Raw genomic sequence first — 284,391 nt, forward strand, 5'->3', positions numbered from 1 at the left:
GAGAAAGTCTATCCCATCATTCATGCAAGGCAGGTCTTGATGGTCAGAGACAGTCTATAGTTTTAGAGTTTTATTGTAGAAAGGCAGAGAGAAAGGAGAGAAGGTAGAGAGAGGGAGAGGCTGGCCATGGCCACGTGGAGAGAAGGGGGAAGAGAGAGAGAAGGAATGCTTGAGAGTAAGAGAGGTAAAAGCTTAGAGAGAGAGAGGGGTGGAGCCAAGCAGCACCTCTTATAGTGGGCTTGGCTATCTTGCTGTTGTTAGGTAACTGTGAGGAGGAATCTAACTAGAATGCTGGAACCTTGGGACATTGCCTATATGACGGTTAGCCACATGCCTCTCCTGTGAAGGCTGTGGGGGCAGTAACTTCAACAGGAGCCAGGGGTTCAGGAGACATGATAGAATGCCTTCCATCCCATGTAGGTGGAAATTACCACCCACCGGGTCCCACTGGGGTTCAAGACTTCAGACTGGAGACCAGGCTGTCTGTGCATAGTCCATTGCCCCACATAAGATTGCTTATTAATTTGTTTTGTTTTGTTTTTGAGATGAGATGTGTGCTCTGGTTATTTTCTCTACATTGTAGTATTCCCTCCTTGAGGGAGGTAGAGACTTATAAAACTCAAGTAGTTTCAGAAGCAAAAGAGACAAGACTTGAGAGATCCTCCCAAAGACACATAAGCAGTAAGTAATTGCTGGGGCCAGAAAGCTTGTCCACAGAGCTGCTGAAGTCACAGGGAATTCCAGAGATGTGGGTTTTATGAATTACACCAATTCAAAATGGGGTTTTGGTGACATAGTGCTCAAGGTACATCATCCTCCTATAAATAACACCTCACTCCATTTCTCATAGCAATCTCAACAAACCCTTTGGTTCAAGAAACAACAAAGAAGTATCTGGGAAGTGTATTTGCATTTTCTCTGGTATGGACCATAGAAAAGACATATGAGGCAAATCCATTTGAAAGTCAAATATCTATAGAGATAATTGTTACTAATATGGATAGTTCTCATCCTTGCTGCAGTGACAGTTATATGAATACTGCTCTAGGTGAAAATACATGCAGTCAGTGATGTACTTTTTTTGACTACATTTCAAGGTAGTATGTCCTTCACCTTTTATAGGGAAACTTACCTTCTTCATGAAAGGGGTTATAAATGTCAAGATGTGTCCAAAAGTATGGATGGACTAGAAAATGTATTTAAGTCTCTAGCAGAGGCATATGTGGGATGGGCTCTTAAATAGTATGTGGTAATTGTTGTGCTGCTTTCGCTACATGTGATAAGCTAAGACAATGAATTCTGGCCCTCTTCTTTGGTCAAAGAACCTATGCATAGTATTCTCTGCACTAGCCATTATATTTTTAGGGAAAGTAAAAGAAACAGGTGAGATTATTTTGGCATTCCATCTTTTATGACTGAGATGACAGAAAAAGTATGCTTCAATTTCATCTTTGCTAACTATTAACTATTCATTCTTTGAAGCCCCAAAACCAGAACTCATGAGAACAATCATACAGTAAGAGGGAGGGATTCAAATACAAGCAATACAGCATAGGCATGGCCTTGTTGGAATAGGTGTACCCTTGTTGGAGGAAGTATGTCATTGTAGGCCTGGACTTTAAAACTCTCATCCTAGCTCCTTGAAGCTAGTCTTCTCCTGTTTGCCTTGGGAATAAGATGTAGAACTCTCAGCTCTTCCTGTGTTATGCCAGCCTGAACACTCCTATACCCCTGCCTTGATGATAATGGACTGAACATCTGAACTCTGAACGTTATGCCAGCCCAAATTGATTGTTGTCCTTGCATAACAGTTGTCTTGGTAATGGTTTCTGTTCAGGTTGTAAAATCCTGACTTAGACAGAAGGGGAAAATCTATGATTCAGCATGAAGATGGGGACTTATAAATCTGCCCCAGTGTGGGAAACTATCATTAGACTCTTTATTTCAAAGATTTAAACTGATATGTACCCTAATATGTTTGGGTATGTGGCATATGATTTCAGTTGCCTCTGCAGGCCAACATAAAAGAAAGACAGAGGATTTCCCAGATCCAGAGTTACAAATGTTTTTGAGCTGCCTGTCATTGGTGCTAGGATGTGAAGTTAGGTCTATTAGAAGAGCATTGCATATTCTTAACTACTGGGCTATCTCTCCACCCTCAAGACGTGTAAACAAATAATAGAGCCTTTCAGAGCTTGCCTTGTGAGAATGTAGGATAATGGAAAATGGAAGCAATCTGGATGCCACTAAAGAAGGGAAAGTAAATAATATAATGAATTTATCCTTGAGACATGTGCTGCTGCATAATAATAAGAAAACCAGTTTCTGATGAAGTAGCTTTATATGAGCAATTAGGGACACTCACTTATGTCCACTTGTGCTCCCCAGAAACATTACAAACTAAATGAAAACAGAGCAGGAGAGGCACTACTGTGGAGTTGGGAACTTTAGTCAAATTGGACCCAAGAGTTTGGAATGAGGCTGACTCAGTAGACACTGTAGGAATTGTGTGGAGCTTCAGTGGCTGTGAGCCCAGTGATAGGACATGATCTTTATGAGGCTCTTACAGATGTGAAATCATAAGGGAATCAAAAGGGAAAGAGATAAAGGCACAATAACCAAAGATGCATTTCTGGGTCAAATGCAGCAAGATTTGTGTAAAAATCCAAGTTCTTAAGGTAAAAAGAAATGACTAGAAGCCAAATCTAGTGTTCTTGATGTTGCTATAGCAGTCTCCATATCCAAACGCAACTTAGGAGAAAGGAGGGTATTTCAAGGACCCAATCCATAATAAAAGGAAACCAGGACACAAAACTCAGGGAGGAATCTAGAGGAAGCACTTGCTGGTTTGCGCTCTGGCTAGTTACCAGGCTTATTATTGTCTAGCTTTATTCTACAGGTACGAATGCCTGCATGGAGATAGTATTTCCCAAAGTAGTGCCAACTCTTCAATTAATACTCAGCACAATCCACTTAGAATGCCTACAAACCATTCTGATCTAGATAATTTCTCAACAAAGTCTTTCCTCTTAGATGACTTCGGATTGTGTAAAGTTGGTCATTAAAGTTCCCTAGGATACAGTGATTGTCAGCTTCTGGAAGGCTTTAGAGCCTGAAATTTTTTCAACCAAACAGCAAAAGAAAGAATAGATGACAGATCTAATTGTGCACTGCAGAGAGACACTATCCATCCATAGTAGACGATGTGACCCACCCCCCCCCATAACATATAATAAATGTGGTAATTGTTCACTTAGCCCAAGGAACATTCAGATTTAAAGTATGGCCTCTGGAGAGGCAGCAGCTAAAACAAGAAAGTTGACTTAAACCATGGCCAAGTAGGCAAAAACATGGCCTGTCTCACTTGGTCAACCAAGCCCACCAACGGTGGGAAAATTAGCAGAATTACTCCAGGATAAAGAGGAGGGCAAGTTTTGTGAGAAAATCTGTATATTCCTGAAACTGAAGCAAGGCAGCATATCTTTCTTGCTTTCATTTCTCTTTACACCAGACAAGTCACTGCTTAGACAAGAGAAAGTTTCTTTTGGCTGGCAGTTCAGGACAATACAGTCCATGTTGGGCAAGCCTGGGGATAGTCAACTAGAGACATTGTATCTATATTAAGGAAGCAACCTGTGAACAAGAATTGGGCCATGCTCTTTAACCTCAAGGCCACCCACAGGGACACATTTTCCTCCAGAAATTTCCAACATTTTACAAACAACCTGTTTGTTACCGAGCGTTCAAAAATAAACTTATGAGGAGTATTTCATACTCAAAGCCTAACTGCTCACTCATCTGATATAGCCAACCTTGTTACTATGATTGAATAAATTTTTAGAGTGATGAGACATTCTTATTGAATTTTACTAATTTTTTAACAATTCTCACAGTTTTAAATTGCAAGGCCAATATTAACTTGCTTAAACAGACGCTAGCCCAAGAGACCTTGCCCACTCTCTGCAAAAGGGTCTCATTATATTAAATCAGTCTGTTAACTATGGTGTATCTTGCAGATTTTGAAAACATTTGGAGAAAGAGTAAAGATAACATTTAAAAGAAAAAAAAAAAAAAAGAAGAAGAAGTCACCTGGAATGGATACACCCAAAAGCCATGTAATAATTGTTTTATTTCATTGGTCTGAATAGATATTATATCTAGAATTAACAGATATGTCTTTTAAGGTAAAAGCTCTACAACAGGATCTGAGTTTATTCCAAGCAGTTCCAGAACTCCCTCTATAACTGAACTGACCATAATCCTGTTTGGGCTTCCTAAGTTATCAAATGGCAGAAGTGAGACACCTTTTACTTTAGCTATTTGTTATGGTAACAGTTCAGTCATACATGACAATGATGGTGGCTCACTCCATAGTTACAGGAATTCTGTCTTAAGGTTCTTGACTATGGGGCAGACAGAAACTAGGAGGTGGGTGTAATCCTCACTAGCTCACACACAGTCATCTACTTCTGTTCTATATGCTCCACATTCTCAGGGCTCTAGAACCTTCAGGTTTTAATCATACACTGTATGTGAATGATCCACGTCTGAGTCAAGTCGGACATTTCAGCTTCAAAAACATAACAGTTATATCAGTTAAAATTTTGAGAAAAATCCCTTTTCCATCTCAAATTGTAGATTGTAGATACCTTCATATTAGGTAACATTATACTACATGAATACAATACAGGCCATCTAGCAGAGTATATAGATAGAGATTTGGAGAAATTCTAAGGGGTGTCTTGCTGTGTTCTTAAAAACTTATTTGTTTGGGGTGGGCATGTGTGTACACATGTTATATAGTGGCCAGAGTACATTTTGTGCTAATTAGTTTTCTCCTTGCCATCATGTGGATTGTGTGTGTGTGTGCAAATGTGCATGAATATATATATATGTGTGTGTGTGTGTGTGTGTGTGTGTGTGTGTGTGTGTGTGTGTATAACCTGCTGAATACATATCAAAACATAATCTTACTTGTATGTATGGTTACCAAATTCTAAATGTTCAGCTCTGTAAATACACAATAACATACATACATACATACATACATACATACATATTTACATACAGCTGAATAACCTTAGCAGTCTCTTAAGGATGCCCTTGGACTAATGTGTTAACAATTTTACTTATATGAGGAATATCTATACAATGCAAGATATAACATGTTTATCTGTATGTTAGAGAATATAATGGAGGTATATAAGAATGCTAACTTGACAAGAATGGACTATGGTGACTTCCTACTGCATAAGTGGTTTTCTTAGTTGTAAAATTACTGTGAATAACTCTCCAAAGATTTGTTTTTCTATTTAATATAAAAAAAGATCAAGAAAACAATATGGAATCTTACATTGGATCAATTTAAAAGCCTGGATTGTGGCATTGTTTTCTTTATATTTTTCAAAATACAAAAGCAACGAAGATGTCCTTACACAGTTGGATGGATAAACTGCATTGTTTATATACTAAGAACAATAGGTACATTGGTGGCTACTGAATAATTAAATAACAGGGGAAGCTTAAATGTAGACTCTTAAGTGAAATAAGATAGTTTCAAAGTCTATGTTTGTTTCAAATATATGATATTCTAGTAAAGCAAAGCTGTAGACATTGGGAAAATGGATAATGCAAGCCGTGTTTTTGAGGAGGAGAGTGACAAAGGATGGAGAGGCAGATTATGAAGGATGTTGAGGCAAGGAACTGTTCTTTGGATTGTTGTTAGGCACGAAGCACTGCACATTTGCTGAAATCTGTAGAGATCACCAGCTTACTGTGGTCATTCCTGACTGAAAAGCTGGCTTATGTATTAAAATGATCAATGCTATTTCAGCTTCATAAAATATGTTTAGAAATAGGGGCACCTGGGCTGGACCTGGGGAGGCAGAAGAGAGATGAAAAATCGGTATTGTCTCCTCAAGTTTTTTCCTGAGCTGAAAATTGCTTTACAATATTTATTAATTAAAAAAAAAGCTGAAGGTGTTCATTTAGTAAAGGCGAGCACAACTTTTTTCACGGTTCCCCAGTCTATGTCTGGCTTCACTTCCAAATGTAGTAGATAAGAGCAAATTCAAGCTGATCATCAGTTGCTCAGCTGAGAAGAGGCAGGGACCATGAAATCCCATGAACTCTGACTTCAGTACCTGCCTCTGATCCTTCTACACCATTGGCTCCAACAACAAATGTGTGGCATTCAGCAACACCAGGATGGTTGCATTCTGAATTTTTTCGTTTCCTACTCTCTCATTTGTGTAAGAGCAAGTTCTAAAGCAAAGTTCTTGATTTTTATTTTTGTTTAATGCTTATACTGTTATGCACTCTATTTTAATCATAACTCATTCATACTTTCAAAATGAGTTTTCAAATTATTTTAAAAATTGTGTGTGTGTGTGTGTGTGTGTGTGTGTCCTTCTTTGTGCACAGCACATGAAGTTACAGAAGCTGGGGAGATCATTTTGGATCCTCTGGAAACAGAGATGCAAACAGTTGTGTTCCACCCAATATGGATTCTGGGAAACAAATCCAGGTCTTTGCAAAAGCATTAAAGTACTTTCAACCACGGAGCCATCTCTCCAGCCCCCAAATCATTTGGTTTAAAACCATCCTCTGTATTCTGAAGACCACTTAATGAGAGTTGGGCCATTGGGTTTATGATCAAAAAGTAAAATTAAAACACCATTTCAACAAAAGAAAGAACATTACTATAGCTTTATTCCCCGGTCATGGCCTTCAATATTTGTTTCTCATTTGTGGTCTATGAATAAAGAATTTATCTGGAATTGAAATGTGTATTTAAAGTGACTTACTATAAAGCTTCTCACAGAATTGGTAACATACTCTGCTACAGGCCACTTAATTTGTGTATCTTACCCAGGAACACGTTTTGCATAAGAAATAAACAGTAACTCACCTTTATGCTTGAGAAGTGACTAGGCATTGTACATTTTATGCAAGTAGACCACAACTAATTCAAACTGCTTTTAATAGCTTATATTTTTCTCCCAACAGCTGCTGCATGCAGTAGAGATAATTCTGAACTAGACCACAAGTGTTTATGTAAAAACTCCAGTACAGGGTATATTATCTACCATAATTACACGTTTGAAAGATGCAAATGTGCAACCCAAAACCCTGAACATCCTATGAAATGTATTCTAATTAACTAATGCCTTGTATTTCTTGGTCATTGTTAGAGATATCATTTTATGGTTAATAACCCTGGTGTGATTGTGTATGTGTGTGAATGTGTGTGTGTGTGTCTGTTCTTGTTTGCATCATGATGTTGTAGCTATGCATTTTTTTTTTCTGTTTTCTGCCCTGTGGGCATCTCTGTCCAATCACAACCGCACCTCAGGCCTCACAAGGGTAAGAGAGTGAGTTCATTCTGGAACAAAATATGAGTGATCACAGCCCAAGAACACAGATGGAGATCACCTCAAATTATCTGTTTCAATGAGGTAGCAATTTCATGAACTCTTTATAGCAACCAAATAAATCAAGATACCTTTCAAATACATTGAAGGCATTTTAGGTAGGCAGGTTATCATGTGATGAGGAAAACTCTCCTATAGCCCTTAGATGCTATCTGACAGCAGGATTGGCTTTGTTCAGTGGCAGAAAAAATAGGAATTTGTCAGGATAATACATTCCAAATATTTTATCTGTCAGGCTATTAGGTCCATCTTTATCTGGTATTCAAAGAGTGCTAGGTCTGACATTTAATAAGGCAAGGAAAGACTATGTAATATGTTAAGGAGAGTCCAAGATAAATAGTAATTACTCTGGACTTGCAACATTCCAAGCTTTTTTCCATCACTGAGGTTCTAAACAAGCACCCAGTTATTTCTTTTCTGACATGGTATTCATTCAGGGACTCTCATTCACACCATATAGGAGATAGCAAAGATACAATACTACACATTCAATAATTTTTGATCATTTAAATAAGAAAGAGTCAGTTTTATAGAAAAGGTGGTAATAGAATTCTTCAGAGTAGGTTTAATAGTACTTGACTTAATAGAATCTTATTACTGTATATAAAACTTTTCTTGCTCAGCCATGACCTGTCTTTCTACAGTTCTATATACTACTATATTTGTACAACACCCTCAAATCATACCATATAGTTGGTTCTTTGTATTAATCATATTTCACTCAACTTCAGAGTTATGAAATGTACTATCACATAGCCTTGCCAATAGTTTCTCTGACCACTTCTCAGTTTGTGGAGGACTTTTTAATTTATATCTCACTATTTGCACCTAGGTTCCATCTTGCGTGCGCTCAACTGGCCAGGAAGAACGACGCTACAACAGGATCCTTCTGCACACGTTTATTCAGTCCTGTTTCTTCTTGTTTCTATCTCCATTGTTTCTATCTCCCTTGTTTCTATCTCCCCCAAACCCTGGGCCTCTCACTCTTTTATACTCTCAGTTCCCATCCACGCACAGCAGGCCACGCCACCTCACCAGGTACGCAGCTTCAGCTAATCAGGGCAGCAGGGGCATATCTCCATCAAAATGGATTCACCGGTATCCTGGTACACCTGTGCAGCTCTCAAGATGTTTGTGGCTTATATGAGGAAGTCAGGTGTAAGTCATACGACTTAGCTGCAGTCCCTGGCGCCTTTGGGACTGCCGCCACACCCGCTCCCCACAGTTCCATTGTGGATTTTTCCATTAGATGATTATTATTGACTGATATTCTGGGAACCTCTTTATACACATTGCAGCTCTACATTTGCTATTCAACGCTTTCTAGATTTCTGTCCAGCCTCCTAGAATTTATACTGACATTTCCCAAATGTTTTTGTGTCTTTGTAAACCAATCCAAGGTTGGACCATTCTAACCCTACCTTCAACCTCCAAATGGGATTCAGTCATCATTCATTTTGAGGTACCAAGCTGTACACTGCTTTTGAATGGTAGTTTGCTGCAAAATCACTGAGAGTCACTTCTTTTTCTTTTTCACTAACATGGGAGAGAAAATCAGACATTACCACCAGTAAGCAAACACTCCACTAGGTATCACAAGCATAAAAGCATGTGCTGACTTTTGCATTTAGCTTAAGACTATACTATGATGTGGCGTCTTTGAAGATTTGGCCAATGTAAAGGACATGTGGTAGAGAATTATACTAACTAATTAAAAAAAAAACAATGACTTTTAGAATTCACTGAGTGGTTAAAAATGTATTCACATAATATTTGTATTGCCAGTGGCCATTCACAGAATCTGAATTTGAAGACTCAGCCAACTGTGGATTTAAAATATCTTGAAAAATAATAAGTATATTAACTTTTATAGACATTTTTTCTTATCAGCATTTACTAAATAATATGGTTATAACATCACCTTATTAGGTATTATGATGATGATCTAAACATATATGAGAGTTAGATATGCAAATATTGTATGTTTAGTTGAAAGACTTTGAATTCCAAGATTTCCTGGAATCAGCCACCCAAAGATCACAAGCTCATTTGACTTAATGGAAATAATGTTATAATTCTTACTAAACTATAAGAAGTGAAAAAGACATGATGACACAATTGGAATATGCTCTTCACTTGGGGCTTTTTAAAGGTAACAAAGTGAACAAACTAAACTTGCTTGGATCCTGAGTTATGACTTTACACTACTGACCCTATGACAGAGATTGGTACATTAACTAAAGAATTCCTCTTACTCTCACTATAACGGGAACACCCTGAGAAATATTCTCCTTTAATCATTCACTGTAATCATGTTTTTGAGAATGTTATGTCATTTTCTTCACACGTTATCCAAATCTATGCTAAGGTACTTAGTTCATTCTCTCTCTCTCTCTCTCTCTCTCTCTCTCTCTCTCTCTCCTTGTTCTACAAGAACTTAAAAAAAGAGCTGGTATTCATTAATGGCTTGTTCTGCTGTGCTGATTCAGCATCTAAAACAGAGTCGCTTTTATTATATATTTATTGTAAAATATTGATCCACACATATTCTACCATCCTAGAAAGATTTTGACAGTATCCTAAATGCTGTTTTCTACAAAACTTTAAGAAATTATTGCTGATAATAATTGTGAACAGTTGAACCAAATACAATCTTTTATTCTAATGATTCTTTAATATTGACATCTAATTAGAATTTCACAATCTAGCCAGTGATATAGTTTTAGAGCATAAGAGAAACGAGCTAGATGAATTGTACTAATGGGTGCTGACTGATGATCAAACTATGGCAGGATCTAAACTGAATGTCCAGAAGCAATATATTATGGTGTAAACTTCAGAGTGTTCATAGCCGGTTGAGAGAGAAATCGTTGCCCTATAAAGTGATATAAGTCTCCCTTAATTAGAGATAGTAAAATTAAGAGATAAAATCAAACAGTATCATGTCTATAGCTTCATAGTCCCCACAACTGGAAAGTGACAGTACATTGATTTATTAAGAAATGGTTGAATAAATGATCACAGAGAATGATATTCGGTCAATGTCAAACTTCCATAATTCTATTTTTTCTGTGTGTACTTTGAACCAGTACCTTCTTAGCAGCTATTACTATAGACACCAATAGTACAGCTCCATAATTGGTACCATTGCAATAGGCTGTTCTTTACTCAGGGCTTCCTGAGAGAACAGACCTTGAAGAAATTTCCAATGCCTCTTTCTTCCTTGGATGTGGGAGCAAGCTCATAGAGGACTGTTTATAGTCAGTTGTTCTCATTTACTAAAGTTTGTTCAAGCCTGAACAATTTCTTCATTTCATCTCAAAATGTCTTAAGACATTTCCTTTTGTAATTCATTGATTTTTTTTTTTATTATCCATGTTTTAAGTCTTTTGTTCTTCTCTGGGTGTTTACTAATGCCTTCTGTGTGTCAGACACAGATTCAAACTCCTAGGATCCAGGATCCAGACATGAATAAAATGAACCACAAACAAAACAAAGAAACAATTCCTTTCTTCCTAGAGCTAACATTCCTGTGGAAATATTCTACTCCTAGTGCCACGGTGAGACAGTTATCTCTATCACAGAAAAGAGACATTTGTTCCAGACACCTGACTGCATTCCGAAGGCTAAAACCTGAACAGGCACATGATAATTTCCCTCCCCCCTCCCCTCCCCCTCTCCCTTCCTCTCCCCTCCCACTTCCTGTCTTTATTTCTCCCTCTTCTTGTCTTTCTCTCCCCACTCCCACTCCTGTGTATGTGTGTGTGTGTGTGTGTGTGTGTGTGTGTGTGTGGGTGGGTGTGTGTGTGTATTTCCCAAGATAACCCAGCTTTTAGTTTAGTCTTTGAGATTCAAATACAATTATTTCTATTTCTTTTACACATCATGGGAATCTTTGTTGCCACATCCTCTTCAGATTGATTAGGCATTTTCAGCTCCTGTTGAATTTCATATATAAACCTTGCTTTTGGTGGCTGCCCTTATTCTTGGCTACAGTGTTAAATTAAATATATAATGTACATTCTTTATGTTTAGTTCTTTAGTCCTTATCATTATATCCTATTGTATGTGTGTGCATGTGTGTCTGTGTGTTTGTATATGTGTGTATCTGTGTGTTTGTGTGTTTGTGTGTCTATGTGTGTCTGTGTTTGTGTGCCTGTGTCTATATATGTCTGTGTTTGTGTGTTTCATATATTGTAGGTCTTGATGGTGATGACAGGTTATCATAGCATAAAAAAAAGCAAAAACAACTGAATGGAGACATTCTACAATTACAGTTTAGCGGTTCTTATTTTCAACACTTCAAGACTCTAACTTCCCCTTTAGTCAATCAACCCTTCACCATCCCTGGAAAAGACCACATCAATAGGGTCATGTGATTTACCCCCAGAGGATCTGCACATATACAGTTCCTGCTTCAGTTCTGACCATATCTTTTTTTCTTTGTCATGCATGGTCTATGATTTTCCTTTCTCATCTATCCCCATTAGCATACAAGATCCAAAATATCACAACTAGTTTGGTCTTATTTATTTTATGTTAAAACTCTAGGGCTTAGATCATGGAGCAACACAGTAAAAGCTGTGGGTCAAATGGGCTTGCTTATGGTCAATATGTGATCTCTGTGTAGTTGATGCAGTGTAAATTAATTGTATACTCATGCTTTGGGAAGTAACTGCAAAGGTTATTTTATAATATATTAAATTATATAAATTCAAATTTTCAGTTTGTACAAACAGTTTCTTTATTGTATAATTCAGTTGCTCATATCAATAATAAAGCACTTGAGGGAGGATAACTTATTCAGGAAATATGTTTATTTATCTCACAGTCCTGGAGCCTGGAAGCTGAACCTTTAGACCTTCATTTGTTTGTCCTGGTGAGGATCCTATAATGGATGGAATCACATTGATAATTTGTGTGAGATGGATGTCAAGATAAAACAGAAGGTCAAAAGAAGAGGAAAGGGTCATCTTACTCTTTCTGGTCACCTTTCACTCAGGACCAGTAACTCACTCCATAGAAACAGAATTGACTACTAGGAATGTCAGTGGTCCCAGTCTATAGGTCTGCCTTCCAAAGGTATACTACTTCTCTATGATGTCACTAGATAACTGAACGCATCTTTAGGGAAAAAAAAAACACATCCAAATTCCAGGATTGTTTGCTTGTTGTACAAAGCCACACTAATTGATTATTCCTGTATCTGGGGACTGCATTTGTGCCACATGAGCAGTTAGATTGTGGCATACTGAGAGATAATGCCTCTATTCTGTGTCCCTTTACTGAAGCTACTTGTTATTCTCTCAATTAGAAGCAGAACACCCTGCCTTTTGACAATTCCATTTGATGTTACCAGCCACAAATGTGTTGGGCCACAGTCACAGGTGTCCTGAGATGCATGAGGCCCATGGCCACAGGCTAAATGAACCTTAGTTATAGAATTGTCTATTCTGAATTTTAGTTCTAGAAAACAGTCATTACAACTAAACTGATTTTTTTTGTATTCTTAATAAAGTCATCTACTAGTCATTAAACCTGGGAACATCCAGCTAAACTAAAAGAATAAATTTATTCACAACTGAAAAATGTGAGAATCGTATAAAATGATATTTTTTCTTTTGAGTTCTGATAATCTTCAACTTTACATCATACAAGTTATCAGAAAGGGATAAACTTATAGCAGGGATCTTTTAAGATGTTATGTATTTGATGTATTTTCACAATGTATTAGAAACAATCAGGGGATTACTTTCCAAAGTACGACCTGCTTGTGCCTTTAAAATTATTATAGAATTATCCATGCAACTGATCCCCACAAAAAAAAACAACAAAAACAAACAAACAAAAAAAACAAAACAAACAAACAAACAAACAAACAGAGAGGCTCTGCCAGAGCTTGACAAATATAGATGTGGATGCTCACAGCCGACCTTTGGACTGAGCGTGGGGACCCCCAATAGAGGAGTTAGGGGAAGAACTGAAGGAGCTGAAGGGGTTTGCATTACCAGAGAAAGACCAATAATATCAACCTAACAGACCTCCCAGAGCTCCCAGGGACTAAACCACCAACCAAAGCGTACACATGGAGAAACCCATGGCTCCAGCCACATATATTGCCTTATCTGGCATCAGTGGGAGGAGAGGCCCATTGTCCTGGGAAGTCTCGATGTCCTAGTAGAAGGGAATATCAGGGCAGTGAGGTGGGAGTGGGTGAGTGGAAGAGCACCCTTACAGAAGCAGAAGGAGGGAGGACATGATAGGGAGGTTTTGGAAGGGAAACCAGGAAAGATTATAACATTTGAAATGTAAATCAATAAAATATCCAATAACAATGAAACTGTTTAAAGAGTCTAGCATGTTGAAGCAGAGGCTACTGAGACTCCATGTCTAGCTGAGGAAATATTGGCAGGTGACATTTGGAGGGACATGGTCACTTTCTTTGTGAACGTGACCATTGGTTATTGCCCATGATCAAGTGGATGACCCATGCTGGCATGGAGTCCAATAAGTTATAAATCAAGACATGAAGTTGGAGTGAAACGAACTGAGGATTGAAAATACAGAGTGGGTACATAGATAGTATCAAGAAACATTGAGTGTAAAATTTTCATAGAAAATATATGAGTACAAAATCTCATGTCATCTCTGAGTCACAGTCGCTTCTTCTGTAAGTATTACTCATATATGGAAGCAAAACCTCAAATTGGCATATTCCTCATTATTTCCCTTTTCTAGTCCATGCCAGGAATGTGCTGTTTAGAGAATCTCATGGCAAGGCCATGAGGATCTATGCCAGACAATGTGTTGCTTGAATCCAGATCCTATTATTTCAGAATCCATTCTATATGACAGATTTTTAAAAAGTAGATAATGAAACTGTAAACACTCAACTCTACCCCTAATAAAGTATCACTGTGCTTACCCAACAGAGCACATTTTAATGTCCTACATAACAAAGCAGCGTGAGTATATTGCATTCCTACTAGCAGCAATAAACAAAGATGTGCAGGTATCTCTGTGGGAGGATACATAGTCCTTTCAGTATATAGCCAGGAGTGGTATAGCCAGGTCATGTAGCTATACTGGAGAAACCTCATTGATTTCCGCAGCGGCTGTCCTATACTATACTCTTACCAGCAATTAATAAATCTCTTTCTCTAGATCTTCTCTAAGATTTGCTGTTGTTTTATTTCTTCAAGTTATCATTTTTTTCTTTTTCATTTTCATTTGCTTCTCAATGATGGCAAGTATACTGAACATTTTACAGATATTCATTGACCAATTTCTTATTTAGAAAGTTCTGTTCCTTTCCTGACCCATTTATTGATGGACAGAAGTTTTTGGTTTTTCACGTTTGCAGTTCTTAATATATTCTTGGTCTCATCCTCCCAGCTGATGTGTAACTGGCTAATATTTTCTCTTATTGCACAGACTGGCTGTTCTTTCTGCTAATATTTTTGCTTTGTTGTATGGAAATATTTTAATTTCATGTGGTCCAATTTGTTGATTCTTGGGGCTATTTCCAGTACTATTGGAGAGGAGGTAATTGCTTACCACAGCCAAGTGAATTAGATTTTTGACATAGCCTGTCTGCACTGTTACTTTCATCTAAGTTTCTTTGATGAGGCTTTTTAAAACACTGTTTGCCTATTCATTGACTATTTCCATTTATTATTGATCAAACAGAATATTAATGTCTTTTATACATTTTTTCTATCATATACTAACTACATCTCAGTACTTGGTAAGAGGATGTCTCATGCATTGTAAATATTTGAACCATTGTCATTTAATTTTGCTATTTGTAGTTTTTTTCTTTTTTGATGCAGAATGATTGTAGATTCCAACTCCCTCTTTATAATGATTGATTAACACATATCCTTCATGTAAGTCAAAAGCACAGGTTGATGGGATTTAGAAAATTAACCAAGAATGAGAAAAGAAAAAAAATGAAATCTAATCAATAAATAATATCTAATCCACTAGAGAGCAAAGAGTTTACCATATCTTTTGAAATTTGTGTAATGCATTGGATTTGGACAGAATTTGTCAAAAGGCTAGAGAAAAATATAAATTCCATCTTGAAGCTCAGTGTACACTAGAATGGCTTGACTGTGCCTTGAAATTGTTAAGTGGGTTAATTGAATTATGTGGTGCAAAGCAGCCGAGTTTCCAGGCCTTTTTCTCCAGAGGACTTTGAACTTATTAACCCTTTCAACAAAGGTCAATGGGTGATGGCTCTTGGGATCAATTAGTAAGCTACCTAATTACATTTGATTAATCAGCTCTGAACCATGGCTTGCTCTTAGAGAAGTAGGGCCTCTTTAGCATAACATCTCTGCTGACTAATGTGGCCATGTCTGATGGGTAGTATAGAAAGGATAGCTTTGACTGCATATAAAAATCTTATAGTATGAAGAACATGGAATAGAGACAGCAGCCTGGATTAAATATATAAAGTATAATTGTATAATTTGTCCCTTCCATTTTCTCCCTCTAAGCCCTTCCATATCATCTACTTCCTCTCAGATTTATGGTCATTTTATATAATTATTTATGTAATATAAATTTATCCTACTGAGTTCCTTTAGTTTAGCTTGTATCTGTATGTTTCCAAGGCTGATAACTTGGCAATGCATGACCATCTGCAGTGCTTATGTTTGGAGAACACTAGGTTTTTTCCTCTCAGAGTACGTAGTTACCTGTAATTCTGTTTGTTTGCTTTTTAAATTTATTTATTTCATTTATATGAGTATGCTGTAGCTGTCAGACACACCAGTAAAGGGCAACAGATCCCATTACAGATGGTTTTGCACCACCATGTGGTTGCTGGGAATTGAACTCAGGATCTCTGGAAGAGCAGTCAGTGCTCTTAACCACTGAGCCATCTCTCCAGCCCCACCTGTAATTCTTTGTATAGTGGTGGGACAGGTGGGATTCCCGTCTTCCATATTAGTGTGACTACAAGCATTGCTATTTTGTTTAGTTCTTTTGGAAGTTATAGGGTTGAGTTGGCATGAATGTTTTAGGATTTCTATTGTTTTGATAAATACCATGACCAAGAGTAACTTATGGAGAAAAGGGTTTATTTAATCTTACCTCTTGTCTATCATCTAGGGAAGATAACAAAGGAACTCAAGACAGGAACCTGGACACAAAAACTAATATGGAGACCATGGAAGAATTGAAGAGTGCAGCTTACTGACATGTTTCTCCTGGCTTAACCTGTTTGCTTTATCATTCCACCCAGGACCACGTGTCTGCAATAGGTTGGGTCCTTCCACATCATTAAATAATCACAGTGCCAAATATATTTACATGAAGGCAAATATTATGAAGGCATTTTCTCAGTTAATATTTGTTCTTCTCAGGTATGTCTAGACTTATGTCAAGTTGACAAAAATCAACATGCACAACCAGCACAAAAATCAAGTCAATCAACAAATACAATTGGCATTCCCCTGTCAATTCTAGGAGACACAGCTTCACAGCAGGCAACAAAAAGGGGAGTTCCTTTGATGCCTGGTTTATGGATTTTACTAGATAGAAAAATAGAGTTGCTAACGTTGAAAGGGGGGAGATTTCATGGGGCCCTTCCCACAGTCAAAAAGTACAGGCAACTAAGGAATCCTGAGTGGGAGAAATAGTCCTACTCAGGGATGAGGCTCTTAATTGGCTATCCAACACCATGTGTTCATCCCTGAAATTATGCACATACAAGTAACAGAAAACATACTTAGCAGGTTGTATTTATATATTTAGATTTGTGTGTGTGTGTGTGTGTATGTATATATGTATGTAATAGCTAATTAGAAACTTTAGTTTTAAGAGAGAAAGCAAGGAGGGTTACATGAGAAGAGCAGGAAAGGGGAAAGGGGAGAAGGAAAGGAATACAATTATATTTAAAAAATTTTAAAAGCAAAAATAAAATTAAAGCCTATACAATATAATACCATATGCCTATTTCATGCATCTTGCTAGGGACATGAATATGACAAGATACAGTTTATTTCCTTGTGTCCCTCAAAATTATGAAACAGTGTAGGAGTCAGAATGAAGCCCATGATGGCAGCATCATTAAAAGAGGTATAATAACATGGTGTACAAATACAGATGTAAAAGATACCATCTGTCAGAGACATCTTTAATTTTTGCCTGCCCAGTTTTTCTTTCCTTTTCTGGTAATTGCACTCTGATTTTCTTTTGGAAACCCATGCCTCTTATAGTCTCAAATTCACAAATGTTGAATGGCCTTACTCAAGCTCTTTGGTAGGCACACCATCTGACCTGGGTCAAGGATGAGGGTATTTTGAGCATCACAAACTCACTCACATTCTTTTAATCTTGCTTTTTAACCTCCTTCTCCTCCTCCTGTTATTGTACTAAACTGTTGTAAGTCTATGGATGTGGCTGACAGCCAGTTTTCTCGAAGTCTGAAGGGACTCTAGCTATACAGTGTGACTTCCTCAGTAGAAACACAAAGAAAAAGAGCTAGAGAAAGTCACTAAACCCTGTCAATACCCTGGATCCATCCAGAAGAAGAGATAAATTCTACCCTACTACTTTTAGTTGTATGGGCTAACAAAGGCTCTTTTTCTTTATTCATTTTAAAATTTGCCTATAGTGTTTAGCATAAAGAATTATGATCTATGTATGAATAAAATAATTATCATGAGTAGTACCTGAGTATTAGTGTTACCAAACAAAATCAGCTCCTCTCTCAACATAACCATCATTAGCATTTTCATCACTGTGAGCATCAGCATCATCAAATCTTCACGGCTTGTCCATGCAAACTTATGCTTTTGCAGGGACTCTCAGTTCTAAGCCTATGTGTCAAATGCTCATGAATATTAGTTCCCTGTTTCTCTCACAATTAACCCCAGAAAGCAGAGACTAAGGTCAGTGGTAAGTCACACTGGCCATTACTTTGGGATATCAGACATTTGAGGAAGCCTAATAAAATCAGAAAAGCCGTATGACATCAGTTGACAAAATATGGATGAATTATCTGTGTGAAGCCTGATTATCGAAACACTAGGTGAACCAGTACAAATCTGAGAAAGAAAACATATCTATAGTTTTAAGAAACAGGATTCTGGGGTATTTTATTATGGTGAAGATATGCCAATATATTATGTAAAGTTTCTACAAAGACAATTCTTTTTTGTAATTCTGTAGTATTCTAATATTTTAGAACTTACTATTGACTTACTTCTTTCCAATTGTTATGCCATACTCAGAGAAAGGCATTCTACATATTGGGGACATATTTCATATATGTATCAACTTATGTGGAAAAATGGGACAAAACAATATTTCTATGGAGAACAGGACTCTTGATTTTACTCTCTCTTTTTACTCTTCTTTTTCAACAAAGATTATCTTATTTCTGAGTAAACCAAGTAACTTTCTAACCCACATTGGGTCCTGTCATCTGTGGTCATTATGTCAAAAAGTTCTGAGTAGCTTTGGTAGTTTATCTGCGGTGACCAAGGACATATTTCCTTGTGATAAATATGTTGCTCTAATGTGTACTTCTCAAGGAAAGATTTTTTTACAAGTGTATAAAAAGCAAGAAACATTCCTATTTAAAATCAGCTGTCATGTTTTGTGTGTTTGGAAATATTTGTATTGGACAGAAGTGTTACTTAAGAAATGCAGCACTTTTTACAACTAGTTGTGAAGTATGTCAGGCTAAAGGGGAAAGAAGCTAAAATTATGGAGATGTTTTATTGTGCTGGAAATATTGTGCTTGTAATTTATTTCATCATCTCAGAAATGTTATGAGGTATGCATTATGCAATATTTAGTTTAATGGAGTTAAATATTGTATTGCTTGGTGTTCTCTAGGGAAATGCCAATCTAGCCTCCAGAAAATAGGATATAGATGGAAACAGACACACATTCACACACACAAAGAGAGAGGGCATATGGGGACGGAGAGGGGGAGAGGGAGAGATATTTTACAGAGAGATCAAAGACAGATAGGTGACCAGATTAGAAGACTTAACTTAGAAATCAACTAATTTGATCATGAGACTCAGAAGTTCTGTACAGGTACTATGGAGGAAAGATTAGAGAACTTGTGAGAACTGTCTCTCCTGTTACTATGATGAAGTGCCATGGGCACACAAGGAATCTATAACATAGCTTGATGTCTAAAGTCTGAAAACCTTGGAAATTTATGTAGAAAGATCACAAGGAAGATGAGGCTCAACAACAAACTTGCAATGGAGGCTCTGGAATTTAAGCCCCTAAAGAAAATGAAATCTGAATTCTAAGGCTAGAGAAGATGGGCATTGTCTCTCCATAAGAATGAAAAAAAAATGCCCTTTCTTTCTTCTGCTTTACTTCTCTCTGGCAATGGATAGATGCCACCTGCCTGCCCTGTCCTTAGGCCAGTCTCTTTTCTGCAATCCAGTGATTCAGATTTCAGTGTTTCACAATATCTCCCATTAATATATCAAGAAATAATGCTTCCCCTTCAGATAATGTTTTTTAAGCTCTCCTAGCATTCATTGATCTGGCTAAGTTAATTTCTAAAATTACTAATGTGAATATATAAAATAATCAGCCTATGTGTAAGTCAAACTGAAATTTACACCAGTTTCTCCAGTTGTATGTTCCAAATGAAGGCTTGTACGATTAAGACAAAAAGAACAGGCGACTTATATTTAAGAAGAAGTATGTTTGATTCACAGGCCAGATTCTATCTAGTTATATCATCTTAGAACAGATCAATATAGACATTTTTTCTCATATGATAAGCAAACAAAGAAAGCATACTCAGTTTATTGTCAGGTTCAAAGTATATTATCTAATACTATATAACTCTAAGTGGGATATTTTAAAAATTATTATGAAATTCAAACTTATTTGTTTCATTCTCACTACAGAAATACACAATCTAATTTTTTCCCTCGTGGTATATACCTATTTTATTTTGTAATAAACTGGATAGTTTCTCAGTAGTTCCCTAACAAATATGATTTATCACCATGTTAAAGGACCATGTCGATACAACATGCCTCTCTATAGAGCTATTTGCTACTTGGAGTATGGTGTGCTCCTGGATACACAGGGAGGGCAGCTGAGCTTACTGATACTTTTCATTATCTTTTGCTTAATGTAATGAGATCTTTTCCCATGCTTCATTATTTTATAACATTGTGGCTTCTTTGGTTATTTAGTTTAATGAGACAGAGTGTTGCTGTGTATCCAAGGCTTTCCTAATACTATGTAGCAAAAGCTAAACTTAAACACATGGGAGCCCTCTTTAGCATTCTCAAATCTGGGATTATATGCAGAGGCCATGTGAAGTATAGACTATTGAAACAGTTTTTTGGGGGGTAGATGAGAATAAATACCTGTTCATTTCAGATAAGGCATTAGTGACAGACCTAAGAAAAGAGTCTAAACAACTGTAGTCTGTTGGACCAATAAGTTTAATTGGTGTTACTCAGAGGAACATTGATGATAGGTTACCTAGAGGCACATGGACAATTTATAAATAGCTACATCCCATAAGAAAGCATTGTCCTATAGTAACCGTTTGCTACTTATACGACTGTTGAGAAGGCATAAGTTTTTTATATTTCTTACATTCTCCTTCCTGAGTCCCTCCCTGCTGTACTATCTTGTGAGATCTATTTGAGCATCTCTTGTGTTGCCTCATGTTCTTCATGACCCCTTCAGCCTCTCGTTAAGAGACTACTAGTAGGCCCAACCTTATGAAGGTCTGGTAGATAATCACATCTGGTCTGATTCCAGTGCAATAGCTGTGCTGTAATCAGAAGATAACCGTCTGCATCACAGATGAAGAATAAGTGGGTTTTGGCTTTACCGCTTCTTACATCTGAAGGCATACTCAGCTTTAACACGGCATGAGTCTTTGTGAGATGGGGTTGAGCATTATCCACAGTTAAGAATATCAGAAACCACATGTATGCATTGAATGGGAGCAGTTGCCTCTCATAAAACATGTGCTGGGGGCAGGGGGAAAGCACAGAACCACTTTCAAATAGATCTCCAAGTGGAGCCTTTTCTCCCTCTTTGTCCTGAGGCTGCAAACCAGGATGTCTTCCCTGCAGAGAAACTTCACCAGGCAAATCAGTGCAGCAGTGGCTTTTAAATATATCAACAAAGAACACAGGGTTGATTGCATTGCATTAGTCTTCAAAACAATTAAGCATAATACTAAGTCAGAGCAAACCACATTTCTGAATTTATCTACAGTGTAATGAATAACATCTGTATCGGCAGGGGAACAATTCATACTCTTCTGTAAAGTACAACATGCCAGTGATTGGATTTTCTCTCTTTTTATGCAATATTTCTTTATTATTTGGTAAATCTTTCTTTTTTAGAGTCATGCTAGCTCTGGTTGGAATCTTTATCATGCTACTGTCTAAGTTCTTAATTTCATAAAGCAAAATTCTGAGAATATAGAAACCAAGTTATAACCCCAGAGTTTTCAAGGTGAATAGCAATAAAAGCAGGCTTAGGATGTGTAGGAAGTGGAACTCTGAATATGCCTCACCTCGATACCACATTCTTTACTAAGATCTAGGTCCAGATGCTGGAAATGATGCAAGAGTATCTGGTGCCTTTTACTATTTGGTCTTCTAGTTACCAATAAAGAAGTCTATCAAGCCTGATATTAGTTACATCCAGTGATCAGAAATATATGACCTTTGAGGCAAGACTTTCATCATTAGGAGACATTACTATGTGGGAATATGACGTGGTTAACAACAACAAAAAGGAATAAATGAATAAGGGTACTCCAGAGTCAACCTCAGGTTTGCAGGTCTCCTATCTATTGTTATGAAGGCTTGATTGATTAGTTACTCTAAAGAATTGCTCTTTACTGATGTCACAGTTGTGATGTACTTGGAGAAAGAGGACTTTCTTTGAGCCAGGTTCATATACACCAGACTAGCTTTGAACAGTCTCTGATTATAAACTTCTGACAATTTTATCTCTACCTCTTGAGTTTTGTAATCATGGATATAGTATACAATACATGGTTTATGAAATCCTAGATCAAACTTATGATCTCACATTCTAGGCATTCTGAACTGATCCACATCTGTAGCCCCAGATATGTAAATTAATATTTATGAAACTGAGAATCAATATACATGCTGCCTAGATTTTTTTTGTCACTATGACCCAAGTTAAAGCCATTTGAGAAGAAGAAATCTCAACTGAGAAAATAACCTCCTTAAGAACGAGCTGTAGCAAATCTGTGGGAGCATTTTCATAATTAGTGAGTGATGGGGAAATGCCCAACTTGTTGTGGGTGGTACTACCTGTAGGATAGTGGTCCTGGGAGCTGTAAGAAAAGCACATTGTGCAAGCCATGAGAAATAGGCCAGTAAAGAGAATTTCTTCATGATCTCTGTATCAGCCTCTGTCTCTATATTCCTTAGTATTTGATTTACTGATCTGAATTCCTTCCATGATGGTGTGTGACATGAAAGTGTAAGTAAAATAAACCCTTTCCTGCCCATGCTTCATATATAACTCAGAGTCAAGATATTTGTCTAACATACACGACTCTCAATTCAATCTTTAGTCTCTCTCTCTCACACACACCACCACCAACACTGCTACCACCAACAACAACAATAATGAAAACTAAGAGACTGCAACAATGACTATGGTCTATCTGACCTAGTTGAATATCTAATTTGTCTTAGTCCTCTTAATATTTCAGGACAGGCTTCCTGGAGCCCAGAAATTTCTTATTTGAAGGGTGAAATTGTAAGACACTGCTCAAGTGTCCCTAAGGCCACCTCTAGCTTCATTTTAAATCTAATGCTAAGTCCCCCCCACCCCCCGACACACACATGCACAATGATAGTTGATATTTATCATGGCAATGACTGGAAAGTATCATGGGAAAAAGATAAAAGAGCAAAGGAGCTATCCCGGAGTTCTTAGAAAATCTTCAGCCTTTAAAATCTCCCTTTATTAAACTACCCTTTTTTTTTTTTACTTCCTTCAACTCTTATCAGTATACTTCTGACCCCTGAGAATTGAAAAAAACGGTTTGTGGGTTTTTTTCTTACTTCTCTGGTTATTAGCAAATAACAAAAGTCTTTTTAATCCTTGATTGATGTTCAATATTGTCATGAATCCATAGGTATGAAAAGAAGGAAAATTAGATGTAAATTCATTATAAGTATGATTGAAAATTTAGTCTTTATAGTTTTATACTTTTTAATGTATTTAATCTACCTCTTTATTTTCTGTGTGTACATGTTCAGGAATGCCTGCTAAGTTGCATGACCCAAGGACAGGAGATAGTTTTCAGGAGATAGTTCTCATTACAACAGACATATTTCTGTAATTGAATTCAAAGCATCAGACATAGTAGCAAATATCTTTATGTATAGAGGCAACTGACTGGCCCAGAGATTATCTTGTATTCAGCTTAAAATATTAAAACATTTCAATATTGCATTTATCATGTTTCTAGTAGACTAAGAATCTAAAATGGACTTTGTACCTTTGTGAGGACTTCATACCTGGATTGAAGTTATTAATCTTACCTCACAGTATAGAAAGGGCCATTTAAACTATCATCCGGTCTGTGTTTATGTGCTCACCATGTTTTTTAAATTTGACTATATAGTTGTCAGTCAAGAAGTTTGGTTTTAGTTAGGTGTGTATAATGTCAGAGACCTTTTGACTAAGGTTACAAGTATAGCAGAATCTTCAGGTCCCAGGCACATAGTTTCAGAACTGTGATGACAAACACTTAATGTCTTAACCCTTGCTGAATAATCAGAACAGACAGTTTTATTCAATTCTCTGGGTGCTTAACACGGAAATGTCTCAGTCTATCTTTCAGCACTTGTAAAATAAAAATCATTTCAGTTTGAATTTTTCTGTGATTCTTACTATAAGTAATAATTGAGATTCTACAATTACTGAGAATTTTATCACTCCTCTTCTGAGATCAAAAAGTAGCCATTTATATTACTGAAAACAAATGATAAAAAGTTGTTGTTTTAAAACAATCTATCCTTATGAAGTATTAGAGAAAGCCAGGACTTAAAATGAAACTTAAATTCAAATAGGGTTTCTACACCTATACAATGGCCACATTAAGTGCTGTCTCTAAGATGCACTTTCCTATCTATAACTAGAAATAACTTACTATTTCCCTTATCTTAAAGTAGAAAATTCTTTCCAACTGAGTGCTGTAGTAGAACCAATTTAATCTTATCCCCTACAAGTTTACAAATAAATGAGACTCAGACTACGGTTATTTTATTTAGCTTTGACCTTAATGTACTCGTCTAACTGCTGGCCTGGCTACCTCCCCAGTGGCATATCCTACATGCTTGCTGTTTCTCCTGACCCTGTGCTCATGGTTCCACACCCCTCAGAACAGAGCCCCCTGGCTTCCTTCTCCCTTTTGTTCTCCTTCTTCCCCACCCCATCCACAAACTCTCTCCTTACTCCACCAGGTAACTCAAAACCTACCTCTAATCCCTCCAGTAACTGGCTGCAGTCAATTTTATTTAACTAATAGTATAAAATTAACTTAGTCACAATTTTTATTTCTGCACAAAACTTCATGACCAAGAAACAAGTTGGGGAGGAAAGGGTTTACTCAGCTTACACTTTCACATTGCTGCTCATCACCAAAGGAAGACAGGACTGGAACACACACGGGGTAGGAACCTGGAGGCAGGGGCTGATGCAGAGGCCATGGTGCTGCTTACTGGATTGCTTCCTTTGGCTTGCTCAGCTTGCTTTCTTATAGATAGAATACAAGACTACAAGCCCATGGACAGCACCACCCACAGTGGACATTCCCACTCTTGATCAGTAATTGAGAAAATGCCTTACAGTTGCATCTCATGGTGCCATTTCCTCAAGAGAGGCTCCTTTGTCTGTGATAACTCCAGCTTGTGTCAAGGTGACCCACAAAACTAGCCATTACAATTGACCCCTTGTGAACTTGACACACAAACACATCACTAGTAAGACTTAACCCTTACTTTCTTATTCGTCCCCAAGATTGAAATAACTTTAAATGCCTCACAGTCATTACATATTAAAAGTTCAATCCCTTTAAAATATCCAAAATCTTTTATAATTCAAAGTCCTTTAAAAATTCAATGACTCTTAACTGTGGGCTCCACTAAAATACCTTCTTACTTCAAGAGGGAAAAATATTAGGGCCTAGTCACAAGCAAAAGCAAAATCAAACTCTGACCTTTCAATGTCTGGGATCCACTCATGATCGATCTCCTGGGCTCCTTCAAGGGCTTGACTCACTTTTCCAGCTTTGCTGTTTGTAGTAAATTAGTTTGTCTTCTACACTCTCGCTGCCTGTACTCCACTGCTGCTGCTGTTCTTGGTGGTCATCTCATGGCACTGGCATCTCCAAAACACTGCTGTCTTCTGCTGCAGCCGTACTGCACTTTCACAGATACCCTCTCATAGGCTCTTTTCATGGTGCCAAGGCCTCCACTTCTCTGCATGACCCCTTCAATCCTGGGCTTTCAAATGCAACTGAGGCTACACTTTCACCAATGGCCTCTGCTGGCATCTCAAGTGCCAAGTATCAGCTGTTACTCCTTCATGTTTCAAAACCAGTACCATCTGGGTGACTCTTAAACATTACCAAGTCCATCTGTAGCAGGAGGTACAACCCTGGCTGCCTCTGAAACACAACTCCTCTGTGCTCTCAGCAAACAGTTCGCAGAAGATTTCACAGGAATACCACACTCCCAGTACCAGATTGTCTTAGTCAGGGTTTCTAGTACTGCACAAAACATCATGACTAAGAAGGAAGTTGGGCATAAAAGGGTTTATGCAGTTTACACCTCCACATTATTGTTCATCACCAAAGGAAGTAATGACTGGAACTCACAGGAGGTAGGAACCTGGAGTCAGGAGCTGATGATGCAGGAGCCATGGAGGAATGTTGCTTGTTTACTGGATTGTTTCCCCTGGTTTGTTCAGCTTGCTTTCTTTTAGAACCCAGGACTACCAGCCCAGGGATGGCACCACCCACAATGGGCCTACCCAGCCTTGATTAGTAATTGAGAAAATGCCTTACAGCTGAACCTCATGGAAGCATTTCCCCAATAGAGGCTCCTTTCTCTGTGATAATTCCAGCGTGTGTCAAGTTCACACACACACACACACACACACACACACACACACACACACACACACACCACCACCACCACCACCACCACCACCACCACCACCACCACCACCACCAACAACAACAACAACAACCAGTACATTATCAAATAAGATTTTCACAAAAGAAGCTTGTAAAAGTGAGAGTTCACTCTTAGACCTAGACCTTTAGATACAGAATTAGCACTACAATACAACAGTACCCCCAGGGGCAGTTTTTTTTTCTACCCAGCCTATATTTTGCCTATATATAGCTTTGTCTTAGATGGCAACATATTGACAATTCTAGTAGATTCTAGATATCTACTAGGAAAAAACAACTTTTTTTTTTTTTTTAAAGAAGGCAACTGGCCTTTCTATCCTGGCTGTGTATGCCCATCAACTTCTTGCAATATCCTTCTGAATTCTCAAACAATCCATGTCCTTTCTAGCTATTCATCATTTATCACTGAGCCCACAAGGGCCACTGTAGATCGGGGTCGCCTTTGTGGATAACTCAACAATTCAACTCCATTTCTGTAGTTCAAGAACTCTACTATGAAGTTCATTAAGTATACTCATTAATATTTCCTGTATCAGCATTTAGGAATGCCAGATATCAGATATTACTCTTGCTGAGTAATTCTGGCAAGGACATTAGTAGCCAAATCTTTATTACCTCCTAGACAACGTATAATGACATTCTTGTATCAGACCCTGTTTCAATGTCGTAGTCTGCATTATTTCTGTCCTTACTTACCTGGAACAAGCTCTATGAAGCCTGGTTTTGACAACAGAAGTAGATCTGTTGATTCCTGGTGTTACATGTGGCTCCAGAACATTCATGTTTCAGTCTGCAAACCAGAGACAGCCATAATTGACTAGGAATGAGATCTGAGAGCATGTGTATAATCACTAAGTCTGACCAAGGAACTTGAAATGTCTATAAATGTACATATAATTAGCATTCTTTTGTAAATAAATTCCCTACTTATATATTCTATGTAGCTTTGTAATTACTAACTGAAAATAATAACTATTGTTGACTTAATCTAGCTTCCAATATTTCAATTGCAGTTATTTGTCTATTATGCTATTTGAACAGAGCAGTATAGGCTGACCTGAGTCTAAGATGATTAGATACATTCTCTTTACTTACTATCCCCAATCTATGTCCTACTAGCATAGGCAAGACGGAGATGAAGGGGTGGTATTTGCCTTCCTACTCAAATCTCCTAAATGGAATACCTCTAATCTGAATGTTTTAAATCTTGGTTATTATTAATAATTTGTTAATTAGAGGATAGAAGCTGTTTCAACCATATGTCTTTTGCTCCAGTTAATATATAAAATTTTTCATTCCTGAATTTCACCATTTTTGCTTGCATTTATATTAACCTTTGATGCTTTTTTTTTTTTAAAGAAAGCAATTTTATACACTTTTTTGCTTTGTATCTGGGTTTATATTGGTACTCTTTGGTATACAATATACATTTGTGGTATCTTAGCATTAAGAAATAAATAAGCAAAAATGTGAAAAAGCAATAGCCACACAAGGCTTTGCTTTGTTAACAGGAAGTTCAGTGATCAGCTCCCTCCTTGTAGGGTACATTCATGCACTGAAAAATACAGTGGAAAAATCAAAAGACATTATAGTTTATTCTAAAAGAAAGGGGGATTGGCCATCTAAATAATTTAAAGTATGAAGAATGAGCCAAGGACCAAGGAGTTTTAAAGTATAAAACATGGTACCTGCTTTCAGTGGGCTGTAAGGTTTATTCATAATGGTTAGATGTTGCAGTGCTTCTACCACAGTATGATGTAAGACATCGTGATTCCATATTCACACACACACACACACACACACACACACACATACACACACACACACACACACACACACTGTGGTGTTCCTATATTTCTAAAGCAAGGTTTAGACTAAATCAATCAATAGCAATACTTTGAAAATGACAGATCTTCTTTGATTTGGTCTCTAAACAAATGGGTTTGCTTTGCAGTTTCTTGGTTATCGATTGTTTGATAGAACACCTGGCCTCCTCCATCACCTAGACACATGACCACTCTGGAGATGGCCAATTAACCTTAAGAAAGGCTAATGAGCACTCACAAAACGGGATGTAACATGACTGTTCTCAAGCAGCTGAAAGAGTCAGATGCAGATATTTGACCCAACCATTGGACAGAAGTTGCTGAACCCTATGGTTGAATTAGGGGAAAGCTGGAAGAAGCTGAGGAGGAGGGCAACCCTGTAGGAGGACCCACAGTCTCAATTAACCCGTACCCCAGAGATCTCTCAAATACTTGAACACCAACCAGGCAGCATACACCAGATGATATGAGGCTCCCAACAAATATACATCAGAGGACTGGGTTCAGTCAGAGAAGATGCACCTAACCCTCAAGAGACTGGAGGCCCCAGGGAGTTTAGAGGTCTGGTGGGGTGAGGGTCGGGGAGAATGAGGACATCCTCATGGAGAGAGAGAGGCAAGGAGGAGGTATGGGATGTGGAACACTTGGAGTGTGGATCAAGAGGCGAAGAAAATCTCGAATTTAAGATAAATAAAAAAGAAAAGAAAAAAAGGCTAATGAGACAGAAGAAATAATCTTACCTTGACTGAGATGGTGTAATATTCTTTTCCAGGAAGCCAACTTGTAGTGCCATCATTGAATATATCCTCATCCAACCAGCTTCACTAAATGTGCCTGCTTTCCTGAGTTACTCAGAAAAGTATAATCTTTCTTTTTTTCCTTCCTTTATCCGTTCTTCTTGTTATGGCCATGCTTATTGTTGTTGTTCTTGTTCTGTTGTTCTCCTCCTCTTTCTTCCTCTTCTCATTCTAGTTCTATTTCTAGTTCTAGTTCTTTTCCTTTTCTTTCTTCCCCTCACTCCTATACCTTCTTCTCCTCCACAGTTGCTCTTTTCCTCTTTCTTTCTTTCTTTCTTTCTTTCTTTCTTTCTTTCTTTCTTTCTTTCTTTCTTTCTTTCCTTCCTTCCTTCCTTCCTTCCTTCCTTCCTTCCTTCCTTCTTCTTCATCTTCCTTCTCATGACAAGACTACTAGCTTGCTTTCCCTGTAGTTTTCTTTGTATCTTCGAAAATTTGTCCTGAAACTTTCTTCTGAGTCATTTTTGAGTAAAGACCCATTTTTCACAGTAATACATTGAATTTCCTAAAATTTCTTACGAAAGAATTAGGCCAGAAATAAAGAAGTCACTGAAAGAAGAATTGAAATAACATGGATGGGAGAAAATGGTTGGATTCTGTCTTATTTGTTTATTTATTATGTATTCATTTACTCTTACTATCATACTCTGAGAAAGTTGTCCTTTTAGTATATGCATTTATAGAGTGTATCTCCTTATTGATTAGTTAGTATAGTCATGAATAGGCTTTCTCCTAGGGAAGGATGCATTATTGGTTGTCACACTTATATGCAATGACCAAGAATTATTCAATTATTCAATTATTCAATAAGAATAAGTTCTCTTATGGACAACTTTCTCTGTAGACACATGTATATATTTCATGTTTTAATTTTCCATACTGTAACTCCAGACATATAATGTATTTTATTTCAGGTTTTTCTCTCATTAAGTCCTTAATTTAAAAGTAGTTCATGAGCACATAGTTAGGTCATGGGATATTGATTTATTTAATACTGGTAGTATATCTAGTATGAGATAATGTTCTTTGGAAGTAGAGGTGTCAGGGAACTATATCAGGAGTTTGGATATATTAGTATCTGTATAGAAGCAATTTTCTCTCTCTCTCTCTGTGTGTGTGTGTGTGTGTGTTGATTTTTTTTGGGGGGGGGGGGAAATCAGGTTAGCTATATACCAAAACATACATTCTATAAAGTATCAAATATCCCTTGATATCACAAATAAACTTCTATAAATTCTTTAGTCTAGTTTCAGGAAGTAAAAAGGCATATTGTTGTCAGATAACTGAAATTAATAACCAAAAGTTGGTCTGCTTTATATTATCAGGGCATGTAAGTCATTTAGAATCATCTGTGATAAAATAATTCTCTCTTGGACAGAGCATCCACACAGACTTCCTTCTTTTTTGTTATGTCACTTATACTTAATAAATCTTGCCTACATTAAAATGCTATAGCTGATATGCTATCTGGAGGTTAGAACCTTGACTGAAGACATGGAAGGTTATCAATCTAAGCACTAGGGGAAGTGATTATACATTTAATATTTGAGAGAAGTTACTTTGGAATAATGATTAATTGCATTCTTGGGTATTAGCTTCAAGATTATATGTATGTTCAGAATAGAAGATACAAAAAACAAAAAACCAAAACCAAAAAAAAAAAAAAAAAAAACAAAAAAAAAAAAAACTCAAAAAACAAAAAAACAAAATCCCTGTGCTGTTGCTAGGAGAATTCCGAAGTTAACTCGATTTTCATCAGTATTAGAAATTTTATGTCAGTTAACTGCTATATATTGTACCATTGTTATTTTTAATACCTTTAAATATTTACATGATGCTATGTTTAAATATATGTATATATTTCTTATATGACATGAATATATCCAGTTTTTGTCTTGTTCTTTTACCAAAACTGAAGGATGCATAAACAGGTTGAGTACTCTTGTTAAAGGTTATTGAGCTGAATCAAGTAAAATATAGACTGTAACATGGATTACTAAGGAATACATTGATGTTATGAAGAAAATAAAAGAGAAGATAGCAACACAACTCTGCCTATTTTCCCAGAAGTCTGTAGGCACCAGGGACCTCAGGTAAGCCCCTCGCTAGCCCCAAATCCCTGCCTGGCAACACTCTTGAAAGCACACCCAACAGGAGCAGACTGCATTCCACACTTTGGCTGCATTTCTCCCTACCCACCTCAACTATACCTGCTCTCCTAGACACAATATACCCAAACTTATGGGACACAATGAATGGAGTTATAAGAAGAAAGTTCCTAGTACTATGTGTTTTTCTTAAAAGGTTGGTGAAATCTTATATTATTATTAACTTACACACAGCTGAAAGCTCTAGAACAAAAAGAAGCAGACACATCCAAGAGAAATAGAAGGCAGGAAATAAACTCAAGGCAGAAATCAATAAATTAGAAACAAAGAAACCAATACAAAAAATCAACAAAACCAAGAGTTGAGTCTTTGAGAAAAATCAACGAATAGACAAACACTTAGCAAAACTAAAAGGTAGAGAGAGAATATCCAAATTAACAAAATTGGAAATAAAAGGAAAGCATAACAACAGATACCAAGGATATCAAACAAATCATTAGCTATTACTTGAAAAACATGGATTCCACAAAATTGGAAAATCTAAACAAAATCGGAGATTTTGTTGATAGATCCCACATACCAAAGTTAAATAAAGATCAGGTAAACAATTTAAATAGCCCTATAGCCCATTAGGAAATAGAAGCAGTCATTAAATTCTCTCAATAACCCTCCCCCCCCACACACACACACATACAAAAGAAAGAAAGAAAGAAAAGAAGAAAGAGAGAGAGAAAGAGAGAGAGAGAGAACCAAAACCAGATGGTTTTAGTGTAGAATTCTACCAAATTTTCAAAAATGAGCTAACAACAATACTCCTACATTCAACAAAACAGAAACAGAAAGAACACTGACAAATTCATTTCATAAGACCTTAGAAGGTGGCAGTATCCACCCAAAATATTATGTTGGAACAAGCTTGCAAGAATGAACCTTAAAATTCTTTGGAGCAAAATCTATGCATTTCTTAAATATTTACTGAGAAATTGCAAATTTTCATGTCACTACCAGTTTATGTAGTTTCTGGTACATTGTCTGCAGTGAAGATGGTAGAATATTATTTCTGCCCTTAGTGAGTGATGGGAATAGGACATCCTACAATCATATAGAAGTGAACATTATAAAGCTAAATTTCTCAAGTGTTAAAAAATAGTGCCTCAAAGAAGGGTTACCTAATGAGCTACAAGGAGCTGCTATCCATATTTTAAGGGCAAGGAGGAGTTAGGCTTCAGAAGTATCAAGGAACACTGCAACCATGAGCTGGATATGGAAGAAAGATGCAGTAATGAGTGTGATGAGAACAAAAAACTTGTTGAAGTCAGTAGATTTTTAATACCATCTTCTGGCTTTAGTGCTGTGAAGAGACACCATGACTCTTACAAACTACAGCATTTAATTGGGTCTGGCTTAAAGGTTCCGAGTTACAGTTCAGTATCATAAAGGCAGGAACATGGCAGCATCCAGGCAGACATGGTGCAGGAGATGCTGAGAGTTCTATATATTCATATGAATGCCTCTAGAAGAGTGCCTTGTAGGTAGCTAGGAGGAGGGTATTAAAATCTATGGCCACAATGACACACTTCTTCTAAAAAGGCCACACCAACTCCAACAAGTGTACCCCTTCTAAAAGTGCCACTCCCTGGGCCAAGCATATTTGAACCACCACAAATGCCAAACATAGACATTTTGAAATACCAGTGCTATCAACCAAACATGGGCAGCTGCCTCTTATGAGGTACCTTTTACATACTTGCCAGACATTACTTTCTTATTCTGATGAAAGTAATGATAAAACTACATATTTTCAGGTCCTTACCATTCATATATTTGTACTGAGAATTCTTGAAATCCTCATTTGCTACCATAATAATGTGATCCTTTAATCTAGAATATTACTGAGATATCAGCTGTGTGGCTGAGTCGTATTTCATGGAAAAATTGAATACTTGTCCACATAAAAGTATTTATCAAATATTTAACATTCATCATAGATTTTTTTGCGTGATTCATATAAGTCTGCTCTTTCAATATTTACAAAGTGACCTATGAGACTTGCCATTACTCTCATTCCATACACAAGGATATTCTTGACATAGAAATAAAGTCAGTGGCCCATGATTGCTTAGCTTTATCAGAAGCTGAGACATCTTTCAGGGTCAAGAGTTCAGCTGGGAATCTGTCTCTTTAATGCTACTCTCAGCATTGCTTTACATGACCAACATTCATGTTCCCAGAATGAGCAGTCAGCATAGACCTCTATATCATTTGTCAGGTGACAAATTGTTAATAACAGGCATCTGGATATTACTGTCTACTCTTGATATTCAAAATGTAGCTGGACATGCATACACATGCACACACGCACACACACACACCATAAATATTTTAATAAAATTTGCTATTGATAAAATAGTATTTATAAAAATTAGTAATAAAATTATTAAAATAGTATTATAAAAGTATTTATAAATTTTGATATATAACATATATATAGTCATAAATCACTAAGCCAACTGTGGGGCATTGGGTTATGCACAGACAGCCTGGTCTCCAGTTGAGCTGATGTCTGAACCTGGGGACCCAGTGGTCATAATTTACCTATATGGGGCGGAAGGAGTTCTCTCATGTCTCCTGGAACGCTGGCTCCTGTCTAAGTTACCGATACCCACAGCCCATACATGAGAAGCATGGGTAGAAGTCATGTAGGCAATGTCCCAAGCTTCTGACCTTCAGGCTAATCTCCTCCCCACTTACCTAGCAACAGAAAAAGGCAGCTCACTTTAAAGGGGGCTGTTTGGCCCCTCCTTGCTCCTCTCATTCCTTTGTTCTCTTACCTCTCACTTCTCTCCTCTCCTCTCCTCTCCTCTCCTCTCCTCTCCTCTCCTCTCCTCTCCTCTCCTCTCCTCTCCTCTCCTCTCCTCTCCTCTCCTCTCCTCTCCTCTTGCCCTCTTTCTCTTACTCTCTAGCCTTTCCTCTCTCTGTCTCTCTCTCTGTGTCTCTGTCTGTCTCTCTGTTTCTCTGTCTCTCTCTCTCCCTCTCTCTCTCTCTCTCTCTCTCTCTCTCTCTCTCTCTCTCCCTTCTCTCTTTCTCCCTGCCTTTCTACAATAAAGCTCTAAAACCATAGACAGTCTCTGCTCATCAAGATCTGCTCCACTCACTCCTGCCAGTGTGGGAACCTCTCTTCCCTCTTCCCTCTCTCCTATAACCCCGGGGCTATAGGGTGTGCCCCTAGGGCCCCCAGGTTGGGCTGCCACTTGTCCATCCCCTGTCCAGTGGGTCAGAGGCTTAGATGCCCACCCGGAGCTGAGTGGAAAGTGTCTGGCAGCCTTCTGTGTCTGCCTGTCCAGAGCATAGGTGGAACTCTGGCCAGACGTGTGTCCTCCCTCCTCCCTCTTCCCCAGGCCCCCTTTTTAGTTCCCATATCCAACCTCCACATCCTAACAAGACTGGTCCAAGATTCTTTGCTTCCTTTCTAAAGACACCCCAAATTCTGTGAGCTACATTATTGTGCAGTCTCAAGGAAAAGTTTTCAATACTCTGTTATTACCCAAGCAAATAATACAGAAATTCTCAATATAGATTTTTTTTTGGCTTGCTTGCTTCTGTAGTTCTCTTCATTTAGGTCCAGGGAATGAATAGAATTTATTTCTTGAGGTACCATCTATCTGTTGGCTAATAAATAAGACACCTCTCTCCTTTAGCTCCTTTTATCCTCAATTGATGAGAGCAAATGTTAGATTTTTCTCATTGGTAGAGTACTCAAGCCCTCAATATTCATTACAACCATTGAACCTATATATTTTTACTTGATAATACTATGCTACTATACATGTTAAAATTATACATATATATATATATGTATATCTATCTATCTCTCTCTCTATATATATATATCAGCATATATAAATATGCACAATTTGTATTCATATGCATATGTGGGGTTAAAAATGGGGTCCTGCAGCTTCTCACAGACCAGTGAGGCTATGGGATGTGTAGTCAAATCCCTTGTCCACTTTGCCCAGTGGTCTGAGCCCTGACAAGAGGCCCCAGCTCCATAATTCTGTGGACATCAGTCACTCATGTAGGGCAATGCCCCAAGCCCCTGGTATTCTGTGTCTATTGCCACAGTTACCTGGCAATAGCCAGGTAAGCCTAGCCACCTATAAAAAGGGCATTTTACCCCTCCTTCCTCTCTCACTCTTACTCTCTTATCATGCTCCCTCTCACTACCCACTCTCTTCTCCTATCTCTCTCCATGTGGCCATGGCCAGCCTCTACTTCTCTACTCTCTCCCTCTCTCTGCTTTTCTCTGCCTCTTCTACCCCTTAGCTTTACTTCCTGTCATGTCAATAAATGCCTTAAAACCATGGACTTCCTCTTCTCATCAGGACTTCCTTGCTAGAGCAATGGAGCAGGTCTTCCTCTAAATAGCTTCTGCCTAATCTCATCAAGTAGGCCTCCCTGTGCTTCCAGCCATGGCCTCCACTGAGCCAAGCCACCTGCCGGAGCAAGTCAAGGACACTCTCTCCTTCCCACAGGAACCAGCTGGAGCTCTCCTCCTGCCCAGGTCTGGACCCCGGAGCCAACTCCAGCAGTTTTGTAGGGACCTCAGACTGTGCCTCCCCACTCCTGGAGCAGGGTCCTGGGTCTTCTCACACCCTGAAGCTCTCCCATTGGTGGTGTGGGGTGTGTGCAGTCAAAATTCTCCTCATCTGCCTCCATGAGTGGCCCTAGCTCTGTGGTGGGCTGGACTCGGGACCCCATTTTAACCCACAAACTGATATATCTGGGAATCCATAGAAAGTCTTCAAGAGGCCTTAGTGACCAGTCATGATGAATGTGGATATTTGGAAAGCTCCAGCATTATGTTACTTAATGATGCGTTCATGATATATACAGTCAATCGCTGAAATTGGAAATGGATCTAAGATATTGTTTCCAATCGTGAGGAGACACCTAGGAGGCAATTTTCTTAGGCTCTCATATGGTATACAGAGACTCCCCATGTATGCAGGGCATTCATGTGCTTCAATAACTCTCAGTCTTGCCTTGTCCTTTCATAGATGTGACATTCTTATTCAGAACACCATGTAGATTCCTACAGCACAGAAGGTGCATTTACAATCCACACTTTGAGTAGCAAGGAGCCTAAAAACCAGAAGCAGACAAAGTGATTGTCCTGTCCTAGTTCATTCTACTTTTACAATATCTGTGAAATTGTCATGGTCTAAGAAGTGATTGATTGAAACAGGGATAAATAGCCAACTTGGTTTATCTGCTCTCTCTCCTCTCTATTTTCTGTTCATGCATTCCTCTTCATACTAACAGTGAAGGTTATTTTAATAAAACATTTATGCATAAAACCGATGGACACTTTCACAAAAGCATCTTATTCTAAAGTGGGGAGGATTCTCAGAGCCACCCCCAAAATACAACCTTTGTCCTGGAAACCTCAGGTTCCGTAGGCTACCATTTAAAACACAACACTTTTCCCATGCTGGCTTTCTGCATAGCTGCCTCAACAATTTTTCACAGCCTCCTAATAGATACCTTGCTTGAAATTGCTGTTTAAGTCAAAACTCCTGGTTTTGTCTCAATGAATTGGGAGGTAATGCAGTTTTAATTCTAAGTCCAATTATATCTTGAGAGATGAATAGTACAGGGCAAATCCTTGCTTAGGGCCAAAAGGGGATGATGAATCATTCACTTACATGATCAGATTGCTCTAAGCCCCTCTGGGCCTCTCAGAAAACAGAAAGGCATAGTTAGAAACAGCCTCTTTGGTGAGAAATTAAATGCAAGTGGGAATCAGGGTAGCTGTTGCTGATCTAAGACAGGAAATTTAAACTTTGCTGCAGTTAAGTAAAAGTTCCATGGCTCATCACAACAAAAAGCTTATTATTCTTATTCATAAGTCTTGTCAGCTCAACTCTTTAAGGGATTCTACCGATTACAGTTATTTAAGCAACCACTGTCAGTGACTCCAATTTGATACAAACTCTCAGATCATTACCAAGCAGGGAGGGAGATGCAGTGAGTATGATGTATGGTTTTGTTCATGATTTATAGACCACTCTCAGTGTGCTGAAGCAAGTTTTCTCAGACAGAACAGAGCAATGTTGCAATGTTTTCCCCAAAGGGAGATCAAGGAATCACAGAGGAAAGATGATCATTGATTGCTTCTATATTCACAGCACTGGCTTCTTGTCTTTCCCTACATGTCTCGTTAAGAATGGAGCTGAAGGCAAAGGTGATAGTTATTAAGTGACCATTAAGCATCAAGTGTGACTACTTTCATGGGGGGATTTAAAACTCTCAATTAAATGAGACTGAGAAGATAGCTCAGTCAATCAAACTTCATTTTTGTCCTTCAAACATGAAGAGCTGGATTTAATTCCTCAGATTCCATGTACTAGTCATGGCAGTATACACTTGCAAACTCAGCATTGAGGAGGAGCAAAGAGGAAATCCCCAGGGTATCCTGTACAGCCAGTCCAGACTGCTTGGGGAGTTTCAGACCAGTGGCAAAACCTCACCCATAAAAACAAAACTAAAATACACACACACACACACACACACACACACACACACACACACACAAAACCAAGTAGAAAATATTTAAGGGATGACATTTTGAGTTGCCTTCTTAACTTTGCACGATACATATATTTGAGGAATCTAGACATAGGTATACCTGCACAGATATGGACATGCATGAAACTAAAACACACAAATAAAATAAAACCCTCAACAGATATCTGACTCAGTTGTGTAGAGTTCTTATCTGCTATGTGCAAGGGCAGGAGCTCAATTACCAACATCACATACACACAAAACATAAATAGATCAAGTTTGTCATGATGGCATGCACTTGTAATCCCAGCACTTGGGAGACAGAGAAAGTGCTCAGGTTGATGCCACACAAGGATACACAATACACACACACACACACATACACACAAATGAATGTTATCAATGATGTAGGATTTGTATTTCTTATTTTATATTTACACTGACTCATAGAAGCCCAAAGCATTTTTCTGAGAACACACTCCAGTAAAAGTTGCCAAAATCAAAATTATGTGTATCTAGGCATAATCAACAAAGAAAAAATAATCAAACGAGGGATATTTTAAGGAGTATATTCAATGAATACATTCCTGATAGTAAGAGATATGTACAAAAAAATACTATGAGTACTGAAACCTTTCCTGAAGTTCATTATAGCTAATAAAAATCACTTCTGCAGGGATATATGATCAACACCTACCAGCTTTCTCTTAGACTGACACCATTCCTTGTTTTTTTTTTTTTTTTTTTTTTTTTTTTTTTTTTTTTGGTTTTTTGAGACAGGGTTTCTCTGTGTAGTCCTGGCTGTCCTGGAACTCACTCTGTAGACCAGGCTGGCCTCAAACTCAGAAATCTGCCTGCCTTTACCATTGCTTATTTTTAAGAAAGAACTTTAGCAAATGATTTTTGTTTCAGAATAAGCTTACATGTTACTTCTTTTTTTTTTTACATATATATTTAAGTCCTCTCTCACATATCCTCATTACTTTGTACATTCATTCTTCTCTAAATGCAATAATTCTTTTAAGACACTTTATCGTGATATTAATTAGGTCAATATAACTGAGGAGTAGAATCAGGAATCTAGCCCAGAAATGTCATGTCCCAAAGCCTGCATCTTCTCACCTCTTAGTGCTGCTTAATGACCTGACAAATGCTTTGATAAATTTTATAAACCACAGGATGCCTAAATAGAGGGGCTTTGAGGTTAAAACCAGAGAGGGTTTAGTGGGAATGCCCAACAAGTTAGGCAAGAAGATCATTTGGATGTAAATAGGTTAATTTGAAGAACCCCTGGTGAGTATTGTCATAAGAGTAGCATTTTACATTGATTGTGTGTTCAAGGTAACAACTTCAAGGTGTATAATATCTCATATAATCCACTTTATATCTCTGAGAGATAAATTCAAGTTTTAGGTTTATAATCTTCTGGTATTATGATCTGAATTCTTTCCTTAAGAATTCTTAAGAATTTTGCTTTCTGACATATAATGAGAAGATATTTATATTTTCTACTTACTGTTGTTTTGATGTAAATTTAAGGAAAAATTAAATGGGGTATGAGGTTTGAAGTTCTGAGAGCATATTATATGCTAGATAAAAATGGGAAGATATGGTATGAGAAATAATCTTTGCGGCAAGAAGCAGATTAGAGTCAATTCCTTATTGTTTGGCTACAAAGAAACTATAGGTAGCAGAGAAAAACCCAGATTTAGACAGTGAAGTTAGAAATATGTAGAAAACCAAAATGGATTAGGATAACAAGCAGTCTGTTGTAAAATGAGGTTGGGGACTCAGTTTTTAAGGAAGACAGGTAAAACACAAGATGTTGTATGACCTGTGCATTGTTCTAGAAGGATAGTGTCAAATGCAGCAACTTCTGCTTTATTGTTAGCAATAATTATGAAGTGATATGGTTTGTATGTGTAATGAGTTAATGCATTGGAAACATAGTCCTTAATGCAACAGGGCTGGAAGGTGGAACCCTGTGGTAGGTACCAATATCATTAAGGCTTCATTTCCATGGGAAGAGTTATACCCTGTCTCTTGTTATGTTATATGGAACCACAACATTTTTTCCCTTTCTGTTCTTCTGACTTTCTACTATATAATCAGAAGATGCTCTCAGATAATAGCATCTTGTTCTTCATGGCCTCTACAACTGTTATATATATATATATATATATATATATATATATATATATATATCATAGATTAGAGTCTGAGATTTCTGAAAATCTCAGCTCAAAATAGGTTAAGACAAAATAATTTTGAGAGAATCTTCTTCCAGATTCTCTGGAGGTCTTCAAGAGTACCCCTATATGACAAGCAACTCCCTCTTCCTCTTTGGTCTACCTAGTTACTATGCCCTCTGTGTTCAATTTCTTGCTTGCTTGGGCACACCTTAATCCCTCTTTGTAAAATGTGTTTTTCTAAAACTAGTTTCCTATGCCCAATAAATACGTAACTATATACCCTGGAGGTTGTCCAATGTTTGAGAGTGCATCAGTGTACTATGAGAAAACTGTGGGAAAACTTGCATATGGGGTTCCCCTACATTCTGCATTTCCCTGAGGAACACTGAAAGCCATGGTCTGGCATTGCTGCTTTTGTTTTCTGTACCAGATTGGAAGGTGTGTGGAAGTGATTCATGGTTGAGTAGGAGAGTGGGGCAGAACAGGGAAGTTGCTGATTAGACAGAAGAGGAAGTCACCAGGCAAATCCTTTGTTCATCTCAGAGCTGAGCCAGAGGGAAGATGGTGAGGCTAGAAGTAGCATGGGGAACTGTAGTGATCTAGAAGATAAAGGTGGAAACATGAAGAATAGGGAGGTAGGATCTGGGATCAGAGAGAAGACTCATTCCCATGGAAAAGAGCCTCTGGAGACTAAGTGGTTGTGGGTAAGAGTGATTGCTCTCTTGAAGGATTCTCCGCGGAGAGACAAGTTCCTGGTACCCACAATAGAGGATATGGTGAGCAAAGTATTAAGGAGAAGAACATCCAAAGTTTATAGATGGTGAAAGAAAACACGGGTGACTGGTTTCCAAAATATATTTATATGTAGTTCGTATCTATCCAATCTTCCTGATGCTGTTGTGGCTGTAAAGATACAAGAACCTTCTAGTCTCTACAATAGCAAACTTGGGTACAGTACATCATCTCATCCATGGTCCCATTCTAGAGCCCAACAAAGTAAATACAGTGAATATGTTTGAACCTAGAAGTTCTGTTTGAAAAATTTCACCATACTTGGTTGACCTATGATTTTCTTTGTAACACTCACATAATGGATTAGATAGCATGAGTCAAGTCTGTTTGCAGGTGAAAATTTTTTATTAGGTCACTATAGTTCCCTGGTTATATGCTATTGGTGTGCTGAGCTCAGCTTTGATTTGTTATGGTTGTTTCCTGAATGAGCAGTTGTTAAAATGAATGGATGGATGAGGAAAGGAGGTATAGAAAGATCAACTGGCCTGGAAATGGAACTCTCTTGCATATTTTAATTTGTAAACATTAAAAAAAAAGCCACAATGCTCTAAAGGGGGAAAAATGAAAGAAAAGAAAAATAAAGAATGAATGAAAGGAAGGAAGAAAGGAAAGAAAGAAAGAAAGAAGGAAAGAAAGAAAGAAAGAAAGAAAGAAAGAAAGAAAGAAAGAAAGAAGAGAGAGAAAGAAAGAAGAGAGAGAAAGAGAGAGGGAGGGAGGGAGGGAGGGAGGGAGGGAGGAAGGAAGGAAGGAAGGAAGGAAGGAAGGAAGGAAGGAAGATCTTCAGAACAAACCGTGATTTCATCTTAGAGAATGAAATTTGGGGTTATCATTAACAGTCAGCAACTGGACTCCAGAGGGTTGACCCCTTTAAGCCATTATACCCGACAGCCTTATTTGCTTTGGCAATGCTCCTACATTTCATCTGGCTTTCTTATATAAGGTCGGGAAAGATCATTAGTTGGTTCAGGCTCCAAGGACTGGAAGCTCAGCACCAAGATATGTTGAGGTTGTTGACTCAGAATCATCTAATACTGCAGTAATAAACATGCTGATAGCCTGTATATACACTCTGCCTCTCCATTCCTAGTGACAATTGTCATGCATTCCTGGGTAATTTGAACATCTGCATGAAACTACCTCCTTCTTGTCATACCCAGTTCTCTATCAGATTAGCAGAAGCTAGGGAGAATTGCAGCTGCGCCAGAGTCAGATGGACAAGGTGTATGATTTATGTAGAGATGGAGTAATAGGCATGTATTTTAAAATTTGATGTAGAGCTGAAGAAATTCAATAAAAAGCGGGCCTACAGAGGCATGTTTTACTGTGTGTGAATGTTTTCATAAACACCTCTGAAGAGATAATACAGTACAGGTGAATGTAATAAAAAAGGATTTTCCTTTTCATTCCTGCCAATCTGGCCCTTTCACACACTCTCTGATGAGAGAGAAATATGGGTTTATTGGGACTGTTCTTTCTTGCTTATCTAGTTTCCTTTTTCAACCTTTCTAATCTTCCACCCCCGCCTTTCAGATTTTATTGAATTTTTGCAAGAGAAAAGAATTTTGCTAGAAAGGGTTTTCCTAGAAAGAGCATGTTAACCTGAATTGCTGACAAATGCACACCTCTGCAAATGCATCAGGAGCCACCAGCAACTAGGGTGCAGCATCCTAATGAACTCAGCTGTCTCGGAGGAAGCAAGAAAAAAGGCATAGAGAATGCTCTGCATGTGTTAGAGGAGGCAATTATCCTGGAAAATGTCTAGTGCTCAAGGTTCCTGGGAAAACATACTGGATTTAGAGATGGGTATACCTGCTGTTAATGCCTGATTCAACTTTCAGCAATCTCTGACCCCCCCCCCCCCCAGATCCTGGCTTCCTACAACCCCAACTTGATGTGAAATTATACTTCCTTCCTTTACAGGATAATTGGAAGAACAAATGGGATGAGAGCAAACATACTATTGTCTTGGTGTCACAGTCCATATAATCTCAGTTTCCTATTTTTCCAAATCAAGAGAAGTTGCAAAAATTAAAATAGAATATATAAAATAAAATGGTAAAGGATGAGACCTCTATACTAGCCTAGGTTTTGGACAAAAAAGGATTGAAATGGGAATGAACGTTCTTCTCTTCCAATAATAGTTTCTCTTTCTGTATGATTCACCTGTTCTATCGGCTCTTAAAACTGTGTGTGTGTGTGTGTGTGTGTGTGTGTGTGTGTCTGTGGTGTGTGTGTGTGTGTGTGTCTGTGGTATGTGTGTGTATGTGTGTGTGTCTGTAGTGTGTGTGTGTGTGTGTGTTTGTGTGTGTCTGTAGTGTGTGTGTGTGTGTGTGTGTGTGTGTGTGGGGAGAGAGAGAGAGAGAGAGAGAGAGAGAGAATATGAGATTAAGAGACAATATTAAGGCACAAGACAGCAGGTGGATGGTAAAGCTACTGATGAATAAGAACATGTTGAAAATGGCCACAATGATTCCCACTGCTTTACAGAATAAATTTAGAAATAAATTTATCAGAAATAAAATGCCTCTTTAAATTGAACTGAATACCTGCTGGAATGAATAATCTAAAGCATTTATATTTTATCTAGGTAAATCACTATAAAAATACATTTTTTTTCACTTTTTGAGATTATAATATAATTGCATCTTCTCCCCATTCCCTCCCACTCCTCCAACCCCTCCTGAATACAGCCATCCTCCTGACAGAGTTAGTTAAAATAGTTTCTTGGATTTATCACGTCATCTAATTCCCAGTGACTCTTCTTCTTCTTTTTTAGTTACGTATTTTCCTCAATTACATTTCCAATGCTATCCCAAAAGTCCCCCCCCTCCCCCCACTCCCCTACCCACCCATTCCCATTTTTTGGCCCTGGCATTCCCCTGTACTGGGGCATATAAAGTTTGCGTGTCCAATGGGCCTCTCTTTCCAGTGATGGCCGACTAGGCCATCTTTTGATACATATGCAGCTAGAGTCAAGAGCTCCGGGGTACTGGTTAGTTCATAATGTTGCATGTACAGGGTTGCAGATCTCTTTAGCTCCTTGGATACTTTCTCTAGCTCCTCCATTGGGGGCCCTGTGATCCATCCAATAGTTGACTGTGAGCATCCACTTCTGTGCTTGCTAGGCCCCGGCCTAGTCTCACAAGAGACAGCTATATCAGCTGCTCATTCCAGTCTGCAGGTATGTCTCCTGTTCTGATCTCCAGCAGCATCTGCCAAGAAGGAAACAGAAATCCTACATGAATATATTTAGCACCACCCTGTCCACACTCACTTTCTGTCATGTATAATCACCAGAGTTTTGTTGGAAAATAAATACAAAATTTGAGCTTATCATACATTACAAAACTAAGAAAACAAACAAGTAGGGCGTGGTGGCACACGCCTTTAATCCCAGCACTTGGGAGGCAGAGACAGGCGAATTACTGAGTTTGAGGCCAGCCTGGTCTACTAAGTTCCAGAAGAGCCAGGGCTACACAGAGAAACCCTGTCTCAAAAAATCAAAATCAAACAAACAAACAAACAAGTTTTAGAGTGAGAACATATGATGTCAGAGTTTTAACAAAATGAATTTTAAACAATTACAGAAATTTTTTTATCTCTATTCTGAAGCAATTTTTGCAAATTATATACTTCATGGGTTGTTAGTGAGGTATAGATAAGATCTTCTATGCTCTACAATACCGCTGACAGCATTTTTCTCAAGTTGATGTTTTTATTGGCATATGAGCCCACTTCCCTTCTCTATGTTTTTAGCCTGTGTACACTTAACTAAGTGAGTTGATTTTTTTCTTAGCAACAGGTCTTCATCTTCTGTTGAAATTCACACAGTGATCAGAAAAGGGAACCTCACTATGAATGAAGTAGCTACTTAGATTTCTGAAGACATTAGTTTCCCTTTAATGGTTTCTAGGTCCCTTGCCAACAAATCAAAGGGGGTTTAATTTTCCTTTATGAAGTTTTCATTGAGTATTATACAATGAACTACAATCTACGTCTGGTGTTTCTGATTATCCTGCTAATGTATTATTCAGAACTCTTCTTACTCTAGTCAAGCTCACGGGAGGTTTCCTTTATTTTATTACCAATTACCACCTGTATCAGCTGAAAAAAAATTATATTGTTCCATTTTATCCAATAATGCTACTCACTAGGCATTTTAAAAGAAAAGCTGCTCAAGAAAGGATGGAAACTCCCTAGTAAATTGGATTTAAATTCATAATCTAAACAAATATATATTTAAAATATTAAGACTAGAATAGTGAGATCCAGATCCTACTATCAATGGTGTTTTGATTAAGAGGCAGCCAAATTTCTACTATAGTTTACTAATCTGCCCATATTTTTACCATGTGAAGAATGTCAGGGGTTTACTTCTATATGACAGTTAATTTTCAAATGGGGTAGGATTTTTAAATATAATTATTGTCAAATTGCAATATTCAAATCTCCCAATGGTGGTATTGCATTATGCTTTCCAGTTTTTCATGCAGACCACATGACAAAGACCTTGTTGCTTCTCTTTCTGGAATTTTGTTCTTAGTACCTGGTCTCAATAGAACTGTGCTACATTCTCACCTTTTGAAAGTATCTAGGCTTTGTCTGCATTCAAGGAGAAGTTATAGGATTATATAGAGACCAAAACAACTCAGCTTTCGGCATGTTCATAGTCAACATCTCTGAAAACTTCATGAAGGCATGAGCGGACATGACTTCATGGGACTTTTTCTCCCTCCCTTCTCTTACCCTCTCTCCCTCCCTCCTTCTTTCCCTCCCTCTCTTTCTCTCTCCCTTTGTCTCTCCCTCTCTCCTTCCACCTCTCCTTCTCACCCATCTATTCCTTGCTCCCTTTCTTCCTGTTTTCTCTATTTGTATTATTTATTTCTTCTTTCTCCTTTCTTTTTCCTGTTTCTCCACTTCTCCTTACCTTTTCCCTTCTTCCATCTCTTCACCTTTCTTCTCTCCATCCTTTCTTCATCCTGTCTCCTTTTCTTTTTTTCCCTTCCAATTAATCCTCTATCCTCTTCCTTTCCATACCAAAGTTCTCATCTTATGAGTTGAGAATAGATCAGCAATACAAAATAAAAACAAAAATGTATCTGTTTTCTAGATAATTGCTATCCAGGGAGCCAAGGTATTGATATTTCTTACAAAACATTATGTGATGCCCCAAGAAACTCAAAAATATTACAAAATATTTTGTTGTATCAAATACTTTTTAAAAAGATTATTCTTCTCTCATATATTACATCCTGACAGCAGTTTCCCTTGCCTCCTCTCCTCCCAGTGCCCCTCCCCCACTACCTGCCTTCTACTCCACATCCTCTTCTATTCTATGCCCTTTCAGTAAAGGAAGGCCTCCTAGGGATAACACCCAAATATATCATATCAAATTGGAGTAAGACTAGAAATATCCCCTCATATTAAGGCTGCACAAAGTGACTCAGTAGGAAGAAAATGGTCCAAAATGCAGGCAAAAGAGTCAGAGGGAGCTCCTGTTCCCACTGTTAGGTATCTCACAAAACACTGACTACACAGCCATCACATATATGCATAGGACCTAGGTCAGACCATACAGATTCCTTGATTGTTTTTTCAATCTGTATGAGCCTCTATGGGCCCTCACTGGTTAATTCTGTGGGCCATTTTGTTGTAGTATCCTTGACCTCTCTGGGTAGTTTAATTCATTCTGGCCCTCTTCTGCAGGATTACCAGAGCTCTACCTGATGTTTGCTTGTGGGTCTTGCTCTCTGTTCTCTGGAAATCCCCTACTCCCTCCTTCTCCTTTCCCCCCTGAGGGCCTATAAAAACTGGAACCCCTTTCCCCTCAGGGTCAACTCTTCTACCCCTGTGTGGGATTCGAGTTGTCCCCAGAACTCCGGCTTTCCCCAAATAAAGCCTTGTGTGGTTTGCATTAAGCTTGGTCTCTCGTGAGTTCTTGGGGGCCCGCTATTATCCTGAGACTTGAGTGAGGGTCTCCCTTCAGGGGTCTTTTATTGGTGCTCGTCTGGGATTGGTTCAAACACCCACATCTCCAAAGACCCATTTTTTAGGAGAGATTTCTTGTCTAAAAATATTTCTTTGAGCCGGCAAGGTTCAATGCTGAAATTTGCAGCCACAACGTTTCATGAGAAACAGAGATTCATGCTTCAGGGTGAAGCACAGAGTGTTAACAGCATACATGCTGGAATCTCTGGCTGACACTCTGGGGAACACCTCGGAGCGAGGGGAAGGACTCCAGGAGTCCATCCGGGGCGGGGAGTGAAGAGTCATTAGTCTTCTTAGATTGGAGGACTTACGCACTTCTCCTACCTTTTGCATTTTCTGAGTTGGATTGTCTGTCTGTTAGAAGATGGGCATTTGTCAGTGTGTGTGTGTGTGTGTGTGTGCAATGGGGCAGACTGTAACGACCCCCCTAAGTTTGACTTTAGACCACTGGACTAAAGTTAGGTCAAGGGCACATAATCTTTCAGTAGAGATTAAGAAAGGACCTTGGCAGACTTTTTGCACCACTGAGTGGCTGGCTTTTGATGTAGGATGGCCACTGGAGGGGACTTTTGATTTGACTCTCATCTTTGAAGTTAAAGCCATTGTTATTCAGAGTGGACCTGGGTCCCACCCGGATCAACAGTCTTACATTTCTGTCTGGCAGGACGTTGTCCAGAATCCACCATCATGGATCAAACCATGGATTCCCCTGTGTAGGTCAGGCTCCTGAGCCCTGACTCTTCAGGAAACAAGAGTAAAACCAAAGGTTCCTCCTGAAATGGAGCCTCCTCTTCAACCCACAGCTCCCCCCAAGATCTATCCCGATATTGAGGAGCCTCCTGAGTGGCCAGAATTTCCTCCCCCCTCCGCCCTATCTTCTTCCCCCTCTGGGTCCAGCTCCTCTGCAGGTTGCTGCACCTGGCTCTGGGACTATGGAGGCACAGCTGGAGGACCAGCAGCCAGGACCCAGAGTCGTTGAGCCCAGAGTCCCCCAGCAGATGGAGCTCCTGACACCACTTCTGCTTTTCCTTTCTGAGTTGTGGGCAACCTGCCCTTGGACCTGCAATCTCTGCAGACCCTACAATATTGGTCATTTTCATCAGCTGATCTGTACAATTGGAAAGCTAACCATGCCTCCTTTTCCGAGAATCTGGCCATCCTGATGGGGCTGGTGGAGTCTCTTATATTTTCTCATCAACCCACTTGGGATGATTGTCAGCAGCTCCTCCAAGTTCTGTTTGCCACTGAAGAAAAAGAGTGCATTCTCCTGGAGGTTCAGAAAAATGTTCCCGGAGTGAATATGAAACTAATGGACAATTTAGGGTTTACTGCAGAAAATTCACAGGGCCAATGAGTGGCCAGTAATAGTAAAGTAATATTGCCACAGAAAGAAGGGAAAAGATTTGTTGAAAATATACATTGACTGTCCCACCTGGGAGCCAAACACCTGCAAACGCTGGTCAAAGCATCTACTTTTTATGTTTTGAGACTCTCTTATGTTGCAGAGGTAGTAGTTAAGAACTGTGTACTAATGCAGGACATTCAAGATATCCTTCAGGGAGAAGGCTACGAGGAGATTGCCCCAGAGCCTATTGGGAAGTAGATTTTACTGAAGTTTAGCCAGCTAAGTATGGTAATAAATATCTTTTAGTTTTTATAGATACCTTTTCAGGATGGGTGGAGGCCTACCCAATGAAAAAAGAAACTGCCAATGTTGTGGTTAAGAAGATCCTAGAAGAAATTTTTCCATGGTTTGGAATACCTAAGATAATAGGGTCTGACAACGGACCTGCCTTTGTTGCCCAGGTAAGTAAGGGAATGGCCATCCAACTGGGGATTGATTGGAAATTACATAGTGCTTATAGACCCCAGAGTTCAGGACAGGTAGAAAGGATAAATAGAACTCTAAAAGAGACCTTGACTAAATTGACCTTAGAGACCAGCGGGAATGACTGGACAGCCCTCCTTCCCTTTGCCTTGTTCTGCGTCAGGAACACTCCAGGAAAATTTAAGCTCACTCCATATGAAATCCTATACAGAAGTCCCCCCCTGCTCACAGAAGTGGGGAGAGTGTTAGATCCTCTAGAATTTAACCCTGGTCCTTCATTGTTTACAAGCATGAAATCTCTAGAAGTGGTCAGAAACACCGCCTGGGAGCAGCTCAAGGAGGCCTACGAACCAGGAGATTTGATGGTACCACACCAGTTCCAGGTGGGAGATGCAGTTCTCATCCAAGGACACCAAGCTAAGAATCTAGAACCTCATTGGAAAGGCCCTTACAGCGTGCTATGGACCACCCCCACTACTGTCAAAGTAGAAGGCATCTCTACTTGAATTCATGCCTCTCATGTAAAGTGAGCTCCTGAAGAACCTCAAGATGAATGGGAATTGGAAAGGACTGATGATCCTCTTAAGTTGTGCCTACATCATTGGTGCCATCCTACAAAAGAAGAGTGACAACTCACACCAGCCTATGACTCTCACTTGGCAAGTAGTATCCCAATTGGGGGAAATACTTTTTACCACTTCAAAATTAGAACCTCCGGCTGCATGGTGGCCAACCCTGTATTTTTGCCTCCTCCAAATTATCCCTGTGGCTGGGAGTACTCCCCCTAATGAAGTCCAAAAAGCTATGGGTTCTATAGCTGCCCCAAACACATTAAGAGTTCCTGGTGTGGAGGGCCTAGGTGGTAATGTTGCAGTGATTGGAGTTGTATTACCTCAAATGATGGAGATTGGAAATGGGCTGTTGAGTTGTCTGGGATGGGTTAGAGTTTTCTTTCCAAAATAAAGGCCCAGGCAAATATGTGGTAATGGGGCTACACAGAGATCAGAAATGCAAGTCTACTGACTTAGACTGTGTGAAACTGCAGTTCACAGACATGGGAAAAAATATGACCTTGTCCAGTGTATTGGAGGCATGACCTGGGGAGTCATGTTCTACAATTATGGTAGTAAACCTGGATCATTGCTCCATGGTCTAAATATTGAAAGTCCCCTGGCCCTACCAGTAGGCCCTAATAAGGTGCTCTCTGAGCCAAACCGACCCTTCCTCCCAGAGCCGTCCCCAACCTTACCCCCCACCCAAAAGTCTTCCCAAATGTCTTCCCCACAGAAGGTCCCTCTGAGACCTGTTCTTCACTCAGCCCCAGTGCAAGTTGGGCCACCACCCATCCAACAAAGACTATTTGGCCTCCTCCAAGGAGCTTTCTCTGTGTTAAATGGTACCAATCCCAATGCCACCAAGTCTTCAAGTCCTGTTGGCTGTGCCTAAAGTCTGGACTTCCCTATTACGAGGGGATGGCAGTAATGGGAACTTATAATAATACCACCAGTTATGATCACTGCAGTTGGGGGCATAACCACACACTCACCCTCTATGAAGTGTCTGGCACAGGCACATGCATATTAAAAGTGCCTCTGAATCATCAACATTTGTGTAATGTTACCTATAAGAGCTCCAGGACCCAATTGACTTATTATTTATCACCTGGTCTCAATAAGTGGTGGGTTTGCAGCACTGGATTGACCCCCTGTGTATCAACATCAGTGTTTAATGACACTAGAGATTATTGCATCCTGGTGCAGTTAGTGCCCAGAGTCATTTACCATCCCTCAGAAACTTTTGTGGATGAGTTTGACAGATGGCCGACTCACCTTCACAGGGAGCCTGTGACTATGACTTTGTGCTCATAGGGGTAGGAGGAATAGCAGCAGGGATTGGAACTGGAGTTGCATCCCTAGATAGGGTGCCCCACTATTATAGTCAGTTAAGAGAAGCGATGGACACTGATATCACGGCCCTAGAACAGTCTATAACTAGGATAAAAGAATTTTTAATATCCCTGTCAGAGGTAGTTCTCCAGAATCGTAGGGGGTTAGACCTGATTTTCCTTAAAGAAGGAGGGTTGTGTGCTGCCTTAAAAGAAGAATGTTGCTTCTATGTAGACCATTTTGGAGTCATAGAAGACTCCATGAGCAAGTTAAGAGACAGACTAGAAAAGAGAAAATGAAACAGAGAAGCACAGACCAGATGGTTTGAGGGACTTTTTAATAAATCCCCTTGGTTGACCACCCTCATTTCTACTCTAATGGGCCCTCTAATAATTTTGCTCTTAAGGCTGACATGTGGCTCACTAATTCTTTATAAATTGGTGACCTTTGTTAGAGAAAGGATTGGTGCCATCCAGCTGTTAGTACTAAGAAAACAATGTCAGTCTCTGCAGAACCTTGAAGAAGAGATTGCAGTTTAGTTCTACGATTAGAACTAGTAACTAGAAGAAGTGGGGAATGAAAGATCCTGACAGAATGTAAAAGGTCACAGAAGCCCTGAAATTGGCAAAATAGATTTCATTGTTAGCAGAACTAGCTTCATTGATTTAGAAAAATAGAGGTGCACAATGCTCTGGCTGCTCCTGGAACCTGTGTGTCTGCCAATGTTCTGACCATTCTTTGAACCCATGTGTGTGCCCACTGCTGCAGCCCACTGCCAGGTGTTTGTGATATGGGTTGCCGGGGAAGAGTCGGAAAATTTCCCCAGTAACCACAGCTGGGACCAATCTGGAGTTGCTGTACCTGCACCAGACTCTTTCCATGTACCCCTCCCCTCCCATACCCAGTTTTTGAGAAATCATTTTAGAATAGACATTGTTTAGATCAGGAAATCCCCTACTCTTTCCTTCTCCTTTCCCCCCTGAGGGCCTATAAAAACTGGAACCCCTTTCCCCTTGGGGTTCACTCCTCTATCCCTGCGTGGGATAGGAGTTGTCACCAGAGCTCTGGCTTTCCCTGAATAAAGTCTCGTGTGGTTTGCATCAAGCTTGGTCTCTCATGAGTTCTTGGGGGTCCGCTATTATCCAGAGACTTGAGTGAGGGTCTCCCTTTGGGGGTCTTTCAGAGGGAGAGAGGTTCCTATGCATATGAGAGTCTTTAGTCCGGTCAATGGCTGGGAGCACCGGAAGGCCTTCTGACAGGATGTTAGAAGCGGCTCATTAGAAGAAAGCTCATTAGAAGATGGGATCATCGTTCAAGCACAGTGGGCCTTGATAAACAGAGATAGTCTATGGTTTTAGAGCTTTATTATAGAAAGGCAGGGGGAAACAGGGAAGGTAAGAGAGAGAGAGACCAGCCATGGCTAAGAGGAGAGAAGGGGAAGAGGGGAGAGAGAGAGATTTAGAGAGTAAGAAAAGAGAAGGCATAGAGAAAGAGAGGTAAAAACGAGAGAGAGAGAGAGAGAGAGAGAGAGAGAGAGAGAGAGAGAGAGAGAAAGGCTTAAGGGAGTAAGAGAGCCAAATATCCCCTCTTATAGTGGGCTTGTTTTCTTGCTGTTGCTATGTAACTGTGGGGAGGAGTCTAGCCAGAGGCCAGAAGCTTGAGACATTGTCTATGTGACTATAACTATAGGTTTCTCCTGTGGGGGCTGTGGGGGTGGTAACTTTTACAGGAGCCAGGTTTCCAGGAGACATGAGGGAATGCCTCCCATCCCATGTAGGTGAAAATTACCACCACTGGGTTTCATCAGGGTTCAAGACCTCAGTTTGACTGGAGACCAGGCCATCTGTGCATAGTCCATTGCCCCACATAGGGTAACATTTTATTTTTGATCAAATGTTGTAAAGATAGTATGTACCACATGACATGAAGATAATTAGAACCTGTGACTTATATACAAGTATAGGATGGCATGATTCCTTTGTTCATTTGTGTAGCAATGTCAAAACACTAGAGACAAAAACACTTAAAAAGAAGGGAACTCTCTTTTTATCTAAAATCTCTGGAGGCTGAACGTAGATACAAAGGACAATTAAGTTTGTTGCCTGCTCTGAACCTAGGCATCTCATTCTTACATGGTGCCATGTTTTCATGTACTGCAAGAACAGGAAGGATGGGACATGGTAAAAATTAAAAAAGTGAACCAAGTACCTGCTTTAAAAGGCTTTAATTCAATGCGTAGAAATGATGTTTTAGTCTGTCACATTATTAAAGGCTCTACATCTTACAAAAGCAAAACCAAAATCAAGAAAACAAGAAATGAAATAAGGCAAGTCCAGCAACATCTGATTTTTTTTCTCCCAATCATATGTTTGTGGGAACAGTGCATGTTTCTTTGTGTGTCCACATGTATGTGAGACATGTGTTTGGGGGTTTGTATAATGTGGAGGCCTAAGGTTAATATTGAGACTACGTCTTGACTTCTCTTCTACCTACTTCTTTTGAGACAAGATCTCTTGATCAAACTCACCTTTATGGCTTACCCTGGGCTCACTTCTCTTTTGGGGATGGGGTTATAGGCAAGATACGATACACGTTTGTCATTTCCATGGGTTCTTGGGATCCTAACCCTGGTCCATTTTCTTGAGTGGCTAGTGCTTTAATCATCAAGAAATCTTCAGTAACCAGCAATTAAATTTGGGAAGAAATCGTTTCAAACTGAAGCATTAAATGTGGCAAAAGTTTATTTGAATACAAAGCTCTTATTGCTTAGGTCTTGTAAGGTATCAGATTTTATTATCATATCAGATAACAAAACTATACTCTTTCAGCAATCTTTAACATATAAAGGGAATAGCTATTTATAGCTAACAGTATTTCTTAGATAAAACTCAAATTTATTTTTTCTTAAAAGTTATCTTCTTAAATAAACAAAAACAAAGAAAAAAGAAACAAAAAACAAAGAAAGACAAATGATCAGAGAAAAAAATCATTAGTAAACATAGGTATGGTGGATAATAATGTTCAAACTGAATTTTGTGTCCTTCAACATGATAGAATGGAAAAGGCTAGCATGAGGGGGGTGGTTGATTGAATCTGTTTTCTTCTGATCTGTTTAGTGCATTTATTTATCAAGTGCTTATACATCTGCAGATATTGAGGTACAAAGGCTTGCTGCCTGCAGTAACATTTGTGTTGTGCTCCCAAGGTTACAGCTCTGCTTATTACCTTGTGAGGCTAAATGCAATGTGTAGCAAATGAAGTGAATACAGAGTGTGGCACCTTAGGACACCTGACCTCTCCTCAGGTGTAGACATCAGGGACATCAATGTTTTGGTCTTTGAATTGAGACCACACATTTTCTGAATTAGTTCTCATTGGACACCCATTCTAGTTTGAGTGTTTATGTCAGTTACTCAACGGCAATCCAGATCATCTGTGTATCCTATATAGCAAGGCTTGTCCCAGTCCTGAAAATCTGTAGCCTGTGGAACTGAGATAGTACTTGAAATATGCACTAACTATAAAATTAAAGGATATTCCCACTTTATTTTATTTTTATTATTTAAAACTATTTTAAATGTAAATACTTTTGATTATGTTCTTCTCATTCCCCAAGTCCTTCCAGATACTTTGCCCCTCTTTACATACCCAACTTGAAGTTCTTTCTCAGAAAACAAATGAAAACGCAATATAACAACAAATCTACCAACACCAAGCAAACAAAACAATGCCTAAACAGAAACAACCCACCATTGACTGAAATCCCATCAAACAGGAGCTAAATAAAAGCATCAAACAACAGTCACAAAAACCTGTGGAGTACACTACATGTTGTTCAATTACTACTGAATATTGGGCCTACATTGGAGTGATTCATATATTGATATTACTCCACTGGAGAAAACTGATTTCTTTTCTCTATCCCAGCATGTATGAATGCTAGCTCAGTTGTTAACCTTTAACAAAGTGGCTAAGTTTTCTTTCTTTCATTCATTTATTCAACCACTCATTCATTCATTTAATGAAGGCATATGGATATACCCATTTTAAGCATAATTGGAATAGGCAAAAAGGGAAAAAAAAAGAACTCAGACACAGGAAAAGTACCAAGGTAGCTGAAATGAATTCATTCTATGGGACTTTGTTGGAAATTTTCTCAATTGTGTTAAAATACTTAACAGAGGCAGTGTAAGGGAATAAAGGGTCATTCTTCACCAGAATAATAGAGTCCATTATGGGAGGAAAAGCATGACAGTTGACACAAATCAGTCTGTGACAGCAAAACATTTCAGGAGGATTGTTGATAGCTTTGCCAATCAGACATTACGGAGCATGGTCTTGAACCAGAGTTAGGTTATAATCCTCAAGGCCCAACCATAGTGGCATATGCCCCATAGATGCTACAACCTTGCAAAATAGAACTGATATCAGGGCATTAACTATCCAAGCGCATGAGCCTATGAGGGACTTCTCACAGTCAAATCACAATGAAACTCTTTGGTAACCAACCATAAGTGAAACAGAACACTCAGTGGACAACCATGTAGAGAAACATACTGAGTATGCAATGGAAATTAGGTAATGTGTTTTTGAGCTGTTCTCTCTGCCTACAATTCTGTGTTCTGAGATAATCTCCATCTGGATATATTAGAACTCAGCACACAACATGCCTGAAAGGGAATAGGACCCCTGAAGAAAGTGTTCATTTGGATTGAGATGCATTCTTAGAATATTACCATTAAAGGGAACAGGGCTTTACCAGGTTTAAAGACTCAAGTCTAACCCCAGTTCTGATAACTCTCAACACTGAAAACTTCAATAGAATTAGTAGTGGTAGTAAGAAGTTATTGTTACTGGATGATGATCTAAGTTATTCTATACACACACACACACAGTTATTTTTCATAAAAGTTCCTTTCAATCCATTGTGATTGGCATTCCCACTTCAAAATAATGAAAACAAACCAGAAAAGTTATGGCTACTCACTGTGATCTAACGTAGTTCGGTTCCAGAAACTGACCTTTCCCCAAGGTTCAGCACCAACCACCCAGTCAGCTTCAGCTTTCTCAAGAGCAGGAGTCAGCTCCACTTGGAAGAGTCTGCTGATGCAATTTGCTGTCAGGTCTGCTCTGAAGGTTGTAGCACAGTGCCTTTTAAATTGTGACCATCTTTAAGTGATGCTCGGTGCCATTGCATGTTTTGGTTGCAAGGGACAGAAAGCAACTTCATTTCACTGAAGTAGAAGAAGATCTTAGTAAAAAAAAAAAATGTTCCTTACTTGACAAAACTACAGTGTAATTCACTACCCTGTCACTCTAGGAAGTGGGTGTTAGAAGTTGGTTGTCCTGAGGTCATCTGATGAGAATATCATCTAGAAACTTATTTATTCAGCTCATGTGAGACCTACTATTACTCTTTCTTTAAACAAATATACACTACTGGACAAAACATTCTCTCTCTCTCTCTCTCTCTCTCTCTCTCTCTCTCTCTCTCTCATGAGAGAAATTCCAACCTACTCTACCAACATGGTGGCTTCTACTAGATAATAGGTCCTGATCATGAAGCATGTAACGGTCCCATCTGGATCCTATGGTTATATCTGGATCCTCTGACAGCACAAGTTAGAAAGGGAAAACATCTTCCCCCTTGAAGTTGTCTTTTATACTAAGGGCCATATTTTTCTCCTATTAAGTTATTAGTGACAAGATTTCATTACCCTTCCAAAAGGGACTGGCACAGGTGTGCATACACCCACACAGAGACACACATAGGCACACACACACAACCAGTAAACCAAGTAGCAGATCCCTACATTACAGCAGTGACATCATGGCTTTGAGGGTCTGCTTTAGCTCTATTTCCCTCAAATTCAGCGCTATTGTTGGTACAAGGCCCCAGCTGTGCCTTTGTTTTTTCCATCATTTTTTTCCTGACTCAGAAGTCCTGAGGGATCAACTGTGATTTGTCCTCTGTGTGGTAGTGACTGATATTTTTTGGGCTTAATGATGGCTTCGTCTAAGGAATCTGATCCTGCCAACATTTGATTTTTTTTTTTGACCTACATTAACGGCAATTATATAATTAGCCATTGATTTTCAAATTCCAGTGTAAGTTACTCCAAATAGCTTGGTTTAGATTGTTCCAGTTATGAGGAAAACGGGGTATCGAATCCTTTCTGGACTGAGACAATGATATTCAGGTTCAGCCTACTACTAGATTTATACAAATGGCACATTTCTCTTTACTCAAAATGGAGACGTACAGTCTTAGAAACTAACAATTTTTTGATCTATGTGCTATTGTGTACCTGTTTTTTTCTGCTCTCTGATCACATGGGGTGAGATTATTCGTATGATATCAGTAGAATTTATAAGAGGTTGATCTTGTTGTGAGAAGCACAGTTGTTTCTTGGATATTGTGATAGGCATAACACACACAGGTATTTAATTTCTGTGGTACAGTGAACTGTGTGATGAGGGTAAAAAAATACATGGACAGAGGAGGGAAAATCGTCACAGAAGATCACAAGGCTAGCAAATGTCACACTCAGGGTGCTCTGACAGGCCCTGTGGCCTCACATTGTATAATTTTGACTGTCAGAGGTATATGTAACAGCAGTAGTCACTGACAGAATGTTTAACCTATGTTCCATCTTCTGGAGGGCATGGTTCCTGGTATCCTATGGTGAAATGACTTTTTTTTTTTCCCAAAGAATATGGAGTGTCAGAAACAGTGCTGTTCCACCAATTGCACACTCTATCTATGGGGTCAGCTTAAGTGGAAGCAAACTTTGGAAGTAAAATTAAGAATTAGTGACAACTTTGCCTCTGCATAGCACCCCATGCATGTTATAACAGCACTCAGGAGGCAGAAGCAGGAATATCAAAGTTCAAGGCCTGCTTAACATTCATAGTGAGTTCTGGGTTACTAGAGAGACTGTCTCCAAATAGCATAAGCCTGGCAATTGCACATAAAAATTCTCATTGATTGTAATCGCTGGCATAAGACCTGAACGATCTTAAGTCAAACATCCCAGCACAGTGCGCGTGCGTGTGTGTGTGTGTGTGTGTGTGTGTGTGTGTGTGAGAGAGAGAGAGAGAGAGAGAGAGAGAGAGTGAGAGATGCAGACAGAGAGACAGAGAGAGAAACAGAGACAGAGACAAAGAGAGAGAGGCAGAGAGAGGCAGAGATAGAGAGACAAACAGAGAAAGAGAGAGAGAGAGAGAGAGAGAGAGAGTCCCAAGCCTAGCTAAGGAGCTATAGGTATTTGATAGCTGCTGAGAAAAAAAGAGAGTTGTTTTTTTTTTTTGAAAATGTGACCCTTGGAACATTGACCAGACTTCAAGTCAGGCTCACAACTAACACTATATGGGCAACACAAATCAGACTAAATATAACAATATTAGGTGGGTAAGGAGGCAGAGGTGAATCTTGGAGGAACTAGGGAGTAAGGGAATATGATAAAAACACATTTTATACAATTTCTCCCAAATTAATAAAAGTAATATGTAAAATAGTATCTTAAACTCTTGGAAAAATTAAAAAAATGAAATTAGCTACAATATGCTATCCTGGTTCTGCACTACTCTACCATGAGAGTTGGCTTTTTGCAAAGGTACACAATTTTCTAGTCATCTTCTGCAATAGGTTCATCCTAGCTTCTGCTGTATTTTGTGGTTCATCATAATGGTTTCCACTCTTGTTCATATATTTTTATGGTCACATGATCTCCCAACATGCAATGCCAATCTAACCTGTGACATCTTCTCACTGCACACTCAAAATGAAGTTTTGTTGTTCTTGAGTATAAAGGTCACTGGGGTAGTCTCCTCTCCCCGAAAAGAGGCTCCTTGACCCAACATACTCCTACTGCCTGTACATCATCATTCCTTCAGCCCTTACATCTCAGTGGGCTGCTTGCTGGGATGGTTAAGCACATCAGGTGAGGTTTTATGAACAAGGGCAGATAATAATTAAGAAGGCATATACCATCTATCTAAAACCATGAAAATATTAACATTTCTTTGAATCTAGACAATGAGCAATGAGTCCCCATAAATTAGGGACCCTCAGGCTGACTGGCTGCAGGGGAGTCTCTTGATTATAACTTTGATAATTTTGGCATGGAGAGAATGATGTATCAGAGCATATCATTGTTGAGGTGATCATAATTCAACCAAAAATAATATTAGAAACTTGATGGTGTCCATATTAGATCATGTATGTTGATATAAGAGCTTGATCTGTGATGTCTAGTCTACTTCTTTCATGATAAACAGTTCGTAATTCTGAAATGATGGTGATTGAAAAGTTATATCAATAGCGCAGAAGCAGAAGATTGCAAATTGGTGTCTCTTACATCAGGAAAATGAAGCAGGGTAGAAATTTAATGAACTCTGTGCTGGCTGGACATTGCTCATAGAAGCCAGGAGCCAAGAGTATTCTCCAGTCATTTAAACATTCTGCCCCTTATCAAGAATGTGTTAGAAAATATTATCCTATTATAGCAGCTTTGGATGGGGGAGAAACCAACAACATATACATGTTATCCTTTTTTTGAAGGTATGTAAAAGGTACACATATGTGTGACTACACAGAGGGCATTATTTAGCAGAAGGATTGTTGATAGAGTTAAAGGTAGCCTGGAATATGAAGAGAGACCCTGCCTTATGTAAAGAAAACCATTGCATACGCTTGTGGTAGAACAGTTGCCTACTGTGCAATGAGAACTAAACTTAACACTATTTGCAGTGTCCGTCACCTAAAGTTGCTGACACTAAATATGATAAGGGACATCTGAGATACCCTGCTCTTTCAGGAAGCTTGGGTCATCTAAGGTCTAGCACTGACCTCAGCATGCTACTTGATTTTCCACATTTGCAGTAATTCCTTTTCCAGACCAACCTGATCCCGTCTGCGTGTGTTCCTATGTGCCATTTCCATTAAACAGGGCAGCAATGTCAAGATCTGCTCTGCCTTATTGGATTTTTATTGAGCAGCCAGCATTACGTCTGTGGCAAGGATTATTGTAGCTGTCAGTATTATCATAATAATCAAATAAGAGAAGTGAGGTTCCTCTTTCAGTGGGGCCACTTGACATTTTGCATGTGTCTGTCTCCTTACCATCACTTTAGTCTGTTTAGAGATTGACTCAGCGTGCCCTCCTGCCAATCCAATGCTTTCAAATATACATAGATCTTTCAGAGAGTACTGGGTAACATTCAAAGTGGAAGGGCTGCCACTGTTTGTAGGTAGAGAAAGTATACACAGGGTTTCTCTCTCTCTCTCTCTCTCTCTCTCTCTCTCTCTCTCTCTCTCTACCTCTCTCTCTCCCTCTCCCCCTCTCTATCTCTATCCTGCCTTCCTTCTTTTTTTCTTATTAAGAAAATTATTTTATTTCAAAGAATTCATGAATAAATATATCACACATAGATTAATATAGCTACTCAAACTACTGCCAGGTCCCTCTATGATCTCATTTTAAAATAGTTCTTACATTTATTTATTAGTTTGTGTGGGTTTGTATGAACACCTGCTTATATTCCACATAAAATGCAATCCACATGTGTTTATTTTATTTTCTATTTAACATCTTTTAAATTTTTTACTTATTCACTTTACATCTTGCAAACTGTCCCCTTAGTCACCCCCTCCCACAATCCTTCCCCCAATCTCCCTTCCCCTTCTCTTCTGAACAGGTACTTCCCCATCCCCTGTCCCTGTGTATTCCCCTCACCTGGGCACTGGAAGTCTCAGTGAGGCTAGGCACTTCCTATCCCACTAAGGCCAGACAAGACAGCCTAGATAGAAGAACATATCTCACGTACAGAAAATAGCTTTGCAGATAACCCCCATTCTAGTTTTTCAGGACCCACATGAAGGTCCAGCTGTACATTTGCTACATATGAGTGGAGAAGCCTAGATCTAGCCTGTATATGTTCTCTGGTTGGTGGTTCCATCTCTGAGAACCATAAGAGTACAGTTCAGTTGACTCTGTTGATCTTCCTGTGGAGTTTCTATCCTCTTCAGGGCTTTCAATCCCTCCTTCCATTCTTCTTTAATAGTTTCCAAGCTTCATTCACTGGTTGGCTCTGGGTGTCTGTATCTGTCTGAGTCAGCTGCTAGGTAGAGCCCACATATGTCTATTTTCAACTTCTATTCTGTGGGTCCAGTGTCTAAACTCCATTTATCAGGCTTGGAGGCAAGTCCTTTACCTACTGAACTTTCTGGCCAACTCCATGCTCTCATTCTTAAAAGTGTAACTTTGCCTACACCACCAGGCATCATTTCTACCAAGGGCCCATAGGGGTATGCTGCATTGACTCTTTTATTTCTACAGTATAGTATGTATCTTATGATATTCCTTCCACCTATGATTTTGGTGAGTTGTCAATATAACTATAATTGTAAATTCTAGAACCCGTGACTCTAAGAAATACTTATTAGTGAGCTCATCTATAACTAGGGATGTTTAATTGATAGAACATGACCAATATACTGCCTACCCTTCCTAATGGTTCTACCTCTAGAGAATTTGGAGCCAGTTCTACTTTTTAATGAGGAGATGACTGTCTCTTTGTTTCAGCCCTGGGCTTTTAACAAAGATGGCCTTGGCTCAAATGTTCTCCCCAAATCCACTATTTCTAGGACTTGTTAGGTGAGGAACTGTACCTGTTGGGTTCCAACTTTGTCACTCACTGAACTATGCTCAAGGGCAGAGACCCATGTTCTAACTTCCTCCAACAGTGTGAATGACCAACATTACAACACTCTCAGTAATTTTAACCAATGGAATTTGGTGTTTCATGTATAACATTGTTGGCATGTGTGTGTTTATATGTACTGATTCCATTTTAGTTACTTTGATTGTGAAATTTGAAATTATTAAAGAAACCTAAGAAATGTAATCTCCTAAGAAATCTATTATATTGAGAAGCATAAGGTTTTATTAGCAGCTAAGGATAAATAATGTTCCCAACACATGGTAATCAGGCTTCCAGTGGGAAGTAGTAGAAGAATCTTTATGTGTACCATGTGTCCAGACTGTAATGACACAAATATAAATAGAGCCTTGCAATATATTGACAGGAAAAACTCATCTTTGTTTTTAAATGTAGTATTTTTAAATATAATTTTATAATATATTTAATTATTATTGTTCCTCTCTGTATAAATATTTACTGACATGGCAATGTATCAAGAGTTTACAACATTCATAAATCGCTATAGTTTAGCTTCTGCTTCCTGAAATAGACAGAAGATGAATGAATAACTGAATTAATACAAATCACAGATGGATATAAGAATTATGACATATGAAAATAAAGAGGACTAGTATATTTAGTCTAGGGCACAATTCTCAGACTTAACTAGGATGTTTAGGATATTAAAGATTGGATTGAGAAGAAGGGGCCAATTATTTTCTAGGTTTGAAACAAATTTATGGTGGGAGCTGTCTGCACAGGTATAGATGGCTGGAGCACACGGAGAAGTTATGTTTTGAAGAGTCAGTAAGATTTCTGTGAGAGTTTAGATTTAACATCTATTTATTGTGGGTTGCCATATATATCCCATCTCTGAGAAATTATTATAACTATGGTCTCAAATGGATGTGCTGTTGTATTCAGGGACATTTAGGCATTTAACTATAGACATCTTAGGCTTCTGTCTTATTTATATAAGACAATTACAAAATAGCCTTATGAGGATTTCCTTAACTATAGACCAGTACTTTTTACAGTTCTGAACTTTCAGAAACTCACAGTAAAAGTGCTGGTCAACCCACACTTCAGGGCAAATGCATCTGACTTCTTACTGTTGCTTCCCAGGGCAGATGGAGAATATTAGACCTCTATTGCCTTTGTGAATACCAGTCTCATTATCAGGGCTGAATTCTCATAATATTATAATAGTGAATTACTTATTAACCATTCCACTGCAAATTACAATAGTGATGGAGGATAAGGGTTTCCCCATGTGGTTTCAGAGAGCATCACTGAGTTTTTACTAATATACATATCCAACTCATAGCAGTTCAGGTTCTATTATTTATTTACTTAATGATCATTACTGTTTCTCATTTCACACTGAGAAGATACTAAAGTCTTCAACACATGCTGCACGACAGAGCTGAGGAGGCACCAGCAAAGGCCAGCACATGCCAATGTCTTGCCCTAGGTCCTCGTTCTACCTGAATATTACTTCCCCCAGTTCTCTGTGGATTAACCACACCTCTGTTGCTATCATATATTTCTCAAATTGCTTCTTTTTCACATAGGTCTAGGATCACCTCAATTACCATTAGGAAAGGAACCTCTTGTCTCACCATACTTAAATCCACACACTTCTAGTCTTTGCTGGTGATTATCTGGTCACATTTCCAGGCAAATAGTCAGCTCAAGAAGCAAGGGCTAGTGCCTGGTTGACATGCTTGCATCTCCTTAGATCTCAGAATAACATAGAGAAAGCATCTGAGCTTACTGATGACAATGTGTTGTCAGAATCACTGCTGTTCATACCCAAGTCAGGTGATATTTTAAAAATAACGAGAAGTATATAGATGTCATTGAGGGGTAGAGACTAATAGTCTGAGGAAACTTGTAATAGTTTATACAAGATATGAATTTTTCCCTTTCCCTATGTCTTTTGGCCTTTTCAACTAAAGCACCTGAAGAAATTATAAAAAAACAATATATTAAAAATAATCAATTCACTTTTACACATTGAACTGAGCTTATGGAAAGATGAAGTGTAGCTGTCTAATTAGAGAATTAATGTAGGAGGTAAATACTGCAGGAAAGACCCCCATTAAGTCCTGACTGACTACACTATTTCATTATGTTTTAATTACCCTAGATGACTTGTGGCTGGAGACAGATGCCATGCATCATGGGAGATTTAACTACTGTGATTTTCCATTATGCTGAGAGTTTTGGTGCAGGAGGGGGACAAGAGTTGAGCAAAGCAGATGTTTTCTACCATTGAGATAGGAACTGAGACCTTACTCCAGAGGAAGAATACAGTGTGGAGAAAATGATGTTTATATTTGGTGGCCCCATTGCAAAATGCATACAATCAAAATCACTGGTGAAGTGTTGACAGAAAGCTGGATGGAGGAGTCTATATATACACTCAGGTAAAAGAAAGGCAAGAAAATTGAATTAGTGTGGGATATGGATCTTCAGAGAATGGGAGGGCTTTTGTATATTGCCCTGCTTATGTGTTGGAATAGGCCTTGGGATTGTCCCAGTGTCAAAACAATAAAGTGATGGAGCATGTACAGCATGTATATTTTAGAACAAATGTTAAAATTTACTCTCTCACATCATTGAAATGAGATAATTGGACAGTCTGTCATTATGACAATCATTTATCATGCTGAAATCCTTTATAAATTATCCTAGCGCTCATCATCTTATAACATATCCATAACTCATAAGAAATCTAGTTGACATACAGGGCTTGTTCATGGTTACTGAGCCATAGTAATGTCGAACAAAACACTCGATACAAATTAGCTATTATATATGGTTATTCTAGACGGAAAGGTAATATGTGTCAACAAAATACCTGTCTCAGGAATTAACTATCACTCTTTGCTCAAGAGAAAACAACCAAACATACATGTATACATGCACAGTGGAACAACAGCAGAAACAAAGTCCTCTAAATTGAGAACAATGATAAGTTTGGACTATGAAATGTCCCATGGATTCATATATTTAAATCACTTGGTCATTGGGTGGTGACACTGTCTTTAGAGGTTGTGTAATACTTGACATTTCGACCTTGCTAATAGAGAAAGACTGTAGGGGACAGGCCTTGACCGTGATATCCAACACCTCTGTTGTCAGTCTCGGCTTTCTTTGCCTCTCAGTCCACCAAGACAGCTTCACCTACCACTGTCATGAACTCCATCATGCCTTTTCTACTATGTTATATTACAGATGTTCAAAACACTGGCAAATATTTATTTTTCTTTTGTTGCTTCTGTAAAGTATTTCGTCTAAGAAAAAGAGAACTAGCCAAGGGTGCCATGGGATTCATGAATGTGCTGAGTAGAGCCAAGGGCTGCCTCCATTTCCTCTACTCAGGGAAACCCCCAAAGAGAAATGGAAGATAAAGGGTAAAGTGGTTTAAACAGAAATCTTAATAGATGGAAACGGAATCAAACCTTTATAACCCCAAGCATGCCTTTACCAACTGGCAATTGTTTTGTTGTAAGATTATCTAGGACTTTGAAGACATGTCATACCTTTTGTGTAAACATATTGAACACAAAGGATTTTGCTGTGACATTATTTCTTGCTCTGGAGGGTATGAAGAAGATACCACAACATTGCAAAGCAATTTGATGATGCTAAAGTTTTCCACCAAGGTTAACTTTCTCAGACAGTTGTTTGAGACATTAAACAAATGAAGCCCTTCATGGAAATCTCAGGAAATATATTTGTCTGACTTCTTTTATCCTCTTGTTTAACTGAACAACAGGCTTAAAGTGTTCAAATGTCACAATAGGAGAAAGTGTAGAGGCCTTGAATAAATGTGTAAAGGATAGTTAATGACATTTCAGGATACATGCTGATAACAAGTAGAAATCAAATTAAGTTACAACAGGGTGCTATAGCTCTCAACTCTAAAACAATTTATATAGAGAGTGAATGGAGCTTTATCAGAAGCCCTCAGAGAAATTGATTATGAATGTGTTTTTATTATTTTATTCAAAACTTCTTTAAGGAGGATGTAAAAGGGAGCAACATTTTGAAATAAATACAGGGGGTGGTGGTTAACAGAACAAACACTTTTCTCCTTGTTTTAGTTGATGATTACATTATTAATGCTCTACTTCTCTGTAATCAAATGTTAGCACCCCATTCCATACTTTGTTCCATTATGGCAGCAGAGTGCCCTCTTGTCCCTGCCTGACTCCAGCCCATAAAAGAAACAAGCTGTTCACATCTGTCTTATCTTTTAATAATGGTATTTTAAATTACAGTTATTTGTCAAAAACTCTTAAACTTTAGCTGGGGATCTATAATTTTCTTGACCTACCTCCCCTGGAAAGGGCTGATGTAATTAGAAATGTCCTATTATCAATCATCCAGCTAATGTAATCTCTCTCTCTCTCTCTCTCTCTCTCTCTCTCTCTCTCTCTCTCTCTATCTGTCTCTCTCTCCCTCTCCCTCTCTCCCTCCCTCCCTCCCTCCCTCCCTCCCTCCCTCCCTCCCTCCCTCCCTCATCAATTGCATTGGATCAAACCAACTGCATGTTCTTATTGCTGCAGTGCTGTCATTGCTACTAATGGACTATTTAATATTCCCTTAAGAGGAAAATTCCTAGAGTCTTGTCTGCAACTGCCAAACAGGAAAGAGGAATATTTGTATATATGTTTTTTGGAACTAGCAAGAGATGGTAAGAAGTATGGTTAAAGGTAGCTCCTTTGGAACACAGAAATTTTCTCTTACTTTTTCTGTGGCCTGGAGCTGGTTTTCATTCCTTATCTCAGGACCACAGTGTTCCATGGTGTTACTGTTTCCACTTACTGTTTTGTTTTGTTTTTTTCCAATTTTTATTAGGTATTTAGCTCATTTACATTTCCAAGGCTATAACAAAAGTCCCCCATACCCACCCACCCCCACTCCCCTACCTACCCGCTCCCCCTTTTTGGCCCTGGCGTTCCCCTGTACTGGGGCATATAAAGTTTGCAAGTCCAATGGGCCTGTCTTTGCAGTGATGGCCCAGTTACTGTTAATGTGTTTGTAGGCAGCTCTTTCCTCCCCATCTGTATCTGCCTGTGCAAGTGTCACTGTTGGGTGAGAGTATCAGACTGCTTTGGCTTTCCTTCTGAGTGGAAATCCTTGTCTAGATAGTGTCACTCTCAAGTGTCTCACCCTACATAATCATTGACAATTGATCTTGCTTAGAAGTTAACACCATGGCTAAAATGCTGGAAAGGACTCTTGGCCTAGTTTCAGAGTAAGGCACCCATGAATTGCTTCACATAGTGAGACACAATAAGTGCTCAAAATCATAAAATTGGCTTGAGACTCTCTAGCCATAGTCCTTACAGCACTGGTTGAATGCTGGTATCTCTGTCAAGTTTCTTTAAATTCCTTGGAACATTCCTCAATTGGAGTGTAACTCCAAGTGGGCCCAGATTTAAACTCAAACCTTCCATCAGTTTCTTGGACACTGAATAAATATGTATATTTATTCTAAGAATTCCTCCATACTACCTCTATCCTTCCCACTTATGAACAATCATCACTCCAGTGTATTCTTACAAATATTTGTTAGGAATGTCATAGATGAAACCTTTCTTCTAGACATGATATCACAACTAACATTCATACCACCTGAAATAAACAAAGGATCTCTACTGATAGAGAAAATAAAACCGAAGGCCATAGTGCTTCAGTAACTTTATCAATGCCACAGAAATGAGGTTCTTGTGGAAAATGGCCATTGAATCTTCCTTTAATCTTTGTCACCCTCTTATATGTAGATGGATTTACTGTTGTGATTTCACAGGACTGAGGCGTTCTCATAAACACAACTTAGAAATGTTTACTTGGAATAGACCAGACAGACCAAAAGAAGTTGGGAACTGACCTGATACTACGCACATCATACATCTTATTATCTCAAAATTAGTCTTAGAGTCTGTATCAGTTATTTTTATGTGGCTGTGGTAAAACACCAGAGATCAAGGCAACTTAAAGAAGAAAGGTTATTTGGGCTAACTGTTCCATAGGAATACGAGACCATCATGAACGTCATCCATGCCAAAAGCAAGCAGGCAGATGGAGCAGGCTGTTCTCTCTCTCTCTCTCTCTCTATCTCTCTCTCTCTCTCTCTCACACACACACACACACACACACACACACACACACACACACACACACATACATACACACACACACACACACACACACACACACACTCACAAACACTACTCATCTAATTTGCTCTGGCCCTACATGTTTCTCATTGAATATTTTTCTTAAGCCACTAGGATGCTCTCCATTCTCAGCTTTCTGGTTTGCCTACTTTTGTAGCGTTTTTTGACATTCTGACATATGACTTCTGAGTAGTGTCTTTTGCACAAATCATTTATTCTTCAATGTTTCTTCTGAACCAAGATCTATATTCCTTTTGCACAAATCATTTATTCTTCAATGTTTCTTCTGAACCAAGATCTATATTCCCAGCTACAACTTTAGATTATCCAACAAAAGTAGGTAAAACATGTGATTATTAGTTTCAATAAGCACATCAGAAAGTAATGAGATTTTTCCCTTTGGGATTGGAAGCTACCCCATGTTCTGCTGATTTTTGCTAAGGGGAATGGCCACCTGTGGTAGAAATATGAATATCTAAGTTATAAATATATTTATCAGGCGGTATTGATATAATAAAGATGGGTCTTTTGTCTTTAAAGCACTTCTACTGTACATTATCAGTTAAAATATCCTGGTATATAACCCAATCTCGAAATATGGCTCATGGACTATTTACTGTCTACCTAACATATTCTTACAGCTTCACAGAAATTGTAACTGAGGAACTTTGAGGGTTTTCATTTGTCTGCCCTGACTTGGGATTGTTCAAGGACAGGGAAGCCACTATAATTTTCACAAGTGATAAGATGTTTCAGTGTCCAATATCTCTTCAGAAGAGAGCAAAGAGCCTTTTCTCCATTGTAGTATCCAAAGTATTAGGATGTTACCTAAGTAGAAACTCGTGAATGACACTTGTTCCTGCCTGAAAAGCCCTAGGCTATCATGCTTGAAAAAGCATAAGGAAAGAGGGAAGGTGATGCATCCTAGAAATCTACTGGGAACTCCAGCTACCTAAAGAGTCTGAATAGAAAAAAATAAAAATGAAGAGAAACAATAAATGATGCATAAAAATTCTACCAATATGAAGAATGTTTCAAATAAAAGGACCTATAAGACCCCTCTTTTTGTGATATGCTTTTGTCTATCACCATTTATCATTGAATTAATTTTCTAGTACCACCAACATGTTTTCTAAATGGATGGGGACTATCCACTACAAATCCTCACACTCTACAATGGCTAGAGCAGGATCTGTCTCTTGAGGCAGATACATTTGTTTGGACCTTTTCTTGATGACATCACATGTAAGGGGAGAGGAATTTTAGGTCAGAGTCAATGGTACATTTCTATGTATCACTTTTTCTAATCATATGAGACATGAAGTATTTTCCCCATTGACAGTATCTGGTATGAGCTTTATTTTATGGATGAGGCCTTAAATAAAATCAAAAAGTGATTAGATATCAATAATATTCTTCATGTTGTTGCGGCAATGGCCATATATTGCCAGTTCAATTGTTATTATAGATCACAGGTCGACAGTTGATTAAAAATTTTAATAACATTTTCCCCTAGTAATTTTTATTTGGACACAAAACATGTCTATATGCAAAGAATAAAAGACGGTAGAGTTCTCAGCTCTAAATGAGACATTTATATTGTGTTAATTTCTATTAAAGCTTAGAGATTATTATGGAAGAAAAGTATGAAAGTTTGTATGAGCTAGACATAGTAGATGCCTTTGGAGAAATATTATTTGCAGCACTGTAACGTGGCTGTTATTCATATGAACTCATAGAGATTGCAACTGTGCACACACAATCTGCAGAAAATCAACATAACCAAAATCCTAGCATAGATAGATGAGTGATTCATATTGACAATTGAATTGGGTGAGAGAAAGGTTTTTATCGGTTGTATAGCCTCTGAAATCCTAGCTATGCTCTAGTAGTTGACAGTCTTTCATCCATGTATATAATGGCAGCACCAAATTGACTTAGTGGATTTTGAAAAGATGGCCGCATGCTGTTGGAAGGGAAAAGTGATAGAGGACAGGGGAGTCATTGAGTGGTGTAAAAGTAGGGGGCAGGTTTTATCAAATTACATCATCTAAATGTATGACATAAAAAATTATGCCCAGCTTCTCTGATTAGGATGGCTTTTATCCCATGGCTGAAAATGAAAAGGAATATCTACTGCCCAAATACCTAGGTGCAGATTAAAAAAGAATGTTCTAAAGATTAAAGTACAGTAATATGTCAGGATTTTAGTTTTTCTATTATATATAACACAAGAAGTCAGGAAACATATACACATCGTAATGGGTTTTTAAACACTACAAATGCAGTATTGATATAATGTTAGTGGCTATAATTGGGTGTGACTAAATTCGCTATGTCATTTATTTTTACAGTAATATTTGAACAGTACATTGTTCAGATAACACATCTGTTCCCTGATTCATATGATGAGTGCCTTGTTGTTTTGCTATGTGATCAATGGATGTGATGTTCCTAAGCATATAAAATGAGTTGGATATATCAGTTTATATCTGTAGAGCTATACTTGGCTCCTTGAACAAAGATTTCTGATGGAGATGTGAGTTGGAACCAGGAAAGTGAAGAAAAGCCTTTTGAAGATTTGAGAATTAAACAGTAGGCTTAACAGAATTTTCTTCTTTTGGTATATAAGTGACATTTTAAATAAGTTAACATCATGAATTATTTTGCTTAATTTGTATAATGAACAACCTTAAAACTTAGAGAGAGCAAACTCCAATTTTTCTGTATCTTATACTTTTTCTGGCCTGTGAATTGAGACAAAGAACTGAAAGTATTACTTCTATGTGCCCTGACAATACCCAGATTTAATATGAGACAAATGAGATAGTACAGATTTAAATGATTAGACAATATATTCACTCATGCACTATGTGCTTGATTTTGATTCAATATTCATTGTCATCTGTGTCTCCTTGTTCTAATCTTTCCATGTGATCTTCCTTCAAGAGCAACTTTGGGCTTTCTGAAACACAGGGGTCATTTTCATTGAGTAAGTTTCTCTGTAGTTTTCCAGATGATGAACAGAAGAGTATGATTTGTACTATGTTATATTGATCAAGCAGTTACAGAACTCAGAATCAAGGGAAAGATAATTGTAAACTATCTGATTAGAGGGGCTGCTCAGATATTTTAGAGAGCATCCTTTAAAATGGCCACAGTTCTTAGTCCATTTATAGATCATCCACATTCATCTCAAATGCCAAATAAGTCATATTCACATCAAGATTTGCAAGATTCTTTCTTTAAAAGATATATTTATTTTATGTATGTGAGTACACTGCCACTATATTCAGACACACTAGAAGAGGGCATCAGATCCCATTATAGATGGTTGTGAGCCACCATTTGGTTTCAGGGAATGAACTCAGGACCTCTGGAAGAGCAATAAATGCTCTTAACCACTGAGCCATCTCTCCAGCCCCAATTTGTAAGATTCTTACCTTTTCCCCTACACTTCAAGTCTAGGGAGAAATATTGAATCCTAGGCACTTATTATAAATAGAATTTAGAGCCTGTTTTAATTAAAACAACCTCAGGAACATCTATGTTGAAAGATGTCTGGTGCTGCAATAGTGTGGAGTTTGAGTGACTCAGCCTCTGTATGAACACTTCTCTATTTCCGTTGTTCTTTTTTAATAGCTCTTTGTGACCACTTGTCTATAAATTTTTGAACACTAAGATGATATTTGGCACTATGACTTGGTATTGACTTAGTTGACTTACCCATTGCTCAGAGAATCAGGGAAAACAAATAAGAAAATATACCCATAAAATGATGTCTGGTAAAGTAGCTTTTAGGGATGGACATGTCATAGATACATGAAGAAAAATGACCCCTAAAGCTAAATTGTGCAGGCAGTAAAGAAACTTGAAACTTTTAAAATAATTTGTATGGGGAGGTGATTTGGATTTAAAGAATATTAAATATTCATATATAAGGAAAGGACTTTTATTAATCTCTAGGAAATAAATTCTCATAAATGGTACAGATGTAAAATATTGGCTCACTGGTTAGTCTAGGAACCAATACTTGCTGATCCTTCACAGTGACATATCCTAAAAATATCTGTGCCATCAGTAGTATGCACGTGTCACATGACACTGGTTCACTTACGAGACTAACTGAACTTCATTGAAGCAAACTCCATGTGACTGTCAACCCTGAACCTGCATTTCTCTAGAACCTGCCCATCATGTAGTCAAACAATCCTTTAGACATGAGAGCATATCCCTTATATCTATTCATTTTCCTAAGATTTCTCAAGTATAAGTAACCCACAATATTGTTCTACTCTTTAGACATTGATTATAGAGATGACATAATAATCACCTCGTAGAAATGTGGCTGTGGAGGTGCACATCTGTAGTCTTAGAAATTGAGAGGTGCAGTCTGTACTCTCAAGAGTTCAATGTCATCCTTGACAATATTGAAATCTCAAGGCTCTTGTTTGAAAAGTAGGTGTGTAGTAGGGGGGAGGGAACTGGGGGTAGCCACTAGAAAGTCCCAGATTCCAGGGACCCAAGAGGTTCTCAGAACCCAACAGGGAGTCCAAATACCCAACAAAGGGGAGATATACCTATAGAGACTGTATCCAATGGATAGGCACAGCCCCCAATTGAAGGATGGGCCCAAACACTCATCTCAAAAATATTAATCCAGATTCCTCCTGTCAAAAGGAAATGCAGGAACAAGGAGTGGAACAGAAACTGAAGGCAAAGTCATCCAGAGACGGCCCCACATAGGGATCCATCCCATCTGCTAACACCAATCCCAGACACTATTGTTGATGCCAAGAAGTGCTTACTGACAAGAGCCAAGTATAGCTGCCCCTGAGAAGCTTTGCCAGAACCAGACCAATACAGATGCAGATGTACACAGCCAAATATAGGACTGACCATGGTGACACCAATGGAGAAGTTAGGGCAAGGACTGTAGGAGCTAGAAGGTTTTGCAACCTCTAGGAAGAACAAAAGTATCATTGAAGCAGACTCCCTAGAGTTCGCACCCTCATAGAGGCAGGGGGAGGAATGAGGGAATAGGGGGCTGTGGAGGGGAAACTGGGAAGGGGATAACATTTGAAATGTAAATAAATAAAATAATCAATAAAAATGAAAAAAACGATACCTGTGAGCATGACTTAAAAGGTAAAACCAAACACAATCACAAAAAAGACACAGAAGACATATTGAGTATTATGGGGCAGTCATAATAAAGGATAGATCTTGGACCATACAATCCAAGCCAAGAAATCTTAGGATATAAGTTGAAATATATGCATAGGGACGACTCAACAAAGGTTCCTTTAGTAACCTGTTGTACAAGAGACCAAAGCCTTCTTTGGAGCCAGTAACAGGTGAAATGAGAATTTCATATAAACAAAAATTGACCCAGCTTCATCTGGGCCATTTGCTCATGTCCTACTATGTCCCAAAGTTGAGAGGTAGGACATTGCCTTCACAGGAAAGAATACACACTTCAATTAAATATATCATGGGAAAATAAAAGAATATTACAGTAAGGTATGCGTGTCATCACTTTGTTACTTGTCAAGTCCAGATAAATTTATCACAGCGTTTTAGAGAGTGATGATGGTCTTTTCCAATGGGTACTATGAAAACAGGGCAACATACATATCTGTTTAATCTAGATATTGATTCTCAATGTGACATTGATAAAATTCTTTGTCTTCTTTGAATTTTTGTGTTGGATGAAACGGGTGTTTCAATCTTATAGACTAAAATTTATTGTCAGCTATTTTAAGAAACTGACAGTTTCTCTTATAATAAAGGAAATGTAAAGGTCGAAAAAAAAGGTCATATGCAATCCATTCCAAAATAATTTAATTTTTAATGTTTTATGTGATTCTCTTTCTGTCCCCCATCCTCCACTTCTCTCTCCACTGCCCCACTCTGTGTGTGTGCATGTGTGTGTATGATATATGTGTGCAGGTACAAACAGATGCAATTTGATGGTGACAAACGTTCTGTGTGTAATTGCAGGTAGTTCTGAGCCACCTGACATGAATGCTGGAAAACAAACTCTGGTATTCTGCAAGACCAGCATATACTCTCTTTCTCTAACTGTACAGCATGACCCAAGCATCTGCCCTAGGTTGTATTTCAATCCTGACCCTTCTGACATTAAATGTTATCTTATTCATTAACTTTAGCATTGTCTGGGCCATAAGGATTTTAAGGCTAGGGGATGTGCTCTTGCTGTTTCTGTGCATACAACATTGTTGCAGTGCCCCTTGGAATCCTTAGCAATGATGTTTCAGTGAATGCTTTTCCCTCTTCATTCTTTTTGAGAGGGCAATTACGTCTCAGGATAGAAATGACTCTTCAATGTGGAGCTATTTGATGACATACTAAATGTGCCTCTACACCAGAACATTGCCATTCAGTATTAACAAGCATTACTAGAGAAGGATACTATCTCTCCATCAAACAGGAGTCCAGCTTTATATTGCCACAAGATAGATCATCAATTGTCTGAGATTTTCTTCTTAATGGTTTATTAATGCAATTGTCATCTGACAGTTTGATTATTTTAATTTTTTGTGATCTGAACATTAGTTTGACACTGTTGATTCCAACATCTTCCTGGATCTCTCAGAATGTTGCCTTGTCTTAGCAGAACTGACTTTGAGTGGGTTCCACTCACACTTTCTCAGCAGCTGTTCTTCCACCAAGAGATGGACTTCTTTCCTGAAGCATCAGCATGTTGTATATGGGTCCATGAGAGGCCCAGATTGGTGCATACATGCAGCGTGTCAGCCTGCCCCTGCTCATGGTCATGTCATCTTCTAGAGCAGAAGAGTGTAAAGGAAGACATTTTTGATGACTGGCTTAAGGCACTCAAGTTTTGTCTCTAGGATACAGGATAATTTACCTTAAGTAACTTAGTGTGTTCTCTGGAAGTTGGGAGAGACTGCATCTACCTGGTGAGAATTCTCGGGATGTCTAAGACATCACATAATCCTACCTGGAAGACCACCAACCTGAAAAGACATTTCATAATAAGTTCTAATAAAATCTATAATTAGTCTGAATATCAACATCACAGTGCAAACAAGGCCACGATAGGAACTAAAACTGACTCTTAGACTGAAAATTATAAGTCTTTTCTTTCATTCTGGTTACATTTTCTAAAGATAAATTCATACACATTTCCCTCCTACACTCGTTGTAAATTCATCTTATACATTGGACTGTACATTGCTTTTGAAGGAGGCATTTCTAAATTTGTTAGTTTTCCACTTTTATATAGCAAATTATCTCATTTACAAATATTCAGAGGTGAGAGAATATTTTCAAGAGAAAATGGGAGTAATATTAATGGCCAATCTATACATTAACTTAAGGAGAATGCTGTGAGTGTCCTTGTCAAACTAATCACTTTACTTGTAAACCTAGCATAAACATTTTCAAAATAGTGAAGAGATGGCTAACAAATCAAAATCATCCTAAGTCATTTTTATTACAAGTTGAAAGTAATATCTTTATATTCACATTTCTACATCCCCGAATTCTTTCTTTTTTTAATTAGGTATTTTCCTCATTTACATTTCCAATGCTATCCCAAAAGTACCCCATACCCTCCCCCCCAATCCCCTACCCACCCACTCCCACTTTTTGGCCCTGGGGTTCCCCTGTACTGGGGCATATAAAGTTTGCGTGTCCAATGGGCCTCTCTTTCCAGTGATGGCCTACTAGGCCATCTTTTGATACATATGCAGCTAGAGACAAGAGCTCCGGGGTACTGGTTAGTTCATAATGTTGTTCCATCTATAGGGTTGCAGATCCCTTTAGCTCCTTGGGTACTTTCTCTAGCTTCTCCATTGGGGGCCCTGTGATATATCCAAGAGCTGACTGTGAGCATCCACTTCTGTGTTTGCTAGGCCCCGGCATAGTCTCACAAGAGACAGCTATATCAGGGTCCTTTCAGCAAAGTCTTGCTAGTGTATGCAATGGTACATTTACACAGTGGAGTACTACTAAGCTCTTAAAAAGAATGAATTTATGACAATCCTAGGCAAATGAATGGACCTGGAGGGCATCATCCTGAGTGAGGTAACCCAATCCCAAAGGAACTCACACAGTATGTACTCACTGATAAGTGGATATTAGCCCAGAAACTTAGGATACCCACGATATAAGATACAATTTGCTAAATGCATGAAACTCAAGAAGAACGAAGACCAAAGTGTGGACACTGTGCCCCTTCTTAGAATTGGGAATGAAACATCCATGGAAGGAGTTACAGAGACAATGTTTTGAGCTGAGACAAAAGGATGGAGCATCTAGAGACTGTCATATCCGGGGATCCATCCCATAATCAGCCTCCAAACGATGACACCGTTGCATACACTAGCAAGATTTTGCTGAATTATTTCTAACATTGGATTTCCTATGTGGTTATATATGATAGGCATAAAAATTCAGTCTTCTAAAATATATATGTCAGTCTGCCTTTGAATTTCTTCCTCGTTCTGAAACGACACCCCTGGGCAACCAAATCAGAAATCTGTTCCACATCCCTTAAAGTCTATCTCTCTTATACCTTTTTTTCAGATACATCCACCAAATAGTTTTAAATTATGGATATCATGAAAGTCTCCCAAACACTGTCTTCCTTTTTCTTCTATTGCCCACAACAAAAGTGCCTTTCTTATTTATAAATTCATAATAAATTCAACTCCCAAGTGTTACAATCTTTGGTCTTATGTCTATGAGTATCCAGAACACCAGCCTATACTTCACTCATTGATCCTCCCTACAGTCTATGCCTCTGAATATTTTCATCTATCGCAGTTTTTCTAACTGCTTGGGATTGTCTTCCTGCCTTCCTTCCTGGTAGAATTCGTACTTTATATTTCATCTGCACCTTATTGGATGGAAACTCTAATAAAAGGAGCCTGCCTCCCTTCAGAAGAACTGGAAACAATGTTTAAATTCCATAGCATTCGATCCATACCTCCAAAATTGGTTGATTGCTCAAATAGAGAAAACAATTCCTTATAGTTATCTTTATTTTCAGATGTTAAACAAGACAGGAAAATGTTCTGACTTAAAATTTGTTACACAACTAACCATTTTCCAAATATTTAACAGAATAATTTATTTGGGAATTTCATACATGTATTTTTTTTCCATTTTTTATTAGGTATTTCGCTCATTTACATTTGCAATGCTATACCAAAAGTCCCCCATAGCCACCCACCCCCTCTCCCCTACCCACCCACTCCCCTTTTATGGCCCTGGCGTTCCCCTGTACTGGGGCATATAAAGTTTGCGTGTCCAATGGGCCTCTCTTTCCAGTGATGGCCGACTAGGCCATCTTTTGATGCATATGCAGCTAGAGTCAAGAGCTCCGGGGTACTGGTTAGTTCATAATGTTGTTCCACCTATAGGGTTGCAGATCCCTTTAGCTTCTTTGGTACTTTCTCTAGCTCCTTCATTGGGGGCCATGTGATCCATCCAATAGCCGACTGTGAGCATCCACTTCTATGTTTGCTAGGCCCAGGCATACTCTGACAAGAGACAGCTATATCAGGGTCCTTTCAGCATAATCTTGCTAGTGTATGCAATGGTGTCAGCATTTGGAAGCTGATTATGGGATGGATCCCCGGATATGCTAGTGTCTACATGGTCCATCCTTTTATCTCAGCTCCAAACTTTGTCTCTGTAACTCCTTCCAAGGGTGTTTTGTTCCCTCTTCTAAGGAGGGGCATAGTGTTCACACTTCAGTCTTCATTTTTCTTGAGTTTCATGTGTTTAGGAAATTGTATCTTATATCTTGGGTATCTTAGGTTTTGGGCTAATATCCACTTATCAGTGAGTACATATTGTGTGAGTTCCTTTGTGAATGTGTTACCTCACTCAGGATGATGCCCTCCAGGTCGATCCATTTGGCTAGGAATTTCATAAATTCATTCTTTTTAATAGCTGAGTAGTACTCCATTGTGTAGATGTACCACATTTTCTGTATCCATTCCTCTGTTGAGGGGCATCTGGGTTCCTTCCAGCTTCTGGCTATTATAAATAAGGCTGCTATGAACATAGTGGAGCATGTGTCCTTCTTACCAGTTGGGGCATCTTCTGGATATATGCCCAGGAGAGGTATTGCTGGATCCTCCGGTAGTACTATATCCAGTTTTCTGAGGAACCGCCAGACTGATTTCCATAGTGGTTGTACAAGCCTGCAATCCCACCAACAATGGAGGAGTGTTCCTCTTTCTCCACATCCACGCCAGCATCTGCTGTCACCTGAATTTTTGATCTTAGCCATTCTGACTGGTGTGAGGTGGAATCTCAGGGTTGTTTTGATTTGCATTTCCCTGATGATTAAGGATGTTGAGCATTTTTTCAGGTGCTTCTCTGCCATTCGGTATTCCTCAGGTGAGAATTCTTTGTTCAGTTCTGAGCCCCATTTTTTAATGGGGTTATTTGATTTTCTGAAGTCCACCTTCTTGAGTTCTTTATATATGTTGGATATTAGTCCCCTATCTGATTTAGGATAGGTAAAGATCCTTTCCCAATCTGTTGGTGGTCTTTTTGTCTTATTGACGGTGTCTTTTGCCTTGCAGAAACTTTGGAGTTTCTTTAGGTCCCATTTGTCAATTCTCGATCTTACAGAGCAAGCCATTGCTGTTCTGTTCAGGAATTTTTCCCCTGTACCCATATCTTCAAGGCTTTTCCCCACTTTCTCCTCTATAAGTTTCAGTGTCTCTGGTTTTAAGTGAAGTTCCTTCATACATGTTTTGAATGCATTCATAGATTATATAAGATATATTTGATTTTCTGACTTAGATACTTTGAAGTATGAATTTCCTTCTTAGGACTCTTTTTATTAATTTTATACCATGACTTTGATATACTGTGCTTTCATTATATATTTAACCTAAGATTTTAAAAAAGAGTCCTCTTTATTTCTTTGTGAATCAGTTCTTCATTCAGGGTTGTGTTGTTTAATCTCCATAAATTTGTATAAAATCTTTGTTTTCTCTTCAGCTGATTTGTAGTATTATTTCCTTGTGAGGATATATTATTGTTGGCATAGTTTCAACATTCTTATACTACTGTATGATCCATTATAGAGAAAGTTGAATGGGCTGTTCAGGAAAATGTATATTCTGAAGTAAATGGATGTTAAGTATATTTGGCCAATGATATAATTCAGTTATTTTGGCATTGTAGAGTAAGATATGTATCTTATAATTTTTATTGTTGTCTTATTATTATTTAATGTTTGTCTTTATCTTATTACACTAGTTCCTCAACCTTGTCTTCCATTCAGACATTCTGTCTTCATCCTGATCCATTCTAATGATCAGACTTATTATAAGACTTTTAATTTAACTGATAGCTTTCATATACACTATATTAAATTAGGTTACTTCAACATTTTTATATTTGTTGAATTCATATATACATACATACATACATACATACATAAACACACACAATCTCTATATTCTTTTCAATACCCAGTGTTTTTATGGGATTGTTGCGTATGTTCTCTGGTTCTATGCTTTCTCTTGGGCTCCGTTTTCCTTTTTTTTTTTTTTTTGTTTTACCTTGTCCAACTTTGGTGTGGTGGTTTAAATAAGGAAATTAATGAATAGATGAATGAACAAGATCTTAATTGCTACTGCTATAGTTTCTAATTGATTTTTCCTTTAGACCTACTGGGAAAGGAAGAATCAGTTTCCCGATGATACTGGGTAGAGTATAAGCCACTCCAAGGCAGGGCCAGGTTCAGGAGTGGTTGACCAACATATAATGGACTCCACAATTGTGTGTGTGTGTGTGTATGTGTGTGTATGTATGTGTGTGTGTGTGTGTGTGTGTGTGTGTGTGTGTGTGTGAAAGAGAGAGAGAGAGAGAGAGAGAGAGAGAGAGAGAGAGAGCTTTTATTTGAGTATAATTTGGTATGTTTTTATTTGCTTGTTAATTTATTTGTTTAAGGGCAGTGTTTAATTTTTTTTATGTGCCCTCCCCTTGGTTGTGTTGCTTTTTATTAGGTTTTAGTTTCTTTCTTTTTTTTTTTTTCTTTGTTTTGTTTTGTTCTTTTTTTTTTTGAGGAAAAATTTGAAGTTGAGTGGGGAGGATCAAGGAAAGAATTTGAAAGGATTTAGCAGAGGGGATGATATGATCAGAATATACTTAAACATAAAAATTGTGTAAATATAAAGAATATAATAAAAAACAAAACCCCACACATTTACACACATACAAAACAAACACATAAACCACCACCACCAACAACAACAATAACAACAACAACTGAACAGTGGCTTCTTTGTCTATTCACACTTTGGTTTATAAGATTAGAATTTGGAGGAAAATAGTGCTGGGAAAGAGAGATATATAAATTTCAGAAAAAAATGAAGTTGTTAGAATAACTTGGAGGAAAATTAGGAATGCAGTTAGGATTCTCAGAATATAGACATTGTCAAATGTAAAAAAGTTATAATTTAGTAGCAAAAAAAAAACAAGAAAGAGAGAGGGAGAGAGAGGGGGGAGGGAGGGAGGGAGGGAGAGAGAGAGAGAGAGAGAGAGAGAGAGAGAGAAGGAAAGAAAGAAAGAAAGAAAGAAAGAAAGAAAAGAAAGAAAGAAAGGAAGGAAGGAAGGAAGGAAGGAAGGAAGGAAGGAAGGAAGGAAGGAAGGAAGAAAAAGATATAAGAATGTAAAAACCAGGGAAAGAGACACAAAAATAGTATAGATGAAGAAACATACACAACAACCCAAAAACCTAATATTTGTTTGTGAGTTTGTGTGTATAATCATTAAAAGATATATTATCTATCTAAGAGTAGGCATTAAATAATTAGAGAAAGAATATTTATGTAGTGAATTGCTGGTGCAACTACAGTAAGTCTAAACAGGAGTTCTCGTATTCCTTTCACCCTGCCATGCTCTACTTTAGGCTGTGTACAGTAACTGCAATATTGCTCTCTTCAGTCTGGTGTCAGAGCTGTGTGTGATTCTCTGTGGGAACTGGAAGTTGTATCGCCTTCCGTGGTAGTTACTTTACACTCATCTTTCTCTCTGAGGTTTTTGAGCATTCTGACAATCAACAAAAGTAGAAGTGTGTTGATAGTAATAATAAGTATGTGTCTATGGTTTGTTAATTATTATTACCATTATTCTCAATCTATAGTATCATGGATTAAATTCAGAGTCTAGCACATGAGAGTCAAGCACTATGCCGCTAAGCTATACCTCCAGTAATATATTATTGGTAATTTTCATCACAAACTGAGAAAGTTTCATTTGCTCTGCATTGATTTTAAGCAAGCAATATGCTAATATATTTACTGAATAGTTTGTGAGTGGTTTTCAGTCTTATGAGTAGGGAGAGTAGTAGAAATTATAGCAATATAATTCATGGAGAAATCAGCACATGTTACATACTGTTTGAAATTAAGTACTTTAGAATTGATTCACTTTGGGAAAAATGAATAAATTTAGGTAATTACACAAAGCCATGTAATCTTTTCTAGGTGAAATCAAGAATGAGTCTAGAATGACTGACTCATGTGTCTTTCTTCTTAATAGCACCAGGAAGAGGCAGACAAAACCCCATTGTGTGAATATGGCATGAAGAATAAGAAATAAATAGTCAAACAGTGTGTTAGTAAGGAACACATGTGCTCCATGGGCAGGTAATTTTTAAGTGGCAGAGAATGGGATGCTATTAGGGCAAGGGAAAGGACACCTAAAGATTGAACCATCCCATTATTCAACTGGGTTCTCCCTTCCTCTTAAAGGAAACAGCTACACTAGGATTTGGAAGATTATGACATTTTAAAACCAGGGAGAAATTTGTGTATGTGTCTCCATCGTGGTGAAATTGGTGAGGCTCCCTAGGAGCCCTGGGAAAGAGCTTTGTTCTGGGAACTGGTATTTTATTGGTATTTGTTTTTAGATGATGTGATATGCTCTATAACATGCATCATTAGACAATTATAAGATGCTGTGAGAAGTGTACTACATGCTTACACAGGCTAACAGGGCTATGTTGCTAAGTAACAGGTCGCACCCTATGACAATACCTTCATAGATATAGTTCTTTTTGACGTCATAATTGTTAAAACACTTAGGAAGCTGCAGGTGGAACATACTATAGAGAAAAGGTTGTCATTTGGGACAGCAGTTGGTACTATGTGGCATGGGCCTAGCATTGCATGTTGCGAATTTGAACTAGGGTAAGAGCAGAGTAGATGAGATAAATACATAAATGCGATGATACTTAAAGATTGCCATCTTGTGTTTAACTCAACTTTATGAGGTAGTAACTGGGGCACAGAGTGACTTAGAATTTTAATGAAAATTTCATTCAATGTTCTGTTACAAACCTGTGCCAAAATCTGAATTTCTGACTGCCCAGTTCTAAATCCTACACATTGCACCTTTTAACATTCCTGGGAGAAAAGAAAGTTTTTATAGAATCTCACGAAACACCAAGGCTTCTTTGGATGACCACAACAACCAGCTAAGTAAAGTAGATAAGAAACAACATAAAAACGTTCTGCATTTCTGAGAAATGCCTGATAAAGCCCAACTCATAGACAATGGATATTGGTGTAATAGGGGTACAATGACCAGGCACAACAGATTGTCTTCTGTGCTAATGCACAAGGAGATAGAATGGCCTTAATTACAGGTATAGGTGGGGGTTCATGGCCAGATCTGGAAGTCCTAAAGTGGTACTGAAGACCTAAAAGATTTCTGGTGAGCCACTGGTCTTGAGCTCACAAAATAAGTCTGAAGAAAGTGGGTTCTGCTATTACTAAAGGAATGTAGCCATAATGGCAGCAACATCAACAGTAACAAGAGCAGAGTAGATAGAACCATCAACCAGGAAGATGAAAGTGACTAGCAAGACACAAATGCAAAGAGACAGAAATCAAAATTGTTATCTAGGACACACTGTCATATAGCTGTCCATGGAAACTGTTGCCCACATTTGTGTTGCTTCTTCCTATCTCAAATAACCTGATCAAGAAAATTTCCCATAAGTGTGTCTAGCATGTTATCTCTTACTTGAGTTCAGATCCAGGCAAGCAGACAAGCAAGAATAATCATCACAGTGAGATTGAAGCATGTTTGTGCATTGAAAACCCATGCTGTTTCGCTTCAAGGGAACCTTTTGGGAGGTAGCATTTGGTTACACTTGTTTAATGAAAAAGGTGACAGGGGCCTAAAGAAATTTAGTGTTCCACCTCAGGTGTCTCCTGGGGAATTAATCTCCTACACCTTAGAGTTCATAAACTATTTATTTAACATTCTGCAAGCTTTAATTTTTTGTGGCTGATTTTGAGAAAAGCAAGGGTCATTGCCAAGGTGACAACAGTGAAAGTCACAGCCTACAAGAAAGCCTACTAGAGGCTCTTAGACTTGGAGATGTTATGTACCATCATTTAGAGATTTTGACCTGTGAAGTGAAATAATCGTCTGTATTGGTTTATCTTCTCCTCTTCCTCCAAAATGGACTCAGCAATTCAAAAGAATCTATAAAAGACTAACCTGTGCAGTTTGTATTCACAATGTAAAGGTGGAAAAGAAGAGCCAGGAAAAGACAACAGGCTTCCCTTTTGTCTTGTAGATACTGGATTCGTTGGCAACATTGGCATTCTGTTTGTTGGCAGCTTTCATTTTGTTCTAAAGAGTTATGAAATATGGACACTCTTTCTTCTCTTTGTGCTTTTGGTTGTTCATCTCTAAGACAATGCAAAAGGAATTCATATCTACTTGCTTTAAAATATTTATTTGTAATTATGTATATGTTAATGTGTCTATATGTAGGTGTGTGCTTATGTGTGCAGTTGTGCATGGAGAACAGAGGCATCAGGCTCTTGGAAGATCAGTTCTATATAGTATTGAGCCACAGCTGTGGATGCTAAGAACTAAACTTGGATATTTTGCAAGAATAATATTTGCTCTTGACCACTAAGCCATTCTTCAGGTCTCAGTATATTGTTTTCAAAGGACTAACTATATGATATAATAAAGAGTTATCACAAACTTAGAACCAATGAATTCATAACAATTAAAATACACTATATGCTATAAGTAACAGGTATATATTCAGGTATAATAGAGTTCTCCTATAGATAATATAAACCTACCCCTCATATTCTATCTCACAATAATAATTACAGCCACCAAGTGATCCAATCCTAAGGACTGGTATCTAGCCCAAGTTTGATTAATGCTCAGGGTACATAGAGGTGATTTCTTTAATAGAATGATTCCCTATTGAGAGACTTATCATTTGAACTACTATAATATCATCTCCAATGGGCCTCTGACTCAAACCTGTATTACTACAATTCTCTTTCCACACATTTGTCAAATGAATAATTTAAAACAAATATCCAATACTGTGTCAGCTCTGTTTGAAAATTCTTCAATGATTCCCTATAGTTTTATGAAGAAAAATTTCAGCTCCCTGCCTTAATATTAGGAGCCATCATAATTTGAAAGATTTAGTGGGTATCAAGCAAGAATCAAGAAACATCCTCTACCACTCCCCATACCGTGAGTATGGTTCTTGGCAGATGAGGTGATTTAAGATTCACTGAAAGCAGTGCCTGGATACAAATCTCACTTTCAATCATTTGCCCTCTTATTTAAAAATGCTTGCTCCAAGCTGGAGAAATGGCTGAGCAGTTGAGAGTACTGTCTGCTCTTTCGGAGGAACCCGGTTCAATTCTGAGCATGTACAGGGCAGTTCCCAACCATAATTACAGTTCTAGGGTATCTGATGCCCTCTTCTGGCCTCCATGGGCACCAAATATATACTTGCCTCACATACATCTATATTTAAAATAAAATGCAAAACACCATACACATTTTAAAAATATAACAAAATGACAAATTTAAAATCATTGCACCCTATCCCTCACCTCCTATAACTAGCCATATTTTTACCTTTTGATTAAAATCTATCGCAAATACCTTCCATTTCGAAAGCATTCCTTTTGTGATGCACTGCTTCCAGATCTACATGTACCTTTTCTGTCTTGATTTCTTCCTGTATTCAAACAGTTTGCTTCTGCTACAGAAGTCACTGAAGATGACTATCATTCTTAACAATTCATTATCTTAACATGTTCTACAATAGTGTTATTAAAAATGTTGTCTATCCTTTTATAACCTCAATGACTAGTACTATGTTACAGAAGACAGAAGGAATGTAGCAAATATTTAGGATCAAGAAGAGGGTGGGAGATGTGGCTCAATGTGTGATGTGTGTAAGAGTAGGATCCTGAATTTGAATTCCCATACCATGCAAGTGTCATCAGTTTTTATGCAGAGTCATAACTACTTAAGTGTCTGACATTGAGAAAAGTGACAAAAAGTAGATGCTGGAAAATTTCTTGAAAGAGTGGAATTTTCTGAGCTCATTTGATTCTGAACTTCCCATGACTATAATTTAAGATATCAACTTTTATGCTTTATGAGTCATCTGTCTGGTGACACTGATTATCAGTGACTAATAAGTGTTGACTTGAGTGTTTGTAGTTCCTATGGGGTACCACAATAAGTAGCTGGTGATGCCCCAGAACCATGTGATCCCAGGAATATGAACACATGGAAAACCAATCTTCTCAAGGACCCCACAGTTCCATCAGAGTGCTGATCTGCTTTTCTGAGCCATTGATGTGTTTTATTAACTATGAAACTGTTGAATTTTGGAGACATCTTTGTTAGAAAAAAGTCAAGGTGCTAATATACCAAAGCCCAGATTGCAAGGATTTCTTCCAAGTCTCTAGGACGTGGGACCATATTTGCATGGGTCTGTGATTTGGCAGGATGCCAAACTACACTACTGCAAAGGCTCTGTTCACATTTCTTCTTGAAACCATATTTTCTGCGTTGACTAACTGGCAGCTTTGGATTGCCTCAGGCTGATAATGGGCAACTGAGCTGTTAGACCAGGTGGCATTTATTTATTTATTTTACAAAGGGAAGGGAGGGGAAGAAGGCAGGATGCAAATTGGAAAGTCCATTTTTAGTTATAGAACAGAAAAATAAAGGAGAAAAAGAAATTGATTTTTAAGAAGTTCCAGATGTTATATGCTTTTTATTTGCAAAGCCATGTCTAAAAAAGGGAGTTCCATTACAAACAGAAAAAAAAAAAAAAGGAAGAGAAAGAAGCAAGGAACCACAAAATCGACAGGATGATGTTTAGTTGAATTTGCTTGTTACAGCTTGCATTCATAGTGAATAAGGACAGTTTTCTTTTAAAAATGGAGAAAAAATTCACACCATTTACATATGAATAATTACCTTCATACTGTGTCTACATGAGGCAAACAGAACTGCCTCAGCTGCTGAAGTTCCACAGTGTTGTGTCTTAATCACCGAGCCCACCTTGCTTGTTCCAGGAGCCATCTGCGAGGCTCTATTGTGTTCTGCTTTCTTCAGCTGTTTCCTTTGGTCCAAAGCAGGACTTTAATTAGCATCCATTAACACACTGCCAAGAGCATCTTCCATCAGCCTTTTATATCGCTTTAGATGGAGAAGAAATTATGATTCCTGAAATGAATTGTGTTTTGTCTGTGTGCCAGAATTCTACAGACATCACAATCTAGTATGCCGAGTCTCTTCTTTGGGTCTCTAAAGCTTTGATTTGCAATATTCTAACGAACTGGCATACTTGCTCTAGTGAACCAATTTAGGGAACAGGAATCAAAGTTCTGTTCTTGACATGTAGGATTTCAGGTTTCTGGCCTATTCCATATGGACACCTACCAGGTATCACAATTGCTTTTTCTAGAAATAATTTAATGCATGTGTATTTGTGTGTGTGTGTGTGTGTATGTGTGTGTTTGTGTGTGTGTGTGTGTGTGTGTGTGTGTATGTGTGTGCCCATGTGTGCAAGTATCCATGGAGTACAATATGCTCTTAGCTGCTAAGCTAACTCTGAATGTCCCCTCAATTGGTTCTTGAAAGAAAGTCTATCAGCCTTCCTAAACTTCATGTAGTCACTCCCAGATATGGTGTTTCCAATGACTTTCTATGGGAAGACATTGATGCCAATAGCTTGCTACATTGAGCAATAAGGCTAGCTTTCCAGTATGGGTCTTCATTTAGTATCAGTTCCAATGTTGTCCCTGACTTTATGGTTCTGGCAGAATGATTTTCTATTTCTTGTTTCAGTGTCTTTGACAGAAGACTGATAGATGCTATCTTCTGATAATTTTGTTTGCCAAACTTTTAAAAAGCAACATGAAAATCCCTAACAAGTCAGGAAGGTAAATTTGGTATTCTGAACCTATTCCTACTTTGCCAATAAGATTTGGAGGACATATAGCTAGGTGGCAGGATTTTTTTTTGTCTTTTTTTTTTATTATTTCTAGATATTATCTTCTATTGGGTAGTGGTAAGATCAAGTTGCTTATTGTATACAGATGTCAAATACTCAAGTCAGTGACCAAAATATGAAGAATAACAACAAAAAATAATTTTTAAGTAAGATGGTTCTGAGAAAGAGAGAGACCCAGGAAATCAGAAGATAAAGACAATAGAAGATAAGATAAAAGGGTTTGGGATTGGGAGATCACACAAAACCTATATCTTATGTCAAACAAGTCTGTTTAAGAAGTACAGCATCTTATATACTTTTTACAGGGAAAAAATGAGACAAAGTCAGCAGAAATCATCATACAATGGGACAGAGTCAACATGAAGCTAATCAACAGTGTTGCACGAGAACATAGGGTATCTCAAAAAACTCTACAGACATGGCTCACAGCTGTCAATGAACTGATAACTGTAGCCCTATGCAGTGGGAAAACTTGGGTTCTCAGGCCCTAAACTTGCACCTTTCCCAAAGCACTGGTTCCAGGTCATCTCTGTCTCTGCCAAACATATTTCTTGTTTTAAATAAGCAAGTTTGTTCCTTCTCTCACTACATCAGGTCCTTAGCAAAAAGCCCTGGCTATCCTGGAACTCATTCTGTAGACCAGGGTGGCCTCAAACTCAGAAATTTGCCTGCCTATGCCTCCCACGTGCTGGGATTAAAGGCATGCACCAACACTGCTCAGCAGTTGAAACTGTTTTAGACACAATAAAAACAACAATGACAGGAGGAAAAGGTCTCTACACTTATAGCACTGAAATGCAAAAGAGATGAATATGCAAAGATTGATGCACTTAAAATGATATTAATGTAATTTAATAATGTATTTAAACTGTCCTTTTCTGAACAAAGGAAGTTCAATATTTTTAAAAAATTGGAAAGCAGAAGAGCATTTAAATATATCATTATATTAAAAAAATAAAAATATTAGAAAATGGATAAAAATGTTATATTCCTTCTCTATTTAAGGAGTACAAAATCTAAGGAGCCCCAATGTTAATAACTTTTAATTCATCATTGACATTAGGGTATGACCTACAGCTTAAGTGATAAATGGTCATTTACTTTCCTGCAGTAATGAGAAATATAGCTGTCAAAGTTAAATAATGTAATATATTCTTTAAAGCTGTGTAAACTTAGTAAAATGGTAACTTTTAATCTGAGAAGGAAGACAATAAGGACAGGCATTGAAATAAGGGATCCTAAAGAGAACTTCAATTTCCAAACATTACAGGGAATCCTCAAAATTTGATGGTAAGCTCATATTACATAATAAAACATATACGTATGTCACTGAAAAAATCAAGCTGGTGTCAAGTAGAATCTTCAGTAGTGACTTGTGTTTGTAGAGTTGGAAGGTGCTTCATATGTTACAAGAGGAGAAAAGTAACCAGCGGCGAACCTTGGGAGTTACAATAGTGACCTGCTTGGCAAGATATACTGTTGCAATAGTGGTACAAATTTTATAGGGTTAACCAAAAAGCTTCTGAAAAAAATATTATTTAAGGCAAAATCCATTAAATGGAACACACATTTGACACTGTTAATGAGGCAGACAACTTGAAAGTATATAGGACATGGGCCCTAGCTGAAAGCCTACTACTGTGATTTTGAATATAGGAATAAACACTCTTTTGAATATACTGCTATAGCCATAGATCAGAGCAGTATTCAACCCTCATCAGAGAAGCCTCTTTTTTTAAGTAAACAATGGACAGAATGCAAGAGATCTTGGAACACTCAGTCTTCGGGAGATATCTTTGCGAAACCACTTCTCTCTAGGTTTGGGAATCTAGGTGGAAGAAGAGGAAGAAAGGTTGGAAGAACCAGAGATAATGAATTACTCCAAGGAAACAGTCCCTTTCTGACCCAGCAAGGCTGATATCCATATGAACTCAATAGAGACCATGACAACAAGCTAAATACCTTCACAGTTTCAAGCCAGCCAAAAATCCCAGCATAGAAAAGGCTACTGGAAAAAAAAAGTACCATCCCTAAACAACAAGATATTTTCAATTGACACCTACTGGAAGATGGAAAATTATTTTCCTTCAATGGAATGATACTACATATATCAGCCACACTTCAGGGCAGGTCTTGTACTTAGGAGTATTTCATCTTATTTGGATGCTGTTTGGGAATTTTGGTTTGGTGCTTGTTGTTTCTGCTTTTGAAAGAGAAAGAGCATGAAGTCTGCTGGATAATTAATTGGTAGTGTCTGGGAGAAGTTGATAAAAGTAAAAAAGTGAACTATATATATATATATATATATATATATATATATAAAATATTATTTTAAAAATTAATGAAAGCTATATGTGCTACCGTTTATGCTACATAAATGCATCTATCTATATCTATCTATCTATCTATCTATCTATCTATCTATGTCTATATCCATCTATATCTATATCTATATCTATATCTATATCTATATCTATATCTATATCTATATCTATATCTATATATCTATATATCTATATCTATATCTATATCTATATCTATATCTATATCTATATCTATATCTATATCTATATCTATATTCTGGTGAATTCTAAATTCCTGGTGAATTTAGAATTTCTGGTGAATTCCTAAAAGCAAGAAAAATCTTTGTACTACTTTCTTTTTTCTTTTACTTTTTTTTCTTTTTTTGTAGATTGATTAATTATTCTCTGTATGTGTGTGTGTGTGTCTGTAGTTTTCTAGAGACAGGTTTCTTCTGTGTAACATTGGCTGTCCTGAAACTCACTCTGTAGACAAGGATGGCCTTTAACTTAAAGATCCACTTGACTCTGCCTTGCAAGAGCTAGGATTAATGGCATGTACCACAACTAAATGGCTGTTATTTTAATTTTATGTGCATGATTTTTTCCACCATGTATATCTCTTTACAATAGAGGGCAGATGAGATTGACAGATTCATTGGAACTGAAGTTACAGAAGATTGAATTATCTGATAGTACATGTGAGCGCTCGCTCACACACACACACACACACACACACACACACACACACAAACACGCACACGTATTGTTGCTTAAGTCTTATGAAATGCCTGATACCAAGACTCCCAATCAAAAAGTAAAAGACAAATTCAGGAAAATGTAGAAAATAAATGTATTGCTTTATCTATATTTAGAATATTTCAGGGTCAGATCATGTAAGATTTGTCTTTACAGTAATGATAATGGCTGCAGAATTATACATGATGCGATCAAATGAGTGGGAAGTGTGAGTATTACCCTACACAAACTGTGTGCTAGCACATTAACTTAGGAGGAAGCATTCCAAACTTCCTGTTTCTGGAACTCAAAGTTAGTTTAGGAGAAAACAGAGTTTAGAATAACAATGAAGGTTTGGTTAGGAGAATGACAATGTATGTTTGGTTAGGAGAATGACTGAGTTTTCCTTTAGGTTTAGGTCACTTCCCTGAGCACATCTATTTTCAGGGAAGTGGGGCAGGTCATTGTAAAGTTGGTAGTTGACAGACTGTTCATTTTTGTCCCTGTGTATCTTGAAAATGTTCTAGTTGCTACATATCTTGATACTCTCATCCTGAAAGAGGGAGGAGGGGCGTGAGGTAAATGTTTTAGATGAAACTTGCCTAAATGATTAGAATACCTTCCTGCAAAATACAGCAGAAATTTGACATAAAATTTAGGGTACCAAAGCTTATAAATGCCGTTTGCATGCACGATGATAAGTGTAGAGGTGCCTCAGTGACTAAGAACACTGGCTGTTCTTGCAGAGATACTGGGTTTGGTTCCCAGCACTCATGTCACATGAGTCATACTATGTAGACTAGCTGGCTTCAGATTCATGTCAGTCATCCTGCTGAAACATCTCAAGTGCTGATATTACAAGTGAGCATCTGAGTTAGCCCTTAAACTCTTTTATCTTACAATTGCTGGTTTAAAAAAAAAGAGGAGGGGGGATGCTTGAATGAAGACAGGCATATGGAATGACGATGCATTGGCAAGTGCTGGCATTCTCAGTCTGTACAGTTTGGGTGAGAATATTGCTATAGACTATCCTAGTTGGTTTTCCATTGCTGTAATTAAGGTCCACAACCAAAAGCTACGTGTGGAAGACAAGGCTGATTTGACTTACTCACAGTTGGTCACTGAAGGAAGCCAAGACAGTAACTTGTGAAACCTAGAGGCAGGCTCTGAAGCAGAGCCCATAGAGGAATACTGTTTCAAATGGCTTACTCATCCTGGTATATACATAAAATCTATGACAATATTCTCAGGGGTGTCACTGTGTACACTGGGCTGAACCTTCCAACATTAATCATTAATCAATACAATATCACACAGACTTCACTATAGGCCAATCTGATGGTAAATTCTTAATTTTTACTTCCCTCTTCCCATATGATACCAGTTTCTGTAAAGGTGACAAAAACAAGTAAGCATGCAATCAAACAAACCAAACAAAGTCAAAATAGCATATAGATGGAAAGTTTCTATTTCCTTTAACATCATATATCTAGTGAATTTTATATCCATTCATTTTGCTGTTGTTGTTTATCAACTGGAAAATTATCTGGTAGAGTTTTGGGGTCACTTATGTATACGATCCTATTATGTCAAATAGTGATATCTTTATTTCTTCTTTGCCAATTTTTATCCCCTTGATCTCTTTTTGTTGTCATATTGTTCTAGCTAGTACTTCGGGTACTATATTGAATAGATATGGGAAGAGTGAGCATCCCTGACTTGTCCCCGATTTTAGTGGGATTGCTTCAACTATCTCTCCATTTAATTTGATATTGGCTGTTGGTTTGCTGTATATTGCTTTTACTGTGTTTAGGAATGGGTCTTGAATTCCTGATCTCTCCAATACTTTTAACATGAAGGGGTGTTGTACTTTGACAAATGCTTTTTCTAATGATCATGTGATTTTTTTCTTTGATTTTGTTTATATATTGTATTACATTAATGGATTTTTGTATATTGAACCAACCTTGAATCCCTGGGATGAAGCCTACTTGATTGTGATGAATAATGGTTTTGATGTGATCTTAGATTTGCTTTGCAAGAATTTTATTGAGTATCTTTGCATTGATAATCATAAGTGAGATTGGTCTGAAGTTTTCCTTTTTGGTTGGGTTCCTGTGTGGTTTTAACAAGCTGAAGGGCCCAAGTGAGGCTGCCTCACTCCCACTTGGGAAGGAGAAGAAAACAACCACAAGGGGGAGAGAGGGACCTGGGAGGGAAGTGGGATGGGTGGGGGAGAGAGGGGAGCATGATTGAGTATTGGATAGGGGGAAAGGACTGAAATACCTGAGGATCAGCAGAAGAAGAGAAACATGCAAACTCGGTAGGTAGGAGGTTGGGGGGACCCTCCAAAATATACCAGAGACCTGGGAGGTGAGAGACTCTCAGGACTCAAAGAGAGGGACCTTAGATGAAATGCCCTACATTGTGGAGAAGGAACTTGCAGGGTCCAACTCCAGCAGAAAGACAGGGAGGGCATCAAGTGAAGGATGGGGTTGCCATCCCACAGCCAAAACTCTGACCCATAATTGTTCCTGTCTGAAAGAGCTGCAGGGATGGAAATGGAGAGGAGCCTGAGGAAAAGAACATCACATGATAGGCCCAATGTGGGATCCAGCTCAACGGGAGGCCCCAAGGCCTGACACTACTACTGAGGCTATGGAGGGCTCACAAAAAGGGATCTATCATAATAGCCCTCTGAAAGACCCAGCAAGTAGCAGAAAGATCCAGATGCAGATATTTTCACCCAACCAAAAGACAGAAGCTGCTCACCCCCATTGTTGAATGAGGGAAAGCTAGAAGAAGCTGAGGAGGATAACTTTTGCTATCCACACTATGCAGTTATCCTCTGCTGGTGTTCTGCTCCATTGTTATAATTATTCTACAGATCTATCTCCACACAGGGCCTGCTGCCACAGATCCACCTGAGACAGTGCCATCTCCTGGGACCTACAGACGAAAGCTGCCTTCCTCCAAAAAACCTCATCTGACTGAGGGCTCCTGAGACAAGTGTTGTGTTCTTCCGCTGGTTCTGTCTCACATGGATGGCAACATTATCCTCTGCTACCAGTTGTTGGGACCTAAAACAGGGTGCCCTGGGGAAGGGGGAAACCCACACCTCACCAGAGTTCCACCTATTCTCTGGTCAGTCATGTGTGGGAGGGCTGCCATATACCTTCCACTCATCCTTGAGTGGGCATTCCTTTATCCCATTCTTCAGGGGGTGGCTAAGGGGCAGCCCTATCTGGAATTCCCAGAGCTGCCTTTCTAAAGCCCCAGGGTTATAGGAGAGAGGGATGAGGGAAGAGGTTCCTAACACTGGTGAGAGTGCAGCGTATCTTGACTGGAGCACAGGAAGGCCTTCTAATGGGAGATTAGAAATGGCTCATTAGGAGAAAGCCTGTCCCATCCTCCAAGTGCAGTGGTCCTTGATGAGCAGAGATTTTCTATGGTTTTAGAGCTTTATTGTAGAAAGGCAGGGAGAAAGAGAGAAGGTAGAGAGAAGGTAGAAAGAGGGAAGGTAGAAAGAGAGAGAGAGGAAGGCTAGAGAGAAAGAGAGTAAGAGGGAGAGAGGAGAGGAGAAGACAAAGAGAAAGGAAAGAGGAGAGAGGAGTGAGAGAAGTGAGAGGTAAGAGAACAAAGGAGTGAGAGGTAAGAGAGAGGTGGGACTGAACAGCCCTTTTTATGGTCTTTACTGTTGCTAGGTAACTGGGGAAGAGTTTAGCCTGAAGGTCTGAAGCTTGGGCCATTGTCTACGTGACTACTGACCATGTTTCTCTTGTGGGGGTTGTGGGGGCAGTAACTTAGGCATGAGCCAGAGTTCCAGGAGCATGAGGGAATGCGTACAGTGTCATTAAGGTGAATTATGACTTCACGGTTTAGACCTCAGCTTGACTAGAGACCAGCCTTTCTGTGAAGAGCCTAATGCCCCACATAGGAGGACTAGCAGTTTTAATATTTCTGGACCCCTGAGATCTGTCAGATACTGGAACACCAACTAGACAGCATATACCAGCTGATATGAGGCCCCTAACACATATAGAGCAGAGACCTCCTGGGTCTGTGTTTAGTAAGAGAAGATTCACCTAACCCTGGACAGACTGGAGGCCCCAAGGGAGTATAGAGGTCTGGTGGGGTGGGTGTGAGGGGCAGGGACATCCTCATGGAGACAGGGCATGGGGAGGAAATATGGGATGTGGAACAGTTGGGAGGGGGGGTCTGGGAAGGGAATAAAGTCTGGAGTTTTAAATAAATAAATAAATAAATAAATACCAACCCCTCAAATCATATATTGATCAAATCAGGATAGACTCCTTAAAAATGGGTTCCTGTCCTTGTAGAGGAGGGTTTCTAATGTCCTTTAGGCTTCTCCATGTACAGTCACAATGAGATCTATCAACTGTAAACCAGGAAATGGACCTTTCCATAACATCCAATGAGCTGAAGTCTTCTTGTTTTTCATTCTACGTTTCTGAACCTGTGAGAATGAAATGGTTCTTGTGCAAGCCATTCTCAGTCTATAGTTAGTTATTATAGTCTAAATGACATCTAAGATGAGTATCAGGTCTCACATAAGATGATGCTATATAGAATGTGGGCTTAAGCTAATTTCCTGGGATCTTTAAAGAAGAGAAACTACATTTGAGACATGGGCTAGGCACTGTATTTCAATGATTAACAGTTTACACCCAGATTATAGGTTATATAATGTTTTGCCCTAATATCAGGAACTAATTGATATATTTCTGAAATGCCTACATGTTCTGTTTTGGCTTGTTCTTGTAGAACCAGAAACTGAACCAAGTGCCTTCATAAAACTAGATGAATACTGTACACCTAAGCTACATTTACAGGAGCTTTTGCAGAAGATACCACTAACTATTCCTGCTTAGCCTTGGCTTCATAGTTCCCCTAACTTCTGCTTCCTTATTGCTAGGACTGTGCATGCACCTTTAGTGTGAGCTTCAAAATTAATTAAGTGAAAAAGCAAATCTTATTAGCAATCAACTTCAGGTACTTATGAAACACCAAATATCACCATCTGTTTATTGTTTCTAAGTTATGGTAATAACAACACTCTAAAATTGTTCATGATGTATTTGATCAAATCCCTTTATACAGATTTCCATTATACTGGTACTCCTTGGTTTAAGACCTGGGAGCTCTGGAGGGTCTGGTTGGTTGATATTGTTGTTTTTTCTATGGGGTTGCAAACCCCTTCAGCTCCTTCAGTCCTTTCTCTTACTCCTCCATTGGGAGTAGTACACCCAGCATTGAATTTCCTGGTTAATCTTGTGATGTCTATTCTATTAGGTTGCCAGGTTGCACAAAACACATTCACATTTTAGTACAAGAATCTTAAAACAAAATATTTGAGAAGTGGTAGATTTATGGGTAGTAAATATCTCTACTGTATCTACAACACTGACAGGGAAAAATATCTTCAGAAATTATAAAGTATGTACTTTTGTGTACCGCATGGTACTTTGGTTTCCCATACATTTGAATACTTATTCATAGATCAGAAATGTTTAAGCTAAGAATTAAAGAATAGGAATGAAAATTAAACAGGAGTTCTAGCCATAAAGACCCACAGAGTGTCATTACGAGAAATAAAGGTTTTAAGCTGTTCACTTGAAAAGGAAATTGGAGGATACATGATAAAGTCAGCCAGTGAGAAGGTAGCTTTATGTAATAGGGGAATGTAGCAAGCTGCACAGGATGGTTTTTATTTAAAAAAAAATTAGAGCTTAACAATAAAAGTAGGACGAAAGCAGTCTGCTTAATTAGAGAACACTAAAGATGAGGCCAAAATAGTCAAGTTCAAAAGGGGCTTAGGCATGTGGTGCTTGAGAGACAAAGCATCCACATGACCATGAACAGTGAAGAAAGAGGATCTACGGGGTGATTACAAGAGACAGTGATTGCTGGCTTCAGGTCCTTTTGTGGAATCACAGTATAACACAAGTGTGATTTTTACAAGGGATTCAAAATGAAGCTGATTCTTTACTAGAAATGTGGTTAACTAAAATGCCTCCTGGGAGAGATTTTGGTTTTTATTTTTTTGTTTTAATCCAGGCACTGATTCCACCTGCGCCTTGTAATCTTGGATACACTGGCAAACCTGCATGGTGGTGTTTCCACTCAAGTAAATTGGAATCATACTTTTTAAGATGTAATTGTATCTTCTTTCTTTTTTATCTCCCTGGTTTACAATGTCATGGCTGTTTGGGCTTAGGACCCTTATTTGCTCTGCCTGCTTTGCAGTCAGAGGCATGGATGTGCAGGAGCTCTTTGGCTAAAGACTCATTTCCCAGTCCCAGTCAGGGTTCTTTGGCTAAAGACTCATTTGCTAGTCCTAGTCGGGGTCTCTGGAGCAGTTGTTTTTCCTTGACCTTAGCTGACACCACCAGAACTCAGTAGACATTCACATAAAAGTTGAGAGTCCTACCCTCTACTTTCCCATATTCTGCCTTGAGGCTTCTCATGGTAGTAGTCTCTAGAGAGAGTTTCACAGCCACCTTCCACATAGAGTCACAGCCCAATGTAGTCATAGCCTCTTTTAAAGAATACTTTAGGGATTTTGAGATTCTTAGGTTAAAGGTTTCCCAAGTAGTTCTTTTCAATGCTAAAATTTTTGGCAATGTCATTGTTTTTTGTTGTTGTTTTGTTTTGTTTTTGTTTTTAATTTTTAAAAATTTATTTACATTTCAAGTGTTATCCTCTTACCCAGTTTTCCCTCTCCCAGAAACCCCCGGTCTCCCATCCCCCTTCTCCCTGCTTCTATGAGGGTGTTCCTCCATCCACCCACCCACTCCTGCCTTTCCACCCTTGATTCCCCTACACTTGGGTATCTATAGAGCCTTCATAGGACCAAGGACCTCTCCTCCCATTGATGCCTGACAAAGCCATCCTTGGCTACATATGTAGCTGGAGCCATGTGTACTTCTTGGTTGGTGGCTTAGTTCCCGGGAGCTCTGAGGGTGTCTGGTTGGTTGATATTGTTGTTCTTCCTATGTGGTTGCAAACCCCTTCAGCTCCTCCAGTCCTTTTTCTAACTCCTCTATTGGAAACCCCTCACTCAGTGCAATGTTTGGTTGTGAGCATTCAACTGTATTTGCAAGGCTCTGGAAGAGCCTCTTAGGAGACACCTATATCAGGCTCCTTTCAGCAAGCATTTCTTAGGTCCAAAATAGTGTCAGAATTTGGTGACTGTATCTGGGATGAATTCCCAGGTGGGACTGTATCTGGATGGCCTTTCTTCAATCTCTGCTCTACATTTTGTGTACATATTTTCTTCTATGAGTATTTTGTTCCCCTATCTAAGAAAGACCAAAGAATCTAAACTGTGGTCTTCCTTCTTCTTGAGCTTCATGTGGTCTGTGAGTTGTATCTTGGGTCTTATAAGCTTTTGTGCTAATATCCACTTATCAGTGAGTGCACACCATGATTGTTTGTTTGTTTGTTTGTTTGTTTTGTTTTTTTGTTTTTGTTTGATTTGTATTTTCAAGACAGAATTTCTTGACTGTCCTGAAACTCACTTGGTGGACCAGGCTGGCCTCCAACTCAGAAACCTGCCTGCCTCTGACTCCCAAGTGCTGGGATTAAAGGTGTGTGTAGCCACCGCCTGTTTCATGTGTAGTTTTTTGTGATTGGGTTACTTCACTCAGGATGATATTTTCTAGGTCCATCCATTTGCCTACGAATTTCATGAGTTCATCATTTTTAATATCTGAGAAGTACTTCATTATGTAAATGTACCACATTTTCTGTTTCCATTCCTATGTTGAAGGACATTTGGGTTCTTTCTAGCTTTTGGATGTTATAGATAAGACTGCTATGATCATAGTGGCGCATGTGGCTGTTCTTAATGGGTGTGACTTTTAACACAGTTAAAATGCTAATGTGACATACTGTGACATCCTTATGTGACATCCAGTCACACTATACTCTTTTGTCATGAATTGAATCACCTTGAAGACTTTAAGATGGTTATTAGTGTTATTATTATTATTATTACTGTTACTATTATTACCACTACTATTTTTGATGTCCAAATCATAGTCATATCATTACTTATTATAAATTTATTTTAGTCAAAATATTATGAAAGTGGATATTGACAGGGTCCTGTTAGGTTTAGAATCTTGTATACATTGTGAGATATTAAGTGTTAAATGTATCAAATATATATTCTTTTATTATAATGAGAATACCCAAAGTCCATTCTGCTTGCTTTTCAAAATGTAACTCCTAAATGGTCTGTTGTGACTAAGGTCCTCCAGACAAGGCTCTGGAGTTCCATCTATGATGTTACCAACCACAGGAATATATTCTATTAAGGCTAAAAAAATTACCATTGTACTTTTATACTACACCTCATTGTCTTATAATTTGACAGACATATCCTTTATCGCAACTTTTTGACTTTTGTGCATAGCACAGCAATATACGTGAAGATTCTTCTGTTAGGCAGCCATGCTGACATTTCCTTTGGGACAAATGAATAACAGAATAGTTTCAGTTAAATACAGTGTTTTGTTGTTGTTGTTGTTGTTTGTTAATTTGTTTGTTTGAGTAATACCCATAGTTTCCCATAGTAGCTGCATTCATTTCTATTATTTTCAGGAGCACACCAGGCCTTTTTGGTTCTCTACACGCTTGCCTGCCAGGGCCTGAAATCCTTTCTGTTCTTGATATACTCATAAGAGTGAGGTGATAGTTATTTGCTTTTCCCTGGTGTATTTCTGGACATGTAATACACACACACACACACACACACACACACACACACACACGTTTCTGGACATTTTATATGCATATATGCACCCAGGCTGGAGTTTGATATCAGGAATTATCTTCAATCATTCTTCGCATATTTTTTGAGACAATCTCACTGATCTTGGATCTTTCGAATTTATAGCAAGCTCCAGAACTCTTCCTGTCTCTGTTGGGCCAGTGCTGAAACTCCAGGCTTGAATGACCCTTCCGGGATCATTACATGGCTGTTGGGAACACATTCAGGTCCTCATGCTGGAACACAAATGCTGAACCGTCTTCCAAGGCCTGGGTTTAGAACTGACTCCTAGATTCCAGTAGTTCTTCTACAATAGCTAAGTGCCTTTCTGTCACTACCAAGCATTGATTGACTCTGCTGAGAAAAACCTTATGGACCACTTGGGTGCTGATGTAAGCATTTTTAGGAAAATCTGAGTCTTTAAATATGGCTTCTCATGATGTTTCCTTGTCTTCTGCATCTTCACTTATTATTTTCTGAAGTATAAGCAGAGGTGTGAGTAGCCATTCATTGACTCTGGCTGTCTGTATCTCTACGACTTGCCTAATAACTCCCCTATGACCTGCACATGCTTTCTGAAAGTATCTTATAGCAGCCACAACAGTATCATATTTAAGCAGAAAGTTTCCCATTGAGCAACCTGTTATTTTATTATTTTTTTTCAACTGAAATGTTTTTAACTTTTTGAGAAGTAAATTGCATTCCTTGGTAACTTAACATTCTCAACTCAAAAAAATAAATAAATAAAATATGATTTATCTTCATACAATGCTGCTTCCTACAGACTTCACATCTTCAAATAAACATAAGAAGGGCACAGCTGGCCTCCCAAATCAAAGCAAGATCAAAAAAGGAAAGAAAAGAAAAGAAGTGTTTGTGTTGCTGCTATTTAATGGGCTGCTTTAAGAGGTTAGACTTTGAACAAAAGAAGAACAATAAAAAAGATTTAAACAAACCCATTTACATATCAACACAGTCATAATCAGATAAGAAATGGAGAAAATATTTGAGTGTGGGTTAGAAAATATAGATAAAACATTTGGGTTTTTGTGTGTGCATAGAAAGAAATCTATGTGTAACAAAAATATTGGATTAATAACTAGATCAGTTTTAATGTAATCTGAGACATAGTTCATTTGGATGAGCTTATAGTAATCACAATGAGGAAAAAAAACACCTCTGCAACTGGCAGCTTACTCCTAACGTCTTCATGAAAAATGTTAAATTGAAACCTCAGTGTGTTTAGTGGGCACCCCTCTCACCAATCTGCTTAACATAGAACCTTTTTATTCCTGAGATCACATATGTAACCCCAATTTGATATCATCATGGGATACTCCATCCAGTTTCCCAAACTAACATATCCTACACTGAACACTTGCATCCTTTACATATCTTCTTCATGTCTTTCTGACAGTGACTCTCAGCAAGGATTATTGAATACTTAGAATATTATAGCAAGTCCTCTGGTCCCCAGAATCTGAGCACATTCCACCATATCTACAATTCATCTGTGACTTGAAGCATCATTTTCATTTCCTGTTTTATTTACCTCTAAATGTATCTTCAGTTTTTCTCCTGGCATAACCATCATTTTCAAGATGTGTTATACTAACTCAGGAGATATCTATGTGCAATTCATTGCACTGTTTACTGATCATTAAATTAAATGGCCAGAAGGGCTTGATCAGCTGCCACTTCTTTCCCTGTCTTACTTTATCCTCTCCTTGTTGTCCTCTGAGTGGGCTACACTTGGCTTTGGGCTGTACTCTCTTCTCAGGGCCTTTGAACTCATTCATTCTTCCTATAGAATTATTCTGACACAGAAATCCATGTTGTCCACATAGCTCCTTCCTCTAGGTACTTCTTTAACCAACTATCTATATTTTGGAATATCTTGGTTTTAATATAGTAAGTTTTCCCCTTTATTTTTTTTTCCTATCATATATTGCATTCTAAATGAAGTTTACCCTCCCTTATCATCACCCACTCTCTCCCTGTACATCCCCTTTCCCCAGATCCCCAGTCTATCTCTCTTCAGAAAAGAAAAGCCCTCTCAGAGACATCAACTTAATATGGCAGAACAAGCTACAATAAGACCAGGTACCTATTCTGACATCAAGGCTGGACAAGGCAACCCAGTAGAAGGAAAGGTGTCCCAAAGGCAGGCCAAGGAGTCAGAGACAGCCCCCACTGCCTCTGGAGGAAGATCCAGCCTACCCCAAGCTCACCTGTTCCACTGTGTTCATAACAGCTTTATTTATAATAGCCAGAAACTAGAAACAGCATAGACATATCTCAACCAAAGAAAGGATAAGAAAATGTGGTCCATTTAAACATTGGAGTATTGCTTAGTGGTTTAAAAAATAAAAAAGGCATAATAAAATTTCCTGGCAAATAGTTGGATCTAGAACAAAAATCATCCCGAGTGTGGTAACCCAGACACAGAAAGATAAACATGGTATATACTCACTTATACATTGATATCAGCTATAAAGGAAAAGATAACCATGCAATATCCACAGGCCTTCAATACATTATTTAAAGGATTGTTCTATTCTCTCAGAAGCCAACTACCAGATAATCCTTTCCTTTGAGTAGTTTAAATGAGTATCACACTGCAGTCCTCAAATATGTTGGCCCATTCACCCTCTCATTCATCCTCTGTATGGGACATTTGCCCCTGAATTTCTGTTTTAGAAAGACCACCTCCGATGATGCTGTGTACATACTGAACTGTGATGTCTGTGAGCTGATGCAGATGCAGCAGCAGTATCAGAACTTGATGAGGGGGATTACATGTTTGTTCATATTTTGGGCTTAAATTTGGGGTAAAAAACCTTTTTGACATTTTAATCATCCATAATGTAGGATGATTTTGACATGTTAAACTACAATTTCACATTGTACCATGTCTAATAGACAAAATTGATTCCAACTTGAAAGGTGTAATTGAAAATTTTGATTTTGTTTGTCACCCCACGTTAAAAAGTCTAAGGGGATTTTTACTACACCTGTTTAAAAAAAGTAACATTCTTACAATTTCTATTTATTAGATGTGTGGGACTAGGTTAAGCACCCAGGAAACACATCTGATTAGAACAAATTAAATTGACAAATCTAAATTAGTTAATTGGCCTGAAGTTGCAAAGGTTACCCAAGAAGTTTGTTAATAATTTTGTATTTGAATAGAGCAAATAATACATATAAATTAAATGAAAAGAATGAGAATAGACACTTAATTTTGTAGTGATATCAATAAATATTAATTTTTACAACTCAATAAAATATAAATTCGCTTTACTTTAAAACCTAAAAACTATAGTTTAAATATAACAAAGGCCCACACCAATTATGAACACTTTGAAAGAAGTAGAATCATGTTTTTTCTTCCTTTCTTATTTTTGAGCAAGGTCACTAATTTCATTTGTTCTAATGAACTAAATCAATTATACAAGAACACTAACACTCCAGATAACTAGCTCTCTCTCTCTCTCTCTCTCTCTCTCTCTCTCTCTGTGTGTGTGTGTGTGTTGTATTTTATTGTAGCTATGTATTATCTACTGAATTGTATCCTCTTAAAATTCACATTCATACCTTTACTCTTGATTTTTCTATTTTGAGATAAATGTCTTTCATGGGATAATTAAGGTCAACTAAGTTTACAATGTGAAATCTGTAATTTGATGGGGTTTATATCATTAAAAGAAGGACAGTAAACACCAAAGATGAAGTCAGCACATTCTCTCTCTCTCTCTCTCTCTCTCTCTCTCTCTCTCTCTCTCTCTCTCTCTGTCTGTCTCTCTATCTCTGTCTCTGTCTCTCTGTCTCTGTCTCTGTCTCTCTGTCTCTCTCTCTCTCTCTCTCTCTCTCACACACACACACACACACACACACACACACACATACACAAACACCCCACAATGAAAATCAAAAATCTATGTGAATAGAGACCAAAACTAACTAAAGCATGATCCTGACTTTCCATCTTTAGAACTATGAGAAAATAAATGGCTGCTGCTTCATCCTCCCAATCTGATATTGAGTTGAGACATCATGAAGTGACTGACACATCAACCCTTCCCTCTCAAAGGCAGAATTCTTTAACACTTTAGGGAATGCAGGAAATTCCTTTTTGAAATGCACTCCTTAAGCAGAATTAAAACCAGAGTGGCTACTGTACAAAGAAATACGTTTATTTACTTACTCATGGCCACTCCAAGCCTGAGGTGTAGCCCTATGTTTGAAGATTTCCTTCTATCTTGTGTTGAACATTTTCCAACTGTAATGGAAAGGAGTAGTGCTAACCTTGATGTTCATAATGGTCCCCAGAATGTTCCATCTGCAATTACAGATAAACATTAAAAAGAAATGTTTGGGAGAAATTATATTACCCTTGCAGAGTGCTACTCTAAAGATAGGTGGACCAGATCATATGCAGCTGTAGTGTTAGAAGCAGATGTAGAGGATGGAAGCAGAGGCATGCCTATCTAATTTCTCACCTTTTGATCACTCATAACATCCAGATTCACTGGGGCCACACAGACAGCAATTCATAAGATCCAGACAAAGCCTACCAAATAGATAAGTTACATATGATATCCCAGACAAATATTCCTTGCATGCAATCATTTGTCCAAGAAAAAATTAGAAATAAATTATTGAGGTTTTTGAATCAAACATGAAAGTCACTTTTTAAAATTTTTTTACACTCAACATTATATTCTTCCCCTGCTGTAATCCACCCTCTGACTGTTCCACATCCCATACCTCTTCCCCACTCCCCTGTCTCCACATGGATGTCCCCACTGCTCACCCACCTGACCTCTAAATTCCCTGGGGCTGTTCTAATTATTGAGTTTTTTCTTCAAAATATCCAATTTCCTTTTCCGTCAGGATCTTCTTCTGATGATGTCTTTGACATGATATGTTTTGATATCATACTGCTATAGTACCATCTCAAATATCAGTTGTACTAACTTATCTACTTCCTTAACTACTGTATGTTTCTCCATACAGTGTATTCAACCTGAAAATACAGAGCAATACATTTATTCTCATTTGCTTCATATACTCAATATGAGAATTTTTTCTATTCTATGCATTGTAGCACAAGCCACTAGAATTACTCATATTAAGAGAAGCAATCATTGACTCTGTAAGACATTGATGAATACTTGCTCCTCCCTTTCTGCACAACACAGCATTGTTTCTGGAGCTCCAGGTGAAATAATGAGATATTGGAGCCTGGGAAGAGCTGATATTCTAAGTATCTGATAACAATTGCTATTAATAGCATATAATGACTTTCAAACCAAGCTCTACGAAGTTAAATGAGTTATCCAGGGTCAAATGAGGCTACCAGTGGAGGCCTCTTTGTGCTACAGTTCTGCCACATTCTGTCCTGATGGATGGCCTGGTGGAATCTTTGCTGTGTTCATGCTCCCCAGCAATGCTGATTCAGTTTAAGCAAGGATGCTTTGCAAGAATGCTTTTAACTGATTGTATGTGGCTGCCATAGCTCTTTAATCTATGGAGTGATTGCAGATCAGGTTGCCCTCTTATATTAAGCACAGATTAATAAGTGATGACTGCAGACCAAGATGATGAAAGTAAAGGAGTCCATAGACAGAAAATAAGAATATGTAAGACAATATTTATAGGCAGTCTGCCCAATGATGTGAAGTTATTTTTTTACAACTTTTGAGTTAATGTCCAGGACTTAATTTCACTCCCCAAAATACCTGCCCCAAAGGTATGTTAGGGAGAATGATTTCCATTTTACAGATGATGGAATTGAGGTTTAATCAAAGACAGAGATGTGTGCAATACATATCATTAAATCCAGATTATCTTAGCAAGATGCTTCCAGGTTGCTTATGAAATAAAAAATCATTTCTTCCAAGTTGGGAGAATATATATCCTAAGTTCAAGATGTTTTTAGATTTGATTCTTTCATGAAAAGTTTGGTCATTGATTGTGAAGTTTGGTCTTCTGTCCATGTTCTCTCTTGGTGGACAGGGTCCCTTGCTGTCTTTTTCCTTGTAAAATACTATACCCAGCATGTGAGTCCCACATTGTATGTCCTTCTAAACTGAAAGTTTTTATGTACATTCTGTCTTCAAGTATCATCACATTGGGGGTTCAACCTTCTTTTTTGAATTGTAATGGTACCCAACCCTATCTATAGCATAGCATAGCATCACATGTGGCCACAAATCAGGTAAGCTAAAAGAACTTTTGTGCCAAAGCTCAAGATTTCTTTAAATCCAGTCAATGGATCTTCTGCTTCGGGACCCAGTATTTAAGTAACTTGATACCTCTTACAGTCTGAACAGAAGTGGTTAGAGGTAAGTTTCAGTCCAAGTATTAATGAGTTGCTTTATATTTTCTCCTTAAATGATTAAACTGAAGCATAATATGTATGAGAACCTTATTTCTCCATTGCCTTCTGTGCATCAGATACACTCCCCAGTGTCTGCTCTCATGTACATAGAAGGATAATCTTCCTTTTGAAAAGGGTCCAGCTTTGCTTTGGTCAACAGGATTAGTGTCGTATATTTAAAATTCTGAAGAAACAGTGTATAGTTGAATAGCATTACCTCCTTGATAAATCAATCATAGTCATTCTTAACTTTGAGCCTATATACTCACCTCAACACAATCAAGAAATGTAAAATGGTAAGGAAGGTGAAGCATGAAGGATCTGCTGAGGTATGTGACCATGGAGAGAACATCTGAGCTACATGATTCTAGAAGATGCTGACTCCCTAGGCTACATGATTCCAGGGTACCCTACCCAGAAAAATATGAGGGTCAGAAAGAGACTTACAAAGGTAAGCAGAGGATGTCCAAAGTTGCTAGGGCATGATATCAGAGCATTAAATCTAGGAGATTATTGATGTTGTAGAAAAAAATTAATAGCATCTTGCTCATATTTTCAGGAAAAAAATATGGAACAAGGTGTAGGGGCATCAGCATCACTGGAGATTAAGTACTCTGGTTAGTTACTTAGGATACATTTCATTAAAAAAGATAATAGGTAATGCTATAGCAGTTATGGGAATCCATTTCTGTTGATATGTTCCTTAGTGAATTTTCTTAATTTGGAAAAAAAAGAAAGATACATACATGCACTTCACATCTTATCAGTGAACAAGAGGACAAGAAAGTAAGGGATGGAAGTGAAAAACTCAAGATTGCTGTGGAACAACCAGAGCATTAGAAAGGTAAAAGGATTCCTACATTTTACTGTGTAAGTAAAGCATTTCTGCCAGAATAGGTCAGAGGCATAAAGTTCTACAGCTAAGGAACATGATGAGCAGAAATGTGATAATGGTATATTCATCTGTCAGCAAATCCCTAAGATATGAGGTCTTGTCAGAGATACACACTAGCATGAAGTGTTGGGAGAATTCCAGGGAATTCCAGGTATCATGTTTGAGTGCTCTGCACCTGTCTAGATGTTAGATCTCAATGAGATGGAGACACGATCTCAGAGATCAGAACAAGGAGGCAAAATTCACCAGCCATATGCTCTTTACTTTCTGAATTTGTCCCACAAATTGACCATTAACTTATATTAACTTTTGGAACAAAAAAGGATTCAAAAACAATGATGATAGAAATATTGGCAAATCCTGAATTTAGCTTTTTGTTAAAGTTTGACAAGATAATAGCCTTTTACATCTAAGAAAATTTTCTTTTCTTTTTTTTTCTTTTTTTTTTCTTTTTTCTTTCTTTTTTTTTTTTTTTTTTTCGAGACAGGGTTTCTCTGTTTAGCCCTGGCTGTCTTGGAATTCACTTTGTAGACCAGGCTGGCCTCGAACTCAGAAATCCTCCTGCCTCTGCCTCCCGAGTGCTGAGCTTTAAGGTATAAAAAGTTTAAAATATTAGAAAAAACATTGATAAATTAAATTTTTAACATGGCTAGCTAAATTATATATTATAACAAAAGTTCATAAGTGGTATATAATGAATTTAGTTTAAAATCCTATACTTGTACTGTTCAGTTTGATAGACACATGCCACTGAGTGTGTGACCACTAAATATCTGAATACTTGGGAATAGTCTAAAATAAAATGTATTATGAATCAAAAACTTACTTAGATTTGCAGTATTTGCTAAGATGAGAAGCACATTATTTTACTTATTAACAGTCTCAGATGTGTTACACATTTAAATAATGATAGTTAAATGAATTAAGTTTAAAATATACATTTGTGAAATTTATAATTCCTTTTAATTTTAAAAATCATTGTACCAGAAAATTTAAAATTTGTCTTAAGTACTTTTACAGTTGCATGTTTAAGAAAACAAAGCAAAACAAAACAACAAAAAAAGAAATGCCTGACAGAAACAAATTAAGGAAACAGGTGTATTCTGATTCACAGATCAAAGTTACAGTCCACCATGGGTAAGTAGATGCTGAGAAAGCTTTTCACAAAATTCGCACCCATTCATGATAGAAATCTTGGAAATATCAGGAATTCAAGGCCCATAACTAAACATAATAAAAGCAATATACAGCAAACCAGTAGCCAAAATTAAACTATAAGGAGAGAAACTTGAAGCAATTCCACTAAAACCAGGGACTAGACAAGGCTAGCCACTCTCTCCCTACCTACTCAATATAATATTCAAAGTCCTAGCCAGAGCAATTGGACAACAAAAGGATGTCAATGGATACAAATTGGAAAGGAAGAAGTCGAAATATCACTATTTGCAGATGATATAATAGTATATTTTAGTGAACCCAAAAATTCCACCAGAGAACTCCTAAAGTTGATAAACAACTTCTGCAAAATGACTGGGTTTAAAATTAACTCAAACAAATCAGTAGCCTTCCTCTACTCAACGGATAAACAGACTGAGAATGAAATTAGCAAAAGGACAACCTTCATAATAGTCACAAACATTATAAAATACCTTGGAGTGACACTAACCAAGCTATCAAAAGATCTGTATGACAGGGACTCCAAGTCTTTGAAGAAATAGAAGATGATCTCAGAAGATGGAAAGATCTCTCATACTCATGGATTAGCAGGACATAAGAAAGTAAAAATGGCCATCTTGCTGAATGCAATCTACAGACTCAATGCAATCCCCATCAAAATTTCAATTGAATTCTTCATAGAGTTAGAAAGAGCAATTTTTAAATTCCTTTGAAATAACAAAAAACCCAGGATAGCAAAAACTATTTTCAACAATAAAAGAAATTCTCAGGGAATGACTATCCCGCAAGCATGATAAAAACTGCATGGTATTTGTACAGAAATAGGCAGATAGATCAGTGGAATGGAATTGAAGACAAAGAAATGAAACCACAGAACTATACTAACTTGAACTTTGAAAAAGGAACTAAAACCATACCATGGAAAAAAAGACAGCCTTTTCAGCAAATGGTGCTGGTTTAACTAAAGGTCAGCATGTAGATGAATGCAAACATCCATTTTTATCGCCTTGTACAAGGCTCAGGTCCAAGTGGGTCAAGGGCATCCACATAAACCAGATAGACTGAAACTAGTAGAAAAGAAAGTGGGGAAGAATCTTGAACACATGGGCAAAGGGAAAATTTCCTGAACAGAACAATAATGGCTTATGCTCTAAGATCAGCAATAGATAAATGGGACCTCATTAAATTGAAAAAAAAAAAAAAAAAAAAAAAAAACCTTCTGCAAGGAAAAGAACACTGAAAATAGGTCAAAATGTCAACCAACAAATTGGGAAAAGATCTTTACTAATCGCATATCCAATAGAGGGATAATATCCAATATATCTAAAGAACTCAAGAAGTTAGACTTCAGAGAACCAAGTAGCCCCATTAAAAATGGGGTACAGAGCTAAATGAAGAATTCTCAACTGAGGAACATCAAATGTCTGAGAAGCAACACAGCTTCTGGGAGAGATCCTGTTTTGGGCCTTCACCTTCAGCCAGGAGGAGGTCCAAACACCAGATAACTGTACACCTTCCCCGAAAGAGGAGAGCTTGCCTGCAGAGACTGCTCTGACCACTGAAACTCAGAGGAGAGAGCTTGTCTCCCACGCCTGCTGATTGAGGGTAACAAAATCAACAGAGGAACAATCTCTTAACAAAGACAACTATAACAACTAACTCCAGAGATTGCCAGATGGCGAAAGGTAAACGTAAGAATCCTACTAACAGAAACCAGGACCACTCACCATCATCAAAACCCAGAATGCCCACTTCGCCCAGTCCAGGACACCCTAACACACCTGAAAAGGTAGACCTGGATTTAAAAGCATATCTCATGATGATGGTAGAGGACATAAAGAAGGAATTCAATAACTCACTTAAAGAGATACAGGAGAACACTGCTAAAGAGTTACAAGTCCTTAAAGAAAAACAGGGAAACACTGCTAAAGAGTTACAAGTCCTTAAAGAAAAACAGGAAAACACAACCAAACAGGTAGAAGTCCTTACAGAAAAACAGGAAAACACATCCAAACAGGTGAGGGAAATGAACAAAACCATACTAGACCTAAAAAGGGAAGTAGACACAATAAAGAAAACCCAAAGTGAGGCAACGCTGGAGATAGAAACCCTAGGAAAGAAATCTGGAACCATAGATGCCAGCATCAGCAACAGAATACAAGAGATGGAAGAGAGAATCTCAGGTGCAGAAGACTCCATAGAGAACATCGGCACAACAATCAAAGAAAATGGAAAATGCAAAAAGATCCTAACTCAAAATATCCAGGAAATCCAGGACACAATGAGAAGACCAAACCTACGGATAATAGGAGTGGATGAGAATGAAGATTTTCAACTCAAAGGACCAGCAAACATCTTCAACAAAATTATTGAAGAAAACTTCCCAAATCTAAAGAAAGAGATGCCCGTGAACATACAAGAAGCCTACAGAACTCCAAATAGACTGGACCAGAAAAGAAATTCCTCCCGACACATAATAATCAGAACATCAAATGCACTAAATAAAGATAGAATACTAAAAGCAGTAAGGGAAAAAGGTCAAGTAACATATAAAGGCAAGCCTATCAGAATTACACCAGATTTTTCACCAGAGACTATGAAAGCCTGGACAGATGTTATACAGACACTAAGAGAACACAAATGCCAGCCCAGGCTACTATACCCAGCCAAACTCTCAATTACCATAGATGGAGAAACCAAAGTATTCCACGACAAAACTAAATTCACCCATTATCTCTCCACGAATCCAGCCCTTCAAAGGAAAATAACAGAAAAAAACCAATGCAAGGACGGGAACCACGCCCTAGAAAAAACAAGAAGATAATCCCTCAACAAACCTAAAAGAAGACAGCCACAAGAACAGAATGCCAACTTTAACAACAAAAATAACAGGAAGCAACAATTACCTTTCCATAATATCTCTTAATATCAATGGACTCAATTCCCCAATAAAAAGACATAGACTAACAGACTGGCTACACAAACAGGACCCAACATTCTGCTGCTTACAGGAAACCCATCTCAGGGAAAAAGACAGACACTACCTCAGAGTGAAAGGCTGGAAAACAATTTTCCAAGCAAATGGTCTGAAGAAACAGGCTGGAGTAGCCATTCTAATATCGGATAAAATCGACTTCCAACCCAAAGTTATCAAAAAAGACAAGGAGGGACACTTCATACTCATCAAAGGTAAAATCCTCCAAGAGGAACTCTCAATTCTGCATATCTACGCTCCAAATGCAAGGGCAGCCACATTCATTAAAGACACTTTAGTAAAGCTCAAAGCACACATTGCACCTCACACAATAATAGTGGGAGACTTCAACACACCACTTTCATCAATGGACAGATCGTGGAAACAGAAACTAAACAGGGACACAGTAAAACTAACAGAAGTTATGAAACAAATGGACCTGACAGATATCTATAGAATATTTTATCCTAAAACAAAAGGATATACCTTCTTCTCAGCACCTCACGGGACCTTCTCCAAAATTGACCATATAATTGGTCACAAAATAGGCCTCAACAGATACAAAAATATTGAAATTGTCCCATGTATCCTATCAGACCACCATGGCCTAAGACTGATCTTCAATAACAACATAAATAATGGAAAGCCAACATTCACGTGGAAACTGAACAACACTCTTCTCAATGATACCTTGGTCAAGGAAGGAATAAAGAAAGAAATTAAAGACTTTTTAGAGTTTAATGAAAATGAAGCCACAACGTACCCAAACCTTTGGGACACAATGAAAGCATTTCTAAGAGGGAAACTCATAGCTCTGAGTACCTCCAAAAAGAAACGGGAGAGAGCACATGCTAGCAGCTTGACAACACATCTAAAAGCTCTAGAAAAAAAGGAAGCAAATTCACCCAAGAGGAGTAGACAGCAGGAAATAATCAAACTCAGGGGTGAAATTAACCAAGTGGAAACAAGAAGAACTATTCAAAGAATTAACCAAACGAGGAGTTAGTTCTTTGAGAAAATCAACAAGATAGATAAACCCTTAGCTAGACTCACTAAAGGGCAAAGGGACAAAATCCTAATCAACAAAATCAGAAATGAAAAGGGAGACATAACAACAGATCCTGAAGAAATCCAAAACACCATCAGATCCTTCTACAAAAGGCTATACTCAACAAAACTGGAAAACCTGGACGAAATGGACAAATTTCTGGAAAGATACCAGGTACCAAAGTTGAATCAGGATCCAGTTGATCTTCTAAACAGTCCCATATCCCCTAAAGAAATAGAAGCAGTTAATAATAGTCTCCCAGCCAAAAAAAGCCCAGGACCAGACGGGTTTAGTGCAGAGTTCTATCAGACCTTCAAAGAAGATCTAATTCCAGTTCTGCACAAACTATTTCACAAGATGGAAGTAGAAGGTACTCTACCCAACTCATTTTATGAAGCCACTATTACTCTGATACCTAAACCACAGAAAGATCCAACAAAGATGAGAACTTCAGACCAATTTCTCTTATGAATATCGATGCAAAAATCCTTAATAAAATTCTCGCTAACCGAATCCAAGAACACATTAAAGCAATCATCCATCCTGACCAAGTAGGTTTTATTCCAGGGATGCAGGGATGGTTTAATATACGAAAATCCATCAATGTAATCCATTATATAAACAAACTCAAAGACAAAAACCACATGATCATCTCGTTAGATGCAGAAAAAGCATTTGACAAGATCCAACACCCATTCATGATAAAAGTTTTGGAAAGATCAGGAATTCAAGGCCCATACCTAAACATAATAAAAGCAATCTACAGCAAACCAGTAGCCAACATCAAAGTAAATGGAGAGAAGCTGGAAGCAATCCCACTAAAATCAGGGACTAGACAAGGCTGCCCACTTTCTCCCTACCTTTTCAACATAGGACTTGAAGTAGTAGCCAGAGCAATTCGACAACAAAAGGAGATCAAGGGGATACAAATTGGAAAAGAGGAACTCAAAATATCACTTTTTGCAGATGATATGATAGTATATATAAGTGACCCAAAAAATTCCACCAGAGAACTCCTAAACCTGATAAAGAGCTTCGGTGAAGTAGCTGGATATAAAATTAACTCAAACAAGTCAATGGCCTTTCTCTACACAAAGAATAAACAGGCTGAGAAAGAAATTAGGGAAACAACACCCTTTTCAATAGTCACAAATAATATAAAATATCTCGGCGTGACTCTAACTAAGGAAGTGAAAGATCTGTATGATAAAAACTTCAAGTCTCTGAAGAAAGAAATTAAAGAAGATCTCAGAAGATGGAAAGATCTCCCATGCTCATGGATTGGCAGGATCAACATTGTAAAAATGGCTATCTTGCCAAAAGCAATCTACAGATTCAATGCAATCCCCATCAAAATTCCAACACAATTCTTCAACGAATTAGAAGGAGCAATTTGCAAATTCATCTGGAATAACAAAAAACCTCGGATAGCAAAAACTCTTCTCAAGGATAAAAGAACCTCTGCTGGAATCACCATGCCTGACCTAAAGCTTTACTACAGAGCAATTGTGATAAAAACTGCATGGTACTGGTATAGAGACAGACAAGTAGACCAATGGAATAGAATTGAAGACCCAGAAATGAACCCACACACCTATGGTCACTTGATCTTCGACAAGGGAGCTAAAACTATCCAGTGGAAGAAAGACAGCATTTTCAACAATTGGTGAAACAATTGTTATCGTGTAGAAGAATGCGAATTGATCCATACTTATCTCCTTGTACTAAGGTCAAATCTAAGTGGGTCAAGGAACTTCACATAAAACCAGAGACACTGAAACTTATAGAGGAGAAAGTGGGGAAAAGCCTTGAAGATATGGGCACAGGGGGAAAATTCCTGAACAGAACAGCAATGGCTTGTGCTGTAAGATCGAGAATTGACAAATGGGACCTAATGAAACTCCAAAGTTTCTGCAAGGCAAAAGACACCGTCAATAAGACAAAAAGACCACCAACAGATTGGGAAAGGATCTTTACCTATCCTAAATCAGATAGGGGACTAATATCCAACATATATAAAGAACTCAAGAAGGTAGACTTCAGAAAATCAAATAACCCCATTAAAAAATGGGGCTCAGAACTGAACAAAGAATTCTCACCTGAGGAATACCGAATGGCAGAGAAGCACCTGAAAAAATGTTCAACATCCTTAATCATCAGGGAATGCAAATCAAAACAACCCTGAGATTCCACCTCACACCAGTCAGAATGGCTAAGATCAAAAATTCAGGTGACAGCAGATGCTGGCGAGGATGTGGAGAAAGAGGAACACTCCTCCATTGTTGGTGGGATTGCAGGCTTGTACAGCCACTCTGGAAATCAGTCTGGCGGTTCCTCAGAAAAATGGGTATAGTACTACCGGAGGATCCAGCAATACCTCTCCTGGGCATATATTCAGAAGATGCCCCAACTGGTAAGAAGGACACATGCTCCACTATGTTCATAGCAGCCTTATTTATAATAGCCAGAAGCTGGAAGGAACCCAGATGCCCCTCAACAGAGGAATGGATACAGAAAATGTGGTACATCTACACAATGGAGTACTACTCAGCTATTAAAAAGAATGAATTTATGAAATTCCTAGCCAAATGGATGGACCTGGAGGGCATCATCCTGAGTGAGGTAACACATTCACAAAGGAACTCACACAATATATACTCACTGATAAGTGGATATTAGCCCAAAACCTAGGATATCCAAGATATAAGATACAATTTCCTAAACACATGAAACTCAAGAAAAATGAAGACTGAAGTGTGGACACTATGCCCCTCCTTAGAAGTGGGAACAAAACACCCTTGGAAGGAGGTACAGAGACAAAGTTTGGAGCTGAGATAAAAAGATGGACCATGTAGAGACTGCCATATCTGGGGATCCATCGCATAATCAGCTTCCAAATGCTGACACCATTGCATACACTAGCAAGATTATGCTGAAAGGACCCTGATATAGCTGTCTCTTGTCAGAGTATGCCTGGGCCTAGCAAACATAGAAGTGGATGCTCACAGTCGGCTATTGGATGGATCACATGGCCCCCAATGAAGGAGCTAGAGAAAGTACCCAAGAAGCTAAAGGGATCTGCAACCCTATAGGTGGAACAACATTATGAACTAACCAGTACCCCGGAGCTCTTGACTCTAGCTGCATATGTATCAAAAGATGGCCTAGGCGGCCATCACTGGAAATAGAGGCCCATTGGACACGCAAACTTTATATGCCCCAGTACAGGGGAATGCCAGGGCCAAAAAAGGGGAGTGGGTGGGTAGGGGAGTGGGGGTGGGTGGCTATGGGGGACTTTTGGTATAGCATTGGAAATGTAAATGAGCTAAATACCTAATAAAAAATGGAAAAAAATTGGAAAAAAATGAAATGTTCAACACCCTTATACATCAGGGAAATGGAAATCAAAATGAGCCTAGGATTCCATCTCACACCTGTCAGAATGGCTAAGATCAGAAACAGGTGACAGTAGATGCTGGCAAAAACCCTGAAAAAGAGGAGCACTCCTCTTTTGCTTGGTGGGATTTCAAGCTGGTACAACTTCTCTGGAAATCATTCTGGCAGTTCCTCAGAAAATTGGACATAGTAGTACCTGATGACACAGCTATACAACTCCTGGGCATATACCCAAAAGATACTCCAGCATATAACAAGGACATATGTTAATAGCAACTTTATTTATAATAGCCAGAAGTTGGATAACACCCAGATGTCCTTCAACAGAAGAATGGATCCAGAAATGTAGTACATTTCCACAATGGAGTACTACTCAGCTATTAAAATCAATGACTTTATGAAATTCTTCGGCAAATGGATGGAATTAGAAAATATCATCACAAAAGAACACACATGGTATGCACTCACTGATGAGTGGACATTAGCCCAAAAGCTCAGAATTCCCAAGATACAATTCACAAAATATATGAAGCTCAAGAAGAGGGAAGACCAAAATGTTGATGCTTCAATCCTTCTTAGAAGGGGGAACAAAATACTCATGGGAGGAAATAGTGAGACAAAGTGCAGAGCAGAGACTGAAGTCAAGGCCATCTGGAGACTGCTCCTCCTGGGGATCCATACTATATACAGACATTAAAAGCAGACACTATTGTGGATGACAAGAAGTGCCTGTTGATAGGAGTCTCATATAGCTGTCTCCTGAGAGGCTCTACCATATCCTGACAAATACAGAGGTGGATGCTCTCAGCCAACTATTGGATTGAGCACACATGGTACCCAACAGAGAAATTAGAGAAAGGTTTAAAGGAGCTGAAGGGGTTTGCAACCCATAGAATGAATAACAATAACAACCAACTGGACCCCCTCCCCCAGAGCTCCCAGGGACTAAACCACCAACCAAAGAGTGCACATAGATGGACCCATAGCTCCAGTCACATATGCATCAATAGATAGCCTTGTTGGACATCAATTGGAGGAGATGCCCTTGATTTCATTAAGGCTCGATGACCCAGTGTAGGCAAATGCCAGGGCAGGGAGGTGGGAGTGGATGTGGGGGGCATCCTTATAGAAGCAGGGAGAGGGAGTATGGGATAGGGTATTTCTGGAAAGGAAAATTGGAAAAGGGTATAATGTTGAAATGTAAATAAATAAAATATCCAATAAAAAAAGAGTGGGTAGCAGGGACTTGAGGCAGCTCCTCATATGGCATCCACTGTCAGGAAGCAAATGACAGATGCTTTTACTCAGCTCACTAATTCCCTTTTATTTGTCCGATATTTAGTGTATGAAGCCCCACCTTAATAAACTTAATCTTAAGAATCCCTTACAGACAAGCCAAGATTCTAACCAAATCTATGCAATACCTCACTGGCTTCCCAGAAGATAAGCTAGTCTGGCTAATAGCTTACAAACTGAGGTTCATTTCTTAGGGGATGCTGGATCTGGTCTAGTTGACGGTCAATATTAACCATCACAGTAGCTATAGAGTACAAAGCTCTTATATGACACTTAAAGAGAAATGGTATGCTAATAAGAGAAAAACCATAACCAATTAATTTAAACAACTTTAAATAAAACAGAATCCCTTATAAATGCGGACCCAGTGACCCAGAGCAAAGTGTTTATTTTCGTTTAGCAATGAAGACATAATATCATGGCTATGCTTTTTTTTCTGATATTATTATAACATTAATTTTATTGTACCCTAAAGGAAGTTGCTGTTATATGCTGATACCATTCATTGGAATTTCCATGGCAACTCCCAATTTGTTTTTGCTTCTTATGGCTTTTCCTTACCACAAAGTCTTCACCAAACTAGCAGTGTGATCTTTTGTGTGGAAATGTCTGTATCTTTCTCCTTTTTATTCCAGAAACTGGAAGATAACCTGGGGGCATGTTTAGTGCTTAACAAACTTTGCTTGATTAGTTTTAAGAGCTAAAATCTAGGATTGATTCCTATAAATACAATTCTACTTATCCTTCTCTCAAACTTCCATAGTCATTGTCCCAAATTTTTACTATTTAGCAACTTAGAAGCATCTAGCACAATCCTTTTATTTACAAATTATAATAAAATTAATGCTGTAGAAAAAAGCATAAGGAAGAGAGTCTTCATAGATTATTTTCCTTGTTAGTCTGATTAGTATATAATTTTGCTATAGGAAGAGTAATTTTCACCTGAAAAAAAGACTAGTTCATTTTTTAAAATATTTTTTGAAATCAGTATTAGAGAGAAACAATATTAGATAGGCTCTATTTGATAATAAGTTTAGCTATCATTAATTCTGTATGTGGTGGTAGATTTTCACATCTCTTATTTATCTATCTGTCAAATTGAGAATGGTGCTCTTTGTGTCATCGTTACCTTCGTGAACTATGCTACTACTATAGTCTGAATGTACTTTCAAATTTTCATGTGTTCGAAACTGAATCCTCATGTAATAATACTCAAAGGCAATTTTTTTTTTGGAACAAGTAATCCCCTAGGACTCTGTTTACATTAATAGTGGATCACTTTTAATAGAATCAAAGTTGATTTCTACATTGATGAGTTTTGTCCTTTGTTTTCCCTGTTATGTGTGTCCTGTTATCTTTCATCTCCCATCCCTGTACACATGGAAAGACTGTGCTCACTAAATGGGGAGTCTGTGGCTTTTCCAAGATGTAAATTTGTAAGAAATGTATCTTTATTCTATATATTATCCATTCTCAGGTATCCTGAGATAGCAGCACTAACAAAACTAAAACAGCTATGTATCACCTAGAGAGAGACAGGTAATGCGAAATTTGCCTGTTGGAACCATATGATCAATATTTGATGACGCTAGTCCTTCCTATCAAAAGTCACAGTCTCTCATCCATGCCTCTGTCTTTCATCACTTCCTTTAACAATCTTGCTAGCTTTCTTTATGCTTTTAATATGTCATTTTTCATATAGAATTAATATTCTATAGCTATACAAAGCTTCTAGTCATCAAGTTTTATCATAGCAGGTCATTGATTAAACAGATGCTGGAATGAAATTCCAGCTCAAGGGAAAATCCAGCTTTGTAAATCCTAACCAAGGAAATTTAATATTCAGGTCAATATTCTCTACTTCACAAGTAAAAAGGAAAACTCAAAACCTCATTTAATATTAACAGTTTTTACAGAGTCAAATTATGCAGTGAATAATTAGGTTTAGATTGATTTCCAATTTTTATTTACAAATCAAATAATAAGAAATTGCATTTCCTAAAGGAAATGGCTCCAGGGGTTCCTAAATTTGAAAGGATAAAACAATGGAGGCTACAGGAAGTGCAGGAATAAACCAGTGTCCTTGCTATTTTAAGAAAGCTTATAAGAACCTCATGTCTGCAAACATGAAACCCTCAAGTACTAGTGTTGGTCTATTTACTTTTTTAATTCCTAAGCATTATCTAAACACCTCACCTATCTGTCATGTAATATACAAAGCTTCAATTACATTTACTCTCTTAATTTCTATATTATCATCTGTTACTTGGCCATACTCAATTGAATATATACATTTTCCTTTATAAATGCACACTGGTGTGGGTGGCACCATTCTCTGGTCTAGCATCCTGCCCTATATGCATGGAGAAATCTAACTGATCACAAGTATGTAATTGAGCATGTGTGTATTCATCTCTCTCTGCTTTTGACTTGAGAGGTTTTGGAAATTCTAACTTGACTTTCTCAATGGAATATAACAATGGAATATAAACAACAATTATAAAATTAACTAAGTATCTTTATCTGATAAGTGATTTGCAAGGCACTTCAGAAAATGTATCACAATAAAAGACACTAAATTAGAAGAAGATATTTATCACAATCAGCATCTCAGTTCATAAAAGTTTTTCCCATTCTCTTTAGGTTGCCTATTTCCCCCATTACACGGGTCTTTTTGCATGGGTTTGTCTCTGCCATAGCTTTTCACAGTTTCAATAACACTCACAGATACATTTATAAAAATTACATTCATTTTTTTCTCCATAAACAGTGAAAGATATTTGTTTTTCAACACATCTTCAAAATTGAGGCATATTAAGTCACATTGTACTTTTTATTCCATTAGCAGTTAAAAAGTAAAATAGGGTGGTTCACATAAGCAACAGAATTTGAGGTAGGGTGGTCTTGAAAATACCAGCCTTGTTATTTTTTACCTTATATGCCTTAGATGCTGTTGGAATAAATGGAAATATATTTAGCAAAGAAACTTCAAAAATCAAGCTCACATATATTTTTTATTCCTGATTTTCAAATTATGTGCTCTATAATACACTTAACTTTGCATTCTAATTTATGCAACTTATGATCTGAGAATAGTCGACATGTTAAAAAATACTATTAAACATGCAGTTGCAACAATGTCTAGAAATAGTTCCTCCCTTCACATGAGAGTATTAAATATGTAAAGAAGTCTGCACTACTTTAGGGGTAGACAAAGTTAAGCACTGCAATAGTTTGAATGAGATGCTCTTCAATGGGCAACACATTTAAAGAGCTGGGGAGGTCTAGGAAATGTGACCTTGCTAGAGCAGGTATATAAACGGGGTTGGGCTTTGGGTTTCTAAATCCATTTCAAGTTTGTTATTTCTGTGTCCTCTTTACTTCAAGATGTGAGCTCTCAGTTTACTACTCCAGCTATCATGCCATGATGGTGATAGAATTATATTCTTCCACAACTATTAGCACCAGTAAACTCTTCCTTCTTTAAGTTTCCTTGGTCATGGCATTTTATTGCAGGAATAGAGAGCAAGAAAATACAATCACAGTACATGTTCAAAGCTGGAATCAGAAAAGGAATCCTCTATGTATGTTAACTTGTGACTCAAAGAAGAGGAAACTTGAGGTTTAGTTTAACCTAAGGCATATTGTTGGTTGACTTTTAAAAAAATTGTTAACAATGAAAGACTTTTAAAAGTCATATAGAAACTGACTACTGTAGAAGCCTCCTAAAGTATGTTCATTATGAAAGAAATTTAGATGAAGTTGTTATCATATAATGTGAAAGACCATGCCCCATATAGAAATTTTGTGCAGCAAAGAAATACTGCTAGTATCAGAAACATGTTACATGTTACAGGATACAGGTTACATGTTCAGTCTTTGGCCAGAGGTGATCCATACACTCCAGTACAGGATATTGGCTATAATATTGATTGTCCTATATGACTTGATGGTAAGGTAGTATTACTGAAGATACTACTTACATATGTCATCAAACTTGGAGAAATTTAGATGGTGTCCAACTAGAAGTTTCATTCCCACAGACTAGTGTTCAAAGTTCTTGAAAGTACTGTGCATGCTACTGTAGAGGAAAAGTAATGATCAATATAATGCCCTGCCTGGCAGGTTTTAATTGTGCAACAGTTATATTAATGTTGTGGGAGTAACCAACCAATTGTTAAAATTGGACTGAAGACCCATTCCATGAAATGGGAACTCATACTGACAATGCTAAATTGGCCAAAACCTGAGACTATATGGTTCTTGGGTTGTATAGGAAAATCTACTACTATCAGCCTGATAAATGAAATGGCAATAAAATGACTCTTAAGGGCTTATTTGTATACTCATAGTTCAGTGAAACATTTGTCCATCAATAGAAAAGCTTACATTTGTAGCATAAGTTATTAACACTAAAACCTACAACGGGTGATCTACAGAGAACTTAGATGTACTCAGCCTTAGAGTCCAGGACAGGCCCCATTCCTTAGGAGCCAATACAAAACAGGGTCCATGCTTTTGTGTGTTATTCACTGTTGTTTGTTTTGTCTGGTTTGATAGTGTTTGTCTTTGTTTCTTTGTTTTACTTTTTCAAACAAGAAAGAACATGAAGTTAGGAAGTAAACATGGGAAGACCTGAAAGGAGTTAGAGATGGTAAAAGAATAGTTTCAACATGTATTGTGTGAAAAAAAATTAATAAACACAAAAAGACAATGGTGTTAGCAAAAAGAAAGGTTGAGTATTTTGTAGAAGTAGGAGGCATGCCATGCAAGTCTGCCTTCCCTGTGCATAGTCAGGGCAGGTCATCAAAAGAATCATATGCCATTCTAATACTTTCAGGTACAAGTAATTGAAAGACTTCTAGATCATGGTTCTTTACAATAAAGAACCCTGGCAGTTATGACAGTATGCAGACCTGTGTTTTCAAAGGCAAATGAACCATTTAACTCCACCTCATTGCCATGTTCTTATGATGCCCTTCATTTCTTCTTTAAAGGCCTAGTACTTGAGGATACTTCTTTTATGACACTGAAAGCAACAATTAGAACACCATTATTCTTGTCCATGCTGAAATACAGAAGAAAATACCTGCTGTTTGACTGGTCAGTCCTCATGTTTATTGCTCCATACTGGGTCAGATGTACCACTGTGAGTCCACAGGAAGCTTTGTGAGGCATTCAGATAATGATCTCATCTTCAAAGAATATGATACAGCGTCATCTTCCTGGATACTTGGATAATTTTAGCCACTCTTTCCTCCCAAAATGATACCACAAATCACAGCCATAGGTTCCTCCGCACCCTGATAAAGTTAATCTGACATTAGGTAACAGAATCACTTCCCTTTTGAGACCCAGAAACAAAATTAAATGTGGTATATTAGTATACTTTTAGAAAGATAAAGAGTGTGGGGATAAAGGCAGAGAACATGCAGAGGACACAAAGAAATCACAAACTTTGCTTGGAAAAGAAAAACTCAAAACTGGACAAATGTTTAATGTCTTGTTCTAAAATAAAACCAGAGACTGAGACATATATAGATAGCGCTTTTCCTGGCATGAGGCCAAGCAGATCCATTTTCTCAAGCTTGCTAAAATATTTGTGTTGCTTGCTGGCTATTTTTTCTAATTGCTAATGTTAATTTATCCATTAGCAGCTGTTTCTTCAGTTTAAGGACAGGAGGCAAAAAGAGCAAAGAAAGCAAATGAAAATGACCTTTGTAATATTGTGAATATGTTGTCTGATGTTTTAAGGGCTCAAAAGTCCTCACGTGGTATAGCTGCATACTAGGTACTCAGTGACCAGGAGGGGTGAATCCACAAGGATACAGGCTCAGTGCTAGGGAGCATTATGGTGATATGCCAGTTTTTAAAACTGGCTATGCCCTTCCACTGAAAATAAATTGATGTAAATGTGATTGTTCCATTTTCCTTAGCACTGGTGCTAGTTAACTTTTATCCATTCTGACAGATATGCGTATTTTTTCAGTGTGGCTTCATTTTGTATTCACCTTAAAGTCAGTGTCTTAGTTAGGGTTTTACTGCTGTGAACAGACACCATGACCAAGACAAGTCTTATATAAAACAACATTTACTTGGGGCTGGCTTACAGGTTCAGAAGTTCAGTCCTTTATCATCAAGGTGGGAGCATGGTAGCATCCAGGCAGGCATGGCACAGGAGGAGCTGAGAGTTCTACGTCTTCATCCAAAGGCTGCTACTGGAAGACTGACTTCCAGGCAACTAGGGTGAGGATCTTATACCCACACCAACAGTTACACACCCATTCCAACCAGGTCACAACTATTCCAACAAGGCTACACCTTCAGATGGTGCCACTCCCTGGTCCAAGGATATACAAACCATCACAGTCAGTATTCCTGCTCAGTTTTTCAGGTAGTTATTGAGCATTAATATAGTTTTGATATAGCATTAGTTTATAGATATAGTTTATAGATATAGTTATATAGTGTATAGATATAGTTTATAGATATAGTTTGAGTGTTAGTATAGTTTTGATATAGTATTATTTTCTGCCTACATTTAGCTATGTAATTATCTTCCTATCTTGTGAGTGTATGTAGTCTGTATGTAAATGATCATGATTGTGCACAGTAGGGCTGTGAATATGTGGGTATGCTGATGTGGATTTTTTTTCTCAATTACTCTCTACTTTCTGTTACAAGACATGATTTCTCTCTGTATGGGAGGCTCACTGATTCAGCTAAACTTGCTGGAGAACAAACCACCAGGATCGTCCTGTATCTGTCTTCTCAATGCTGGAATTACAGGCATGCATCTCTGTGCCAGGCTTGTTACAGGAGTGCTAGTGATCTGTACTTAGAAACCCAAGATTTTATGAACTGAGCCCTCTTCCCATGCCCATTCTATCTCTTATAATTGAGTCAGAAGAGTTCTTAAACCCTTCATCAGATTATCATAATTGAATATTCTCTTACAATTTTGAGGTACAGTTTCATTCCTGAACCAAGGTATTTTTAAGAGCCAAAATTTTTACCGTGATGAAATCCAAGCAGATCTACTTTGGTTTATACTTCACTATTCCAGCTAGGAAATGCATGTTTGCCAAAAAGTTGCAAGGATCCCTTTCCCACATGATTATCCTTGAAAGTTGTATAATTATATATTTTACTTTTAGGTTGATGTCCAAATTCATGTCCTGTTTTCTTTATGTTCTCACTTAATAACTTCAAGTTTTCGTTCTCCACTGGATATCTAATGACTGAAAAAAATATTTACTTAAAATATTATTTCTTCTATTGAATTTAATTACAATGAGCTTTTGTCAAATATCAGCAGAGAATATTGTGTTGTCCAGTCTCTGGGATATCTATTCATCTCCCTTACTCTGATGGGTTATGTCAACACCAGCATACGGTTACTATCATCACTGTTACTATCATTTTTATTAATCATAAAAATGATTTTATTGTTTATCAGTATAGTAAATCTTCGAACTAGATATAGTTCACTCAGTGTATGCCTCTTTTGAAAAACTATTCTATCTGGCTTTGGGTTTTCATTTTATATAAATTGCACAAACAGCATGGTCCATTTTAGGAAATATCTTGTTGCACATTTTTTTTTCATTACATTAGACCTTAGTTAAAACGCTAAAGAGAACTGACCTTTTAACAACTTTGTGTCTTTGTGTTTCAGGATGGAATATTTTCTGTGTGAATGTTATTCACTTTCAGTAATGTCTCAGAGTTTCATGTCTTAATACATAATTTCTTGATTTAGCATGTTTTAAAAAATCAATATTCTACTATACATATTTTAAATATTCATTTAAAATCATTTTTTAAAACATTTGCTCATGATGCATAGAAATGTACTGTTGTATTTTGGCTCTGTTCATTGATAATGAACTTACTCATATAGATTTTTGGGTATTTTCTAAGAATTAACACACATAATGATGTTTCCTGTGTAGAAAAATGTTGCACCATTAATTAATTAATTAACTAATTAATTAATTAATACTGTGAGATGAACAATTAACAATACAATTAAAGAGCTATTAACTTATATTTCATTTTCAAGTATGTAGCTGAGTCCTGTTACTTGCATGCACAGCATGCCCAAATGTTGCAAGGACTCTGACCCAACATAGTTAACTGTAAAAAATGTTGTAGTTACTGAGGTATATGTACCAATGTGTTTTTAACTTTGCACCCATTGAAAAGCAGGTCTGGCAAGTAAAAATCTATAGGGTTTGTTCCTCTTGTTTCATAGCATTCATAGCACTGTCAGATAAGAACGATAATACACACTGTCACCTTTAAATTCTATCTTTGATCATAAAGTATGCCAGTTATGGGGTTTTCACAGGTATAACTTGTCAGATTTAAGAAGTTTCTTGCTATTACGTGTACTGAGAGATAGGGTGGATGAGTATTAAATTATTATGACAAATGAATGATAAATGGGTAAACAATAAATTGTGTCACTTTTCAAAAAGCTGTCAACTTTGCATTCTTGAGGAACAATAACACACTGTGGCTGTTGAAAATGTAACCTTCTAAAATACAGTAAGGTCTACTGTAATAATACATTGGTAAGGTGTTTGCATGTGTTTTCGTGAAAAATATTGACCAACTATACATTCTATAGGCATTTGTCCACTGACTTTTATTATTCATAAAATAATGGCTTATGAGATGATGTGGGCACCCAAGATGACATTGAACAAAACTGTTCCTATTTGCTCAACCTCTCTTATCTTTTCTATTAACATTATAAAATTAGCATGTAAAATTGTGTGTGTGTGTGTGTGTGTGTGTGTGTGTGTGTGTGTGTGTACTCATATGTGCACGGGGACGTGGCAGGGGTTCACGTCAAGAAGTGGCATGGCATAAGAGTAAAGATTAGAATACAGTTTTTAAACAGTATTTTGTCCTTCTGCAAGTGGGCTCCAGAAATTAAAATCTAATTTCCAGGTCCGGCAGCATTCAGCCTCACCTGCTTAGCCATCTCATCCACCAGCTCTAGTTTCTGAGAAAGATATGCAGGTAAGCCTGTTTCTTTCTTTTTATTTATTTGTTAATGTTTAACCAAATTTGTTCAGTGAAGAATTCTGTCACATTATAGCTTCAAGGAAATTTCTCTACAATAGAAACAGAGACATTTCTTAGAGGTTTTATCTCGTGTGGGAAGACCTCAGTTTACTACAGTAGCTAATTCTCAAGCTTAGAATTCATGGAAAGAATTAGGGCTCTTCATAGTTCTCGCTTTTGAAAATTAGTAGATCATTGCTACTATCGTACATACTTGTACCTTAATGAAACCAGAAATCAAAATAAGAAAGCAGAAAATGACTGTAAATGGATGCCAGGCGTCTTAGTTTTTAGTGGGTGGAAGTCACTAAGAATTATCCTTAGATGAACACATAATATCATTGGGGTTCTAAATTCATAGCAATGTATAATTCATTACTTATGAAAATAATATTTGACAATGAGTACCCATAGGTCATAAGTTCAAGAAATATAGATTATGGAATTTTATGTTGGCTGTACTAAGTTAACTTTGTTATTTTGTTTGGAATTTCTGTCTTTTCCAGTATGTTAAATTTGTCCAAATTAGCCACTGTAATTGAATTAGGCCTGAAAGAGAGGGTTCTGACCAAATCTTTTAAACCAATATTACCCGAATAGGTAAAGAGAATGTCCAATGCAGAAGAAAATGTTATTAGTCTCTAGCACAATAGGAAAACCCAGGTCTGTGTTCTATAAACATACAGACATATACTCATCATTGCTTCACAACATACTCTATTTCCTCTCCATAAGAGACACCTTTCTTGAATAACTGAATACTCTAGATCATCTTCTAACTATATCCTGCTCCCATTGGGACTTGGGAATATTTATTATACTCCAGTTTGTTTTGTGCAATGCAGTTAAATTCCATTTGGTTTTACTTCAACCTCTGTTTTAATGTTTCTACTAGTAAAGGTACTGACCTTGAAACTCTGGGCTAACATGTATGCATGTTTCATGGTACACCATTGCTTAGAGTCATGTTCTATTACCATGACTAGGTATAGAAATAAAATAGGATGCCTTTCTAGAAGAAACTGAAACATAAAATATGGAGGGTTTAATAGAGGGTTGAGAATACTAGAGTCAGTGATTCCATGGTGAGACTAGATTATGGAATATTAAGAGAAAAGAAAGATAGTTTAGTTTTCCCAAAATTATGTGTTTTTTCTAATATTTAATAATTGCATTTCAAAATAAGATCTTGTTCACAATGCAAGTGTGGGAGAAACTTTAAGTTCTGAGATAATTCACTTTATCTAAAAAGAATAGAGGTTGAACTATTGTTAAGAGATAGGTTGCAGTAATAAATTGATCTGAAGTTTAAGGATTGGAAGCATTCTAGTAGAATAGAGTTTGAAAGGACAAAGTTTCTTGACTGACAACATGCAGAATAAGGAATATTTGAGGGTAGATAGCATGTGCCAATGACTATAACAATGTCATTCACTTAGTCCTAAATTTGCATTGTTTGAGAACCTTACACATATTTTATTGAAGGAGTGAAATTATCTTTCTGATAGTGAAAGATTATGTGGGTAGTCTTTACCAAATAGCATTGTTGAGTTATGAAACCTAGTCTTCCTCAGCATTGGAATTTCAATAGATGGCCAATCAATCCATGGTATTTGAAGGAAGAAAGAGAGGAAAGGATGTAGGAAAAGGTAAAGAGGTGATAGTTGAATGTGTTGATTTGTACAGAAGGAAATACCTTAAGAGTAGCTTCAAGCCACTATGATACAAATCAACAAACCAACCAATAAACAAACACAGAGAGATCAGCATACTTGCCTCCCATAAACTTTCATAAAGTTGTGGTTCTAGCTCAAGTCCAAAGTACCCATTGTGAGCAATAATGTTTTTGTAGTGTTCAGCAATTTTACAAGATCATGGATTTATTGTGAAATTTACTTCCATGCATACCCTCCTTCCTTCCTTCCTCCCTGCCTCCCTCTCTCCCTTCCTTCCTTTTTTCCTTTCTCTTAGTTGCTACTCTCTTTTCTTTCGTAATTTTTAATTGGTCTCTTCATTCAAATTTCACATATTCTCTAATATTGCTATTCAAGGGATCCCTATTAAGAGGCAGGATACTGGAAACACTTCTGAATTGAAAGGTCATACAGTTTCAGGAGGACTGAGGAAACAGGTCCATGGCATAGAGAAAATATCACAATTGTGGGGAAATTTAGGTTAAGACGTAAGGGAAGAGCTGCAATGGTTCTGCAAGTGTTGTGTCTGGGGGAACCAAGCCATGTATCAAATGAGAAACTCTTCATCTTTCTTAGGCATTATATAACATTCCATTTGTTCCAGTTTATCCTATACCAATAAAACTCAATTTGTAGTTTCTGAGAGTTTTTTTGTGATGCATTTCCACAGTTATCCATTATTTTTTTTTACCATGATTTTCCATTTCCATAATTCTATTATATGAATGTATAGTTTAGGAGCCATCTGATCCCCTTGTCCTTTATGCTGCTTCCCCAGCATTTTATCTAACTGCAGCTTAGAAGATCTTCAGTGTCAACAATTATGTCTTCAGGTTAATGTTTCCTCTGTTAACTCTACAAGGTATACATTTAGATTCTTAGGGGTTCTTTTCAATGACAAACATCAAATCAGTGCATTGGCCTCTTACCTAGTTTCTCTATCTCTGAACATTGTATTGTACATTTTTTTTCTTCACTTCCCATCTAAGGAATCTTAGCTGAAACCATGCAATTAGGAGATGTCAGAAAATGAGAGACTGACTGAGCTCCAGAGTTCTGTATGCTAAGTTGGAACCTCATAAAATTGCAAAGCTTCTGCAAGGCAAAAGACACCGTCAATAAGACCAAAAGACCATCAACAGATTGGGAAAGGATCTTTACCTATCCCAAATCGGACAGGTGACTAATATCCAATATATATAAAGAACTCAAGAAGATAGACTACATTAAAAAATGGGGCTCAGAACTGAACAAAGATTTCTCACCCGAGGAATACCGAATGGCAGAGAAGCACCTGAAAAAATGTTCAACATCCTTAATCATCAGGGAAATGCAAATCAAAACAACCCTGAGATTCCACCTCACACCAGTCAGAATGGCTAAGATGAAAAATTCAGGTGACAGCAGATGCTGGCAAGGATGTGGAGAAAGGGAAACACTCCTCCATTGTTGGTGGGATTGCAAGCTTGTACAACCACTCTGGAAATCAGTCTGGCGGTTCCTCAGAAAATTGGACATAGTACTACCAGAAGATCCAGCAATACCTCTTCTGGGCATATATCCAGAAGATGTCCCAACCAGTAAAAGGACACATGTGCCAATAGCACATAGCAGCCTTATTTATAATAGCCAGAAGCTGGAAAGAACCCAGATGCCCCTCAACAGAGGAATGGATACAGAAAATGTGGTACATTTACACAATGGAGTACTACTCAGCTATTAAAAAGAATGAATTTATGAGATTCCTAGCCAAATGCATGGACCTGGAGGGCATCATCCTGAGTGAGGTAACCCAATCACAAAGGAACTCTCACAATATGTACTCACTGATAAGTGGATATTAGCCCAGAAACTTAGGATACCCAAGATATAAGATATAATTTGCTAAAAACATTAACCTCAAGAGAACGAAGACCAAAGTGTGGACACTTTGCCCCTTCTTAGAATAGGAAACAAAACACCCATGGAAGGAGTTACAGAGACCAAATTTGGAAGTGTGACGAAAGGATGGACCATCTAGTGATTGCCATATCCAGAGATCCATCCCATAATCAGCTTCCAAACGCTGACACCATTGCATACACTAGCAAGATTTTGCTGAAAGGACCCAGATAGAGCTGTCTCTTGTGAGACTATGCCAGGGCCTAGCAAACACAGAAGTGGATGCTCACAGTCAGCTATTGAATGGACCACAGGGCCCCCAATGGAGGAGCTAGAGAAAGCACCCAAGGAACTAAAGGGAACTGCAACCCTATAGGTGGAACAACAATATGAACTAAGCAGTACCCCGGAGCTCTGTCTCTAGCTGCATATGTATCAAAAGATGGCCTAGTCGGCCATCACTGCAAGGAGGCCCATTGGACTTGCAAACTTTATATGCCCCAGTACAGGGGAAGGCCAGAGCCAAAAAGTGGGAGTGGGTGGGTAGGGGAGTGCGGGTCGGTGGGTATGGGGGACTTTTGTTATAGCATTGGAAATGTAAATGAGCTAAATACCTAATAAAAAATGAAAAAAAAAAAGATTAAAAGTCTATACTTGTAACTGTTGTGATGTTTTTGATGGGCTTTAGTATACAAGACACTAGCACTAAAATAACATTAATTAATTGTGAATATGTGTTTATTTATGTATGTGGTCTTTTGTGTGCCATAGTGTGCTTGTGAATGTGAGAGGATAATTCATGGGAACCAGTTTGTTTGGACACAAGTGTTCTTACCCATTGAACTACATTGCTAGATGAAATGTTGATAACTTTCTTAGAAATAAGAAAATATTTATTTTAAATAGATTCAAAATTAAACATAAAATGAGAATCTGAGAACCCCTACTAAAATTAACTGAAAAATTCAATAACATTGTAACTAGATATACTGAAATGGACTGCAAAAAATTATTAAAATTATTTAAGTGAAAGCAGAAAAGGAAATCGTCTGTAATAAAAGCTAGAAATGACATATAGAAAGTAAATATTAAAACTGTAAACAGAAGTGTGAACCTTAAGAGACCTACATTGAATATAACTAGCTAAGTATTCCTATTAAAACTTGGGCATTAGCAGAAGGAAATTAAAAAGACAAAGCTAATCAAGGATGTGATACACAGGGTCATGCCACCCCTGAGAAATAGTTTAATATAACTGCATATGTAGTTTTAAAAAATGAAAAAAGGTAGAGAGGATGCAAGAAGCACAAACAAGAAACACAAGGTTTCTACTAACATCAGGCAATGTAAACTTCAGGAAAAATATGAACAATGAAAATATCTGTGTTACATGAAGATGAAAGAGAAAGTTCTCTGAGAACATACAGTGATCCTACAGGCAGAGCCTCATGATATAGTAATGATGTTAACACGGTCTTGAAGCATCATTGAGCAACTGGCAGTCCTAAAAAGAATGACAGGAAGTAGACCACTAGAGACAGGACTTGCATGTCTGATTTAGTAATGATTAGAATTCACAGACAGAGAATGACTGAATGCAGATGGAAAAAAAAAGCCACCATCAAACAACCAGATTTAATGAACATGGATGCCTTTCATTATATAATAGTAAAACACTGATTCCATGAAGGCACAAACAATATTTACCAAAAGAGTTATTACCATGCTAGAAATCACAACAGAGCAAGTATGGGGGCATTATAATCACAAACATATCCATAACAAAATGGAGAAAATAAAATAAAATCAGTAATGCAAAGATTACTGTAAATTCTCTAAAACTTGTCAATTACATGCTTCTAAGCAGCTCATGATTTGTGAAGTAGAACTTGATAAGTTAGACTTCAGTAAGATCAAAAGTACTTGTGGAATTCAATGCACTGCTTAGAAAATGAGAACCCAGAGTGTGGACACTTTGCCCCTTCTTAGAATGGGAAACAAAACACCCATGGAAGGAGTTACAGAAACAAAATTTGGAAGTGTGATGAAAGGATGGACCATCTCGTGATTGCCATATCCAGAGATCCATCCCATGATCAGCTTCCAAACGCTGACACCATTGCATACACTAGCAAGTTTTTGCTGAAAGGACCCAGATATAGCTTTCTCTTGTGAGACTATGCCAGGGCCTAGCAAACACAGAAGTGGATGCTCACAGTCAGCTATTGAATGGATCACAGGGCCCCCAATGGAGGAGCTAGAGAAAGCACCCAAGGAACTAAAGGGATCTGCAACCCTATAGGTGGAACAACATTATGAACTAAGCAGTACCCCGGAGCTCTTGACTCTAGCTGCATATGTATCAAAAGATGGCCTAGTCGGCCATCACTGCAAAGAGAGGCCCATTGGACTTGCAAACTTTATATGCCCCAGTATAGGGGAACGCCAGGGCCAAAAAGGGGGAGTGGGTGGGTATGGGAGTGGGGGGCTTATGGGGGACTTTTGGTATAGCATTGGAAATGTAAATGAGCTAAATACCTAATAAAAAATAGGGAAAAAAAAGAAAACGAGAACCATTTAACCAACTGCATTAATTGGTCAGATTCAGGAACATGAACCTGTAAGGGAAGGTATGCTTCACTCAAGAGCCAATGGGGAACTGCATGTGTGAGCACAAAAAGAGAATGAAAACATTAAGCTACGAAAGCTACAATATCAGGGGCTTGCAAAGATGTGTAGAAACTGGATATGTGGGTTCACATCTAAAACAATAGGAAACTGGAAGTATTGTTCATCACTGCTGGAAATACAGAAATGATAAATTCTTCTGGAAAGCTGAGTCCTTGTTCTTAGCATTACTCCCCTCTCTATGACTGACAATTGTAGTTCATCAATCCTGCTGCAGATAAATAAAACTCATGGTCTCATATAAGGTCTCACATAATGTATATTAGTTTTTTATTACCCCAAAAACCATGAACATCTTGAATGTATTTTAATGGGTGAGTTTATAAATTATTTGTAATACATTTATATCATCCAGTTCTATACAGCAAGGAAAACAAGCTGTTGATACATGGACAAATCTCAAAGACATTGCTGAGATAAAGATGTTTTTAACAAAATCATACAGTGTAAGAGTAGATTTAAAGGACATGATGAAAAGACAAAATTCTTGACTTTTCCTGGGGATTAGCACCTGAGATTCCAATATCATGTCCACTTACAACAATTTGTATCAAGAGTCATTCCATAAAGTCTCAGAGTGCTTCTGATCTAGCCAGATGTGCTGCAGCAAGATATTGGAATATTAAGAATAATAGGAGAGCCTGCAGCATGTATTGATTATTCTCTATTCCTTCAAAGTGTTTTCTTGTTTTTCTTATACTTGAACATATATAGTTTTAAGTTATATAGAAACGAAGTTAAATTAGTTCCCCAAGGGCAGGGAGGTAGGTGATGGTGTGTAGGTGGGGGAGTACCCTCATAGAAGAAGGAGGGGGGATAGGATAGGAGGTTTCTGGAGGGGAAACCAGGAAAGGAAATAACATTTGAAATGTAAATAAAAAATCAATAAAGAAAAAAAAAGGTGTGTTTTTCATCTGAGATGATATTTTGTGAGTTGAAAAGTGATATAGAAAAGCTTTACTTAATGAAAATTCCTCAATTTGCAAACTATTTTTCCAGCCAAATGGAGTTAATGTCGAGCCTTTGTTATGTGACTGCCTCATATTTATAGATCATTCATTTGGTTACCCAATCTCTTATCCAGTAAGTCATTTAATATTTGTGTTGCATGGTCCTGCTGTGAGCCAAGAACATAATGAGGAAAGAAAACAAACTAGATTCAAAATTAAAGATGTTTTGTTTTGTAGCCCAAATAGATCCTTTTTGACATCTGAGAACAGTTACTGCTCGTACTTATTCACATTTGCCAACTGGACTTTTAGAAAACTGTTGCTGAAGTTTCATGCCTACGATGTATCTGTAGGGGGGTCCATGCAAATGTGGTTCAGCAAAGGAAGAGGCTGATCTTGCAAACCCTCATAACAATGGCCCAACTGATTCTAAGCAGTTTTGCTACTAAGGTATCCCTTCAGAGCACCCTGTTGGTGGCAAGGAAGGAGCTTGGTGTGTACCTTTCTGTTATTTAGTCAGTGAAGGTGGCGTCCTTAAACCCCTTGACTGAGTATTGCATGGGCCAGGCTCTTCATAGTTCAAGGTAAAGGTTTGTTTAAGATCTAATGTCCTCCAAAATTCTAAGAGATAAAGAAACAAACATTTCAATTATAAATTACAGGATAGAGTGTTATAGTGTTCACCATCTGCCATGGTATTAGATCTTCAGGATTTCTCTTAGTACCTGGCACACATAAGTACTTGGTGAGTTAGATTCTAGTGTCTTTAGCAAAATCTACTGAGGAAGTTGAAATTTGTGGTAAAATGTTATTGTGAATCTCTGGGGGGAATCATTACCCTTTGCAATATTCACAAGCCTCTATGGAATACCATCAACACTGTTAAAAAACGAAACTACAGAATGCCCAGTTACAATTTGATTTTCTGAGAAGCAACAAGGTATAACTTAGTAAACATGTTGTATCCATTACTTGGACTTTGGATGCACCACATATTTTATATGCACTTTTTATTCACATACTTTACTTTTTTGGTACTGTCTATTAAAAAAAAAAAGATTATTTCTCTGACATTGAAATTTAAGATAGTGCCTTTTATTACATTTGGCACTTGGAATGGGAGAGTAGGGGCCTCAGAATGCTCTTTTAAATAGTAGTAGTGGCTTGCAAAGTTAACAGCAGTACAAGAAATTCAATCAGCCTTTTTACAGGAACTGTGTTAATTATTAGTTTGTCATCTTAGGTCTCAGTTGTGTACTTTTGTGATTTCTCAATTTCAGGGAGGTAGAAATGTTTACATATATTCCTCAGGTCCTTTCCATGGTAAGACTTGGTAGGAAGGCAGAAGATGAAATAGAAACTTTTCTCTCAACCTCTAGTTATGCCTTCAGCATCTATGACCCAAGCAAGAGTCTTAATCAGCTGTGAGCTCTCACAACAACTCTGGCACCTATGCACTACTATTGATTTCTGTTGCTGCAGGAGTAGTTCTGTGATTCCTGGATTCTATGCAACAACCATACCCTGGAGCCAAGACCACCACCATGGGCAGGTCGGTACTTCAGTGAGTATTCAAGGTTGGGTCACTAGGTTGTTGATTTTATCAGATTTGAAGTCTTACAATTATTTCAGAATGATTTAAAATTCGATCAGAATACCAGAGCTCACACTTAAAATTTCTGTCTGAGAACTTAGAGGTGTCCAAGGGGCAGTGCTTGAGCAATACCCATTTCTTACAGCATTTGCACATAGAGAATTTGTATTTGAACACTATTTTTCCATTTTCTTACTTAAATCCCTTGTCCTCGCTTTTGAGCCACTTCTAGGCATCATGAGTATCCAGCTAGTAAATAACTCTGTGGTATTACATCCCTTCAGGTCTTATCCTGCTGTAGACAGATCATGTGACACTGATGATAACTTATCAGAACTTAGGGATGAAGTCAGAGAGAATCTGGGTAGAGAAAAATGCAGGGGAAACCCTCTCAAAGGGTATTTTCCTTCGACTTACCAGAAAATCCACCAAATCCCCTCAACAATCCCTTACAGAAAGGAACTATATTGGATTTCTCACTTATTTGTTGCAGGGATACATGCATTTTAGAAGAAATGAGACATAAAATCCAGGGAACCACATTGATAATTCATCCCGGCACTATCTCCACTAATAAGAGAAGCCAAATGACCAAACGTAAAAACAAATTCTGTCAGAGAGTAGGCTAGTGAACAGAGGCGCTGCTTGATTGTGGGCAAGTGCATATTGGCTAGGGAACACAGACACTGCTCATACTAAATGTCAAGACTTTTCTTCCTATTTGATTCTGCCAAATGGTATCTATCATTTCTGTGGTTTGGTGACCACTTAGAGTGTGTGATGCCTGTTCTCCAGACTGGGACCAGTGTTAATACTGGCATCTATGTAAACGAAACCGAAGTTCCTACAAGATCCAGAGTATTATCTCTTTCCCCTATGCAAAGTGAGGATTGCATCTAAATTATTTGGTTTTAAATTGAGTGAAGTATTTAACATATTTTATCGACAATAATCATAGTCTACCATTCACTGAGTCACTGTGAGAATAGTAAATCAAACTCTCTTTGCTGACAAATTATTTCCACATCTCATCGTCATATTCACACACTGATCAAGTTATGCAAACTGCTATCCATTTCTGGGTAAAAGAAATACACTCTGAGAGCTTCTCATGGTTCAAGTTAATTGATTCTGATGGTCTTTCTGTGGAGTTTCCGTCCTCTTCAGTGGCTTCAATCCTTCACCCAACTCTTCCGTAAGAGTTTCCAACCTCCACCTAACATTTAGTTGTGGGTATCTGCATCTGTTTCAGTTAGGTGCTGGGCAGACCCATGGCAACTTGTCCAGATACTGCTCAGTCATTCCTTCAGTTGCTGCTCCATCTTTATTCCTGCATTTCTTTTAGACAGGACCAATTTTGGGTCAAAAGTTTTGTGGGTGGGTTGCTGCCCTCATTTCTCCACTGGAGGTTATGTCTGACTTGTGGAGGTGGTCTCTTCAGCTGACATATCCCAACTGTTGTGCATTTCAGCTAAGGTCACCTGCTTGACTCCTGGGAGTCTACCATCCTGGTTCTCTGGTACTTCCTAGAGAATTCCCCCATTCCCAACTTCTGGTAGCTGCATAATTCCATGTATTTTCCTGGCCCTCTCAGACTCTCATTTCTCTCTCCCCATGCCTGACCTTGCTCCCCTATTCCCCAAACCCTCCCCTCACTCACCCAGATCCCTCTCTCTCTCAGCCTCCCATGACTACTTTGTTCAAGTGAGGAAGATTGAAGCTTCCTCACTTGGGTCTATTTTCCTGATCAACTTCTTGGGTCTATGGGTTGTATCATAGATATCCTGAACTTTTTGGCAAATAACCACTATCAGTGAGTACATATTATGTACATCTCTTTGGGTTTGTGTTACTTTACTCAGGATCATGTTTTCTAGTTGCATCCATTTGCTTGCAAAATTCATGATGTCCTGGTTTTAAATAGCTGAATAGCATTCCATTGTGTAAATGTACCACATCTTTCTGTATATATTCATTGGTTGAGGGACATCTGGGTTGTTTCCTGTTTCTGACTGTTATGAATAAAGATGCTATGAACAGAGTGGGCCATGTGTCCTTGGGCTATGGTAGAGCAACTTTTTGGTAAATGCCAAGGAGTGGTATAGCTAGGTCTTCATGTAGAACAACTTCCAATTTTCTTCTTTTTTTTAAAGTTAATTTTTAGTAGATATTTTCTTCATTTACATTCCAAATGCTATCCCTTTTTCTAGGTTGCTCTCCGAAAGTCCCCTATACCCTTCTCCCGCCCTACTCCCCAACCCACACACTCCCCTATATAGAATCTTTGCAAGACTAAGGGCCTCTCCTCCCACTAATGGCCAATTAGGCCATCTTCTGCTACATATGCAGCTAGAGACACAAGCTCTGGGGGTACTGGTTAGATCATATTTTTGTTCCACCTATAGGGTTGCAGACCCTTTCAGCTTCTTGGGTACTTTCTCTAGCTCATTCATCTGGGGTCCTGTGTTCCATCCAATAGACGATTGTGAGCATCCACTTCTGTATTTGCCAGGCACTGGCATTGCCTCATAGGAGACAGCTATATCAGGTTCCATTCAGCAAAATCTTGCTGACATGTCATGCCAGCCTTCTTGATGCTTTGTTGCTAAGTTGTTAGCACTAGTCTGTTAGCATTAGGTCACCAAGTACATACATTGTCAGCTCTCTCAAGAACATCTCAGGAAACAGGTTTAGCCTCTCAGCAGTAGCAGCATCTTGTAGAAGAGCAGTGGCAGGTGACAGAACAATAAAGCCATCTAGGTCAGAACGCTCCACTCCAGTGGTCTCATTCACAGTGGCAGCAAGATCTGAGCCAGCCTACTCAAGGATAGGGGAGGCTACAGTTTCTACTTTGGGAAATAGTTTAAGGAGAATTGGAATTAGATCTTTGAAGGTCTGATAGAACTCTGCACTAAACATATCTGGTCCTGGGCTTTTATTGGTTGGGACACTCTTAATGACTGCTTCTATTTCTTTAGGGGATATGGGACTGTTTAGATAGTTAATCTGATTCTGAAATAAATTTGGCACCTGTTACCTGTCTAGAAAATTGTCCATTTCATCGAGGTTTTCGAGTTGAGTATAGCCTTTTGTAGTAGGATCTGATGATGTTTTGGATTTCATCCGGTTCTGTTTTTATGTCTCCCTTTTCATTTCTGATTTTGTTAATTAGGATACCGTCCCTGTGTCCTCTAGTTAATCTGGATAAGGGTTTATCTATCTTGTTGATTTTCTCAAAAAAAAAAAAAAAAAAAAAAAAAAAAACAGCTCCTGGTTTGGTTGATTCTTTGTATATTTCTTTTTGTTTCCATTTGGTTCGTTTCAGCACTGAGTTTGATTATTTCCTGCCTTTTGCTCCTCTTGGGTGAATTCAGCTTCTTGTTGTTGTTGTTGTTGTTGTTGTTGTTGTTGTTGTTGTTGTTCTAGATCTTTTAGGTGTGCTGTCAAGCTGCTAGTGTATGCTCTCTCCAGTTTCTCTTTGGCAGCACTCAGAGCTATATGTTTTCCTCTTACAACTGCTTTCATTGTGTCCCATAAGTTTGAGTATGTTGTGGCTTCATTTTCGTTAAACTCTAAAAAGTCTTTAATTTCTTTCTTTAGTTCTTCTTCAAAGAAATTGACCAAGTTATCATTGAGTAGAGTGTTGTTCAGCTTCCATGTGAATGTTGGCTTTCTATTATTTATGTTGTTATTGAACATCAGCCTTAGGCTGTGGTGATCTGATAGGATGCATTGGATAATTTCAATATTTTTATATCTGTTGAGGCATGTCTTGTGACCAATTATATGCTCAATTTTGGAGAAGGTACCATGGGGGTGCTGAAAAAAAGTATATTCTTTTGTTTTAGGATAAAATATTCTATAGATACCTGTTAAATCCATTTGTTTCATAACTTCTCTTAGTTTCAATGTGTCTCTGTTTAGTTTATCTTTCAAGGATCTGTCCATTGATGAGAGTGGGGTCTGGAAGTCTCCCACTATTATTTTGTGAGGTTCAATGTGTGCATTGAGCTTTACTAAAGTTTCTTTAATGAATGTGGATGCCCTTGCATTTGTAGCATAGATATTCAGAAGTGAGAGTTTATTTTGGAAGATTTTACCTTTGATGTGTATGAAGAGCACCTCCTTGTCTTTTTGGATAAATTGAGTTGGAAGTGGATTATATGTAATATTAGAATGGCTACTCCAGCTTGTGTTTTTGGACCATATGCTTGGAAAATTGTTTTCTGCCTTTTACTCTGAGGTAGTGTCTGTCTTTGTCCCTGAGGTAAGATTCTTGTCTGCAGCAAAATGTTGGGTCCTGTTTATATAACCAGTCTGTTAGTCTATGTCTTTTTATTGGGTAATTGAGTCCATTGATATTAAGAGATATTAAGGAAAAGTAATTATTTCTTCCCATTTTTTTGTTGTTAAGGTTGAAATTCTATTCTTGTACCTATCTTCTTTTAGGTTTGTTAAAGGAGAGTTTTGTTGGGTTTAGTAGCCTGGGCTGGCATTTGTGTTCTCTTGGGGTCTATATAATATCTCTCTGTGATCTTTTGGCTTTCATAGTCTCTGGTGAGAAGTCTGGTGTAATTCTAATAGGTCTTCCTTTATTTGTTACTTGACCTTTTCTCCTTATTGCTTTTAATATTGTATCTTTATTTAGTACATTTGTTGTTCTGATTATAATGTGTTAGGAGGAATTTCTTTTCTGGTCCAGTCTATTTGGAGTTCTGTAGGTTTCTTGTATGTTCATGGGCATCTCTTTCTTTAGGTTAGGGAAGTTTTCTTCTATAATTTTGTTGAAGATATTTACGGCCCTTTAAGTTGAAAATTTTCATTCTCAACTATACATATTATCCTAAGGTTTGGTCTTCTCAATGTGTCCTGGATTTCCTGGATGATTTGAGTTAGGATCTTTTTGCATTTGTATTTTCTTTGATTGTTGTGTCCATGTTCTCTATGGAGTCTTTTACACCTCAGATTCTCTCTTCCATCTCTTGTATTCTGTTGCTGTTGCTCTCATCTATGGTTCCTGATTTCTTTCCTAGGATTTCTATCTCCAGAATTGCCTTCCATTGGGTTTTATTTATTATTTCTACTTCCATTTTTAGATCTTTGATGGTTTTTTTCAATTCCACTACCTGTTTAGCAGTGTTTTCCTGTAATTCTTTGAGGGATTTTTATGCTTCCTTTTTAAGGGCTTCTACCTGTTTAGCAGTGTTCTCCTGTATTTCTTTAATTGAGTTATTAATACCCTTCTTAAAATCCTCTACTAGCATCATGAGATATGATTTTAAATCTGAATCTTTCTTTTCAGGTATTTTGGGGTATCCAGGACTTGCTTTTTTAGGAGTACTGGGTTCTGATGCTGCTGAATGCTCTTTGTTTCTGTTAGTAAGATTCTTATGTTTGCCTTTCACCATCTGGTAATCTCTGGAGTTAGATGCTCTAGCTATCTCTGGCTGGAGCTTTTTCCTCCTGTGATTTTGTTAGCCTCTGTCAGCACTCTTAGGATTCCAATTCTCTCCTGAGTCCCAGTGATCAGAACTCTCTCTGTAGGCAAACTCTTCTCTTTCAGGGAAGGTGCACAGAGGTCTGGGTCTCAGCTCTGCCCCCTGGCTGAAAAGGAAGTCCCAAAGGAACCCTGCCCAAGAAGCTCTGCTGCTTCTGCAGCCTGCATGCTCTCCAGAGCAGAGAGACCTGGGATACAAGATGGTGCTCTCACCTGAGTCCTGGGATCAGAGCCCTCCCTGGAGGCAGATTCTCTTCTGGCAGTGAAGGTGCCCAGAGGTTTGGGTCCCAGCTTTGCCTGCTGGCTGAGGATGAAGGCCCAAAAGGACCCTGTCCAAGAAGCTCTCTTGCTTCTGGGGTTCACAAGCCCTCCTGAGCAGACTGGTCTCAGAGAGAGCCAGAATACAAGATGACACTCTCACCTGAGTCCCAGGGTTAGAGCCCTCCCTGAATGCCGGCTTCTCCAATTTTCATTCATTCATAAATGACATTATTCATTCATCAATACCTCTGTTTCATTCCTTTACTCCCCTTTTCCTTAAAATTGTTTCCTTAATGTTGATATTTTTCTTCAAAAATTTAAGCTTAGTGTATAATGTGTTCAATGTGTTTCTGGTTTTTAAAAGAAGCATTTTCTCTTTGAGTATTGTTTAACCACGACCACCTTTGAACTTAATGTAACTTTCTTTTTTTCGGGGGGGGGGGGCTAAAAATACTTTGCAGGTATAATTTTTCTGATGGTAAACACAAATTCCACTTTCCGTATATAGCAGAATATTTTTCATTTTTCAATGATTTACTTTACTTTTATTTCTGATGTGTGAGTGCATCATGTGTACATGTGCATATGTGAGTGAATGTGTGTGTGTGTGTGTGTGTGTGTGTGTGTGTGTATGTGTGTGTGTGTGGTTGAGTGTAGAGGCCAGAAGTATGTGTTACATCACCTTAACTCAAGATATAGGAACTGGTGGGTATGCAATTAAGGTTCTCTGCCAGTATAACAAGCTATCTCAAGCAGTGAGCCATCTATCTAACCCCCAGAGTATATTTAGATATATTCCCAGTTTCTTAGTTTTCAAAATAATGTTGTGAGCAACATTGTGGTTGTTAGTTTTATTAGATTTACTTCTGTTAGTTTTTAGTTCCAAATGATATTTACAGCATATTTGAATCTTACAATGGATGTGACCTAGTACAGAGATATGAGTGTATATAAGCCTTTTTGACAACTAAATTAATGTTCACTTTATAGCATGTCAATTTATATCGCAATAGCCAGTAAAACCTATGATATCTTGAAGCAATCATTACTCTCTAATTTGGAGGAAAAATGAGCCAATCTGAAGACTGATTGAATCTTTGAGCACTTTTGACAAATTCTAAATCTTTATGATCATCAATTCTCATACATTAGATAAGAAAGTAACAGTAAGTAGAAAAATATGCCTTCCTACTTTCATCTTCTGTGTTTTAATGGCTGCATACTCATAAGAAAAAGATAAGGTAATATTTCTTAAATTTAATAATATGCTTTAAAGTAGCATCATGTTTCTCAAATAGTATAAGCTCAAAATCTCTTTGGTAAGTGTCCTAGAAGAAATAAATTTACATAAGATTAATTTATTGAAAATTAGTGAATAATAAAATTTAATTTAATTTGCCATGTATTTACTGAAAAATCATTGTGTGTTAATCATATTAACCATTATATTAATTACATGTATCTGTTGTATTTTTAAACAGTGCTTTCCATTTTCATAATTTTTGGAAAAAAATAAGTACTTTGAGATAGGACTGACATTTAATTAATTTTTAAATTAACTTGTAATACTTAACAGAAAGTAGATTGACTTTTATGTATGTTTTGTATCCAGTGTGCTGCCAGCTCTGTGTTATGAGAAAAATATCCAGTCAACCTCATATTGAGAAGATATATGTGTACAAAGAAACACTTCGTTTTAAGAACATTTTAGATAATCATGAACTTCCTAACATTATGTTCAGTACAACAATATCTAGGCAACATTCTTGGGTCACAAGTGTGTCTACTACTCTATTTTACATGTGGAATACAGTTTTAACCCATGCAGGATTTCTTAGTATCCTGTGCTGATCATTTAAAAACATTAGTCTACAGATTTACACATCTTTCCAACCAGTAACAGTTCTAATTATACATGGAGAATTTTTGTAGATATTGTCAATAATTTCATAACAAATTAATGTTTCAAAATATATAGGTTGTCTTCTGATAAATACTTTCCCATACTTTATTTGTAAATTCACATATCAATACTGGAAATGTATGTAGATTATTCCATTTAAAAAGACAGATTCACCTAGCCTATTCTTCAGTGGCTGCTGACACATACTGATCTGGGTATACACAGTTTGGGCCAAGTCACTGATATTCTAAATACAACTGCTATTGAGAGAAAAGAGACACAGGGTTTGCTGGGAAAGTGAAAAAGCAGTGTTTATGTTTAATACCAACATTGTTTACTATGTAGTCTTGTACAGTTAATGCTGTATATACAGTGATTTAGTAACTCTCACTGCAATTCTTATGCTGAGGCAGGACGGTTGAAAATTCAAAACAATCCAGGCTACATAGCAACAATCTGTCTCAAAAGCAAAACCTGACAAGATAAAACATCAAGCAGCAAAGAAGTGCTCTGGATACATTTATTAGGTTTATTGCATGATAAAAAATATGTAGACATATCTTAGAATTTAATGAAAGTAATATTTTGTTAGTACATCATGAACATTTCAACAGGAAATGATCTTTTGCCTTTTCTCTTCCAGCCTATGTTAATCAAGAGCCAATGCTAAAGCATGAATTCTCCCAGTACCCTACTTAGCATTAAATGCCAACAACTTGATTGGAGTGTGTGCGTGTGTGCATGCATGTGTGTGTGTGTGTGTGTGTGTGTGTGTGTGTGTGTGTGTGTTGTGATGAAGTCCATCCCATATCCCCTGAACAAGGGAGAAAATGGAAGTAATTTTATTATATAGCTGAGGATGTAATGTGAGGTCATGAAATCTCCAAAGAGTATTGGCATACTCCAAAAAAAAAAAAAAAAAAAAACACTGTATAGAGAAATCATTTATATATTGCCGTCTTTGAATGGAATATTCTCAATTCCCCATGTTTTGAAATATGCTCCATCGAATAAGTTACCAAGCTTAGCAAAACTCAGAAGTTTGGAATACAGAATAGCACACTATCATTATGAGCTTCCCTAATCACCAGGTAGTATTAAGTTTGTAAATGTTTGGGAGTAAGAAGGAGGGTCTAGCCACTAACTTGTGGAAAAATGTGGCTAGTAAGTAGTGAAAATACTTGCCTAAGTATAACTGCTGCTTCTTCTTCTTTTTCTTTTTTTTCTTTGCATGCAGGCCAAGTAATGCCCAAGGCCACAGATAAAAAAAGAAAACACTAAAAATGAATATGTTGTCAGATGCTCCTTTATACACTTAGTGAAGTCTAACCAAGAAAAAGGTAAACATGATTGGCCTTCCACATCGAGGCTTTTACAATGAGAGGGATAATTCTTCTTGTAGGATATAAAACGGAACATGAACTTATATCACTCCAGGAAAATGGTGCAGCATTCATCTTATATAAAGTAGTAAATCTGATATACCACTCCACTCTGCAGAACATATCATAATGCTGAGACAGGTGGCATGTGCCTTCACTACAACCATGGCATGTTATTAGTAGCAGCTTAATGTAATTGAAAAAGAAACAACTGTTTTGAATAAGTAACAAGTAATTATTATAAAGCAGACCATCGTTGAAGTTCATCTATGACAATTTTCTTATTTAAAAAAATCTGATGTTCAGAGAGTTTGACTGTGGGATGGCAACACCATTCATCCACTTGATGCTCTGTCTTTCTACTGGAGATGGGCTCTATAAGTTCTCTCTACCCAATATAGGGCCTTTTATCTATCGTCCCTCCCTTTGAGACCTGAGTGTCTATCACCTCCCAGATCCCTGGTACATTGTAGAGGGTCCTCCCACCTCCTACCTCCCAAGGTTGCCTGTTTCCATTTTTCTGCTGGCCTTCAGGGCTTCAGTCCTTCCCTCCCTCCCCCAAACACCAAACTCTGACCCAGCATTGGTCCTGTCTGAAAGAACTGCTGGGGAAAAATGGAGAAGAACCTGTGGAAAAGGAGGTTCAGTAACAGGCCCAAACTGGAATCCAGCTCAGGAGGATGCCCAAGGACTGACACTATTACTGATGCTATGGTGTGCTTACAAACAGAGGCCTATCATGACTGCCCTATGAAAGGCCTAACAAGCAGATGAAAGAGTCAGATGCAGATATTTACACCCAACAAATAGACAGACATTGATGACCACTGTGGCTGATTTATAGAAAAGCTGGAAGAAGCTGAGGAGGAGGGCAACCCTCGAGTAAAACCAGCAGTCAACGAACAGAGACTCCTGGGACCTCTCAAACACCTAGCCACCAACCAGGCAGCATACACCAGCTGATATGAGGCCTCCAACACATATACAGCAGAGGACTGCCTGGTCTCGCCTCAGTGAGAGAAGATGCACCTAATACTTAAGAGACATGGAGCTCCAGGAAGTGGGGAGTCTAGTGGAGTGAGGGTAGTGTGGGGTCATACTCTTGGAGATGAGGGGAGGAAGTGTGGAATGTGGAACCATCAGAGGGTAGAACAGGAGGCAGATAAAGTCTTGACTGTAAAAAGAGATTAAATGATATATTTAAAGAATAAATAAATAAAAGAAAAATAAAGCTAGGGGAAACTACATTATTTAGAGTATATTTTTACAAGATAAAGTATCTAAATGTCTGCTCCACTAATAACATGCTTTCCCACTTTCAAATTGAGAAGGCAAATAGAAATAAACCATCTAATGTCAACTTTTCAATTAATATTCGTATTAAATGGACAGCCTAGATCTCATTAAAGTAGTTTATATAAGATTAAGTATTTTTGATAACTTTCCCATAATTCAAAAAAATCTTAAAAAAAACCTAATGTTCTATGACTGATACCTACTATTCTTTGTGTAAAGCTGCACAGTAAAAGTATGCTTTCCACAGAACTGTCTTTTAGTTTTTCGTGTGCCTGCAAATCCTGAAGGAAATAAATGAAGAAACAATCTCAGCTAAGCAAAAGTGATCATATTTAGAATCAAGTTTGGCATATTTTTTGTCAAATGTAAAAAAACACAATGGGGGTCTACTATGTCTTGAAGAGTCACTATTTTGAAAGAAATGGTAAAGTCAACTTACCTATCAGCAGCATCCTTAGAGTGGTATCTGACAAAGAGAGAGAGAGAGATGACATGACAATTTGACTAGCAGGTCCTCGACGCATTCAGAGATCTTAAAGCTTAGGTTGAATGCAGCAGTGTGACATGCTGTTATTTCGACTAAGTGCTTGCCATTGTCTTTAACCTACAGTTCTATTGCTACTCTATGGGCATAAAAAATCAACACCCAACTTACAGAAGCTCTTGGCTAAGTGAATTTTGACAAGGATTATCTTCTACTACATTGCTGATATATTGTTACATGACTTTAGCTTATAAACCCAGCAAGAGTACCACAGGCCTCCAATAAGTAACTTGTTATTCTTTTGTCCTTTCAAAACTATCTAAGCTGTCACTCAAATCACTGTCTATATTTTTTTTATTTAACAACCCTGTAATTTACAGGTTCACATGTCAGATTTTGTGAAAACCTTGACATTGCCTCAGCGAGAACTCCAATTTAACTCTGTGTGGTTGAATAAGTGAATGAATGCTTACAGGCTCAGTGATTATTCAAGTTACACCTGCAGGGTTTATTGTTTAGGAAATATCTTTCACTTCATTCCCCAGATGCTCATGTGCTTGCTCTCTCTCTCTCTCTCTCTCTCTCTCTCCCCTCTCTCATCTCATCTCTTCTCTCTCTCCCTTTGCCCCTCTTTCTCTTTCCCACTTCCTCTTCATTCTTGTTTTTCATGTTCCTCTTCACTCTTCCTTTGCTTTTTGTCACATTCCTAAGCTTTAGAGAAATGTATATATGTATATATGTATACATTTATTCATATTTCCATTTTTTATGCAAAAAGTCTTTTTTTGCTGTACAAGTCTCTAAGTATAATATTTAATTTGTGCTCTCTTAACGTCAACAGAAAGCATGCAATGTAGAATCATAAAACACACTTTGAATATCATCTGTTAAAACTCATAAATATGGGGTTGCAGAGGTGCTCAGCAGTAAAGAACAAACACCATTCTGGCAGAAATCATGAGTTAAGTTCACACCACCCATATGAGGCAACTAACAACCACTTATAACTCCAGCTCCAGAAGATCTGATATCCTCTTCTGACCTCTGGATACTGCACTCATGTTGAAGACTTGTATATGCGCTGCTTGCTGCTTCAGACTCCGTGAGCCCATATGCACTTGCTTAGTTGATTCCACTATTTACATTTAGTTTTTGCTTAGATGACTCTCCATTGATAAGAATGGTGTAGTGATGTCTGCTACCATTGGTGTTAGGGATCAATGTGTAATTTAAGTTGTAATCATGTTTCCTTTACAACCCATGTATTTGGGGTATAGATGTTAAGAATTAAAATATCTTGGTGGGCTTTTCCTTTGGTAAGTATGTAGTGTCTTTCTTTTTCTCTTTTGATTAGTTTTGTTTTGAAGTCTATTTTGTTGGATATCAGAATGGCCATATTACCTTTCTTCTTAACTTCCATTTGCTTCAAATATCTTTTCCTTTTATGCTGAGTTAAAGATGTGTTTCTTGGATTCTGTTTTGCATCCATTATGTTAGTCTGCATCTTTTTATTGGTGAATTGAGACCATTGCTATTGAGAGGTATGAATGAATAAATAACAATTAATTGTTGCTTCCTGTTATTTTGTTGTTGATTGTGGTGGTGGTGGTGGTGGTTGTGATGATGTGTGTACTTCCCTTCTTTTGTTTTTCCTGGTGTGAGCTTATTTATTTCCTGTTTTCATAGGTATGGTTGACTTGCTTAGGTTGCAGCTTTTCTTCAAGCTCTTTCTCTAGCACTTTAGAATTAGATATTGTTTAAATTTGACTTTATCATGGAATATCTTCTTCCTTTCTTTATTATGTTGTAAGTTTTGCTGGGTATAGTAGTCTGTGATGGCACCTATAGTTTCTTAGAGTCCGCACTACATCTGTCCACTAACTTCTGGATTTTACAGTTTCAATTGAAATGTCACGTGAAATTGAAATAGTTCTGCCTTTATATGTTACTTAGCCATTTCCCCTAGCAGAGTTTAATATTCTTTCTTTATACTGTATGTTTAGTGTTTTGATTAGTACATGAGAAGGGGACTTTCTTTGCTGGTTCAATATATTTGGTGTTCTGTATAGTTCATGGATTTTTATAAGCATCTCCTTTAGGTTAGGAAGTTTTTTTTCTTCTGTGATATTGTTGGAAATATTTCTTTTGGTCTTTAAGCTAATGTTTTCCCCCTCCTATTCTTATTAATCTTGGGTTTTGTTTTTTCTTATGTCAAAGATGTCCTGGATGTTTTATGATATGTTCCTTGACTGATGTATTTATTTCTTCTATCATATCTTCAATCCTGAGTTTCTCTCTTCCATCTCTTGTATTCGCTATTGGTAAAGTTTTCCTTGGTAATTCTTGTTCCAATTCCTATAGTTTTCATTTCCTTAATTACCTGTTTCTGTTTTCTGTATTGATTGTATTTCCATTTTCATGTCTTGAACGATTTTATTAATTTATTTCAAATGTCTATTTCTGTTTTCTTGGATTTCTTTAAAGTATGTGTTTATTTTCTCCAGTTTCTGTTTGTGTTTTCCTTAAGAAATTTATTAATTTCATCTCAAGGATGTATATCATCTTCATATAGTTGGATTTAAGGTCTTTTTCTCATGAATCAGCTGTGGTGGAATATTCAGAAAATAGCTGGGCTCTATTAGAGATATTTTACCAGATATAGAATTGATTATGTTTTTACACTGGGATCTAGGCAAATGGGTTTGAGATGAATATAGGTCTAGATGCTGATTTCTGGATTGCCTTTGTTGGTTAGAGGTTTTGTTGCTTGGTTTCTGGTTTGTTTGTTTGTTTGTTAATGGCTTTATAATTTTTTCCTTTCCATCTGAATTATAGCTTCCATTCCCTACTCTACTCCCAGCACCTCCTTCTAACATCCCCTTCCATGACCCCATTCCTTTTCTCCTCAGAAAGGGAGGCTTTCTATGAATATCAACCTATCTTGGCTTGGATTAAACACATCTTCTCCTACTGATGCTAGATTATACAGCTAAGTTAGGGGAAAAAGACACAAAATCAGGCAAAAGAGTAAGAGACACCCGTTGCTTGAATCATTAGGGGGTCCAACATGAAGACCAAGCAGTAAATATTTTACATTTATGTATGGTCCTAGGTCCATCTCACTCTTGCTCTTTTGTTGGAGTTTCAGTCTCTATGAGCTACTATGGCCCCAGGTTAGTCACTGGTTTTCTTTGGTGTACTTGACCCCTCCAGCTCAGGCAATTCTTAATCTCACCCTTCCAAAAGACTCCCTGAGCTCCACCTGATGTTTGGCTGTGGGTCTCTGTGTCTGTTTCCATCAGCAGCTGGATGAAGCCAGATATCATTGATAGTTTCAGGAGTAGGCTTTCTCTCAAACCTTGGGTCTCAATCTGGGCCAGTCATTGCTTGTCCCTTCCCTCAGTTTCTGCACCATCTTTATCACTGATAGACAGGAAAAATTGTGGGTTGAAGGTTTTGTTGGTAGTTTGGTTCCCTTCACTAGAAGTCTGGGCTCATCACAGGAGGTGGGTGATTCAGGTTCCTGCAGAATTTCCCTAATCCTTGATTTCTAGCTTATTTTGAGATGCCCTCTCCCACCAATCTCAACCCATTTCTCTCTCCCAGTTCTTACTCCTTTCATCCTTCCCACACTCGATTGCTCCTCTTTCCCTCCATATCCATTTTCTCAGTTCTCTCTATATATCCACCTTCTATGTCTATTTATTTCCCCTTCTCATTGAGATTCAAACATCTTCCCTTGGTTCTTTCTGGTTGCTTAGATTCTCTGAGGCTATAGCTTGTAGCATGATTATTATTTACTTTATGGTTAATATCTACTTAATATGTGAGTACATACCATGTTTGTCTTTTTGGGTCTGTATTACCTTACACAGGATAATAATTTTTAGTTCTATCCATTTGCTTGCAAATATTATGATGTCTTTGTTTTTAAAAGTTCTGTAATATCCCTTTGTGCAGATGTATCATATTTTCTTTATTTATTCTTAAGTTGATGGACATTAAATTGTTTCTATTTTCTGGTTATTACAAATAAAGCAACTATGAACATAGTTGAGCAAGTGTTCTTGTGGTATAGTAGAGCATCCTGTCTGTATATGTCCAAGAGTTGAAGAGTTGGTCTTTCAATTAGAACTATTCCTAGTTTTCTGAGAAAGCATCAAATTGATATTCAAAGTTGTTTGCACCCCTACCAGCAATGGAAGACTGTTCTTTCACAACAACTTTGCCAGGATATGCTGTCACTGAGTTTTTTTTCCTTAACCATTATGTCAGGTATAAGTTATAATTTCAGAGTCATTTTGATTTGCAATTATCTGATGACTAAGAATTTTCTTTTTGTTGTTGTTGTTGTTGTTGTTTGAGACAGGGTTTCTCTGTATAGTCCTGGATGTCCTGGAACTCACTCTGTAGACCAGGCTGGCCTCGAACTCAGAAATCTGCCTGCCTCTGCCTCCCAAGTGCTGGGATTAAAGGCATGTACCACCACACCCGGCTTAAGGATTTTGAACATTCATTATTTTTATTTTTATATTTAAATTTTAATTTATTTACTTTAAAATCCAGATTTTATTCCCCTTCTGGTTCACCCTCTGACTATTCCACATTCTGTACCTCCTCCCTGCCCCTCTGTCTCCACAAGGAGGTCCCCACTCCCACCCCCATTCCCACCACCCCACAAGACCTTTAAACACCCTGGGGCCTCCAGTCTCTCTAGACTCAGCAGTCCTCTGCTATATATGTATTAGGGCCCTCATATCAGCTGATGAATGCTGCCTAGTTGGTGTTCCAGTAGCTGAGAGATCTCAGGGGTCCATTAATTGAGACTGCTAGTCCTCCTACAGGGTGACCCTCCTCCTCAGCTTCTTCCAGTTTTCCTCTAAATCAACCACAGGGATCAGCAGCTTCTGCACATTGGTTGGGTGCAAATATCTGCATCTGATTCTTTCAGCTTCTTGTTTGGGTATTTTGGAGGGCAGTCTTGATAAATCACTTTTTGTGAGGGCTCCATAGCCTCTGGAATAGTGTTGGATCTTTGGGCCTCTCCTTGTGTGAATCCCACTTTGGGCCTATCACTGGACCTTCTCTTCCTCAGGCTCCTCTCCATCTCCATCCCTTAAATTCTTTCAGACAGGAACAATTATGGGTCAGAGTTCTGATTTCAGGATGGCAACACCATCCCTCATTTGATGTCCTGTATTTCTGCTGGAGGTAGGCTCTACAAGTTCCCTCTCTCCAGTGTAGGGTATTTCATCTAAGGCCCCTCCCTTTGAGACCTGGGAGTCTATCACCTCCCAGGTCATTGGTACATTCTAGATGGTTCCCACCTCCCAACCTCCTAACTCCCAAGGTTGCCTGTTTCCATTCTTTCTGCTGGCCTTCATGGCCTCAGTCCTTTTCCCTCACCCAATACCAGATCATGATCCCCTTTCCCTCCTCACCCCTGTCCATTCTTCCTCCTAGGTCCCACCCTTCCTCCCCACTTATGATTGCTTTCTTCTCCCTCCAAAGTGGGACTGAGGAGTGCTTACTTGATCTTTCAGCTAGTTGAACGTTTTGAGTTCTGTGGGCTGTATCTTGGGTATTCTGTAATATTTTTTTCTATTATCCACTTATTAGTGACTACATACCATTCACGTCCTTTTGGACTTACATCACTCAGGATGATATTTTCTAGTTCCATCCATTTGCCTGAAAAACTCAGGATGTCCTCATTCTTAATAGATGAAAATGAACTACATTTTCTGTAACCAATCATTGGTCATGAGACATCAGGGTTCTTCCTAGTTTCTGGCTACCACAAACATGGCCTGATGTGAACATAGTGGAACACATGCCTCTGTGGCATGGTGGGATATATTTTGGGTATATTCCCAAGATATATTTTGGGTATATTGCTGGGTCTTCAGGTAGATCTATTTCCAATTTTCTGAGGAACCATCCAATTGATTTGCACAGTGGTTCTACCAGTTTGCAATCCCACCAGCAATGGAGGAGTGTTCCTCTTTCTCCACATCCTTGCCAACATGTGCTGTTATGTGAGGTTTTGATATTAGCCATTCTGATTAGTGTAAGGTAGAATTTCAGGGTGGTTTTAATTTGCATTTCTCTGATCACAAAGGACTTTGAACATTTCTTTAGGTGTTTCTCAGCAATCCAAGATTCCTCTGTTGTGAATTTCTGGTTTAGTTCTATATCTTTTTTTTTTTTTTTGGTACTTAGCTTCTTGAGTTCTTTATATATTTTGGATATTAGCCCTCTATAGGATGTGGTGTTAGTGAAGATTATTTTTCCCCCAATCTGTAGGTTGCTGATTTGTGCTTCTCAGCCTTTGGAGATTCCTCTGTTTAGAATTCTCTGTTTAGCTCTGTATCTTTTTCTTTTTCTTTTTCTTTTTTTTTTTTTTTAATACTGTGGGTGATTGGTTTTGTCAGTGTCTAATTGTGTGTGTGTGTGTGTGTGTGTGTGTGTTCTGTCAGATGTAGAATGGATGAAGATATTTTTCCATTATGTAAACTGCTGTTTTGTTTTATTGACAGTGTCCTTTGCCTAATGGAAGCTCTTCAGATTTATGAGGTCCCACTTATTAAATGTTGATTTTAGTGCCTGACTTGTTGGTATTCTGTTCAGGAAATGATCTCCTGTGCTATTCCTCAATTTCTCTTCAATCAGATATAGTGATTCCGTTTTATGTTGAGGCCTTTGACTAAGGTGGACTTTAGTTTTGTGCAGGGTCATGAATGTAAACCTATTTGCACTTTTCTACACGGGAACATCCATCCAGACTAGCACCATCTGTGGAGGAAATGCTTTCTTTTTGCTATTTTATAGTTTGAGCTTCTTTGTGAAAAATCAAGTCTCTGTAGATATGTGGATTTAGTTCCATGTCTTTGATTAAATTCCATTTTCAATCTTTCGTTTTTATACCAATACCATTTGGTATTTTATTACTGTTGCTCTGTGGTACAGCGTGAAATAAGGAATGGTGATACCTCTAGAAGTTCTTTTATGGGTCAGGATTTCATTGGCTATCCTGGGGCTTTTGTTTTTCCTTATGAAGTTGATTATTTTTCCTTCAAGGTTTGCAAAGCATTGTGTTGGCATCTTGATTGGAATTGAAATAAATCTATAGATTGCATTTTGTAAGATGGTCACTTTATTCACTCAGCTTGTATTGTGTTTATTACTACTATTTCTGTTTTCAGTTCCTGAACAGTTTTATGAATTTCCTTCATCTGTTTGATGGTAACTTCTATATTTCTTTAAAGAATTTATTTACTTCCTCTTTAAATAAATATCATCTTTATAAGAATGGATTTTAGGTCATTTTCTTGGGCTTTGGGTGTGTTAGGATATCCAGAGCTTGCTGTAATAGGATAAGTGGTCTCTGGTTGATTGGGTTCATGTATTATCCTTTATCTATAATGTTGACCCTGGTGGTGCTTTCAGACAGATGAGGATATAGGGAGACTTATGGGCTGAAAATGGAACGAATGGGAGCAGGTGCAGTTTACCACTGTTGGCTGTATTTTCGGGGGACTTAGCAGGCAGCGGATTGTTATGGGCCCTTTTACATGGTAATCCTTGGTAGCTTCAGGCCTCCAGGAATGCAGGCAGTTTTGATGGCTGGAAAAAAGAGCTCAGGGGATAGGGCACAGCTCATATCTGCTGGAAGTGTCTAAAGAGGTGGCAAGGTGTTGGGAGCGACCCTGTTTGAATGTTAACTGTCTTGTCAGCCTTATTTACAAAGTCTTGGACTTAGTGGAAAAGTACTAGCTTAGTTGACATTTCTGTGGGAAAAAGTTGAGGCCTCTATGAGAAAGTACTACCCCCAGTTAAGAACAAATATCTATAGATCTTGTGGACAGGTACCTTCCAACCCATTCTGTTCTGTTTCTCCTGCTGAACTTTTTACCTAGCTGTGGAGAGCCGTGCCTTGAGCAATCGCCATTATAAGATGGTGCTGGCTTCCACTGTGCCTAACTAGTAAACAAGCCTTATGCTCAAGTGCAAGAGTGAATTCACACCCAGTCACTGCCCATCTCAGGGCATAGTAATGGGGTGATGGGCAAGCAACTAATCAGGTGCTGTCACGCCACATCAGGTGCTGAAACGTCACACTGCGGGCTATATAAGCAGCACCATTTTCCGGGTTCGGGTCTTCCTTATGTGGAAGCAATAAAAGCTTTGCCGTAGAAGGATCCAGTTGTCCAAGTGAATTCTTGCCGGCGAGATACTAGCTTGGGCAAGACCTAGCCAATATCCTGCTTTTGGGAACAGGTGTGTTCTCCCAGATACAAAGCGATTCTGCATCCTCCTCCTCCCCATACCCAGCTTCTGTGGGCATAAAACCTGCCTGGGATTAATAAAAATTTGACAGCTGGGTCAATCAGTCCTTGTGTTTCTTGCCTCTCGTTCTCTCCACAGGTGGTTCCTCAGACCCTGTTCGACGGGGTTGGCAGCAAGGGATTGAAGGAAGACATAATCTGGATGTTCCTACTGCAAGCAATCCTCAGGGAATGCTGGCAGCATTGTGGAATACAAATGTATTGCAGGTGACAAGGCTGCTGCTGGTGTACCTACGGGGACCTGGGAGGCAAGGGTCTTGGCACAGAGTCCTATCTGGTTGTTTCAGAATTTGGAAGGCCCTCAGGAATCAGACAGAATTTTGGGCTAAGAGATGGATGGACCTCAGGGACAGGGAACACCTCACTGCTCCTGGGTGCCTTAGCATGACCATGTAGGCCAGGGATTGGAGGGTAAATGACTCACCTGGATATCCTTGATCCTAGCAGGCATAAGAAAAGGCAGGCATAGCCATGGGCCAGGATATGGAGCACAGTAAACAGGGTGCAGTAAACAGGGGCGGGGGGGGTGACACTTCTGTATTTTGTTTTCTCACTTCAGTTTTGGGGAATGTAATGGCTATGAATTGCCTGTTTTATGGCTTTGTCAGCTGGTGTGTTCATGGTAAATTCCTGATGGAATTGGATACTGGGATGAGTTTGAAAAGGCAATTTTGAAGGTGGTCTTTGTGATTCCTTGGGGAATGGGGTCAGAGTAGAAAGGAAGACCAAAACCATTTTCCTGTTATCAAAATTGGAATGATTGAATATCAGGAGGAGTAGAAGTATGGGCCTACCTTCAGCCTATTTGTTGCCCTGAAAGCTGCAGCTCTTGGGTTAGCATTGATTGTCTTCTGGAGTTGGAGTCTGTGACAGAGTAACAAGTAGGGCTAAAAAAGTTAGAGATGGAAAAATCCATGGCATATTCCAGATATGGGAGCAAGGGTACAAGAAAGGCTACCAAGAGTGCCCTGCTGTAGAACTGGACATGTATTTGGGGGAACAGGGAGAGAAGAGATGGTCCATAGACAATCTATGTGATTTCCTAGCAGGAAAGACCTGTGCGTTAGCTGGGAGTGTCTGTTGGATTGGGGCTGGGAAAAAGTAACGGGAGGAAGCATTGAAAAGGGAAGATATATAGGAGTCACAGAAAATGGGAGCTGGTACTTGTAGCAGTAGGAAAAGTTGTCATGGGTATTATTTTGCAAAACAGGGGATGAGACTGAGGAATCATATGGGGGAAGAGTGAGAGAAGAATAATTAAAATAAAGGTGTACTAGCTTGACAAAATCATTTTTGTGGCAACTCTCTGAATTAAAATATAATTTCCCAGTGAAAAAAATGAATTATTTTATATGTCAAACACACATCTTTATTTATACCTCCCTGTTTCAGAAACTGGAAAAAAAAAATCCTTTGATCATCAGGCCAAGAAATTCTTGTCTTGGTCTCAACTGAACCTGCATAATTTAGAGAGGATTCAGATTTAAAATTAAGTCAGTACATAAATAAAGTTATTTGAAAGGAGTGTGTGCTATAAAGAAAGCCAAGTTGAATATTTTGTAGCATAAGCTAGAGTATGCCATAGCATATGACAGACAGGATGTGTGAAGGTCTCTGTAGAGGTGGCAGTTTTGGATGAGTTCAGAAAGTCAGAGGAAGCTAGGTCACAGAAGACTGAGGACAGAGCATCTCAGCCACTGGCAACAGTGTCTGCAGGATGCTCAGTGGAAATCAGGAGACTCCATGGTTTCCAGGGAGAAGAGTGGGCATGGAGCCTAAGCCCTCACCGGAAACACCTTATTTTGGATTTAGATTCTATCTACTGGGGGGAAAGTAAGCTACTGCAGATTGTTAAAACAGGACATAAAGTATGAGCTATCACTGATATTATGGAACTATCAAATTTGATATGTGACGGCAGTTAAATGAAGAGGGACATTAGCAGAAAAAACCCAACGCACAGATGATACTGAGAGGTACTGGGTGAAAGAAAAGAAACTGAAGACTTGTCGGGTAAATGATGATGCATTCAAAGTACTATGTAGGACTATGAAAAATAAGTTTGAGTGATACATAACGAATGATTTTCTGGTGTTGAGGGCACATCAATGAAGTAGGGGAAGTAAAGGGTTAATTGATGCATTACATACTAATATTTTTGAAATTTTGTACTTTATTTATAGTTTATACAAATATTAGTGAACTAAAATATTGTTGAAATATCTCAAATATTAAAAAAAAATAAAGTTAATCTCATGTAGACCAGATATACTCTTTCATTGGGTAAAATAGTGAGCTTGAGGCAAACTACAAAGAAAAGGTTTTGGTTCATTGGAAGAAAAATAAACTCAAAGAATATGTGTTTTGATTAGTAAAATTATAAATTAAAATATTCAGTGTTCTAATGGGTATATTTTTTATGTTATTGGATATAATACATCACTGTGATTCATGACACAACAATTTAAAAGAGGTAATCTCCTTGTAGATGAGGAACACTAAACCACAAGGAAAGATAAATTATAAACCCTCTCTCTGACATTTACATCACTGGCACTTCTGGAAGCAGGTATATTTCTATAGCAAGAGTATAGTCATCACTTATCACCCTACCTTGTCTGGACACACAGGTGCCATCTAACCTGTTCTTCCATTGATTCAATCTTGGAGAGGTGTATGGTTCTAGGGATTTAGAAAAATCAATCATATATCCACTTTTGAAAATATCTAACTCTCTGTGTTAGGGTTATAATAGATTCATATGGAGTTATGATAAATTATATAACAATATCTCTTGTTCCTTTTGTCTAATTTGCTATTGAGCAGTGTCTTAAAAAACTATCCAGCCATATTAAAGTTAGGTTATAACATACTGAGGGCAAACACTGATTATTTACACAATCACAGCCATAACCACCATGTCCATTAGCCCTGGAAAAGAAAAGTGATGGATTCCTGTGGTTGAGTTGATTAAATACTTAAAATAAATGAAAAAAAAACAATGTCTCACATTTCAAAATTATGCCTTTAACTCAGAATAATCCTTTGTTGATTGCCAGGATGATATGGGTGTTAACATAGTTGCTTTATTGACAAATACTGTTCTATCCTAGGTTTCAAAAATTCTACAGCCTTTAAAATATCCTACCAAGCTGGGAATTCAGTGTTCATACACATTAGAGTGTATGCAGCACTTCCTAAAAACTAAATATGTAAATAACATACAACATAAAAATTACACATTTGAATATATATCTCAAAGAAAACTAAGAATGCACAAAATATTTGAAGATAAATGTCTGCAATAGCTTCACTGACAATATTTTTACCAGTAAACAACCTAGATATTTTCCATAAGTGAAACACAAAATGTGTAGTGTTCTCCTTTCTAAGTGGGATTGAAGCATTCTCACTTGGGCCCTATGTCTTTTTAACCTTTTTAGTTCTGTGGATTGTATCCTGGGTATTCTGTGCTTTTATGGCTAATATCCACTTACTAGTAAGTACATACCATGCATGTTCTTTTGGGTCTGACTTGCCTTATGCAGAATGATGTTTTCTAGTTCCATCAAGTAATCTGCAAAACTCATGTATTCCTAGTTCTTAGTAGCTGAATAGCATTCCATTATGTAAATGAACCATATTTTCTGTATCCATTCTTTCAGTGTGGAACATCTGGGTTGTTTCCAGCTTTGGGCTATCACAAAGAAGGCCACTATAAGCCTAGTGGAGCATGTGCCCTTGTGGCATGGTGGGGCATCTTTTGGATATATGCCCAGGAGTGGTAGAGCTGGGTCTTCAGGTAGATATATTTCCAATTTTCTGAGGAGCCTCCCGATTGATTTCCAGAGTGGTTGTACCAGTTTGCAATCTTCCTGGCAATGGAGGAATGTTCTTGTTTCTCCACATTCTTGCCAACATGTGCTGTCTTCTGAATTTCTGATCTTAGCCATTCTGATTGGTGTAAGGTGGTAATCAGAGTCATTTTTAATTTTCATTTTCCTGATCACATTTCAGTGATCACTGATCACTTTGAAGATCTTCAAAGACATGGAAACAGCAATTCTCAATTTCATATAGAAAAGCAAAATCCCAGGATAGCAAAAACAATTCTTAAAAATAAAAGAACTTCTGGGGGAATCACCATCTCTGGCCTCAAGCTATACTACAAAGCAATCATGATAAAAATGGCATGGTATTGGTACAAAGACAGACACCTTGGCTAATGGAATAGAATTGAAGACCCATAAATAAAACCACATACTTATATATACTTGATTTTGACAAAAAAGCCAAAAATATACTATGGATAAAATGAAGAATCCTCAATAAATGGTTCTGGTCTAACTGGCAGTTGGTATGTAGAAAATTAAAATAAATCTATATTTGTCACCTTGCACAAAGCTCAAGTCCAAGTGGATGAAAGACCTCAACATAAAACCAGATACACTGAATCTAATAGAAGAGAAAGTGGGCATGAGCCCTGAACTCATGGGTGTAGGGATAAATTTCCTCAACAGAACTCCAATGGCTCAGTCTCTAAACAACAAGAATTGATAAATGGGACCTCATAAAACTGAAAAACTTCTGTAAGCCAAAGCATATAGTCGGGGAAAAAAATCTTCACTAACCCCATACTCAATAGTGGGGTAATATCCAAAATATATAAAGAACTATAAAAGCTTTCTTAGAAGTAGGGAGGGAGGGCAGGTTCTGGGAGGAAAAGTGCACTGGGGGAGTTGAGATGGAGGTGAACCTGATCTGGTATTGGGTGAGGGAAAAGGACTGAAGCTCAGAGGGCCAGGGAAAGAATGGAAACAGGTAACCTCGGGAGGTAAGAGTTTGGGGGGACCCTCCAGAATGCATCAGAGACTTGGGAGGTGAGAGACTCTCAGGACTCAACAGGAGGGACCTTAGATGAAATACCCAACAGTAGAGAGAGGAACTTATAGAGCCCACCTCCAGCAGGAAGGCAGGGTATTAAATGGGGACATCCCACAGTCACAACTCTGACCCACAATTGTTCCTATCTGAAAGCAAAAGAAGTTCCAACAGCAGACCTAAAGAGGGATCCTGTTCAATGGGGGGGGGGGCGGGGAGGTCCCAAGGCCTGACACTATTACTGAGGCTATGGAGCACTCACAAAAAGCAATCTATCATGCGGCAGTCCGGAAGACCCAACAAGCAGCTGAAAGAGTCAGAGGCAGATATTTGCACCCAACTAATGGACAGAAGGAGCTAACCCCTGTTGTTGAATTAGGGAAAGACTGAATGAAGCTGAGGAGGAGGGGGACCCTGTAGGAGGACCAGCAATCTCAATTAATATGGACCCCTGAGATCTCTAAAACACTTGACCACCAAACAGATAGCATACATCACGTGATATGGGGTCACCAACACACATACTTCAGAGGACTTGCTGGATCTGTGTTCATTCAGAGATGATGCACCTAACCCTCAAGAGACTGGAGGCCCCAGGGTGTTTAGAAGTCAGGTAGAGACGGGGTGGTGAGGAGTTATGGTATGTGGAGCAGTAGGACAATGGATGGGGGGTGGTGGTAGTGAATAAAATATGGAGTGTAAAATATACAAATAACTAAAAATAAAAAAAAATGGAGTATAGAACTAAACAGAATTTACAATAGAGGAATCTCAAATGACTGAGGAGCACTTAAAAATATTTCTCGTGGAACAAATATTTTGATAGAATTTTCTATTAAGACATGTTTACCAAGTTTTCCTATTATGGATCATGGATTTGCTGTTGTCTTTAAAAACTTTTTACTTATCCCACATCATAGAAATTTTTCCTTTATGTATCTGTCTACAAAGTTGAAGTTATAACTGCAAACCATTTTGAGTTAAGTGTTACCAGGTTTGAAGTTTTGAGATTGTTGGCTCTGCTCTGGGAGGTGTGTGTTTGATGTCAATGCTGTACATGGTCTCAAAGTTTGTGAAAGGCCAACTTTTTCAGTGCTATTTGGCTGAAACAGAGGCCTTATTATTCACTACTTTTCTGTATTGCTAGCTTGTGTCCTTCTGGTTCTTTATATGGAGACCTAAGGTTTTAATCTCTTTCATTCATTCTTTCTTTCTTTCTTTCTTTCTTTCTTTCTCTATTTCTTTATTTCTTTCTCTATTTCTTTTGGTATTTCAAAGTTTGTACTTCTGCTGTTAGTTTGATGTATTGAAGGCTGTGGTAATCACAGGCAACTCTATACTCTGCTACTCTGCCGTGGCTAAGGTTTCCACATTTTACACCTCTGAATCAATGACTTATTTTGGCTTTCAGATCTTTGAGTATTACTGTATATTCAATAGTCAAGGATTTTAAATGCATTTAAAAGGAAGAATAGAATACTGTGTATCTTCCTTTTACCCAGAACAGTTATATTCACTGGTTTTCATGCTGTATTCTTGGATTTCAAATATCTCAAGGAATCATTCACTATTGTGATGAAAGAGAGTAAGATATAAAAGAATTTAATATTTTGCAAAAATAAAAAAAAACATATTGTGACATAGTATTCCATCTAACATTCTCTGTTCCTTCACTCAACCTTACAATCACTGAATCTATCCTCTTGGTATTATTTTGTTAACTTTCATTTTCTTTCCATGAATGAATGTAATATTTGCTTCAGGTTTTCTTAAAGAAATACTTGTAGTCTCTCCTTGTGTGTATAACTCTGTTTAAATCTATTCCAAGGAAAATCCTTTTGACCACCCCTTCAGTGCTATTCCCAGGACAGAGCAGGAAGAACCTAACTTCTTTCTCTAAACAGCAATCAATCAGTGCCAAAAAGTATTCTGAATCTTGTCAGACCTCTTTCCAGAATTTTCTAGTAGGATTGTAACATGGTGTCATGGTGAGGAGAATATTTTGTATGACATATGTAGATAATCTCCTTCAGAACATAGTTTCTGACCTAAGCAGTGATCAGAGAAGTAGAGATGCATATAATCTAGATAGGCTGCTCTATGAGGTAGATTTTGTTTGGCCAAGTCAAGTGTCATTCCAGATTCCAGAAGTCTCAGAAAGAATAAATTGTGTTTCCCTATAATATATTTTGAAGTACATTCAATTATAGGTATTTTACCTTCTTGTTTTGGCATCTTCCTGAGTTCAAATTAAGCATGAATGCATTCGATGGAATCTGTAGCACAGGTGAGCTTCTAACCACAGAAAAAAGAATGAGCAAAGCTCTGCATATGAAGCACATATCAGTAGTTTGCCTAGAACATGTCAAATCAAAATGAAGAAAATGCCACTGTGTAAAACCACACTAACTTCTCTTATTTAACAATAACTGATTCTAGAAAGAGTTGACTCCATTATGAACTAACTTGTGACAATAGACACAAGTAGAATCAAAGGCTGGCCCTCCCTAAATATGAGAAGACAGTTAAATATAAGCAGAATTTCATGTGCATTTTTATGCATGGTCAAGTGAGTATGTTACCGAAGTGTGAATACATTCAACCATGTATGTTTACATAGACATTTGTATATATGATCTATTAGAATCCCTATATGTATCTATGCATCTACCTACCCTTCTAACTTGAGCTAGAAAGAGGTAAACAAATTCTAAGTAAAAAAAGCATGCATTTTTACAAGAAAATGCACATGACTTTGACTTTTCTCTGCGTTTTTAAAGAAAGAGAGAACGATAGAAAAAGAATATAAAGCTAGTTGTATAGAGACATAATAAGAACCTGGGAGGAATAGGAGGAGTATAATTGATCAAAATATATTGTCTGAAAAATAATTCAATAAAATCATAAAGCATAATGAAAGCAAGAAAAAAGGATAAAACAGAAAATTAAACTTATATTTGACTTATTGGACACTTACACCCTTGAATAACAATGGCATTCAAAAGGAAAGTAGACTATAAAAGCATCAAATCTGTGCATGTAGAATCCATTATATGAGTCTTCAAACTCAAAGAATGCATCAGATAGAAGCACTAGTGGAAATGGCTTTTTGACTTTGCCTATTTAATGAAAAATTGGGGTTAAAATTTTGATACTGTTAAATACACTAATAGTTCATATATATTATAGATATTCCCTTATATACTTTACTTCACCTCTTACAATTGAAAAACATTTACATTGTGGCAGTTTTCCTCTTGGCACATTAATGTTTTCATCTAATTTTTCTGTATTTGGAACATGTTTTTAAATGAAAGAGAACATTGCATTGTTTTTCTACAACCAGTGGCCACATGACACAATAACTAAGGAAGTGAAAGATCTGTATGATAAGAACTTCAAGTCTCTGAAGAAAGAAATTAAAGAAGATCTCAGAAGATGGAAAGAGCTCCCATGCTCATGGATTGGCAGGATCAATATAGTAAAAGTGGATATCTTGCCAAAAGCAATCTACAGATTCAATGCAATCCCCATCAAAATTCCAATTCAATTATTCAACGAATTAGAAAGAGCAATCTGCAAATTCATCTGGAATAACAAAAAACCTAGGATAGCAAAAACTCTTCTCAAGGATAAAAGAACCTCTGGTGGAATCACCATGCCTGACCTAAAGCCTTACTACAGAGCAATTGTGATAAAAACTGCATGGTACTGGTATAGTGACAGACAAGTAGACTAATGGAAAAGAATTGAAGACCCAGAAATGATCCCACACACCTATGGTCACTTGATCTTTGACAAAAGAGCTAAAACTATCCAGTGGAAAAAAGACAGCATCTTCAACAAATGGTGCTGGCACAAATGGTGGTTATCATGTAGAAGAATTCAGATTGATCCATTCCTATCTCCATGTACTAAGGTCAAATCTAAGTGGATTAAGGAACTACACATAAAACCAGAGACACAGAAACTTATAGAGGAGAAAGTAGGGAAAACCCTCGAAGATATGGGCACAGGGGAAAAATTCCTGAATAGAACAGCAATGGCTTGTGCTGTAAGATCGAGAATTGACAAATGGGACCTCATGAAACTGCAAAGCTTCTGCAAAGCAAAAGACACCATCAATAAGACAAAAAGCCCACCAAAAGATTGGGAAAGGATCTTTACCTATCCTAAATCAGATAGGGGACTAATATCCAATATATATAAAGAACTCCAGAAGGTGGACTCCAGAAAATCAAATAACCCCATTAAAAAAATGGGGCTCAGAGCTAAACAAAGAATTCTCACCTGAGGAATACCGAATAGCTGAGAAGCACCTGAAAAAAATGTTCAGCATCCTTAATCATCAGAGAAAAGCAAATCAAAACAACCCTGAGATTCCACCTTACACCAGTCAGAATGGCTAAGATCAAAAATTCAGGTGACAGCAGATGCTGGCAAGGATGTGGAGAAAGAGGAACACTCCTCCATTGTTGGTGGGATTGCAAGCTTGTACAACCACTCTGGAAATCAGTCTGGCAGTTCCTCAGAAATCTGGATATATTACTACCGGAGGATCCTGCAATACCTCTCCTGGGCCTATATCCAGAAGATGTTCCAACCGGTAAGAAGGACACATGCTCCACTATGTTCATAGCAGCTTTATTTATAATAGCCAGAAGCTGGAACGAACCCAGATGCCCCTCAACAGAGGAATGGATACAGAAAATGTGGTACATTTACACAATGGAGTACTACTCAGCTATTAAAAAGAATGAATTTATGAAATTCCTAGGCAAATGGATGGACCTAGAGGGCATCATCCTGAGTGAGGTAACCCAATCACAAAGGAACTCATACAATATGTACTCACTGATAAGTGGATATTAGCCCAGAAACTTAGGATACTCAAGATATAAGATACAATTTGCTAAACGCATGAAACTCAAGAAGAACGAAGACCAAAGTGTGGACACTTTGCCCCTTCCTAGAAATGGGAACAAAACACCCATGGAAGGAGTTACAGAGACAAAATTTGGAGCTGTGTCAAAAGGATGGACCATCTAGAGCCTGCCATATCCAGGGTTCCATCCCATAATCAGCTTCCAAAAGCTGACATCATGGCATATACTAGCAAGATTTTGCTGAAAGGACCCAGATAGAGCTGTCTCTTGTGAGACTATGCCGGGGCCTAGCAAACACAGAAATGGATGCTCACAGTCAGCTATTGGATGGATCACAGCGCCCCCAGTCAAGGAGCTAGAGAAAGTACCCAAAGAGCTAAAGGGATTTGCAACCCTATAGGTAGAACAACATTATGAACTAACCAGTACCCGGGAGCTCTTGACTCTAGCTGCATATGTATCAAAAGATGGCCTAGTTGGCCATCACTGGAAAGAGAGGCCCATTGGTCATGCAAACTTTATATGCCTCTGTACAGGGGAATGCCAGGGCCAAAAAGTGAGAGTGGGTGGGTAGGGGAGTGGGAGGGAGGGTATGGGGGACTTTTGGGATAGCATTGGAAATGTAAATGAGGAAAATACCTAATAAAAAGTATATAAAAAAGTTTCACTGAAAGTTTAATTTGGTCCCTCTGTGCATACTTTACCTTTATAGTACTAAAATTTCACAACAGTATCTTTATTTCTAAATTGTAAATGTCCATTATTTCTAATACCAAATTTTCTTGAATATTGTAATTGCAATCTCTATATATGCCTAAAGAGTCTAGTTCTTCAGGTTTGTATTCAACTCACTTATCCATTGATTTCACAAGAGATGTTCTGAATGGAAATGCTTGGAGTTGGGAGATCAGGTGAGCACAAAAAGAGCTTTTCATAATCGAGTCTCTAATTAATTCATGAATGCAGCAACAGTCTCCATTTTCACACTCTTGCCTTAATTGATTTTAGTTACATCAAACAATTTTGTATGCAAATGTTTTGTTATATTTTGAAAGTAATAATGGTAGAAAACAAACAAGAAAAATGTACTAAATCCTTTAAAAGTAATTCTCATTTTTAGAAATCACATTTGAGTACTTTCTCTAGCCCCTCCATTGGGGATTCTGTGTTCCATCCAATAGATGACTGTGAACATCAACTTTTGTATTTGCCAGGCACTAGCATAGCCTCACAAGAGACAGCTATATTAGGGTCCTCTCAGCAAAATCTTGATGGCTTATGCAATTGGGTCTGAATTTGGTGGCTGATTATGGGATGGATACCTGGGTGGGGCAGTTTCTGATGGTCCATCCTTTTGTCTCTGTAACTCCTTCCATGGGTATTTTGTTCCCTATTCTAAGGAGGAATGAAGCATCCACTGGTTGGTCTTCCTTCTTGATTTTCTTGTGTTTCACAAATTTTATCTTGGGTATTCTAAGTTTCTGAGCTAATATCCACTTACCAGGGGTCTGCAACTCTAGAGGTGGAACAGCAATATGAACTAACCAGGACTCCCAGAGCTCGTGTCTCTGGCTGCTGCCTAATCAGCCATCATTGGGAAGAGAGGCCCCTTGATCTTGCAAACTTAATATGCCTCAGTACTGGGGAATGCCAGGGCCAAAAAGTGGGAGTGAGTAGGTAGGAGAGCAGGACAGGGGGAGGGTATAGGGGACTTTTGGGATAGCATTTGCCCAGAGTAAAATTCTAGGTAGTTCTTTCACTATGTTGACATCAGATTTGTACAGCCCAAAAGCGTTCCTTCTCTTCAACTCCTTCCATTTAGGTGCCTGGAGTCTACTCATGGCAACCATGCACTTACTATGTTTGCTTGGTTCCCTCTGAAAATACAGTCTCATTCTGTCCTTCCTAACAAGGTCATATTGACCTATATTCTTCTTCATTAACACTCTTCATGTACTGAATTCTTAATTTTGTTTTCTTATTTTATGTGCTCAAATTTCTGCTTAAGCATGGTTTTATTGATTTGTAATGTGTATTGTCATGAACCATCAGATCCCCATGGTCATTTTAATCACAATGCGTTGGCATTTCAATATTTATATCTCCTGAGGGAGTTCTGTTTTCTTTTGATGTTTGAGACAGGGGTTCTCTTTGTAGTCCTTACTGTCCTAGAATTCACTGTGTAGACCAGGCTGGCCTCTAGAAATTCACCTGCTTCTGCCTCAGAAAAATATATAACACATTAAGTTTAAGGGAAAAAAACCTACACTAGCAAAAATTTTAATTGAATGCCATGAAATTATCTGCAGATTATTTGAGATTTCTGATGCTGTCTTCTTCCTCACTTAGAGTTTATTTTCTCTTCTTCTGAACAGTTCAAGTTAGGATCAGCTCCTCTTTCATTTATTTGGATATGAGTCTTATTTGAAATTCAAGTGCAGTCCTTGTGGGGTCTCATTCCATTCTTTTCACGCATTCTACGATATAAACCTTTCTTGGAGAGGGCCTGCATTTGTTGCAGACTTTCCTCATAGAGGTCTTTAACATATGTCTTGCACATCTGACAAGCTATTGTATGATCTTAGATTTTCAGTATTTTACTTAATTCTACCTTATACATATCCCTGTTATTGCTAATGGATTAATGAATTTCACATGTAGAAAATCCATTGCATATATTTACTAAACTATGATATCTTTTTTTTTTTTTTAATGACTTTCCTTTCAGGTCTTACAGGTTTTGGTTCTCTAGGGTGATTTCATACACAGCTTTTCCAAAAGTTCACCCAGTTAATGAAGTTATTCTCATGAATACAAATTTCCTGCAATCTATCTCTCTGTGACTGGGAACTGTGTCTTTGTCCCACTTTTATTTCATTCTTTGCTATTAAGGCTGATACCTAACTATTAACTGTCACACAGGAGCATCAGAATCCAGTGTTTGTAAACAGGAATCCTCAAGTCCTTGCACTGTTCTAGGACACAAGTATTCAGTGACTACAGGATGTGTAGTGTTACATGTAATTTAAAGAAAGGGAAAAGGTATGTAACTTCTGTTCATTGTTGGATATGATAGAACCACAACGGAACAGTTCCATAATTATTATTAGTGTTTGACCTTTGGCATTATTTACCCCTCTTCTTGAGAAACTTTATATAAAATTCCTCTTACGGTGGAACTGATGTTTATTCTTCTATTTGACTGAAATATTCTATTATTAAAAGAGAAGGTCTTCATGATAATTTTCTTACTGAAGAGCAATTTTCAATGGAATCTCTTCTAAATTGAGGATTATAAAATTATGAAACATAGTTGATCTCATTTGAAGCAATCACCAGATAAATACAAAGTAAAATTGCATAAAAGTGTTGAAGCTTATAAAAAAATTTTAATAACTTTCTGTATGTTTTGCTCACCTTTTTGTTTTATTCTACAATGTTTTAACATAAATTTTTAAATTTTATTTTTTAAATTTATTATTTTATTTATTTACATTTCAAATTTTGTCCGTTTTCCCACTCTCCTCTCCATAATCCTCCCATCCCATCTCCCTCCCCCTTGCCTCTAAGAGGGTGTGCTCCCATCCACTCACTCTATCCTGCCTCATCCCTCTAGAACTCTCCTTCACTGGGGCAACAAGCCTCCACAGAACCAAGCACCTCCCCTGCCATTGATGCCAGATAAGACAATCCTCTGCTACATAAGTAGCAGGAGCCCTGGACCAGCCCATGTATACTCTTTGATCGGTTATTTAGTCCCTGGGAACTCTGAGGGGTCCAGTTAGTTGATATTGTTGTTTTTCCTGTTTGGTTGCAATTAACTTTAGCTCCTGTAGTCCATCCCTTAACTCTTCCATTGGGGTCTTCAGGTTCAGTTGAACTCCAGGTTTAACCATTGTGAGTACATACACTGTGAGTATGTGTATCTGTCTTAGTCAGGTGTGGGCAGAGCCTCTCAGAGGATAGCTATACATGGCTCCTATCTGCAAGTACTTCTTGGTATCAGAAATAGTGTTGGGGTTTGGTGTCTGTAGATGGGATGGATCCCTTGGTAGGGTGGTTTCTGGATGGCCTTTTCTTTAATCTCTGCTTCATTTTTTTTAATTGTCCATATGTTTCCTTTAGACAGGAACAATTCTGGGTTAATTTTTTTTTATTTGAGTGGGTGGTCCCATCTCTCAATTGGAGGCCTTGTCTATCTACTGGAGATGGTCTCTTCAGGGTCTGTTTCCCCTCTGTTTGGTATTTAGATTAATGTCATCCTTACTGGGTCCTGGAAGCCTCTTGCATCTCTGGCATCTAGGACTTTCTAGTGGTTCCCCACCCACCACTGCTACATATTTCTATTCATTTTCCTGGCCCTCTGGCCTTATCTCCTGTCTCTTCCCATACCTGATCCTGCCCCACTTTCCCATTCCCTCCTCCCACCCAGATGCCTCCTTCACTCTACCGCCCCTGTTTATTTTCTTCCTACTTCTATCTGTGATTGAAACATCCACACTTTGGCCTTTCTTTTTGTTAAGCTTTGAATGGTCTGTGAATTTTATCTTTGGTATTCTACGCTTTTGGACTAATATCCACTTATCAGTGAGTACATACCATGTATGTTTTTGTTTTTGTTTTTGTTTTTGTTTAGATTCTGAGTTACTCATGTCAGGATGATATTTTCTAGTTCCACCCATTTGCCCCCCAAATTGGTGAAGTTGTCATTTTTAATAGATGAGTAGTATTTCATTGTGTAAATGCACCACATTTTCTGTATCCTGATGTCGTACATTGAAAGACAAGTGGGCTGTTTCCAGCTTCTGGCTGTTATAAAGAAGGCTGCTATGAACATAGTGGAACATGTGTCCTTGTTATATGTTCAAGCATTTTTTCAGTATATGCCCAGGAGTGGTATAGTTGGGTCTTCAGGTAGAACTATTTCCAATTTTCTGAGGAACCACCAGATTCCCAGGGGGTTGTAACAGCTTTTAATCCCACTAGCAATGGAGGAGTGTACCTCTTTTTTGACATCCTCATGCATGTCTTGTGGCCTGAGTTTGGGATCTTAGCCATGCTGATTTGTATGAGGAAAAATCTCAGGGAAATTTTGATTTGTGCTTCCCTGATGACTAAGAATGTTGAACATTTCAAGTGTTTCATAGCCATTTGAGATTCTTCAGTTGGGAATTCTTTGTGTGGTTCTGTACCCATTTTTTAAATTGAGTTAACTTCTGGAGACTAACTTCTTGAGTTCTCTGTATATTTTGGATATTAGCCCTCTATCTAATGGAGGGCTGGTAAAGATCTTTTCCCAATCTGTCAATTGCTGTTTTGTCCTATTGACAGTGGTGTTTTGTTTTGTTTGGTTTGGTTTGGTTTGGTTTGGTTTGGTTTTTGTTTTTGTTTTTTTTTTTTTTTTTTTTTTGCCTTACAGAAGCATTTCAGTTTTATGGGGTCCCACTTGTCAATTGTTGGTCTTAGAGCCTGAGCCACTGGTATTCTCTTCCCGGAAATGTCCCTATGTGTGGATATGTTCAAGACTCTTTCCTACTTTATCTTCTATTAGATTCAGCATATCTGGTTTTATGTTGAGGTCTTTTATCCACTTGGACTTGAACTTTGTACAGGGGGTAAAAAGGACAAATTAGTGTTTGTCTACATGCAGACTGCCAGGTGAACCATCAGTGTATGTTATATGTTTTCTTTTTTTCCACTGTATGGGTTTGGATCTTTGTCAAAGTTCAAGTGACCATAGGTGTGTGGGTTTACTTCTGGGTCTTTAATTCTACTCCATTGATCTACCTGTCTTTCTCTGTACCAGTACAATGTGGTTTTTATCACTATTGCTCTTTAGTACAGTTTGAGGTCAGGGATTGTGATTTCCCCCAGAAATTCTCTTATTGTTGAGAATTGGTTTTGCTCTCTTGGATTTTTTGTTACACCAGATGAAGTTGAGAATTGCTCTTTCTATCACTGTGAAGAATTGAATTGGAATTTTGATGGTGATTACATTGAATCTGAAGATTGCTTTTGCAGTGATTTAATCATCAGATGATTTAAACATTTTGTTGGTAGATGTTTTTTCATATATGTTTGCTTTAGTATTCTTACATTGACTTCTGTCTTAGTCATTGTTCCATTGTAGTAAAGTGACCCGAAGACCACAGCAACTTTCATAAAAGAAAGCATAGACTCAGAACTTGCTTACATTCTGAGGTTTATTTCATTATCATCATGGTGAGAAGCTTGGTGGCACACAGCCAGGCATGGTGCTGGAGAGGTAGCTGAGAGTTCTATATTTGGATTCACAAGCAGCAATTCAAAGGAGACATTGAACATTGCTTAGGCATATGAAGTCCCAAAATCTACCTCCAGTGACCCATTTCCTCTACAGCCACACCTACCACAACAAGGCCATCCTTCATAGTAACTGTCAAGTAACACCACTCTATGATGACGAGTTTTTGAGTGTTTACTCAAATATATGAGCCTATAAAGGCCATTTCTATTCTGTCCAAAACATTACATCTCCTGGTCCCCATAGGCTTATAAACATATCAAAATACAAAGCTGCATTCTATACAAATTCAAAAACCTCCATAATCTATCACAGTCTCAACTCTGTTTAAAAGTCCAAAGTTCAAAAATTCTTCTAAGACTCATGTCAATCTCTAAACTGTAATCCCCTCTAAAGTTTAAATATAAGGGCAGATTTCATTCTTCCAACATACAGTGGCACAGAATTCATGACCATTCTAAATGGGAGGAAATTTTACAAGGAGAGTATAAACTAGACTCAGAAGGTTTTGTTAGCAGGAAAGGATGATTCCATAACCTTTTGCTTGTATTCTTGACTCTAAAGTTAGAATCATATGGCCAAAGCTGCCAAGCTCTGTGGCTTACAGGACCTGAAACATGGCCATTTCATTGCATTTACATCTGCATCAACTTTCTGTTTTTCTTCACTATCTAAGCTTGACTGTCTTAGAACTTGCTCTCTAGGCCAGACTTCCCTTGAACTCAGAGATCCTACTACACTCTAACTCTTCCTCCAGAGTGCTAAGGTTAAAGACACATACCATGAACCAAGCCCCAATCTTTTCCTGAATTCTTTTTCAGAAGTGGGACTCTTAGCTAAATGAGGTATCAAGTTCCGGAGGTCACCACTCCCTTTATTCCATTCATCATTACATCAGAGAACAAGAAGAAGCCAGGACATTAGAAGTTATTTCCAAAGTTAGTATAAAGCCAGGCAGAGCAATTGAGTCAGAAGTCAAGAAAAACTAGATTGAGTCATTTAGTTATTAAGATTACATTATATGGAGCCTAGAAGCATCTAGGCCTAGGCCTAGGGATAGTTAGAACAGAGAATGAAACACTGGTCTCAGCCCAAGCCATACACTTGCATTGCTCTCATCTTATTACTTCATCAGTGGAAATATACTTACACCATTTCCTTTAAAAAATACATTTGCAATGAGATATTTTCAGATAGAGACACTGAACTCAGGAACCTACAATTTATAGAAAATGTTAGTGTTTAGTACATTGTTACAAAGCTAGTACCTATTATTTTCATGAAATGCTAGTTTTAGAAAATGAATAGACTTATTTCTATGTGGCAAACGTAGGTTTCCCCAAAACTTTGAGTTATGTTGGAGACTGTCTTTGCTGATGCACTACTAGGTTATAAGAGGCTCAATAATAATGGCCCTGCCTGTCTTGACCAACCTGATAGGAAGGGTACTTACTACATGCTAATTAGTAAATACCCCTCCAGGTATTTTAGATACAGATATTTCTATGAGGAAAAGGAGGAAGTTATTCATCCTAGACATTTTTGTTATAAAAAGGAAATCATTAAGCATTGCTTACACATTCTGCAGCTCCTCTGAAGTTCTAGGCACAAAGCTCTAGGACAGGGAATCTACCTTCTGACTCAGTTTTAAGCAGTGTATTTTCATCAATTCCCAGGATTATCTTATATGACTAATGTAATTTCCTCATTTATGCTTGTACTGCAAGGCCTGTGATCCCCAAACACACTCGTTACTTCTTAATTCTGAGACAGGATTTGGGTATCTATTTGAGAAAGCAGCATGAACTGAACAAGAGGACTACATAGATCAACTTAACTTTGTCCTCCCTATGTTCTTAACCAAAGATACACTGCTTTCTAATCTGGTTACTCATATCCATATCTCATTGATATTATTACACCTACAGTTCAGAACTATGCAGGACAATGTGTCTGTTCTCTGGCTTCTACCTAAGAATTACACTGGAGAGGCTCTATGGGAATGAGGCTAGTGTTAGTCCAGTGATAGATGTTACAGTGATGCTAACATGAAGTGAGTGAGCACAATCCTAAGACTTCAGAGAGGAGCTATTACTCAGAGCAGATTCCTTTTCATGCACTTGATAAATAAATAGTTCCAAGAATCTGCAAACAACAGATACTGGGCTGAGCAGGTTTTTATGACAGAGTTTTATTGCCATATGAGAAAACATATTTACACAGACAGATTCATTTATAAGAATCATTCTGTTAACTCTAGACTCGATGCAACATAGAGTCCCTTGAGAAGGAGTCCTTATTTAAGGACTTCCCAGAATAGATAGACCTGTGCCCATGTCTGTAAGGAAATTTCTTGATTGTCAATTAAACTGGAAGGGCCCTGCCTACTCTGGGTGACATCATTCTCTGGGTAAGTAATCCTGAGCTATAAAAGCAAGCTAACCAAGAATGGGACTGTGAGAATGTGAGCAAGTAACATCCATCAATAGTTTCTCCTTGATGTTGCTGCTTGAGTTTCTCCTCAGAGTTCCTTCATTAATGGACTCCAACCTGTATTTTGAAATAAATTCTTCCCATCTCTAAGTTGCTTTTGGCCAGAATGATTTTTATCAGAGAAACAGAACAAAAATTAGAACAAGAAGAAGCATTCAGAGATCTACAGGTGACATTCAGACTTGGGATATTTATATGTGGCTCTCATAGGTTAGTTGCAGAGCAGCATGCCCCTGGTACACTGAGGGAAGAGGAGTAAATTGAAGAGAGAGCCTGAGCTGGACTAAGGTATGAGAAAGAGTTTTCACTGAAGGCCAAAGAGGAGTGATGGTTTGTCTGCACACAGAAGCTCTAGATATGCCCTAGCCCAGAGGATTGACAAATGAAAGCTGAGGCACATGATAGTATTTCAGGGACAACTTTGTTGGTACTGAAACCCCAAAGTTGAGGAGAATTAGAGACTGTCAAGGCTTGAAAGCAATCAAGATGTATATCACAAGGACCTGTTCTATCTTTTTTGAGATTGGAAGTAATCTTGTGCAATGGAGAATCAGCACAGCATTATTACTCCACAAAAATGGGAAAACTCATCCTGCTGCTCTAGAAAAATTTCAACTGCATCTCCTAACATGGTGGCAGAGGATAATTCTAAGCTACAGGAAAAAGCTGTTGATGCTGATGGCTCCCATCCTTAACAGAGCTAAAAAAAAAAAAAAAAAGAAAGAAAGAAAGAAAGAAAGACAGAAAGAAAGAAAGAAAAGAATCCTATCCATTGTGCTTCATTTACTCATTCAAGAAATGAACATACTGTGCAGTCCATTCTGTGTGCTTGCCTCTTGGAATACATTCTCCAAAATGTGGAGGCAAATGAAAATACTCTGGAGCTAACCCAATTTAAAGCCCTCTACATCTACTGAGCAAAGCTCATTGGAACTCACCAAAACAGAAGCAGCAAGGACAGGGAACACACAGGTCTGGATCAGTTCATCATATACATATTTTCAGTTCAGTATTTTCATGTCACATCTGAGTGTATGGATGAGTGGTTCTTTGATTCTTGTGCCTTCTCATGGGCTCTTTTCCTTCTGTTGGTTTGGTTTGTCTAAATTCCAAGTGTTATTTTTTTGTTTTATCTTATTGTATTTTATTTTGATGTTTAAAAATACCTAAAAATTGCCCCCAGATCTTCGTTAGTTTCAGCTCTTCACTGTCATTTTTTAATGTGTATTTATGTGTGAATATGACTTCAGACATTAAGGATGCCTCATTTGAATCCAAGTGTACTCTTAATTAGTTAGTAGATCACTTTTAACCTTAACCTGGCTTAGAACCTGTGTTTATAAAATACAGATGAACATCACATATGAGATATAAAAATACATTTGAAGTATTTGTTACCTCATATGCATAATAGGACTCTTCATTTTATACTGTTGTCTCTTTTCTACAGTTGTTTCCAACTGGATTGTTGAAACCTCTATTTCTTTTCTGCGTGTTTCCCAGGGACTACTGTCAATTGGATACTTGCAAATTTCCATCCAAAATAGAGATGCAGTAAATTTGCATCTGCACTAAAGATCTAGTCATGTTACCTGTGCCCTGGAAAGTTCTCTTCTGTCCCTACCTGCTCTTTGGGGTTGGGGGTGAGTTGGTCCAGAGTCAAGTGCACAGACTCCAGGGAGCAGGTGACAAACGCTGCAGCAAGCTTATTTGAGCACTGCTGCAAGCTCCTTTAATAATGTGTATTTATGTGTGAATATGAATTCAGACATTAAGACATTAAGACATAAGACATTTCTACCCATGTCCCCATTGTTTCCAAGAAAGTATCTATTCTAAACAGCAGTTCCTGATTGGCTGGTATTATTTGAACTACCAATCCTTGGTCTTGTGGGCAGTCTTCAGTTAGGTCCTCCTGCAGGAGATGCTTTTGTAGCTGCATGGCCCCCAGCATTTACAAAGAGGCATCCCTGCAGTTTCTGCCTCAAAATCATTCTCCCTTTTCTAGGTAATTACACAGTCACCTGAACTTTAAAATTAAAACAGCTCTCTTTTCTATTATACCATCTAGTTTCTGAAGATTTTGGGAATCATGTGCAGGAAGGCTAGAAGTAAACACTGGGACCTCTTTAATTGGATTCAAAGGAAGTTGAAAGCCACAGTGCGTTGACACTTATAAATGAATATGGACCCTCTACAAGAACGGTAATGTTGTTAGCAGCTGACCCATCTGTCTAGGTTCCTTCTCCCTTACCTTTTATCAGTTCAGTTGGAAATCAAACTTTGTTAGCACCATAATGCATCCCACCCTTTCCATACACCTTATTTTGTGCATGTGTTTTTCGACCTGAATATGTCTCCAACTTATATGTGATATTTGAATTTCCTTCCCACTATATTTTCTATAATCCTCTTTCCTAACACAGCCGTCCTTCACTGACTTTCAGAACATCTTGTTTGTATGTACTTTTGAGATAGCATTTCTCACATTGCTCTTAGAAAGAATGCTTTTTGTAGTTCACCTTACTTGAATTGTTAATAAAACATGTTTTGTTTTTCATGTCTACAGTGTGCTATATGCTTTTGTAAACGTATAAACCACAATGTCTTTAGCATTTCCCATAACTCTCCTATGTCAGGATTATGGTCTCTGTTCACCTATAATGAACATGGATTATGGATATTATTAACCATGGGAAATGTAAAAATCAGAGTTCAGGTCCATATCTTAGTTGTATTATTGCATTACCTACCAACTCATTTTAAATATTTTTCCTTCTAGATTAATCAAGGTCAATGTCTTATTAAACTCTGCACATCCTCTCTAATCCCTAGTCATAACTATTTTCTAGGACAACCCTGAACCTGGTGATATGTATTTTATTATATCATAAATATTAAATATTGTTGTTTTGACTGAAATATGAAAACAAGAAAAAGAAATTCAAATTTAACATATCATTTGGTCTAGATAGTTTACATGTAACTGAAAGGCAAGGGGTCTGTAGTGAAAGGGAAGTAAGAAATGTGGTGAGGACCAGCTGCCTCATGGGATTTATTCAGCATCACGGAAACAGGAAGGTCATAGTTTCTGATGATGAGGTACTGTGGGTATAGGATGAGAGGATTCAGAGGGGTCCTCTGAGGAATGACAGTAAAGATAAAAGACATGCCTATGCTACCCTTGGCAATTTCTCTGCCTCACTCATGATTGCTTTGGGCGCAGTCTGCATTTTGATAGTTTCACTTAATATTATCCAGTTTTCTCCTAAAGTTTGAACTGTATAAGATTACATAGGCCAAGTTATGAGAAAAAAATATCTATTTTTACATTCAATTCACACTTACCAAGCAGAGAAATTTGAGGATACCTCACTTTGCCGTATGGAAAATCCTCTCTAAGTCATTTTAGGCTTTTTATTCTTAGGAACCATCTGGTGCAGAGTCTGAGTTTCTAGTTTGAAACTTTTAATTTATCATATTTTTTTTTCATCGCATATTTTCAAATCATCTGTCTTCTCCTTTTTGTTTATGGTTTAAAGCACAATTACTTCCTTTCCTTGCCACCATGCCCCAGTTGGTGGCTATGCATGGATTATGGATCATTTCAGAGTGATTTTTCTACTAAAATGATCCCTTTAAGAGAATCAGTGATCTTTGCCTGAGACTTTGGGGAAACCTCTGAGTGTACGACTTCATGGGGTGGAGCCTAGGGTACATTTTATACTTCACTTTGATTTAATCTCTTCACCAGCAAAATGAAGTACAACAAAATGAAGCACTCAGATTTGTGTTTGTATCGTCTTCAAAAAAATGAAGATATTTTCATAAAGAACTAATGATTGTGTTAAACAAGTCAGATGGCAACTATGCTTTCTTTTTAATCTTTATTATGGTCAAAGTTAATTGAACATACAGAGAAGATTATTCAACCATGAGCTTTTATGTATGAATAAATAGTAAGATTGCAATATGGAACTCACACACAGGCTAAGATGGCCTCTTGCTTGTTCCTCAAGCAAAGGAAAGTTTGAAGGTTTGTCAGAAAAAAGAAATCTTTCCAAATTCCTTAGACAGATAACAATCTGATTGTAAGGTTAATATATATATATATTATATATATATATATATATATATATATATATATATATATATATATATATATATATATAGCTTGCCCTAAGGTAATGGGTAACAGTTCCCTTGACAATTGCTACAAAACAAATTCCAAAGATACCTTATCAAATGTAAGACATGCTGTTTTAGTTGATTGGCCTCAAAAGACAGTTTTTAGAATAATCATTTATGACTTGAATGTTATTTTCCTGTGCCCATTTGGCTGTGTTTTATCTAAACAGGACATGGACATTTTCATATTTGTGCCCAGCTGAGATGGAAGGAAGGACCATCCAGAGATTGCCCCACCTGGGGCTCCATCCCATATACAAACACCAAACCCAGACACTATTGCATATGCCAGAAAGGTTTTGTTTACAGGACCCTGATATAGCTATTTCTTGTGAGGCTATGCCAGTGCCTGGCAAATACAGAAGTGGATGCTCACAGTCATCTATTGTATAGAACACAGGGCCCCTAATGAAGGAGCTGGAGAAAGTACTCAAGGAGCTAAAGGGGTCTGCAATCCTATAGGAGGATCATCAATATGAACTAACCAGTGACCCCCAGAGCTGTGTCTCTAGTTGCATAAGTAGCAGAGAATAGCCTAGTCCTCCATCAATGAGAGGAGAGGCCCTTTGTATTGAGAAGATCATATGCCCTAATACAGGGGAATGCCAGGGCCAGGAATCAGTAGTGGGTAGATTGGGGCACAAGGGTATAGGGGACTTTCTGAATTGCATTTGAAATGTAAATGAAGAAAATATCTAATAAAAAATCTCCATGTAATGCTGTAGCTCCATGTCTTTATTTTTGTTTATGAGAAGGGCAAGCAAAGTCAACCCATAGCAAGCTGAGGGCCAAGCGTGACTCACACAGATGCTTCAAACATAAACTTCAGTAGTTACAACCTGATGTGTTTTTTTTTTTCACTAAACATTTTCCTATACCAGAATGCAGAGACTAAGGGAATTATCTTTTTCAGTCTTTTATATTTAAATAACAGCCTAAGATATATGTTTCTAGTTTTCTAGGTGGCTGTTATCAGATAACTACAGAATGACATTTTTACTCCTCCATTTTAGTCCAAATAACCTGAGTGGTTGTGGCGTCTCTACTCATTTTAGACATGTTCAAGAAGTTGGTCTACATCCTTGCCAAAATTTATTTGGAGGTGGAACATAAAAAGCAACATTTTGCTGTAGTCCTTCACACATATTTAGTTTTCCCTTTTGCTCTTGGAAAACACCTTTTCTTCTTCAAGACATACTAAGGCTTTGCTTGGGCCATATAAATCCAGCTGTAGACCTTCTCAGTGTTTAGAATATCTCCCTGTTCTTAGAAATGGAGTGTACAATGGAGTTTGATGCTCTTAGCGTTCTGTGAACTTCTCCTGATTTTTGAGGCAATTGCAGTGTTCATTGTAATACAGCAGCAAAATTCTTTCTAAAATATGGAGAAAGATATGCATGTATTTTTAGTGTTAAATTGGTTTTATTTTTAGTCATTAGTGATTTAGCTGTATGTTATGGGTTACCATAATCTACACAGAAGATGGATGTCCCCCCCAATTACATCTTAAACTCTAGACACAATAAGCATAGACAATGACACACTTTCCCTGCTTTCAGTATTCAGATGTAGATGGTCTTATGTCAAATGTTGTTCTTAATATGGTGGAGATGGGAAATATTTGAAGTAGGATGGAATACAGTTTTGTATTATGATATGGTTACAAGCCTATGGGTACCAGAGAATGGAATAGGCTTATTTGAATAGGAATGGCCCTCACAGGCTCATATCTTTGAATGCTTGGTCATTATAGAATGTGTTACTTGACAGGAATTAGGAGGTATGGTCTTATGGGAGTAGGTGTGGTCTTGATGGAGTAATGGTGCCACTGTGGTAGTCCTTGGGGTTTCAAATGTCCAAGCCAAGTTCAAGTGTCTCTTGCTTCATGATGCCTGCTGATCTGGATATACAAATCTTTCCAGCTACCATGACTGCTGGCCAGCCACCATGATTTCCACCATGATGACAATATAGTGGACCTCTTAATTGTAAAATAGCTCCAAGTAAATGCTTTATTTTATAAGAGTTGCTATGGTCATGGTGTCTCTTCATAGTAATTATAACCCTAAGAACATGGTTCTTCACAGCTGCACCATGCATTCAGACTTTAAAATCAATTAGCAGTTTCATAGGTAGGATAGTGAAGAACATATATGCAAAGGTAACTATGTAGTCAAACACAGAAGGGAAAATGTTGATGTACATTCTAAAAGTGTCATCAATGTCAATTAGGTAGATTAGGGGTGAGAAGTAAGATAGATGAAGGGAATAAATGCCATACACCAGGACCCAACAAGAGGAATTATAAGGCTATATATTGGAGTTTAGAGGATGTTATGTTGGCAATTCTCATTACACGTTTAAATTGTTGGATGACATGGATGTGATTTGTTCTTTAAAGATCACTTCTAAGTCAGGGAAATGGCTCAGGGAATAAAAGAACTTTCTGCAGAACCAGAGCTCCCAGGGACTAGACCACCAACCAAAGAGAATACACATGGAGGGACCCAGGTCTCCAGCCACATATGTTGCAGAGGATGGCTTTGTTGGACATCAATAGGAAGAGAGGCCCTTGGTCCTGTGAAGGCTTGATACCCCAGTGTAGGGGAATGCTAAGAGAGGGAAGTGGGAGTGGGTGAGTTAATGAGTAGGTGGCAGGGAGATGGGATGGGGCTGTTTAGGGGGAAGCCAAGAGGGGGCATGGGGGAAATATCTAATAAAAATTCAAAATAAAAAAAAGAACTTGTTGAATATGAATGAGGACTGGAGTTCGAATCTCTAGGACCAATTTAAAAAGCCAGACAAGGCAATGGATGCTTTGTCTGTAACTCTGGAGTTGTGATGTATAGTCAGGAAAGTCACTGAAGCATGCTGGTCAGCAAGCCTGTCTGAAATGGTTGCCTACAGTTCAGTGAAAAACCCTGTCTCAAGAGAATAAGGTATGAAGCTACAGAAGAATATACCCAGTGTTCTCTCAGAATATTTTCAGGACCAGAGCTGTACAAATGTGAATAATGACATTAGTGATCTTAAAGAATTGGTTGCAAGACCCAGATGATATCATTGATTTATCATAGGACTTGGTTCACAGTAGATACTTAGTAAGATTATCATTGTCAATACTGTAGCTATGTAGGCACCAGCCATGCCTACTAGAAATACAAGGAATGGAGAGGGAGAGAGAAAGCAGGGTGGATGGTGGAGGAGGAGAAAAATGAATGAATGAGTTGGATAAGTGAAGCCAACAAAGAGGGACCTTTGAGATAGCTGATAACACTGGCTTTTGTGGTCGAGGCAAGAGCACATTCACTAGCATTTGTGTTCAGCACTATGATTTGTTAGCCAGCTCAGCTCTAACCACCTTATATTTAATAGCCCATTTAATCTTAACAAAACCATTGTGAGGCACCAGAGAAAACAGTAGCAATGAAAGGAACACTGAATTTTTTGACACAAACTCACACAATCTTTTTGTGGAATTCCTGACTGTCACCACAAGTCTCAGGACCTGCTGTAGGTTTTGAAAGAGAATCCTCAGCTGTAGATGCTTATTTCTCCTGTATAGCAAGAAAAAACTCATTGTTAAAAAGAAAAGAAAGAGAGAGAGAGAGAGAGAGAGAAGGAAGGAAGGAAGGAAGGAAGGAAGGAAGGAAGGATGAAAGAAAGAAAGAAAGAAAGAAAGAAAGGAAGGAAGGAAGGAAGAAAGAAAGAAAGAAAGAAAGAAAGAAAGAAAGAAAGAAAGAAAGAGAGAGAGAGAGAAAGAGAGAAAGAAAGAGGGAGGAAAGAAAAGGAAAAAAAATAGAATAGCCCTTGTTTAGTGTCTTTGGAGGGTGGATTCCAGGCTGTTCTTCCCCAAAGAATGCCTGAATCAAATAGTCAATCCTTTATAGGTGCATATAACCAGCACACGTCCTTTCTTTTTTAGCTATCTCTAGGTTATAATACGTGACACCAAATAAGTATGTGTATGTCAGTGTTAAACTACTGTTTGGGCAGTGCTGAAAAGATAAGATTGTTATGTACATGTTTTATGCAAGTATATATTTCCAGCTTCTTATTTCAATGTCTATCTTATTTCTTTAATTGTTTCTTTCATATATATATGCATATATACATATATGTGTGTGTGTGTGTGTATTCATTCATTCACTCATTCCCCTTCTCAACCACAATCTACCCCTCTTTCTCTCTTGCCCCATTACTTTCTCCCTCCCTCTTCATTGGCTGAATTTCTAATAGTCATGATTGATTCCTAAACAGCTAGAATATTGACAACAATAGTATTTTATTAAACATCTACTATGAACCCAGTAAATCAATGATTTTTTGGAGGGGGTCTTCCAACCAATCCTTTAAGATTTTAATCTCATCATTAAGATTTGTACATCACTAGCTAGTTCAGAATGTTCTGAAAATATCCTGAAAAGACACTGGGTATTTTCCTCTGTTATTTCCCACCTTATTCTCTTGAGACAGAGACTTTCACTGTACTGGAAGGTGACGATTTCATACAGGTTTGCTGGGCAACATGGTTTAGTAACTTTCCTACCTCTACCTCACAACTCTAGAGTTAAAAAGCATTCATTTACATGGTCCATCCTTTTATCTCAGCTCCAAACTTTGTCTCTGTAACTCCTTCCAAGGGTGTTTTGTTCCCACTTCTAAGGAGGGGCATAGTGTTCACACTTCAGTCTTCATTTTTCTTGAGTTTCATGTGTTTAGGAAATTGTATCTTATATCTTGGGTATCTTAGGTTTTGGGCTAATATCCACTTATCAGTGAGTACATATTGTGTGAGTTCCTTTGTGAATGTGTTACCTCACTCAGGATGATGCCCTCCAGGGCCATCCATTTGGCTAGGAATTTCATAAATTCATTCTTTTTAATAGCTGAGTAGTACTCCATTGTGTAGATGTACCACATTTTCTGTATCCATTCCTCTGTTGAGGGGCATCTGGGTTCCTTCCAGCTTCTGGCTATTATAAATAAGGCTGCTATGAACATAGTGGAGCATGTGTCCTTCTTACCAGTTGGGGCATCTTCTGGATATATGCCCAGGAGAGGTATTGCTGGATCCTCTGGTAGTACTATATCCAGTTTTCTGAGGAACCGCCAGACTGATTTCCATAGTGGTTGTACAAGCCTGCAATCCCACCAACAATGGAGGAGTGTTCCTCTTTCTCCACATCCACGCCAGCATCTGCTGTCACCTGAATTTTTGATCTTAGCCATTCTGACTGGTGTGAGGTGGAATCTCAGGGTTGTTTTGATTTGCATTTCCCTGATGATTAAGGATGTTGAGCATTTTTTCAGGTGCTTCTCTGCCATTCGGTATTCCTCAGGTGAGAATTCTTTGTTCAGTTCTGAGCCCCATTTTTTAATGGGGTTATTTGATTTTCTGAAGTCCACCTTCTTGAGTTCTCTATATATGTTGGATATTAGTCCCCTATCTGATTTAGGATAGGTAAAGATCCTTTCCCAATCTGTTGGTGGTCTTTTTGTCTTATTGACGGTGTCTTTTGCCTTGCAGAAACTTTGGAGTTACATTAGGTCCCATTTGTCAATTCTCGATCTTACAGAGCAAGCCATTGCTGTTCTGTTCAGGAATTTTTCCCCTGTACCCATATCTTCAAGGCTTTTCCCCACTTTCTCCTCTATAAGTTTCAGTGTCTCTGGTTTTATGTGAAGTTCCTTGATCCACTTAGATTTGACCTTAGTACAAGGAGATAAGTATGGATCGATTCGCATTCTTCTACGTGATAACAACCAGTTGTGTCAGCACCAATTGTTGAAAATGCTGTCTTTCTTCCACTGGATGGTTTTAGCTCCCTTGTCGAAGATCAAGTGACCATAGGTGTGTGGGTTCATTTCTGGGTCTTCAATTCTATTCCATTGGTCTACTTGTCTGTCTCTATACCAGTACCATGCAGTTTTTATCACAATTGCCCTGTAGTAAAGCTTTAGGTCAGGCACGGTGATTCCACCAGAGGTTCTTTTATCCTTGAGAAGAGTTTTTGCTATCCTAGGTTTTTTGTTATTCCAGATGAATTTGCAAATTGCTCCTTCTAATTCGTTGAAGAATTGAGTTGGAATTTTGATGGGGATTGCATTGAATCTGTAGATTGCTTTTGGCAAGATAGCCATTTTTACAATGTTGATCCTGCCAATCCATGAGCATGGGAGATCTTTCCATCTTCTGAGATCTTCTTTAATTTCTTTCTTCAGAGACTTGAAGTTTTTATCATACAAATCTTTTACTTCCTTAGTTAGAGTCATGCCGAGATATTTTATATTATTTGTGACTATTGAGAAGGGTGTTGTTTCCCTAATTTCTTTCTCAGCCTGTTTATTCTTTGTGTAGAGAAAGGCCATTGACTTGTTTGAGTTAATTTTATATCCAGCTACTTCACCAAAGCTGTTTATCAGGTTTAGGAGTTCTCTGGTGGAATTTTTAGGGTCACTTATATATACTATCATATCATCTGCAAAAAGTGATATTTTGACTTCCTCTTTTCCAATTTGTATCCCCTTGATCTCCTTTTGTTGTCGAATTGCTCTGGCTAATACTTCAAGTACTATGTTGAAAAGGTAGGGAGAAAGTGGGCAACCTTGTCTAGTCCCTGATTTTAGTGGGATTGCTTCCAGCTTCTCTCCATTTACTTTGATGTTGGCTACTGGTTTGCTGTAGATTGCTTTTATTATGTTTAGGTATGGGCCTTGAATTCCTGATCTTTCCAAAACTTTTATCATGAATGGGTGTTGGATCTTGTCAAATGCTTTTTCTGCATCCCCTAGCATATCCGGGGATCCATCCCATAATCAGCTTCCAAATGCTGACACCATTGCATACACTAGCAAGATTATGCTGAAAGGACCCTGATATAGCTGTCTCTTGTCAGAGTATGCCTGGGCCTAGCAAACATAGAAGTGGATGCTCACAGTCGGCTATTGGATGGATCACATGGCCCCCAATGAAGGAGCTAGAGAAAGTACCAAAGAAGCTAAAGGGATCTGCAACCCTATAGGTGGAACAACATTATGAACTAACCAGTACCCCGGAGCTCTTGACTCTAGCTGCATATGCATCAAAAGATGGCCTAGTCGGCCATCACTCGAAAGAGAGACCCATTGGACACGCAAACTTTATATGCCCCAGTACAGGGGAACGCCAGGGCCATAAAAGGGGAGTGGGTGGGTAGGGGAGAGGGGGTGGGTGGCTATGGGGGACTTTTGGTATAGCATTGCAAATGTAAATGAGCGAAATACCTAATAAAAAATGGAAAAAAAAACAGTTTGAAGAAAAAAAACAAACAAACAAAAAAAAAAGCATTCATTTTCATGTCTGACTATTTCATTGATCAAGGATTTGAACTCTAGTCCTCATTCCATGTGTGTGTGTATGTGTGTGTGTGTATGTGTGTGTGTGTGTGTGTGTGTGTGTGTGTGTGTGTGTTTTATCTCAGTCTTTGAGCAAAGTCAAAGTCTTCCCAGTTATATTTTTTATCCTCCTCCTTCTTCCATCAAAACTGTATCCCCAGGTCAGCCTCATATTTTCTTCTTTTTATTAAGGTGTTTTGCTTTGCTTGTTTTTCATGGCCCATTGCATTAAAAAAGAAATGCCCCTATGAGCATGAAGGCAGGTATTTATTTGAGTGGGGGCGCTGTATCTCTTACTGTATCACTGAGAAAAAAAATCATTTGTTTCCCCAGCAAACTTTAATTTCCTATAGTTTCTTACGAAGGCATGAGTCTTCCAAGTTATTTTTTTCTGGTTATCTGGGTGAATCTTAGTCTGTAGAGTACACAGATACAGTGGGGTGATTTTATTACATTTGTTTGTGTCTAACAAAGGATGATGCCCATGGGTATCAGAGGTGAATAGCATTATACTGTAGATGATGGTAAGTGCTTTCCTACCTCACTATCTTTTAGACCCTGCTTGTAGGTAAAGTGAAGATTGAACACTTATGAGGCCTTAGTCACCTTCCAACAACTTCTATTCCCACGGCTTCTAAATGAAATTCAGAAAATCATACCTGCTGCCTTGTATCATATCCTGAACTTCAATAATATGTTCCTTTGAATGGTGGGTGAGTCGTTCTCTTTGCTCAATACAACAACACTGAAAAGAAGAAGAAAAGTGTTCAATCATTCAAAATGATGAAATGGTAATTTATTAAGAGCCTTGACTACTGAACCAACACATTATTGATTTCCAAGTGTCAATATTACCCTTTGCTTTCTTATAAGGTGTGTTTTCCAGTGGGAATTCCTACTTTAAGAACACAGTATAGATCATGCCATTTAATCCCCACTAAAAACTTATCAACTCATGCTTTATTAACCAGCTAATCAGAGGTCAAGGCAAACCAACCATCTAGCTCAGGTTGGCAAGAGGTGACAAAACAATCATAAGGATGTAGTTACTTATGTGAGCCTTTAGCACACACCAATCATTAGCACATTTCCTTTACACAGGTACTATGCAATGATTATGTGCCTCACCCATTTCTCTCTGCAGGCTTTAAGGAAATTTCTGTTTAGGGAGTGAAAACAAGGAGGATTTTTAAGGCTATTATGAGGCAAACAGACATGTAGATGTACAGGTGTAGGGTTGATAGCTTAGGATACTGAAGAATAGCCCATTTTAAATACATATTTAAGAGAAATAAGAAATGATTCCTCCCCTGCATGGTGATTCAAAATTGTGTGTGTGCGTGTGTGCGTGTGCGTGTGCGTGTGCACGTGCACATGCATTCAGAAAATAAGGAGACTGAATTCAGGTAGAAACTATGTTCTGCCATAGGTAATGCCTTCAAATAGATGTAGATATTAGAGGTATGTAAGTATTTATTCTCCAATGTGAGTACCCCTAAACACAACTCAGCACCCCCTATAAGTATCAGACCTTTATCCTTTGGAGGGAATTAGCTTCAAACATGAAGTGAAACTTTATGTTTCATTTTATGTATTTATGTATCAAACCACATGATCCAACATGCTAAGGTGTAACTTCCTCAATTTTTGTCTTTGTCAACACTCCAAATATTGATCAGATGCTAATCATTGTTTAAAAAAAACTGCCTTCATATACATGAATTATTCTAAAAATTAAAAGCCCAGGAGATAAAAAGCCACAGGACTACTATAAAATAAAACTAATTGTAACACCACCTTGGCCAGAAAATTTTCTCCTAAATAATATTTGGTAATGGAACTCATTTCTCATACCATATAAACTTTAATTAAGAGCTTAGTTTTGATAAAAATCTGTCATTTTTTTCAACAACTGCATCCACTGCTATATGTGCTCACATATCTTATTAATTCATTTCCTATCTTTATTACTTCTTTGATAATTTCATGTAACATATACCTAATATACCATATTTACCCCCTCTCAACTCTTACCAGATTCCCCTTTCCTTCATACCCACCTATATGTGTGTTCTCTTAAAAGTCAAATATGAAGTCTAATTTGTGCTCCTTAAGTATTCTTGGATACATGTCCTTCTAATGTGTCATTGATCCAGGACATATACATTTTGATAATATGGTCTGGTCCTCTCTCCGAAGATAACAACTTCCAAAAGCTTGATAGTAAGGGTTGTTGTGTTTGCCTAACTCCATTCACCATGCTGGGAATTTGGTCTTGCTTGAGCTTCTACAGGTTTGGTTTATACAATCTTGACCATTGTAAGTTCATGTGCACAGATGCCCTGCAAAACATATTGTTGTTAAAAACGAAACAACAGAAAATTAGGACCCAGAAGTCAAGTAACTTGCTTAATATAACTTGATTATTTTTCTGCAACAAAAAATTCAAGTCTTCCTGATGCTCATTTTTATGTACTTAATTTTATGTTATAGTTAACCCTGAAAAAAATCTTTATAAATAGTTTTTCTACTTTTAAATTATTCCCTTAGGTTAGTTTACAAAGATCAATGCTGTAGATCAATAGGTATAAATATACTTTTCAGATCTATTGATGTAGGTTGAAAAATAAAATACTCCAAAGACACTTGGTGTAGATCATAAAATATTCCTTGCTTATTTCACAGAAACATGACAGGCTAGGCTGAGTCATGGGGCATTGGTAACATTCTAGTTTTAATGCCATTGGGTACATTTTACATATGCAATTGAGCATTTTTGTTTGTATATGTCAACAGTGTTACCACTTCCCTGTTAGTATTCTAACATATTCCCAAAAATATATGTGGAAAAATTAAAATACATAGTCTATGACCTGGAATGTGTGTGTGTGTGTGTGTGTGTGTGTGTGTGTTACCATCTCTCCCACTGGTAGGAGTACCTCATAGAGTCACCTCTGTAGACTCCTTCAGGCTTCCCCTCATTCCAGGTCTCTGGAAAGTCCTAGAGATGCCCTCCCCTTGCCCATTGCTGATTTCCATTTTCTCTCCTCTGTTCTACCTACACCTCATCCCTCTTCTGAGTTCCATTTCCCATCCTCTCTCTTCTAGGTTCCTCCCTCTGATATCCATTGTATTTCCCCTTCTGAGAAAGATTCAACAATCCTCCCTTGGGCCCTTCTTGCTATTTGCCTTCTTTGGGTTTGATGAGTATAGCATGGTTATCCTGTGCTTTATGGCTAATATCCACTTATAAGAGAGTACATATCATGTGTGTCCTTTGGGGTTTGAGTTACATGACTTAGGATCATATTTTCTAGTTCCATCCATTTACCTGAAAAATTCATGCTGTCCTTGTTTTAAATAGCTGAGTAGTATTTCGTTATATAAATGAACCACATTTTCTTTATCCATTCATCAGTTGAGGGGACCTCTGTGTTGTTTCCTGTTTCTGGCTTTTATAAAGAAAGCTGCTGTGAACATAATTGAGCAAATATCCCTGTCGGCCTGTGGAACATCCTTTGGGTTTCCTGGTGGCCATGGTAGTGGATAGTGAATGTGGATATGACCAGGGTACGCTGCATGAACTTTTCAAAAAATAAGTAACAATCAATTAAAAATCACTGGTTATGATAAGAATTTCAGTTTGTCATGATAAGATATTTTTGAGGGTCCCTAATCAGAGAAAGAATACTCTAAAGTATCTACTAACTCTGTGGTCATGTACATAAAATTTAGTTATGTTTAATATATAAATCAAACATCTCCAAAGAGAAAACATCAGCTTTGCTTAAGATTTTGGCATTTGCATATGATCTGACATAAAGAACACAAAGTGGTCCTGGTGTTTAATGTTAGTGAATTTTACTTTTTATATAAGAGTCTCATGGAATGTACAGAGTAACATTCTGCTTAAAATTTATCTTCTATCAAATGGGGTTCATATAAGAAGGCCATAGGCTATCAAACCTAACTAAAAATGTAAACAAATAAACAGTTCTTTCCATCTATGATCTTAAGCATGTCCCTACCCTCAGGATTATTCTAGGGCTTGAAAGGATTGTAATGTTGGGTAGTGATATCTTTCTGATCAAACCCTACTGGGAACTAGACAGGTCCTAGAATTAACCTAATATTATCTCAGTCTTAATCACATTATCCTCTATTGAAGCTCCTGTCTATCTTCCATAGCTAAGCTTAGATGTACTAAGGCACATATAATTCTATCTTAAAGCTTTTTATCCATATGCTTCCATATCTCAGGTCTAGCCATTTGACAATGGGGTGTTTATTTTATGAAAAGATGGCATCTGATTTTTACCTTTTTCCTTATTCTGCTTTTTTGTTATGCATCATGAAGGGAAGAATATCCATTTATTTTTCTCCAGGTCCTTGAGCATTCATCTGCTTCTCTTCTGTTTTTGTATTCTTGGTCTGAGATGTAAGATGTTAGCTTCTTGGTTACTTGGGTCAGGAGTCCCTTTCTTCCCCTCCCCACCCCCCAACTGAGTAATTTCACTAGTGTTTTTCGGATAATGATGTTGCAATAATCTCTGGTTTTATGTTGAAAATGTTAGATAACATATCCTCATTGTTTTAACTATTCAGTCTAATTTACTTCCTAGTCTTTAAACTATATCTTTAAAACACTGACGTTATGTATCAGTATAATTTCTGTTCCTAGAGATGAAACCTAATGTCATGAATGCAGAGGTCATACTTCTTTTGCAAATTTTGTGCTTACAAAGCCCTTGCTCAATCCCAATGCCTAATAGATAGTCAGCTATTACTATTACTTTCATATAGTTAATATCCTGTATAAGATGATAACATAGAAACTGGATGAACATGTTTTATCTCATTTATTTATTTCTTACTATCACTGAAAAGTCTATATTAGAAACTCAAGTATTTTTTATAGAGCTCTATTATTTCATACCACTTCACTCCATGTGCATTGACACATGTGGATACCTTGCTAGTAAGTGTATTATAATCACTGATTATAGGCTAGAGTGTTATTTATATCTGAAGATTATATACTAATTAGATGTGAAGCTATTATGGGAAACTTGGCACTAGCGATGTGAGCAATTGCTATAAACTGTAAGTGTGTACTGTTTAATTTTATGATTATTTGTACCATATGAAAGAACACGTTGCCAAAAAGCAAACCAGAAGGGTATTGTGAATCTGTTATCCATGTCCTTTTAATAATGTGGTGCCTTGAAATGCCAAAAGCACAGATTGCTTGAGTTTCAAAGATGGTGGCCTTGGGGGCAGAGTTGGGTGTAGGATGAATTTCTGGCAGATAAGTTATCTTATTGCTTGAGACAGAGAGAAATTGTACACCAGGGTAAAGGTCACTGTGAGTTATTCTGCAACAATTTTGGTTTTCTAGTAATAGTTTTTAAATTTGTTGATGTATAAATGATTATACAAACCATTGCAAATAAATGAGGAAAATAGTCGCAGTAGCAATGTGTGTTTTCTCTGTTAAAGGTTCTGTTGTAACCTGTAAGACTCCACCACATGCCCCCATCATATATATATAAGATGCTTAATCCTAGGAAAAAGAATCAGCCTCTATTTAAATACATTGGGATGAAAAAATGATTCAAATAGAAAATCTGCATGAGGGGCTCTCACTGTTATCTGTCAGAGACCAAATACTTTCAGGTGCCAGTAGCTAAGTCTTCTGCCTATTCGCTTTCCTATACTGTCAGTGAACAAAGCATACAGCCTGTATCCACAATTCCTATTCTTTATTCTCAGGAAGGGAAGTCAGTTCGGTTCCCAAACCCAACCCCTTCCTCTTCCCTTTATAGAATGTGTTATCCCTCCTTTAATCAATCACATTCCATTTATTTACAAGCATAAAGAAATAAGCTCATGCTTGTATTGAAAAGTATCAGGTCACATAGATTTTCCAGCTTTACCTCATTAAAGAATGGCTTGTGGTCCCTCCATACATATGGGCAGTTGATTTCACACACAAACATGTAGTGTCCAAACTGCTTCTTTCTATAAGATGTGTTCATTAATGAATCTACTGGCCAATTCCTTATTATGTCTTCTTTTGGAAAGGTCTTGTTTTTGATGTAATTGAGCAACAGAAATCTGTACATAATTGTTGTGTGCACTTTCATAAGTTTGATATATATATATATACACAGTCACAAAAACACTGCAACAATTTGAGGTAATCCGTGTCCATCATTGTATAAAGATTTAGTGCTTCTCTCCATTTCTTTGTTATTATTTTTAAGAAAGAGCCTGAATGCTGTCATTGCAGATATACTTTAGATGAACAGTATAGTATTTTTAAATGTATTCCTTGTTACACAACAGTTGATTAGAAATGACTCATGTTACATGTTTTTAGTTTTATATCCATTGAACAATTTTACATTTCCTCTCAATTCTAGTCTCTGGAGTCAGTCATTCTATTCTTTACTTCAGCAGTTGTTTATTTTTGAAATATTCCATAAAGGATACAACCCTGCATATGAACTTCCCTAAACACTACACAGAAAAACATGAAAGAAAAATACCTGTTAGGACTAGTGAGTCAATCAAGTTACAGAATATAAAATATGAAGAAAACCCAGTAGTATTCCTAACTAATAACAACAATATAAAAACAAAACCAAAAAATCATTTTTCGATAGCTTCAGCAAACAAATAAACATATAAGTGTGTAGTTAGTCAAAACTTATACCACAACACACACACACACACACACACACACACACACACACACAAAATGGAAGTACAGGTAACTGGAAAGATATATCATGTTCATGGTTTAAAAAACTGCTAAAATGATCATATTTTCTAAAATATTCCATTTTATGCCCATTGAAGAAAGAATTCTGCTTTTAATAAAGCCGTAAGAAGACATCCTATTATTTATTATCTTAAGTTCTATTCTTCAGTAGAAATACTATAGCAACATTAGTGAATATTAATGTTATGAAACCTAGAAATAGTCCTAAATAAAGACAGTATCAGAAGTTGTGTATTAGAAGAAAATGTTTAAGAACACTGTTCAAATATATATTTACTTAAATACCCTTTATACAATAAAGTTTGAAAAAAAAAAAGAAGACATCCTAAAACTCTTATAATTAAGTAATGTGGCATTAAGCATAGAGTTATAGCTTGGTGGTTAAGACCACAGGCTGCTCTTTCTGAGGGCTGGGGATTGTTCCCTAGACACAATATGGTAGCTCACATCCATTTGTAATTATAGTTTCCAGTGTTTCCCTGACCTATTTTGGCTTCTGTAGATATTGTGAGTGTGTAGTACACATACTTACATACATGCAGGCAAAACACTCATACACATAAAAAAGAAAAAAAAGTCTTTTAAAATACAAAGATACAAAACTTGATAAACAGAGAAATGGAAGAGAATGCAATACTGTAAAAATAAACACATATTCTATGGTCAATGGACCATTCATAGGGCTTTGAGGAATATGAACTGGATGAAGATAGTCTCTTCAACTGATGGTGGAGGAAGTAGAGATTGACAAGCAGATGTTGAAACTGGACATTGCTCCTATATGTTACACAAAAGTCCTTCACATTTTTTTTTATACTTTTTCTTACAATCTAGTCATTACTCTTTCCTGTTCTTCCTCCCTTCCACACTTCCACTTCCAATTCCTCCTACCCCCTGTCTCAAAGAGGATGTCTCCACCCTACACCCAAAGCCAACTCCCCACCCCCACCCCCACCCCTGCCCAAGGCCTCCCAACTCCCTGGGGCCTCAAGTTTCTAGAGGGTTAGGCATTGTCTTCTTTCACTGAGGCTAGACCAGGTAATCCTCTGCTATATATGTGTTAGAGGTCTTGTACCAGCTACTGTATGCTGCCTGGCTGGTGGATCAGTGGTTCTGAGTTAGTTGAGACTGATGGTCTTCACAGAAGTACTCTTGAAAGAATGACCTCTGTCCACAGGTAAACATGCTTGGATTCTAGTAGCTCTTCCGTTTTTCAGACTATTGGCAGTCTTCTCTGCTACACTCTGTGCCTTTTTTTTTTTTTTAATCTCACAAACTTTGATAGATTTTCTAGGTGAGAATAGCTACTCCATATTAGTTAAATGTGTAAATGATTGGCTAAAAAACAAACCACAAGGCACGATTCTTTTTAATTTTCCCAGTTTAGCCACCAAAATAGTGTTTATTAGTATACTGACATATTTTCAATCTCCTGACCCGAGAATGTAAATACCATGAAACAGGCACTTGCCTGAAGTTTTCACAGTTTCATCTGAACTATCATTAATGCTTGATAAATACAAATTTTAGAAATTTGTTGATCAGTTTGCAGAATGTCAAAGTAATAATTGGTAATGAATGGGGAAAATGTGGGAGAACAAGGGGGATATAACAATTGAAGAAATAGAACTACAGCTTCCTTTTGGGCTCTGCCACTGCAAGTCTTTTGTTGAATATTCAGGGGGCAATTCTACAGTTATATAATCATTTCCCTTTGGGAGTGCATTGGTGTGTGTATGCTCTTGAATAGTGTTATTAGCATGTATTAGACTGTGTGAGCAAAGGGACCACTATGCCAAACTATGCCTGGATATTTATATCTGTGTAAAGAATTGCAAATTAATGCTAATTAGTTCCTAATGCCAAGATAAAGGGAAAGGAATACAGAAAGTATTAAGCATTAGGTTTTATCATATGCAAGCAAAAATAGGGAGATGGTATGTATGCTTGATTTTATCTTCACATATCTTTTATAATTATGGTTTGAATATTACAATCAAAATATAAACATTTTATTGTATTTTTAAAGGAATAATAGGAATAGTTAAGTGAATCATGCTTCATATACCTTCTATGTGTGAAGTAGTTTCAAAGGCCACTTAAGAGAGCATTTAACTCTTCAACAGCCCAAAAGTTGCTATAATAAGTGTGAATCATTGTCAGCAGAAGATTTTTCCAACCAACACAATACAAATCTGTTCATTGAAGACACTGAAACAAGATAGAAAAAGAACTGTGCAATGTTGCATTTGATACAAGGCAAAGTAACAGTTTTATAACATCTAAGACTTTGTTGTTCTATGTTATAATGTTGATGACACATCTCAACCGGTAAGGGAAATGGTAAAAAGTTTTAGTTCAGTCAATTAGAAGCAACTGGTTTCTGCAGGAACTATTGAAAACTATTGCTAGAATTACTCATCTTCATTTATTCATTTTGTACTACTGATTTAGGTTAGAAAATATCATTTTCCCACTTTGAAATAAGATCATGGTACCTTCTTCCTGTATTAAACATCTTGGTATACTTAAACAACAGTCCAAAATTCACATTGCAAATGGTTTTCCTCTAATGTGCTATAAGTGTGAATGGTAAATTTGACAGTATCTAGAATCATGTGAAAGTGGGCAGTTCTGTGGGGAATTACCTTGACTGATTTTGTTGGTGAACAGAGACCTGTCAAGTCTGTGAAATGCCATTCTCTGGCTAAGTTTCTGAACTGTAGACATAGAGAATGGAAATTAAGCTGTAGCACCCAGTCAGTGCTTTCTTCTGACTTCAGGTTTTCTCTGACCAGATGCCTCAATGTCCTAAATCATATTTGCAACCTGAAAAGCTTTACCTCCTGCTAGACCACCATTTGCCTCACAGTTTTTTTGACTTCTACTTTAAGTGAATTACGTCCATCCTTTGCTTCCTCCTTTAAGCTGGCAAAATACTCTGTAATATCTTTCTAGCATCCTCACTGATTTTTGCAGAGTGCTATCTAGAGAACAAAAGTGTGCTAAACCTTTTGGGTATGATTCCATCCCATCCCTTTGCAAAATACTATTGATCATCTGGATACATAGTTCAAAACATATAGACAAAAAAAAAGATCTGGATGGTTCTTACATAAAAAAATTTTTAAAACTTCCTTTGTGGTGCCAGTAAAAATGCACCTGATAAATTATGTTATCTCCAAGAGCATGCACATTTCAAGAATGCAAAGAGAGACTTGAACTAAAAAAAAATATATTATCCTCCACATTCCCTTTCCTTCTCATTTAACTGTATCTCAAATTCAATATATTGGCTTTGCCTTTTACATTTGACCTTACTTTAGATGACAGACAGTGGTTACTCACTCCCAAATAGGGCTGTAACAATGTTATGCAAACCCAAACCCCAGGAGTCCCTTCCATGATCATGCCTCAGACTTCCTTCATGGGCTTTCTCACAGTCTGAAATACTGAGAAGGGTCAGTGCTTCTCAGGAATAGAATCTGAGCTGTGAGGTGTATTTTTGTAGCTTGTGACCTGGGGTTCATTTTTCTTTATTCTCCTACTAGTTAAATCTGAGCAAAAATTTCTCTGAGGCTATTATCTTCACTTGACTATTATGCAACTTTCATTTCTTGATCATACGAAAGATGTAGGAATGACATCAATGTGTTGACTTTCAGTTTCTCCTTTATTAGTAAAGCCATGAGCCATGAAATTTTTCTTTTAATCTCCTCTCTCCTCTCTCTCTCTCTGTCTCTCTGTGTCTCTCTCTGTCTCTGTCTCTCTCTGTCTCTGTCTCTCTCTCTGTCTCTCTCTCTCTCTCTCTCTCTCTCTCTCTCTCTCTCTCTCTCACACACACACACACACACACACACACAATCCTTAAAGCCTTTTATAACAATCAAAGCAGACAACCAGGGAGTGACCCAGAGTGCTGGCATCATTCACTATGAGGCTCATCTAAGATGTTGCTTCTACCTGTTAGTTCCATAATAATGCAGGCCCTTCAACCCAACCCACTGGAGATAGAGGGAAGTAATCAGGCCTCTTCAAAATACACTAAGTCCTCATCTGATGGTTAGTAATGATTTTGAAAGAAATATAGGTTTAAAACTACAAACCAGTACAAACCAAGGCCATGAGCAATCTTTTGTAACCTAAGAGGTAATATGAAGGTCAGGGTGCCTTTGCTTTAAGAGTTCTGTTATATTGAAAAAATTTCCCCTAATCTATAAGAAAAATACAAGTTGCACACAGGAATGGGAGAGGGTCAGCAGTTTTATATACTTATGTGCTTATGTCAGTAAATGGTTTTATGTACTATTCAAGGAGCTGACTTTATCTTGCTTTTGGATTAAAGTGCAAGTATGTGAAGAATTGCAGTGGGCGATCATTTTTGTAAGTACTCTGTGATGTTTTGTTTGAGGTAAAGCACAGGTAAATGATTTGCCTAAAGCCTTGCAGAGCATTAGCACAATGAGAGCATTCCATCACAAAAGAAAAGTAAGCTTTTGATGTTCGACCAAATGAAGTGTCTGATCTCGCTTCTATGCTTCCTAACACGAGGGATCATAAGCACGGTTTTGTATCCTCCCTAAGCTTCAGATAATTATTTGTATAAAGTAGGATTGAAATGCCTGCCTCACAAAGATGTGAAATAGTAGAGTCATTACAGCACACCTGGAACATAAGCTCACTAATGATTGGCAGTTGGTACACCCCATCCTGGTTGTGCCCAGGCAATGGTGATCGAAAGCCTTACATTCTTCAAAGCAATGTTTCTGCAGCTATAATTTTCAAGTTCTCCGTGTCCTTGTATATGCTGTTCAGTTTCAGACTTTGTCAGAGTGTTAACTCTTGTCTTCTCTGACATAGAAACTGAGGTACCCTCTTATCCTTACATATGTTCTTATTATTGAAAGAAAGCAATCTCTAGAAACATACTCTGGAAGCACACTGAGAAGACTAGGCAAGTGTGGAGTGTGATTCGGTATTTTTAGGTTGGTTTGAGGTTTGTGAGGACACACTTCTTAACAGAAGCATGAATTTCTTTATCTTTTTAAAATAGGAGAATCAGGCCAGCATAGCTGAACTTATGTACACAAAAGGTCACATTCCCTATTCATTCTAGCCTCCCACCGTGAACACACAGCACCTGCTAGAAAATAGTTACATCTCCTAGGCATACTCCCAGCTCGAGGACTAGTGATGACCATCCCATCCATCTCTTCAGTCCCCATTTGTGTATCACACCCAAGATAGCTGCCTTCACAGAGGCACTCAGGATGCCACGCCTCATTCAAGTACTTTTACCTGCAAAGATCTCTCACTGGCTCCAACTATCAAATCAAGAATGGCAGAACCTAACATACTTCCATTTAAAAAGCAAACAAGCCAAATCATATTTTCCTTTCTTTTCCTAGATTAGATGATCTGACTTTGTACAGAAGCTGGAAACTAAATCATTTCAAATGCAAAATCAAATTCCTTTGACCAATTTCAACATTGAAGAGGATTTTTTGTTGCTAGTTTAATGGATAGTTTAGTTTAGTTTAGTTTAGTTTAGTGGATATCCACTTCCCGAAGGGGAGAGGGCCTTATCTATTTCAAGAAGATTAAAATATTCACTAGGAGAAGTTGAAACAAAAAAACCTGAGCTTTATTAGGAAAGGAGTTTGAAAGTTGACTTATAATTGAAAAGCCAAGTTCAGCTTAAATCACAAGATTCTTTGGTACAGCTGAAATGACTTGAAAGAAATGCATGGTCTTTCTCTGGAGGAGTGTGATGGGCTCTTGATAGTATTGTGAGCAATTCAGTCACAGCTCTGAGTTCTCAGGTGATTGCTTATTTGCTGTAAGTCAACTTGAAAGTGACTGATAAAGAATGTCAGACTCTGTGGCCCCTGGCTAGGGCATACCTATGGGGGATTTCCTCCTGTCACAACTCACTTCTAAGATCCACGGGTACATAAGAAATCTTTCCTCAGCATCTATAAAAGAACTGGGAAGCATTGTCACTCTCTGAAGAGGGGTTATCAAGATAAGAACAACAGAAATCAACAAGCATCATAGCCCAGAAACTTACTAGAAAGCCTTTTTCTGATTATTTATCTCCTTCATGCTTTTGCTTTTAGGGAGTTATCTTAGATCCTTCTTGCCTCATTTTACCCATACATAACAGAAGTGACCCACATTGTTCTTTTATATGTGTGTGTATAAACATTGAATCCAAAAATAATGCATAAAGTGGTACTGCGCACACACGCTCACGCACACACACACACACACAAATTATGAAGTTGGCCAAGAAGATGAGTGTTATGCTGAGACATAAACCTTTTCATGGTTCATTTGTCTTTATTTAAGGTGAGGTATGACTAGTTCAGCTTATTGCTTGCTTCCCATTGCTCATCTGTTGAAATGCGTTTATTAACATTTTTCCTCATTTTGCAGTTGTTCTTCAATCTCATTGCATACAGTGCATTTTTTTGAACAACAATCAAGTTATATCACTTTTTGTTCCTTTTAGTCAGATAGACTTCTGGCCTTTGTCCATTAAATACAAAATTCTGGTGTCCTAGCTAGAGTGATTAATAACATGGACTATAGGTCAATTTGAGCACAAATCTCTTTCTCCCACAAACCAGCTGTATAACTTAAGGCAGAATCACCCTATCTAAATAATAGCTTAGTTAACAGTAATTAATATGGCTCAAAATTAGATGGACATCTTGCATCTGCTCCTTTATGGTTTACAAATAACACTTGTATATATGTGTATATTATATATATGTATATAAAGAATAAATCCAAAATAATGCATAAAGTGCATTATTTTTGTGTGCACATGTTTTTCATACAAAATATTTCCAAATTAAAATATAATATGGTACTAAGCTCTATAAATCGGACAGTACATGTTATAAACAGTCATTAAGAAGATATTACTTGAGTTGATATTGTAAACACTAACTAGAAATCATTGCCCAATATGCTGACAGACTTCTCAAGACAAGAACAGAGTGTATCCATCTCATCTCTTCCTCAAAAGCATATTCTACTCCTACATAAAGCACTTCACCATATGTACATTCATGTCTGTAAGATTGACCAGGGAAAAGCTGTCTATGCTTTCAAAGGCGTCCAATTTTCCTGCCTGATCCAGAAACATAAGTGAAAGGACAGTGACAAATCTTCGCGATAATAGCAGCAGGCGGGATCACGGAGGTGAAGAATCCGTTATCTGATGTAAACTGCTCATCCATGTGAGGTGAATGAACTCTTTACAGGGTGCCATTTAGTTCATGGGCAAAGATAATTTACTGAACAGACCCAGTGCCTGAGGCTGCTGAATTTGTTCCATTTGGCTAAACACACTGCTCCAATGTACTTGTTTATTCTCCTTATTCATCTAACACTGGCCCAGTGCATTAATAAGAAATGACAAGTGATTCATTCGCATTCTGTATACTACACAACTCTAATCATGACCATTCCTTACTTCCAGTAAATGAGTTATTTTTAAATTCACATTTTTACTTTACCTTCCCTTTGATCTACTTTCAGACGGGACTAATGTCTATCAGGCAATGTGGAAAGTTCTCAGTCTTTGTAATTTCTAATCCAAATGTAGCCTTGGTTTACCCATTGATTAGAGTGGCCTTAAAAATAACTTTTGACCTTGGGAAATGTATTCTGTTTCACAATATCAAAACTGGCTACCTGTCCAGAGAGGAAATGACTGGTAAACTTGCTTTTTTTTTTTTTCCTGATTGACAATTCTGCCCATGGGCATATCATTCATAGAGTAACAATATATGTTAGACAGATTGTGTAATTGTCTTATCCAAACTATTAGGGAACAACGTATAACTCATTAGAAAACATATCATTTGAAAGATAGAAAAAAACTAAGACCACCAAGCTAACAGCCACAAGATATATACAAAGGACCTAGAACAAATATGTGCAGGCCCTTGGTTTGCCCTTTCAGTATCTGTAAAATCCATGGGAGCTGTGCTTACTTGATTCAGTGGGCTGTATTTTCCAGGTGTCCTCCATATCTTACTCCTACTGTCTTCCCCTCCCTCTTCCACAGGGTTCCCTCCTCTCTTAGCTCTCTTAGGAGTGCGATGTGATGGAGACCTTCAACTTAGACTCGCTTCACATAACATCTGGCTGTGGGTCTCTTTACCTACTCCCAGGTCTCCTATTTAAGAGCAGAATATCATTAGGAATCATTACACTGATATTCGTTTTGCCAGTCATGTTTGGTTCTACCCTACACTTCTGTCATATCCAGTCTCCAATTCCTGGTATAGGGCATGGGCCTCTAGTTAAACCAAATATTGGTTAGTCACTCCCACAAGTTCTATGCAACTATTGGCCCAGAAAAACTTGCAAACCAGACATGTTATAGGTGGAGGGTTTTATGGCTGGCTTGGTGTCCAGGTTTCTCTTTTGGTAGGCCTACAAAATACCTTCTCATACCCCAGGAAGTAGATAGTAGGGGTAAAGGCTCCAAACTTGCACAAGCTTAAACCCCTATATCAGAATGTCATATTCTGCCCTCAAATCAGCTTGAGTTGTTTAGAAATCTTCACTGGACCTCCACACTACACACACACACACACACACACACACACACACACACACACACACAAACACACACACAGCCAACAACTCAACCAAATGGAATCAAGTCCCACCACTGGAAGCCTTGCCTTGCTACAATAATGGCAAGGTCAGATTCTACATTCTCTGTTACTAGTAGTCTTCTCTAGAGGTTACCCTCATAGATTCCAGGAAGTTTCCATTGTATCAGGTTTCCACACTGCTTCTGTTCCCATTCACTCCTTATCTCATGCAATTACCCCCAATTTCAGCCATCTCTCCTTGCATTCTCTTCCTCCATCCCTAGCGTCCCCTCCCCCCCAGATATCTGAACATCCCCATGCTACCATTCCCACCTTCCTTCAGTCCACAAACAGAATCTATTCTATTTCCCTCTCCTAGGGAGATGCTTCTCTCTATAGCCTTCCACTGTAATTAACCTCCCTTTCCTCCTATGGAATTGGTTTGTCTGATTCTATCTTGTTTTGTCTTGTTTGGCTGTCTCTCTTGGAGTCCTGCTTTTTTATGAAGAGAAAATGGAGAGAATAGATTGGGGGGGGAAGGATATAAATGGAGATGGGGAAGAAACTAGAAGATGGGGAGGGAAGGGAAACTGGATGGGATGTATTGTATGAGAAAAGGAACTCTTTTAAATAAAAAAATACATAAAATAGGGACAAATGGAAGATTAAAGTCTAAAGAACTTTACTAATACTTAGAGAAAGAGAATTAGACTGCATTGCTACCTAAATAACTCTCTTAAGTGAATCCATAAATGCATATGCACATGAATAAATGAATGAGATATACTCAGCAATAAAAATATTTGCAGAGATGCCAGTGTATAATAGAAGAAATGCTTAGAAACTGGTAAGGGGAGAAGATTTAAATACAAATACGAAATAAAATAATAACATAGACTAAATATGAGGACTTACATATATAGTTCTGTTTCACTCTAGGGGACTGTATAATCAGTAGGAAAAAGTACAAATGTACATATAGTAATTGATACTTATTGTTGTTGTCAGAGTTATCTTTGAAGAGATAACCTCAGATTCAAAGGTGCCCCATCAGATTAGCCTGCAGGCAATACTGTGGGACATTGTCTTGATTAACGATTCCTTTGGGAAACTCTGCCCTCCAAGGGTAGTTATACTCCTGATCACATGGTGCTTAGTTCTATAAAAAGCAGCCTGTGTAAGCCTTGAGGAGCAAGCCAGTAAGAAGCATGACTCTATAGCTCCTGCTTCAATTCCTGTCTTCAGATATCAGCCTTAGTTCCCTCCATGATAGAGTAAATATAACCTGAAGGATGAAATAAACTGTTTCCTCTCTTATTTTTTGATCATGGTGTTTATCATAGCGACAGAAAGGAAACTGAGACAGTGTCTTATAGATATGAATATCCATGCTATCAGAGAGCTTGAAGCAACTCAAATATCCAGCAAATATTCAGCAAGTACATAACACAAATATTTTATATTTATGATAAAGTTAATCAGTGGGAATGTGAACACTGGGGACATAAAAGTCCCAATAAATGTAATGTATGTTAAACACATAACTTGTTGAATCAAAGAACTGAAATTACACACATTAGTGGGTCATGGTATAAGGTTTCAGTAAAGCTGTGAGGATGATACCTGAGGTATTCATAATATTTTATATGAGAATACCTAGTATGCTACATTACTTCTCTGGTTAGAATTTCTTTTCTATTTATATTGCATTTCAAAATACATGCTATTTTTATATAAAGGAGGGGATTAGGATAAAAAGGAAAACTAAGATAAAAAGTCACAGTTCTCCCCAATGTTCGTCTATATTATTGCTGAACAGATAGTTCAAGTAGGAAGAAAACAGAAGCTGATGCCACTGGAATGCATGAAGATTTTACGGATGCTGCTTTTCTCGTGGTCTCCTGACATTGTCTCCCTCCCATTTTGGTATGTTCATTATTTCTCCCTTCCTCAGCTCAGAATTGATTAGACAAATAGCTTTTTATCCCTGTGTTCTGAGAACTGTCTTCTCTGCAGCCCCCACCTATTAGTAGACTGAAGGACAGGCCCTGGAACTCAGGTCTGTCCAGTTTAAGACCCCATCACTTTGTTTTTCAGAATCATACAATCTCATCATATCCAGTTATCCTTTGATAGCCAAACTGAACTCTTCAAAAATTTTGTTGACAATTTTCTTGTCACAGTGGAAGAAACTAATTGGCTCACTTGGTAAAAATGCAAGGATGTAAAACTAAGTTTGGATCAGCAGACCCTATACAATTCCAGATGCATAGACTGCATCTCTTATCCCATAACTCCTAGAGTGAGATGGGAGGTGGAGACATGGAGAATACCTGGATAGCCAGAGACCATTTTGCTGGATGTTTACAGTGGTGAATAAAAAAATATCCTGTCTTTAAAAGGGTAGAATGCAAAGACTGTCTTCTGAGATTATCTATTGTTCACTGGATACACACTGTGTCACATAGGCACTCACAAACACATAACTGTACAGGTATGTGCAGATTTGCACATGTAAGGGTACATGAATGTGCACATGTGCTTGTGCACATGAGCTCCTGTATGTGTGTGTGTAATTTAGTAGACAACTAATGATTAAGTACAGCCTCTTCCACCAAAGAAAACCTCAGGACTTAATGGCTTTAAAGCAGTATTCCCCTGCCCTCCTCCCCAAAAAACTTATATAACTACTACTAATTAGTCTCAGAGTAACTCTCTCATGTGAGGGAGAAGAAATAACCCAAGCTCATTATTAGAGAAGAACAATAATGTGGATATCAAAAATCAGATAATTATACAAAAAAGATAAAGCTAAAAGACAAAAGGGAATATTCTTCATAAACATAGATGTTCTATCATTCATTCAATAAAATGCTAGTAACCTATTTTGGACAACACATTAAAATCATGATTCATCACGACCATGTGGGAATAATTCCAGGGAGATCAGGGATTTGCAACATTACCAGATCAATATATGTGACACACTACCTCCATTCACTGGCATCACTATATGGTACGGCCAAAGTAGCAGCACTCAACATCCCTTTATGTTAAACAAAACAAAGCAAAAAATAAAACCTCAATAGATATTAATTATCTTACACTCATCCTTTATTATATAGAAGCCAGTTTTGAAAACACATAGCTAACATCCTATAGAATAGGCAAAATTTGAAAATATTTCCTCTGAGATATGTAATGGGATAACATTCTCTATCATTTTTATGTTACAAACTACTTACTGAAAGTCCCAACTAAAGAAATTATTGAGGACAAATAATTAAAGTGTACCTATACTGTGAGAGAAAACATCATAAATCTGTAAAAGACTGTGGGAAACTGAAAAAGTCACAGTTCACAAAAATACACACCAGGAGATCATATTCTTTTTGCTTGATGGTAAGTTAATGATTTTCCTCAGATGCCACAACTCACAAAAATGCACTGTTGATCTATTGTTTTGTTGAAACACCTGTTTTCATGACTAAAGTTGACCAAGGCAATTCCCAACTGAGAGATTTTCTTAGGAGGTCGACACTATATTAAATAATGACAGTTGAGTTCTTTCTCAACCCATCCCTCACACTTACTAGACTGGCAATTGTCACATCTGCCACGGGTGTGCATTTATGGGCTTTCATGATCACAGTGGCAGGGAGGAAAGCAAACATTATGAGGTAATCTTTATCTGCTTCTATGATCCTATCCTTACTGACATTGAGATGATTTTATTGGAAACTTTTTTTTTTCAACTTGTTCCAAACCTATGTTTATTTTTTACAGAGTTCTGAAACAGTTGATGTGCTCAGTTTTTACAAGTGTCTTTATTGTTTTTCTGGATTGTGATATTTCAGAGTTTTCATTTCTCCTGTGACTATCTCAGTCTTTGAAGGACCTGTTTGTAGGATGGTCATTTCTACTTTACCTGCAACCAGGCCTCCAGGGGTATTTTAATCAACACTATTGAGAATGACCATAGAGGACAATCTGGAGGTTGGTCCTACATTGTTAGTGAAATTCCAACCAACCATCTGTCCAAGTGTAATTGAAAGGGAGAATGAAAACTAAGACTAGCTAGCTGTTTACCAGCATGAGATTGGAACTCTTTGTACACAGATTGGGCGATTTATAGCACCACACCCATACACATACACTAACTGGAAATTTTCATATGGTCTAAAGTGATATATTATTTGATAACATTTAATAGCTGTTGATTAAACAGAAACAAAGTATTTGTGTGAAAATTATAGAAAATAAATTTATTGCTAAAATGTCAAGTACATTTCTTTGAAGACAAGACAAAATATATATGGATACAAGGCCCCACGATTATCACTGTATTGGACTATTGCATAAAAATAAGTATGAACAAATTATGCACAAAATGAAACATATACTCAATTTTGATGTTACAGTAAAGTTTAGTAAAATATTTATAATAAATGAGGGATTGTTTACTTGCTGAACAATGATATATATAAATTAATTTCATAGATTACTCTAGTTAAATATATTTAAAATTTAAAATGATAATATTAAAATAAGGACATAAATATAATTTAGATATAGTAGCAATAAAATGTTTCCATGATTATTAAGAAAATTATAGACCATAGTGGACAAATTTAAAGAACATGTGAATGTAGGAGGAAATCAAATTTCTGAAATGTAAATTAAATCATATATCTATTGTGTGTATCTATATTTGTGTATACATAGGTGTAAAACCATTGATTGACAGAAATAAAACAAAACAAAAATCAGATTCTATTTAATACAAGGATATACTGAAATGTTTTTCATATAGATTTTATCATATGGTTTTGAAACTGTCAACAAAAATTTGCTGTTTTTTGGAAGTTTATGGTATGACTATAAAATGTTTATATACATTTAAGTTATCGGAGTATTTAAAATTTTTTGTCTACAATAAAAACTATCAGCAATTCCCTTTTCAAATAAATACTGTTATAATCATAGATTTGCTAAGCCTTTGACACAGTGTAGTCCAAAATTAAACCATTTAGATTCCTCATTTTTGTAAGGTTTAGTGATAAAATAGCTTACATTATTAGACTAGAAAAGTACATTTGTGTAGATGGAGATGTTGGTATTCCATAGTAAGTTGAAACACATTAGACTTTACTCTATGTGGTACTAATTCTAGGTAGATTAATGGACTAGAGGGTAGGAACAAAATTATTCAACTTCCAGAATCTAATGTTTTTCATCTGAGAAACTGATATTGACCTTAGGCTAGAAAAAAATAACTTCTAAATCAAGTTCGTAAGTATTCTAAAAGTAAAGAAATAAGCTAACAACCTCCATTGCTGTAAATTATATATAATACCTAACCTAAAATAAAATAAAATGGAGAACACATAGACGTCTTGCTTTCATTACTGTTCCTGTGATAAACTCCTCTATCCAAGGCATACAATGAAAAGAAGGTTTAGCTTGGTACAGGATAAAATCCATCACAAAAGACACATTAGGGCAAGAGGCCTGAAATAGCCATATCACACCCATAGCTTCTTCATGGTACTGCTCAGGTGATTTTTTTTTAACTCTTTTGCAGTTCAGAACCCAGCAAATGGTGACTTACACATGCAGGCTGAGTCTTCCTGAATAAATTAAAGTATGTAAGAGAAAGACTTAGAACACATGACAACAGGCCTCAGCCTTCTCAACTACTGTGTGTGTGTGTGTGTGTGTGTGTGTGTGTGTGTGCGCGCGCGCACGTGCATCTGTGTCTGTCTGTGTCTGTGTGATCTCTTGGAAGTGTCCTTTTTCTCTTATGAGAGAAGAAGGGAGAATGAATCAGAGGAGAAAGAAGGTAGAGAGTGATGTGAGGAACAGAGAGAGGCCACTGAATTAAGGATGTATCACATGATGTAAGAACCTATTTTCAATAATAAAACAAAAAGGAAATCTCAAGCACTAGTAAACTATATCAAGTAAATAATTAGGAAGTCATTGTATAGGTGAATAATGAAAAGATAGTTTTTTATAATTGGATAATTTCACACCTAAAATGTGTAAACAATGAACTTAACTTTAAAAGAATGAACAATGCATGAACAGGCAAATCTATGCCTTCACATAGGGAACTTCCTACATGACAATAGGTGTTTAAAAATATGATTAACTTTGATTGATATTATTAAGTTAAATTTGATCTGTGAGCTGATGAAATAAATCATACTTGGGGAGCAGTCTTCTCCTATCCTATGTGATAAAGGGAAAAGCCCACATCAATGGCTATTTTTATAGATGAGATCCCCAGAAAAGTGCTTCTGATAGCACAGATTATATTCCAATAACTAATAGTAAAAACGTTGGAAAAATTCAAAATTGTACATTTATTTATTCATTTGATTATCTTACTGATCTTTTACATTTGCTATCTAATGCTCACATTATTATATTCATACAAAGACTTCTTGAACTTGCATTCATCACATTATTTCCTTACAATGGGATATATATGGTATATAATCCTTCTGTTTTTAGAAATTATGGAACAATTTAGGAATAACATGTAGTCTCTGGTTGAAAACAATGATCTATATTGGTTACATGATCACTGAGATGCTCAGTTTAGCCCATAAGGTATTAAAAATTAAATGAGGGTGACTTTGCCATTAAACACTCACCTTGACTTCATCAGGAATCCATGCTGACATACTGCTTTGTTCTATTTGGTTTACTCACTTAAATAAGCCTCTCTGGGTAGTTATAACCTTTGCTGATTTTGGTTTGGCTTTCAAAAGTATAGCAGTTGGAAGACAGATTAGTTGATTGACATAAATTGTGAGGACTCAGCAGGTTTGCCATGTCTAGTACTCGGGCCTATCCTGTTCCTAGTCTCTATGGCTTGTATTTCCTAAGTGAAACTTCAACACTCTCAGATATCAGATAAGTTTTATTTTTAATGTTTTGCAGTTTTGTTTTGTTTTGTGTTTGAGACCAGGTATATGTATCATTTATCAGAGTTCAAAGACAAGAATATAGCTAGAAAGCTCCAATGGGATGCAAAACTCTCTTCCCTTTGGAAACATATGGATAACCGTTTTGGCTGCCTCTTTTGAATGACCAATGATGCATGCATTATTGGTTTTCTGTATACTCAAATATTTTAGGATTGTCAGAGCCACCTGCAAATATACCACAGAATTCATAATGAAAACCAGGGCAAAGTGTGCTTAGAGCATTTTGTTAAAGATTAGTCACATTTGGACTATATCCTGTAAGGAAATCACACACTGGCCTGATGCTTATCAATGAAGTGGAGAACTGTCAAGCACTTCTAACACTGCATTACAACAGCTCATATGGATCAATTAAAAGAGGAGAGAAAGAAATATACTATCAGTACTCACTTCATATATGAGGTAATAACAACCTGAGAACATGCCCTCTATCAGCTGGTATTGGAGACATAGGAAGCATGAACAGGACTCAGATCCTGCCCTCAAAGGACAAGTGTGATATTAGAATGAGTTATGCTCTCTCACATTTGTACTTATGTGAGAACAGAACTCGATGTAAAATATCATTCAACCATTGCTGAGGCTGCTAGCACTTTGGTTTGGGTGCAGCTCCACATTCCTTGTCGAAGTTAGTTTCAAATGGAGAACAAAAGGGGAAAAAAGGGGAAAGGAATATAGAAGACAGAAAAAAAGGAGGGGTACCGAAGAGAGAGTGAGTCAGAGAGAAAACAGTTACTTTTAAAGCTTGTGTAATAGTAAAGAGGAGGGAGACACTTTATGGAGTAACAGGCAGGAGGAGAGGATGTAATTTAATGAATGTATATACATTAAGCCTGTGAACAAGAGAATTTGGAGTATTTGGTTATGTGCATGAGTAGTGGGAAAAGATAATTCATATATCACTCTTTAAAATTACAGGGGGAAGAATCTACTTGGACATTTTAGTGTGATATATGGGTTTCCTATTTTTATGAAGAGTTAAAATTAATTTATGACCTCTAAACCTGCATTTAGCAAAAGCTAAATCTGAGAATGCATCCATTTAAAGCTTTGATATATATTATAACTAAATATTTCAGTCATTAAACTTGAGTATGCTAAAATACAATCAGACAGAAAGCATTTAGATTTTGAAAATAAAATGTAATACACTAACCCAGCCTTTTTGGAACACCCTTAACTGACCACCATATACTTGCCTTTGGATTTAGTGTGATGAGCTCAAACTAGGGAAGAAGTTTCCCTACCCAATGTTCTTAGATGCATTCCCCAACTCATTATCATTTTCTACTCTGAAATTGATAAGCAACTAGAGATAGCATGAAGTAAATTAAGGACCTACTACCAGGACTTTTGCATAGAGGTCAATGAATTTCATTTAAGTCAGTTAATTTCATTGAGGAGGCTCTGTTTTCACATTTGTAATATGAGAATCATAATTATACAAGCCCTATCTGGGTTTTCAAAGTTGGATAAGAGATTGAGATAGAATCAACACCAAAGTATGATTTCTAATCCCAAAAATAATTATTGAGTAGTTAACATTTTAAATGTAAATAAAAAATCCAATAAAAGAAAAGAAAAAAGGAGTACTTAAAAGTAGTTCAGTTACTTTAAACATTATTATTGATTATTGACACATTAAGTCTTTTCCTTTTTACATTATTCTCATGTTCTCATAAATTAATCAAATATAGTATTAATAGCTATTTGTGCCTCATAAAATACATTTGTTGTATGAGTGTATTTTATCTCTATATGTGTGTACGTGTGCATGTGTGCATGAGCATATGCTTGTGTTTGTGTGTGTGTGTGTGTGTGTGTGTGTGTGAAAGTTGGCATGCTATGTCACAGAGTTCATGTAAGAGCCTGAAAAACAAAACAAGAAAAAACTTCACATGTCAGTCTCCTTGTCTTATATTTATGCTTAAGACAGGCTCTCATACTTGTTTTCCATGATCTATTCTTGCTACCTGGCTGGCAGTGAGGTGGGAGTGGGTGGGTGGGGGAGCACCCTCTTAGAAGCAGGGGGAGGGGAGATGGGATAGGAGTTTTGCAAAGGGGGAAAGTAGGATAAAGGATAACATTTGAAATGCAAATAAATTAAATAACCAATGGAAAATAAAAAAGAGCTTCAGATAAGGATGCCTCTAATTCAAACCTTGCTATTAGACTACTGAAATTACAGAATACCAAGCGTGGCTTCTCTCAGGTTCACAGTGGGTTGTGGGGCAATCCACTAGTCTATCTCTTTAGCCATTGTTGAGTGCATTTTAATCATCCTCTATCTCTACAGACACATAGTCGATGAAGTTTTGCAAAGAATTAACATAAGAGTGAGAATGTAGTGATCACAGACCATGAAACCTGAAATCTTGGGTTCAGATCTCAGAATCTTCATTATTGAATCTTAAAAAAAAAATTCTTGTCTTTTTAAAGCATGTTTGTCATTGGGAGAATGTGCTCAAGGTTGCTATTTCTTCATTGAGACTTTTGATTCCCTTAAATTATTAACATGTGAGAACATTATCTCGCATATAAATGTTCAATGAATTCTAACTATTAATTTGCTATCATAATTAACTCTCATATCTTAAGGTCAGTGCTAAGAAAAGATTATTATGTGATTCCAAGTAAGGCCCCCTAATTTACATTAATAAACAATTACTCTAGTGTTTTCCTATCACATGCATTTTAATAAATAAGAGTTAGTACTATTTTCCATAACTTTATGGATATATTCCTTAACTGGTGAAGCATAAAATCCCTGCATTCATTGCATAACAAACATATACAAGATGCCTTGTCAAATACTGGTGTGCTTTTGTTATCATACTTGTCTTTGTATTCCTCTTAGGTTCCACCCAGATATAAGCCAATGTCTTGTCCTGATTCTGCTCTCTGATTTTTTTCTCTCACTTTTAGCATATTAATTGAAGAATTGTACAAAGAGCATCCTTTATAAACTGAGTTCTTCTGAAATTTTGCTTTCATCTAATTTGTCTATAAAGTTTGAACTCTCTGTTCTTTGACACTCCCAGTTTGGAGTGTAAGTTCAACAGGCTCTCTAGCATATCAAATCATGAAATCTGCCTATTACAAGTATTGCATATAATGCTCTGATGTCTGTGTGAATGGCATATAGTGAGGATCTTGTGAAACGAGGATAATAAGGTGCTTTCGGTAGGTCTTTTTCAGACAAAAAATGGAAGTAGTTGTTGCACTGGGGAATATAGCAACAACTTAGAGAAAGGAAGTAGGGTTCAGAGAAAGAATTGTGTACTAATTGATTGTTAGTTACTATCACAGAGTACCTAAGATTGAATGAAAAAAGAATTTTGGTCATGGTTCCAGAATCTATGGAGTGCCAAAGCCTAATGCTGGAATTTACTCAACTTATAGGGAGGATTTTGTGTTTCTTGGCCTCTTCGTAAATAGATAAAAAAAAAAAAAAAAAAAAAAAAAAAAAAAAAAAAAAAAAAAAAAAAGCAGGCAGAAATGTGTGAAATAGAAAAAGCCTGACCTACAGCTTAGCTTTATAGCAATTCACATTCGGTCAACTAATCCAGAACCATAAGGGTTAAATCCCCCTTACGAAAAAAATATCTATTTCTTTTAAATTCTTAATCTCTTCTTAAAAGTTTTACTACCTCATGATACCATTACATTTGAAATCAAAATTCAGTGTGAGCTTTGTAAGGGACAAAGCAAATTAAATTCAGGATAGAAGTTGATGCAGAATTTACCAGGTTAGCTGCCTTACAGTATCTTGGTACCTTGAGAGGCAAGGTGTAAATGTGTTTGCAGTAATCCATGCAAAGGTGGTGATAGAAAAGTAAGATGGTCACTAGGAAAACCAACATGTTCCACAATAAGAAGTGCTGATTAATTACTAAGAGTTTCCTTTATTTTTAACTTACTTCTTGGCTTACAACAAATTACATAGTCATCTGCTGTAAAATCTGGTTTTTATTTCTATCTACTCCTTGTATTGCTTCAAGAGTTCTTCATGGAGTAACTAGGTTTACACAGAAACTAGGCTGCCTTTAAATGTAAAGATTTCTGGAACTGGAAGATGCCTCCTATGCAAATGCCTCCTCTGGCCTTGTAAACATACGGACCTCAGCTTGATGTCCAAAATACACCTAAAACACCACTTCTGGCAATTCTTGTTTGTAAGACAGGCCCTGAGGAAGCAGAGGCAAGAAGATTTCTGTGACTCATCAACCATTCAGTCTAGCCTAGATACTGAGTTCCAGGGAAACTAAGCCCACATGGTACATAGCATTCCGGAGATTGTCTATTGATTGACTTCCATGAATACTTCCATAGATGGGCATGAACACTCATGTGCATATGAAACAGCCGCATGCACGCGCACGCGCGCGCGCACACACGCGCGCGCACACACACACACACACACACACACATTAAAAATACCATAAAAACCTAACATCCACACAAATAATACTTTCAAAAATGAGTGAGTTCTAATTATCGAAGAACAGGATAAAACATCTGGGTGTAGAATATTTTGGACAGCTGCTCAAATATATCAGCATCTCTGCTCTTCTCTCCTATGTTTTCCTGAATTTCTCTAGCTATGTATGTGTTCTAGTGTTTTCAAATGACTGTTAAAATATGAAACATTGTTTTGGAAGATTAAATTTGTATTTGCAGATGAGAGTACATTATCACCAAAATCTGTCCCTTCAATTAAAGCCTTCAACATTTCACCCTACATATTTTGCAGGTTTGAAACTCTGGAGATGCCAAATGAAGTCAGAAAATACCTGTGAATTCCAGCAATCAAAGTGAAGGAATTTACACGATTTAAAAGAAGGTTCAAACACCAATATCTTCTAAATTTTCCACATACAAAATTCATAATTACATTGATTTATAAATTTATTTTTAGTTGAGAATTTCATCCATGAGTACTGTATTCAAAACATTGCCAACCCTTCCTTCCCTTAGCCTTAATGTTCTCTCAACTCTTTCTGAAATTTATGACCTCTTCTTTCTTAATGTGCTTGTGTGAGTGTTTATATATTTATCTGTGCATGTGTGTATACATACGTATATACATGTGCTTGTATATGAGTGTGTATATATGTAGATATGTACATATTTATGTATGTGTTTTTGTGTGAGTGTATATGTATGCATGTGCATATGTATGTATGTATGTATGTATTTATGTGTGTGTGTATGTATCCTGCTGAAGCCATCTGGCAATGTCCTTGTGAGCATTTGTTTAGGGATGACCACTTGGGGTTTATAACCTGCAGGACTTTGCCTTTGGAGAAGAATGATTCACCATCACAGAAGCTAGTGGTTGTCTGTAGCTTTTCAATTACAAATATGATCTCATGAGGTTTCTCTCATTGTGCTGTCATGGTCCTTGGTGTTACTGTTATTCAAGTTTTCTCTAGGTGCATGTATTACTTAGATTTCATGAACTTGGCTTCACTGGCATGTGTAGAAGAAATTTTATAGCAGCAGGTATTCTTGTCCTCTGGTTATTATAATTCTTCTGGCTCCTCTTTCTTAATTTCTTGAGCCCTAGATACAGAGAGTAGCTTGCAATTGATTCTTTTGCAGCCAGCTGATTCATAGTCACTATTTCTCTACATTTTGACAAGTTGTAGATCTCTGTAATACCATGCCCTCCACCCCTAGAGATGCATTTTCTTGGCACATATGTTTGTATTACACAAACAAACAAAACAGCATATAAAAATATCGTTTAAGAATGTTTACTAGGATATCCATCTTAAAGTAAAGATTATATCATGTATTGCATTTGATAGGCTCACCCCCAAGAAGAATGAAATCTAGAATCATATGAATTAAAAATGATAATATTTGGGATAAATTACAAGAAATATTGAATGTTGACTAAGGAAATCTTGGATCATTTTCCATCTTAAGGATGCCATATAAGATTAACTTGTTAAGATTTCCAGAAGACTAAGGATGTTGAACATTTCTTTAGGTGCTTCTCAGCCATTCAACATTCCTCACTTGAGAATTCTTTGTTTAGCTCTGTACACCATTTTTAATAGGGTTATTTGTTTCTCTGGAGTCTAACTTCTTGAGTTCTTTGTATATATTGGATATTAGCCCTCTGTCAGATTTAGGATTGGTAAAAATCTTCTCCCAATCTGTTGGTTGCCATTTGTTCTATGGACTATCTCCTTTGCCTTACAGAAGCTTTGCAATTTTATGAGGTTCCATTTGTCAATTCTTGATCTTACAGCACATGCCATTGGCGTTCTGTTCAGAAAAATTTCCCTTGTGCCCATGTGCTCAAGGTTCTTCCCCATTTTCTTTACTATTAGTTTCATTGTATCTGGTTTTATGTGGAGGTTCTTCACACACTTGGACTTGAGCTTTGTACAAGAAGATAAGAATGAATCAATTCACATTCTTCTAACTAACTAACTGCCAGTTGCGCCAGCACCATTTGTTGAAAATGCTGCCTTTTACCCCACTGGATGGTTTTAGCTCCTTTGTCGAAGATCAAGTGACCATAGGTGTGTGGGTTCATTTCTGGGTCTTCAATTCTATTCAGTTGATCTACCTGTCTGTCACTGTACCAATACCATGCAGGGTGTTGTTGTTGTTGATGTTGTTGTTTTTGTTGTTATTGTTGTTTTGTTTTGTTTTGTTTTTTTATCATGATTGCTCTGTAGTATAGCATGAAGTCTGAGATGTTGATTTGGCCAGAAGTTCTTTTATTGCTGAGAATAGTTTTCACTATTCTGGGCTTTTTATTATTCCAGATGAATTTGGAAATTGTTCTTTCTAAATCTATGAATAATTGAGTCAGAATTTTGATGGGGATTACATTAAATCTGTAGATTGCTTTCTCCCTGAGATTCCACATCACACTAGTCAGAATGGCTAAGATAATAAACTTCAGTGACAGCAGATGTTGGTGAGAATGTGGAGAAAGAGAAACACACCTCCATTTCTGATGGGATTGCAAGCTGGCACAACCATTCTGGTAAACACTTTGGCAGTTCCTTAGGGAAATTTTACATAGTACTACCTAAGGTCCCAGCTATACTACTCCTGGGCATATACCCAGAAGATGCTCCAACAGGTAATAAGGACACATGCTCCACTATGTTCATAGCAGCCTCATTTATTATAGCCAGAGCTGGAAAGAACCAAGATGTCCCTCAACAGAGGAATGGATACAGAAAATATGATACATTTATACAATGGAGTACTACTCAGCTATTAAAAGCAATGAATTCATGAAATTCTTAGCCAAATAGGCTGAACTAGAAAATATCATTCTGAGTGAGGTAACACAATCACAAAAGAACATACATGGTATGAATTCACTAATAAATGGATATTAGCCCTGAAGTTTGGAATACCCAAGGTATAATTCAGAGACTACATAAAGCTCAAGAAGAAGGAAGTCCACAGTGTGGATACTTTGGTCCTTCTTAGAAGGTGGAACAAAATAACCATGGGAGGAGATACAGAGACAAAGTGTGGAGCAGAGCCTGAAGGAAAGGTGATTTAAAGACTGTCCCATCTGGGGATCCATCCCATATTTAGTTACCAAACCCAGACACTATTGTGGATGCCAGCATGTGCTCGCTGACAAGAACCTGATATAGCTGTCTTCTGAGATGCTCTGCCAGTGCCTGACAAATAAAGAATTGGATACCTACTGCCAACCAAGGGAGTGGGAGAAAGGACCCAAGGAGTTGTAGGGGTTTGTAGCCCCACAGGCAGAACAACAATATGAATCAAGTAGTACTCCCAGAGCTCCCAAGGAATAAACCACCAACCAAAGAGTACACATGGAGGGACTCCTGGTTCTAACCTCATAACAGAGGATGGCCTTGTCAGGCCTAAATAAGAGGAGAGGCCCTTGCTCCTGTGAAGGATCTATGTCCCAGTGTAGGATAATGCCAGGACAGAGGAGCAGGAGTCAGTGGGTTGGTGAACACTGAGAAGAGGGATTGGATAGGAGGTTTTTGGAGGGGCAACCAAGAAAGAGGATAATATTTGAAATCTTAATAAAGAAAATATCTAATTTAAAACAAAGATTAACTTGTTAAAGACTGAGTGACACATTTTTTTATACATATCTTATTTTTTACCATGAGAAGTCTATCCTAGGAGAGGGACCCTATAGGAAGACAATCAGTCTCAATGAACCTGGACATGCAAGTTTGCTTTGACACTGAGCCATTAACCAGGTAACATACAATAGCTGATATGCGACCACCAACATATATACAGCAGAGGACTGCTGGGTCTTGACTCAGGGAGAGAGATGCATATAACCCTTAAGAGATTTGAGGTTTCAGGTTGTGGGGAGGTCTGCTGGGGTGGGAACATCTTCGAGGAGATTAGGAGGGGGACGTATGAATTATGAAACAGTCAGAGGGCAGACTGGAAAGGGGATAAAGACTGGACTGTAAAAAAATGATTAAAGAATAAAAAAATTCTTAAGATTATGCCTACATTAAAAAAATAATAAAGGAAAAAAGCACCATGGTCTTTAGAAGTTTTTAATATATTACAGAGGTGCCAGCAGCTCCATAAGACTATTCCATTTTTATGCTCATTGTCTGCCTGTAAAAGCTGTCCTGAATGACACACTAACAATCTGAAGATGGCATGTTCATTCATAAAAGTGTTATGTCTACTCCCTGTATACTCAGCTATAAGAAATCTATGTTTACAATCACATCATAATGGGAAGAACTTTTCTCAGCTTTTAAACATTTTGAATGGTGATACAATATTTTAAAATAGCAAAGGCTTAAGGAAAAGAATAGTGAAAATCATAGGCCAAAGAAGTAGATTGAAGAATCCCATTCTGTGAAGAAAAATATCACTAATGTAAAACTTAAAATTAACATAACAAATGAATGTTTCATAATAAAATTTTCACATGTATTTTTAAAAACACCCATAAAAAGTCAACAAAAATTAAATTAAACACTACAACCAAAAGGGATTCTTTCAAATGGAAAATAAGAAAATGATGTCATAGTATATTGGTTACTTTTCTGCTGTAACATATGTTTCAGATAGATAATCTCAATAAAACATTGTTTATTTTCCTCACACCTTTGGAGACTGCATAGTCTACAATGCATTGCCTCCATCACTTTGGGCTAGCTCATGAAGGTATGAAAGTAGATGGTGACTCAAAGCTCCTTACCAAGGAATTTATGAGCGAAAGAGGGTAAATTTGGCTCCCACAATCTCCCTTCATTGATCATTAGCAATGGCCAAAAGACCGCCTCTAGAAGGCCTTGATTAGGCTACACACAAAGTAGGTTAAGGTCTTATTTCTGTCAATAATTAAATAATATATGATTTCAAAATATGTTATTTGCAGTAGACCAAAGATATGTTTAAATTGAAAATATATATTTATATAAACTAGGATGCAGGAGTTCCAAATTAGTTTATACTGTAAGTTCTCTCCTGGAGAGATAAAAGTGGGCTCTTCTTTCAGTCTGAAGAATATTTGACTGCAGATATAATGACAGTCTCATAGTGGAAGTTCTTATATGACAAAGTGCAGGAGGCACTGGGAGAGAAAAAGTGCATTTAGAGATTTGATGATATTAGAAACAAATCATGTGTTACTGAAGAGTAAATTGTAATAAATCCACATTATCTTTGTTAGTCCAATAAGTTTCTAAGTAATTGCACAGTATCCATCATGACTACATGCCACAAGGTTAATTTGGTCATTACTCTGTTGATGGATTCCCAAGTTGTCTTGTGTATGGGGTTAATATAAGTAAATTTGCTAAAGAGAGAAGAGAGAAGTAAAATTTAACAAATCATAGCACAGACTGGAGCTCTTAGCTATAGCTTAACACCTATAAATGGGCTCAAATTCCAGTCAGGGTGTTACATCAATGAGATTCAGAAACAATTGAGAATCTTATTATGCTTTCAGAGTTTGGCCATTTTCAATTGACTTAGCCAGTAAATAGAAAACGGCATTTCTCCTTTGCATTATTCTTTAAATATTTTTCTCAAAGAAATCAAATTATTACATAATAATATATACTGAAATGGCTTCCTGATGAAGTACCATGACAATAACAGTGAGACTCACTTCTCATTTCCTGGTGGGTGTTATGGGATAGACTTAATGCTTTCTGCTAAGGTCACTAGACCATCAATCAGTTTGTTTCACTTGAGTTTCTTTCTAACATAGTTTTGTTAACCCTCTGCTCACCTTCTATAAAAACTCCCCCTAAAATCATTTTATTTTTCTATTAAATATTTTTGTGTGATAAAGTGCCATTTTATATTTCTGGAAATTAATTGAAGTTAATTAATAAACAACTTTCATAAAACTATTCATCTCAAAAGCTGAATTTCTGCTTCAGTCAAGATTAGACTTGGTGTTTTGAGCTTGCTTTTCATAATGGTATTTTTATTAAATATTTTTTCTATTTTTATATGCATTATTCATATTTTGTTTTAAAATATAACACATTTAATTCTTTGAGAGCATCTTGTATTAACATAAAGTATTCCATCATATTTACTCCTCAAGCCTTCTTCAAACTTCACACAGATTCAGCTCTTAATTATTCACAACTTAGTATTCTCTCTGTCATGGTCGACACTCCTGTCTACTGACTGTATTTTATGCTGTCTACATATCTGTGTCTATAGGGCCATCCACTGAAACATAGTGGCATAGTGTACTTAATAATGATCTTTATTTCTTAATTCATATTTTAAAAATTATAATTGCATAGTTTATTCCATTCTCAGTCATCCCTCCATTCCATTCTATTTACCAGATTCCCTTATCTTAAATTCATGGCTCACTTTTCTTAAAATTTGTACAAATACACACACACACACACACACACACACACACACACACACATACACACAGAGGCATTATTTTTATATCCATACTTTCAGCGTTATTGGGTATTAGATACCCAATAGATATCTATTTCCTGACAAAGATTATTTTTCCATCTCACAGCATTCCTCAGTTGCTTGTAAATCTTTGTCTAGGATTAAGGTCTTGTGAGCTTTCTCTTTCCACATTAGCATGTCTATTGGTGTCATTCTTGCTTTGGTCTTCTTTGGGCAGCTATGCTGGTGAAAAAAAAAATAGTTTCTATGACATTTCTAGGAAAGTCACAGCAAACTTGTCTTTGCTCTGGCTCTTACACTCTATGTGTTTTCTCTTCCATAATGATCCACTAGGCAGGAATAATAAAAACATGAGTATTGGAGGAGAACCTGAAACTGCCATCATATTAAAGTGTAATCATTCTTAAGAATGTTCTAAATAGATTTCTTTACACCTGCAGATGAGTGTGGTTCTGACCTGCAGTGAAATTTTTTTCTCATTGCAACAGATGGGAAACAGAAAACTACAAAGAATAAAAATTTAGAATTTTGGGGCCCAGTCTCAATTGCCACATCATTAGTCTTATTAAATGCTAATTTATTACCTCCAGCATCCAGAGTAGTTCAGAGATGCCTAAAATCAGTGAATTAAAGCAATTAAAATGAACAAGTTTTGCTATTTATTCTAGTTCAACTTGCAAAGGCCAGTCATTTATCAATGACTCTCATGGGACGATTGTTTGAGTTTGAGTGTACAACATGTAAGTGGATAATTATGTTGTGTATTGTATATAGAATGTTTAAAGTCAGTTTAGAAAAAATTGTGTGGTGAATGTTATGAAACAGTTAAATTTTTTTGAACATCAGTTAAAAAAAAAAATTAAGGGTTTAACCGAGATCTAAGGCATTCTAATATTCTCTATTTCCCAAGCAGTAATACAGATCAAGGATTAGTAACAGCAAAATTAATGCAATATACTTTCTGCTTGAAATGCATTGGCTTTTACAGTTAATAAAATATATCTTAGAGTATCAATATGATTTAAATTTAATGTTTATTCTAATATGTATGTTCATATGTATAATAGGTATATAATATATGTAATTCAATATACATGTTTGCTTCCAGTAATATTTACTATAAGCAAACAGAAAAGTGAAGTATCTTCAAATTCATATGCTGACTGACCACAGATTGTTCAGTCTTGTACTTCTCAATTCTGTGATTTCTTAATATAAAGCTGGCAGACAAATGTTTTAAAGGAATATCCTGCTTACATATCTGCTCGCCAACCTTCTTTCTTCTACTTAATATCCATTTGCATACATTCTATCTGTAATAGAGTTGAAATTTTCCATAAATGTGACTTTGCATATAACCTAAAAGGGTTTTCTTCAGACATTGGATACAGGGATTGAACAAAAACCATACTTAAAGTCTTAGAGATTCATGCAAACAAGAAACACAAACAATGAAATCATTCAAATGGTCTTTCTCTGCTCAGATATGACCTCACTCTTATTTTTCTATTTAACACCCATTTTTTTTTCTGTCATGTCTTGTGATCAACATAAATTCCTTGTCTGAGTATATGTTCTGAATGACTCATTTTCTGAGTTGAGTACTTCCGTTTTGGTATTAATCTATGTAGCAGAGAAATTATTTCATCTGCCATCACATGAACATATATTAGGATGAGAGTCTGTCTTCTGTGTGGGACATGTCCTAGCATGGACTAATCAGCCATCTTTTCCCTTTTACTTATTAATTTATTTTCTTATTTGAATAAACTGATAATGATTTAAAGTTACTTAAATTTAGATATTTTCCTAGATTACAAATAGGAAATATATTGCAGGCAGAAGCTGCATATCTGATTTTTCCTAACATTCACCACATTCAATCACAGTAGAAATGTGAAAACTATGTCTCTGCTCTTCTTTCTATGAGATGAAAACAGACATTCCTTGAAAAAATATCAACACAAATAGGGACATTATAAGAAACTATAAAATCAAACATACGCCACTCCTGAAATTCCATACATTGCTTGCAGCAATATTGGAAGTAACCAGCCTTTAATAAATAGATGAAGGCATAAAAGAGTCAACAAACACACAATTAAACAATAGAAATATACTAACATTCAAGATGGGTGAAAATTTTAATTGAGGAACTCATTTCAATATCATGGGAGGTACACATTCTTGCTCTCTTACTTCAATGAAATGGAGTGTCCTGTGACAGATGATAGGGGCATTTCTTTCTGAGTAGTGGGTAGATATTAAACATTGTTAAAACATTTTTAAAATCTGTTAAAACAATTTTAGTGTTAAGGATAAGTTCCTTAAATTACATCTGTAAGTAATCTTTTGTATCCATTTAACTATTAATAATCAAAAACTATGGGCATGGTGCAACTTGACATCTGATTAGAAGTTATTGAACTTTCTTTGTTGGCCCTCATGACAAGCAAGAGGATTGCTATTATACCATTGTGACCTCCACGGATTTAGGAATGACCTGGGATATGGAGATGAAGAAGCCAGAGACACACACATAAAAGTTGGAATCTGGTGGGTCTCTTACTGTAATGGAGTTAGACATGCAACAGCCCAGAAACTCATTTATTTACTATGTACAGAATGTAAAGGGAGAAGGATACAGAAGAACTAGTCTTGGCATGGCTATCTGTAGAGAAAAAGCCACATTTTGTCCTCTAGGACAAGGAAAGTGCAATTAAATCTTTGTGCACATGTTGTCAGCATTCCTATGTAAAACAGGGGATGTTTTGCCATTCCTCTGTGTTTAAACTGTGGACAAATTTGCAGTACCTGAGTTTGAGTCATTAGGGGATCTTGACATGGCCATATTCACACCAAATAATTCACATTCCTTGAGAATTTCATCTGCTCCCCACTCTACAAGCTACCTACCCTACATTAATATTTTTACTAATCATCTTGAATATGCCATGGATGATTTTAGGCAGTTATGCAAAAATTTCCCCTGATTTTGTGCCTCCTAAACATGCAATGGCTGTTTTAAACTATATGCACAACAGGTTTTGCTAACACAAATTTCATCGAATTAATGAACTCTAAATAGTCAATACCCATTTTTACCTTGATCAGTGCAAAATCAAATTTTTCCTCCTTACCACTTAATTCCCAGAAATAACAACACTGAGACTAATTATCTACTAGTACAGGTTTATGCCAATGGCTTTGGCTTAATCTCCCTCCAACTATCTCTTAACTTATCACCCTTCTTATTCTAACCTGAGTTCAGCTATGTTGCTGGATTCTTCATTACTTCTTCCTTCTCTCCGTTGGTATTCCTGGGGCTAATCTCTCCTTTATTCTAATCTGAGTTAAGCTGCATAGCTAGTTTTGATCTGTCTCCTCAGAATTCCAGGGCGAATCTCCAGTGACTCTGACTATCTGCCAGAATCATTTTTCTCCCTATCAGATGTTCCACCTGCTATATACTGCCTCAGCTCATTGGCATAAGCTTTTTTATTGCTAGGTGATGCATATAGGAAATTCTCTCTACATATCTGAGTAGGGATAGTTCTCTTGGTGGAAGGCCTATTTTCACCACTATTAAGAGGCAATACAGTCCAAGTAAATGACTATGTTTGGACCAAATAGTTATGATTGAACACTTCTTGGGCTATATAATGAAGTTGCTAAGACATAATCAGTGGGTTGCTTATGAGACTCTTTCTTGGGCTGCCTCCTGTTGGATAATACTATTGATGTCTGTAGTTAATAAAGCTGCTATGAACATAGTGGAGCACATGTGTTTGGGTATGGGGGACATCTTTTGGATATAAGCTCAGGAGCAGAATAGATGGGTCTTGAGGTAGAACTATTTCCAATTTTCTGAGAAACCATCTGATTGATTTCCAAAATGGTTGTCCAAGTTTGCAGTCCCACCAGCAGTGGAAGAGTGTTCCCCTTTTTCCACATCCTCATCAGCATTTGCTCTCACTTCCATTTTGATTTTGACCATTCTGATTGGTGTACGGTGGAGTCTCAGTTCACTTTGATTTGCATATCCCTGATGAATAAGGATGCTGAACATCAATTTAAGTGCTTCTTGGCCATTCAAAATTTTTCTGTTGAGAATTCTGTTTATCTATGTACCCAATTTTTAAATTGAGTTATTTGGTTTGTTGGAATCTAACTGCTTAAGTTTTTAAAATATTTTAGATATTAGCCCTGTGTCAGATGAAGGGATTCTGAAGATATTTTCCAAATCTGTAGGCTGCTGATTTGCCATATTTACTGTGTCCTTTGCCTTACAAAAGTTTTTCGTTTCATGATCACTCATTTATCAATTATTAATATTAGACTCTGAGCCATTGGTTTTATGTTTAGGCTATTTTCTCCTATATCAATTTGTTCAAAGTTATTTTTTACCTTCTCTTCTATTAGATTGAGTGTTTATAGTTTTATGTTGAGGTCCTTGATTCACATAGACTCAGATTTTGTGCAGAGTGTGATGAATAGGGATCTATTTGCATTGTATGCAGACATCCAATTAGACCAGCACCATTTGCTAAAGATCTTTTCCATTGTATGCTTTTGCCTTCTTTGTAAAAAAATTAAGTGTCCGTATTTGTGTGGGCTTATTTTTGGGTCTCTGATGTGATGGCATTGATCAACCTGTCTGATTCTGTACCAATACTATGAAATGTTTAATCACTATTGCTCTATAGTACAACTTGAGGCAAGGGATGGTGATTCCTCTGGAAGTTCTTGTATTGTTAAGAGTTGATTTGCTCTCCTGGGCTTTTGTTTTTCAATATGAAGTTGAGAAAATTTTCTTCAAGGTATGTTAAAAATTGTGTTGGAATTTTGATGGGAATTGCACTGCATCTGTAGATTGCTTTGGTAAGATGGCCATTTTTACTACATTAATCCTAGTGATGATCCAGGAGTATGGGAAATTGTTCTATCTTCTGATAGCTTCTTCAGTTTTTGTCTTCAGGGATATCAGGGTCTAGTCATACAGATCTTTCACTGAGTTGGAGAGAGACACATCAAGATACTTTATATTACTTGTGGCTATTGTGAAAGGTTTAGTTTAGCTAATTTATTTCATGGCCTATTTATTATTTCTATAAGGGACAGCTACTGATTACTCTGAGTTAATTTTATATCCAGCCACTTTGCTGAAGTTATCAGCTCTAGTAGTTCCCTGTTAGACTTTTAGGGGTACCTATATATTATCATATCATCCATGAATACTGATATATTGAATTCTTCCTTTTTCGTTTGTGTCCCCTTAATCTCCTTTAGCTTTCTCATTGCTCTAGCTAAAACTTCAAGCACTATATTGCATAGATAGGGAGAGAGGGGCAGTCTTGTTTGGTATCTGTCTTTAGTGTGATTGCTTCAAGTTTCTCTTAATTTAATTTGACGTTGGCTATTTCTTGCTGTATATTGCTTTCATTATGCTTAAGTATATGCCTTGAATCCCTGATTGCTTCAAGACTTTTAACATGAAGGGATGTTGGATTTTGTCATAGGATTTTTCTGTACCTAATGAGATGCTCATATGATATTCTTCACTCAGTTTGTTTATATTGTAGATTGTGTTAATGGATTTTCACATACTGAACCATCCTTGCATTCCTAGGATGAAGCCTACTTGATCATCATGGATGTTGTTTTTTTGATGTTTCTGGATTTGGTTTGTGAGAATTTCATTGAGTGCTTTTATCTTGATATTCTTAAGCAAAATTTGTCCAAAGTCTGTCTGTTTGTCTCTCTCTCTCTCTCTCTCTCTCTCTCTCTCTCTCTCATTTGTATGGTTTAGGGATTAGTTTTGTGGAGTACAAGCTTTTGAAGTAAGACCTGAAGAATCTTATTATTATTTTTTTAATTTTAGTGGTTTCTGTTCTTATGTCTTCCTCTTCATTTATGATTTTAGTAGATATTCTCCCTTTGCTTTTTTTGTTAGTTTGAATAATGATTTGTCTATCTTGTTGATTTTCTTAAAGAACTAGCCCTTGGTTTTGTTGATTCTTTGTATTGTTCTCTTAGTTTCTATTTGATTGATTTCAACACTGAGTTTGACTATTTCCTGCTATCTATTCTTCTTGTGTGTGTTTGCTTCTTTTTTTCTAGAGCTTCCAGGTGTGCTGTTAAGTTGATAGTATAAAATCTCCTTATGAAGGTACTTAGTGTTGTACATTTTCCTTTTTGCAATGTTTTTATTGTATCCTGTAAGTTTAAGTATGTTGTGCTTTTTCATTGAATTCCAGAATGTCTTTAATTTTTTCTTTATTTCTTCCCTGACCCAGTGATTATTGAGTAGATAGTTGTTCAATTTCCATGAGTATGTGGATTCTCTGTTGTTTATGTTGTTGTTTAAGTCCAGCCTTAATTCACAGTGATATGATAACATGTGATCTTATATCTTTTGAGGTTTGCTTTGTGCCTGATTATATGATCAACTTTGGAAAATGTTCTGTGGGGTGCTGAAAAGAAGGTATATTCTTATGGTTTCGGGGTGAAAGGACCTGTAGATATCTAATAAATCCATTTGGTTCATAACATCTGTTAGTCTCATTATTTCTCTCTATAGTTTATGTTTCAGTGACCTGTTCATTGATGATGATTTTGTGTTGAAGTCCCCCGCTATAATTGTGTGGTGTTTAATGTGTGGTTTGAGCTTTAGGCAAATTTCTTTTACAAATGTGGATACCCTTGCATTTGAGACATATATGTTAACAATTGAGAAGACATTTTGGTGGATTTTTTCCTTTGATGCCTATAAAGTATCCTATCCCATCTGTTTTGATTATTTTGGTTGAAAGTCCATTTTATTGGATATTATAAGGTCTACAAGAATTTGTTTCTTGGGGCTGTTTGCTTTGAAACATCTTATCCAAGTCTTTACTCTGAAGTAGTAGCTATCTTTGTTGCCAAGGTATAGGCAGCAAAATGATGGATCCCGCTTATGTATTCTGTCTGTTAGAAGCTGTCCTTTATTTGGTGAATTGAGTCCATTTGTGTTGAGTTATGTTAATGGCTAACAATTGTTAGTTCCTGTTATTTCAGTGTTGGGAATGGTACTGGTACTGGAGGTGTGTGATTTTTCTTTTGATTTTGCTGTGAGATGATTAATTTCATTTGTTTCCTTGGGTTTATTTACCCTACTTATGGATTCCTTATGGTATTCTATGAATGGCTGAACTAGAAATATATTGTTTCAATTTCTTTTCTTCATGGAGTATCATTGTTTCTCCATTTAAGGTGACTGAAATTTTTGCTGGGTATCATAGTCTGGGCTATCATCTCTGATATCTTAGGGTCTGTGAGACATTTGTCCAGGATCTTCTGGCTTTTAGTCTCTGTTGTGAAGCCAGGCATAGTTCTGATACATTTGCCTCTATATGTTTTTTGGCCTTTTTTCCTTGCAGCTTCTTTTGTATTCTTTCTTTGTGCTGTGTATTTAGTGTTTTGGTTATGATTTGGTGGCAGGCTTTTCTTTTTTCGTCCAATATATTTGGCATTCTGTAAGCTACTTGTATGTTTATAGCCATCTATTTCTTTGGTAAGAGAAATTTCTTCTATGATTTTGTTCAAGATATTTTCTGGCCTTTTGAACTGAGAACCTTCACCCTCTATTATGCCTATTATTCTTAGTTTTGGTCTTTTCAGAAAGTCCCAAATTTCCTGTATGTTTTGAGTTAGGAATATTTTAGATTTGGCATTTTCTTTGACCTATGTATTTATTTTCTTTTTATAATATCTTCTATGCCTCATATTCTCTCTTCATCTCTTGCATTCAGTTGGTGGTGCTTGTTTGTGTGTATGTGTTCCTGTTTTTTTTTTTTTTTCCACTAGGTCTTCCATCTCCAGCTTTTGCTCCATTTATGTTTTCTTTTTTGCTTCTATTTCCATTTTTAGGTCTTAGGCCATTTTATTCATTTCTTTAACCTGTTTGGTTGTATTTTCCTGTATTTCTCTAAAAGAATTATTTGTTTCCTCCTTAAAGATTTCTACTTATCTGCCTGCCTGCCTGCTTCCTTCCTTGCTTCCTTTCTTTCTTCCTTCCTTCTTTCTTTCTTTCTTTTTTTCTTTCTTTCTTCTTTTGCTTCAGCTGCTGTTTATTGACATTCAGGTGAGCACCATAGCAACAGGCATGGAGATTCTGCAGATTACAAGGTAGAGTGTGGAGTGTCTGCAGTGACCACAGTGGAGTACACAAGGAGGAGTGTGGAGGCCAAAGGTGTTGGGAAAGCAGATCAAGGCCAGGGCCAAATGTCATCTACACTGGGCCCCTGGGCCCCATGTCCTCAGCCCCTACTCTTGCCATCCCCTGACTCCAGGCTGGGGCTGGGAATTCTCTGAACAACAACTTTCTACAGGAGCAAAGTACACAGAGATGCTGCTGCCCTTCTGTGGTAAAGTCAGAAGGTTTCCAGTCCTGCATTCCTCCCTGGCTCAAATAGGGCCATGAAAAATGTCTAGGCTCTATTGCATGTCTTAGAGGCATTAATTTTCTCTGGTGTCCCAGCCCACCAGCGCCACACTATGGCCCAGAGTGAGCACTACAAGCGTTGCTGGCCTAATGCATAGGATAGGGGAGGAGAAGGGACAGGGCCTATAAGAGGGGCTCCAGAGGGCCATCAAGGTACAGGCACTACACACATGGTGTTGGTGAAGCCAGAGCCAGGGTATCAATTGGGCAACACAATGATGACACCTCCCTTCTTGAAGAAGCCTCGGGCCTTCGGGCCTTGCCCAAAATCCATGGCCAAATTTACAGAAAGGTCAACATTATCAGCCCAGGCATTCAGTATGGCAGGCATCCTTACACAGCACAGGGAAGATGCCATGGAACAGATGGTCCTGGGGAGTAGTCTGAGGATTGCAGTGTCACAGTAATAATAGGAGCCCAAGTGTATTACCTGGTCACGTGTTGAGCATTCTTGCCAGATTTGGTGAGCACGAGAATGGCCCCACTGCAGCAATTGCAGGAGGCCTCCTTGGCACTCCTGGCAGCAGCTTCTGTGGGGTCGCTGGTAATGTGTACCAGGCAGCAGAATTCCTCGAATAGTTGCAAGTGGTAGATGGCAGCCTCTGCCTCTTTGGCAATCAGGTGTTGCATGAGAACAGCCTCCAGAGGGTAGTCCCCCTTGGCTGTTTCTCCAGACAGCATGATGCAGTCCTCTTCATCCAGGACTGCATTGACCACATCACTGCCTTCAGCACGGGTGGGGTGAAACTTCTCGATCATGCTCTCCAGCATCTGTGTAGCACAGATGACAGGTTTCCCACCTTGGTTGCATTGTCCAGTCATCATCTTCTGAGCCAGGAAGACCTTCTCTGTAGGAATCTCAATGCCCAGGTCACCATGAGCCACCATGATTCCTTCACTGGCCTACAAGATCTCATCAAACCAGTGGACACTTTCATGGTTCTCAATTTTGCTGATGATCTTGATGTTCTTGCCCTTCTCTCCTAGGAACTTCCTAACTTCATGCACGTCCGCTGCCTTGTGGATGAAAGATGCAAACACCATGTCCACATCCTGCTCCACCCCAAAGTTCAGGACCTAGTTGTTCTTTTCCGACTCAGCAGGGAGGTCCACAGCAGTGCTGGGCAGATTCATGCCCTTCTTGCTGCCCAAGGAGCCACCATTCTCCACCTCCGTCACCAGGAAGTCAGCACCTTTCTCCTTCACCTGCAGTGAGATGAGCCCATCGTCCACGGAGATCTTGCTGCCCACCTCCACCACCTTGCAGATGTTCTTGTAGTCCAGCCACAGGGTGTTCTCATCACACTTCTCCATGTAAGCGTTGTCCAGGGTGATCTTCAGAGTGGTTCTCTTCTTCAGCTCCACCTCTGCAGTGCCTCTGCCCTGGATGAGTCCGGTCCAGATCTCAGTTCCCTTTGTATCCAGAGCCACCGCAACAGGATGGTAGAGAATGGGATCAGATGCAAAGCTTTCGATGGCTGCAGGGACATTCTTGATGGTCTCTGCATGGTACTCATGGGTTCCATGAGAGAAATTCAGCCAAACTACGTTCATCCCAGACTTAATCATCTCCTTCAGCATCTCCATAGTTCGGGAAGCAGGGTCATTGGTACAAATGATGCCAATGTTGCAGGCCGTGATGGGCAAAGAGTCAATGTTCAGGCAACACAAGTGTTCCAGGTGGTGTTAGCCATGGTTGCATGGAGCTGCTGGGTCAGAATAAAGGCAGTCCCTGCTTCACTGTGTGGCTTCTGCATGGTTCCTGAAGTCCTTGGGTATACTTTGGTTCCTGCTGCGATACCTAAAGTGGAAGTCTGCCAAGTCAGGATGCATCGCTGCTGTGGACGCTTTCCTGTTTTTTCTTTTAGGGGATTATTTATATCCTCTTTAAAGGGCTCTATCATCTTCATGAGATATGATTTAAGGTCACACTCTTGCTCTTCAGGTGTAGTAGGAGAGCTCAGTATTTGCTTCTGTGGATTATGTTCTTATATTTGTCTTATACCATCTGGTTTTCTTTAGTGTTGGCTGGCCTGGGCATCCCGGTTGTAGCAGGCCTCCTGAAAGGCAGGTTTAGGTTTGTGCCCTGGATTAAAGCATGTCTCCTGGGAGGTAGGCAGAGCTGTGGGGTTTGCAGTGGTGCACTGATCCCTAACTGCAAGTAGAAGTTCAGACCAGAAGGAAGATGGAGATCTGACAAGTTGAGGCAGAGCACAGAACTGCTGGGATTGCTGGTGTCCCTGCAGGTGGGGGTAGACGATCTTAGATGTGTGTTCCGAGATAGAACAGGACTCCTGGGAAGCAGACAGAGCTATGGGGTGTCAGCAGCATGGCTGGGTCTAGGTTCTTCAGGAGAAGTTTTATGTTGCAGACCATAGGTCATCTTCACCCACTTATTGGGGTGAATCTTGTCAATCATTCTCTATCCTTACTATTGGTCCTGCCACCAGATTTTTCTCTCAATACACTTGACTTATGCTCTAGAAAATCTTGGGTGATAATAGACTTTGTTTTTAGAATAACCACAAATAATATCAACATTCATCTTTGAATCCTCATGAAGCTTTATTGTTTATGTGTTATAAATAGAGGATAATCTACCAAATATTATGAGGTAAATGTAATTTTTCACACATAATTATTTCAGGAGACATTATTCAGATGCCATTCATCATTTTCAAGCCTCTGAATACATAAAATATAATGCATGACAACATCTCCTCCCTCTGGGGGGAAAGAAAAATGAATATAACCACTTGTGACTTCTAATTTTTTTGAAGTATAACCAAATTTTGTACTATTTTCCATTTCATGGGGTATAATCCTTCAGATTTGTTTTGGAAAAAAAAAAAGTTTAGTTTTATTTTTTTTTTCCCGGTGGCAAACACATAAGGGAGTTATTTTAATTGGGAATTGCTGAAGTCTTACCCTGATCACTGTTTTATCAAGGCTGTGGTTTTACATTGAATCGCCTTGACAATGGTATCTTGCAGGAGCTAAGGGAACAAAAGGTTCTCCCAAATCCATAAATAAATTTGTTTTGCTTTCAGTCTTTTAGCAAAGAAACTCTGCAAATTCCTAAAACTTCTAACTGGAAGTATATGTGGCACAAAGGACAAAACCCATTTTAGACAAGATGGTCAGTCATGAGGAAGGAGATGGTTGCTGGTCATAGTTACTTGTACCTCTACTTTCTTTAAACAGTGGATTCTGTGAGGCATAAAACAATCACAGCAACTCTAGCAGATCATTCTCTACCAAAATCTGTTCCCCTGTGAGCAACACTGTTTCTTCACTACTGTAGTTCTCAGAAGTCATTGATAAAATGAAAAACCATGTGTGGAAGTGGGCTACCAAAGCTAGCACAAGCTCAGCTCATTTGCCCATTGAACCTCCCTTTTACTTAATGAAATACTTAGTTATAGAACCAAGTGGGAAAGTGTAAGTGTACCTGCATGGTACAGATTATGCTTGAAGAGTATATATATCAGAGAATTATACATTTATAAATTGAAAATCAAGTATATATATATGGCTTTTGAGGACAGAGCTGCATCTGTAAAATCTTCAGTTCTTTACTATCAACTGCACAACACTCAAAGAGACTGAAATATTTGATATAATTGAATTCTTCCTTAAATGGTATATCTACATAGTACTTGAAAAAAATCTCATTAAAGATGAACTGCTATTTCTATTTTGTTAAAAGAAATAGAAATTTCTTAGTCAGTCTCTGTCAATTTTAGTTCCTTACATCATCTTCAGTCACTGGCATCTACCAATATCTATACATTTTGATGATTTCAGTCATTTGAATTTATTGAGTGTGACTTTGATACACAAAGAAACTCACTCACTAATATGTAAAACTCTAAGTCTTAGAGAATTAACGTGTACATTGAAAATCAAGTTTTTAAGTTTAATTTCTGGTATATTTTTAGTTAAGCAGTACAGTTCTTCAAACAGTAAATATTTTTTCGAGACAAACAGTAAATTTTTCAGAAAGAATTTACATATTTCAGAAAGGATAGATAGATAGATAGATAGATAGATAGATAGATAGATAGATAGTTTAGAGGCATTTAAGAGGATAAAAACAGCTTTAGAACTCATGGAATGTAGCCAACAATGACCACAACAATCATAGGTGTGCCTGCGAGAGGCAGAGCCTTGAGTACTGTTTCCTGAGGACTCCATGTTGTTATAGAGCAAATTCTGCTTGTTGCCTTCACAGTCACCACATTCATCCTTATCTATGAGTTGCATGATCCCATTATAAGGGCTTTCAGCTCCTTGTTGGACAGTATCATTGGCATTCACAATAACAGTGCTTGATCTTTTTCAAGCATTGCTACTATGGTAAATTAGTGATTCAATTTTCAACCTTGGCGGTAACTTAGAAATATAGATTGTTAGCATTAGCCAACATCCTTAGAAAGAATTTGGAGAAGTGGATGGTTAGTAAATTTAGATTAAAAAGGATTTGTCAATAACTTTAATGAAGAATATCTTAGAAACTTGAAGTTCAGAAAGGCACACTCTAAATACCTGAGCTAGGGGTTTTCTAAGGCCAGGGAACAAGAACAATGGCAACCTGAATAGCACTGGGTGACATGACTCCTTTCTGAAGCTGGGCTGCTATTATATAGCAGTGTCTGTCTAGCTGGTAATCAAGCTGATAAGTAATTTCTTGTACCCATTTTTGCAATCAGCCTTTTGATATGATTTAATATATTTTGGGTTGCTGGACCAAAGACGTGCCTTTTTTTGGAGAGATCTTCTGTATGTGTGTTATCAGGAAAGAAAAAAAAAAGACTTTAGACCCTTCCAAAGTAAATTAGATCAGATATGATAGAAGAAGACCCCCCCCCCAGAAGATATTGGATGGAAACAGGTAAGAAAAATTCAAGAAAACCAAATAAGACAAGTAACATGAATTGCTGATCTGACTACATGGGCACAATCCTGAAACTGGCATAGACATAAAAATGTCTATCCAAAGCTTCAGCTAAATATATTCAGTAAAAATTTTTTGGTTAAAAAAAAGGGGGTCAATGTAGCTCCTTATATTATCATTCTGATTGGGTCCCTAAAACTGTTTGCACAAAAGGGTCTACATGTAACTTCTGGAAACTTTCTCCCAGTTAATTTTTATTGGTAAATATAAGTTGCAAGAGTCACTAGCTGGGGAGAAGAGATATGGGCAGAGTTTGAGATTTTCCAAGGCTTGCGACCCATGAGGAAGGAGAATGGAAAAGAGATACCATGCCTTAGGAGGTATAGCACAAACATTCAGAACCACTCCAAAAAAGGACTAAGAGAACAAAGCCCAGTTGGTTCAAGCATAGCTAAGATATAACATAGAAATTAGTAAGCAGTAACTTGGAATTATCAGTTGGATTCTAACAACATAGAAGATATGCAGTTGTCCAGCTATTGTTCTCTTCAAGGCATAAGAAAATATAAAGACTGTGTGTATTTATAATTTAGGAGCATAAACCATTGAGGTAAGTAGTAACCCCATGCTGTCATTCATTAATATTTGTACCATGTATCTACAAAAGCAAGAAAGGAATAAATTTGACAAAAAGTAGTAACTGAGCTTGATGTCATTTTACTCAACCAAAGTAAATTATATCACCAAAGTGGAAGTGAAGGTATGATGTGACTCTCAACCCTAGAGCAGAGCCACCCATATATGGCTCTCCTTGAGCAGTGATGGTTGCTGTTATCATAAAGCTTGTTTGCATTGTAATGTACATATTTTACTTCATGTCCCTCCTTTGGGGAATCTTCTCCTTCTCAAGTCTATTGGGGAATGTTCTTTATACCAAGGTTAATGTCTCCATAATAATCAGAAAGAGCATGATTCCAGGAAGTGATAACATATATGGTGTTCCTCAACAAAATGATAATGCTGTGACCTTCAGGAGAGCCCTTAAGGCTGTGGGAAAGAACTCTAAAAACATGAGTTCAGGAATATATCAATCAATGTACGAACTGTTCTTTACAAGGATTCCTCAGCTTTGCAACATATAAGGATGCAATACGAATAATATGAGGGGATTCTTGGACCTGAAAGAACAGAGGCATCTCTACTAATAAGACAGCATAGATAAGAAAATATCATTTGGTAAATAGAGAAAAAAACCTGAATCACAAAAGGAAAGGAAAAGGCAAAAAAAAAAAAAAAAAAAAAAAACAGCTTACAAATACAAAATGTATGGTTTAAGTATTAAAGAGGTATCAGAAAGTGAAATGGAGCAGAATCAAAGAGATAAAGAGAGTGGGGAGCGATGATCTCAGGGAAGGACCCAACCCAGCTAAGTTTATTGTTGGTATTTGCACTTGAACAAGAAATTGTTTGAATTTTTAATCTGGAATGAACTACAATCAAGAAATGGAGGACAAACTTGTGATCCAGATCTTGAAATAGGAAGACATAGGCTTTTGATCCAGATCTTGAAGAATAGAGTCCATGAAAAGCTTAGTCCCAGCCATGGTATTATACATCTTTAATTCCAGGAGACAAAAGCAAGAAGATTTCTGAGTTCAAGACCAGACTGGGAAAGAACAATTTCTAGGTGAACAAAAGCTTAGGTTCTGGCGTAGTGGTACATATCTTTAATTTCAGCATTCAAGAAGCAGATCTCTGAGTCCAAGGTCTGTCTAATAGAGCAATGAGGTCATGTTATAGCTCCAGCAAGCAGCTTAAGCCATGTAGCTGTGTCTCTATAGTCAAGGGGCTAAGGTCATAAAATGCTGATTTGTAGGATAATCAAGAGAGAACTTGATATGCAATTCTTAAGAATATGCCTTATGCAAAATAAAAGACTGGGCTTTGGTCTGCAAGATTGAGCTAACTTGAGCAGAGAGCTATCTTGAACAGAGAGCTATCTTAAGCAGACTACAGAGCTGAGAACTTGCAACTATCAATGACTTTGAGGCATTTCTTCCCAATCACCCCTTCTTTACTAACTTCTCCCAAGCTAAGGCTTGTCCTTGGCAGGCAACTTGATAAATTTATTAAAATTATTTAAAGAATACAGATGAGGTGCTATTTACATGATAAGGAATGACCCAAATACAGCTGCATAATTTAATTTCATGTCTAGCATGAATTAAAGCTACAAATCTGGAATATGTTGTGGCATGCAGGAAGTTCAACAGACAGAAGAGATTATATAACCTGAGAATGGACTTAATCCTTATACAGCCTTGAATACAAAGGGTCTTGAGTATTTGTTCAATTGGTTCCTGATACTTATTAATTTTATCATCCTATGTCTTAAGAAATATTTATTTAGAAATCCCTGAATCTTGGTGAATATCCAAGAAGGTTAGAATATTTCACTTTCTTTTTAGAACTTTATGAGTCTTAAGGGACTTCCTTATAATATGTACAATGGCACATAACCTTGACCACTACATTATAATTTAGTCTTTATTAGTCCCATCCCAAGAACATGTGTAGACCCAGATTATACTAAGCTCAATTAAGCTATATCACAGCATACTAACAACCATTTCTAACAACAGGTTGATTTTCACTAGTGCAAGTCATCAAATGCAGGTCAGCAAAGATTTTTAATTGTATAATTTAGGAATTTTGGATGGTAGAAATGCCAATATACTGATTGTTCCTAATTATGAAAACTGAAAGATGAGAAAAATATTGTGCCCTCTGAAGGCTCTCAAAAAATACACAAAATCATCTGCATTGGAATTTCCAAATGCTGCTCACATTCACCACTATTCACAACTAGTCTGCAAAAACCAGGAATGGAAATCCCACTGACTGTATTTCCCTCATCAGAATTCTATGTATACTTCTGTTCTGAACTCCTCCAACTCCAAATCCATGTTTCCCAAGTCAAGCAATCTTGACATTTTCTGAACTTTACATTTTCTTCCTTCCCAGAGTATATTTACTTGGATTGTCTCTCTGGCTGTTGCAAATAAATGGCTCATGGAAGGGTGAAAGGGATTTTGTTTTCATTAATCAGATTTTTCATTCTTAGATAATGCTGCCATTTTGACTTCAGCATCACAAATCACATGCCATAATAGGAATAATATGATCTTTGTCAGTCAAGAGGCTATGCCACCCACTCTGTAAACAGTACTTTCTTTAGTGGACCACATATATCTGATACAACCTATATAGCCTATTAGAGCACAGACATTTCTTACATTGAATATAGACTGTAGACAACATAATGTTGATTTTGATTTTGTTTTTCTTCCCAGAGTACCCTTTATCATTGCCAACTTTCTAACCCGAAATTACTAATTAGTTTTTTAACTTTTAAAGGAATTACTGAAGGCTAAGCATATAAAATGTTGAAATAATTTTATGTGCTTTAGTCCATCCTTCTTTTGTTAGAGGTTTTACAGGTATGATTTATTTCATCATTATCTCTTTTGGAAAATGAGAGATCAGGTTGTAGCCCAGGGAAAACTGTGGTAGAAGAAGTCACCGTTTTGAGGAATTGTTTTCTAGCCTCACTCTTAATTAATCTTGCAAGATAATAACACCAACTTCAATTTATTCATGTTTAAAAAAAAAAAAAGGAAGGTCTCACAATGAAAACTCTATGGAATGGCCTACAGCGAAAATGTAGGGTCAGAAACTAGATGACTTCTCAGAGAGCATAAATTTCTAAATAGAGCAGTAACACATTTCTGAAACATTGTCAACTCTTTGCTTAACTCATAGATGTCTTTAAAACAACCACTGATTTTCTTTGATATAGTAAGTTTGTGGTAAGCTATGCAGTGGTGGTGCATGCCTTTAATCCCAGCACTTGGGAGGCAGAGGCAGGCACATTTCTGAGATCAAGGCCAACATGTTCTATAGAGTGAGTTCCAGGACAGCCAGAACTACACAGAGAAACCCTGTCTTGAAATACCAAGAAAAAAATAGAAAGTTTGTGATAAACTGAGCAGGTATAAGGTATAATATTTTATTCAAAAAATTGGGGGCAAAAAACAAAGTAACAAGACCTAATACTTGGAAACAATCGTTTTCATTTCTATGGCACCCAAGATCAAGATCAAAACAAAACCCTCCACTTGATTTGACATTCCACTCCTTGGCATATACCCAGAAGATTCTGTAACATGTAATAAGGACACATGCTCCACTCTGTTCACAGCAGCCTTATTTATAATAGCCAGAATCTGGAAAGAACCCAGATGTCCCTCTACAGAGGAATGGATACAGAAAATGTGGTACATTTACACAATGAAGTACTACACAGCTATTAAAAACAATGAATTCATGAAAGTTTTAGACAAATGGATGGATCTGGAGGATATCATCCTGAGTGAGATAACCCAGTCACAAAAGAACACACATGATATGCACTCACTGATAAGTGAATATTAGCCCAGAAACTTGAAATGCCCAAGATACCATTTGGAAAACACATGAAACTCAATAAGAAGGAAGACTACAGTGTGGATACTTCGATCCTTCTTAGGAGGGAGAACAAAATACCCATGAAAGAAGTTACAGAGACAAGGTTTGGAGCAGAGATTGAATGAATGACCATCCAGAGACTGCCCTGCCTGGGGATTCATCCCATAAACAACCACAAAACCCAAACACTATGGCAGATACCAACAAGATTTTTCTTACGGGAGCCTGATAAAGCTGTCTCCTGAGAGGCTCTGCCAGTGCCTGACAAATACAGAAGTGGATGCTCACAGCCATCCATTGGACTGAGCAAAGAGTCCCCAATGAAGGAGCTAGAGAAAGGTCCTAAGGAACTGAAGGGGTTTGCAGCTCCATAGGAAGAACAACAATATAAACTAACCAATACCTCTAGAACTCCCTGGCACTAAACCACCAACCAAAGAAAATACAAGGTGAGACTCATGGTTCTAGTTGCATATGTAGCAGAGGATAGCCTAGTCAGACATCAATGGCAGGAGAGGCCCTTGGTCTTGTGAAGGTTCTATGCCCCAGGAAGCAGGAGTGGGTGTGTTGTGGAGCAGGGGGAGAGGGAGGGGATGGGAGTTTTCCAAGGGGAAACTAGGAAAGGTGATAACATTGGAAATAAATAAAGAATATAACTAATAAAAACTAAAAGAAACAACTGGAATTTCAGGCAATAGCCTTACCAGTGTTTTGTTGTTGTTGTTGTTGTTGTTGTTGTTGTTTTGTTTTTGTTTTGTTGTTGTTGTTTTGTTTTTTTAATAGGCTTTGACTTTTTTGTCCAGACTCTCCTAAAATTTCTTGTTATCCAGGATGGCCTGAAAATTATGGTGATTCTCTTGATTGAATAAGGTAAATACTGGGGTTAGAGATGTTAACATCTATGCCTGGGTTGGACTCAATTGCAGACAAGTGAATGCTTTAGGCTTATACCTCAACTCCACTTCATCATCTATTGATGGGTGTATGTCACATGCAAGAAATCAATGATAGGTAAACTTGATCACTTGTCGATACCATGAATGGTATTGATGCTTATCAGAGATCATGTAATTCAGATCTTATCTTTAGATGATTGAAATATCGATGAAGTTTATTTTTGGTTAGATTCTTTTCCTAGTATACATGTTCTATCATTCTACATTTTACTTCCAGTGAGACTATATAATATAGTACAGTCAGATTTTGTTGTTGTAGTTGCTACTGTTTGCTTTTGGATCCTACATCACAATAGGTAGCTCAATCTGACTTTGAATTTATGATATTTCTGTCTCAGACACTGGAGTATAAAGATGTCAAGTACTTGCTACACTCATGAACTATTTTGTCCCTCTCTTCATCTTGCACAGCATGGTGCATTTAGCACCAAATTGACACTTGTTTAAAATCCAAAATCACATGATAATATTAAAGTTCACTCCTAGTATGGTGTGTTCTAGGTAGTCTATACAAATTTATAAAACCATTAGCTTGTTCCATACATCCCAAATTCACTACCCAAAAGTCCCTTTAAATTGACCTGTTCATTTTCCTTTCCAGATTGTTCTAGGATTCTCCACATCATCAGTCTCCATAATTTGCTCTATACTACTTAGCAGTAGTTGATGTGATGTAACATTTTGACTGTAAGTAAGTATTATCTTGTATCACTTAAAAATATGCACTCGAGTTTTCTTCATGTGCTTATAGCTCACCTCATTTTAGTAGTGAAAAATCATTCCTAATTGTTATACTACATTGTCTTTATTCATTAATGTATTAGAAGACATATTCATTGCCTACAAGTTTGCGTAATGATGAATACAGCTACCCTGGATAACTGTCTAGGTCCTTGAGTGAAAAAGTATTTGAACTCATTTGGATGACTATAAAGGAGTGTGTTTGCTTCTCATACTTGAGTGTGTTGGTTTATCCAGGGAGCTGTGAGAATGTCTTCTCATGGGCTTAGCATTTTAGGTGTTGGTTTATCCAGGGAGCTGTGAGAATGTCTTCTCATGGGCTTAGCATTTTAGGTGTCCCTGAAAGTCTCCGTGTATATGCCCATTGGAAAATGTATAATCTAGCAGACTATTGGTGGGTTATAGTCTCCTGGTTACCATTAGGTGAGGGTTCTGTCTCTTCCATGTTCTTCTAGAATTCTCTTGTTCTGTGTCTCCCTAAGCCAAAAGGAGTAGATTGAGATGACAATACAACCAAAGCTCCTGTGAACCAAGTTCAACTTTCACAATTACTTATCACTGGTATTTTACTACAGCCCTGAAAGGATACCTGGAAACATTGTTGTCCTCCTTTTAGGTGCCAACAATTGCACATGCAACTATGGTTAGCTCTTTTTTTCACCAGGGATAGGTATTGTTAGTGGTTTTGATTTTTACTCCCATTAATAGGTATGTAAAAATAACTCATTGTTATTTTAGTTGCAAGTTGTACATGGTATTGTAATTGAATTTTAATGAATAATTACCAAGAAATTTATATTAGAATTTGTTTGGTTAATGTTTATGTATTGTATATTGATTCTTAATGTTTTATATCTTAATCTTTTTTGTGTGTATGTGTGTGAAAACTAAGGATTTCATTATCATCCTACATGCCCTCCTTTGAGTTTCTTGTTACATGCATTTGCTTTTCAAGTGATGTGACTCTATAGGTTCTCACATCGTGGTGACTACAATCATAAAATTATTTTTGTTGCTACTTCATGACTGTAATTTTGCTGTTATTATGAATCATAATACACATTTCTGTGTTTTCTGATGGTCTTAGGTTATGTGACCCACACTTTAAGAGCTGCTGGTTTAGACATTTCTAGTTCCATTTTCCATTTAAACTAATCTGGACTGTATGCTTTAGCATATCAGAATTTTCAACTTCTGTTTATCATGGATTACCACATTTATAGGCCTCCAGGAGCAATCCTAGCCTATAAATTGTCCTTAGGTCCCAAGTCCTTGCCTGTTAAGTGAGTGTTCCTGCATCAGTGAACCTCCTGTTTTATCTGATGTCTTGTTCTCAGCTCAAATATCAAAGCAGTCCCAGAGGCTATCAGCTAAGTATATCCTCATAGCTGAATGACAAGCTTTCTCTCCCTCAAAGGGCCATGCAATCTTCACACTTCCATGGCTGACCTGCAGTAGTTGTCAATTTCCCCAGGGTCATGCAGAGAGCTACTGTCTGATCTTCAGCATTGTGACAGGAGAAGCACAATTATTAAACTACAGAAATATAGCAGATACTGTAACCATAGCAAACACATGCTATTAGGGTGATATGATGAGTTTAATACAAAATGGTTGAGTTGAACAAATTGTTGGCAGGTAAGGTACACTGAGGGATGGTGTAACCTCCTAATCCCTCAAAGCATAAATACAAAATTCATCTGTTCCTGGGGACAGGAGCAAAATCTGCCTGCTACTCTTTCTTGGCTTAGAGCAAGGATTTGTTTAAAGAGAAGTCTCAAGATTCATATTGGTGATAGATGATAGGTCAGGACCAGGAGAAAAGATGGGTTTGGTCCTCTGAGCTGTGAGATGGCTACAGATAATTGATAAGTGCCCAATAGAGTTATATGAAATTGGTCAAAGATGACTAAGAGGAGAATCGAGTTACTGCCTGGAATAATAACCTGGATTTTTTTGTTCCTCATTTTACATATGTAAATTCTGTAGAGAGAATTTTCATGGGGCAAAACCAAGATATGCTTATGGACTTCTTTTAGGGAATGTCATATTATCCCTCTGAGAGACAGTCGGGTGAGTTACCTTCTTTCTTCTTCTTTCACTCGAATTTTCCTTCCTCTCTCCTTCCCTCCTTCCTTGTTTCCTGTCTTCCTTCCTTTACTCTCCTACATTTCTCTCTTTGCTCATAAGCTATTTCTCTCTTCAACAAATAATTCAGTCTTTCCCTATTACCATGTGGGTATGAAACGTTCTCAGACATAAGCTTACATTCTTAAGTCCTGGGTCTATATCTGGTGACGACAGTTCAAAGGATGCTTGATGATGTTGCTACACTTTCACTAATGGATTTCTCTATTAATAGATTTCACTTATTGAGTTCAATTCTCTCTAATGTCTCTTGACTTGCCTATCTAGCTTGCTTTCAATGTGTATTGGTATGGTTTGTCTTGGTCTTCTTCTTTCTGGTCTTCCTTCCATGAAAAAACAAAAACAAAAAAACCTTACCTTTCTGATGGCCCCATAATCATGGAGCTATGATTTAAAAATCTGGCCCCAAACAAACCCTAAATAACAAATAGCCTGGAGAGCCCAGTGCAGCAACAACCAGCTGATATCAGTTGAGTAACAGAAGGATCCACCTGCAGTTCCTCACTGAATAAAAAAGTGCTGGGGGTTGAGGGAAGGGAACAAATGAAACTTTCTAAACCATGAAAAGTGTGTTGCTGCTTTTTTTTTTTTAAGTTTCTGATAGGTTGTCTATATGGTAGGTTGTAAACTTAGTACAACTTTTTGTTAACTTAACAAACTTGTATACGGATATGTTTCCTCCCCAGTCTGCTGGTAGTTTCCTACCCATCATTAATGAGAGCCACAAGGAGGCTGACTGGGAAAGTGCCCCTTCTCAGAAACCAATGGGACAAGTTGAGAATATTACAAAAAGCCCTGGAACACTGGAATCCTCTAAAATCCAACATGTTTCCCACCCTAGTTTCCATTTCCTGCATTATATTATTCCTTTGTCAACAGTGCATTTCTAGCTTTTTTTTTCTGATTAAGATTATTGACTGTCCATGAGTTAGTTGAGCATACAGAACACATGGTCTACATTTAAAGCAAAAGACTTTTAATGTGTGATTGTCATGTTTGTTGAACAAGCTTGTAGTTAAAAATGAATGTGCAATAGCCAAGACCATGGTAATTTGGAGTTATTTACTCTAACCCTGAAGATGTATCTCATGATTTCATTACACTGAGTAGCTGTCCTCACATAATAGTACACTACATAAGTTTAGTATATTGAGAAATATAAATAAGATGAATTTGATTTTCATACTTTTGATACTCATTTGTCCCAACATTTGTTTTTTTTAATAGTGATCACTTTGCCAATATTCCTCAGTTTACTACACACATAACGATGACAACTTCAATGAAAGATGTACTGAATCTGCTTTTATAATACTTAGTTGCAAAATTTGTTTTCGTATCTGATTGAATTGGCTTAGATCCTTAGACAATTTTGAATAATGTGCATTCAGATTCTTTCTCAACTTTTATAGTAAGCAAGGTATTAACATTTCACTGTTGGCTGCAGCTTGCTGGTGGTACCTTATAAATAAATATTACATATGATGTGTCGACATACTTCCTATTTACATCATATATAGCTTCTTTTCAATGTGAGCTGTGCATATTTACATACATTTTCTTTGCTATGATAAATTACCATTTTACTACACAGCTAATAGTGAATTGATAATGTGTCATTAGGAGTGCTTTACAACTGAGATTATGAATAAAATTATACCAAAAGCCCACTGTTATTTTATCTTTCAAAATGTTCAATACCTATTAAGAGTAAATGTTTTGAAAAGAATGGAAAATTCAAAAACAGAACAAAATACAATGTTTCTACTTTTATATAGATTCCTCACAAAATAAAATTAAAATTGTAAAAACTATTACAACTATTTGAGTTCTGTGGACTGTATCTTGGGTATACTCTACCTTTTTTGCAACTAATATCCACTTATTATTGAGCACATACCATGCATGTCCTTTGGGGTCTGAGTTACCTCACTCAGGATGATATTTTCTAGTTCTGTACATTTGCCTGCAAAACTCAGGATGTCCTCATTCTTAATAGCTCAATAGTATTCCTTGAACCACATTTTCCGTATCTATTATTCTGTCATGGGACATCTAGGTTGTTTCCAGCTTCTGGCTATCACAAATAAGGCCACTATGAGCAGAGTGAAAATCTTTTGGGTATATTCCCATGTGTGGTATTGCTGGGTCTTCAGGAAGATCTATTTCCAATTTTCTGAGGAACTTCCAGATTGATTTCCAGAGTGGTTATACCAGTTTGCAACCCCACCAGCAATGGAGGAGTATTCCTTTTTCTCCACATCCTCTCCAACATGTGTTGTCACCTGACTCAAAAAGCTCAACAAGCTGAAGTGCCCAAGTGAGGACACCTCAGTCCCACTTGGGAGAAAGAAGAAAGCAATCACAAGTGGGGATGGAGGGAGGGACCTGGGAACAAAAGTGGATAGGGTGGGGCAGAGTTTGAGGGTAGAGAAGAGGGGAACCTGATCTGGTATTGGGTGAGGGAAAAGTACTGAAGCCCTGAGGATCAGCAGAAAGAATGTAAACAGGCAACATCAGAAAATAGGAGGTTGGAGCCCCACAACCCCCACGAGAGGTTGCACCAGAGGCATGGAAGTTGAGGGAATATCAGGACTCAAAGAGAGGCAACTTATAGGGAATTGGTTGGGGGTCTAGTCCCTGGGTGCACTGGGTTGTCCAGTCAGCCTATGCTGTTCTTCCTATGGGTGTGCAGTGCAGGCAGATGTCATTGTGACTATGCCACACCACCCAGTACTGTTGCAGTGCCAGATTTCCACACTCCCTCCCACTATTTATAGGCTCATTAACGTTCTGTGGCAGATATCACTTCCACTGTCATTAGCACTAACTTGAGGCTACCCCTCTTTCTGAGCTGTGATATTGGAAAACACAACCCTAATAGAATCATTGTAAAAATATCTTGGTCACTCACAAAGAAAATTAGCAGTACACTTAAAATCAAGGGGGTTAAAATACAGACAATGGCTCACTCAGTATCACAGTATACAGAGTGCATGTATTTAATTGACTTTCCCCTCCACACTTCAGAACAATTAGAAGATGCACGAAAAACATAATCCTATGTGTTTGTAGGAAGTGAAGAGCTTAGGTAGCAATTCATTTTTTCATTTATAGGAGCATTTGAATAATCCCAGTGTTCTTCACTATCCAATTCTTGAGTCTTTTTTTTTTTTGCTGCCAATGTATAAAATCATCAATGTCAACGATGAAATAATAATAAAATATGTTTTCTTTAAATAATTATTAGCAGTTATAGAAATACCTTGAAAGAACAATTCTTATAATCATTTAAAAAACAAAACTGTGTTTTAAAACCTTGGCCATGTATCTCAGTACTACGCCAATAAAATAAAACGTAACTATTTATCTCTTCAGATGTGCAACCTCTAATATAAGCTGTTTATGATAGCAAATGCCTGCTTCCAATTTCTTTTACAATCATGCATTTTTAAAAACCCTTTCTCCTTTTGACAGGAAGTAATAGCCAATCTTGCTCACAGTCTGGTTTGTATCTTCAATGTATTAGAAAATTAATTTCATAGAGAAGAAAAATGCTTCAGCTCCAATAAATGTCCAGTATGCTTGGAAAATGTGAGTTATTGAAAACAGAGCCTGCATTGACTCTTGAAAGTCTGCAACAAACTGCTTGTTACTGTAGCATGCCTTATTAAATTACTGAGTTTAAGAAAGAGAGTAAATAATTATGAAGACTTTGCATTAATGAAAGCATACACATTTAACAACAACAACAACAGCAATAAGAACAAACTGAGCATCAAATAAACAATCTTTAAAAAGTGGAATGCAGTTCCAAAAAAAAAAAAAACCCAAAAAACAAACAAACAAAAACAAAACAAAACCAGCTCACAAAAGAGAAAAAACCCTAATGGCTGGGAAGCACTTAAAAACCTTTAGTAGTCATGGAAATGAAAATAAAAATTAAAGTGAGCTACATTGAGATTTTATCTTACATCAGTTAGAATGGCCAGGATTAATAAAACAAATGACAGCTTATGTGGGTAAGGATGTGGAATGGGGGGAACATGCATTCATTCCCACTGGGATTGGAAACTTGTACAGGATCTATGGAAGGCAGTTAGGCATTTTGACAGGAAGGTGAGACTCAGTCTACCTCAATATTCAGCTATATCTAGGCTATTGCTTATTTTCTACAAACTAACACTAAACCCCTACTGCTGAATGCATAATCTACACAACTCATTTAACACAGGAGACTAGCTGGTGCCTCATAGAGCTTCATGGCGCTGGAAGGTGCTCTGGATGTTACTGAAGAAGAAATACAATCACCAACCCAACTATAACTTTTGGATTTACTAACCTGCAAGATGTTCCAAAGCAATGGTACCAAAAAACTTGTGGAAGTAAGGAAACAATCAAAACCTGATTTGATTTAAGGACTGTTGTATGAAATGGAATCTACCCTGACAGTGATTGACTGGCCAAGAACCTGAGACAAGGTAAGCCAGGGATCTAGGAGAAAACCAAATACTAAAGTTAGACTAAAAGAACATAGCCATGAAATGACTCCTAAAACCATTTTGCTACACTCACATATGAGTGACATTCTCAGCCGTTATCAGAGAAGCTTACTTCTGCAGTAAATTGGAACAATTACAGAGACTCAGCCAAACAATGGGTAGAGAGCCAGGGGCATTGGGACACTCAGTCCTAAATGTGATATCTCCATCAAATCCCTCCCCACAGGGTATAGAGAAATCTGCAGAAAAGGAAGCAGAAACAGTGTAAAAGCTAGATGGGTTGGGGCCAGGGAAACAAAGCCTTCTAAATACAGCAGGGAAAATGGACGTGTGAACTAAAGAGACTTTAGAGGCATGTAGGCCTGAATGTGTCTATGCTAGATGGCGTTCTATTAATTAGAGAAGAAGTGGACACAAACTCCCATTCGTAACCCACAAGATATCTACAATTGATAAGTATTCACAAAATAATAATTAGTTCTCTCCTATGGAGTCTCACCTGTTATACAAACAACTTAAGTGGCCCCATGCCCAGCAGTGGATAGCCAACATTAAGCAAACTCAATTGCATCTTTGGAGGTTCTTTGTCTCCTAATATTTTTTTCATGGCATGTAAAAAATATTTAAGCTTACATTCTTTTACATATATTTTATGGCTTCTCTTTTTTTGCTTCTGTGGGATTGCTATATATATGAACATGTGTCCTGCTTTGTCTGTATTGTTTCTTTTGTTTTTCTTTGGCACTTTTACTTGTTTGTTTGTTTTGTATTATTTTATTTTATCTTATTAATATTCTTTATATGGCTGTTTGCTTCCTAACAAGAGATACAAATGATGTGGATTAGGATAGGAGGGAAGTTGGAAATTATTTTAGTGAAGTTGGGGGGAAAAGACCATAATCAACATATGATTTAGAAAGAAGTCTATTATCAGTATAAGAAAGATATAGGGAGAAAAGCATGTACCCCATATAATATCACACAGGTTAAACACAGGCAGTAGCACAGAAGTTATCACTTTCGTTTAATGTGTTGGAATTAAAGTCATACTCAAGTATGTCAGTTAGGTAAATTAGAAGTTCACTAAGTTGAGCAGCCTTCTTAGCCATATTAGCTTACACCATTTATGTATATACACATAGTCATAGCATATACATATATTGTGTATATTATATATTACACATGTTATAAATAAATAATAAATATTTTTATTGTTTCTTTGTGTATTTTTTATAATACATACAGGTGTGTGCGCAAACACATACACACACACAGCACAATCTATGCTCAGCTGTAGATAGTCCACAATAAACAAACTTAATGACATCTTAAAGATTCTTTTTCCCATAATATTTTCAACAATATGTATACACACATGTGAATCATTTATTTATTATACAAAATATAACTATATATACATATATAACATATTCATGATATATGTTATGTAAAAGAAATTGAAGTGGAGGTAGAAAGAAAAAAATTAAGAAGGGAGAGGGAGAGAAAGTGGAAAAGAGCCTTGACCACATTGGCACAGGGGAAATTTTCCGAAACAGAACTCCAATGGTTCATACTGTAAGATCAACAATTGATAAATGGGATCTCATGAAACTGGAATCTTTCTGTAAGTCAAAGGACATAGTCAATAAGACAAATCAGAAAGCTAGAGCTTGGAAAAAAAAAACTTCACTAACCCCACTAACCCCACATCTAAGAGAGGGCCAATATCCAAAATATATAAAGAACTCAAGAAACTAACCACCAAAAATCCAAACAACCTTATCAAAAAATGGAATATAGAACTAAACCAAGAATTCACTGACTGGATTAGGAGCACCTAAACAAGTTTTCAAAGTCCTTAGTGATAAGAGAAATGCAAATCAAAACGACCCTGAGATTCCACCTTACCCCAATCAGAATGGCTAACATCAAAACCTCAGTTGGCAACTTTTGTTGGCAATATCTGGAGTAAGAGAAACACTCCTCCATTGATGGTGGAATTGCAAATTGGTACAACCACTCTGGAATTAAATCTAGAGTTTCCTCAGAAAATTGGAAATAGACAGAGCCACTGAGGCGGCACCCTTGGCGGGCCGCAGACAGCCGGCCACCGTCCGGACCAGAGGACAGGTGTCTGCCTGGCTTGGGAGGCGGCCTCAGCCTCAGCAGCAGCGGTCGCCATCTTGGTTCCAGGACTCAGCAGCACTTAGGAAATTAGTCTGAACAGGTTAGAGGGTGCGCCAGAGAACCAGACAGCTTTTGGGAAGGGCGGAAGCACAGAGCCGCTGAGGCAGCACCCTTGGCGGGCCGCAGACAGCCGGCCACTATCTGGACCAGAGGACAGGTGTCCGCCTGGCTTGGGAGGCAGCCTCAGCCTCAGCAGCAGCGGTCGCCATCTGGGTTCCAGGACTCCGCGGGACCTAGGAAATTAGTCTGAACAGGTTAGAGGGTGCGCCAGAGAACCGGACAGCTTCTGGGACAGGCGGAAGCACAGAGCCACTAAGGCAGTACCCTTTGCAGGCTGCAGACAGCCGGCCACCATCCGGACCAGAGGACAGGTGTCCACCTGGCTCAGGAGGCGGCCTCAGCCTCAGGAGCAGCGGTCGCCATCTTGGTTCCAGGACTCCCTGGAACTTAGGAATTTAGTCTGCACAGGTGAGAGTCTGCACCACAGAAGCTGACAGCTTCTGGGAACTGCCAAAGCAACACAGCTTCTGAGAGAGGCCCTGTTTTGGGCCTTCTTCTTCGACCAGGAGGAGGTCCAAAAACAAGATATCTGCGCACCTTCCCTGTAAGAGAGCTTGCCAGCAGAGAGTGCTCTGAGCACTGAAACTCAGAGGAGAGAATCTGTCTCCCAGGTCTGCTGAGAGAAGGTAACAGAATCACCAGAAGAACAATCTCTAAACAGAGTCAACTATAACTACTAACTCCAGAGATTACCAGATGGCGAAAGGTAAATGGAGGAATCCTACTAACAGGAACCAAGACCACTCACCATCATCAGAACCCAGCACTCCCACTTCGCCCAGTCCAGGGCACCCCAACACACCCGAAAACCTAGACCTAGATTTAAAAGCATATCTCATGATGATGGTAGAGGACATCAGGAAGGACTTTAATAAATCACTTAAAGAAATACAGGAGAACACTGCTAAAGAGTTACAAGTCCTTAAAGAAAAACAGGAAAACACAATCAAACAGGTAGAAGTCCTTACAGAAAAAGAGGAAAAAACATACAAACAGGTGATGGAAATGAACAAAACCATACTAGACCTAAAAAGGGAAGTAGACACAATAAAGAAAACTCAAAGTGAGGCAACACTGGAGATAGAAACCCTAGGAAAGAAATCTGGAACCATAGATTTGAGCATCAGCAACAGAATACAAGAGATGGAAGAGAGAATCTCAGGTGCAGAAGATTCCATAGAGAACATCGGCACAACAATCAAAGAAAATGGAAAATGCAAAAAGATCCTAACTCAAAATATCCAGGAAATCCAGGACACAATGAGAAGACCAAATCTACGGATAATAGGAGTGGATGAGAATGAAGATTTTCAACTCAAAGGACCAGCAAACATCTTCAACAAAATTATTGAAGAAAACTTCCCAAATATAAAGAAAGAGATACCTATGAACATACAAGAAGCCTACAGAACTCCAAATAGACTGGACCAGAAAGGAAATTCCTCCCGACACATAATAATCAGAACAACAAATGCACTAAATAAAGATAGAATACTAAAAGCAGTAAGGGAAAAAGGTCAAGTAACATACAAAGGCAAGCGTATCAGAATTACACCAGGTTTTTCACCAAAGACTATGAAAGCCAGAAGAGCCTGGACAGATGTTATACAGACACTAAGAGAACACAAATTCCAGCCCAGGCTGCTATACCCAGCCAAACTCTCAATTACCATAGATGGAGAAACCAAAGTATTCCACAACAAAACCAAATTCAACATTATCTCTCCACGAATCCAGCCCTTCAAAGGTTAATAACAGAAAAAAACCAATACAAGAACGGGAACAATGCCCTAGAAAAAACAAGAAGGTAATCCCTAAACAAACCTAAAAGAAGACAGCCACAAGAACAGAATGCCAACTTTAACAACAAAAATAACAGGAAGCAACAATTACTTTTCCTTAATATCTCTTAACATCAATGGTCTCAACTCCCCAATAAAAAGACATAGACTAACAAACTGGCTACACAAACAAGACCCATCATTTTGCTGTTTACAGGAGACACATCTTAGAGAAAAAGATAGACACTACCTCAGAATAAAAGGCTGGAAAACAATTTTCCAAGCAAATGGTATGAAGAAACAAGCTGGAGTAGCCATCCTAATATCTGATAAGATTGACTTCCAACCCAAAGTCATCAAAAAAGACAAGGAGGGGCACTTCATTCTCATCAAAGGTAAAATCCTCCAAGAGGAACTCTCAATTCTGAATATCTATGCTCCAAATACAAGTGCAGCCACATTCATTAAAGAAACTTTAGTAAAGCTCAAAGCACACATTGCACCTCACACAATAATAGTGGGAGTCTTCAACACACCACTTTCACCAATGGACAGATCATGGAAACAGAAACTAAACAAGGACACACTGAAACTAACAGAAGTGATGAAACAAATGGATCTGACAGATATCTACAGAACATTTTATCCTAAAACAAAAGGATATACCTTCTTCTCAGCACCTCATGGTACCTTCTCCAAATTTGACCACATAATAGGTCACAAAACAGGCCTCAACAGATTCAAAAATATTGAAATTGTCCCATGTATCCTATCAGATCACCATGCACTAAGGCTGATCTTCAATAACAAAAAAAAAATAACAGAAAGCCAATACTCACGTGGAAACTGAACAACACTCTTCTCAATGATACCTTGGTCAAGGAAGGAATAAAGAAAGAAATTAAAGACTTTTTAGAGTTTAATGAAAATGAAGCCACAACGTACCCAAACCTTTGGGACACAATGAAAGCATTTCTAAGAGGGAAACTCATACCTCTGAGTGCCTCCAAGAAGAAACGTGAGAGAGCACATACTAGCAGCTTGACAACACATCTAAAAGCTCTAGAAAAAAAGGAAGCAAATTCACCCAAGAGGAGTAGACGGCAGGAAATAATCAAACTCAGGGGTGAAATCAAACAAGTGGAAACAAGAAGAACTATTCAAAGAATTAACCAAACTAGGAGTTGGTTCTTTGAGAAAATCAACAAGATAGATAAACCCTTAGCTAGACTCACTAGAGGGCACAGAGACAAAATCCTAATTAACAAAATCAGAACTGAAAAGGGAGACATAACAACAGATCCTGAAGAAATCCAAAACACCATCAGATCCTTCTACAAAAGGCTATACTCAACAAAACGGGAAAACCTGGACGAAATGGACAAATTTCTGGACAGATACCAGGTACCAAAGTTGAATCAGGATCAAGTTGACCTTCTAAACAGTCCCATATCCCCTAGAGAAATAGAAGCAGTTATAAACAGTCTCCCAGCCAAAAAAAGCCCAGGACCAGACTGGTTTAGTGCAGAGTTCTATCAGACCTTCAAAGAAGATCTAATTCCAGTTCTGCACAAACTTTTTCACAAGATAGAAGTAGAAGATACTCTACCCAACTCATTTTATGAAGCCACTATTACTCTGATACCTAAACCACAGAAAGATCCAACAAAGATAGAGAACTTCAGACCAATTTCTCTTATGAATATCGATGCAAAAATCCTCAATAAAATTCTCGCTAACCGAATCCAAGAACACATTAAAGCAATCATCCATCCTGACCAAGTAGGTTTTATTCCAGGGATGCAGGGATGGTTTAATATACGAAAATCCATCAATGTAATCCACTATATAAACAAACTCAAAGACAAAAACCACATGATCATCTCGTTAGATGCAGAAAAAGCATTTGACAAGATCCAACACCCATTCATGATAAAAGTTCTGGAAAGATCAGGAATTCAAGGCCCATACCTAAACATGATAAAAGCAATCTACAGCAAACCAGGAGCCAACATCAAAGTAAATGGAGAGAAGCTGGAAGCAATCCCACTAAAATCAGGGACTAGACAAGGCTGCCCACTTTCTCCCTACCTTTTCAACATAGTACTTGAAGTATTAGCCAGAGCAATTCGACAACAAAAGGAGATCAAGGGGATACAAATTGGAAAGGAGGAAGTCAAAATATCACTTTTTGCAGATGATATGATAGTATATATAAGTGACCCTAAAAATTCCACCAGAGAACTCCTAAACCTGATAAACAGCTTCGGTGAAGTAGCTGGATATAAAATTAACTCGAACAAGTCAATGGCCTTTCTCTACACAAAGAATAAACAGGCTGAGAAAGAAATTAGGGAAACAACACCCTTCTCAATAGTCACAAATAATATAAAATATCTTGGCGTGACTCTAACTAAGGAAGTGAAAGATCTGTATGATAAAAACTTCAAGTCTCTGAAGAAAGAAATTAAAGAAGATCTCAGAAGATGGAAAGATCTCCCATGCTCATGGATTGGCAGGATCAACATTGTAAAAATGGCTATCTTGCCAAAAGCAATCTACAGATTCAATGCAATCCCCATCAAAATGCCAACTCAATTCTTCAACGAATTAGAAGGAGCAATTTGCAAATTCATCTGGAATAACAAAAAACCTAGGATAGCAAAAACTCTTCTCAAGGATAAAAGAACCTCTGGTGGAATCACCATGCCTGACCTAAAGATTTACTACAGAGCAATTGTGGTAAAAACTGCATGGTACTGGTATAGAGACAGACAAGTAGACCAATGGAATAGAATTGAAGACCCAGAAATGAACCCACACACCTATGGTCACTTGATCTTCGACAAGGGAGCTAAAACCATCCAGTGGAAGAAAGACAGCATTTTCAACAATTGGTGCTGGCACAACTGGTTGTTATCATGTAGAAGAATGCGAATCGATCCATACTTACCTCCTTGTACTAAGGTCAAATCTAAATGGATCAAAGAACTTCATATAAAACCAGAGACACTGAAACTTATAGAAGAGAAAGTGGGGAAAAGCCTTGAAGATTTGGGCACAGGGGAAAAATTCCTGAACAGAACAGCAATGGCTTGTGTTGTAAGATCGAGAATTGACAAATGGGACCTAATGAAACTCCAAAGTTTCTGCAAGGCAAAAGACACTGTCAATAAGACAAAGAGACCACCAACAGATTGGGAAAGGATCTTTACCTATCCTAAATGAGATAGGGGACTAATATCCAACATATATAAAGAACTCAAGAAGGTGGACTTCAGAAAATCAAATAACCCCATTAAAAAATGGGGCTCAGAACTGAACAAAGAATTCTCACCTGAGGAATACCGAATGGCAGAGAAGCACCTGAAAAAATGTTCAACATCCTTAATCATCAGGGAAATGCAAATCAAAACAACCCTGAGATTCCACCTCACACCAGTCAGAATGTCTAAGATCAAAAATTCAGGTGACAGCAGATGCTGGCGAGGATGTGGAGAAAGAGGAACACTCCTCCATTGTTGGTGGGATTGCAGGCTTGTACAACCACTCTGGAAATTCGTCTGGTGGTTCCTCAGAAAATTGGACATAGTACTACCGGAGGATCCAGCAATACCTCTCCTGGGCATATATCCAGAAGATGCCCCAACTGGTAAGAAGGACACATGCTCCACTATGTTCATAGCAGCCTTATTTATAATAGCCAGAAGCTGGAAAGAACCCAGATGCCCCTCAACAGAGGAATGGATACAGAAAATGTGGTACATCTACACAATGGAGTACTACTCAGCTATTAAAAAGAATGAATTTATGAAATTCCTAGCCAAATGGATGGACCTGGAGGGCATCATCCTGAGTGACATAACACATTCACAAAGGAACTCACACAATATGTACTCAGTGATAAGTGGATATTACCCCAAAACCTAGGATACCCAAGATATAAGATACAATTTCCTAAACACATGAAACTCAAGAAAAATGAAGACTGAAGTGTGGACACTATGCCCCTCCTTAGAAGTGGGAACAAAACACCCTTGGAAGGAGTTACAGAGACAAAGTTTGGAGCTGAGATGAAAGGATGGACCATGTAGAGACTGCCATATCCAGGGATCCACCCCATAATCAGCATCCAAATGCTGACACCATTGCATACACTAGCAAGATTTTATCGAAAGGACCCAGATGTAGCTGTCTCTTGTGAGACTATACCGGGGCCTAGCAAACACAGAATTGGATGCTCACAGTCAGCTAATGGATGGATCACAGGGCTCCCAATGGAGGAGCTAGAGAAAGTACCCAAGGAGCTAAAGGGATCTGCAATCCTATAGGTGGATCAACATTATGAACTAACCAGTACCCCGGAGCTCTTGACTCTAGCTGCATATGTATCAAAAGATGGCCTAGTCGGCCATCACTGGAAAGAGAGGCCCATTGGACACGCAAACTTTATATGCCCCAGAACAGGGGAACGCCAGGGCCAAAAAGGGGGAGTGGGCGGGTAGGGGAGTGGGGGTGGGTGGGTATGGGGGACTTTTGGTATAGCATTGGAAATATAAATGAGCTAAATACCTAATAAAAAATGGAAAGAAAAAAAAAAAAGAAAATTGGAAATAGATCTACCTGAAGACCCAGCTATGCAACTCTAGGGGATATATTCAAAAGATGCTCCACCATGCCACAGGGGCACATTTCCCACTATGTTCATAGCAGCCTTATTTATGATAGCCTGAAGCTGGAAACAAGCCAGATGTCCCACGACATAAAAATGGATGCAGAAAATGTGGTTCATTTACACAATGAAATACTTCTCAGCTATTAAGAATTTGGACATTCTGAGTGGAACAGAGACTAGGAAGGTGACAGACTCACAGGACTCAAAGGGAGGGACCTTAGATGAAATGCCCTACAGTAGGGAGAAGGAACTTATAATGCCCACCTCCATCAGGAAGACAGGGCATCAAGTGAGAGAGGGGTTTGCCATCCTACAGTAAAACTCTGATCCATAATTGTTCCTGTCTGGAAGAATTGCAGGATTGGAAATAGAGATAAGCCTGGGGAAGGAAGTTCCAGCAACAGGCCCAAAGTAGGAACCAGCTCAAGGGGAGGTCCCAAGGCCTGACACTATTACTGAGGCTATGGAGCGCTCATAATAAGGGACCTGTCATGACTGCCCTCTAGAAGATCCAACAAGTGGCTGAAAGAATCAGATGCACCTTCATTGGGAACCCTGTGCTCAGTCAAATGGATGATTGTGAGCACCTACTTCTGTATTTGCCAGGCATTTGCAGAGCCTCTCAGGAGACAGCTATATCAGGCTCCTGTCAGCAAAATCTTTTTGGCATCAGAGAAAGTAACCAAGGAGCTGAAGGGATTTGCAGCTCTTTAGGAGGAACAACAATATGAACTAACTAGTACCCCCCAGAGCTCCTTGGGATTAAACCACCAATCAAAGAAAACATATGGTGGGATTCATGTCTCTAGCTGCATATGTAGTAGAGGATGGCCTAGTTGGTTATCAATGGGAGGAAAGGCCCTTGGTCTTGTGAAGATTCTATGCCCCAGTACAGGGAAATTCCAGGGCCAGGGAGTGGGTGACTTGGGGAGCAGGGTGAGAGGGTAGGGGATAGGTGATTTTTAGAGTGGGAACTAGGAAAGGGGATTACATTTGAAATGTAAATGAAGAAAATATCTCAAAAACTAAAAAGGAGTCATATGCAGATATTTGCACACAACCAATGGGCATAAGCTGTTGACCCCTGTTGTTGAATTAGGAAAGGCTAGGAGAAGCTGAGAAGGAGGTCGACCCTGTAGGAGGACCAGCAGTTTCAGTTAACCTGGACCCCTGTGATCTCTCAAACACTGGACCACCAATCAAGCAGCATACACTAGTTGATACGAAGCCCCTAACACATATAAGAGTTTGCCCGGTCTGTATTCAGTCAAAGAAGATGTACCTAACCCTCAAGAGACTGGAGGCCCCAGGGAGTTTAGAGGTCTGGTTGGGTGAGGTATGGGGAGCAGAGACATCTTCCTGGAGAGAAGGGATGCAGAGGAGGTATGAGATATGGAACAGTAGGAGGGTGGACTGGGGGGGGGTGGAGGAATAAAATCTAGAGTATAAAAAAACAAAAGAAAGAAAAGAAAAACTGTACCAAGAAAGAAAGAAAGAGAGAGAGAGAGAGAGAGAGAGAGAGAGAGAAAGAGAGAGAGAAAGGAAGGAAGAGAAAACCACTATAGGTATGGTTCAAAGACAAAATGCTTTCCTATAATGTTCAAGACCATGAATTCAATTTCTAGAGCACACACACACACACACACAAGGAAAAAGTAATTTCTTCAGAAGTTCTAGTATATTTTCCAATATGGGTTATTCCCCTTTATTGATTTGACTCAAGTTTTCAGTTGTACATGTTCATCTGTGTGCTATGTTTGAGTGAGTTTCTGTCTGGTTCTCTATAATCTTGTCACAGGCAGGCATTTATAGGTCAAGTATGGATCATCTTTTGTACTATCAGAGGCAAAGTATGCATACTTGTTTTCTTATTTTGACTATTGAAAATGTTTCCTATATTCTATTCATGTTCTGTTCTTTTTTTACCCCTGTGCTTTGTTCCTCTATTCTTTTCAGGTTATCTTTATGAAACATTCTTTTATCCTGATAAAGTGCAACTGATGGTGCATAATTAAAACTGACACTGAATTTGATATCTACAAATATGCTCATACTTGAGTGTCTGACCTACCAATCAATAGCTGTAAAATTAACATCTACTCTACAATCCAAATATATTTTCTGAATACTCTAAAGGAACTGTTATTTTTGTTTCTCTTTGACTTTCAAAACCTCAAGCTTCCTGGAAGCCAGTGTTATACCTCATTTAAATTTTAGCCTCAATGCTAAAGACTTGGAATAAAGTAAGACTTAAAATGGATTCACTAATAAAAACAGACTATAGTAAGATATATGTAAAGGTGACAGAGAGAATAACGCAAATGCTGGACATGTTATGCTACTACTGAACAATAATTATGGTATTAACTCCCTTTGTAAGACTATTTGCCTCCCTCAGTGCATACTATCTGTTCAAGAACATAAGAGCTTTAATTGAGTTTTGAGAGTAAAAACTCACAGCATTGTACCAAATCATTGCCCAGGACGTGCAGAAAACCATGAAACACAACATTCTAACAAGAGTGTCAGAAGGTAGAGACAAATCACAGAATAAGCTAGTGTATGAATTATATAAATGTTACTTCAAGTACCAAAATTATCATCTTTCTCTGCATCATGAAAAGCCCATATAGGGGATTTACTGGAACCATTTCTAGAAAACCAGTCTTCCTCAGAGTGCCCCAAAGCCTCTTCACATTATAAACATCATATAGAGGCAAAACCAAATCCTGCCTCTTTTGTCTAGAAGCACTTCAAGGAATGAAATGCTAGTAACAGTATATTTATTATTGTTTATAATCCAAGTTTCTAGGCCTAGCACTCTTTATTATTTAATAAGTAATTCCACATGATATGGAGAGAGTTCCTAAGGACTATGTGCTTCTGACGAAGGCCTGCAAGGGTCTTAAGGACAACAACAGATTGTCCAGCTTTCTGAAAGTTAAAGTAACATAGCCCACGATTAAACAATAGTTTTTCAGAGTTGATTTACAGGGTTGGCCATTGCAGAGTTCCTTTAGAGCATGTCCTTTTATTGGTCTTAGTCCACAAAAGTTTCCTTATTTGAGAAATGGGAGTGATTATAGTCATTACTTCACATGGGTTTCTGGCAAACTAAATAGAAGCTTATTAGTGAAATACTGGAATAGTGTCTATCCATGGTAAGAATTCATAAAAGTGAAACCACTATTATTGTTTTTAGTGGGTGATTTGAGGCTCTTCAAAGTAAATGTTTTACCTAATGCTTTGGAAAGGTGCTGAAAGAATATTTTATATCTTTGGCACTGGGTTTTTTATTATTTGCTGCTGGACATCTATATCTATAAGCAAAACCAACTTCTCAATAATGATTACTTCAGCATCAGGAAGCAAGGAGGCAGGCCTGTGACTTTATTTAATGACATATTGAATTAGATCCTTAGAGCTCATACCTGTGTGAATAAAATGGTACACTTTAGCAGAGAACATAATTATCTTGTTTGATTTAAGGTTCTATTTAAATGATGTCCCCAAGAACCAAGACTAAGAAAATGCTTAGGTAGGAGCTTGAGAATGTGGTATTTCCTTGTATAAGAACACACTGTGAGTTTCAATATGTCATACCTGTATCCATAACTTTGGCTATGAAAAATAGAGGTGCCATTTCATGATCAAATAAGCAACAGATACTAAGATATATCGTCACTCAAACTAAGGAAGAAAACACTGTATTCTAAAGGGGAAAATAAAGAAGAAACTTGAGAAGGTTGAGTTTAAAAAAGCAAAACAAGGATATCATCCATAGAAGTAAGTAAGTGTGTGTGTGTGTGTGTGTGTGTGTGTGTGTGTGTGTGTGTGTGTGTGTTTTAAATATCTTCTGGGACTAGAGAAATGGCCTAGTGATTAAGATCATTTGTTGATCTTCATGAAAACCAGCGTTTACTTCCCAGCATTCATATCAAAGATCTTTAATTTCATCTGCAAAAGATCTGAGATCCTCTTCTGCTCCCCCACAGATGCTGCATTCATGTGGTGCACATGCATAAATGTGGGCAAAACACTGATATATATGTATGTATATACATATATATATGCATATACATACATACACACACATATATATATATACATACATATATACACACACACACACATATATATATACATATATATTATATGAATGAACATCTCAGGGGCTTTATTTTACTCCATATCAATGGCTTGTGTATATATGAATGATTTTAAAGTCATTTGTCAGATTCTGTAATGCCCTTTAAAAGTCATAGGGTTAAAATTTCTTTTCTTCTTAGGTGAGATTCCTGGGGCATATTTTTGGTGCACATATTTCTGAATGACATCATGACAAAGTTCATCTGAAATTTTACCAAACATATTATTAATAATAATAGAAAAAGGAAAAATGGTTGTAAGGGTATACATACATCCTGAATAAACAGATTCATAGCCCACCCACATTTAGCACAGACTTGAGTCTCTCTGATGAGATTCTCTTGTCAACTGAAACATGTGTGAAAATAGTTGCATTGAAATCATTAAGAGAACATACTGTAATGCCAGGTGCTTGATAAACAATGTCAACAAATTAAAGTCTTCTTTGTGATAATGTAATACTTATCACAGGTGATGTTTATTGAAGTTTCTACTCTGTGACACACATACTCTGTAAAGCTTGCATGTGAGATCTCTTATTAAATTATATTAGCACTTTAGCAGTGTAATAGAACATTTTTTGGTTTGCCTGCACCGAATGAAGAAAAACTGAAGCTTCCAAATCACACAGCAAAAATGAGTGTACTAGATTTTCTCTCTCATTCTCAAGTGCTTCATCCAGTCTCTCTACCACCTTACTCTGATTGGGCTTTGTAACTTCTCTGAAGGACTAGCTACTGAGAAGTGATGTAGGATCCTACAGGCATTTTAGAGACTTGTAGCTTAGATACTGAGCTTATTTTCCTGCCTCCATCTTCCTAGTGAATTGACTTTGTCTCTTAGAAAGTTGGAGCATTGCTTCAGAAATTGCAGTGGTGAAACTGTCTCCTCCAGATGTGACATGACCACGGTCATTAAAATGCAGGCATTGTGGTTAATTATGGAGAACTTTAGTACATAGCCTTGGAAAGAAACAAGCAAAAAACTTCTGTGACAATTAGATCTATGATATCTGTAACAAATGAAACAATTACAAGTAGTTAGGCCCAGAGTCAAGCTACTATGGACTATGTAGTTACTAATTCATTAGTAACTAAGGAAGTACAGGGTTATAATACCCTCACCTTGGATTCAGTCCTAAATTTCTTTTGTATGAGCTACAAGTTCTGAAGACCTTAGGATTGTTCTACATCCTAACTTTCTACAGAAATTTAGCCATATTGGGACTATTTAATGGTGTAGATATGAGATGAACTATCATGGGAAGAGAGAGATTCCATGTGGGGGTACATTTAAGGAACCCCACAAAGTGAAATTTTCCCCAAACTGAACTTTGGTGGACTCTTGTACTTGGTGTGTTAGTTCCCTGTCTACAAGGGGTAAATAAATATTTCTTTGAAATGCACAAAAATAATGTAAATAAAATCTCCCTAATTAAAAAAAATCATCTACAGCCATTAACACAGCCATGGATTATATATCAATCACATAATTGACATTAATGAACCTTATATTTCCTTTTTGTTTTGTTTTGTTTTGTTTTTGTTTTGTTTTGTTTTGTTTTTTGTTTTTGTTTGTTTGTTTGTTTGTTTTAGAGACAGGATTTCTCTGTATAGCCCTGGCTGTCCTGGAACTCACATTGTGGACCAGAGTGGCCTCGAACTCAGAAATCTGCCTGCCCTTGCCTCCCAAGTGCTGGGATTAAAGGCTTGCGCCACCACTGCCCGGCTCTATATTTTCTTAAAGTAGCCTTACAGGTTGTAGAGTATTCTGAAATGTCAATATGAGCAACAAAAAATGAAGTAGACTATTGTTTCACACAGCAAAAATTTAAATATTCCAAGATCATATGCCCCAGTACAGGGGTATGCCAGGGCCAGGAAGTGGGAGTGGGTGGGTTGATGAGCAAGGCAGGAATAAGGTATAGGGGACTTTGGGGATAATATTTGAAATGTATATGAAGAAAATATCTAATAAAAAAAGAAAAAATGAATATTCCAAGGAATTATTCAAGTTTTGGTTAAAAAAAATGAATGTTCTTTTTCTTTAAAGAAATAAAATAGATTTTGGCATGACTAGTTATGTGTTTCTTTTTTGGATTAAACTATTAGTTTTCTTCAAAATACCTAAAGTGAAGCAAGAGAATTCTTGTAAAAAGGGAGCTATGGCTAAGAGGAAAAACCCAGAGTCCAGAATGTAGAAACATCAGTTGTACAGAATCACTTCCTAATTTAGTCACTAGGAGCATGTGTCCATTTGGAATGCTATCAGAATTGCTGTGGCCTGCTGACTGACATACAACTTTTGTATTCCTTTGAGGAAAGCTATCAGCCTTTCCATACTGGTCACTGTTCTCACTCATAGGGAGGGAGGGAGGGAGGGAGGGAGGGAGGGAGGGAGAGAGAGAGAGAGAGAGAGTGTGTGTGTTAGTTTTATGCCAACTTGACACAAGCTTAGAGGTACGAATCCTCAATTAAAAATATATGCATGAGGTCTAGGTTAATTGAGACTGCTGGTCTTTCTGTGGGGTCACCCTCTTATTCAGCTCCTTCATCCTTTCCCCAATTCAACCACAAGGGTCTCCTACTTCAGTTCAAGGATTGGGTGTAAGTATCAGCATCTGTCTCAGCCAGCTGTTGGTAGGTCCTCTCACAGGACAGACATGCTAGGTCCTGTCTATAAGCCTATCTATCTATCACAGCATCAGTAATATTGCCAGGCTTACTGTTCCTCTATGAGATGTATCCCAATTTGGGAAGGTCATTGGACTGTGTTTCCTTCAGTATCTTCTCTATTTTTATCCCTGCAGTTATTTTAGATAGGAACAATTCTGGGTCAGAAATTTTGGGTCAGTAGCCCCATCGCTTCACTTGAGGCCCTGTCTATCTACTGGAGGTGGACTCTTCAAATTCCCTGTGCCCATTGTTGGGCATTTTGGCTAAGGTCACCTCCATTGAGTGCTGAGAGTCTCTTACCTCCTAGGTCTCTGGTACTTTCTAGATGGTCCCCGACTCCCCTCCCCCTGAGGCTGCTTATTTCTATTCATTCTCCTTGTTTTCCAGGCTTCTCTCCTGTCCCCCTCATACCTGATCCTGCTCCCCCTTTCCCCTCCCATCTGTCCCACCCATATCTCTCCCTCCCTCTGCCTCCTTGATTATTTTCTTCCCCTTTCTAATTAGGATTGAAGCATCCTTACTTGGACCTTTCTGTTTGTTAAACATTTTATGGCCTTGTTCTATGTGTTGTATCCTAGGTATTTGGTACTCTGGGGTTAATATCTACTTATCAGAATCCTCAATTAACCCAGACCTCAGGAAGCTCTCACAGACAGAGCTACAAACCACCGAGGACCCAGAGAAGGGAGAGGCCTGATGGGAGTGGAAAACCCTCTCAGAGGCAAGGGATAGGAGGAATGGAATGATGGAATGATGAACTATGGGAGGGGAGGATGGTCGGTATATATATATATATATATATATATATATATATATATATATATATATATTCCAAACAAACTCATATAATAAGCATATATAATATGATGTGGAAAAACCTTTCTTAATTTCTTGAGGGCACTTTCTTAATCAGTGATTGATGGTAGAGCATTCACCTCATGCCAGTAGCACTAGCAGCACACCTCCATAATATCCTTATCAGTTTCTTCTTCCAGGTTCCTAATCTGTGAAATTCCTACCCTTACTGCTTTTAATGGTGGACTGTTATATATGGAAATATGAGCATAATAAACCATTTCCACTACAAATTGCTTTTGGTCGTGTTGTTTTATCACAGTAATTGTAACCTGAAGACAATTTGATGCCAGAAGTGGGATTTTGTAATGAGAGACCTAACTATGTTGTTTTGGGGAGAATTGTAGATGGACTTCGAAACTTTTGATGAGAAAATATATGGTTTATTCAAATGTTAGTGAGTTTTTCTTGGGGAGCTTGAAAAATAAGAGTACTGAGAGCAGTATCAATGATGGATGCCTGGCTTGTTAAGTTTCAGGGAACTTTAAAGACTCTACTAGGAGCATTAGCTATTTTGAGTTGAGAAATTGTAGTTTTGGTTACCGGGGGTTGAAGAATCAGCTGTGATTACCAAAAGATCAGAATCAATAAAGTAAAATACTAGTGTTACTGTTACTGGGACAAAAGATGCTGATGACCTTGTGCTAAAAATTATGAGTGATTAAGAAGACACCTGCATCTCTAAGTTAAAATCTTTTAGGAAGTATTTTCTCAGTCAGCACACAAATCAGTTCCAGACATAGTCAAGGCTATACCTTACACTGGCAGCACAACTTGGAGTATGGGAATCTGTCAAGCAGTACTGGTTTTGAAGGCATAAAGAGATCATGGAGATCAGCTGAGGCTTGGTACTGAAAGTCTAGGTAAGGCCATTGCTAAAGGTCCAGTCTGAGTAGCAGTTGAAAGTCCAAGACAAAAGGAGTCAGGGAAAAATGTTGAGCTCATTGCATCATGAAGAGAGCCGAGGAGAGGCTACAGATGGAAGTGTAACTCAGTGGCAGCTGAAGAACCCAACAAGAAGAGCTGCAGTAGTGGAGTAGAGCACGCCGCCCACTCTTAGACAAAAAGCTACAGGTGTTGAATTGGTTGGAATCAGAGAAGTTAACCAGGCTCTTTAGAGGAGGCCTGAAGATGATAAGTGAATCACTGGTAATTGGGTACCAAGTTAGTTAAACTATTGTTTTGCTTTGATTTTATTGTAACTGTGGCCTGGTTCTTTCTTGTTAAAGAATATATTTTCTTTATTTTTGATTTTGCAGGAGCCTACAGTTGAAAGACTGAATTTTAAAAGAGATTTTAGTTTTTAAACAAGACTGACTTTTAAAAAATTAATCATTTTTTTCTAATCTGTACATATTTTTTTTAGATATTTTCTTTATTTACATTTCAAATGTTATCCCCTTTCCTAATTCTCCCTCTGAAAATCCCCTATCCCCTCCCCTCTCTCCCTGCTCCCCAACCCACCCACTCCCATTCCTGAAACTTGTGGCTCTAGCTATACATGTAGAAGAGGATGGCCTATTGGTCATCAATAGGAAGAGAGGCCCTTGGTTGTGGGAATAAAAAAGGGGTCCTGGGGAAGAGGAGGGAGGAGAAAACCCACACCTCACCAGAGGTTTCCCTATTCTCTGGTCAGTCAGGTATGGGAGGGCTGCTAACTCTAGGTGGGCATTCCTCTATCCCACTCTTCAGGGGGTGGCCAAGGAACAGCCCTGCCTGGGGACCCTAGAGCTACCTTGCTAAAGCCTTGGAGTTATAGGAGAGATGGATGAGGGAAGAGGTTCCCAACACTGACCAGAGTGTGCAGTGGGTCTTGATGGGGCAAAGACTCTCTATGGTTTAAGAAAGAGAAAGAGAAAGAATGCAGGGAGAAAGAGAGAAGGGAGGGAGGGAGGGAGAGAGAGAAAGAAATAGAGAGAGAGAAGGCTAGAGAGAAAGAGAGTAAAAGGGAGAGATGAGAGGAGAAGTCAAAGAGAGGGGAGAGAGGGTGAGAGTGAGGGGTAGGAGGGAGACAAGAGAGAAAGAGAAAGAGAGCAAGGTGGGGCTGAACACCCCTTTTTATGGTCTTTACTGTTGCTAGGTAACTGGGGAAGAGTTTAGCCTGAAGGTCAAAAGCTTGGGCCATTGTCTATGTGACTAGTTATCATGCTTGTCTTGTGGGGGTATGGGGGTTGGTAACTTAGGCAGGGGCCAGAGTTCCAGGAGCATGATGGAACACCTACCGCATCATGTAGGTGAATTATGACCTTGGAGTTCAGACCTCAGCTCAACTGGAGACCAGCCTGCAATTCCCCATACTTGGTCTTTAATCATTTTTACAGTCCAGTTGCTGTACTCCTACTGGTGGTCTGCCTTCTGACTGTTCTTCACCTCATTTCTCCTCCCACCCCTGTCTCCAATAGGACATTCCAACCCCTCATTCACAACCTACCAAACCTCCACACTCCCTGAGGTATCAAGTCTCTAAAGGGTTAAGTTCATCTTCTCTCTGTGAGGCCAGACCAGGCAGTCCTCTGCTGTATATGTGTCAGGGTCCTCTGACCAGCTCATGCATCCTGTCTATTTGGTGGCTCAGTGTTTGAGAAATCTCAGGATAAAGACTGTGTTTTGTTTTGTTTTGTTTTGTTTTGTTTTGTTTTGTTTTGCTTGTTTTGTTTTGTTTTGTTTTGTTAATCGAGTCAGGGTTTCTCTGTGTAGTCCTGGCTGTCCTGGAACTCAGTCTGTAGACCAGGCTGGCCTTGAACTCAGAAATCTGCCTGCTTCTGCCTCCCAAGTGCTGGGATTAAAGGCGTGTGCCACCACTGCCTGGCCAAAAACTGTATTTTATTGTTTGAATTTGTAAAGACTGTGGTACTTTTAAAAATGTTTTAAAATGTGATACTGATATTAGTGTATTATGTTGGAAACTAACAAGAATAAAAATGTTTTGACTTAACAGTGATGAGTTTGTGTGTCAATTTGACAAGGGGTCAGTTGTGCTGGATAAATTTTTGTCAACTTAACACAAGCTTAATTATTTGAGAAGAGGGAACCTTATTTTAGAAAATGCCTCCATAAGATCTGGTTGTGGGCCAAATATCAGGCAGAGCTTGGGGAGACTTGTAGAAGAGTGGATGATAGAATTTAGGGAACAAGAAGGGTTATGGACAGAAAACACCTAAAGATTCAACTATCCTGGGCCCATAGGGGCACACAGAGACTGAAATCACTAAGCATTGGGCATGAAGGGGCTGGATCTACTTCCCCTACACATCTGCAGCAGATGTACACAGCTTCATCTTCATGTAGGTCTACAACAATTGGAATGGGAGCTGCCTCTGTCTCTGTCTCTGTTGCCTGACATTGGATCCCCTGGTCTCATTTCCTTGGTTAGGCATAAGTGGAGGAAGATCTATTTAGTCCTGTTGGAACTAGATGTCCAAGGGTAGAGTGGGGAACAAGCAGGTTTTCCCCTTCTCTGAAAAGATAGGAGGGAATAAAGGGGGAGAAATTTATAAGGGTAAAAGAGGGAGGAGATGAGGGAGTGGAGACTGCAATTAGGATGGAAATTGAAGAAAGAAAGAAAGAAAGAAAGAAAGAAAGAAAGAAAGAGAGAGAGAGAGAGAGAGAGAGAGAGAGAGAGAGAGAGAGAGAAAGAAAGAAGGAAGGAAGGAAGGAAGGAAGGAAGGAAGGAAAGAAAGAAAGAAAGAAAGAAAGAAAGAAAGAAAGAAAGAAAGAAAGAAAGAAAGAAATCCTAGATTTGGCATTATGTAATTGGTGATTGATGGGGGGGGCACAGCTCATTTTGTGTGGTGCTATCCCTTGGTACACCTAGATTGCCATAAGATTGCAGGATTAGCAAGTCATGAAAAGCAAGCCCAGAAGCAGCATTCCTCCATGGCCTCTGATTCAGCTCCTGCCTCCAGGTTCCTGCTCTGTGTGAGTTTCTGCCCTCACTGTTTTTTGATGATGAACTATTATATGGAACTATAAATAAAATAAGACCTTTTCTCCTCAATTTGTTTTTTGGTCAATATGCTTTATCACAGGGATAATAACCCTAGCTAAGAGAGTGTGTATGTGATTTTTGTGGGGGTGGGGGGGGGTCACAAGTTTACATGTTTTTGCATACAGGTGTATGTACATGTATGTTTTATGTATGCATAAAAAACTAAACTGAGTATCATTTAAGACAGTTCATGAAGGGTAAACCTTTGGGAGCCCTCTATCTTCTCTGCCAGCAAAGAAGAAAGACAATTATGCAACATAGGTGTGTGTTTTTAAATCTCTTTTGCTTAATCCAGGATGAAATAGACCTACTGTAATCCTGCTGTGGACTCTATGGACTGTGCTCAGCAGAATCCTGCTTGGCACTTTAATGAAAGCAGAATGGCCAGGTGATATTGGAAACTCACCTAAAGGTATGGGAGTTCTTGTTGCTGTAGGAATATATAGTTTCAATCTCATCCACTCTTGGCCTTCAGTTTGTGATTTTGTTGTGCAAGTGTAGAAATTTTTGAGTATCTAGCACAACCAACTTTACCCAAACATATTACTGGTTACATAGCTTCTTTAATCAGAGATCTATATTTGTGGGGCAGTATGCTGTGAAAGATATCCTGGTTCTGGGTTGAGCTAAGGCTGAAAACCATAGTAACCCTGAAGGAATGGTAGGCATTTTGCCTTTTCCTGGGCACCAGGCTCCTGTTACATAGCTACAGTCCCCCACAGCACCACCACCCAGAGAGGTCTGTGGCCATCAGTCATGTAGGAGCAGCACCCCAAGCCCTTCCACGTGTAGATATGGTATCGCCAAGCTCTCAGACCAAGCCAAAAGAAAGTACCTACTGTCAGACCCGACCCACCCCAAAACTGTATATAAGAATCCTATCCAGAAGGAATAAAGGTGTGTAAGAATTATGCTGTCATCTGAGAGCTTCTGTCATAAGATCTGTAACACTGCTGCTTGGAGAAGAGACCTGCTCTCCAGAAAAGGAAGCTACCCTGCACCCCTTGCTGGCTAGTCTGCCACCCACTGGCTCAACCTGGGTGAGCAACCTGTGCAGTGTCTTGGAGCAACTGCAGCAGCTGAAGTGGCAGAGGCAATTCCCCCTCCCCGCTTGAGTTCTCTCCCCTTTGTTTGAATCTTCCCACCTGGCTGGGCCAGAGATCTCCGTGGAAATCCTCCAGTAATCAGGCACACATATATAAGAAATTATTGGAAACTATTTGCCTTTGTTGTTGTTGCTGCTGCTATGTTTGTTTATGTCAGTGCTTTCTTTTTCTCATAAGCCCTTACAAGAACATCTCTTCATCTCATCTTCTGTCCTTGCTTCTTGACTCTTGACTTGCCAATGGCTCATACTTCTGACCTCAAGTCACCTTTATTTCTATTCCTGACTTAGTGAACCACCAAGTCCCCTGTGCAGCACTTTACCCACAGAGAGAACTTTAAAAAAAAAAAAAATGGATATTTTCTTTATTTACATTTCAATTGTTATCCCCTTTCCAGGCTTTCCCCCTCCCCCAGAAACACCCTATCCCACCCCCTCCCCCTTTTCTACGAGGGTGTTCCTCCACCCACCCAGCCAATCCCACCTCCTTGCCCTCCATTTCCCTACACTGGGGCATCTACTGAGCCTTCATTGGACCAAGGACATCACCTCCCATTGATGCATGACAAGGCCATCCTGCATACTCCTTTGTTGATGGCTTAGTCCCTGGGAGTTCTGGGGGTTCTGGTTGGGTGATGTTTTTCTTCCTATGGGGTTGCAAAAGAACTTCTTTATCATGACTTTTTAAAGTCACCCTGAAGTGGTTCAGTCAGGTAGCAACTGACAGCTACTGGATCCTACACTATTCAAAAACAGTGAACTGAGCCTAAATAGTTGTAACTTCTATGTTGGTTGATGGAAGTTGTCACAAGACCATGCAAACTTAAATTAACAGGAACATGTTTGTTAACATTAATTAACTGAAACATTGCTATAAAGGTATTGATGAGTTCCCCCTGGAAAAAAGTTATAAAAATGGCAAAGCCGTTCTCTGTTCCAGGTATGGATGTTGACAACTTTTTAGAAAATATCCACCACAGAATTATCTTCCAAGATATTTATGGCCTGGGGACTGCTTGCCTAAGGAAGTAGCTCCTACCATGATTAGCTAAACCTGTCTTCTTGATCTGGGTACCTATATACCACAAAGCCTGTTTAGCTGTGTGTAATAACCATATCACCTTGTTCAACTGTGTGCAAACCCCCCGCCTCTAGTTTAGCTGTATTGAATAAACAGAGTAAGCTTCTGGGATGATGCTCTTCAGTGTCTCTCTCTGTTTTTCCTTCATTCACCTTCCTGCCTCAGACAGATCCATCTTCAGACCTGTGCTGGATGTGGCCTTAGGGCATCCTGTTCCTCTGACTAGTGTCTCTCATGTGACTATTTCTTTTACTCTCTCCCTAGTGCAGACTCCCTTCATCAGTGCTGCTTTACTCTTTTACATTGTCATTGTTACCAAAACGTTTAGATTAGTAAATAACACAACCTAAACAATGTAACATTTTATGTTCCCAAGACATCAGTGTACGTGCATCGAGTATTAAGAAAATTAGAGTACAGAGGTCTATAGTTATAAAGATCTTGAGACTTAAGCAACTACTTTGAATGGTCTATTAATTTCTATAGATTTCAGATAGTGTCCTGTGAAAGAAAATAAATCATAACATACTACACAGAATAAATAACCACATGTAGAAAAATATCCTATAATTTGAAATAAAAGTCTTTGATATTTTGCAGACAATATAACTTCTTTTGCAATAAAATGAGTCTATTACAAAATAAATTAATATAATCAAGAAGAATTGAGTGATGTCTTACCATTAACACAAAGGATTATTTTAGCATGGGTTAAGAATACATTTCTATTGTGTTGTACTTGTATACTTTTTAGATAAGACAAAGGGTACAATCTAATATTTTGTAACAAACACATGATGTATAATATTTAAAATAAGTTTAGACTCCTAGATCCTGGACTTACTAGTATACAGTGACTAATTATGTGTTTATATTTAAATATTAATTATATTAATATTTAGATAGTTTTTATATTTATGTAGTATTTATAGTAATAATTTCTAAATCTTTCTATTCAACATTTTTGAAATGTAATAGACATAATTATTTTACTGTCATCATATTTTGTAATATCATAGAAATTCTTGCTTCTAATTATAATTTAGATTCTGTTAACTAATTTTATTCCCATCGTTCTTGCTTTCACACTCCCCAGATTCTAGTAACTACTAGTCAATTTCTATTGGTCCACTGTTTGATCTATCACACAAGACTGTGATCTTGTTGAATTTTTCTTTTGCCTTTTTATACTTTTCTTATTTCTCTTTACACAATGATCTCTTCCTCTAATCATGTTATGTTAAAAATATTTCTCAAAAATATTTTGTAAACTAATTTTTAATACAGATTTCTGCATACTTGATACATGTCAGTATGCTTCTTTTGATTTTTTTTCTGGAAAATTAAAATGTTTTTATATAACTTTCACTTATTTATGTGAAAAATGACATCTGATATTTTTCAGCTCCTTTAGGAGACAAAAGGATGGACCATCTAGAGACTGCCATATTCGGGGATCCATCCCATAATCAGCTTCCAAACGCTGACATCATTGCATAAACTAGCAAGATTTTGCTGAAAGGACCCAGATATAGCTGTCTCTTGTGAGACTATGCCGGGGCCTAGCAAACACTGAAGTGGATGCTCACAGTCAGCTATTGGATGGATCACAGGACCCCCAATGGAGGAGCTAGAGAAAGTACCCAAGGAGCTAAAGGGATCTGCAAACCTATAGGTGGAACAACGATATGAACTAACCAGTACCCCCCGGAGCTCGTGTCTCTAGCTGCATATGTATCAGAAGATGGCCATCAGTGGAAAGAGAAGCCCATTGGTCGTGCAAACTTTATATGCCTCAGTACAGGGGAAAGCCAGAGCCAAGGAGTAGGAGTGAGTGGGGGTGAGGGGGGAGCATGTGGGGGACTTTTGGGATAGCATTGGAAATGTAAATGAAATAAATACCTAATAAAAAAGAAAAAAAAAGAAAAAAGAAAATACAAAATGGAAAACATTCAAGCCTTGGAAGATTAGATAGTCTTTTCAGATACTGAATGTATTGTTTGGACCAATGTGTTAACTGTTTTTGTAGATGTCCTAATTTGAAAAAGTAGTGCTACATTGGAGTCACAAAATTATTTTCACATTTCATGCATTTATTGACACAAGTATAAGTTTTTTTATGCCATTGACTTCTGTCTGAACATTTTTCTTCTCCACATTTGAGAATTTTATATATGAGAATAATGTGTTTTGATTAAGTCTATTACCCTCTTGTTTGTCCCCAGTTCTTTCACCATCCCAAAAATCAGGTATTTTTCTTTAATTCCATGTGTTCTGTTTTGAAGTCCTCTGAATATACTTAGTGTTACTTGTATGTTTATGAGTGTGGTGAGTTTGGGTAGCCTCTTAGGAATTGTGTCTCTAAATATAATGACTACCCCTCTGCCAGAAATCATAAGCTGCCAATGATGCTATAGCGTGTGGTAGAATGTCATAGGCCTCTCTGCTATTCATAGTGAATTTTGGGTGGAGTAAACTTACCCAAGACTTGTGTTGGCTGTCATAGCAACCCTGAGCTCATGTGTGTAGCAGCACCGTCATCTCCATCAAATTCTGTTTTGCTCTACATGCCCAGACTCTCTTGCTCTTCTTTCAGACATATAGGAGGCAGAAAATGGCTCTTCAAAAACCAGTTTTCACATCTCACCACCAAGCCATTAAAATGTGTTACCTTTCAAGAAATAAAATGTTTAATGCATGTGATTATGTAAAGTATCTTTCAAATTCTTCTGCTCTAAAAGTTCACGTATATTTTTCTTATACGTTAAAAATATTCTAATTTGAAAGATATCTTCATCTTTAAAAGTCCCAGAGTCTGAGAGTCAGATTCTTAATTGTGGGCTGTTATAAAGATAAAAAAGTTACATACTTTTAATATAGTGGAAACATACTTCTAACAGAGTAAAAATTCTTATTCTATAATAAATAATTGATGCACAGAAAATAAATTATTAGTTCAAATGAAATGAAATTATTATAAGAAAAATACCAAATTTGGATGTGCCAAAATCCATCATCTATTATCATAATAATATTTGGACTCCAAAGGACTTGGATAGTTCCACCGTTCTGAGTTTGCCACATATATCACACCCACTCCTCTCTTCTTATTTTTTTAATAATCATTTATTCATTTACATTTCAAATGATGTTCTCCTTCCTCATTACAACTCCATAACCTCCTGTCCAATATCCCCTATCCCCACTCCACTTTGCTTCTATGAGGATGCTCGTCCACCTACTCACATACTCCCACCTCAGTTCTCTAGCATCCTTCTACACTGTGGCATCAAGCTTCCCTCCCCCACCATTCATGTCAGAAAAGGCCATTCTCTGCTATACATATATCCAGAGTCAATATCCTCCATACTCTTTTGTTGGTGGTTTAGTCCATGACACGTCAGTGTGGTCCAGTCATTGATCTTCCTATGAGGGTTGCAGACCCCTTCAGCTTCTTCAGTTATTCCCCTAGCTCTTCTATTGGAGTCCCAGGGCTTAATTCGATATTTAGCTGTGAGTATCTGCATTTGTATTGATCAGTTGCTGGTAGAACCTCTCAGAGAACACCCATATCAGGCTTCTGTCGACAAATGCATCTTGGCATCAGCAATAATGTCAGGGTTTGGTGTCTGTAGATGGGATGGATCTCTTAGGTGGAGTGGTGTCTTGATGGCCTTTTCCTCAGTCTTTGTTACTTTTTGTTGTCTCTGTCTTTTCTTTGGAAAGGAATATTTCTGAGTTTAAAATTTTGAGCTGTGTGGGTGGCCCCATTCCTCAACTGGGGGCCAAGCCTATCTACTGGGAGTAGTTTCTACAGATTTTATTTACCCTTTGTTGTTATTTAAACTAAAGTCATCACCATTCCATTGCATGCCAGCAGCTCACCTTTGTGAATAGCCCATAAACCTTACATCTCCAATAATCTGGAATACCAACTGCAACTGAGGCTTCAACTGAATGGCCTCTAAGGGCCTCCCTATAGGTATCCAGAACTTGCCATATGTTTCTCTCAATGACATACTCAGTTCTGGATATTTCTTGAATTCAAAACCAGTACAATGTTGACAACATATGCAGCATTTTTGATACCTCAACACACCCAAAAACAAGATTCGGATTGAAAATAATATCTCATGAGGCTGGTAGAGGATTTTAAGAAGGGCATTAATAACTCACTTAAAGAAATATAGAACACTGCAAAATAGGTAGAAGTCCTTAAAGAGGAAACACAAAAATCCCTTAAGGAATTATAGGAAAACACAACTAAACAGGTGATGGAATTGAGCAAAACCATCCAAGATCTAAAAATGGAAGTAGAAAAAATAAAGAAAACACAAAGAAAGATAACTCTGGAAATCGATATCCAAGGAAAGAAATCAGGAACCATAGATGCAAGCATCAGCAACAGAATATAAGAGATGGAAGAGAGAATCTCAGGTACAGAAGATTCCATAGAAAACATGGACACAACAATCAAAAAGAATGCAAACTGCAAAAAGATCCTAACTCAAAACATCCAGGAAATCCAGGATACAATGAGAAAAACAAACCTATGGATAATAGGTATAGATGAGAATGAAGATTTTCAACTTAAATGGCCAGTAAATATCTTCAACAAATTTATAAAGAAAACTTCCCTATCTTAAAGAAAGAGATGTCCATGAACATACAAGAAGCCTACAGAACTCCAAATAGACTGGACCAGAAGAGAAATTCCTCCTGACACATAATAATCAGAACAACAAATGCACTAAATAAAGATAGAATATTAAAAGCAGTAAGGGGAAAAGGTCAAGTAACATATAAAGGCAGACCTATTAGAATAACACCAGACTTCTCACCGGAGACTATGAAAACCAGATGTTCCTAGACAGAGGTTATACATACCCTAAGAGAACACAAATGCCAGCCCAGACTACTACACCTAGTAAAACTCTCAATTACCATAGATGGAGAAACCAAAGTATTCCATGACAAAACCAAATTCACACAATTTCTTTCCATGAATTTAGCCCTTCAAAGGATAATAAAGGGAAAACTACAACACAAGGAGGGAAATTACACCCGAAAAAAAAATAAATTAATCCTTCAATAAACCTAAAAGAAGATAGCTGCAAGAACAGAATACCAACTCAACAACAAAAATAAAGGGGAACAACAATTACTTTTCCTTAATATCTCAATATCAATGGACTCAATTCCCCAATTAAAGGACAAAGACTAATATAATAGACTGGCTACATAAACAGGACCCAACATTTTGCTGCATACAGGAAACCCACCTCAGAGACAAAGACAAACACTATCTCAGAGTAAAAGGCTAGAAAACAATTTTTTGAGCAAAGGGTCCAAAGAGTATACACTAGCATATTGAAAGCACACCTAAAAGCTCTAGAATAAAAGGAAGCAAATTCACCCAAGTGAGGAAGAGAGCAAGAAATAATCAAACTCATGGATGAAATCAACCAAGTGGAAACAAAAAGAACTATCCAAAGAATCAGCCAAACCAGGAGCAGGTTCTTTGAGAAAATCAACAAGATAGATAAACCCTTAGCCAGACTAAGTAGAGGGCACAGGGATAACATCCTATTTAACAAAATCAGAAATGAAAAGGGAGACATAACAACAGAACCTGAGGAAATCCAAGACATCATCAGATCATACTGCAAAAGGCTAAACTCAACAAAACTGGAAAACCTGGATGAGATGGACAATTTCTTAGACAGATACCAAGTACCAAAGTTAAATCAAGATCAGATTAACAATCTAAATGGTCCCATATCCCCGAAAGAAATAGAAGCAGTCATTAATAGTCTCCCATCCCCCAAAAAGCACAGGACCAGATGTGTTTAGTGCAAAGTTCTATCAGACCTTCAAAGAAGACCTAATTCTTAAACTAATCCTTAAACTATACCACAAAAGAGAAACAGAAATCCATCAATGTAATCCACTACATAAAAAAACCTCAAAGACAAAAAGCACATGATCATCTCATTGGATGCTGAGAAAGCATTTGACAAAATCTAACACCCATTCATGATAAACGTCTTGGAAAGATCAGGCATTCAAGGCCCATACCTAAATATAATAAAAGTAATATACAGCAAACCAGTACCCAACATCAAACTAAATGGAGAGAAACTGGAAACAATCTAACTAAAATCAGAGACTAGACAAGGCTGCCCACTTTTTCCCTACCTATTCAATAAAGAACTTGAAGTCTTAGCCAGAACAATTAGACAACATAAATAGATCAAGGGGATACAAATGGGAAAGAAAGAAGATGAAATATCACTATTTGCAGATGATATGATACTGTATAGAAGTGACCCTAAAAAGTCCACCAGAGAACTCCTAAACCTGATAAACAGCTTCAATGCAGTAGCTGGATATAAAATTAGCTCAAACAAATCTGTGGACTTTCTCTACCTAAAGCATAAACCGTCCAAGAGAGCAATTAGAGAAGCAACACCCTTCACAATAGTCATAAATACTATAAAATACCTTGGTGTGACTCTAAGGAAGTGAAAGATCTGTATGATAATAACTTCAATTCTCTGAAGAAAGAAATCAAAGAAGATCTCAGAAAATGGAAAGGTCTCCCATTGCAGGCTGTGGGTGTAGGGAAAGAGGGGGGAGGGAGAGAGCCTGCATCTGTCCAGAGTTCTGGTGCTCTGGGAGGGCAGACATGGGAGGATTCCAGATGCTTTCTATGTGGCCCTGGGTGTGCATCTGGTGTGTGAAGCCATTGAACCCACACAGTGGGTTGTGGACAAGGGGCAGCCCCCAGTACCAGGTCCTCAGTCTCTGGCATCCCATGCTGGATATAGTGGAGGAGTTGAGAACAGAATAGAGGCCCCAGAGCAGCACAAAGCCCCAGAGATAGCAGAAAAGAGGAAAGGGGGAAACAAAGGGCACAGGTGGTTCCCATGCAGTTGAGTGTCTTTAGTCCGAGCCTTGATGAACAGAAACAGTCTATGGTTTTAGAGCTTTATTGTAGAAAGGCAGGGAGAAAGGAAAGAAGGTAGAAAGAGAGAGAGGGAGAGGCCAGCCATAGCCAGGAGGAGAGAAGGGGAAGAGAGAGAAGAAAGGAAAGATAGGGTATAAGAAAGCTTAAAGAGAGCAAGGAGGGGCCAAACAGCCCCTCTTATAGTGGACTGCTATCTTGCTGTTACTAGGAAACTGTGGGGAAGAGTCTAACCAAAATGCCAAAAGCTTGGGACATTGTCTAAGTGACTGCTAACCACATGCTTCTCTTGTAGGGGCTGTGTAGTGGTAACGTTGACAGGAGCCAGGGATCCAGGAGACATCATAGAATGCCTACAAATAGGTGGAAATTCCCACCCATCCGGGACCACTGGGGTTCAAGACCTCAGCTCAACTGGAGACAAGGCTGTCTGTGCATAGCCTGTTGACCCACATCCCATGCTCATGAATTGGCAGGATTAATATAGTAAAAATGCCAATTTTGCCAAAAGCAATCTATAGATTCAATGCAATTAAAATTCCAAATCAGTTCTTCACAGAGTTAGAAAAGGCAATTTGTAAATTTGTCTGGAATAACAAAAAACCTAGTGTAGCAAAAACTATTCTCAACGATAAAAGAAACTCTGGTGGAATCATCATGCCTGACCTCAAGCTGTACTACAGATCAATTGTGTAAAAACTGCATGGTACTGGTATAGCGACAGGCAGATAGATCAATGGAATAGAATTGAAGACCCAGAAATGAACCCACACATCTGCGGTCACTTGATCTTTGACAAAGGAGCTAAAACCATCCAGTGGATAAAAAGACAGCATTTTCAACAAAAGGTGCTTGTTCAACTGGCAGTTATCATGTAGAAGAATGCAAATTGGGCCATTCTTATCTCCTTTTACAAAGCCCAAGTCTAAGGAACTCCAGATAAAATCAGAGACACTGAAATTTATAGAGGAGAAAGTCGGGGAAAGCTTCAGAGATATGGGCCCAGGAGAAAAAATCCTGAACAGAACAGCAAAGGCTGGTGCTGTAGCATCAAAAATCAACAAATGGGACCTCATAAAATTGCAAAGCTTCTGTAAGGCAAAAGATACTGTCAATAAGGCAAACATGCCACCATTGGGATAGGATCTTTTCCAATTCTAAATCCAATAGGGGACTAATATCCAAGATATAGAAAGAACTCAAGAAGCTGGACTCCAGAAAATCAAATAACAGCATTAAAAAATGAGATACAAAGTTAAACAGAGTTCTCAACTAAGGAATACCGAATGGCTGAGAAGCACCTGAAAAAATGTTCAGCATCCTTAATCATTAGGAAAATGCAAATCAAAACAACCCCAAGATTCTACCTCCCACCTGTTAGAATGGCTAAGATCAAAAATTCAGGTTTCAGCAAATGCTGGAGAGGATGTGGAGAAAGAGGAACACCCCCTCCATTGCTGGTGGGATTGCAATCTGCAACAACCACTCTAGAAATCAGTCTGGCAGTTCATCAGAAAACTGGGCATAGTACTACCAGAAGATCCAGCAATACCTCTCCTGGGCATATACTCAGAAGATATTCCAACTTGTAATAAGGCCACATGCTCCACTATATTCATAGAAGCCTTATTTTATAGTAGCCACAGCCTGGAAAGAACCCAGATGTCCCTCAACAGAAGAATGGATACAGAAAATTTACACAATGGAGTACTACTCAGCTATTAAAAAGAATGAATTTATGAAATTCTTAGGCAAATGGATGGATATGGAGGATATCATCCTGAGTAAGGTAACCCAATCACAAAAGAAGTCACTTGATATGCACTCACTGATATGTGGATATTAGCCCAGAAACTTAGAATACCCAAGATACTATTAGCAAAACACATGAAGCTCAAGAAGAAGGAAGACCAAAGTACGGATACTTCGTTCCTTCTTAGACTGGGGAACAAAATACCCATGGAGGGAGTTACAAAGACAAAGTTTGGAGCTGAGACAGAAGGAAGGACCATCCAGAGATTTTGCCACCCAGAGATCCATACCATAAACAAACACCATCCTCAGACACTATTGCATGTGCCAGCAAGATTTTCCTGACAGGACCCTGATATAGCTATCTCTTATGAGGCTATGCCAGTGCCTGGCAAATACAGAAGTGGATGCTCACAGTCATCTATTGGATGGAACACAGAGCCCCTAATGAAGGAGCTAGAAAAAGTTCAGAAGGAGCTAAAGGATCCACAACCCTATAGGAAAAACAACAAAATGAACTAACCTGTACTCCCCAGAGCTTGTGTCTCTAGTTGCATATGTAGCAGAGGATGGCCTAGTCAGTCATCAATGGGAGGAGAGGCACTTGGTTTTGCGAATATTATATGTTCGAGTACAGTGGAATGCCAGGGCCAGAAAGAGGGAGTGGGTTGGTTGGGGAGCAGCACGGGGTTGTGTATAGGGTGTGAGGAGCGGGTGTGGAGGCAGTCCCAAAGGCGCCAGGGACTGCAGCTAAGTCTTATGACTTGCACCTGACTTCCTCACCTGAATATAAGCCACAAACATCTTGAGAGCTACACAGGTGTACCAGGATACAGGTGAATCCATTTTGATGGAGATATGCCCCTGCTGCCCTAATTAGCTGAAGCTGCGTGCCTGGAGAGGTGGCATGGCCTGCTGTGCATGGATGGGAACTGAGAGTATAAAAGAGTGAGAGGCCCAGGGTTCGGGGGAGATATAAACAAGGGAGATATAAACAAGGGAGATATAAACAAGAAGAAACAGCACTGAATAAACATGTGCAGAAGGATCCTGTTGCAGTATCGTTCTTCCTGGCCATTTGAGCGCACCCAAGAAGAGGGGTCTTTCGAAGAGGAAGCTAGGAAAGGGGATAGCATTTGAAATGTAAATGAAGAAAATATCTAATAAAAACATTAACATTTAAAAAAGAAAGAATTCACTCTGCCTATCCCTTCCTGCTGAGTGCTTAGATTAAAGGCATGCATCACCATTTCCTGGCTTAAATATATAGCTCAGTCTGGCCTTGATTTTGTGATTCTCCTGTTTCTGCCTCCTTCAGTAAATTCCTCAAGTTGGGGAGACACTTGTGTAATATAAATATCGTGGAAATAAACTCTATTTTGTACATTTATTATATATAGTATCTATTGGAAATTCTAATGTTAAATATTTCTTTAAAATATCCTCACAGATTTATAACTGAGTTTTAAAATGTTTGTGATCAAAAGAAAAACTTTACAACCTGAATTGAGTACGTCGTTATATTACAAATTAATTCCAAAATAGACATTTCAAATTAACAAAAATCTCAACAACAATAACAACATACTAATAATTCACCCTGATAGCACTCTGATTTATTAAAGCACGGCTCATTGTAAACCTCTGACTTACATGATGGTCTGGCAAAATATGGGCTGCTTTAGATCACTAAGTTTTAAACTGATCTTTCCTACAGAACAACAGAAACAAATGCAAAACATTTGCCAATTATTGACTATCATGTGCCAGGCATCACTAATATAAAAGATTCTCATCTACAGAGATCATTTAGCTTCTAAGTGCTTCGTCTCTTTCATGTGATATTTCAGAGAGAAACTAAAGTGTAAATAAGAGATAATATTCAGAGACATGGTGTGAATTTGCTTCTTTTTAGACGTTCTAAGTACTTCTTCCCAGTTTAAATGTATTCCACATAAATTATGTTATATAGGTCAGCAATGAAATGTAATCACCCACATTTAATTTGTATCCATGATTTCAGTTTAATCAATTGAAAAAGGCATAATATTACTTGTGGATTTATGGCTAATATTATACAGCTAGTATGAAACAGAGCGATAAATTTCCAGAAAGGAGGTGATTGTCGACAAGCCACTAAATTGAGATAAACATCCTGCAAATTAGAGTGTGGTTCTATGTTAAGTAACCAATTTTACAACCAAAATGAGCTGCTAATGCCTACATTTTTCTTTAAACTAATAGGTAGTCAAGTCTGTCTGTACATTGACTTTGAAAGGGAATATTGAGAATCTCATGTTTAATAAATACTGGGCTGTTTTTGTCTCAGGTCCCAACTGCAAAGAATATGAATGATTTAGAAAGAGAAGCTGAAAGCTTCCCCTACTCAGACTAAGCTGTGTCTGTCATTAATAACTGAGATTTGTATTGTCTTATGAAGTACATTTGCATGTATTATGTAGGTTGCTCTTCTCAATGGATTTTTCCAATAAATGAGACAAGCTAGCCTTAGATATGTGACATATTTTTCCTAAAACCATAGAGCTTGCGAATGGTAGAGCAATGATGGGAAGTGACTTTCTTTTAGTAAAAAACAATCAAGCCAACCCCATCTTCTACATTTCTCTAACTTCAGTTATTCTTACATAACATCCTGAATGTATAACTTCATTGGTGGGCCACTTGTTTAGGGTATCTCTAAGTCCATTAAAAGAAAAATTGAATACGGATTGTTCACAAGAGTAGGATGCTCTTAAAGCTAGGTTCTAAACCACATCAGGATGGTGAGAGCTTTCTTCACAGTCTGCCCAAATTTTTGTTTGATGATTACTTCCTTTTGAACATCAAGTTATTTAGCTTTAATGAGAGAATAACAAAGAAATGGAACTTTCATATATACCACACATATTATTTCATCTGTTTTTCCATTACTTAAATGTGCCTTTAGAGTGAAAAGAATTTTTCATTTTTCTTTTTTTCTTCTCTCATACAATACATTCTGACTGCAGCCTCTCCTCCATCCATTCCTCCCATTCCCACCACCTCCCCACTCCCCCAGATCCACTGTTTCCCTTCATAAAAGGGCACACCTCCCAAGGATATCAACTGAGTGCAGCATAGCAAGATGCAATAAGCCTAGACATAAATCCTACTATCAAGACTGGACAAGGCAACCTAGTAAGAGTACGCTAAAGAGACAAAGACACCTCCATACCCACCATTAGAAGTCCCACAAACCCCCATGGTAAACAAATACAACAGCATGTAAACAGAGGACATATCACAGACCCTTGCAGCTGCTGTGATTCCAGATTTAATCTGGGAGCCCAGTGATCCCTGCTTAGTTGATTCTGTGAGCCTGCTCTGCTATCTTTGATCTCTCTGGCTCCTATAATTCTTCTTCTACTTCTTCTGAGAGGTTTCTTGAACTCAGCCTACTGTTTGTCATTGAGTATCTGTATCTGTTCCCATCAACTGCTGGAGCAAGCCTCTCGGATGGTGATTGGGCTCAGCACAGATTCTTATCCCTTATCGTATGAGTATAGCAGAATGTTATTAAGATTAGTTTTATTGACATTTTTTTGCCAGCTGTATTTGGTTCTACCCTAAGACTCTGGGCCACCCAGCTTCAGGTTCCTGCCATAGGTAGTGCCATGCCTGGGATCCATTCCATGGTAGTGGAGCTCAAGAGTAAACAGTCCTTAACATACATTTTAGGGATATTGTGATTCCCAGTGCTGACAAAAGTGGTCAGTCACATACATCCGTTTGTCCAAGAATTTCATAAATCCATTGTTTTTAATAGCTTAGTAGTACTCCATTGTGTAAATGTACCACATTTCCTGTATCCATTCTTCTGTTGAGGGACATCTGGGTTCTTTCCAGCATCTGGCTATTATAAATAAGGCTGCTATGGACATAGTGGAGCACGTGTTCTTATTAGCAGTTGGAACTTTTTCTGGGTATATGCCCAGGAGAGGCATTGCTGGATCTTCCAGTAGTATTATGTTCAATTTTCTGAGGAACCTCCAGACTGACTTCCAGAGTGATTGTACAAGCTTGCAATCCCACCAACAATGGAGGAGTGTTCCTCTTTCTCCACATCCTCATCAGCATCTGCTGTCACCTGAATTTTTGATCTTAGCCATTCTGACTGGTGTGAGGTGGAATCTCAGGGTTGTTTTGATTTGCATTTCTCTGATGATTAAGATGTTGAACATTTTTTCAGGTGCTTCTCAGCCATTCAGTATTCCTCAGTTGAGAATTCTTTGTTCAGTTCTGAACCCCATTTTTAATGGGGTTATTTGAATTTCTGAAGTCCAGCTTCTTGAGCTCTTTGTATATATTGGATATTAGTCCACTATCAGATTTAGGATTGGTAAAGATCCTTTCCCAATCTGTTGGTGGCCTTTTTGTCTTATTGACAGTGTCTTGCCTTACAGAAGCTTTGTAATATTATGAGATCCTATTTGTCAATTTTTGATCTTACAGCACAAACCATTGCTGTTCTATTTAGGAATTTTTACCCTGTGCCCATATCTTCGAGGCTTTTCCCCACTTTCTCATCCTTAGTGAGGTAACCCAGTCACAAAAGAAGTCATTAGATATGCACTCCCTGATAAGTAGATATTAACCCAGAAACATAGAACCTTCAAGATACAATTTGCAAAACACAAGAAAATCAAGAAGAGGGAAGACCAATGTGTGGATACTTCATTCCTCCTTAGAATAAGGAACAAAATACACATGAAAGGAGTTACAGAGACAAAGTTTGGAGCTAAGAGGAAAGAATGGACTATCCAGAGAATACCCCACCAGGGGATCCGTCCCATAATCAGCCACCAAACCCAGACACTATTGCATATGCCAGAAAGATTTTGCTGAAGGGACCCTGTTATAGTTGTCTCATATGAAGCTATGCCAGTGCCTGGCAAATACAGAAGTTGATGCTCACAGTCATCTATAAGATGGAACACAGGGCCCTCAATGGAGAAGCTAGAGAAAGCACCCAAGAGGCTGAAGGTGTCTGCAACCCTATAGGTGGAACAAGAATATTAACTAACCAGTAGCCCCAGAGCTTATATCTCTAGCTGCATATGTAGCAGAAGATGGCATAGTTGGCCATCACTGGGAAGAGAGGCACCTTTCTATTGCTAACTTTATATGCACCAGTACAGGGGAATGCCAGGGCCAAGAAGTGGGAGTGGGCAGGTAGGGGAGCAGGACAGAGGGAGGGTATAGGGAACTTTTGGGATAGCATTTGAAATGTATATAAAGAAAATATCTAATAAAAATGTGGTCAGTCAGTAGTCTACAGTTGTACTTTTCATTTATCAATCAAAATGTGTTTTGCTAATGTTTAGTTGAATCATAGATATGCTTATAACAGAGATTGGAAAGTTGTGTTCAAAGCCTTGCATCCACATTGACATTTCTATTCTTACAAATTCAGTATTCAGAGTTTAATAACTTGAAATCATTTTCCCAAGTCAAGATTCTGTCTTCTGGTCTGCACTGTTCACTCAGTAATATTTCCATTTAGGTTTTCTTCAGACATTTAAAACTGTGACATCACAAAAGAACACACATGGTATGTACTCACTGATGAGTGGATATTAGCTCAAAAGCTCCAAATACCCAAGATACAATTCACAGACCAAATGAAGCTTAAGAAGTAGGAAAACCAAAGTGTGGGTGTTTTGATCCTTCTTAGAAGGGGAGCAAAATATACTCAGAAGCAAATATGGAGATAAAGTGTAGAGCATAGACTGAAGGATAGGCCACCCTGAGACTGCCCCACCTGGGGTTTCATCCCATATACACTTACCAAACCAAGACACTATTGTGGATGCCAATAAGTACATGCTGAAAAAGAGCCTGATATGGCTATCTTCTGAGAGACCCTGACAGAGTCTTACAAATACAGAGGCAAATGCTCATGGTCAACCATTGGACTGAGCACGTGATCCCCAATAGAGGAGTTAGAGAAAGGACTGAAGTAGTTTAAAGGGTTTGCAACCCCATAGGAAGAACAACAATATCAACTAACCATACCTTCCAGAGCTGCCAGAAACTAAACCATCAACCAAAGAGTACACATGGCTCCAGCTGCATATGTAGCAGAGGATGGCCTTGTCAGGCACCAATGGAAGGAGAGGACCTTGGTCCTATAATGACTTGATAGATGCCCCAGTGTAGGGGAATGGAGGGCAGGGAGGTGGGAGTGGGTGGGTGGTTGGATGGAGGAACACACTCATAGAAGCAGGGGGATGCAGGATGGGATAGGGAATTTCGGGGGGGGGCAGGAAAGGGCTAATATTTGAAATGTAAATAAAGGAAATATACAATTTAAAAAAGGGGGAAAAAGCTGTGACATTAAAGTGGCTCTTCTCTTAATAGATTCTCTGTTGTGAGGCAGTATTAATACAAATTTACCTTTCATTTACTGAGACTCTACAATGCCCACCCCCAGTACTAATGAACAGTTTCTGGTCCTTAAATTCTCTTCATTTTTTCCCCTGTAACTACACAAATATAATGAATATGTGTTACACCTTCTAACTCTTCATACCAAACTTCCAGTATTTGTATTTATTTCACTGTGGCATTCTCTCTCTCTCTATATATATATATATATAGATAGATAGATAGATAGATAGATAGATAGATAGATAGAGATAGAGATAGAGATAGAGATAGAGATAGAGATAGAGATAGAGATAGAGATAGAGATAGAGATAGATACAGTGTTACAAAAAGTAAGGTCTGAGATTGTCCAGTCAATATGCTAAAGATCAGTGTTCAATACAGACACTCTAATACTAAAGCATGAGTAGTCAATCACTATGCCTTATGCCTTGCAGTAAAATTATGTCTTTCAGTAACTTTCATCAAATCCCAATGTTTATAACAAGAGAGCCATCTCTTGCTTCTATACTCCATTGTTGGAACACATATTTCCACACTTTTAGATAATATAGCATTATTAAGAAGAAATATTAATATTGTCATTTGGTGATAAATTAAATATGTATTTATTGCCTATGTGTGTAAATATGTTTATTTACTCCTAGTTTATTTTTAGTTGACACATAAGAAAGAGTCTGTAATTTGGAATAATTATAAAGTACCAGAAATGGGGGATGTGGGGAAAATGAAAAGCAAATGCAGAGGAAAACTAACAACAATAACAACAACAAGACCACTCAGCTGAAACTCTCCTTTTAGTTTATTTTAGAAAAGGGTGATGAGACAGAAAACTTTCTCAGAAAGAGACCAGATGGGAATGTGTCTATTGACTGCCTCAGCAACTTTACACACACATTTTGGTTTATCATGGTCAAATGAACCAAAAAGACACGGATCGATAATACTTGAAACTCAGAAGCAACCAGACAAAATCTGTACAGAAATTCTCTCCTGGCCTCTACTCTGTCAAAATGGCTGGACAGCTCCTCCATCTGCCTGTGGGAAGAAACAGTAACTCATTTGGCTTATATTCATCAGGGTTTCACTATACACTCCCTCCTAACATACTCCAGTCCCCAGTTGCCACAGTCATAATTGTAACCTCTAGGACTATGCCCAAAGGCCACACCACAAAGAACTTCTGTTCTTAACAGGTGAAGATATCCCTTAATAGGTGCTTTGCATGCTTTTTCTAAATCAGTGCCGATTTGTAGTCAGATATCTACTGATTATGGGATACCAAGGTCTATCTTGTGATTTTTTTTTCTACTAGGAATAAATGTTTGCAATGTGAACATGTTCAATTTAAGTCTTTTAGCTTTCATGTATCTGTAGCATTTTTTTTCATTTTAATGTGTTTAATAAAATCTGACCAGAGTTTACATTGTGTAAGTTGTTGGTACACATGTGCTTTTGTTGAGAGGAGAAACTTCTGTCTGACTATATGTGCAGCGTGACTTCTGCTACGCTTAACCATGGCTCTCTCTCCACACAGTAGGGGCTTTCTATGAAGTATTTCTATTCTAGGGGGTGAGTTTCTTACCAGGTAAGAAATCAATAGCTGGGACTTGGCAGCCTGTTAGAAGTTTATTTACATGCCGACATTCCTGTAGCAATAGATAAAAGTACAGGGACTTAGGCAAAACTGAGTCATTCCGCGTCTGTTGTTTTTGTCTTTAATTCCAGTCCTCACAAACTGACAGATATTCATAATTCCATGTATCATTCTATGTGTTTGCAGAGTATTCAGGAATATATTGCTTTCTTTCAACATAATGAGGTGCAAGGAGGACATTGTTGCAGTTTGCTTTCTGCACTGGTAGGTAATAACATGCACTGTCAGGCCCTAATTTCTTCCCTTGTTAACTATTGTTATGAACTACTTCATCAAGTTCTCTATTTGCCTCTGTGTTCACATTGTCCATAATAAAACATAATCACTGTGTGATAGAGTTGGCATGGTGTTGATTTACAAAGGCAGACAAGAAAACTAATTGAGAACATCCCTCTTCAGAGATTAGCACTTTTCTTTTGGGATGAAGTAGCTAGAACTGTGTGAACAAAATTACTTTCTCTACTACTTCAGGCCACTGACCTTGCCCATCCTCTATAATGGTGGAAAGATCTGCTTCATTCCAGTTGTTTCCTAGTGGGAGGACTGAGAGGCTTCGTTTTTTGTATAGTTGTATGTACATGGGTACAAAATGCACACAATCCATGTAGTGCACGTAGCCACCAGTGGAGATTGTCAGAGTCCTTGGAAATAGAGTTTCACAAGTTTGTGAGTTTCCATGTGACTGTTGGGAATGGAACACAGTTTCTCTACAAGAGGAGCCCTGCTCTTTAATCATTGAGCTCTCTCCAGGAGCAAGAATGAAGTTTTCAAATGACTGATTGATAAGTCAATCATTTCAAAGTTTGCTTTATAGAAAGACTATTGAGAGTATTAACATGATTTTTTTTCAACACTGGCAATATGTTTTAGTAAGATGAATGTGGTTGCAGCTAAAATATTTTGTACTAAAATGGGAAATGGCTGAAAGAATAGTATGTGATATTTAGGGAGGAAAAGGCAGGGGTTAAATGATTTCAACTTAAAAAGTTACCAGTTGGTCACGTAATTGAACCTATATGACATAAAATTCAATAATGTTGGCTGAATTTTATTACATTAATTCATTCTGCATATACTTTCTGCCCACTGATAAGCAACGTGCTGGCACTGAAGAGATTAAAAGTTTAACAAGAAGATATTCTTATCGCTAAGAAAATAGAGTTCAATAGAAGAGATAAAAAATAAACTCAAATAATAGGCCCCTAATACAAAGCTAAGTTACCACTTATGTATTTCTCAGAGACACTGGGTCAATTTCTACACATAGAAATAAAATTTTACAGTCTTTATATTATTTATCCAAGATTGTAAAGGTCATGTACATATTAGAGGTAAGACAGAGCCTAAATTCTAACTCTCTAAGCCAAATTGTGATTTAAGTATTTCCTGGTCAATTCAAGTAGTTAAATTGCCAGGTGTAGGTATCACAGTCAGGCTATAGAAATGAAAGTGGAAGTAGTAGTTCATGCATCTACTAGTTGCAAAGCCTTTCAAGAGATGTTCTATCAGTATCTTGCTTCCCCTGGCTGGTACTTATATGGGTTCAATTATGGTACTGCACACATTGTGGTTGGTTCTTCCTTCATCAATTACCAATCAAGAAAACCCCACACAAATATTCCCACAGGCCAATCTGATGAAAAAAAAATTCCTCATGGAGTTTCCCTCTTCCTAGATAAGTTTATGTCAGTCTGTGTCAGATTGATGTAAAACAAAACAAACAAACAAACAACACCAACAACAACCCAGCACACACTGATCCCTAAACAGTTGGCTAATCACTGCTTACACTGATCTGGAGCTTCAGGTAAGTTCTCCTATCAACATATACCTGTGCCAGCAACACTTTTGGGGGAAAAAGAACAACATAAGTTAGCTATACCTACTGCAAAACACACACACACACAAGCACGCACACACACACTGACATAGTAGTCAGTACATTCTCTCTTAGTAATTCATTTTCTCTCGTTTATTCACATTTCCTACTTCTATACCTCATGATGCTCACATTTCTGAACAGCAGCAAAACTTCAATACTCTACAAAATCAGTCAACTCAGTCTGTACATAGTAAACTGGAGAAAGGGAAATTCAAAGTTATTTTTTCCTGATTTAATGTCTGCTTTGAAACCATCACAGGCATATACCAGAAGTCAAACTTTTTCTCCAGCCTTGTTGAGTTAAGGAGAGACTCAAATTCCTGGAGGCTCTGGGTTTGTTGTTGTTGTTTGTTTTTGTTTTGTTTTTGTTTTTGCTTTTGTTTTTTCACAAAACTGAGTTGCAGTCCTGGTCATTATCAACTAAGGCAATTCAGAGTAATTGATGGACTAGAAACAAAGAGTCCCCAGAGGGGGCTAGGGAGAGAGAGAGAGAGAGAGAGAGAGAGAGAGAGAGAGAGAGAGATTAT

General features: G+C 37.9%; 1 long non-coding RNA gene and 1 pseudogene across 1 annotated transcript; one reads left to right on the forward strand and one right to left on the reverse strand.

The window, feature by feature from the left end:
* Positions 1 to 86,173: 86,173 nt before the first annotated feature.
* Gm19782 (predicted gene, 19782) lies at positions 86,174 to 240,145 on the forward strand. The gene is made up of 6 exons (NR_045071.1): positions 86,174 to 86,317; positions 133,667 to 133,736; positions 173,564 to 173,697; positions 210,217 to 210,306; positions 235,108 to 235,147; positions 235,835 to 240,145. It is a non-coding gene; the product is annotated as a predicted gene, 19782 (long non-coding RNA).
* Positions 224,610 to 226,696, reverse strand: Gm5216 (predicted gene 5216; annotated as a pseudogene).
* Positions 240,146 to 284,391: the final 44,246 nt, after the last annotated feature.

This window comes from Mus musculus, chromosome 15 (assembly GCF_000001635.26).
Source record: "Mus musculus strain C57BL/6J chromosome 15, GRCm38.p6 C57BL/6J".
In the NCBI taxonomy this organism is placed as follows: domain Eukaryota; kingdom Metazoa; phylum Chordata; class Mammalia; order Rodentia; family Muridae; genus Mus; species Mus musculus.